Source organism: Dromiciops gliroides, chromosome 6 (genome assembly GCF_019393635.1).
Source record: "Dromiciops gliroides isolate mDroGli1 chromosome 6, mDroGli1.pri, whole genome shotgun sequence".
In the NCBI taxonomy this organism is placed as follows: Eukaryota; Metazoa; Chordata; class Mammalia; order Microbiotheria; family Microbiotheriidae; genus Dromiciops; species Dromiciops gliroides.
This window is the reverse complement of record NC_057866.1, coordinates 175,477,066-175,765,423: the sequence shown is the minus strand read 5'-3', so window position 1 is coordinate 175,765,423 and position 288,358 is coordinate 175,477,066. Positions and strand designations below refer to the sequence as shown.

Here is a 288,358-nt window from a genome sequence, read left to right as displayed (position 1 = left end):
CTCTCTGCATCCGATAACCTTGAAACTTCTAGAGTCCAACAAGGATAACTTCCCTGGGGTTTTGTGTCAGGGCAGAAGACTTGCTTCAGTAAACATGAGTCTGAAAAAAACCAACCCCTAAACTCACAATTTAAAAAAAAAAAAGAAAGGGAAAAAATTTGAAAAGCATGAAAAATGCACTTGATTCAATTGAATGGAAATTGTACATTCCATAAACAGTATTATAAAAATGAAGTTTTTCTTCTGAACCAGTAAAACACCACCCCTGCTGACAGCATAATTAGGGAAATAAGTATTCCAAAAATTATGCCAGAAAAGCATTTTGGAGCTAAGGAAAGAGCAATGACAAATTATCTCCTACAATGTACTGTTTGCTAACAGATTTTAGTCACTGTCTCTTCTCTATTCACAAGACCACTATCCTAAGTATACCATATTGCCACCTGTTGCCTGAACTCTTTAAAAATCCCATTTAGCCCACATGTACAAAAATATTTATAGCTGCTCTTTACGTGGTAGCAAGGAATTGGAAGTTGAGGGGGTGTCCATCAATTGGGGAATGGCTGGACAAGTTGTGGTATATGAATACAATGGAATACTATTGTGCTGTAAGAAATGATGAGCAGGAAGAGTTCAGAGAAACCTGGAGGGTCTTACGTGAGCTGATGATGAGTGAGATGAGCAGAACCAGAAGAACATTGTACACAGTATCATCAACATTGAGTGTTGACCTACTGTGATGGACTATATTCTTCTCACCAATGCAATGGTACAGAAGAGTTCCAGGGAACTCATGATAGAAGAGGATCTCCAAATCCAAGAAAAAAAAAAGAAAGAAAGAACTGTGGAGTATAGATGCTGATTGAACCATATTATTTCTTTTGTTTTGGGTGCTGTTATTTTTTTTTTCTATTTTGAGGTTTTGCATCACTGCTCTGATTCTTTCTCTTGTAACAGGATTAATGCAGAAATCGGATTAATGTTATTATGTGTATATATATGTGTGTGTATATATATCTATATGTATATGTATAGATATATATAGATATAACCTATATCAGATTACCTGCTGTCTAGGGGAGGGGGGAGGGTGGGGAGGGAGGGAGGGAGAAAAATCTGAAATTGTAAAGCATCTATAAACAAAAGTTGAGAACTATCTTTACATGTAACGGAAAAAATAAAATATCTCAAAAAAAAAAAATCCCATTTAGACTCTTGGTTTCCAGTTTATATTTCCAATCTATTATTTACTTAGGTGCCAAACTGCTCTTCGTAAAGCCTGAATCTGACCATGTTATCATTATCCCCTTGTTCAAGAACCTTCCATCACTTGATATTGCCTCTCTGAAAAATATAAACTCTAGTTTGACATATCTTTTTTTTTAAGGCAATATGGGTTAAGTGACTTGTCCAGGGTCACACAAAGCTAGTGTCTGAGGCTGGATTTGAACTCAGGTCCTCTTGACTCCAGGGCCAGTGCTCTATTCAATACACCACCTAGCTGCCCCTAGATGTCGTTTACAGTTTGGCTTCAACCTTCAGATCCAGGCTTATAGAATATTATCATCCTCCTCTTAATATTCTTTATTCAGTTCCAAATAGCTATTCTCTAAACTAACCATTTTATCTCCACTTCTGTGCATATGCACAGCCTATCTTCCATACCTAGAAGGTTCTCACTACTTGTGTTCCTCTCTTAGAATCATTAGTTTCCTTCAAGGCTCAGATTGCATGCCACCTCCTACAGGAAGCCTTTCCTGATTTCTCTGATTGTGCAACTATGTAAAAAACATTACCATATTAGTCATTTTGTATGAAAAAAGTCAAAACAAAAAAAATGAGAGTTAAAAAGAGCATGCTTCAATCCATATCAGTTCTGCCTTTGGAGGTAGATAGTATCCTCCATCTTTAGTTCTTTGGGACTGTCTTGGACCATTGTATTGCTGAGAATAGTTAAGTCATTCACAGTTCTTCATCAAACAACTCTACCTACCTCTTCTGTGGTTGAATGGAATCTCCTTGTAGGAAGAAACTATTTATATCTCATTTTCTCTTTGAATTCCCAGGGTCTAGTACAGTGTCTTGCATGTTCTAGGCCCTTAACAAATGCTTCTGAATTTGGATGGCATAGTGACAGTAGGAAATTAGAGGATGCCTTGCCATAATCTCACACGTACCTGCTTTCACATGAGCCCAAATAAAGAAGGTCTAGTTGAAACTCATCTCTCCGGCCTATTGGCTTTCAAGATATTCAGTCCTGATGCTATGTAGGTCAAACTGCCTACTTCCGGGACTCCTCTCTAAGGATTTTGAAGCTCTTTGCGCATATTCATTTCCTAAGCTAAGTAACTACTTCTATTCCCATTTAATAAAATGCAACTTAAGATGGAGATACAGTAGTCCAGTATGGTGATAGAAGAGGCAGAACAAGGAAGACACAACATTTGAAAGTAATCAACCTTCTTTGTTCCTGTTCTCAGGTTGTATCTCAGGTTCTCTCTGTTAACTTTCCTGGGCTTTTGTCCTCTCATCTCTCAAACAAAGGGTTCAGCTTATATGATCTCTTTCATCCCTTCTAGCTCTAAAAATTCTATGATTTTTATCCAAATGGCCTAACAAACACTATACTGGGCTTCACCTCATCTCCAACATTCCCCCAGTCCTACAAGGATGCAACCTCTTCCTGAGCGGTAACTGGGTGGAAGTTAGCCCGGATGACTCTCAGAATAAATTAGCTCCCAGTCTCTGCTCAAACTGGATGCTGCAGAAAAACTTTGAAGCCGACCAGAATCCCTGGGCAGCCCAGAAGTCAATTTTGTCTTTCTGGTATTTAACATCCAGTCAAAGTCTAAAGAGGAGGGGCTCATCACATGGTATTTCTTTCTTCCCATCTCAAAAGGCCAATTTAGGGGTTTTTTTGTGTTGTTGTTTTTTTTTTTGTTGTTGTTGTTTGTTTGTTTTGTGTTGTTGTTTTTTTTTTGTAGTGAGGCAATTGGGGTTAAGTGACTTGCCCAGGGTCACACAGCTAGTAAGTTTTAAGTGTCTGAAGCTGGATTTGAACTCAGGTCCTCCTGACTCCAAGGCCGGTGCTCTATCCACCTAGCTGCCCCCTGGTTTTTTATTTTAAAATTTATTTATTTTGCCAATTTAGCTTTGACCCAATCTCAGGGAAGAGAATACTGATTAGGCTTACTTAGGGTCTACTTGGGTCCAGAATAACAGTTATAGAATACATACTGAATTCAAATTATGCCCCTTCTGATCAGATCACCCAACATTAGATATCTCTGGTATGATCTGCTCTCCTGAGATAATAGCCAATTGAACAACAATATATTTAATACCTCCTGTTTGCCAGGCAGGCACTTCACTAGGTATGGGGGAGGGGTACGTAAATAATGTAATATACAAAAATAGTCTCTATCCCAATACAACCTATGGTGGAGGGGGGAGACCAGGTGCAAACATATAAGTATTTATTACAAATATAACATCATTAAATAGAAGGTATTTGGAAAGGGAGGGCAGTTGGAATCAAGGTGGTGATTGAGCTAGGAACTGAAGGAAGAGAGATTCTATGAGGCAGAAATGAGGATGGAGTGCAATCTGGGCATAGGGGATGACCGGTACAAAGGCACCAAGAAGACAGGTAGAGTTCCATGGGTGAGGATCACAGAGCAAATCAGTTGGCTAGACCCTACAGAGAAAGGTAATCACGTATCATGAGGCTGGAAAGATGATGGTGCCAGGTTGTGAAGGCTGTAAAATTCAACCAGAGTAGTTTATATTTTATCCTAAAGATAAAAGGGAGTTTCCTGAGTAGGGGAGTAGAGTGGTCAGATTTTTGTTTAAAGAAAATAACTTTGATAGCTGGCATTTATATAATAAGACTTTTAAGTTTTCATATAAAACACACGTGTTTTTATAATTACATTCATTATCTTGTTTTGAGGTTCACAATAATCCTGTGAAGTAGGTACCATGGGTATGATTATCTCCATTTCACAGATGAGGAACTGTTTCAGAGAGGCAAAATGACTTGGCTAAGGGTCACAATATTAAGTGTCAGAGGCAGGATTTGAACCCGGGCTTCCCTGACTACAACTCCAGTACTCTATCCGCTGCACCTCACAGCTTGTGAGGGCTCCTTGAGTACAAATAAAGTGCCCTTTTCCACTTTTGTAGCTTTTCGGTTTTGTAGCTATGTGCTTGACACATATTAGGCACTTATTAGATGTTTGTGAAGTGTTCTATTCTATCATTCCCTACTCCAGTCAGACGCTACCTACCTACCTCTACTTTTTTAATCTAGATTGGTCATTTGAGGATTGATTCCCACTCTACACAGGAATTCCATAAAAACCCCTGGGGCTGTAGAATTACTGTAGCTCAGTATCAACCAACCAAGAACCCAAGAAGCATTCATTAAGCACCTAATAAATAGAACAGCCAAATGGCTCAGGGGCCTCAAGACAGGAAGTCCTTTGTTCAAATCTGGCCTCAGACACTTACCTTTGACCGTGGGCAAGTCACCTAACCCTGTTTGCCTCAGTTTCCTCAACTGTAAAATGGAGATAATGATGGTACCTACCTTCCCAGGTTGTTTCAAGGATCAAATGAGATAATAATTGTAAAGTTCCTGCAATGTGCTTAGCACATAGCAAATATATATAAAACATAATATGTAAATATATAAATGTTAGCTATTATTATACTACAGTAGATACTGGAGGCACAAGCAGTCCTTTCCCAGTCAAGGAGCTCCCCTGTTTTGTGGGGGTCTAGGGGAACAGGGAAGCAGCACATCCCCAGATCTATAAATAAACACTTACTTGCTCCTGGTACTCTTACAATCCTGATTCCTTATTCTGCCTTCGACTCTTGCTGCCTCATCTCCATACCTAGGTCCTTGCCACACCATATTGCCTCTCTATTAATTATAGAACTGAAGTTTTGTAAGGGCTCATAGAGTCCAAACCACACCTGAAATAGAATCTTGTTTGCACGATCCCTGCCAAATGGTCATCTGGCCTCCACTGGAAAATCCCCAGGGATGAACAAGTCACAGTTTTCTCAAGTTGGAATGTGCTGATATGCAGCTTCTCCCCCTTTTTTTCCAATTTTGGCCCCCACTATGTCCTTGTTCCTGGGTCCTCTATCTGACTGTCTCTGTCCTCCTGACCCCTTCATGCTCATTATATCTGCCCACCCATTCTGACCCATGACTTGTCCCAACTGCTTGACTTTCCCCTGGCACATCATCTGACCTCCCTTGGCCTCAAGGTGAAAATATGTAAAATGTGGCTGTGTCAGTTAAGATGGTCTGGTGAAAGGTCATGGAGGAGTCTAGCTCTCCCACATGTTCTATGCTGTTGTTCAACAACAGTTGTGTCCAACTCTTTGTGACCGTATTTGGGGTTTTCTTGGCAAAGATGCTGAAGTAGTTTGCCATTTCCTTCTCTAGCTCATTTTACAGATGAAGGAATTGAGGCAAACAGAGTTAAGTCACTTGCTCAGGGTAACAGCTAGAAACTATCTGAGGATGGATTTAAACTCATGATGATGAGTCTTCCTGACTCTAAGCCCAGAATTCTATCCACTGCATCACCTAGCTGCCCACATGTACTATAGAAAAGATCTAAAAATACTACAGAGTCTAAAAATCGCATCAGACCAAACAATGATCAAGAAATCCAAAGGGAAACTATATTAAGTGCCTTCACCCAGCTCAGAACTGCACAAAAAGACCACCAGAATCCTATGGGACCCCTCCACCAGGGGAGTCAGTGCAAGTGAAATAGCTTCCAAAGGTTGGTTTTGTGTTTTTTTCCAAGCCCTCACCCTCATGATGTTGTTCTTCCTTTGTCCTCAAAGAGGACCAGTAATGATGATGATGAAGACAACTACAACAACATTTCCAAGAATAGGGTGATGATAGTTCCATTGTATTTTTCCTTCATCAGACCTCATTTAGCATACTGTACTGCGTGCTATGTCACACAGTTTAAGATACTGATAAATTAGAAAGTGTCCACTGAAGGAAACTAGGATGGTGAAGGGATTCAAGTTCATTTCATATGAAGATTGTTTGGAGGAACTGGACATGTTTAGCTTGGAGAAGAAAAGACTCAGGGGAGATGTCATGTGGAGAAAGGACCAAACTTGTTTACTTCAGCCTCAGAGGCCAAACCCAGCAACAACGAATGGAAGTTGCAAAGAAGAAAATTTAGACTTGATGTCAGGAAAATTTTCCTATCAGTTGGAGCTGTCCAAAAGCAGAATGGATTGCCTCGAGGTGAGTTCTCCATCCTTAGAGTTCTCCAAATGAAGGCTGGCCAGCCACTTGCCAGGGATGTTATAGTGATGATTCCTTTGGTGTAATGAGTTGGACCAGAGGGGTCAGGCACACTGGTCATAGGCTGCATGACCTATGACAAATCAGATTAAAACATAATTGGGAAATACCTAACAAAATATATAAAAATGTAATGAAACATAGATGAAGTTAGAGTGCTGGATCCTCATGCAAAATTCATGTTCACTAACTGTGGGTGTCTTGAAGGGTTATGTCCTGGGCCCTCTTCTCTTCTTTCTCTGTACCACTTCACTTGGTGATCTCACCTGCTCCCATGGATTTAATTCTCATCTCTATGCTGATGCTTCTCAAATCTACCCATCCTGCCCTAACCTCTTTGCCAACTTCTAGTCTTATATCTCCAACTGCCTTTCAGACATCTCAAACTGGATGTCCAACAGGCATCTTAAAATCAACATGTCTGGGGACAGCTAGGTGGCACAGTGGATAAAGCACCAGCCCTGGATTCAGGAGGACCTGAGTTCAAATTTGACCCCAGGCACTTGACACTTACTAGCTGTGTGACCCTGGGCAAGTCACTTAACCCCCATTGCCCCACCCCCCCCAAAAGAGCAAGAAACCCATAGTAAATAGATAGGGGAGCCCTGGGGGTGAGGAAACTTGTAGCACTTTGGTGCAGGACAAGATTTGGAAGTACTCTTGAGTTCCATAGGGGCCAGAAGTCTGTAACCCTCTGACCTGACAGCTTCAGAGTACCCTAAAGACTGCGGTGACACTCCAAAGGAGCCTGAAGCTTGCCAGTCATATGAGCAATGAGGTGGTTATCAGAGGGGATCCCAGATATTAGAGATCAAAACCAACTAGGAACCATCAGATCTAAGAGCATGGGATGGTGCAGAACCTGGCCCTGATGCAAAACAGGAACTGGGGCTAGACAAGAGTAAGCCAAAGACACCCAACATGATAAAGAAACACTGAAGCAAAGATACTCAGGAGGGACAACCAGAAGAAAGGAGTAACTCCACAGCAACTATAAGCAGAGCCTCAGAGGAAGGAAAATGACTTGGTCACATGGACAAGTGTACTTGAAAGAAATAAAGTAAGAGATTTAAAAAATGAAATTATAAATGGAATAGGAACATTATAGGAAAGAATTGGAAGGAGAATAAATTACTTTGAACAGAAGGTATAGAACTTTACCAAATAATGGATAACACCCAAATTAGAACGAACAGAACATGAAATGAATCTGAGACAACACAAAAATCAAAAGAATGAAAAAATAGAAGAAAAGGTAAGATATCTACTATCCAAAACAACTGACCTGGAAAAATAGGTCAAAGAGATATAATTTAAGAATCAACAAGGGGCAGCTAGGTGGTGCAGTGGATAAAGCATTCGCCCTGGATTCAGGAGGACCTGAGTTCAAATTCAGCCTCAGACACTTAACACTTACTAGCTATATGACCCTGGACAAGTCACTTAACCCTCATTGCCAAAAAAAAAAAAAAAAGAATCAACAGACTTCCTAAAAACCATTACTACAAAATATAAAAGGCCAGGGTACCCTATATTCAGAAATCATAAATGAAATTACCCTACTATATTAGAACTGGAGAACAAAATAAAAATAGAGAACATTACTCCCACATGTTTATGCATTGACATTGTGCACTAAGTACATGTGTGTACAGAAGTAGTTTAAGGATAAAGATTGGGAGGCCGCCTTTCTCTTTCCATGTCTATACCCTCTACCTCTTAAAAAGAGATCCATATAATCTGTGTCAGTAGAGAGATGTTGAAGGTAAGAGTCAGAAATTGAAACGTCTACCTGCCCCTCCAAATTCATGCTCTGCTCTCCCCAGCTGCCCTCTCCTCTTACAAACTCCAACAGGGCTTTCTTGATTGTGAGAATCCTTGCTACTCTTCACTGTCCTTCAGGAAAGACAGTCACTTATTTTTTCCAGAAGAAACAGAAAGGGAAAGTATTATGAATGCATTATTGAAAGCAGTTGGAGAAGATCATGCAGCTTCCAAAGATAACCCTATTTTAATGACCTCTCCCCATCTTTCCAATAGGCCAGCTGCTGCTTCCCTAGTGTATCCTCACAGGAGGCAGGCCGATATTAAAAGGGCTACATTGGGTACACGGTAAGACCCCAGCTCTAGCCTTTTTAACTGGCAAACAATCTTGAAGATGCTCTGCTATATAAGCGGCTGCTGAGGGAAAAAGAGGAAATCTCACAGAAAAGATAAAAAAAGAAATATTTAGCAGAAAATAAAAATATACCATTGGTACCTTTTCTTATTAAAATTTTTAAAAGGAAGAGTTAAATATGGATGCTTTTCTATATTTTCCTTCTTTAATAACTGCCTAAATGAAAACAAATAATTAAAAGGTAAAGTATCTTAACTTTTTTTGTTGTTTGAACGGTGCTTTGTTAAGTGGGATAAAGATGATAACAGCTTATATTTTCAATTATTCCATTTTCACTTAGATAATTCATATTATGCTTTTAAATTTAGAAAATTAACTTTGACTTCCTTAAAGTTATGTTATTTAAAATAATTATCCAAATTGGCTATTATCTACATGGGCCAAAAATGTCAAATAATTAAACTGAATTTAACAAGCATTTATTAAATACCTACAATATGCCTCTGGTTGGAATATTTAGATAGTGAGTGAGGCAATGGAGGGCCAGTGCTGGGAAGGAGTTACAGGGCTACTGTAGTTTGCCCATTTGAAGCTTGCACCCTTCCCCTTTCTTCCTCTCCCCTTTTCCCTTATTCTCTTAATACCATTTTCCTTTTTCATGTTTGCCAATTTGTTGGGTTTGAGGTTGAAGCCCATAATTGCCTGAATTTCTATTAGTGATTTAGAGCATTTATTTCATGTAGTAAATAGCTTGGTTTTCTTCCTTTTGAAAACTACCTGTTTACATCTTTTGACCATTTTTGTTGGGAATGGATCAAGTTCTAATAAATTTGAATCTATTCCATATATATCTTTGGGTATGAGACTTTGAACAGAGAAACTTACTTTAAAGATTTTTTTTTGTCCAGTGACCTTCCTTTCTAATTTTAATTGCATTGAGTTTATTTATACAAAAGCTTTTAAATTTTATGTAACAAAAATTGTCCATGTTATTTTCTGTGATCCTCTCTATCCATTATTTGTTTTTGAATGCTTGCTTCATCCCTAGATAGGAATAGTAATTGCTTCATTGTTCCTGATTTGTTTACCATATTGTCCCCATCTCCTTTCTCCTTAGCAAACTCCACCCAACTTTTATAAGTCAGATGATTGCCAGGAAGTATGTCTGGGCTATTTCTTTAAGGGACAAGGCTGTCACTTAAGATACGAAAAGCCTAACATGAGGAAGATAGTTGTTGGAGGTTATTCCTAAGCTCCTGCTGTTTGTAGGTAGCCTTTTTGATTTGGTGACTTCAGAAGGCAGTGGCACTTTATATCTTTTGTCTCCTTTTAAAGTGTGTTCTTTTGATTCTGAAATAGTAAAATGGTTTTTATTTGGTTCTTAGGCTCCATAAGTGCTTATTGTATTTTAAACCTTGATCCTGATGGACAGGCTTACTTTAGGCCTGACCCAAATAGCTAGGGACTGTGCCAGGACCTGGAATACTGAGAGAAAGAATAAAAGAGTCCCTACTCTCAAGAAATTTAAATTTTAATGAGGGAGACAGTAAGTACCATAGAAGTATAGACAGAATAAATACAAGATAGTATGGGAAGCAAAGTGCTAGCATTTGAGATTGATGCCAAAGGTGGCACTTGGTGGCTGAATCTTCAAGAGGGATTCTGAGGTTGAGGTAAGAAGAGGGTTCATCCTAGCCAAGGAAGAATGACTTTGGGGGCAGCTAGGTGGTGCAGTGGATAAAGCACCAGTCCTGGATTCAGGAGGACCTGAGTTCAAATACGACTTCAGACACTTGACAAGTACTTTGTAGCTGTGTGACTCTGGGCAAGTCACTTAACCCTCATTGCCCCCCCCCAAAAAAAGAATGACTTTGCCCTGCCCTTTCTTTAACTTAAATTTTTTTTCAATTAACTAATGTTTTACCTACTTCCTTGCTCTCCTCTACTTTTGTCTCCCTCTTACTTTGCTCTTCCCTGCAGATAACAAAAAGAAACAAACCAAAAAAACCTTCTCTAACAAACAGGCAGTTGAGTAAAACAAATTCTCTTTTTGGCCAGGTCTAAAATTGTGTATCTCATATTTAGTACATTACCTGTCTGTCAGGAAGTGAGTAATAATTTTCAGCATTATTCTTCTGAAATCATGGCTAGTCACTGAATTGATGAAAGTTCTTAAGTCTTTCAAAGTTCTTTGTTTTACAGTATTGTTATTAAGGTATAAATAATTGCCTTAGTTCTGTTCCATTCACTCTGCATCAGTTCCTACAAGTCTTCCCAGATTTCTCTGAAACCATTCTTTTCTTACAGCCTAATAGTATTCCATTACATCTCTATTCTATGGTTTGTTCAGCCCCTCTCCAACTGATGGCACCCTCTTAGTTTCCAATTTATTACCACCACCAAAAGAGCAGCTATAAATATGTTTCTAGATATAGGATTTTTTTTCTCTTGCTTTGATCTTTTTGGGGTGTAGTTTGTACCTTTTTCTTATCATTCTGCTAAACAGCATAGAGATGAAGACCATTTTGTATAGTTTTTTGTTTAATGGGTTTCTGTAGGTAAGAATTCATGACTTAGTGACCACTCTGCTGATGATAACACTCTCTGCTTAACTAGATTTGTCCACACACAGCAGATGCATTCTGTCCCTATGAGACTTAAAGGCTTTCTAGTTTGGTTCAAAGATGCCAGAGCTTATATTCTGAAAAGCAGAGTCTTTGAGAGCCCAGGGTTAGATGAGGACTTTAAAACTGACTTCCTATCTTAACAGATAGAAAAGACCTGCTGACGTGAGAGACATTTTCAAGTCAGCTTTCTGTGTGCAGTTAGATCATTGATTAATTAGAGCAAAGGGAAAAATCATTAGAAAATTAGAAGGATCAAGATGATAAGGAGACACTGTAGGTAATGTAAAAGCCCCAGTCCAGTCTATTTCAAAAAAACTTTTTGACTCTGAGAAATGGAAAATGCATAAAAGTAAAGAATCATATAATCCCAGACTTGGAAGAAACCTCAGAAACCTTTCCAATCAGTCCTGAATAAAAATCCCTTCTCCAATATTGCTCATGAATGAAGTTACCCAGTCTCCACTTGAAAACCTTCAGGGAAGGGAAATTACCTACTTTTAAAGGTAGCTGAGTTCACTTTTGGACATCCTGCTGAAATCTTATCTGGGAAACTTTTATCTCCTATTCTAAATCTGCCCTCTGGGGCCAAAGAAAACAAACCAAATCCCTTTAATTGAGGAGTTCTTAACTTTTTTTATGTCATTGACCCCTTTGTTAGTCTGGTCCCTTCTCAGAATAATGTTTTTAAATTATATATATATATACACACACACATAACACATATATAACATATTTTCTGTATAAAACATACATATAAACATATATAATATACAGTTATATAATAAAATATAAGATTACAAAGGAAACTATATCAAAATACAGTTAATATGAGTGTGTGCTATGTGTGTGTGTGTATATGTGTGTATACACACACAGCTTCCTCTTCTTTGTAAAAAGGGGATGTAAAATAAGGCACACTGTCAGACATAGTCAATGTTTTGGTTTGTTTTGATTTGTTTTGTTATAAGAGATGGTTCATATAGCAGTGATTATATGGAAATGATAATGTTGAAAAAGAATTAATAAATTCTTTTTTTAAAAAAATAGTTCCTTTACTGTTTATCGACTGACTGGCTGGTTTCATTGTAGAGACATGGGAAGACACTGAAGCTTAATTTTTAAAGTATGATGTCTTACATTTTACAGCAATCTTTTCTGAATATATCCTTCCAATGCCCCACCTCTCAGTCAATGATCCTTCTTGTTGTATGTTTTTTTAAAGCATTTAAATTTATTTTCAGTTCCAAAATATTTCCCTTCCTCCACCCTCTTCCCTACCCTTGTAACAAAGAATAAAACAGTTAAGCAAAAGTAACTGACACAGTAATTGGTTCTGACAGCATTTGTAGTATCCATACCCATAGTCCCCCTCATCTCCAATTAAAGAAGCCAAGGGCCATCTCTCCTCTGAGGCTGAAGTTGGTCACTGAATTCAGCATTCAGTTACTGAAGCTTTTTATGTAGGATAAGTGACACATTCATGCCTTCTCTTTAGAAATATTAATTTGACAGCTAGGGAGAGGATGGATTAAGGAAGGAGGAAAATAGAGGCAGGAACATCAATTAAGAAGCTTTTTGTCTTTTCAGTGACAATAACAATAATAAAAAGCTTTGTCTAGGGTCAGGTTTTTTGTTTTGTTTATTTACACAGCTATGTTATGGTTTGAAATATTGTTGTTGATCAAGTCAGCTGAGAAAGTCTGGAAATACATGGACTATATCCTGTTGGGGTGTGATAAGCAATGTTATTAAAAAAAAAACAACCTAGGGGAGTGGAGGAGACTGATTTCAGGAATGATTAACAAGTGGAATATGATTTTGCTCTGACAGGTTATGACACATCTATTCAGGTAAAGGCTATTGGACATTCCTTTTCCTCTCCTGTGCAGTGTTTTGAATGAAACTCTTTAAATTAGCTTTCTGACTCACTCCATTCAGGTACACTCTCTAGAAACTACTTCCTTCCTAGCAAACATACACAAGGAGTTTCTCCAGAAGATAATGAGTAACTGTAGTTAATTTAAAGCAGAAGGGGTTTCACAAAAATTATAGCTCCAGATCTTTTTTTTTTTTTAACTGTTCCACTTTGAGGAAGGTAGGGAAGGAAGGCAGCTCAGAACGGTAAGACCTACAAAGAGAGGACCTCTGTGAGCACAGTCCAAACTTTTCACAAGTGGTTAATATTCTAGTTAATATTCCCAATACTTTATGTGATGGATTTTTCTTCCGTGTTGTCCTGAAAGAAGATAGTAATTAGTCACACCTAATCAAGAGCCTCTGGTGGAGATATGGCACATCTTTCATAATGAAGCATGACAACAGTTCCTTAATGAAAATAATGGACAGCCATAAGCCTAGTCTCCTATAAATCATAATGAACAAACTTACTAAGTGGTTTGTGGTCTGGGATTCAGCTTTGGGAAAAGGTAGATGAATGGAAATGGGCAATGGCAATAATTAGGATTGATATATGAATAGAACAAAAGAATTGAGAAAAGACCATGAAGTGAGGGATACAGGCATGTGAGAAGACTTCTAAGGAAAGAGAAAAAGATTGGAATGAAGATAGGGAGGGCCATGGACATGGGGAAGACAACAATGCCTCATATATCATAATTGCTTAAGAAATGTTTGTTGAAAATTGTGGGATGAGATTAGGATGGAGCACTATTGATTGTAAGAAATGATGAGCAGGATGCTACCAGAAGGACTTATGAAAAATGCAGTCCATCTGTGGAGAAAAAACTCATGGTATCTAAATACAGATTGAAGTATACTTTTTTGTTAATTCCTTTTTCTAAAGTTTGTTTTATCTGTTTTCTTTCACAACCTGACTAATGTGGAAATGTTTTGCATGACTGCACATGTATAACTTACATTGAATTGCTTGAGTTCTTGGGGGGGAGGGAAAGAAGGAGGAAGAGAATTTGGAACACAAAGGTTTTTTTTTATCATAAAAGTATTTTATTATTTCCAATTATATGTAAAGATAGTTTTCAACATATGTTTCATAAGATTTTTAGTTCCAAATTTTTTCTCTCTCCTTCCCTTCCCTTCCCCCAAGACAGAAAGCAATCTGATATAGGTTATATATGTACAATCACATTAAACATATTTCTGCATTAGTCATGTTGTGAAAGAAGAATCAGAACAAAAGGGAAAAACCTCAAAAAAGAAAAGAAAAACAACCAAAAAGTAGAAACAGTATATGGTTCAATCTATATTCAGAATCTACATTTCTTTTTTCTGGATGTGGAGAACATTTTTCGTCATGAGTTCTTTGGAATTGTCTTGGATCACTGCACGGCTGAGAAGAGCCACAGTTGATCATCATACAATGTTGCTGTTACTTTGGTTCTGCTCATTTTACTCAGCATCAGTCCATTTAAGTCTTTCCAGGTTTTTCTGAAGTCTGCCTGCTCATTATTTCTTACAGCACAATAGTATTCCATTATATTCATATACCACAACTTGTTCAGCCATTCCCAAATTGATGAGAATTCCCTCAATTTCCAATTCTTTGCCACCACAAAGAGAGCTGCTAAAATATTTTTGTATATGTGCTTCCTTTTTCCTTTTCTCTGATCTCTTTGTGATACAGTCCTAGTAGTGGTATTACTGGGTCAAAGGGTATGCACAACCCCATATCCCTTTGGGCATAGTTCCAAATTGCTCACCAGAATGGTTGGATCAGCTCACAACTCCACCAACCATGCATTAGTGGAACACAAAGTTTTAAAAATCAATATGAAAATTTGTTTATACATGTAACTTGGGGAAAATTCTAAATAAATCATTTTTTAAAAAAAGAAATGTTTGTTAAATTGAATAAGAGGCTGTAGAATAGTGCACAGAGTATTTGAAAACCCAAGATTTAAGTCCCGGCTCTTTCCCTTTTCTTTTAGCTCTTAGACTTTTTATGTCTCCATTCCCTTATTTGAAAAATGAGGCTAGGTGGCAGCTAGGTGGCTCAGTGGATAGAGCACCGGCCCTGGAGTCAGGAGTACCTGAGTTCAAATCCAGCCTCAGACACTTAACATTTACTAACTGTGTGACCCTGGGCAAGTCACTTAACCCCAATTGCCTCACTAAAAAAAAAAAGAAAGAAAGAAAAATGAGGCTACTACTTGCTATAGCTTCAGGGTTGTGGAAGAATGCTGGATCTGGAGTAAAAGGATCTGAGTTTCAAAGATGTTGAACTCTTCGAATGTGTACTTTGGATGTGTTTTGGGCCAGCCTCATTTTCCTAATGTGTAAAATGAGATGGTTGGACTAGGTCACCTCTAAGTTCCCTTTCAGATCTTGATCTAGGATCCTATGAAAATGCTTCATAATCAAATGATACTAGGTACATATTTTTATGAAAAAAGAATTTTTAGCAGTGGCATAATCCCTTTAAGGATGAAAAAAGTGAAGAGCTTATGAGACTTGGTACTAAGTTAATTACAAAAATGAATAGAGAACAAATAAGATTTTCATGGTAAGGCAAAAGAATGTAAGTATTTAGAGGGCAAGAAAGTTTTGTTTTGCCATTGTGTCACCATCACCAGTACCTAGCATACAGTTGTTTGTCCTTATTTCTGGAAGAGGACCATGACATTGAGATTATGTCATGATTTTCAGTGAATTGGATTTAAGTGAGAAAGGGCTGTGTAAGGTCACCAACCTCACTCTCTCCTCCAGAACTATCTGGGTTCAGTGGCGAGATATTAGGATAACTGGAGATGGCCCTGGATGTTTAAGGCAATTAGGGTTAAGTGACTTGCCCAGGGTCACACAGCTAATAAAGCCATTGGCACCTTATTAACCCCCAAGATCAAATGTAAAGGTTTTTGCTTGACATTTAACGCTCTTTCCATCCTGAACCCTTTCTAAGTGTTGAGTCTTAGACCTTACTCCCTTCATTATGCTCTACAATCCAGTGACTCTAGTTTACTTGCTATTTCTGGAGAAGGACATTTCATCTCCCATTGCTATGCCTTTCTACTGGCTGTGCCTCATGTCTATAATACTCTCTCTCTCTGATTCTTAAATTCCTAGCTTCCTTCAAGACTCAGTTCAAGTGCCACCGTCTTCAAGAGGCCTTTTTCTATCTTCCCAGTTGTTAGAGCCTTTGCCTCCATGGTTAGTTACCTTCCATCTACTCTATTTTATTTATTCATTTATCCACTTGTTTATTTATTAACACATTATTAATTCATTCATTCATTTATTCATCCATCCATCCATCCATTTATTTGCTTGCTTGTCTATTCATTCATTCATTCATTCATTTGTTTGCTTATTTATTTATCTGTCCATTTCTTTATCTATTTATCCATTCATTCATTTGTTTGCTTATTTATTTATCTGTCCATTTCTTTATCTATTTATCCATTCATTCATTTGTTTATTTATTTATTTATCTGTCCATTTATTTGTTTATTTATCTATTCATTTTTTCGTTTGTTTATTTAACATTTCAGGTAGCTCTTTCTTTATATGTTGCTTCCCTTGTTAGAATGTAAGTTCCTGGAGGACAGGCATTGTTTTTGCCTTTTTATTTTCAGCACTCAGCATAGAGCTGGGCATATAGTAAGAGATGAATAAATAAACCCTTGTTGGTTGATTGATGTGTGGATTATTCAAGATCACATATCTATGAAGTATCAGAACTAGTCTCAAATCAGGATCTTTTTTTGGTTTTTGTTTTTGTTTTGCAGGGCAATGGGGGTTAAGTGACTTGCCCAGGGTCACACAGCTAGTAAGTGTCAAGTGTCCAAGGCCGGATTTGAATTCAGGTACTCCTGAATCCAGGGCCGGTGTTTTATCCACTGCGCCACCTAGCTGCCCCCAAATCAGGATCTTTTTAATTCTGTCTTCTGCTCTTTCTACAACATGTCATTGCCATCAACAGATATCCTAAAAAAACTTCCTTCAAGAAATCTATTGTTTTATCTGCATAGGAATTCCTTACACCAAAAGCAAAACAAAACTTCTTCAAGTCTTAGTCTTCACGAATTGCTATGATTAAAAGATTTCATTAAATGGTGAGCAGCCTCTAGGTGTGTAGCTGGCAGGAGATGGACAGAAAACACTCAGTACACAGTTAGGGCCATCTTCAAAGTCTTTCCCCCTAAGTAGGGCCTGCCAGAGCTTGTGCTTTGATGATACATCTTCAAGAATCTCGGGTCACCATGCTGAGGCATCAGAGGTCAATGTGACCAATGATTCCATATGTGAATCATACCAACATGAAACTCAACAGAATTCACTGGGGGAAATTTTACGGCTTATTTCTTCTTCTGACACACAACATGTCAATACTTGTTTTTAATAAAGTTTATTCTTAGTAGGTTTATATTAGCTAGTAATGGAATTTCCCAGGAATAGAGATATGACATTTGAGGGGGGGGAAGGCATATTCTGGTGTGGGATTATGAAAAAAGCTCAAATTCTAGACCTGCTACTTCGCTATCTACCTCATCTGATTTCTTTCCCCTGTGTCATGTCTTTTTCCATGCCTCAGTTTTATCTTCTTGTAAAATGAGGTTGGACTAGATCCCTTCCAGTTCTTCTGCAGTCCAGTTGGACCGTAACCATGTGACAAATAATTTCCTCTTTTCTTTCCCCTTTACTAGTATGGACCAGGGTATAATGGGGGAAGGTACATCCTAGTCAAAAGAAATATTGGTGCCGCAGCTTACAGAGGTTGTGGAGAAAGATCAACTCCTTTCACTTAGGTGTTAATTATGTTCTTCCCTTTGGATTAGGTGATAATTACCATCATTACTTACAGCCCTAATGGAAGCAGTGTTAAAAAATACTTCACACTTATGTATCCATTATAAGCATAACCAGTTTAATTCTTACTTCATATTATTTTTCCATTCCTAATTTAATCTCTTCCCCCTCTTAACTTCTCCATTTGCACTGATAGTTTTTACTGAAATTATACCTCCTCCACTGGTCACTTATACCACTGTAGGAATAATAGGATCAATTATCACTGAGTCAGAGAGAATTAACACCCATTTGGATGAATAGTAAAGTAACCCTCTCCTTTCTTCCCAATAAAGAACCAAGAAAATAGTATTCTTTCTTTTTTCTTTCTTTCTTTCTTTCCTTCTTTCTTTCTTTCTTTCTTTCTTTCTTTTTCTTTTCTTTTTTTTTTTGTGGGGCAATGAGGGTTAAGTGACTTGCCCAGGGTCACACAGCTAGCAAGTGTCAAGTGTCTGAGGTCAGATTTGAACTCAGGTCCAGGCCCTGTGCTTTATCCACTATGCCACCTTGCTGCCCCCAAAATAGTATTCTTTACTGAAGTGAGGAATATAGGCACTGAACTGAAATAACCTATTTATATAACCACATGACCAGAAGTTGAACACCAACAAATAGAAAATCCCATAAATATGCCCAACAATAATAAGCATATGGAGCAAATGACCATCATGCATGGTTTTTTAATATTCACAATTCAGTTTCCCAACACGCAGTCCTCCTTGATGCACAATACGGCTTTGTTGATGAAGCATGACACAGTAGAAAGAGAGCTGTGCTTGGGCATCAGAAAAACTAGATTCTGATTTCGGCTCCATTATTTACTAGCGATGTGACCCTGAGCAGCTTACTTCCTCTCTCCTGGTATCTGTTTCCTCATCTATAAAATGAAAGGATTGGACTAGAGGATCCCCAAGCTCCGTTTTAGCTGTCATTCTTAATCTGTCTTCAAAGCTTAGGTACTGCTTATTCCTTGTGTGGCAAGTTATTTAACCACTCTGGACATCATTTTTCTCATCTGTAAAATGGGTGTTGGAGATGGCACCAATGCTAGCTAGCAGATTTGCTGTATTGAAGTGAAAGTACTCAAAAGTCATCGAACAGTCAACAAAAGGAGGTTGACTTTGTCCTAATACAGCAAAGCTATGAAACAAGGATCCAGTGATACTTGGCTTCTCAGGCCTCTGTTCTCCCTTCTGCCACTATATAGAAACTTGTGTGATCATCAGACAGTCATGTTCTTAGGTGAACAGAAAGCTTTGTTAGGGAAACAGGAGTCAATCAGATCTCAGAATAACTGAGGAAAATTAAACCCCACTGGGGGAAATTTTGGAACACTAGTCCTACCACTTGCCCACTTTACTGGTAGCAAGATTTTCTGAAGAGAGAATCTTCTTCCATTGGATTGCCTACAAGGCTTTTACCAAACAATCGTCCTGGTATAGCCAGTACTAAGGGGGAAAGGAGAAAAATCTATCACCACCACCACCACCAAAGTCATAGGGAGCAAATATGAGGAGGGGGAGCATTCCAAACATGAGGGATTGCTGGTAAAAATGCAGAGGGAGAGGGAGAGGAAAGGAGATATCATTAGTAACATTGGAGAGAACAGTTTCAGTGAAATGATGAGGTTGGAAGCTAGACAGAGAGTGAGAGGAAAAGTAGAGACACCTATTATAGATGGCCTTCTCCATGAGGAGAATATATAGGATGATACCTAGTGGGGAAGGACAGAACAATGGGAGGGAAAGGGACCATGTGTGCATAAGTAGAGAGTTTAGCCTTGGCAAGAAGAAGATCATGTCTTCATGGGAAATGGGTAAGGGAGGAGACAGTAACAGAAGGCTTCTTAGTAATGAGGGATCAGGAGGGGAGAAGAAGGAGCTTTCTGTGAATGGCTTTGACTTTTCTGGTGAAATGTGAGGCAAAATTCTCAGCTGAGATGGTGAGGAAGGGGGGAGCCCTGGGAGATTTGAGTAAGAATGAAAAGGTTTGGAAAAGTCATTGTGGCAAGTGCAGAGAGAATCAGTCAGGGAGGATTGGTGCCTTGCTGCACTAAGGGCCCAGTGGAAATGATATAAAATAAATTTGAAGTTGCCCCAATCAGCACCATTTCATGATTTTCTCCAGCGTCTTTCAGCAGTACAAGTGAGAATGAAGGCCCTAGATGGTGGGAATAGTCCTGTGCCATTCAGTGACTTGTCCAGGGTCGTGCACTGGAAAGTGTTTAAGGTAGGATTCAAACTCACATTTTCTTGACTCCAAGTCCTGAATTATGATACCTAACTGACTTAGACTTGTCCTAAGCCCAGTGGCCCCACTATATAGTGTTAAGGGCTAAAATTCTAGCTAAACTGTCTAATGAGTGGTCGCCAATAAATTATAAGCTTTAGCAAGAGTTAGACTTTTAAGCATTTATTAAGGAGAATAAGAATTTGGTAAAGAGAGAGAGAAAGGCCTAGATTTCTATCTATTAAAGGGAGAGCACATTTTTAGCTCCCTTCTCCGCCAGCGTCCTCAGGAAAGAGCCCCGAGACTCCGCGCCAGTCTCTTCCTTCCTCCTCCCACTAGTCCGCGTCACTTCCTGATACCAAAGACAAGACTCCTGGTCTTGCCCTCAAAGACCTTCGCTTCATGGGCAGAACTCTTCTACAGTTAGTATCCAGCAGGTGGCGTTATTCCAATCGTTACAATAGTTGCCAAGAAGGATATAGTATATTGAGTGCTCCTTGGGCTACTAAATTGAATCTCTGTGCAAACAGTGTTTAATCCCTAATACAGCCCTGAAGCCTTGGCCCTGAAAGTAATTCCAAGCTTTCAATATAGCTACATAATATTTTACATAACTGCATATGTATAGCCTATATCTGATTGCTTACTGCCTCAGGGAGTGGGGGAGGGAAGAAAGAGATGGAAGGAAAGAATTTGGAGCTCAAAACTTTAAATAAAAGTGTTTTTTTAATTAAAAAAAGTTCAATATATAAAATATATTGAGAAAAAAATTTAGTTACATAATGGTCTTCTCCATAAATTGGTGATGTCTTAGCTATTTCCATTTAGCAGATGGGGAAAGTGAAGTAGTGAGAGGCAGTCAATTAATAAAGTTTCCTGGGCTAGCAAATATTTCTTGAATAACCTTTACAATGCACAAAGGTTTTGACTGACCCCACCATCTAGACACTACTGATTAGATTTTCAAGGTCCCCTCTTCTCCCCCTCTCCTTTCAAGTCCTGGCTAAGTGAGTGTATATGTCATTCATGTCCCATAGAGAGGACTCCTCATACATGATCAAAAGGAGACTTGTGACTGGGAGGCACGCAGTGTCTCAGCATCCCACCTCAGTGCAATCACATGGTTCCACATGGCCATCTCAACTGGTCCCAACCTGTTATAACTACACCAAATGTTGGAAACAGTTCTAATGCCAGCATTCTCTTAGTTCAGGCATGAAATAAAACACTCATAAATCATTGATTGACAAAGGGAGATTTACTTCACTCCAACACTACGAGAATATGTGAGAAGGATACTTAGCTCCTCTGGACTTCTATGCCCACCCTGTCGATATATGTAAATAGGTCTGGTCATCAGACATATGGTGAAGGACACAATGACTTGCTTGCTCTTCAGAAATCCACTAAGACAGAGGCTACACTTAGATGGAATAGCTATGCCCTTAGGGGGGCAGGAACCAATCAAGTCCCAATCTCTTTTTAGGAAAAACAAGTCCCTATGGGGGGAAATTTGGGACCCTGGTCCTACTACAGTGGGGTGATTCTTGCCCTGCTTGCCTCACAAGGATGTTTGGAGAAAAGTGCTTTGCAAATCATCATTTGTGAGCTATTATTATAACTTGGTGCATGGTAGTTTCATAATCAGGACATTGGAGAATTTGAGAATTAATTTATGACCTCAATCATAACTCAAAGAACAGAAAGAAATGATGATGCAGCAAAGGGCAAAATGTTAAAAGGGTCAGATTTCTAGAGACAGGAGCAGAGGGAAGACTTAGAGAAAGTTGAATTGCAGGATGTTCAGGAATTAGTATGATCTCTTTTGAAGTACTGTCCAGCCTTAAGGAATTTTATCACATTATTACATTACAAATATTACATTATTTATACATTTATTACATTATTTACTTGACAAAAATGCAGGGTTTCATTTTTTAAAATCAGGAACAAATCCCCCTTTGTCCATTTGCCCAAGTCAGTATTTGTACAAGTCCTTTGTATTTGTACAAGGCCCTTTCTAGTGCTTATAAATTATGTTTCTGTGGCTTCATTATTTGTTGAGTCCTGCTGAATGTCTCTCTAAAAGGCAAGGGTCTCTTCCCCTTACTGGTTTTTGAAGTGCAATTTGGGAGTCCCCAAGAACCTTTCAAGGAAATCTGATTTCTATGAGATCAAAACTATTTTTACGATAATGCTAAAATACTTTAATTTCTAATATAGTAAATATCAGTAGACATAACCCAAATAAACAAAAGCTATTGGGGGGGGTGAGGGGTGGGAGGGGTTGAAGTGGGGGAGGATGGTCCTCAATAACCTTTAAAAGTGTGAAGGGATCCTGAGACCAAAAGGTTTAAGAGTGACTGGCCCATGACATAACATCACATGTCAGATGGATGGCATATATCCCCAAGTGAATTCCAAACATAATTGTCATCAGCAGCTGACATTCAGATTCTTTCTTTGATTATGTTTTAAGCAGAATTACCTGGGGCAGCTAGGTGGTGCAGTGGATAAAGCACCAGGCCCGGATTCAGAAGGATCTGAGTTCAAATCTGGCCTTGGACACTTGACACTTACTTGCTGTGTGATCCTGGGCAAGTCACTTAACCCCCATTGCCCTGAAAAAAAAAAAGAAAAAAATAGAATCCAGAATTACCTGATTTAAATTTTTTGATAGAATAGGTATTTTCAGTTACATTTTTAGAATAATTGTTGGATAGTGACCTATCTCAGGATTATCTCTATCTGAAATCCATCATTCTGAGATTAAAAAGATTGAAATAATAATTAGTAACAGGAATTATCCAATGTTTGCTAACATGTTTCCCTCCCCTGGTTTGAAAATTTCCTTATATATGTCTATATAAGATTATAGTCTTAAAATATAATACTACTCAGCCCTTCCTGAGCCAAATTCCACTGATGGGTCCTATCCCACAAATCCCACAAATATAAAATTGAATTAGAACCTTTTGTTCAACTTGCTTGTTACCCACATTTTGTGCATTTGTATATTAACATTTGAATCCATGTGTTTTATTGCCAGCTCTTGTATTGGATTTTGTCTCCCACAAATTTCTGGGCAACTCTCCAATTTTTCTTAGGCTGTAGTTATTGGATATATGAAGAGAGTCTTCTCTCACCACATCTTTTTTCAGTTTAAAGTACTTTTGATTAGACTTGGAAGATGCCACTTGCAGACCCATTTTTACCAACCCTTGTTAAGTGCACTCTATCCATGCTCAAGATGCCACCATTTCTACATTTTAGGGTATGGTCTGAAAACCGAAATCCTAATCTCAGACACCTCTCCTTCTCCTTCTCCTCCTCCTTCTCCTCCTCCTCCTCCTCCTCCTCCTCCTCCTCCTCCTCCTCCTCCTCCTCCTTCTCCTTCTCCTTCTTCTACTTCTACTTCTACTTCTCCTTCTTCTTCTCCTCCAACTTACTCACTTCCAAACCAGTCTCTCTCCTCTCTAATAACATATTTGTAGAGCATTTAGCACAGTACCTGGTGCTGATAGATCCTTGTTCCCTTCCCTCCTCCAAACTTTGCCTTTGATTGACAGATGTGTTGCAAACACCACTGGTGCTTTTAACGCCTCTAGTTTTTTACCCAGGACTTCATAACTTTAGTGATGCTTTCTTAGATTCCTTCTGGTAGTGTCATTGGTCTACATATGAATTACCAGAACAGTTATCTGATTTGACAGATCCATGCAGGTTCTCTCTCTAGTCCTGGGAAGAGAGTAGACCTCTAACTTGTCACAAGAACATTGAATCCTAAACTGCAGCAGGAAGTTCCCCAACCACCATCCATCATGACCCTTATTTGGCAAAATCTTCCCTGACATTGGCTATGTATCTACTCCATCATATTTTGGAGGACAAGCATCTGTTTCTTAGGAGAAGCTCTCTCTTTTCCAGGAAAAGTCTCATTTTTTTTGGTCCCTAGGTCTTTGGGGAATGTTACAGAGTTTATGATTCTCTTTGTCCTTTATGCTTTATAAAAATTCTTGGACCCAGGTAAAATCTAGGACACATATCATTAACATCATCATTTATTTCTCAGCTGGGATTTGCCATTCAATAAGCATTAAATTTATTATCTGGAGACAAAGTGATTGGGAAGCTGTGAATATACCTACCTAAATTTTTTTCCACCTAAATTATGTTTGGAAAGATTGGTGAGTCACATATCCATCTCAGCTTCAACATTTAGAATGCCTTTTTAAATTTCATGTTTGTTCATAGGATATGTCTACTTTTGATCTTTAAGTATGAATGGGGATGCTATTTTTTTTGCACATATTAAACTTACTACAAATACCTATCTGGATTCATTGATAAGAGGAATGCATAGAAAATATCTTGTATAGGATGGGGGCACAGGCCAGAGGTAGCAGACCCAGAAGATTATGATCTTGACTTCAAGGTTTGTAGCCACATTTTGTTAGGGAGGGACCCAATTCCCTACCAAATTTTGGTAGAGGAGGGGATCAGGTCTTTCCCCTTTTTTTCAGACTCGTAACCTGATTCAACATTCAATGTCATTCTGTGTTCATAGTTCTTAGGTCAGGTCCTGAGTTATGACATTGCCTATTTTGAAACTTTACATTACACTCACAGTATCTCTGGCATGTTAATCTATTCTGTTTTAAAAGCATTTTCTCTAGATTATGTAGATTTAGATTTTTTTAAAAAACTTATTTAAATGATCTTTTTAAAAAGTTTTTCCCTTATTCTAGCTTGATTTCCCAAATGACCAAGTTTCAAGTTCACATTTTTGTTAAAGGTGAAGATTTTAACTATTTTTTATCCTATCTACCTTTAACTTTACTTTTTTTGTGTGAGGCAATTGGGGTTAAGTGACTTGCCCAAGGTCACACAACTAGTAAGTGTCAAGTGACTGAGCCTAGATTTGAACTCAGGTCCTCCTGACTCTAGGGCCGGTGCTCTATCTACTGTGCCACCTAGCTGCCCCTAACTTCACTTTTTAAATAAAAAATTAAGGAGTATTATCTTAATTTAGCTAATAAGCATAAACACAATGCTCTGAGTATACTTCATGCAAACCATTAAGAGAAAAAGCACAAAAGAATGTTTATATGTAAATGTAGTGAATATTATTTTGATATAATAAATGAAAAAGATTAATTCAGAAAAGTATGGAAACACTAAATACAAAGGCAAATAACCAGAATCAGGAGAATAATCTTCATAATGACAATAACATTAAGCAAAATAACACTGGGGGCAGTTAGGTGGCATAGTGGATAAAGTGCTGGGCCTGGATTCAGGAGGACCTGAGTTCAAATCCAGCCTCAGACACTTGACACTAACTGTGTGACCCTGGGCAAGTCACTTAACCCTTATTGCCTCACCAGAGAAAGAAAGAAAAAAAGAAAAAGAACACTAAAATATAGCCAAATGCAGATTAGAAACTTGGAACAATTGGTGGTAGAGAACAGGTGACAAAGCACTTTTTTTTGGTCCTGGTAAGTATAGAGATAGATGAGCAGGTGCACAATTCTACATATATACTACACAATGCTATTGATGTAGGTTGATATTAGCTAACTGTTTTTCTTTGCTATAAGGAAAGATTTAAAGGATAGGCATATATCATAAAAGGACTATAATGTATAGTAAGGTAATAGGGAGAGAAGTTGATCAGAACACCCTTGATCAACTTATTCTGCTTACCCTACCCCACTCCTCAGCCTGGTTGATAAAACACAGAAGATAAAAGGCCGTTAAGGCTGTGTGACCCTGGGCAAGTCACTTAAGTCCCATTGCCCCGCAAAAAACAAAAACAAACAAACAAAAAAGAAAGATGACTGTGTTAAAGTAAAAAATGAAATATAAAGAAGGGTTTATGCTTTGTTACTCTCTTTAAGAACTGTGACATTCTCAGATGGAATAAGAAGGCAGAGAGCAATAAGTTGAAGGGGAGTTGGCCATGCCTGCTATGGTTCTTTAAAATGTAAGCAAGATATTTTCTAAGGAGTCAGTTGTAGCAGGAAACAGCTCAAATCGTGTGACCTCTGGTATCAGAAAAGACAGCCAACTATGGAAAAAGAACACAGAAGAAGTGGCATGAGAATACTATGAAAAGGGAAAGGACATTGGAGTTATGAAATATTGGGAGATGTGAATTCTCTTTATCACATGGGTTGTCTATATGGAATCACATGATGTCACTCAAATAATCACAGCTAAGAGGGGCCCCAGGTGGAATCTGTGTTGTTTTTTAAAAGTTGCACAGATTTTACACAAACAAAAGTAATGCAGCCAAATTAGAAACAAAGCAAGAAATTGGGGTGAAGGGGCAATTTTATATCACGTTTATCTGATGAAGGCCTCATTTCTCAAATATAAAGGGAACTGAAACAAATTTATAAAAATAAGAGCCATTCCCCAAATGATAAAAGCATATGTGATATGGTAATATGGAAATATGTTTTACTTGATTTCACATGTATAATTGTTATCATATTGTTTGTCTTCTCAGTGGGTGGGGGAGGAGTGGGAGGGAGGGAGAGAATCTGGAACTCAAAATTCAAAAAGAAAAGTTTTCAGAAGAAGAAATCCAAGAAACCAATAGTCATATGAAAAAAAATGCTCTAAATCACTAATAATTAAAGAAATTAAAACAACTGAGGTACTATCTCACACCCAACAGATTGGCTAACATGACATAAAAGAAAAATTACAAATGCTGGAGGGGATGTAGAAAAATAGATATACTAATACACTGTTGATGGAGTTGTGAACTGGTCCAACCATTCTGGAGAACAATTTGGATCTATACCCTAAGGGCTATGAAACTGCATAAACCCTTTATCCCAGCAATACCACTACTTGGTCTGTACCCTAAAGATACCAAAGAAAAAGGAAAAAGACCTATATGCACAAAAATACTAATAGCAGCTCCTTTCATGATGGCAAAGAACTAGAAATTGAGGAGATGTCCATTAATTAGGGCATGGCTGAACTAGTTGTGGCATACGATTGTGATGAAATACTATTGAGTTATAAGAATTGATGTGGGGGATGATTTCAGAAAAAACATGGAAAGATCTATGTGAACTGATGTAGAATGAAATGAGATCATTTTGAACAGTAATGTTTTAATGATGATCAACTGTGAAAGACTTGGCCACTCCAAACAATACAGTGATCTAAGACAATTCCAAAGGACCCGTTATGAAATAATGCTATTCTTTTCTTCTTCTTCTTTTTTTTTTTTTTGCAGGCAATAGGGGGTTAAGTGACTTGCCCAGTGTCACACAGCTAGTAAGTGTCAAGTGTCTGAGGCCGGATCTGAACTCAGGTACTCCTGAATCCAGGGCCGGCGCTTTAACCACTGTGCCATCTAGCTGCCCCCTATTCTTTTCCATAGAAAAAAACTGATGAATTCTGAATATAAATTGAAGTATAATTTTATCACTTTTCCTTTCCTTTCCTTTTCTTTTTTGTGATATGGTAATATGGAAATATGTTTTGCTTGATTTCACATGTATAATTGATATCATATTGTTTGTCTTCTCAGTGGGTGGGGGAGGAGTGGGAGGGAGGGAGAGAATCTGGAACTCAAAATTCAAAAAGAAAAAATGTTAAAAACAAAAAAGTTATTTAAAAAATAACAAATGGGCAACATATTCCTCTATGTAGTCCTAATATATTTAAGAAAAGGTTTATATTTGTCTTTTTAGTTAGTTCCATTTCATTTTTTGTTTTTCATCTCTGGAACTAATTCCTCATAACTTGATGCATGAAGCATTGCATTATAAACAACTGGGAGAGGTGAGGGAAGACTTTTAGGCTTTCTGAGCAAGTAAGTAGAAGTATATGATCAAGTAGTCTCTAAGCACTAATATCACTATCCAAGAGAAGAGAAACATCCTGACCAGTATGAAGTATGGCAAATTATCAACCAACATTTGAAAAGCTCTCTCTCTCTCTCTCTCTCTCTCTCTCTCTCTCTCTCTCTCTCTCTCTCTCTCTCTCTCCCTCCCTCCCTCCCTCCCTCCCTCCCCCTCTCCCTCCCCCTCTCCTTCTCCCTCTCCCTCTCCCTCTCCCTCTCCCTCTCCCTCTCCCTCTCCCTCTCCCTCTCCCTCTCCCTCTCCCTCTCCCTCTCCCTCTCTCACCTCCTCAGGTCCAGATGGCATAAAAGATTATAAATCAAAATTTCCTGCTAATACTAAATACATTGGGGAAAAGCGTCCAGTATTAGGAGCAACCAGTGAGCTTGATTACTTATGGAGACCTGCCCCAAACAGGAGTTTTACAGCAAGAGAGAAACATTTTTATGTTGGTGAAATTGGTTGGGGAATACCAGCACTGAGTTTCATCAACCAATCAAGACTTGAGACAGGTGTAAACATCAAGGTATGTCATTCACATGCTATCTTCTGATTTTTAGTAAATGTCATCATACTTCTGTGAGATGTTCTTATTAATCCCTTGTAGAAGGAATTCTTGGTAAGTTACAGTTGGCTTCCCGAGTCCCTTCCAACTCCGAGACTGACTCCCTTGACATCTTAGTGAAAAATCATTTAGTGTGTGTGTCATTTTAAAATTCATAATCTAGAGATTTTACCAGACCTCTCTCTAGGGCCCATCTCTGTTCCCTTTATTATGCCCTACAAGTAAGCAATGGCTGGGCAATGCCAAGGAATAGACACTACTGCTGCCAATAATCTACAAAGTACATGAACCAAGCATGTACCTGTGAAATGAATCAGATGAGTGGAAAAGCATTAAGTGTTTATTGTGTGCCAAGTACTGTGCTAAATGCTGGAGAGACAGATAGAAGAGCTGTTCTCAGGGAGTTTACATTCAAATAGAGGAGACTACGCAGAGGAAATTTTAACTGCAAGTCAGATAGAAAGGCCTTAGAGGTCCTTAGAGTTCAGTGGCAAGGCAGATGGTAATGAATTTTCCTTAATGTTATTTCCATTTATAAAACCATATCTGTTACTGAGATTGAACCAAATTGTCAGAGCCAAGGACTTAAATGACAAAAACTTTCTTTATTAGACTTTTTCAGTAGCTATGACTACTAAGGGCATGGGGGCTATAGTCGCTCTAGGAGCACTTGCTGGGTTGCTCCCCTCATTGGTAACTGGGCATGGTGGTTGCTGGGCTGGAATCACAGTCAGAGTGGATGGGGATTTTCCCAGTGCTGTAGGGCTTTCCTGCCTTTTGATAACAGTTGTTCTGTAGGTGGTGATAGCAGTGGCAGGGATGGCAGGCCCACAGAATTTGCTCCCTTGGATAATGGCTTTGGGGCAGCCTAGAAGCAAGATAAAGTGATCCGGGTGGGAAAGGAGGACTTTTTTTCTAGGCTCTCAGGCACAGGGTCTTATACCACCCCTACTAGGTTCTAAGGGGTGATGATGGTCTAGGGGATGGCAGTTTTTGACACACCTGGTACATATGACCTCTCCCCTCTTCCTCATGGTGTATTTTGTTGTTGTTCCGTTGTTTCAGTCGTGTCTAACTCTTTGTAATCTCATTTTTGGGTTTACTTGACAAAGATATTAGAGTAGTTTGCCATTTCCTTCTCTGGCTCATTTTATAGATGAGGAACCTGAGGCAAACAGGGTTAAATGACTTCACCAGGGTCACATAGCTAGTAAGTGTCTGAGGTTGGATTTGAACTCAAGTTTTTCTGATTCCAGGCCTGACAGTGTCCACTGTGCCACCTAGTTGCCCCCATGATGCATTCCTGGATCATAATGCAAGGGGCTAAAATTCTAGCTAAACTATCCAAAATCTAATGAGTGGTTGCCAATAAATTATAAGCTTTAGCAAGAGTATTTAAGTGTTTAAGTATTTATTACAGAGCATAAGGATCAGAGAGAAAGGTAAAAATCTAACTATTTCTAAGAGACCCTATCATCTGACCCACCATGGTGAGGTCAGGAACCAAAAGAGACAAAACCCCTCCACCAGTGGCTGCTTCCTACTTCATGTCCCCCTCCCAGAAATGGGAGGCTCCTCAAGTTGATTGGCTGGTAGCCTTGATAGACAGTACCCACAAGCAAACATCACTTCCTGACGCTAAGGACTTTGACCACATGGCTTGCCCTCAGAGGCCTTCACCTCATGGCAGAGCTTTTCTACAGTAAGTCTCCAGCAGGTGGTGTCATTCCAATTGTTACAATATCCATCATGTCTATAATACATTCAATTTAGCCTATGTGCTGAGAAAGTTCTCACACACTTTTCCTTATGAACATATTTACAACATGTTTAAGATCCCCTGGAACCAAGAATACCTTTATACTAGATGACATCACAAGAGGGTTTTGAATCCAAAGGGTAGGACTTTTTTTCTGTTGGGAAACTAGATTTGAATCTATCATTCAACATCCCAGTTAAACTCATCTAAACTTCTGATGCCAGTATAGCATAGCCTCCTATCCTTAAGTGAAGTCACTCTTTCTCCAGCCAAAGTGTGAGCAAAATCTACCACTAGACCCACTAGACAGAATGAATCCGATGTTGTCTAGTACAGAAACCACAGCCCAAAGAAAAGACCAACGAAGGCATCTTCCGTTTGTTCCTTTGTTCTTTTCCCTCAACCGCATCTCTCTGCATCCATTGGTCATTCAGATGAATTCACTTAACCTATTCATCCGGCAGCCCATTCCCCCATCTTTTTTCCAATATTTTTTTTTTTTTTGGCGTGGCAATTGGGGTTAAGTGACTTGCCCAGGGTCACACAGGTAGTAAGCGTCAAGTGTCTGAGGCCAGATTTAAACTCAGGTCCTCCTGACTGCAGGGCCGGTGCTCTATCCACTGAGCCACCTAGCTGCCCCCCAATATAATTTCTTTCAAAATAATTATTTTGAAGTTGGATAAGTCTATGGGTTTATCAGTCACAAGTGTCCAACCAATTTCTCACATTCACCTACTATTTCTCAGGAAGAATAGCATAATGAATAGAGGACTACCCATCACCAAGGAGACCTAAGTTCAACTTAGGCCCCTGACTCATACTGATTGGGTGATCCTAGACAAATCACTTAACTTCTGTGTTGGAAGAAGATGCTTACTTACCTGTGAATTTCTTGCATCAATGAAATCACAGTCCCTATCTCTACCCCTATTTTACAATGGCCTTCACAACTTTTTTTTTTTTTTTTTTTGGTGGGGCAATGAGGGTTAAGTGACTTGCCCAGGGTCACACAGCTAGTAAGTGTTAAGTGTCTGAGGCCAGATTTGAACTCAGGTCCTCCTGACTCCAGGGCTGGTGCTTTATCCACTGTGCCACCTAGCTGCCCCCATACCCATTTTAATTAAGAAGATCACACTAGTGGACTAAAGTTCTTCTGTAATTGCTTGAAAATCTTCAAATACATTCTGATTTCACATGTTAAACCTCCAGATGTTGCTGCCAATACAGAAGGCTTAAAAAAACTTCCCTTTTCTACCAAGCTATAAAAACAGAATTGAAAATGGCTTTTCTATAATTAGGAAAGATGTTGTTTCTTCCCAGATGGAATTGTTTTGGGTTCTCACTTTTAACATTTTCTAGTTATTTGTATCCTAACAGTTTGCAGTTTAATATAAAAATAATTACATTAGCACCTCTCATCCCTAAGTATTATATAAAGCAATACATTTTGTGGTGTCAAGAGAATTGTTTGGAATGGGAGGGCCACATGTTGAACATCCGTGAAGAAAGAAAAAACACCCACTGGGCAGCTTGGGGAGCAGTGGATAAACCATCGGCCCTGGATTCAGGAGGACCCGAGTTCAAATCCGACCTCAGACACTTGACACTTACTAGTTGTGTGACCCTGGGCAAGTCACTTAACCCTCATTGCCCCACCAAAGAAGCAAAAACAAAAACCACCTACTAAAGGGACTAAGCAAATGCCCTTAATTAAATAATTATATATATATAACATATAGACATATGTATATCTATATGCATATAAATATCTCTAACCTCCACATCACATGAGTCTCTCAACCTTCACTACAAAGCTTGGACAGATGGAGTTTCTTAAATAAATTGTAGGGAATTTTTTTTTTTAAATAAAAACCATTTTTGGATCAGAGCCTGCTCAAAGGAATTAAAAAAAAATTTTACACTTTAACTTCTAAACAATCCATTCTCAAAGAGAGCTAAACAATCCATTCTCAAAGAGGGCATGGCCACACAGGGAAGAATGAGCTGCAAGTATGTACTTCTCAACCTTTTTTCCCCCCAAGGCATTCTATGAAGAATGACGCATATTGAACAGAGATTAATATATGGATGTCATAGACATAAGCTCCCCATTTTTTTGTCCCTGTGGCATGTGATAGACAGACACACTACTACCAGCTTCTGAGAGTAGTCCTTTTTCTCTCTCTTGAGAAGACTTAGTAGAAAAATAATGACTTGAAGACCAGAAAACAGTGAGATTAGTTAGTTGAGGATTAAGGATAGCAAAAAATCCGAATTGCAAAGATTTGAAGAGAAAATTAATAATAACAATTGATATTTCTGTAGGATTTTAAGATTTTCAAAGTACTTTACACATTACTTCATCTGGCCCTTAATTTTTTTTTTTTTTGGTGGGGTAATTGGGGTTAAGTGACTTACTTGCCCAGGGTCACACAGCTAGTAAATGTCAAGCGTCTGAAGCCAGATTTGAACTCAGGTCCTCCTGAAACAAGGGCCAATGCTCTATCCACTGTGCCAGCTTCATCTGGACCTTAATGGTGGATTTTGCTGGAATCATTATTTCTAATTTGCAGATACACTAAAGTTAGAAAAGTGAAGTGACTTGCCCACGATCACATACTTCAGTGAGTGTTACTCACAGTGGCTTCTTCCCTGATTCAAAGTCTAGAACTCAATACACTGCACTACACTTTGGAGGTCAGGAAAAGGATTAAAAATCTTCCCTCTACTGAAGGCTGACATTGAGTTATGTAAATAACAATAACTTTTCTAATTCTTGATATTTTGTTCTATATGTGCCCATTATTATTCATTATTATCTTTAGAAATGGAAGTTTCTCAGATATGTGAACAAAGTCACCAAACCATTTAGATCCTTGGATACAGTAATCCCAGTGCTGCACATGAGTCTCTAAGAGGTCAATGTATGAAAAACAGATCACACACACACCAAAATATTCCTTACAGCACTTTTTGTGGTAGCCAGAAAAAAAATGGAAATAAAGTAAGTACCCACTGGTTGGTGAATAGCTAGGGGAAAAACTCTGTTGTATAAATACAATGGAATACTAATCCTCAAAAAGAAATTATTAACATGAGGAATCCAGAGATACAAAGAAAGACTTACATGAACTTAAATAAGGCAAAAACAAGCAGAACCAGATAATATAGCCAATGACAGGCAGTCAGATGGCACAGTAGAGATAGATGGGCCTGGAGTCCCTTTGTGACCCTGGACAAGTCACAACCACTTTCTTTTTCTTTTTCATTTTTGTTTTCATTTTTTGTGGGACAATGAGGGCTAAAGGACTTTCCCAGGGTCACACAGCTAGTAAGTGTCAAGTGTCTAAGGCCAGACTTGAATTCAGGTCCTCCTGAATCCAGGGCCAGTGCTTTATCCACTGCGCCACCTAGCTTTCCCTCCACAACCACTTTCTACCTCAATTTCCTCATCTGTAAAATGGAGATAAAAATTGCTGAATATCTGAACAAATTGTGATATTACCATTGTGATGGAATACTAGTGATAAGAAATAATGAGGGAGAGGGTTTCAGAAAAACCTAGGAAGATTTACATGATTGAGGCAAAGTAAAGTGAGCAGAACCAGGAGAACATTGTAGATAGTAACAATATTATAATGATGTTCTGCTATGAAAGACTTACCTACTCTGATCAATACAATGATCCACAACAATTTCAGAGGACTCATGATGAAAAGATGCTATCCTTATCCAGAGACACAAGTGATAAACTCTAAATGCAAATTGAAGCATGTTGTTTTTTATTTCCTTTATTTTTTGTAGGGTTTTTTTTTGCAATATGGCTAATGTGGAGATATGTTTTGCCTGACTTCATATGTATAATGGGTATTATATTTCTTCACTACTCAATGGATTGGGGATTATATAAAGGGAGAGAATTTGGAACTGAAAATAAAATTTTAAATAAAAGAATAAAAAAAACCAATAAAACTTTAAATAAAAAAGAATTAATGGAGGGGCAGCTAGGTGGTGCAGTGGATAAAGCACCAGCCTTGGATTCAGGAGGACCTGAGTTCAAATCTGGCCTCAGACACTTGACACTTACTAGCTGTGTGACCCTGGGCAAGTCACTTAACCCTCATTGTCCAACCAAAAAAAAAAAGAAAGAAAGAAAAGAAAAAGAATTAATGTCTCTAACACTTAGGGTATAGCTATTTTCATGAATCTCTTCTATGCTCTTGCACGCTCTCCCCTTCTCCCCATTTTCACCATAGCACCCTGGTTCAGGTCTTTATCTTTTCTACCTGAACAAATGCAACCGACTCTGAACTGGTCTCTAAGAGTTCAGTCTTTCCTGCTCTAATCCATCCTGGATGCAGCAGCCAAAATGCTATTCCTAAAGCATACATCTGACCCTCTGAGATTCTTCAGAGTCCAAGATGTTCTAGGAGCTCCCTGTTGCCTTTAAGATTTAAAAAAAACAAACAAACTCCACTGATTAGCTTCCTAGTGTGGCTTACGCATATCTTTCTAGGCTTACTGAATTTTGGTTTCTTTTCGTCCTCTATGTTCTCACCACACTGGCCATCTTGCTGTTCCCCACGTCCCACATTGCACCTTTCATCTCTGTGTCTTTGCAGAAGCTCTTCCCACACTCAGAATGTCTGTCTCCTCACTTCTGCTTATTAGAATCCATCACTTTCTTCAAAGCTTACTCCAAATACCACTTCCTTCCCCCTAGTTGCAAGTGCTTTCCCTCTGTAAATTGCTGTCTTTTCATAGATTTTTGTATCTAATTTTCTGTGCACATATTTCTCTGCTCTCCCTCCCCACATCTCCTCCCATCCAGCCCCCATAACTTCTCTCATAACACTGTTCTTTAGATCCACCAGAACCTCACACAGTTTCTGACACATAGTGAGCTCTTTAAAAAAAAATAGCTTGTTGAATGAATGAGGCCTAAACAATTTTAAGATCTCTCATTGGTTTGTAGCACCCATCTTTTATTTATTATATTAAGCTTGTAAAAATCTTATTAGCTTAAGCCTGTACAAACCTTGGAAAACCGTTTTAAAAGGTTGTGAGTTTATTTTACAGATAGCAGGGATGTGGGAGGTGAGGAACGTGCCACATCTGATTCTCTTCTTTCACATTCAGATCCACAGCCTGCTGCTTTCAGGACTCCTGTGATATATATCTCTGAGACTACCATTGCCTTCATTTTGGCTTCTGATACTACCATCTTTTTTTCTCCTTTTTTTTCTCTTTCCAAAAGAGCTCTTCTAAAAGAAAAGTTGATGCTTATTTCACAGTAAGGGAGAAATTGGAATCCAATGTTTCTGGTTGGGGAAGGAGCCCAGGTATAAATGGTGGTGGTGTTGGCTGTTGTTCTGTCATCTGATTGTGCCTGGCTCTTTGTGACCTCATTTTGGGGTTTTCTTGGCAAAGATACTGTCATTTTCTTCTCCAGCTCATTTTTACAGATGAGGAAACTGAGGCCAACAGGGTTAAGTGACTTGCCCAGGGTTACACAGCTAGTAAGTATCTGAGACCAGATTTTAACTCAGGAAGATGTCTTCCTGACTCCAGGTCCAGAACTCTATCCATTGCACCACCTTGCTGCCCCTTGCTATAAATGATAGGGGCAATTAATAGGTACCAGCTCCCCAGGAAGAAAAGAAAACATGACCCAGAGAATCCAACTGAGACTAAGAAACATCTGCTGATGCTTACCATCAGCAGGAAGCTTTTTGTGGTTCCATCAATCCCAAGTACTTGTGGGAGGTCAGTTAAATACATCAGTCAAATCACCCTACCAGTAGTATCAGACTCAAATAGAAAAGGATTCCTGCAGACTGCATATTGCCTTAGACAACCACAGATTAACATTATTTATATTGTATTATATTTTTATTTATTTTGTTAAATATTTCCCAATTAAATTTTAATCTGGTTCAGGATGTCCGTGCCAAACATCAATTAATCCATCAATAAACATTTGTTAAACATCTATTATGTGTCAGGTACTGTTACAAAAAGAGGCAAAAGATAGTCCCTGTTCTCAAGGAGTTTACAATCTATTGGGGGAGATTACATGCAACCAAATATATACAAGGTGAGCTATATATACTATAAATAGGAAATAACAGCAGGAAGGCACTGGAATTAAGAGGGGCTGGGGAAGGCTTCCTGTAGAAGATGGGATTTTAGTTGAGACTTAAAGAAGCCAGTGAGATCAATAAAGGAGACAAGGGAGAGCATTTTAGGCATGAAGGATAGTCAGAGAAAATGCCTGGAGCAGAGAGATAGTGTCTTGTTTGTGGGACAGCGAGGAGGCCAGTGTCACTGAATCAAAGAGTACAGGCTGGGAAGTAAGGTGTAAGAAGATGGGAAAGGCAAGAGGAGGTGAGGTTATCAATGGCTTTGAATGCCAAAGAGAGTCGTTTGTATTTGTTTCTGGAGGCAATAGGGAGTTTATTGGGTGGGGGGGTGACACGGTCACACCTGAACTTTAGGAAAATCACTTTAGTGACCGAATGAAAGGTAGATTGGAATGGGGAGAGACTAGAGGCGGGCAGACCCAGTAGCAGTTTCCTACAGCAGTCCAGGAATGAGGGGTTGGCAATGCCAGAGGAGAGAAAGGGGCGTATTAGAGAGAGGCTGCAAAGGTGAGATCAGCAGGCTTTGACAACAGCTTGGATATTTGGTTGGGGGAGGGGGTGGGGTAAGAGAATGAGGAGTGCAGGGTGACTCCTAGGGTAGCAAGCCTGAGGGACTGGGAAGATAGTTTTGCCTTCCGCAGTAGTAAGGAGGATGTGAGCGTTTAGGGGAAAAGATAACGAGTTCTGCTTTGGACATCTTCAGTTTAAGATGTCTACTGGACCTCCAGTTCAACATGTGGGAAAGGCTGTTGGAGATGCCAGGTTAGAGGTCAGCACAGAAATTGGGGCAGATCTGAGAACTATCTGCATAAAGATGGTAATTAAATTCACGGAAGCTGATGAGATCACCTAGTAAAGCAGAATAAAGAGAAATGAGAAGATAGTCCAGGACATCCAGTAGGGACAAGCTTGCTGACTTGACTAGACAGTGGCTCCAACAGGGCTCCTGCATCTGAAAACTAAACGTAATACCTCGCTTAATTACATCCACATTTAGAATAACGTCTGGGTCATCTATTTAAAGTCACGACTTGGGCCCTTTTCTACACATTTATTTTGAAGACCAGATACTTCTGGTTTCCAGACCAGGTTAAATGACCCATAAATTCCAAAACAAAGACATTCAGTTAAAACAGAATAACAAGGTAAATAACAAACAAACCAGGCATAACACACCTTACCTCCATGCAGAAAAGTCAGCCCTCTCCATTTAGGAGAAGGTTAGTCTCCAACAGATGCAGAGAGGGAAGACACTTGGCTTAAAATAATCTTACCAATGTGCAAGTTTAGGGTCTAGAGCCACTCTGCTTGAGCAACTTTCATCTTGGTTTCCTTGTAGTAAATTAAAGAGCCCTGGATCTTCAGAGACAGAACCCCATTAACATTGAAGTGAAGCCTCTTACCTGGAGTCTCCTGCTACCATCTTGATTCCTGGCACCTTTAGTCAGGATACCATGATCAGGTCTAGGCCACTTTCTCTTTATACGGTTGCCATTACTTACTTGCCACTTGCCCTTACATGGCTGCTTATCTCTGCCTTTATCCACAACTCTGCCATCCATAGTGACCCCACTGTTTGCAAGTCTCTTAAAGCATTTTCAAGCTGCAGATCCTCCTTACCTGAGCAGAAGATATAACAGACGAGGCCACTATACTATGGGCTCCTGCACAGCCTCTTGGAAAATATTGTCCCAAGAATTCCTCTAATGAGCAAGTCTCCCTTGGACCCATGCATATGAAAAATGAAATCTGCTAAGATGGCTTTTACAGCTATTCATGGACAGAAAATTCAGCTGCAGCAAGTTGATGCAGAAGTTGGAAACCTTTGTCTAATCTGTACGTGGTGCTAGGAGAAAACAACGTGGGTAAAAATGGCAGCCTGATCACCAAGAGCCAGCAGAGTCCTGGTGCTGAAAGGTGGAAACATTCTAGAGGGCATGACAATCCAATCCCTAGAACCAAGAGCATCAAGGCCTTAGTGGTACTATTTGGGGCCAATTAATACTGTATTATGGCGTAGGGAACTACAAAGCCAAAAAGGTTAAAAAACACCCCAAATGACAGGATTTTGAGTAAAGTAGTTGCAGTTTGGTACCAAGGGCAAGTTCTTCCAAAGTCACAAAACTGTCAGAAAACAATGTGTTAGCTATTTTTTTCTGGCATAGGCAGGAGTAGGTGCCCGCAGCATCTGTTTCCTGATCTTGGCATCCATCCTACTTCCTTAGGCTCTTTCGGGACCTTATCAATGCATTATAAAATTAGAATAATATTTCTCACCTATTTTTAACACTTCACAAGAAGACCTCAGAGGTTATCAGACATATTAGGATCCAGTAAATACTAAATGTGACTGGGAACCTGGTGATTTCTCTTCCTAGCCCTGAGCATGAGTCACTGTATATAACCTTGGGCAAGTTCAATTTAATTCAGTAAGTATTTATGGAATACCTATTATGTGGTCAGCTAGAGCCAGCTTTAGGCAAAATTGTAGAGTAGGCAAAGTTTGCCTTTGGCTTCTCTGGACTCCCCTCTGTGGAGCCTGTTACCTACTTTCATCATTTTCTTCCCAATCCAGGCAAGAAGCATCTAAGTGGAAAGTGTTAGGAGTTGGACCTGAGTCCAACCCCCAGCTATGCTACATCTGACTTGTATGACTTTGAAGCAAGGAATTTAATTTATTTGGCTCTCAGTTTCCTTAACTAAGATAGTTAGGGTTTGACAGGAAGGATTTGAACTAAATGGTATCAAAGGTACCTCCCAGCTCCAAGTCTATGATACTGGTATCCAGGGTTCCAAGATTCCCATCTTTCATATAAGAAGGATAACACGTATAAAACATTCAAGAGACATAATTTCTGAGTAATCACTTTATTAATCATGCTAACATATAATTAATAAAAGGGGTCAGTGACACTCTCCAATGCCAAAGACCCGTCATGGAAGCCATTCATTGCTTTATATGTCCTGAGGATGACAATCAACTCTGATTGGTTAACAAGTAATGCGAGAGAATGAATATTGTAATGAGAAGTGGGCCTTTTCTAATGAGGTGCTGGGGGACATGACTTTGATCATTAATTTACTTCCAAATCACTCCCAGCCTTCACAATCCAATCAAAGAATTTATCCCCACTCAAACCCGGGTAGAACACAATGGGCTTCCCCACTTGGGAAGAGTCTGAACAAGATTGAGAAGAAAATTAATCCAATGTCATTTTCAGCAATGTCTTTCAGATGCTTGCTTGATCTAATAGAGAATAAGGTGACCGAAATGGATAAATTCTGTGTCTCCCCAATATTAACAGTTGCTTAATAATCACTTTGGAAGAAATTGTATCTGATAAAAGTAGCATAAAACAAAGGAGGCTAGTGACTTAATATGACCCATTCCTGGGGTGGGGGGGTGTCTACTTTCTAGACTAATGGTGAAGCTTAACACAAAGGAGGAAATCACTAATGGTAGAAGTCCTGGCATTGTTGCAAAAAAGATTCCTCCCAGAGCCTTTTGAATTAGGCCAGTCCTAAATATAGTATACATAAATATCATATATACATATATATGCATACATATTGTACATATTATTACAAAGATATTCTATATAAATAAGCCAAATGTGTACTCAAGAAGTTTATGATTTCAAGTGGAATAGACATCCTTATAAGAATTTATTAAGTGCTAAAAGGGTGCAGAAAATAAGGGTTGTAGGAACTCAGAAAAGAGAAAGACCATTGTGGGCTAGAGAAACTGGGAAAAGGTTAACTTCTTTTTACATCTGCAGTGTCCCCTACATTCTAGCCTGTGGTGATTATTAAGGAGATATCTTCAAGGTATCCTATATTGGATTATGTAGAGAATTATGGCATTTATTTTGAAAGGAAAAATTGATATTTGCAAATTGCTTTGCAATGTAAGTCTTTCTATGTTATTATTTTATTATATCTAAACGCACAAAAATTGGGTCTTGATTGATTGGTGTTGCCTGCAGTACAACCCCGCTTTAAAAAATAACAACTACCCAGTATCTGAAAATACAATATTGTGGATCAGAGAAATCCTGGGGCAATTAATCGCGTTATAAAAGCATTTTTTCACTTTGCAAAATGTTCTGCCACTGTCTTTCTTTAAATGGGAACTCCCCTAGTGCTTTTCAGTGCTGGTTTTTGGATCATTAACTACTTGAGAGCCCCTGAGGGCTCAAATGTTAATAGCCAACAGAAACTCAAAGGAAATAAAGATAATGTATATCAGAAATCCTAAATTGAGACTACCTTATAATCTGTATTCCGCTAAAATTTCATTTCTCTTGAGAAGACACTTTTTTCCCCCACACATATTATATTGCTCTATTTTTAAAGAACACCTTTAGTGCTTCCAGTAGGCGATGGGTAGCACCTTGTTTGAAGCCAAATTCTCCTTTTGGGCCAAACAGTCTGTTCCAAGCCCCAACACCATACTGTTCAACATAGCCAAGTATCTGGCAAAGGTTTGTCTCTGATCAAAGGGAGGGAGGGAGGCAGAGAGACAGAAGAGCACAAATCCATCACCTGGACTGGAAAAACAGCTCCAAAAACCTGCTCTGTAGACAATGGGTTACTTCTGTTGTTTTTTATGTCTGAAGGACAAGATGATCAGAAAGTGGAGGAACTAAAGAGGGGACGTACGATCCTAGACCCTGAGATATTTCTTTGTTCCAGGGAAGGAATCTTTTCCTGATGGCTCTAGCTGATAATAAATAATACTAGAACTCTTCAAGGAGTCACAGATGTGATTTCATCCCAGTGAGTATCTCTTTTCCTCATGAGATCTCAAAGTTTCTTCAACAATAAATTTACTTCAATGAATATTTATTAAGATGTAGCCCGGCATATTAGATACAGAGCTGGCTTCAGAGTCAGGAAGGACTGGCTTCGAGTGCTGCCTTTGACACATACTAATTGGGCGATTATGGGCAAGTCACCTAACCTCCTTACCCTATTACCTCCCTCCCTTCCCCTTCTCTAAGACTCTTTCATAAATGAGCTCCCAATCTTCATCAATGGAGGGAGTTTCTACTCAGGAGGGCCCAAAACCAAAGCAACTGACCCCCAAAAGGACTTACCATAGTCATGACACTGTGTCATAGAGATACAAAAGTGAAAAACCTGCTAGTCCCTGCCCTCAGAGAACCAGAAACTTTCTGAAGTGTTATGGCTGAAAAAAGTAGTCACATAGGGGCAGCTAGATGGAGCAGTGGATAGAGCACCGGCCCTGGAGTCAGGAGTACCTGAGTTCAAATTCGGCCTCAGACACTTAACACTTACTAGCTGTGTGACCCTGGGCAAGTCACTTAACCCCAATTACCTCACTAAAAAATAAAATAAAATAAAATAAAATAAAATAAAATAAAAAGGAGTCACATCCACTGATGAACCTCTCTAGGCACAGCTGGGCTGGTCACTGAGCCCCTACTCAGTGCCTTTCTAGGTTAAAAGAACCTTCTACAGCTTAGAACCCAGGATCATCTTCATGCAACATTGCATGAAGGAAGGACCTTAAGAAAGGATATTTTTTTTCTTTTTTGGTCCAGACCTATGATTTCATCATTATAGGGAGCTCTTCCCCTCCCAAGAATATTAGAAACCCCTCCCCTGCCATGCTCATCAGCAAGTGTTCTACAACTTAGACTCTGAGAGAGATGCTTGAGAGCATTGAGAAGTTAAGACTCTGTCCCACAGTAGCAGTCAGGGTAAGAGGTAGGTCCTGAACCCAGGTCTTCCAGACATTAAGGGCCATTCCACCCATTATTATGCTGCTTTACCAGTCCATAAAGCTTTCTTCACAATCAACTTGCATACAAAAGGCAATATAATATATGTGAAAGGAATACATTTAAAAACCACGGCTTTTCAAGAGAAATGAAATTTTAGAGAAGTATAGATTATAAGGACAGCTGGATGGTGCAGTAGAATGCTGGGCCTGGAGTCAGGAAGAGCTGAGTTCAAATCCTGTCCAGACATTTAACAGCTGTGTGTCTATAGACAAATCACTTAAACTTGTTTGCCTCAGTTTCCTCATCTGTAAAATGAGTGGGAGAAAGAATGGCAAGGCAAGACTTTCTATGTTGTTATTTTATTATATCCAGGATCTTTGCCAAGGAAACCCTAAATGGGGTCATGAAGAGTCAGATACAACTGAAAAACTACTAAATGACAACAACAATTAAAAGCATTGTAAATGGTCTGTCTGAGAGATTTCATTTTTTTTTTTTGTGCGGCAATGAGGGTTAAGTGACTTGCCCAGGGTCACACAGCTAGTAATGTCAAGTATCTGAGATTGGATTTGAACTCAGGTCCTCCTGAATCCAAAGCCAGTGCCTTTTCCACTGTGCCATCTTGCTTCCCCTGAGAGATTTTTATAAATTGATAGATGTAATAAAATTTACTAGGGTTGGGAGAATTAATATATAGGTACTAAATACTCTATCACTATTTATTTTCTCATGCAAGGACCTATGTTGTTTTACCAAAATGTCCTGAGTTGTCTTTTAACTCTGTATACAAACAAGATTTTATGCTGTAAGAATCACAGAATCTTGGAGTTAGAAAGAGGACTTCCAACAGCACCCTGCATCTGAATAAGAATACCATCTACATCACCTCTGACAAGTAGATGGATAACATCTTTTGAAAGACCAGCAGTGATGGGGACTCCTGCCTTTCAGGCTACAGCATGCCCTTTGTGAGTAGCTCTGATTCTTAGTTCTTCCTTCATTTGGGCCCAGTCTGTCCATTATTGCCTTTTGGCACAAAAGAGAACAGTTCCAAAACCTCTTCTATATAATCGTCCTCCAAATGCTTGAAGGCAGCCTTTATGTTACCTAAGCCTTTCCTCTTCTCCAGGTTGGCTAAAAATATCCAGTTCCTTCAAGCAGTCTTTTTACTGTAGGGTCGCTAGGATTCTCACCGCCCTCATTATCCACTTCCACATACTTTCTAGTTTGTTCTTGTTCATGTCCTTCATAGATTGTGGCATCTAGAACTGAACATGATGACTTTGAGATGGTTAGACCAGGGCAGAATATAGCAGAAATATAATCTCCCGGGGCAGCTAGGTGGTGTAGTGGATAAAGCACTGGCCTTGGATTCAGGAGGACCTGAGTTGAAATCCGACCTCAGACACTTGACACTTAGTAGCTGTGTGACCCTGGGCAAGTCACTTAACCCTCATTGCCCACAAAAAAATGAAAGAAAGAAAGAAAGAAAGAAAGAAAGAAAGAAAGAAAGAAAGAAAGAAAGAAAGATAATCTCCTCCATTCTAGATGTGGCACTCATCTTTAACATCATCTTAGAATGTATCAGCTTTGGGGATTACCTGTTTACATTGACTTAGATTAAGTTTGTACTCCACTAAAAACCTGCCAGTCCGAAGTCTTGGATCACTCCCATCATCCACTGGCTTCCCTCCTACACACATGCTGCTAAATGAAGCCAGAGAGAAATCACAAAACTCTGCTGACTGGGTCTATAGCAAATTTATATCATATAACCTCAACTAAGCCTCCTTGCTTTAAGGCAATCTTTTTATATCTCCCTAATGAATTAACTATCCCACACTCCACAGCAGCTTCTTTAAATCTTTTTATCCCTCCTCAAATCTCCCATGCTTGCCCTGCCCCGCCCCAAGCTGAAAAATCTTTCTTCATATTGCACTGAAAAAATTGAGGCAATTCACCAAGAGCTCCCTTTTCTCCACTCCTCATCTCAAATCATCCAAATGCCTCTACTACTATTTCCTCTTTAACCCCATGTCACTTAATGAGATGGCCCTTCTTTGTGTCAAGGAAAACCCTTCTATATGCACAAATGATCCCATTATATCTCCAGAAGATTATTCCCTCTATCATCCCTGTAACCCTCTGAGAATTATAGCATTAACTATGAAAGGATCAGTTGATATTTGAAAACTGCTTTGAAATGAAGTCTTCTCATGTTATTGTATTATTTCCAAGCTCACAAAAGTTGGGTCTTGATTAATTGTTGTTGAAGCCTAGAGATTAAAAAAACCCTACTATCCAAAAATCCAGTATAATTTATTAGAGAAATTCCGCTATAATTAATCATGTTATAAAAAAATATTTTTCACTCTCGGTCTTTAATCTCTCTGTACCAACTACTACTTCTCTATTGCCTAAAAACATGCCTAACATGTTTCCAATCCTCAAAAAACCCATCAAGTGTTCCACCCATCCTTAATAACTATTATTTCATATATCTCCTGTCATTTGAGGGTAAACTCCTTAAGAGTACAACAGGTACTTCTACTTCCTTCTTTCTCAGTCTCTTCTTCCCCCCCCCCCCTTTTTTTTTGGTGAGGCAATTGGGGGCAAGTGACTTGCCCAGGGTCACACAGCTAGTAAGTGTTAAGTGTCTGAGGCTGGATTTGAACCCAGGTCCTCCTGACTCCAGGGCCGGTGCTCTATCCACTGCATTACCTAACTGCCCCACTCAATCTCTTCTTAACTCTCTAAATTCTGGCTTCTGACTTCCTCATGTAAGTGAAACTACTTTCTCCAGAGTTATTAGTGATCTCTTAATTGCTAAATCTAAAGGTCTTCATTTCCTAAGTCATATCACCTCCCTACTCAGTAAACTCTAGGGGCAGCTAGGTGGTGCAGTGGATAAAGCACCTGCCCTGGATTTAGGAGGATCTGAGTTCAAATCTGGCCTCAGACACTTGACACTTACTAGCTGTGTGACCCTGGGCAAGTCACTTAACCCTCATTGCCTTGTAAAACAAAACAACTCAGTAAACTCCAGAGGCTCTCTGTCACCTCCAGGATCAAATATAAAATCCTTTTGATGTTCAAAGACCTTCATAATCTTTCCAGACTTCTTACACCTTACTCTACCCACACATAAACATACTTTTCAATCCACTGACACTGGCCTCCTGGCTGTTCCATGAACCAGATATTCCATCTCTCTGCTCAGGGCATCGTCTCTGGCTGTCCCCCATGCCTGAAATACTCTCCCTCCTGACTTCCACCTCCGAGCTTCCTTTAAGCCTCTGTTAAAATCCCACCTTTTACAAGAAGTCTTTCCCAGTCCCTATAAATTCCAGAGCCTTCCTTCTGTTGATTGTTTATCCACATGGAGCATTTTTGTACATATTTGTATGTTGTGTTACTCATTAGACTGTGAGCTCCTTGAGGGCAGAGACTGTCTTACTTTTCTTTGTCTCTCCAGCACATGATGATAGGTGCTAGACTGACAAGGACTGATGAATTAAGAGGTAGAAATCTTCTAGTCCAACATCCTTAGTTCTCAGATAAGGAACTAAGACCTAGAGAGGTAAAGAAACCTGTCCAAGGTCATACTGGCTATAGCTGCAGAACCCGGATTTCAACCCAAGTCTTCCAACACTAGTCCATGAGAGAAAATTCAGCTGATGTTCAGTAGAACCTGAGTGCCTACTGTGTTCCTGAGACTTTTTTTTTCTGGAGACTTTAGAAAATTTTGTAAATGACTTCCTAAATATGCCTGGGGTTAGGAAAACAAACCTATAGTTTCTTTTCTTTTCTTTTTTTTTTTTGGTGAGGCAATTGGGGTTAAGAGACTTGCCCAGGGTCACACAGCTAGTAATGTAGTTTCTTTTTGTCTTTTTTCCCCCCACAGGACAATGAGGGTTAAGAGACTTGTCCAGGGTCACACAGCTAGTGTCTGGGGCTGAATTTGAACTCAGGTCCTCTTGAATCCAGGGCTGGTGCTTTATCTACTGCGCCACCTAGCTGCCCCCTAAAACTAGAGTTTCAGTAGCAATACACCGGCCTGCTACTATTTATGTTTGCTTTCTGTCTTGTGTAGAAGTTTATGTACAGGGGCAGCTAGGTGGCACAGTGGATAAAGCACCAGCCCTGAATTCAGGAGGACACTTGACACTTACTAGCTGTGTGATCCTGGGCAAGTCACTTAACCCCAATTTCCTCACTGAAAAAAAAAAACCAAAACACTGAAAAGACAAAAGAAGATATCATGGCTATCTTTCTGAAAGTGGGTATCAGCCTCACAAAGAGCTATTAGTGAATATTTTGTATATATCTTTCCCACAGTCACCATCAGACACCATCTCGGACAACAGATTTGAGTCACTGATGGATCTCATCATCCAACTTGGGGAAAGGGCTTCTTTGTTAAATAAGCATGACTAGTCATTACAATGTCCAAGATTTTTTTTTAACTAGTTGTTTTTTTAAATACTGCAGTACATTGTGCAATGATCAATTATGATGGACTTGGCTCTTCTCAGCAATACAATGATCTGAGACAATTCCAAAAGACTCATGATGGAAAATGCTCTCCACATTCAGAAAAAGAACTATGGGGTTTGAATGCAAATCAAAGCATACTAATTTCACTTTTGGGAGGGATTTTTTGGTGTGTCTTTTCCCTTTTGTTCTGTGTCTTCTTTCACAACATGACTAGTGTGGAAATATGTTTACATGATTGTGCATGCATAACCTATATCAGTTGCTTGCTGTCTAAGAGAGGGGGTAATGGGAGAAAGGGAGAAAAAATTTAGAACTCAAAACCTTATTAAAAATGAATGTTGAAAATTATCTTTACATGCAATTGGAAAAAAATACTATTTGCCAATTTTTTTTTTTAAAGTACTGCCATACATTTGCAGATTCAAAGAAGTTAATGCTTTTCTCCTAAAAGTGTTGTAGGGAGAAAACTGAAGGAATCTGATCCAGTATTGAGTGAAACGGGCCCATCTTATTTTACTATCAGAATTTAAGAAGAAAGCTGATTCTTGCTCAGGATTCAGCATTGTCAGTGACAAGAAGCCACATATAGCAAGCAGTCCCTTAACATAACAAATTCCCTTCAACTGGGTTTTTTGCTTTCCAAATAGCCTATGGCTGAGTCCTGGTGTCAAAAGTAAAATTTAGGGAGCACATAACTGACTCCATTTTGTGCAATGTTGGCTGTTATTATGCAAAATGTACTGAATGTCTCCTTCAACACCTCGCTTCCCCCACCACTTTACAGTTATGGGAGAAAACTCTAAAGGGCTTTGAATAGTCCCTAGGAAGTCACCCAATTCGCTTTATCCTGGCTGATGGGGTGCATTCTAGGAGCTTTACAAATGTTGATTAACTGACCAAGAAGATGATGTATCTATTGGTCCACTGTAAATGGCTATGCTAAAGAATACACTTTTTTCTTTTGTAATAATTTAAACATCCTTTTTCTTTTTCTAAAAATGTACCTTTTCCTGTCTACGTGCCCTACCTCTTCCTGGCCCAAAAAACTGCTTTGTAAGCCTGTCTACGTGACCTACCTGATCTTTCTTAGCTAAAACTCTGGGTCAAGTAGCCCAGAGGAGAGACATATTCTATGCATGCATGCATGCATACGTGTGTGTATATACACACAAATGTTTCTATATGTATATACGCGTGTATATACACACATTTACACACATATGTGTGTGTATATAATATGTAGAATTGTAAGACACATCTATCACCTATTGACGGTACATACCCTTGAGTGAATAAACAAAATGCAATATACCTGTCTATCTGTAACCTATGCTGGCTAAGTGGCTAGCAAGGACCCCAACAATGCTCCTAACACTGGCTATAGATCAATAACTGGTTTTATCCATGTCTATCTGCTTCAGTTCTTTCCAGATATTGCTATAGCACTTAAGAAATTCTGGGAATTACAGCGTCCCTTGGCGAAAGCTGAGTATCTGGATGATTTGCACAAATCCCATGTTTAGTCTCTTTGCAAATAGTCGATATTGTATTAACTCAGCAAGCTTAAAGGCACTGCAGTAGAAAGAGATAATGTGACCACAGCATCATAAATGTTGGCAGGAGCTCAAGCTTGTGTGCATTTGGGGGCAGAAAATGAAGCAAGGTTCTCTGCCTTATTTTTTTTTTCTTTCCCTTTTGGGCAAGGGAAAAATGCAATGCAAAATTTGTGCATCACACATTGAAATATTCCGAAATTAATGTTGTGTTTTTACTCTAAATAGAAAAAAAGGATCTACTTCAGATGTTCCATTCACAAGCACTACTTTGTGTTTCCTTTGGCTCTTTTCAGATAGCCAGTCTTCAATAGACTCCATTCTTAGGGAGCAACAATGGGAGGGTCTTTCTTGGGCTGTGGCAAGTCTGGGGTTAACTACAATATTTAGCAAACTGAACCAAGTAAAGGAGGAGGTATGGGGGGCGGGGAGGAGGAGAGAAGAGGGAATTAGCATAAGAAAAGGTATCCTCAAGGGATTTTCCACTCAAATTTGTTTTAAGGCAAAAGTTTGAGGTAGTTCTGTTGGAAAGATGGAATACACATTCTAAACAAGCAAGTTTAAGAGCTCTTGAAATTAATATGACTACTATTTATTCTAGAGGTAGGAAAAAACCCCATAGATTTGCAACTCATTATCTGATTTGCAATTAGAAAAGCCGACATTTATATAGCGCTTTCTAAGTGCCTAACTAATTCTTTTGAGTCTAATCACTATCCAGAGAATGCAGGTAGAGCTAGCTTTGTTATTTCCATTTTACTGATAAAGAAATGGGGTTTCAGAGAAATTACGTGATTTACCCTGGTTCACAAAGCTATTTTGGGCTGGAGGTAGGAGTGAAACCCACCCGCTATCATATGTGTCTCTAAAATGATTTGAAATATTTGAGTCAGTTTCATACTCAGATCATTTATCTATTTATTTATTTACCTATTTACCTATTCATTCATTCATTCATTCATTTATTTATTTTTGGTGAGGCAAATGGAGTTAAGTGACTTGCCCAGGGTCACACAGCTAGTAAGTGTTAAGTGTCTGAGGCTGGATTTGAACTCAGGTCCTCCTGAATCCAGGGCCAGTGGATACACTGCAACACCTAGCTGCCTTATACTCAGATTATTTTGAAGAGCTGTTTGTCAACTCAGCAACCAACAAAGCTATTCAAGCCAAAATTATGTTCAGAAAGGATATTCTCTAGGAATTCATGAATAAAGTGGAAATGGATTGAGTTCAGAAGTGAAATTCCCTTGCCTTGAACTCATGTCCGTACTTTCTAAGTGGAATGAGGTTCACATTTCTGCAAACTAATTTAACTAAGTTGCAAAAAAAAAAAAGTCCATTATTTTCCAAAATTTACCTTAACAAGTTATGTCTAAATTATAGTGGGAAGTACCAGTTTGTGATTTTGTTAGGAAATATCTATTTTTGGAGTTACCACGATGACTGTAAATTTCAAGGTAGAGGGTCAGCCATGAGTTCTTTAACACAGTCAAGTAACTTGTTTCTATGGAGATAGTGGTGTGCTATTTCCAGAACTGGTTTTTACCTAGGTGAGGCCATTTCAGAAAGCAGCAGAGAAATCTGCATTTTAATCCCTAAACTTCGCTTATTTAACACTGCACTGAACACAAGAGTCTAAATGAACCAAAGTTTTCATTAATAAATTAAGATAGCTCAGAGAAGAACCAGTTTACTTTTTGTTGTTGTTGTTGTTGTTTTCAGGGCAATGGGGGTTAAGTGACTTGCCCAGGGTCACACAGCTAGTAAGTGTCAAGTGTCTGAGGCCGAATTTGAACTCAGGTACTCCTGACTCCAGGGCCGGTGCTTTATCCACTGCGCCACCTAGACTCCCCCAAACCAGTTTACTTTAGAGTAAAAAACATTTCAAGAAACTTATATCACCCTGGACATCTGTAAAAATCTGTAAGATCGAAGCCAAAAAACAAACACCAACCCCCTCATCAAAAGACCGGATATAGACATCATTTTGTATCTCTCAGGAGCCTTAGATTAAGATGATGCAAATAAATAGTGGTCACCAGAAAAAGCAAGCTCAAGGAAGACTGTCTTAAAAATAAGAAATGTTGAAATTGTTGAAAGATTTCAATTCAACGCTGATGCTGAAATCACAAATTAAAGTACAAATTCAGCTTTCAATGAAGCAGAGTCAAGAATGGTGTGAGGGGAAAAAAATCTTTACACTCAGTTTTCTAATATCTACAGCACAATTAGTTCCCTTCAGATTACCTATAAAGAGATGGAGGGGGGAGGGAAGGAGTCACTTTCTCATGCTTCCACCTTTCCCCTATATCCTCCATTTAAGGAGGTGGCCCTAGGCAGCCATTTTATCACTTCTCCCCCAGCTGCAGTTCTTTATCATCCCACCCACTCCCCCAACCGGATCCTCTTTCTCCTCCCCCTTTTCTCGGTTTCTATTGTGAGCTCCTTGGGTCAGGGACTTTTGCTTTTCTTTAGCACAGTGTCTGGCATATTATAGGTTCTTAATATATGTTTATTGATTGACTGCAACTGACATATTCCATCCACCTGTAGTTCCCCTCTGCTGCTGGAAGAGGACAAGTTTTCAGGTCTTACCTTGAAACAGGTAACTGAATAGAGTTTTCTTCACTTAATTTTTTTGTTTTGTTTTGCGGGGGCAATGAGGGTTAAGTGACTTGCCCAGGGTCACAGAGCTAGCACTTATTTAATTAACCCACTTCCCACTAACAGAAAAAGCTTCCAATCCAAAAATACTAAATCCCCTACCTCATTCTAGCAGCCTGGAGGGGAGTGCCTCTAAGCCTGAGCTCCATCTTTGCCTAAGAACTTGTTTTGTCTGTCCCTAGTATGAGGAGGAGAGAGGGCCACTGATAACCCATGAAAGGCTACTGGGGATTGGAATCAGCGATACCAGGGGATCTAGGTAACCTTTCTGCACCTCATCTTCTGATATTGACACAAGATGACCGGCTTTTTTTTAAAGGTGGTGAAGCTCTCATACATTCAAATATAAATGCAAAAACACATTCCCACGCCCCAAAGAAATAATTTTTGCCTACATTCGTATATCTACTAGGGTTTGAACAAAGGCATGAATATATACTTCCCAGTGTTCTGTGAAAGACAAACGATTTGATTCACAACTCTTTCATTATAAACCTAATGAATATGAAAGTTTTGTAATGCAAACGGGAAAAGAAGATCGAGCTTTTATAAGTTTTTTTTAAGTGCATATAATACATTTAACACGATAGCATGAAAACCACCATGTTTCTATGCATTCCCAGTTGAGCTCTTCTCTTCTTTTTTTCATCGTTCCCTCTTTGATCCAGCGACATTGGCCTCCTTTCTGTTCCTTGCATGAGGTCCTCTGTCTCCCAACTCTGGGAATTTTCACTGGCTGTCCCCTATGGCCGGAAGGCTTGCCACCCTCATCTCCACTTTCTGACTTCCCTGCTTTCCTTTTAGCTATAGCTAAAATCCCACCGTCTACAAGGAAGCCTTTCCCAAATCCTTTAAATTCTAGTGCCTTCCCTCTGTTGATTGTTTCCTATTAATCCTTATTTGTACATATCTTTTACATGTCCTCCCGGTTAGATTGTGAGTTCGCTGAGGGCAAGGACTGTCTTTTGCCTTTCTTGTATGTATCCTTAGTGCTTAGCACAGTACCTGGCAAATAGTAGGCAATTAATAAATTTTGACTAACTACTACTCAACACCTCTCTCCAATAAAAGACGTCCCTTTTAACAAATAAGTATAGTTTTGTTTTTTTTTTTAAACCCACGCATTGACCATATCTGAAAATGAACATTTCCCGGTGATTACTACTCACTGTCTAGATCAGAGTTCTGAAGTCTTTCTATTTTTAGGAACTCTATTTTCTATGAAGTCCCAAGTTCCAAGAGTTGGACTGGACTGGCTTCACAACTGGGTCAAGAATTGCATAGGTTTCTCTTTGTGCTGTAAAAATTGAGTATCTAAGATCCCTGTTGACTTCAGAAGTTCTCAGACTGGGAATGGCTAAAGATATACCAAGTTAAGACAGGTGATTTGCAAGAGAATTCTCCCATAATAGGACCCCAAGTCTGTGAGGTTATTAGTGCAGTCCTCCTTTCAACACCGAATTTATAGTGCTTCCCAGGTTAAACTCATTACCTCTAGCACCAAGCTGCTAACTCAAGTCCTGGTCGACAACACCTCCCTCAGGCTCCTTTTCACTTTGATTGGAGGGCTGGAGCGTGGAATACCAAATTCTCCCCTCCCCGTGCCTTCCTTTATAGAAGGCAGAAACAGGATATTCTCGGCTCCCCTCAGCGTCTGCTGCTCCCCTTAATTCAATGCCATGAAACCAGATGTCCCCATTCCTGGTACCTCTTAGTCTCCTCCCAACCCTGCTTTTCTCCTTCCATTAGATGGTGTAAGCTTCTTTGAGGTCAGGGATTGTCTCTTTATTAATAGTATCTCCCCCCAAAAATAGTGTCCCCAGTGCTTAGCACAGTGTGTGGTGCATAGTAGGTGCTTAATAAATATTTATTGGATTGGAGATGTTGAGAGAGAACCATAATCTCTTTTCATTTTAAATTAGATCTTGATGCTTTTAATGGAAAAGGGATGAGATGAGGACATTTATAAGATGAACATAAGGGCAAGAAATAATGGGACCAAGTTGAAGAAAAGTGTGACAAAATTTAGAGCACCCTAGATTATTAACATAGGAGATAATTTTTGTAGATGATCAAAATTGTGAATAATTGCATATATTAGTGAGTTTGAACATTAGTCTCTACCCTATAGTGTGTCATCAAAACACAATGTTTTGGAAATTAAACACTATATATGGTTGTCACTAAGTTTCCTGCCCTACCTTATCCTTGAAGAAGGAAACTCCAGATGTGGAAATTCCCTTCTCTAGTGTGGGTCAACAACTCTTCTATAACTTACAGCATTGCCTGGAGACACTGAGACATTAAGTGCCTTACCCATGGAATAACCATTGTCTAATGTTCACCTTTTTATTCAATAAGCATTATGAAGCATATAGTATTGAATATTTGTACATCTGTTACAGATGTGCATCTATCATCTCCCCCACTCTGCCCCTGCTGTTTTACTTACCTTTTTTTCTCCCTGAGCATCTAGCATGGTGCTTTGCACATAGGGAAGCTTTAATAAGTGCTTGCTGAAAGCATGCAAGCACAAATGAATAAACAAATGTATTTTTCCTTTTAATTTTTCTGTCCAGGAAATGAAACTCTGGTTTGCTTGTATCATCCTCTATCCTCTGGTTTTAACTTGAAATAAAATTCAGATTTTCCTCTTTTGTTTTGCAAACTACCTCTGGGATTTCCCACCTTTCCCTCCCTTTCCACTAGAAAAGTCTTGGATTCAGGCAGTAATTGTGATATGTTATTTTGTTCCATGTACAGAGAGGAGAATTTCGAAGATTTCTGGAGGACACCATCACTCATCGGTACCAAAATCCATGGTAAGTATTTACTGATATATTTCAAACCCTCCTGAGTTCATTTGTGCATGCTTTCCTAAATTAGAGATACAGGAACAAAATGTTGATCAGTTTTACCATAGAAGTCAATTATCTCCTTTTTTTTTATATCAGCTAGAGGAGGATAATGGTATGTTATTTGTTTACCGTTAGTTAGCATTTGCTAAGCACCTAACATTTTTGCTAGGTTTTAATAAGGAACATAGGAGAATAGACAAATGATGCAATATCATGTCAGGAGCTCTGGACCTGGGAGGGGCAGGTTGGGGGATGGGTACTTGGATTTATATATTAGCTCTGCCATTTGCTATGCACGTGACCTTGAACAAGTGACTTAACCTCTCTGGGCCTCTCAGTTCCTCTACTGAAAAATGAGGCTGTTAGCCTCAAAGACAGATCTCTAAGTCTATGATCTAGGGAAAGATGGAGGAGAGAAGCTGAGGTATTGGGTGTAAAAAAAAATTATTAACTAACTAATCTAAAATGGAAAATTATATATAATTGGACTTATGAAAAATTATGATTATATGAAAAAATATAGGTTTAGGAAAATTATAATTGGGCCGTAAGGCCTGCCGCTGTCGCCATTAAGATGTGAGAATGTTTTGAATGACTAGGGCTAATTTGGGGTCTAATCTGACTGGGGTACTTAATCTGGGACTATTGACTAACTGGCTATCTGACTGCATTTAATTTAATATGGGCCGTTTATAAAGTTCCACCACACTGCTCCACTCCCAAATTGATAAGCAAAATATTAAGAAGCCTCTTAACTAAATAATCAAAGCAGAGTTAGTTTATGAGATACTATTTAAAATTAAGAATACAGGGAAATAAAATGTACAACCTGACTGCTTTCCTGCTGTCTCTTTCCTACCTGCAAAACTTCTTGAATACAATAAGGGCTTTAGCCGCCTCTCGCCTCAGGGCACTCAGGTACTTTATTCTAACTCTTCTTAACCTTCACTTTCTCCAGCCTGTACCCTGTGCTGACCGCTTCTGTGCTCTCCGCTGCCTCCTGTTCAGTCTGTCTTCTGCCACCTTTGCTCCTAGTCCTGCGTTGCTGTTCGTCTCATCGCCCCCCCCCCCCTTTCTAATCTCGTCAACCGCCCTCTTGACCTCTTCTCAGCCGCCTGTTTCCTTGTCCAAACGGACCGGTCCTTGTCCGCCCCCTTGCTGTCTACCTCCCAGGTCTATATATACACCTTTTTTATCTCCACTCAAATCTCGGGGCTTTCTGGGCCCCCACAGACCAAGCTAATCTGCAAGTCAGGGCTGCGGCTGGGGCTGGGGTGGGGGGAGGAATGCTCTAGCATCACGTGCCTCACCAGAGCCCAGCCTGGACAAGCCCGATATCTCTGGGATCCCTCCGCTCAGGTCGGAGGGAGCTGGGGCTTTTTCCCCCCAGCTGTCTGACCTGGTGTCTTGTACAGCCCATGGGGCTTTTTGGCTCAGCTGAAGCTGAGGAGGAGGGGAAGAGACCCTGAGGGCCTAAGGCTTTCTAATCTCAGCCTAAAGGTAGGGTCCCCAAATCAAAATAAATTTCTACATGGGTTAGGATGGAGCATAAAGTAGAAAAAGGGAAGCTGAGCTCTTTAGTATATCAGCTGGCTGGGCCAGAGATTGGCTAGCTGTTCAGATTCTCTTGGTAGAAAAGAAAAAGCAGTATTAAATTATTTCTGTAAAAAATAGACTCATTTTTCATGCTGCTGGCCTAGAAACCATCATTAATGGCTCATCTTGGTTAATAAAGGTAGCCCTGCTGAAGTCACACAATGGCTCACATTTAAGTTGATTTAAAGCCACCTCTACACCCCACACTAATCATCTCTAACTAAACTCAAGATATGTTGAGGATTCATCCCAGAGAGTAGTGTTTTTACCAGTTCACAAAATTAGAACCGCCAAAGGTTCTTGCATCCTAAAACTGGTAACATTTTAAAAACAACACTTTGGTTCTTCTTGCATCTTCTTTCTTTTTCTCATGACTTCCTCCTCCTCCCTAGATCCCTATCCCCACTGCAGTAATAAGGTTTTAGAGGTAAGGAAATAAACACTGCCATTGAGGACCAAATGTCAGTCAGATGTTAGAAGTGCAGTTGGGAGCATCATCAAGCAGGAGAAAAGCCAGAGTTAAAGGAAGCCTAGGTGGTAACTGAACTCAGAGGGCCTAGAAGTGGCCTGGGCCACCATTTAGGGTCTTGGACAAGTGAGGTAGTACACGTGATTGAAAATGCTTGCCTATAAAAAAAAAAAAAAAAAAAAAAAAAAAAAAAAAAAAAAAGAAAATGCTTGCCTAGAGGCCAAACCTTCCTTTTTGTCAGCTACAATGACCCCACACTATTTTGGTTCTTAAGGAGTACAGGAGCTATGTAGAAGTATCTACAGAACTTGTGACCATATTGGAGGGCTGGACAAGGAGAGAATTCAAGGTTAAAGTCGATATAGGGCCAGGGTGACTAGGAGATGGATCGTATTCTTAACCTAAATGGGGGAGGCAAAAGGAGTTTTTTTAAAACATGGCTGCTAAAGTCACTTTGCTTTATTAAATCTTTGTGTGTGTGTGTGTGTGTGTGTGTGTGTGTGTGTGTTTGTGACCTCAACCGACTAGAAATACGAAAAAATAGAAATAAGCCCCAGCCAGCAGCCTCAAGGCTGACCCTATGTGTGGCCCCTGCAGCAGCTTTCCATGAGTTGCCAAGGGACAGAGAAGGGATCAGCTGGCAGAATCATGGTGGATAGGAGAGCATGGGTGAAGAATTTAGGTCCCACATAACCTGTGCTCTAACCTTCATCTTCCCAAATTCAACTGTGTTATCCCTGTGAGAATAAACCCTCTCTGTCCAGTCACTCAAGTCCATATGTCAAGGAGGGCTGTTCTGTAAGCTGAGCCCAGGGAGTATTTCTTAGTTTAGAGGTTGCTGGTAATAGGCATGGATGGAAATTGTAGACCAAGAGTTGGGAGAGTGACAGGGACAGCAGAGAAAAAGATGCTGGTCCTCTACTCCTCGCCTGATCCTGATTTTTTCAAGCTGGGAGGTTTGTTGGCCAGCTCCTCCTCTTCTTCAGAACCCTCACTTCTCCTCCTCTTCTTTTTGCTTTTGTTCTTGCCTGAAGAACTCTCATCACTTGACACAAATTCTCTGCTCCTGAAGCTCTCACCCAGTTGTTTAGACAAAGACTTGAACGAGCCTTTAGAAGGTGTGGAGTGGGATGATGAATTTCATTTTGACCTATCAATTTTGAGGTGATAGTGGGACATCTAGGCAGAAATGGCTAGAAGCATGGAAGAGAGATGTAGCTTGAAAAATTATAGCATAGTGGTAATAATTGGGTGGTAGGGAACCATACTTATCATTTCACTGGCATAGGAAACTACTTCTAAATAAACTCCCTCTACCAGCACAGATAAGGTTGTATGGCATAGTCTTAGAGAGTTTCCTCAGACACTGAAATGTTAAGCAATTTGCTTAGAGTCATGCAGACAGTATGTGTCAGAGGCAACTTAAACCTAGGTCTTCTTAGCTGAGACTGATTCTCTGACCATTCATAGAAGTGTTATTCAGAGTCATGAGAATGGATAAGACCTTTGAAAAAGAGAGAAGGTAGAAAGAAGAAAAGAGGGTTGTGGACTGAGTCTGAGTATATCCATCCTTAGGAGAAATGTCCGAAAGATAAGAGAATCAGTACGATATAATATCACTGAAGCCAAGCAAGATGAGTTTTCTAAGCTGGGAGTGGTCAGCATAAGTGAATGATAAAACATTATTTTCTTTTTTTAATAGTATTTCCCCCAATTACATGTCAAGACAATTTTTAGCATTCATTTTTATAAGATTTTGAGTTCCAAAATTTTCTCTCTCCCTACTCTCCCCTCTTCCAAAAATGCTAGGCAATTTTATATAGGTTAATACATGTGTTATGATGTAAAACATATTTCCATATTAGTCACAATTGTGAAAGAAAAAACAGATCAAAAGGGAAAAACATTAAAAAAATAGCATGAGTAAAAAAAGTATGCTTCAATCTGCATCCATATTCCATCAGTTCTTTATCTGGATGTGAATGGTATTTTCCTTAATGAGTCCTTTGTACTCATTTTGGACATTGTGTTGCTGAGAAGAACTGAGTCTATCATAGTTGATCCTCACACAATGTTGTTGATACTGTGTACAATGTTTTCCTGGTTCTGCTCATTTCACTTTGCAACAATTTGTACAAGTGTTTCACGTTTTTCTGAAATCTGCCTGTTCATCATTTCTTATTGTACAATAGTTTTCCATTATATTCATATACCACAGATTGTTCAGCCATTCCCCATTTGATGAGCATCCCCTCAATGTCCAATTCTTTGCTACCACAAAAAGAGTAGCTATAAATATTTTTTGTACATGTGGGTCCTTTTCCCTTTTTTATGATATCTTTGGGATACAGACTTAGTAGTCGTATTGCTAGATCAAAGGTTATACATAGTTTTATAGCTCTTTGGGCAGTTACAAATTGCTCTCCAGAATGGTTGGACCAGTTCACAACTCTACCAACAATCTATTAGCATCTCAGTTTTCCCACATCCTTGACAACATTTATCATTTTTCTTTTTTTGTCACATTAGCCAACCTGATAGGTGTCAGGTGGTTCCTCAGAGTTGTTTTAATTTTTTTAATTTTTATTTTAATTTTTATTTTTGGTGAGGCAATTGGGGTTAAGTGACTTGCCTAGGGTCACACAGCTAGTAAGTGTTAAGTGTCTGAGGCCGCATTTGAACTCAGGTCCTCCTGAATCCAGGGCTGGTGCTCTATCCACTGCACCACCTAGCTGCCCCCAGAGTTGTTTTAATTGGCATTTCTCTAATCAAAAGTGATTTAGAGCACTTTTTCATATGCCCATCTATAGATAGCTTTGATTTATCTGAAAACTGCCTGTTCATATCCTTTGACCATTTATCAATTGGGGAGTGGCTTGTATTCTTATAAATTTGACTCAGTTCTCTCTATATTTGAAAAATGAGGCCTTTATCAGAGACACTTGTAAAGTTTGTTTCCCAGCTTTGTGCCTTCCTTCGAATCTTGGTTAGGTTGGTTTTGTTTGTGCAAAAGCTTTTTAATTTAGTATAATAAAAATGATCATTTATAAAGTATTTTCAAGGCAGCTAATTGGCTTAGTGGATAGAGCCCCAGGCCTGGAGTCAGGAAGCCCTGGGTTCAAATCTCATCTCAGGTACTTAACAGCTGTGTGACCCTGAGCTAGTCACTTAACCTTGATTTGCCTTAATCAGCAAAAGAAGGAAATGGCAAATCATAACCACCACTTAGAGCTCTATGCTAAGCACTGGTGTTACAAATTGAAAAACAAAGATGATTCCTGCCCTCAAGGAGCTCACATTCTAAAAGAGGAAACAACTCACAATTGAGGGCTGTGGCCAAGGAAGGGGCACTTGGGTGTAGAAAGCTAGGGTATGGTGTGTAGGGCTCTTGAAAAAGAAATTGAGACACCTCATCCAGAAGCAAGAGAAGAGCTGATTTAAACATGGGGGGGAGGGGGGGAAAGGGGAGATGCATGCAGTAGAAAAGTTGAGAAAAGGACTGACTCAGGGATAAAGTATTCCACGTCCACAGAGCTGCAGTTGCCCCACCCTAACTATGGCTCTTCAACTAAAGGGATAGAGCTAGTGATCATCATGGCAAATGAAGGGCCTAAAGGAACGAATCACATCAAGAAAGTGTAACAGTGTGTTTGTGTGTGTGGGGGGGGTGTTCCTTTTCACACTTGGCATTCCCAGAACAGCTACCCTCAAAAAGGTACCCTGTGGATTCATATCCCCACAAAAGTATAGGTCACAAGCCCCATCCACTTCATGTGCTAATCTTTTTCTTTAGTCAGGCACAAAGCAAAGTCCTTTTATGAAACACTACAGTAAAAAAAAAAAAGTGATAATTGAACATTTTCTTCATATACCTGAAGTCCAACTCTCCCACAATTATCATTGCTGATAAAGGTGGAACACATTAGGCCAGAGCACACATTTAGAGAATTTCACAGGTAGGGAATATATGTTACCAGGATCCAGAAGCGGAAGAGGTACTCACGTTTCTAAAGCTGCAGGATCCCCTAAATCTTCTGGTGTTATCTGAACCTGCTTTCTGCCCGTGTTGGTGTCTCCCCTGGGTGGTATTGGATGATCTCATGGTGGCTATTTGGTGTGGGCACCTCTGTTTGGGGATTGCTCCCTCCAGTCAACTTCTCGGCTTCATCTCATGAGAACCACTTTTTGACAGATCAGGGCTCCTCACTGCTAAATGACCAAGAATGGTGGCTCCTTAGTCAAAGCCTCCTCATTCAATTAACAAAAGCCAGGCATGGTGTCCCCAGGCTAAGATTGCCTTTCCTTTTCCATGGGGTTGGGCTCCACTCCTTCCCTGGCATAGCAGCCTGCTCCTGCCGACCTTCTAAGCCAACTTTGGCTGCAAAATAATCCCAGCCTATTCTTTTGTGGGTTCTGCTGCTTCAGGAATTGCCCAATGGCATTATTTGGAGGTTTTTTGGAGCAATTGCCTTTCCTTTTCAATACCTTCCTTATGTCTGCTGAGTAGATTACTGTCCTCTGTTCCAGAATTACTGACCTAGGACTAGAAATTCTTGGGATCCTCTCTGACTTAGCACAAAAATCAATTAGAGCCCCCACCAAAGGTTAAATAGGTAAGTAAGGTCATTTTTCTCTTCTGTCCTAGGCACATTCTTGTCTTTATGACATACCTATATCAGGAACAAAACTAGTCACTTTGGATCTCACTACATTTTAGGAGACAGAAAGGCTTTCTGGCTCCCAAATGACAAGTGTTTATAGGGTGATTGAATTTAAAGATGTAGGCAAAAGGAGGCAAGAGAAGATTTGTAGCAATGGCCCAAGCCTGAGGATTCAACACAGAATTTGGAGGAATATTCTACTAAGGGGTATAAAGCAAAATTATGGTTTGGTCCCATCCAACAGCTCTTCCAAAGACAAGAGGTTTTTTATAGCAGTGTTTCACTAGGCCATGTTTTCTCTTTGCTTCACTGTTTCATCATTTCCTTGATCTCAGTCAGGATAGTGAGGACAGAAGTCAGAATGCTAGGAGTGTAGGAAAAAAAGGAGTGCAATAGAACTATTTTCCATTTTGGCTGAAATTCTTTTACCTTACTTATCTGAGAAAAGGTAAATGACCCAGCAGTTTTACATGAGCTTGAATGGTTTTCTTAATTTGGGCTGGGTGGATTGGCCCATTTGCAAATAGTCATATCTGTCTGTAATTGAACTAGTTTCTGAATTACAGACCAGTTTTAACTTGAACCAGAGATGAGTGGAGAAAAAAGCTGAAAAATGACCAGCTGAGATAAGAAAGAAATGACACCATTTCCAATCAGATAAGGAGAGTTACAACAGAATGTCCTGATAGATAATGGACTGGCAGTTTTTTGAAGCGTGTAAATGAATTCTCTGGAACGGACACTTGATATTGACAAACATGGTCATCTCCTCTGTGTCCTTTACAATGATATCATTGCTCAGACCAGTAACCCTTTTGTTTCTCTTGTTCCCTAATTAAAGTAAAGCTTGCTTTTGTAACACATGTCACTGCACTTTTGAAAAATTGGTCAGAGCTGGGTATCTCGCGACCACTTAACTCTCTATTGGAGAGCAAAAAACACCTCATTCTGGCAAATATAAAGGCCTCATTGATTAGTAAGCAGTTGAACACTAGTATCATCTTGTGACAGTAGGTTTTTCTAAAACTGCATTGTAGTAGATAAAGATAATTAGGCAAGAGAAAATAATTCATTTTGAATCTGTCGACGAGACATTTTCTAACCAAACCTTGGTTTAAATCCTGCCTTTGAGACTTACTGGCTTTGTGACCTTGGGGCAAGTCACTATTCCTCCCTGAGCCTCAGTTTTCTCATCTGTAAAATAAGGTTAGACTAGATAAGGTCTCTTCCAGTTCTAGATCAGTGATCCATGTGTGAGGCAATGAGGCACAGGAGATAGAGTCAGAGGGCCTGGGTTTGAATCCTAGCACTGCCATTTTAGACTTGTATAACATTAGGTGAGCTACTTGACCTCTGGGGCCGTAATCTGTAAAATGAAAGGGTTGGGCTGGATGACCCGGAAGGTCTCTTCCAGCTCTTAATCTTCTGCCATGTGTGGGATATCTGGTTGGAGCTTAACATTGGACCTGAGGAGACCCAGGCTAGAGAAAATTCTAGAATCTGAGAAGTGGAAGGTGCCCCTTGTCTAGTCCAACCTATATGTGAGTAGGAGCATCACCAGTGAGTTTCCATCCAGTCTACTTGGAATGTTCTAGTAAGGATAGCTAGGGTCTGGCTAATGAGTCCTGGAAGAATGGATGTTGAGTCTGCTGCTGGCAGTGCCTGATGAAAGTAACGAAGAGGGCCCAGCCCTCCCCTGGAGGGTTGTGCTGGTACCTCAATTGGATGGACTGAATTCCAAGTTCAAGGCCCTTGGGAATCCCCAGATATTTCAAAGCTCCCAAGGTCACAGCCAGCTCCAAAACACTTTCACTTATGAGCAGGAAAGGACCAACCCCAGGGTAAAGAACAGAGACCCATACTCCCAAGTCCCACATGACCTCTGGGTGAGAAGAGTCTGAATCTCTCCTGAACCAGAGGCTTATGGCATTTCTTCCTCACTCGAACACCCCTTTAAGAAAGAAGGCCAAGTTGCTCCTCTTTTGTCTGACTCTCAATTTTAGTTCAGCAGCCAACCAAAAAAAAAAAAAAAAGCAAAACCAAACAAATGCCCCAAACCCTTCTTACCACAAAGTAATCAAATGGGAATCAATCAGAATACCTGTTCATTTGGAAGAGGCAGGCTCCCCAACCTCTTCCAAATAGGCTGGTAGCAGTTAGAGCACACTGCACATGATTGGAAGTGGAGAGCCAGTTCCCTCCATTCTGCATTCACCAGATACTTCTCAGAAACAGGCTCACCTAACTTGCTTGTTCTCAGAACTCATTGGCCAGGCCCCCATTACATAAGATAGAACATAATACCTCCTGAAAAAGTTTTAGGTCTGTGAGACTGTGGACAAGTTTCTGCATTTATCTGGACCTCAGTTTCCCACATCCATTTTGTAATTTGGCCCCCCCCAACTTGGAAATTCCTTGGGGTACCTATCACTCAACTTACCTTTTCTTCTCTGTCAGGATTTCAAGGGACAGGTTTCAAATTTGTCTCTTAGTTCTCCCTCAGCACAGATGGTTCCCAGGGCCCTGTCTCCCCTCTAGATCTAAGGATGTGTTGTCATTTTTTTGTTTTCATCAGATGATTGGCAGCTCATTTGCCCCCACTCACTATCCACTCCCGTTCCTTATGTCCCTGGCTGTGTGCCTAGTTAATTAATCTATTTAATTTTGTGCGTCACCTAAGGCTGAAATACAACCTTGATTAATGTAGGTCATGGGCAAATGGTTAATTAACACATAGGACTACATAGTACACTTATACATGTACACACATGCATGCACATGGGACATACATATTCCATGCTGATTGAAAAAAGGAAGCCCTGGATAGGGTCTTGATGAGGGCTGATCTCCTTCAGGGAGAAGGGCTTTGAAAATCTATTACCTCATCTTTGAAACTGTTAGAGCATCTTGAAGAGTTAGTCCCTGACCAAAGTCTGAAAGAATAAAACAGAGCATTTAAAGGATATCAGCCAGTGGGTCTAATATCAATTAAAGTCTGTTCTTCTGTTCATGTTTGCATTCCCTTCAGGGAGACTTAGGGGAGATTTGATTCTGGGGATATGGAGCAGAGAAGAGGGGAGGGGTGAAGAAGAGAGGACAGCTTGACCAAGGAGATTAGTGACCCTACATCTTTCTTGAACTAAGGTTCTCATGCCTTCTATGCGACTTACCCATTTAACATTTAAAATCACACGTATACACACACCCCACCAGCTGGACCAAAAGTGCTTTTCTTCTTTCCATCGGGGAAAAGAGGAAAAAGAAACAATTTTGGCATTTTGGATAAAAGTTACTCCAATAATTTACTTTGGAGACTGAAGGGTTTGTTAGGCAGGAAGAACCTCCGCTCCTCAACCTGGGGTGGTTCATACTTTGCTAATGATAACTTGGGATCCCCCATAAATTTTATATTTGTAGTCTAAGGGAGGGGTGGGAAGTCAGGGGGGCTACCCCTGCTGTCTCTCAGTTTCCTAGCCATTTTCCCTATGGCTGCTTGCCAGAAGGAGCTGAGGGGACTCTAGGAGATGCTTGAAGCAAGAATTAGACAAGGTCAAGTCATTGCTAGATAAGGAAAACATCTTTTTTTTTTCTGTTGTGAGCCAAGTAATTTGTCATTATTCAATTCTTTTCCACTCAATGATAGATATTCCTCAGTTGCTTTTCTCTGATCTCAATCTTTCTTTCAGTTCTGCTTTATCCCCTATCTTTTCTTGACTGTATCTTCCACTCTCCTACTGCCTTGGTCAATAAAGGATTCCCTTCCCTCAGAGGCTATCGAGTACTTCTTCCCCAGGCTCCCACTCCCATCCTCACAAAGGAATCCCACCTTCCTAGACAAGTCACTTACTCTACCTGGGCCACAGCTTTCTAATTTATAAAATTAGAGGGTAGGATTAGGTGGTCTCTGCATTCTCTCTAAAGTCTGGATCTGTGATCCTGCTGTCCATCTATTTCTTTAATCACATGAAGAAAGCAGTCCCCCATGCCTGCAATGTGCTACTGATGCTTTTTTTGTTTGTTTTTTGTTTTATTTTAGAATTTTATTTTCCCAAATTACATGTAAATACTAATTTTGACATCAATTTTTTTAAGACTTTGCATTCCAAATTCTCTTCCTCCCTCCTGCCCCCACCCCCCTCAAGAACTCAAGCAATTCAATATAAGCTATACATAAGTAGTCATGCTAAACATTTCCACATTAGCCAGGTTGTGAAAGAAAACAGACAAAAAGAAAACTTCAGGTAAAGGAACTAACAAAAAAAATCATGCTTCAATCTGTATTCAGACACCAAAAGTTCTCTCTATGTACATGGACTGCATTGCTCATAAGTCCTTCAGAGTTGTCTTGAATCTTTGCATTGCTGAAAATAACCAAGTCATTCACAGAAGATCATCTTACAGTATTGCTGTTATTTTGTATACAATACATTTCACGTTGCATCAGCTCACGTAGGTCTTTTGGGGTTTTTCTGATAGTATCCTCCTCATCATTCCTTTCATAGTAAACCACATTTATATAGTACTTTAAAGGGAGATTTCCTTACAATAAACCCATGAGGTTGATTCTTGCAACAACAGTAATAGATAACATTTATATAGTACCTTATACCTGACAAAGAATTTTCTTTACAATAGCCCAGGAAAGTAAGTACCATACATTTTATTTTATTATATTATTATTTTTTGCAGGGCATTGAGGATTGACTTGCCCAGGATCACACAGCTAGTAAGTGTCAAGTGTCTGGGGCTGATTTGAACTTAGGTCCTCCTGAATCCAGGGCCAATGCTTTATCCATTGTAGCACCTAGCTGCCCCCATACCATACATTTTATCATCATCATTGTTGCTGCTTCTTTACCGCCTCCACAGTAAGAAGGTTAATTGATTGGGCATCCATGAGTGAAAGAGACCCTGATTACTCCCCTCTTCTAGAACAAAGAAGAGACAGGAGGAAATGAGGGTGAGGAAGAGAGGTTCTGCTCTCAGCCTGTCCCAGACACTCAGTCCCCTATTAAAGGCATTTAGCCCTTTGGTGATTCTGGTCACTGTAAACAGCTTTTATTTGACCTTCTATGGTGGCATGGAACTATTTGACGACCTGTTCAGATTTCCCCTTCTGTGATGGACATATCCAGTCTCATTCTCTCCCTTGACCTACAATCCTGCGTCATCTGTTTCCTATTGGACATTTCACGCTGGATATCCCAGATGCCTCTCAATCTCAACTTGACCAGAAAAGAACTCATTCTTTCTCTCCCCTAAACACTCCTCTCTATCAAGGTTCCTCTTGTTGTTAAAGGCACCCTCATTTTTCCAGGTTTCAAGGTTCCCAACCTCATTGACATCCTCAACTTTTCATTCTCCCTCACCTCACATTAGTAGCCAAATCTTGACATGTCCGCTCTTACAATATCTCCCCAGTCTTGCTACTGACCCAGTCCCTCTTATTCAGGCCTTTAACACATTTCTCCTAAATTGTTGTAATGGCCTCTTAATGGATCTCCCTGCCCCAAGTGTCTCTCCTTATCTTCCATACTGTTGCCAAGGTGATGGAACTGACCGTGTCCTTCTCCTCGATAAACTCCTGTGGCTCCCTTTTGCCTCTAGGACAGGAGTTTTCAAACTTTTTGGTCTTAGAATTCCTTTTGTTTCTGTAGGTTATATCCATTGATTTTTACTATATTAGAAATTAAAACTCATGACATTTTAAACTATTGACTCACTCAAAACAACAATAGTAAACCCATTACATTTTAATTCAAATAACATCAATGAAAAAAAATTTCCAAGACAAAAAAAATAATAGTGAGAAGCATGGTATTGCTTTGGAAATTTTGGAAAATCTTGAACATCTGGCTTAATAGAAGATAACTGGATTTTTCTATCTGTTCTCTCATTGTCTGTTGGGATATGCTGTTTTGGTTGAAGTGTACAAAGAGAAGAAAATATAGCCTCATAAAAATGTAGTTGGAAAAGGGAAGAGTATTTTAAAAGGCAAATGGTAATAGTAATAGCTAACTTTTATGTAGTGCTTACTTGTGCCAGATGCTGTGCTTAGTGTTTTACAATTGTTATCTGATTTGATTCTCACAACAATCCTGGGAAGTAGGTGCTATTATCATCATCCCCATTTTACAGATGAAGACCCTGGGGCCAATAGCCTTTAAGTGACTTGCTCAGTGTCAGAGAGCTATTAAGTGTCTGAGGCTGGATTTGAACTCAAGTCTTCCTGACTTGAGGCATGATGTACTGTGCCACCTAGCTACTGAGAACTACTAAAGCCAGATTGCAATAATCCATGGAAATTAAGAAAAAGGGGGTGGGGAGGGGAAACAAACCCAGAAACTCTGGAATCAAAGAAAAGAAGGTGACACATAAAAATTGAGTAGCTGGGGAGGTGGAAAGTAGAATGAAGAAGGCAAAGATGGAGAAGAGAAAGATGCGGAGCCTCAGAATGTGTGCAAGAGGAAACATATGGTGGCAAGGACAGAATAGGTGACTTGACAGAGTGTGTCTGACACTTTTTTTGTTGTTGTTTTTGCGAGGAAGTGGGGGTTAAGCGACTTGCTTATGGTGGCACAGCTAATAAGTGTCAAGTGTCTGAGGTCAGATTGAATTCAGGTCCTCCTGAATCCAGGCCACTGAAGCACCTAGCTGCCCCTTGACACTTTAATAGTGTATGAACCCGAGCCAAGATGACGGAGAGGAAGCAGCAAGCTGCCTGAGCTCTCCTTCTGTTCCCTCAAAAAGAACATTAAATCAAGCCTCTGGATGGATTCTGAAACTACACAACCTGCAAAGGGACAGAGAGACACCGTCCTCCAACCAGAGATAATTTAGAAGACTTCAGGAAAAGGTCGGTCTGACTCGGGCAAAAGGGAGGCCCAGCGCAGGGCAGAAACCCAGTGCCAAGGGGGTCAGGGCCACAGCCGAACAACTGAGGCCCCTGGAACCTGGTTCAAAAATCTGGTGGCCAAGAAGGACAGTGGAAAAACCTATCTGCACCGGCCGGGAAGGCGACAAACAGGTCAGACGGGAACGGACGCCAGGAGCAGGCGCCTGGCTGGCCGAGCGCACCCAGACAGGAAGTGCAGGGCGGGGGGATCTCCACACACCATAAAGGCCTCAGAGTAAAAAGCCGGTCACACAGCACCTATACGCCTGCCACAAGAAGCCAAAGCAGGGACTCTGGTGCCACGAGAGCAGACCTCAACTTTAAAAAATAAATACATAAGCTGCAATTATGAGTAAGAAGCAAAAAAGAGCCCTCTCCATTGAGAGCTTCTGTATCAACAGGGAAGAAGCCAACGCAAACTCAGATGAGGACAATACCCTCAATTGCCTACATGTGAAGCCTCACGAGGAAGGTGAATTGGTCTCAGGAACAAAAAGCCTTCCTGGAGGAACTCAAAAGGATTTAAAAATCAATTGAGAGAGGTAGAAGAAAAAATGGGGAGAGAAATGAAAGCAAAACAAGAAAACTATGAAAAAAGAATCAGCAGCTTGGAAAGGAAGCACAAAGACTTGAATGGCCAATGGAAAAAAAGTGCATATTTCACTGAATGAAAACATGCCTTAAAAAATTCAGGTTGGCCAAATGGAAAAAAAGGTGCATAATTCATTGAAGAAAACAGTGCCTTAAAAATTCACTTGGCCAAATGGAAAAAAAGGTGCATAATCTTACTGAAGAAACAATGCTTAAAAATTAAAATCGGACAGTTGGAAGATAAGGAATCCATGAGACAACAGGAATCAGTCAAGCAAAATCAAAAGAATGAAAAATAGAAGAAAATGTGAAATACTTCATTGGAAACGACAACTTATCTGGAAAACAGATCCAGGAGAGACAATTTGAGAATCATTGGACTGCCCGAAAGCCATGACCAGAAAAAGAATCTAGACACCATATTCCAGGAAATTATTAAGGATTACTGCCCTGATATCATAGAATCAGAGGATAAAATCATCATTGAAAGAATCCACTGATCACCTCCTGAAAGAGACCCCAAAAGGAAAACTCCAAGGAATATTGTAGCCAAATTCCAGAATTATCAGGTGAAGGAGAAAATACTCCAAGCAGCCAGAAAGAAGCGATTTAAATATCATGGAGCCACAGTCAGGATTGCTCAGGACCTGGCAGCTTCAACATTAAAGGACCACAAGGCTTGGAATATGATATTCCGGAAGGCAAAGGAGCTTGGATTGCAGCCAAGAATCTATTACCCAGCAAAAATGTGCATTTTCTTTCAGGGGAAAAGATGGACATTTAATGACATTGGGGACTTTCAATCTTTCCTGGTGAAAAGACCAGAACTGAATAGAAAATTTGATCTCAACATACAAGACTCAAGAGAAGTTTAAAAAGGCAAACAGAAGGGAGGAAAAAAAAAAGGTTACCCTATTAGGTTAAACTGTTTATATCCCTTACGTGGGGAAGATAATACTCATAACTCTTAAGAAACTATAAATGTATTGGAAGAGAGCAGGACTTTACACAGAGGGTATAAATATAAATTGTCTTTGATGTGAGTATACAAAAAAAATTTTTAAGGGGTTAAAAGGGAGTCTATGGGGAGGAGAGGAAAGGGGAGTGGAAGGGATGAATTATATCATATGAAGAGGTGAAAAAAAACCTATTACAATAGAGGGAAAGAAAGGAGGGGTGAACATTGTTTCAACCACTATTCTCATTAGATTTGATTCAAAGAGGGAATAACATATACGTTCATTGGAATAAAGAAACTTAACTCATTCTTTAGGGAATCAAAAGGGGAAGGGAAAGGGGGGACTGATAGAAGGGAGGACAAAAGCAAGGGAGGAAAAGGGTAAAGAAAAGAGAAGGGGTGATAAAAAGGGAGGGCAGATTGGGGGAGGCAGGGGTAAGAAGTAAAACGTCGGGGAGGAGGAATACGGTGAAAGAAGGGGGGAAAAGTACAAAGGGGGTAAATAGAATGGAGGGGAATAGACAGTCAGTAATAATAACTGTGAATGTGAATGGGATGAAACTCTGCTATAAAACGGAAGCGAATTGCAGAGGTGGATTAAAAACCAGACCCTACAATATGCTGTTTACAAGAAAACACATTTGAAGCAGAGAGATACAACAGGAGTAAAGGTAAAAGGCTGGAGAGTAGAATATATTATGGCCTCAGCTAAAGTAAAAAAAGCAGGGGTAGCAATCCTTATCTCAGACAAAGTACAGGCAAAAATAGATCTCATTAAAAGAGATAAGGAAGGAAATTACATCTTGCTTAAAGGTACTATAGGTAATGAAGTAATATCAATATTGAATATGTATGTGCCAAGTGGTATAGCATCCAAGTTCTTAAAGGAGAAGTTAAATGAGTTACAAGAGGAATTAGACAGTAATACTATACTAGTGGGGGATCTGAATCTCCCCCTCTCAGAATTAGATAAATCTAGCCAAAAAATAAATAAGAAAGAAGTGAAAGAGGTGAATAGATTACTAGCAAAGTTAGACATGATAGATGTCTGGAGAAAATTGAATGGGGATATAAAGGAATATACCTTTTTCTCAGCAGTATATGGCACATTTTCAAAAATTGACCATGTATTAGGGCACAAAAACATCATAGTTAAATGTAGAAAGGTAGAAATAGTAAATGCATCCTTTTCAGATCATGATGCAATAAAAATTACATGTAAGAAAGAGCCAGGGAAAAGTATAATGAAAATCAATTGGAAACTAAATAATTTCATTCTAAAGAATGAATGGGCCAAACAAGAAATCACAGAAATAATCAATAACTATATCCAAGAAAATGACAATAATGAGACAACATACCAAAATCTATGGGATGCAGCCAAAGCAGTGCTTAGGGGAAATTTTATAGCTCTAAATGCTTATATGAATAAAAAAGAGAAAGAGGAGATTAATGAATTGGGCATGCAACTTAAAAAGCTAGAAAAAGAACAAATTAGAAACCCCCAATTAGATACTAAATTAGAGATCCTGAAAATTAAAGGAGAAATTAATAAGATTGAAAGCAAAAAAACTATAGAATTATTCAATAAAACTAAGAGCTGGTTTTATGAAAAAACCAATAAAATAGATAAAATATTGGTTAATTTGATTAAAAAAAAAGAAAGAAGAAAACCAAATTACTACTATCAAAAACAAAAAAGGGGATGTTACCACCAATGAAGTGGAAATTAAATCAATAATTAGGAATTATTTTGCCCAACTGTATGCCAGTAAATTTGACAATCTAAATGAAATGGATGAATATTTACAAAAATACAAACTGCCCAGGTTAACTGAAGAAGAAATAAAATCCTTAAATAAACCCATATTAGAAAAAGAAATTGAACAAGCCATTAATGAACTCCCTAAGAAAAAATCCCCAGGGCCAGATGCGTTTACAGGTGAATTTTACCAAACATTTAAAGAACAATTAATTCCAATATTATACAAATTATTTGGAAAAATAGGTGAAGAAGGAGTTCTACCAAATTCATTTTATGACACAAATATGGTGGTGATACCAAAACCAGGAGAAGCAAAAACAGAGAAAGAAAAGTATAGACCAATTTCCCTAATGAATATTGATGCTAAAATCTTAAATAAGATATTAGCAAGGAGATTACAGCAAGTGATCACCAGGATAATACACTATGACCAGGTGGGATTTATACCAGGAATGCAGGGCTGGTTCAACATTAGGAAAACTATTAACATAATCAACCACATCAATAAGAAAACAACCAACATCATATGATTATCTCAATAGATGCAGAGAAAGCTTTTGACAAAATACAACACCCATTCCTAATAAAAACACTGGAGAGTTTAGGAATAGTGGACCTTTCCTATAAAATAACAAACAGTATCTACCTAAAGCCACATCAGCAAGTATATATGCAATGGAGATAAATTAGAGGCCCTTACCAAAAGATCAGGGGTGAAACGGGATGTCCATTATCCACCCCTAATTATTTAATATTGTCCTCCAGAAAATTGTTAGCTTTAGCAATCAGAGACGAGAAAGGACAATTAAAGGACTTAGAATAGCCAGAGGAAACTAAACTAATTCATTCTTTGCCAGATGATATGATAGTATACTAAGGAATCCGTGAGAATCACTCAAAAATTACTTGAAACAACTTAACAACTCTAGCAAAGTAGCAGGATATAAAATAAATCCACATAACTCATCAGCATTTCTATACATGACCAACAAAGTCCAGCAGCAAGAGATAGAAAGAGAAATTCCATTTAAAGTAACGGTAGATAATATAAATACTTGGAGTCCTACTTGCCAAGACAAACCCAGGAACTCTATGAACACAACTACCCAAACACTCTTCACACAAATTAAATCAGATCTAAATAATTGGAAAGCTATCAATTGCTCATGGATAGACAGAGCTAATATAGTAAAATGACAATGCTGCCTAAATTAATTTACTTATTCAGTGCCCATACCAATCGACTAACCTAAAAAATTATTTTTATAGAGCTAGAAAGAATAATAACAAAATTTCATCTGGAAAAAACAAAAAATCAAGAATATCCAGGGGAAATAATGAAAAAAAATTCACAGGAAGGTGGGTTAGCAGTACCAAACCTGGAGCTTTACTATAAAGCGGCAGTCATCAAAACTATCTGGTACTGGCTAAAAAATAGAGTGGTAGATCAATGGAATAGGCTAGGCTCAGGAAATGCAGTAGTAAATGACACAAGTAATGTAGTGTTTGATAAACCCCAAAGACTCCAGCTTCTGGGATAGGAACTCAGTATTTGACAAAAACTTCTGGGAAAACTGGAAGATAGTATGGCAGAAATTAGGCATAGACCAACATCTTACACCTTATACTAAAATAAAGTCAAAATGGATACACGATTTAGACATAAGAGGTGATACCATAGGTAAATTAGGAGAGAAAGGAATAGTCTATCTATCAGATCTTTGGAAAGGAAAACAGTTTTTGACCAAACAAGAGATAGAGTATATTATAAAAGGCAAAGTGGATGATTTTTGATTACATTAAATTAAAAATTTTTGTACAACAGAAGCAATGCATCCAAAATTAGCAAGGGAGGCAGAAAGATGGGAAACAATTTTTGAGGCCAATACTTCTGATAAAGGCCTCATCTCTAAAATATATAGGGAACTAAATCAAATTTATAAGAATCCAAGTCATTCCCCAATTGAGAAATGGTCAAAGGATATGAACAGGCAGTTTTCTGATGAAGAAATCAAAGCTATCTATTCCATATGAAAAAAATGATCTAAATCTCTAATGATTAGAGAGATGCAATAAAAACAACTCTGAGGTACACCTGACACTATTCAGATGGCTAAAATGACAAAAAAGGAAAATAATAAATGTTTGAGAGCTGTGGGAAAATTGGAACACTAATCCATTGTTGGTGGAGACTGTGAACTGATCCAACCATTCTGGAGAGCAATTTGGAATTATGCCCAAAGGGTGATAAAGCTGTGCATACCCTTTGACCCAGCAATACCACTTTTTGGGTCTTTTTCCCAAAGAGATCATGGAAGGGGGAAAGGGACCCACATGTACAAAAATATTTATAGCTGCTCTTTACTTGGTGGCAAGAATTGGAAGTTGAGGGGGTGCCCATCAATTGGGGAATGGCTGGACAGTTGTGGTATATGAATACAATGGAATACTATTTGTGCTATAAGAAACGATGAGCAGGAGGAGTTCAGAGAAACCTGGAGGGTCTTGCATGGGCTGATGATGAGTGGATGAGTAGAACTAGAAGAACCTTGTACACAGTAACATCAAATTGAGTGTTGATCTACTGTGATGGACTATATTCTCTCATCAATGCAATGGCACAGAAGAGTTCCAGGGAACTCGTGATGGAAGAGGATCTCCAAATCTAGGAAAAAAAAAAAAAGAACTGCAGAGTATAGATGCTAAATGAACCATACTATTTCTTTTGTTTTTGATGCTGTTGTTTTTTTTTCTATTTTGAGGTTTTCCATCATTGCTCTGATTTTTTTCTCTTATAACATGACAAATGCAGAAATAGGATTAATGTTATTATGTGTGTATGTATATATATATATATATATATAAAACCTATATCAGATTACCTGCTGTCTAGGGGAGGGGGGAGGGAGAAAAATCTGAAATTGTAAAGCTTGTATAAACAAAGGTTGAGAACTATCTTTACATGTAACGGAAAAAAAAAATACTTTATTAGTTAAAAAAAAATAGTGTATGAACCCTTCCAGGTTCAGCTGCCAATTCCAGATTTTCATTAAATTCCTTGTATCTTCTTTGTCATTGACTGAATCCTTGTTAGTTTCAATTGGCCCCATCTGCCCATGTTTTAGAATCAGCACTGTGTTGTGAGCTTGAGGAGCCCTGGGTTCTAATCCTGGCCCTGTCTCTATGTGATAGTAGGCAAATCGTCCTATCTCCCTCAGACTGTTTCCTCTTCAAATAATTGAAAGGGTTAGACTAGGTGACCCCTAAGGTACTTTTCAGCTTTAACTATGATAAATAAGTATGGATATTGATATCAACATATATATTTGTGTGTATATATGTATATACACATATGTATGCGTGTATATATACACATACTATACACACACACACACACACACACACACACACACACACACACACACACACACACACACGGGGGCAGCTAGGTGGCACAGTAGATATAGTGCCGGGCGTGGAGTCAGGAAGAGCTGAGTTCAAATTTGGCCTCAGACACTAGCTGTATGACCTTGGGCAAGTCACTTAACCCCATTTGCCTGAGTTTCCTCATCTGTAAAATGAGCTAGAGAAAGAAATGGCAAAACCACTCCAGTATCTTTGCTAAGAAAACCCCCAATGGGGTCACAAAGAGTTGGATACAACTGACATGACTGAACAACAACATGTATGTATATGTGTGTACACACACACACATATATATGTAAATGTATGTATCTCTAAAATATCCCTCTCAGCTCTAAATATTATTCTGTCAATTGCTAGTGCCAAATGTGTCATTCAGTCTGTGAGTAAGCATTTGCAGAGTATTGGCCAAGGTACCATGAAGATTGCATAGGTACTTATTATCTAGTTGGGAAGAAAAACAGAGTCTCGAGTGTCAAGGGACTTGAGACTGTCTCATCTAACCCATTCTTGAACAAGAATACTGTTTATGATGCAGGAAAAAAGAGACCACCCAACTTCAAGGGGTAGGGGGCAGGGGCAGTGCTGGTAAATGTTTAACTGGCTCTTTGGAGAGAACTCAAGATATGGCTTTTAAGTGGAATCTTCATTGCTAACATTTTCCCCATAATTTTTTAAGACAAAAAACACAACAATAAACCAAGCCCTAATGTGTAGTTTTTTCACTTGTTTATTTGTTTCTGTCGTGCAAATGCTCACACTGAAAATGGAATAGTAGTGAACTCTTGAAAGCCAGTTTGAGCTGGCTCCAGCACACTCCTGGATCAGGTGTTTCCTGCCTTCTGAAGTAGCCCATTCTACTTTGAGACAATCCTAATTGTTTGGAAGTCTTTCTTTGCATCAGTCCTCAATCGACCTCTCTGTAACTTCCACCTGTTGCTCCTAATTCTGCCTTCTGGGTCCAAGCACAGCAAACAGAATCCTCTTTGTACCCAAAAGCCTCACAGATACTTGAAGACTAGCATGGCTCCTTTTAAATTTTCTGTTCTTCAAGCTGACCATTACCATTTCCTTGATGTGATCTTGAGTCCACTTGCCATCTTGATTGTCCCACTTTGGACATATTCCAGCTTATCAGCATTTATACTAAAATATGGCTGTCAGAATTGAACACAAAACTCCCTAAGTGGTCTGAGAAAACTTAATGAACTTTGGAACCCATACAAAACACCATGCAAACATGTGAATTACTGAGATAAATGAATTGATAAGGAAAAACCTTCTGGTGTGAGGTGAAATTTGAGCTGGGTTTTTAAAACAGTGGTGCCCATTTTAGCAAAATCTGTTCGTTTTTTTTCCAAACTTGCTAGTAAAAGTCTTGCTGCATGCAATTGGATAAACAAAAGGGTCAAGAAAAAAAATTTGGAGTTCCAGAAATAAACTGTTGGCCTGATGCAGACAGACCTCATCATTCCATCATAGTTTCTCCATCTGTCAAATGGAATTAATGATATTTGCCACCTACTTGCCAACTTCCAGACATGTCCTGAGGAATAATCAGCAAATGTTGGTAGAGGACTCCTTGTTCCAGGAGGACTGGCATTTTAAGTAAATGGAAAAAATATATATGCATATGTTATTGCAAATGTGCACTTAGTTATTTACAGCAAATTTATATGTTAGAGGGAGGAAATGAGGGCATTAAGGGATCAAAGGATTTTGTGCATGTATAGAACATAACCTTCCCATAGATGTTGTTCTTTTGGTAAACCACAGCTTTTCCAAATGTGGAAGATTTCCTTTGCTCATAATAGAAATGTCCTGCCTGACTTCAGGGCCATTAGTGGTAGACAGAGGAACTACTTACTCTTGCCTGAGGGAAACTCAAAGATGTCAGAATCTCCTGATAACTGTCTTGGGTTGTGCCTGGATGTACCTAGAGAAGAAAACTCAGAAAAGGAAGAGAAGCAAGAGAGGGTCACGTGGAAAAGTGGGCATGAAGGACGAAGATAGAGGAGAGCCCCAAAGTGCTGTAAAGCATCTGAGGGCAGAAAACTGAACTGAGGTTTTCTGGTTTTGTAGGCTGTGATCCTACCATTACAGCTATACCAATTCTACATAGAGGGACCTGGCAGCCCAGAACCAATGTCAAGGCAAATGTAGCCCCAACAAATCATGGGACCATAGATTTAAAGCTGGTAGAGAATTCACAGTTCAGCCCCCTCATTTTACAGTTGAAGAAACCAACCCTAGGGAGGTAGAGTGACTTGATTAGGGTCACAACTAGTAAGTGTCAGGATTTTATATTATGCTCTCTCAGGACTGCAGTAGATATACTTTTCAGCCACTAAGAATATTCTGAGTGCGGGGAATGAATGACAGCTGCCTTATCCTTCCTGTCAGTGTACTGGGTAATACTCTTCTTCCACCATACACACATACACATACACACCCACCCACCAAGGTTCCTATTCTATCCACCACTTCAGGATGTATAGGACATCACATTCATTTGTGTCTAAATGCAGAGAATGACTCTATTCCATGTTGCTGTTTATGTAACAACACCATACTACCTGTAGGCCCTGGGAGACTGGGTAGCTTTTCCTCTTGCTCTCAAGAAACTCCTGCGGACCAGGATTAGGGCTATTAAAACTGAGCCTCTAGATCAGGCTCTCTCTAATTTTTTGACTTTTAATGTGCCTGTCCTTGGAGCCCTAAAGACAGTCACTTCAGACTTCAATTTGGCTTATGCCTAGGTTCTCTCCAAAAGGGGAGTAGATTCAGGTATAGGACAGTTATTTATTTTCTCCACCACAAGAGAAATGTTTAGAAAAGACTCACAAGAATGCATTAGCAAAGACTTAAAATATGAACCAGTAACGTAACTGTAATTGTACTATCATGGGATATTGATTTTTTTTTTCATTCAGAAAAGATGATTTGTATGTGCTATACTCAGACACAAAGAAAACTATCAGTCCAGAACATCAAGGGGATCCATGGTACATAATAAAGTAAATTGATTTGAGGCAGAAAGGTTATTCCACTAACTAGAATTTAATAAGGAGAATAACTATCATTTATGTAGCACCTTAAGGTTTGCAAAGAATTTCACAAATTTTAACTCATTTTTTCCTCACAGCAAGCCTGGAAAGGAGGTGCTGCTATTATTCTTATTTTTACAGGTGAGGAAACTGAGGTCTGCACCATAACGGGATCAAGAAATTGATACATCATTCTAAAGCATCAGGTGCCTTAGCACTGAGCCCCACCACACATGGCCTTTGAGAAGTAAGCCAGGGTTCCACAGGGTTCACTTTATCCACTGTGCCACCTAGCTGTGCCTGCTATGTTCTGGGTACTGTCCTAAGAACTGGAGGTACAAAGAGAGGGAAAAGAAAAAGACAATTCTTGCTTTCAGGGAGTTTACAGTGAAATGGATGATTTAAAATACAGAATATACTTTGTTATGGAGTACGTGAGAAGGAAGAGTTGGCATAATCCTGGGTAGGGATGACATCTCTAAAGGTGTTAGTCATGTGTGAGCAGGGCTCTGTCTTTCCATATCTCTGTTGCTGTGGCATCTGGTACTTGAACCTCAGCCTTGTATTTCTCTTCTTCTGCTCTCACCTGTGCATTTCTTCTCCAACAATCTCTGCTTTAATGGTGGATTGGGAATCAACAAGATGGTGCTATGACCCACCCCATCCCCACCCCAGCAGGTAGATTGTGAGATTGTTGAAGTGAAATTCATCCTTTTGGTGCTACACTATCCCTCAAAATCAATGCCTTTTCGAAATCTAGGGCAGGGATTGAGCGTCTCCTGTCATCCACTAGTTATCTCCCGAGAGTGCTAGAGTAGCTATAGTAGGTTCCTTTCAAAATGTAGCCAGCTTCAAATAAGGAACCTGGGAATTCTTGAACTCCTGAGATAGATAGCCAAAAGTCGATCTCATGATTGCTGTTTCATCCCCTTTGCTCAGGGGAAACAAAACGAAACAAAAAGTAAAAACAAAATAAATCAGAAAGTAAAAAAGGCAGTCAGGGGCATAAGATTCTGACTCAGGCTTGCCTATGTAGCTTATGTTATTATGACTGCCAGGAGTAGAGGTGGCTAGGTGGTGTAGTGAATAGAGCACTGGACCAGGAGTCGGGAAGAACTGAATTAAAATCTGGCCTCAACCACTTACTAGCTGTATAGCCCTGGAAAGTCACTTAACCATGATTGTTTTGAAAAGATTTTTTTAAAAAGATAACTTGGGGGAATAGAGAACTTCAAAGATGTCCCAGAGACAGGAAGAAAGAGAGCCCAAAGGTTGGATCCACTCCTTTTAAGGTCTGTTCGGTGGGTGGACCTTCCTGCAACAGTGGCAAATTCTTTTTGACAGAGGCACCCTTGACACCATAACGGGATCAAGAAATTGATACATCATTCTAAAGCATCAGGTGCCTTAGCACTGAGCCCCACCACACATGGCCTTTGAGAAGTAAGCCAGGGTTCCACAGATCAGGGCAGGATTGGCTGATTGTGTTTGATTTACATTGCTTTTATTTCTCAAATGCTTTTGTTATTGGATCAGGGTCTGTAAGTAGACTATATTATATTGCTTGGGCCGTGAGTTGCAAAACTGATTACCCAAAACACTGTTTCTGGAAAAAATATCAAGGCGTTCCAATTTGAGTGGTCAGTGGTTCACAGGTGCCCATTTGTTAAATCTGTTTCCCTGTTTCCTGTTCCTACCTGATAATGAGACAAGTTTCTTAGCACCTACACTAAATAGGATCTTTAAGTACTCAAGGAATAGGAGGAGGTAACTAGTAGTTTGGCTGTCAAGGCCACAAATAGAAAATCCTTCAAACTAAACCCTCTAGACTCTTGACGCTAAAGAAATATTTGTACTTTCAAATAAACAGGCTCTCTGTATGTTGGATGTAAGAGAAACTAAAGTGGGTGTGTTGGGATTTGTTGGGTAATGTAGGGGAGATGCTTCCTAGTTTATTCCATAATGAAATGCTATAAAAACCAGTCATTAAACTTGCACAGATGTTATTGACAGTATTTGAAAATATATTCGTACATAAATGCATCCTTTTTCTGAGAGTTGTTTTCTTCAAACATCCATAAAACCTGACATCTTTCTATTTTTAAAGTGAATATCAGTGCCTAAAATGGTAGAGGGATTCAATAAACATTAAATAGCAATGTTTGGGTTTTTGGTTTTTCAAATCATCTGTTGTCATTTCCATATTGGTATTTTTTCCCCCTGGTCTTTGCTTAATAAAACTTTCTCCAACTGGGTTGATTTAAAAAGTCACCTAATCTGTGCCCTTGAGCTCTGTCTTCTCTGGCTATTTCTACCTTAGTTTTCTTTCTTCCTTTCTTTCTTTCTTCCTTCCTTCCTTCCTTCCTTTCTTTCTTTCTTTCTTTCTTTCTTTCTTTCTTTCTTTCTTTCTTTCTTTCTTTCTTTCTTTCTTTCTTTCTTTCTTTCTTTCTTTCTTTCTTTCTTCTTTCTTTCTTCTTTCTTTCTTTCTTTCTTCCTTCCTTCCTTCCTTCCTTCCTTCCTTCCTTCCTTCCTTCCTTCCTTCCTTCCTTCCTTCCTTCCTTCCTTCCTTCCTTCCTTCCTTCCTTCCTTCCTTTCTTTCTTTCTTTTTTGGTGAGGCAGTTGGGGTTAAGTGACTTGCCCAGGGCCACACAGCTAGTAAGTGTCAAGTGTCTGAGGCTGGATTTGAACTCCGGTCTTCCTGAATCCAGGGCCAGTGCTTTATCCACTGCGCCACCTAGCTGCCCCTCTACCTTAGTTTTCTATTGAGCTGACTTTCCTCAGTGAGGAAAGAAAAGGCTCTTGGGGAAGGGTTGAGAAAGGAAATTTCTTCATAAGTTGGTCCCTTCATTGTCTTAGCATAAGGCACAACACTTCTTTTTTTTTTTTTTTCCTTTTTTTTGTAGAGCAATGAGGGTTAAGTGACTTGCCCGTGGTCACACAGCTAGTGTCAAGTGTCTGAGGCCAGATCTGGACTCAGGTCCTCCTGAATCCAGGGCCAGTGCTTCATACACTGCAAAACCTAGTTGCCCCTGACACAACACTTCTTGACCAGTGTTGTGAAAAGAGAGTTTACTCGAGGAGAAAGTTTGTTATTACAAGGCGGCCTGATTAACCTTCTCTATGCACAGTTCAGGTAAAGGCACCACTCTATTCAAAACCCTTCAGTGACTTTGTGTTGTCTACTTGGGCTGTTCTCTGACTTGTGTATGGATATATTGTATATATACCATTATATGTATGTATATGTGTGTAGAGCTATAGAGAAAGATGATTGAGATAGATAGGGAAATAGATGGCAGATAGACTGATGCAAGTGACACCCCATCTTAGGTGGACTTGGGCAGATCTTTGGAGAAAAGCCCTGTGATTAGGCATACATTCAGGGATATATGACTACTGATTGGCTGAGAGATCTCTGAGCCTGTGTACAGGTGAATAATATGCATGAGGGAGACTTGACTCCTGATAGGTGGACAAACTTCATAGAGAGTTAGAGAAATAGAGTTTGAGGTGAGAGGGAAGGTGTGAACTTTGAATGAAAATAAAGAGAGACCTCTCTAGAACCACAGGTATATGGGGAAAGCTACTCCCCAAGCATGTCCCTTGATTCCCAGTGCCTATCTATAGCACCAGAGGCTTCTAAGAATGGACTTTTGGAGTGAGATCATTGTCTTAGTTGTTCAGATTTCACCTTTCTTCCAAGTATATGAGCCCATTTACTCCTGTATTCTGTCATCCATACTAATCTGTATAACTTTTTCCCAGTTTGTTTTACCACTTTCTTTGATAAACATATTTGTTTGCTATCTGCGGTTGTCTTTTACGTAATAAATGTTTGATGGGAGAAGAGGGTCCTGGAGCCAATTCACACCAGAGCTTAAGTCTATCGGTCAACAATTAGTGTGAACACACACCTCAGAAATTCGAAAATGTGGATCAGGGCTGATATACTGTTTTTTTGATTGACTAAACTTAAGAAAATACTCCTGGTTTTGCCCTCCTTTCTATCAGCCCCACCTCCTTTTTGCCCTTTCCCCTCCTAGTTTTACCCTCCCTTCTATCAGCACCTCACCCTTTTTTCCCTCCCTTTCCCCTTTCCCCTTTTACTTCCCTACAGGGTAAGATACAATTCTGTCCCCAATTGAGTATATATGTTTTTCCCTCTTTGAGCCAAATCAGATGAGAGTAAGGTCTAAACAATGCTCACCCCTCCCTTTTTCCCCCTCTATTGTAATAGGTCTTTTGTGGCTCTTTCTGTGATGTGATTTACCCTTGTAAAAAAAATTACTAACTATAACTAATCTGAAAAATTATATAACTGTACTTGTATGAAAAATTATATCCATATGAAAAATTATAAGTTTAGAAAAATTATAATTGGGCTGAAAATCCCTTCATGGTTGCCATTCAAATGTAAGAATGTTTTAGCTAACTAGGCTAATCTAACTGGGGGGGGCCTAATCTGGGGACTTTTGACTGGCTGGCTATCTGACTGCTATTAATTTCCTAAGACAATCTGTTAGGGCCTTTTAAAAATTTCTCCATACTGCTCCACTCCCAAATTGATAAGCAAATGATTAAGAAGCCTCTTAATTAAATAATCAAAGCAGGGTTTATTTATAAAAATAAATGTAAGAGATAAGAAATTCAAAGTTATACAAAACCTGTCTGCTTTTAATATAATAAAGGCCATTGCCACTTCTTGCCTGAGGGTATGCTGCTTGGGACCTGTTCACCTCCAGTCCTCTCCAACTTTCACTCTTTTTCTCCTTCACTCCAGCTCCCCTGCTTCTCTTTCACTGCTCAGCTCCTCTCTTCTAACTCCAAGCCCCTTGCTTCACTCTTTAACTTCTCTCTCGCTACTGTAGCCTCAGTCTCCTTAGCGAACCCTCTTTATGTATTGTTGTGACGAACCCTGAAGCGCTGCTTCTCTCACCGACCTCCTTGTGTCCTCCTAGTCCTCTGGCTTCCCCCCTTCTCTGTCTAACTCACTAAAAACAAAACCTTTTCTCCATACCGTTCTTTCTCTGTCCACCCCGTCAGTCCATGCGCTTTCGCTTTCTCCAACCCCCAAAGCCTCTCTAGCATCCCTTTTTATTAACTTTCTTTCTCAGGTGAAACTCGGGGCTGGCTGCCCCCAGGGCCAGCCGAGCCCCATACTCCCCATGCCGAGGTGGGTGCTGGGCAAAGCAAACCCGGTGTCCCTGAGAGTTTTTGTGGGCCTCTCCGTGCCACACCTGTGGCTTGGGTATTTGGTCCACACATCTTAGCCTGGCTCAGAGGTCCCCCTGCAGCTGAAGCGGAGGGGGAGGGGCAGTGGCAGCTCTGCTCAGGGAGCCTGAGGCCAATTTCAATGCCCACACCCTATTCTGCCTTCCTTTTCCTCTTCTCCCAGTATGATTCTTTTTGTTACCCCTTAATTTTTTTTTTAATATCATAACATCAGAATCAACTATTAACCATACCCTCTATCTGTGTACTCCTCCTATCTGCCTTAATAAAGATACAGTTCTCAAGAGCTATAAGTATTTTCTTCCCATGTAGGGATATAAACATTTTAACCTTACTGAATAATACGTTTTGGTTTTTTCCCTGTTTTATGCTTATTTTCATGCTTCTCTTGAGTCTTGTAGTTGTAGATTGAATTTTCTATTGAGTTCTGGGCTTTTCATTAGGAAAGTTTTAAAGTTCCCTATTTTATTGAATCCTCATCTTTTCTCCTGGAAAATTATGCTTAATTTTTCTGGGTAGTACATTCTTGGTTGTATTCCCAGTTCCTTTGACCTCTGAAATATCATATTCTAAGCCCTCCAATCCCTTAATGTTGAAGCTGCCAGGTCCTGTGTAAACCTGATTGTTGTTCTTTGATATTTAAATTGCTTCTTTCTGGCTGCTTGCAGAATTTTCTCCTTTACTTGATAATTCTGGAATTTGGCTATGATATTCCTTGGAGTTTTCCTTTTGTGATCTCTTTCAGGAGGTGATCAGTGGATTCTTTCAATGATGATTTTTAATTAATAAAGTATTTTATTATTTTTTCCTGTTACATGTAAAGATAGTTCTCAACTTTTGTTTATACAAGCTTTCCAATTTCAGATTTTTCTCCCTTCCTCCCCCCTCCCCTAGACAGCAGGTAATCTGATATAGGTTTTATACACACACACATACACACACACACACACACACATAATAACATTAAACATATTTCTGCATTAGTCATGTTATAAGAGAAAAATCAGAGCAATGACGAAAAACTTCAAAATAGAAAAACATCAACACCAGAAACAAAAGAAATAGTATGGTTCATTAAGCATCTATACTCCACAGTTCTTTTTTTTTTTTTCCTGGATTTGGAGATCCTCTTCTATCATGAGTTCCCTGGAACTCTTCTGTACCATTGCATTGGTGAGAAGAATATAGTCCCTCACAGTAGATCAACACTCAATGTTGATAATACTGTATACAATATTCTTCTGGTTCTGCTCATCTCACTCATCATCAATGATGATTTTTTTCCCTCTGGTTCTAAGACATTGGGACATTTCTCCTTGATAATGTCCTGAAATATGCTGTCTAAGCTCTTTTTTTTGATCATCATCGTCAGGTAGTCCAATTATTCTTAGATTGTCTCTCCTGGATCTATTTTCCAGGTCTGTTGCTTTTCTAAAAAGGTATTTTATGCTTTCATATATATATATTTGGTGGGGCAATGAGGGTTAAGTGATTTGCCCAGGGTCACACAGCTAGTAAGTGTCAAGTATCTGAGGCTGGCTTTGAACTCAGGTCCTCCTGAATCCAGGGCCAGTGCTCTATCTACTGCGCCACCTAGCTGCCCCCTACTTATATATTCTTTTGATTCTGCTTTACTTCTTCCTGTTGTCTCATGGAGTCATTAGCTTCTATTTGCCCAATTCTGATTCTTAGGGAATTATTTTCCCCAGTCAGCTTTTGCACCTCCTTTTCCATTTGGCCAGTTGCATTTTTAATGAGTTGTTTTCCTCAGTCAATTTTTGTCCTTTTCCCAAGCTATTGACTACTTCTTGTATAACTCTCATTCATTTTTCAAATTTTTCTTCTACATCTCTTATTTGGTTTATGAAATCTTTTTTAAGCTCTTCCAAGAGGGCTTTTTGGTCACTTCCTCTTCCTCTTTAAGGCTTCACATGTAGGTTTTTTGACATTGTTGTCTGCCTCTGAATTTATGTTTTAATCCTCCCTGTCACCATAGTAATTTTACATGATGAGGGTTCTTTTTTGTTTATTATTCATATTTTAGCTTGTTTTGTGACTTTTAAAGTTGCGTTTAAAGTTGGGGTATAGTGTGCACTGTCGTAAACATCTTTTGCTGAGGCCAGAGGCCCAGTCACTGGCTTTCTGTTCTGAGGCCTCAGCAGCTTACAGCTTGCTCACTTCACTGGAGTGGCCCAACCTAATTGGGCCTACTGGGTAGCAGATAATCCAGCTGGCAGATTGCCTTTTACATTGAGGCCAGGGCCCTTACAACTGGCCTTTTGTGCTACTAGCTTGCTGAGCTAGGACTGAGGGTTCTTAGCTGCTGATCTGTGCTGTGACTAAGAGCTTTTTGCTGGCTTTCTCAGACACCCTCTGCACTGAGCTGTGTTCCCCTTTTACCCAGATGAAGCAGACCTTTCCTGAAGATCTTCTAGGTTATCTTAATTTGGAAGATTGTTTTGCTCTGGGTTTTTGGTTGTTTTTTTTTTTTTGGACGTTTTGCAGCTCCAGAATCTGTTGAGAGGCTTACTTTAACATTGTTTCTGAGGGAAATTTGGGAGAGCTTGGGCAACTTCCTAGTTCATGCTGCCATCTTGGCTCCACCTCCAGAACTCTAAACTTAAGAAAATAATAAAGAAAATGTTAATAATGCAGATTAAATTTTAAAGTATTTTATTTGTATTGTTTGTACATTTGGAGATACAGAAGAGAGTTTATTGTTAAACATTTACTTGTACATCCCTGGATGGGAGATAGCTAAGTTGGTTTAGAGTAACCTATTACCCTCCCCGTACAGGCAGGATTACTTACACCCAGTGATCAGGGAGAGCAGCTTTTATCTTGAACCCTTAAAAAGCCACTGTACTTCTATACTGCAAACATATGATGTTTAGCAGATATAATTATTGCTAAATAGCCTTCTTGAAGATAGGAGAGTGGAATAAGCACTGAACCACAGCCATCTTCATACCCTGCCCAAAGGTGAAGATTGCTATCTCCTTTGGAAATGTGGAATTGAATATTTTGAATCTCATCCATCTAAATGTATCCCTGCTACATGGGCCACCAAGGTCTCTGGCCCAAGGTATCTTAGTAAGATATTTGTGGTGATATTTTTTTCTTCTCATTGTTCAGATTGCTTCTGCTGCTGCTTCTGCTTCTTCCTTCTTCTGCTGCTGCTTCTGCTTTCTTCTTCCGCCTCTTCCTTCTTCTTCTTCTTCTTCTTCTTCTTCTTCTTCTTCTTCTTCTTCTTCTTCTTCTTCCTTCTTCTTCCTTCTTCTTCCTTCTTCTTTCTTCTTCCTTCTTCTTCTTTCTTCTTCCTTTTTTGGTGGGGCAATCAGGGTTTAAGTGACTTTTCCAGGGTCACACAGCTAGTAAGCTAGTAAGTGTCAAGTATCTGAGGCTGGATTTGAACTCAAGAATTCCTGAATCAAGAGTTGGTGCTTTATTCACTGCACTACCTAGCTGCCCCTTCAGATTGCTTCTTGACTAAAGTTAGGGTCAGGCCTTGTGTACTTCTGGAAGGAATGTCTGGGATAGTCTTGCTGTTGGCTTCTTGAGTTATCTAAGTGTTGTTTTATTCCAGAATCTCAGGGACAGGCCTGGTTGGAGAGCTGCAAACTTTGACTATTCCCAAAATGGTCTGACTCATAGCAGAGTTGGATCAATAGTCCCCCTGGTCCAAGCCCTGTAAGTTCCTGATCTGGTATTGGGTCTTAACAACGGACCATTGGGTTTACTGGCTCAGTATAAACGCATATATGATTTTTCAGTAATTCAGGTGTCAGCTTTGCATCCCCCTCCTCAATGTCCTTTCCTTCCTCAGCTTCCATAATTCTGAATTTTCCTGGTTCTCCTCCTAATAGTCTGACCTCTCCCAGTCTCCTTTGCCATTTTGACATCTGTCTCCTGTCCTCCAAGTATAAACTCTCCTCCATGGAGTCCAATATTTTCATCATTACTCTCTCCCCTGAAGACCTCATCTTCTCATATAACTTAAATTTATCATCTCTGTGAAGGTAACTCACAAATTAATTCCCAAGCCTTCCCTTGAGCTTCAGGTTGACATTTCCAGCTACCTGTAAAGCATTTCCATTTGAATTTCATACTGGCATCTCCAATTAAACCTAACTTATCCTTTTCTCAAATTGGCCCCTCCCAATTTTCTGATTTCCTGTTGATGGGACAACCATCCTTCTTGTCAAAACCTGAGGGTTGCTTTGATTTTGGACCATTCCCTTTTTCTCCCCACCCCTCACATCCAGTTGGTTGCCAGGTGTTGTAGATTCTACCTCCACACAACTTCTTGAATTCATTTCCTTCTCTTCATTCTTGAACTGCCCTGGTTTAAGACATTCCCATTTTAGCAGCCTCCTGGTATCCAGTTTCACCCCTCTCCAATTCACCCCTCAGACTGCTGTCAAAATCATCTCTTTAATGCACTTCTCATTGTGTCACTTTCTTCCTCAGAAAATTTTAGCGACTCCTCATTGCCTCTTGGATAAAATACAGAATGCTCAGCCAGGCATTTAAAGCAACTACAATCTGATTCCAACTTACCTTTTACTTTCCTCCTTTTTTTTTTCCCCTTCACACATATTGCATAGGTTATCCCCATGCCTGGACTATACTACCTCCTTTATTCAAAAGTCAGCTCGGATGTCACCTTCTCCATGAAGCCTTCCATGAAATTTATCCCTCCCTCAAATGTCCTTTATCTCTTCTGTGCCCCTGAACAGTCTATCTTGTGCCACAGATAATTGTACACATGTTTTACCCCCTCTATTAGATGGTAAACTCCTTAAAGACAGGGTCTGTGTTTTTATCTGTTGTTTTTTAATCCCTAGCACAACGTCTGGACTTGGGGGGATGGGGAGGAAGGGAGGAGTCCAGACCTGTGATTTTATCCTTGGAGAAACTCCCTCCACTACAAACTGGTAACTCACCTTTGGCTTAGCGTTTTGGAGAGCTGCCTAAGGCACTGGGAAATCAAGTAACTGATTGTCCCATATTCCCACAATTAGAGGGTCAGGCAAGATGGCCTTCCAGCTCTCAGTCTATGATTCCAAGGCCAGCCCTATATCCACATGCTACCACTATGCCTCTCGTCTGGCATTTGGTTTACATTTTGGGGTAGAATGGCAGTAGCAGACCCTTTAGGGTGACACAAGAGGTGATATATATATCAGGAAACCCAATGGAAATAAGAATTGAGCATGTCAGCTGATGAGCTCTGCTCCTATAGCTACTGAGTTTACCTACTTAAACCAGTGGAGTTCAACTGAAATGGAAAAGCCCAGCTCAGGCTGCATATATTTGGGTTGTTTTCCTTCTCCTCAACCCCCATCACTGCCATCCCCTTTCATTTTTACCAAACCACAAAGCATACCCTTATTAGGATCATATCAAACAGCTTTCAATTTACCAATGGCTGCACTGACTGGTGTACATAAATGCTGTAAATAGCTGTGGTAAATAATCACCCTTGGCAAGACTGCTGCATTACCAGATGAAGTAATGGAGTATTAATCATGTGTTATATTTTATGGGCATTATTTCAATCCTTTCTGCCTCCTGCCATAAGAAAGACACTTTTACACTATAGCTTTTAAACCTATTTATTTGTTATTTTAGGCTCTCATAGCTTGAAAATCCATTAAACATTTTTTAAAGCTCACTTACAATTCATACCCTGCTATCTAGAAATGTTCCTAGGGAAGAGTTAGCATCTCTGGAGTTTTGAGGTCAACAGACAAAATCAGGTTAGTTCTATTTTTTATTCACCTCCCAGAAACCTTTTTTCAGGGCCCCTTTCTGTTCAGAGTATGTGTTTTTTGGGCTCCTCCAATTCGCTTTTTTTTAAAGCAAATATTTATCTTTTCATTTTATCCCTGCTATCTTCTTTCTGGAAGTTCTTCCAAGTGTTGGAAGGAACTTTTGTTTCTGTAGATTTTACCTTTTAGATAGATCATGGATTCTAAATCCGGGGTCTGTGGATAGATCTCAGGGGGTCCATAAACTTGGAGGATGAAAAAAATTACATCTTTATTTTCACTAACCTCTTACTTAAAATTAGCATTTCCTTCAATTATTTAAAATCATTATTTTGAAAAGGAATTTCTGGATTCTTCAGACTGCCAAATAGGTCCATGACACCAAAAAAGGGTAAGAACTTCTCTTTTAGACCATGAAATATTTTTAAATGGTCTTTTCCCACCTCTTTTTTGTAAAAGTCAAGCCTACAAGCATTTATTAAGCTCTTACTGTATATCAGGCATGGTTCAGAGCATTGGGGGATACAAAGACTTTTGTTTTTACTTTACAGTCATTTGTGGCTACACACACACACACACACACACACACACACACACACACACACACACCTCCTCTAAGGAGCACCCACTTTATGTGAAAGAAAAATAATTAACAAAAGTCAACTGAAACAGGAATAGCTATTGCAACAGTCCACAACCCAGTCTTCTACCTCCCTTCTAAAAGGAGGGGGACGTAGGTGCATTCATTCATTCATTCATTCATCATCTGTTTTCAGAGGCCAACATTGGTCTTGCTAGTTCAGTGATGTTCTTTGTCTTCTTTTCCTGATAGTCTCATCTTTAACCTCACTATTTCACTCCTTTCTCTGTGCTTTTCTACATCTGTTGCTATGACAAAAGGGAATTCTAATGTCCAAAAGCTAAATGTAAAGATGTTTTGGGTACTTTGTAAAACAAACAAGCCCAAAGCATGCACCCATGTAGCCAGAGCCGTTTGAGAATGTTAATCAAGTCTGAATGGAAATTCTCTTTCACCATGTACATCATCTCTAACTACCTGCCAACACTAATCTGGTTCCAAATTAAATGCTTCTTTCTTAGCATTCAGAGAAGAAAATGCCTTTTCCAGAACATTTGTATTATATAGCTGTCCATTATTTTAATTAGACCAGGAACTCTTGAATCTATCCATTATTTTCAGATTCTAATATCAGATCATTTTAAATGTCTCCATGAATTGTTACAGTCATTATAGCCAATATAATCTAGTTTACTTCACCCAAGAAACATTTACTAAACACCTACTACATGCACCATAGCAAGTACTAGGGAAGATATAAAGTTTTGTGGTATAGCCCTTAATCTCATGGAGCTAGCAGTCTAGTAAAGGTATAAGACACAAACACGTAATTAAAATACAAAATGTTACATAGTAATTCAATTAGAGGATTGCAAAACAAAAATACTATAAGCCTGAACAAAAAAGGTAATACTACAAAAAATTAGAGGACAAGATCATATGCTTTTAACAGCTATGGCTAAGGGGGAAATTGATCTATTTTCATTTTTCAATGAACAAACATTTAATTTCTCTCTCTCCCACCTCCTTTCCTACCCCCCTTGAGAAAGAAAAAGAAAATCTTTGTAAAAATATGTATAATCAAACAAAACAAGTTCTAAGGGAGAAATTTTTTTTTTAAATCATGGGGGCAGCTAGGTGGCGCAGTGGATAGAGAACTGGCCCTGGATTCAGGAGGACCTGAGTTCAAATTCGACTTCAGACACATGACACTTACTAGCTGTGTGACCCTGGGCAAGTCACTTAACCCTCATTGCCCTGCAAAAAACAAAACTAAACTAAACTAAAACTAAAACAACAAAAAAATCATGGGATAAGTAGGAACCACAAATGAAAAAAAAATTGTTTTTGATTATAAGAAACTGAAAGGAGAAAGTGTCAGTTGGGGAAAACACAGTCTATATAAAGGAAAGTGTCAATTGAAAAAAATATTTTTGCATTAAATATATATGATAATAGTCTGGTAGCCAAGATATGCAAAATGTAAGCATATAGAGAATTAACAGTTAGACATGAACAAGAGCTATCTATCAATGGAAAAATGGTCAAAGGCTATGAATGAACAAGATTGTAAAAGAATAATTTAAGTCTTAAGAATTATATGAAAGATTGTTCCAAATCACTAAAGATGAGAGAAATGCAAATAAAACCAACTCTGAGCTTTCACCTTACACCCAACAAATTGGCACAGATAACAACATATGGAAAATACTCCATGTTAGAGGCTACTTTAAAACAGTCACATTGTCTCCACTGTTGGTCATTCTCTAATGTGATCCAACCATTCTTGAAAACATTTTGGAGTGGTTGACCAATGAAATAGATTAGGCACCCAGTATACAGAAGTAAATGTCAAGGCAACCTAGTGTTTGAAAAAACCCAGATATCCAAACTATTGGGACAAGAATTCACTATTCAAAATTATAAAGCAGAATGGCAGAAACTAAGCATAGACCAGAATCTCACATCCAAGATAAGCTCAAAATAAGTACATGGTTTAGATGTAAAGGGAATAATCATAAAAAATCATGAATTCCACACCCCAAGGAGGTCAAAGAAAAAGGAAAATGCACAAAAATATTTATAGCAGCTGTTTTTATGGTAGAAATGAATTGGAAACTGAGGGAATGCCTAGCAATTGGGGAATGGCAGAGCAAGTTATATATGACTATAAAGAAATATTATTATGCTGTAAGAAATGACAAAGTACATGGTTTCAGAAGAACCTGGGAAGACTTCTATAAACTGATACAAAGTGAAGTGAGCAGAACTACAACATTGTACACAGTAAAACTACTACTATAGGGACATTGAACTGTGAAAGATTTAGCTATTCTGATCAATACAATGATTCACAACAATTCCAAAGGACTCATGTTTTAAAAATGCCATCCACCTCCAGAGAGAGAGAGCTAAATGAATTCTGAATGCAGATTGAAGCATATTCTTTCACTTTATTTTGTTTTTCTTTTGCAATGTGGCTAATGTGGAAATATTTTTGCATGACTTCATATGTATAATGGTAACAGTTTTTCTTGCCTTCTTAATGGATGGGGGAGAAGGGATATAAAGGAAGGGAATTCGGAACTAAAAATTGAAATTTAAAAACATTATGCTTTATAACCTGTAGGGTTCATACCCAGACAGAATACAGGGTTGTTTCAATCTGAGAAGATTATAAACACAATAATAAACCATGTTAATAACATAAAGAATGAAAACTACATTGGTTTTGGCAATTTTGAAATTTCCTAATAAGCACCTCAAATGCCTGTACCCTTTGTCCTAGATACAGTTCCCATCGCTAGGTATATTCTCTGAAGAGATAAAAGACAGAAAGAAAGGTCACATATGCACCAAATATTTATAGTAATACTTTTTCTAGTAGTAAAGAACTGGAAACCAAAATGTCCATCAACTGGGAAAATGGCTAAACAGATTCTAGTGGAATACTGCTGCATAATAATAAATGATGCATGGAAAGAATAAAAGGAACCACAGGAAGACATATGGCAAGGGCTGGCTTCTTCGAGTTCTTATTCAGGGGCAAAGATGCCCAGTAGAGTTTCTTCTTTAGGCTTCCAAAGTAGATTCCAAATACCTTCTGTGTGAGTCCTGCAAAATTGATGATGGTGACCACTTCTTATCTACTATTGAGAATTTGGGGGAGTCAAATTCATTTGTAAATTTCACCAGCAAGTGTTTTCTTAAGAAGGAATTCTTCTGAACATGTGAATGCTCAGAGAGCAGAACCAATTGAAATGACTCAGGTAGTTTCCATACTTTTTACAAAGTTCGTACAATTGGATAAGCTGCAGTTTGGATGTAGACCTCAAGATGGCTCACTGGTATTAAAATCAATTACATACAAGTCCTAGAATCCCAATTACTACAAATAAGTCTGAATTAAGTGCACCTGTATCATTTCCTCTAAGTCTTATCCCTGTGAGAAAGGTGACTCAATGAGTTGGTCTTTTCTAGATAAAATCAAGTCTATAAAAATTAGAAGTAAAGAGAAAAAGTTGGCAGAACTTCAAAAAGTTAAGAAGAAAAATATAGGCTTGACTATGCCATTATTTGTGCATAAGTATATTACAGAAATTGAAAAAAGAGGCTGTCTGGAAGTGTGCCTATACTGATTATGTGGTTCTGCAGCAGTCAAGAGTGAGCTTCAAAAGGCATTTGAAAAGGATACCAAGGCTGCTGTTCTTTGTGAAAACCACTATCCTGATAAAAATGTAATAACAGAGATCCTTAAAGATTACTTATGAGAACTACAATATTCTTTGGTACTGAACAGATTCCATGAGGCATTGGAAATTTTGAAGATGCTTTTGGATCATCTCAAATTGATAGCCTCTCATCATGAAATAAATATGACCTGCTATAACTTAGCAGTTTGATTCTTCCCCATGTTGATGAGACAAAGGCAAGAGACTTTACTTCATAAAAACATACCCATCACAGATTAGAAAAGACTTGCAAGTCCTCTGGATTTAAAACAACAAAAAAAACCCCCACAACCAAACAAACCCATATGGAGGCTCTCCATTACTTACTCTAGTTCTGACCAGCTCCAACTTCAAGTCCCAAAGAATAAACAGAAAATCTGTTCTCAGAGCAGAAATTTCTGAGTTGTTTTTATTTTTAATTTTTTGCAAGTGACATCATATGATGAACTTGAGTGTATCTGAGGGCATAGCCCAGCAGAAGCCAAACTAGACAATCCCCTGAGGAATTGCCATGCAGAAGACTCAGGCAGTTGTGGAGAAAAAGACTATATTAACTTAACTATGGAAATAGTTTAGTTTTTATCAACATTCTCCTGATAAAGTAGAACAGCTAAAGCCCATCTCCAAAAAGTATTAATGTCAAATGTACTTGCCAATGTAGAAAAGAAATCCTTCAGGGGAAGGAAAGACTATTTTCAGAAATTTACCAAAAAGTATTGATAATTTCATTGGAAACCAGAGCATGAGCTCAGCCTAAAATAAGTCTTTGATTTAATAGATTTTTTTTGCATCATATTCCTATCCTTTCTCCTCTCATACTCTCAATACTTACCCTATTTTTTATTTTTTGCAGTGCAAAGGCTTTTATAAATGAAGTTCAATTTTATAAATACTAACATTCCTACATTATTATTTTCATTAGTTATTTAAATGTGCAAACATGAAATACTTTTCTAACCTAAAAATGTGTATATTTATATAAATGTACTTATATAAATATACACATTTTAAAATATACACATTTTTAGGTTAGAAAAGTATCCTCCTTTTCAGAAGATTTATAAAGTGTGGAATTTATATAGAAACCACTTCCCAAATGACACAAAATGATAATATAATTTATAACTTACCCTAAATAGTTTTTTTGACTTCTAGTGACTTATTCATAGATCAATCATGACACTAAAGAGATTCTGATCAAGTTAACATTTGAATTTCTTTTATTTAATGAATTTGTTATTCAGATTTCAGCACTGGGCCTCATTTTCTTTCATTTTGATCTTGAGAATTTAAGAACTGTCCATAATTAACCCTAAGAAAATACATCTTGGCTTTTAAGTTATTGATTTACATTAGAAAGTGTAAAACTATTTTTGTTAGCTTATTTTGGCTTTATGAATCCAGAAAACTGTCACAGCAGTGACTACAATTATGTTTTAAAATGTAAATGCAGTTTGAATATTTTATCAATAAAAGTGGATTAATTTTTTAACTTCATGATTATGCAATTTTAAAATTAGAGGCAGATACAGTTTGAATTGCCAATGAAACTTGAAGGTTTTATAACCAAGGAAAAATTATTAATTTCAACTTTAAAATAATTGGCTCTATGTTCTTTTGAGATAATACCTTTGTAATCTTAAAACCTAGCTACTTGTTTTCAGTCAGATAAACTTGCCTGCTTTTGTAACTTAATTCATCATTTTAAACACAATATTAAGATATGCCTAGATCTTATTTTCTGCATATGTTAAAAATTAAAGGAAATTATTAAATGCTGAGGTGAGGTAGAGAGGGACAGAGATAGAGTAGGGGTGGGAGTAGAGGGGAGATTGCTGGAGCAAGGTCCTATCTGAAGAGAGTGTCTGTCTGTCTCATTTTTACATTACAACTAATCAAGTAATGCAGAGACATAGCTAAATCAAGGAAGTAGATGCTCTGCAAAGTCATTATTACACTCTTGGTGACAGAACAACCTGAAAAGTGTTCCAACTTCCATTTCTTTCTCAGGTGAGCCTTTAAAAGAAATGTTCCTATTAGCCTAAGCAAACAAGGAGGACTTCACTTGGGAAGGTCAAATATTAGTCAGCTATGTAGTCTAGGTTCCAGCCTCATCATTCAACGGAAACTTCTCTCTCTAGTGTTATCAGTGCCTTCACAATTGCCAAATCTAATGGCCTTTTCCCAATCCTCATCCTCCTTGAGCTTTGCAGCCTTTACCACCATTGATCACCTTCATCCTCTTCTCTCTGGGTTTTTGTTGGACAGCGCTCTCTCCTGGTTCTTCTCCTACCTGTCTGATTACATCTTCTCATTTTCTTTTGCAGAATCTCCATTAAAAGGGGATACTTGCCGGCCTCAGACACTTAATACTTACTAGCTGTGTGACCCTGGGCAAGTCACTTAACCCCAATTGCCTCACTAAAAAAAAAAAAAAAGGGGATACTTGCCCCAAGATTTTGAGAAGAGTATAGAAGGGACTAGGGGGTTATTTTATGACTATCCCCATTATATTATCTTAAGGTATGTAGGCTATATGACAGGTCAAATGACAAGAAAATTTCTCCATAGGCATGAAGTAGACCCTATCAAAAATATATAAAATTGGGGACCATTAAGATATTATTTAATCAATTTTCCCAGGAATAAAAGTCATATTTAGTAATATAAAGCATATAATGTGGCCCTCTAAAGGACAAGTACCCATAACATCCTGTTCATCTGACTTGCTTTGGTCCATTGTTTCAAAGAATATTAGAACTGGAAGGGATCTTGACAAAGAGTCCTTTCCAAGACCACACAGCAAGTTAGTTCCAGAGCTAGAAGCATCCCAGGTCTCCTAAATATGATGCCTCCCCCACCTAATCCTCTCACAAGTCAAGCAGCGTCAGCTTTGGATTATCCATAGAGAGGGAAGGAGAACAGCCTGGATAAATTAAATCCAATGGTAATCCCCAAACCCAATTGAGCTAATAGCAGTGCCAACCTCCTCTCCCACCTAACCTTTTACCAAATGTTGCTTCCAAGCAGCTGACTTGTGTTTTGCCTTCTGTTGCTTGCTTGGTATGGGAGGAAAGCATAAAACTTGCTAACTAGTAGAAAGTCAGCAACATTTCCCAGAATGTGAATAAAAAAACCTTCCCTCAAATCATCTCTGTAACAGTTGGTAGTAGACTTTAGTTCTCCTCAGCAGAGTAGCATTGCTTAGTTCTACTTTTATTTATCAAATTTTATTGCAAAAGCATCATTTTTAGACATAGGTTTGTTTCTGAGAGGTACAATTGTTGTAGGGGCCTGGGAATATGTTTTATGCAGTATGTGGAAATATCTATATCTATGTATCTGTTTATCTAGGTATAGAAATAACCATTTCTTCCTCCCTCCCTCCCTCCCTCCCTTCCTCTCCTTCCTGAACTCATTGTTTTAAATAGGTTTAAATACAAACTGTGCCTTTTACTACCTGTATAACCTTGGACTAGACACTTAATTTCTCTAGGTCTCATTTTCCTCATACATCAGTCCCTTAAACAAGCATTTATTAATGTCTTACTATGTGCCAGGTACTGTTCTAAGGGCTAGGGGTACAAGAAAAAAAGCAAAAAAGAACCCCAGCCTCCAAAGAGCTCACATTCGAATGGGAGAGACATGTAAATAACTCAGTATGTACAAGATAAATAGAAGATGGAAAGTGACGTTGAAGGAGAAGACACTAGTAGCTATGCTGCTTTCCTTGAACTGGGAAAGTCAACTTGAAGAAGGTGGGATTGTAGATAAATCTTGAAGGAAGCTGGGAAAACTAAAAGGCTAAAAGTGAGGAGGAAGAACATTCCAGGCATTGGGGACAGGCAGTGCAAGTATAACAAACAGTCCAATTTACCTGGATTATAGTGTATGTGGGGAAAAAAATCAAGCCTAAGATTAGAAAGGTAGGCTGAAAGTGCTGGACTGGACAAACTCTAACTGAACTCCCACCTGCAATTCTGATTTTCTATGATCCTGTGATCAAACTGTCCCAGCTGCTTAGTTCATTTGCTACACACTCCAAATCTGGTAAGATTTGAGGCCACTGACATGCTTGAGGCTAAGAGTAGGAATGAGTCCTCAGGGAAAAGGATGGTTACAATCAAGTAAAACCCGTAACTTGACATTTCAAAGAGGAAATGACTTCACAAATTTTACTTGTTGATTGGAAAGCAGTTTGTCTGCAAAAAAGATCTTGGTGGGGCAGCTAGGTGGCACACTGGCCCTGGATTCAGGAGTATCTACCTGAGTTCAAATCCGGCCTCAGACACTTGACACTTACTAGCTGTGTGACCCTGGGCAAGTCACTTAACTTCCATTGCCTGCAAAAAAAAAAAAAAAAGATCTTGGCTGGGGAGGGGGTATGGTTTATTGGGATACAAATTCAAATGAATCAACAATATGACATAGCAACCACAAAACTAATTTGATTTGGGGCTGAATTAAGAGAGATAGTCTCCAAAAATATGGAGGTGATCATCTCCTTATAGTTTGCCCTGATGAGACCATTTCATACAAGCATGTTCAGTTCTCTATACCAACATTTAGAAAAAAATATTGATAAACAGGAAAATCTAGAGGAGAGCAGCCTAAATAGCCAAGAAACTTGAGTCATGCCATAAAAGGATTGGTTGAAAGAACTAGGTTTGTTTGACCTCAAGAATATTGGACTCCATGGGATGGGACTGTGCATTTGATGTACTGACATGTGGGGGACAGTATAAATTTGTCCTATTTGGTCCCAGAGGTTAGAACTAGAAGCAATAGGTATAAACTGAAGGCTATGGAAAAATTGCCTAACAATTAAGGGCTGCCTTCGGAAAGCCATGAGCTCCTCTCATAGAAGGTCTCCCAGTAGAAGTGATATGACCATTTATTGGGAGTGCTATGCAAAATCTTATTCAGCTGTAGGTAAAACAAGATGGCTTCTGAGGTTACTCCAAATTTTGAAATTCTGTGACTTAAAAATCAATAACCACTGGTCAGAAATCTTGCAGATTTCCTTCCAAAAAAAAGGGAAACATACGTAGTTTGGAGGGTACAGCGTGTGTAATTGGAAACACAGCTGGAACCCATAAATTGCAACCAGTGCAGGGCTTGTGACATCACAGTGGCAAAGAAAGCATTTTTCACATTCTGGAGCTTTGGGGAGACAATCTAGCCAACTAATGAAGAATTTTTCACTTTCTGTCATATGATACCTTACCCCACCACATTTAAATCTCTACTCTAGGATAGAGTATTTAACAAGTTACTTCAATCAAGTGGCTATGTTTCTTACAAGAGGCCCACAATTCCAAGCCCAACAAAAGTAGCCCAAGGTAGAAAAGCAGATGGCACATGCAGATAGCCTTGTAAAAGGATGCCACAAACACAATACATCACTAGGAGAGAAGCAATGGTATGTGTATGGGGAATGGGGAGGGAGGGTATTTGAGAGGGATTTTCTTGCTTAAAGAAACACAAATGCTGTTATACTTCCAGCACTATTTTTTTTTTTTAAATAACCAGAGCTTAGGACTGGAACAGCTGCTTTAGCAAATGGAAAGACTTCAATTGTTGTTTTTTTTTCCCAATCCCATTTGGTGGGATAGGTATTTAACTTTTTCACTGAATACTTGATGCTGTTTCTGCTCATCAGAAAGTTCTGTTTTATTTGTAAAGTTAAACAATTGCTACCTAACTTTATTTTTTAAATTAAATTTTATTTTTGTGAAGATCTTCCTATACCCTTAATTTTTTACCTCTCTATTAGGAAGTGGTTGGCCTGTTTTGTCAATGATTCCTCTGGCATCATGGTTGGCCACTGCACTGATCAGAGTTCCCAAGTCTTTCAAAGCTATTTATCTTTACAATATTGTTATCGTTGTAGAAATTGTTCTACTGGCTCAACTCCCTTCTATGCCTTAGTTCATAGAAATCCTTCCAGGTTTTTCTCTAACTATATCCTCCATCATTTCTTTCTTTAAAATATTCATTATTTATTTATAATTCTTTTTTTCTTAAATTTTGAGTTCTAAATTCTTCCCTCCTTCTTATCCTTCCCCCACTCAATGAGAGAGCAAGCAATATATCAATTATACATGTGAAATCATGCAAAACACTTCCTTATTAGCCATATTGTATAAAAAAGGCAAGAAAGATAAAGTGAGAAAACCATGCTTCACTTTGCACTCAGAGTTCATCTGTTCTTTGGAGGTGGATAGCTTTTTGTTGTTTTGTTTTTGATTTATGGTGAATAGCTTTTTTCATCATGAGTCCTTTGGAATTTCCTTTCACAATTGATCATCATTACTATACTGCCGTTACTGTGCACAACAATCCTCTGGTTCTGTTCACTTCACTCTGCATCAGTTCACATAGGTCTTACATGTTTTTCTTTCTCTTTTTTTCCCCCGTGGGGCAATGAGGGTTAAGTGACTTGCCCAGGGTCACACAGCTAGTAAGTGTCAAGTGTCTGAGGCCAGATTTGAACTCAGATCCTCCTAAGTCCAGGGCAGGTGCTTTATACACTGCACCACCTAGCTACCCTGAACCACCTAGCTGCACTACACGTTTTTCTGAAATTATCTCGCACATTACTTCTTATAACATTATAGTATTCCATCATGATCTTATGACACAACTTGTTCAGCCATTCCCCAATTATGGGAATCTCCTCAATTTCCAGTTCTTTGCCACCACAAAAGGAGCTGCAATAAATATTTTTGTACAGATAGATCCTTTCCCTTTTTCTTTGATCTCTTTGGGGGTACAGACCTAGTAGTGGTATAGCTAAATCACAGGGGATGCACACTTTTACAGCTCTTTAGGCACAGTTCCAAATTGTTCTCTAGAATGGTTGGACCAATTCACAACTCCACCAACAGTTTATTAGTGTAACTATTTTCCCCTCATCTCTTCCAGCATTTGTCATTACTAATAGGTGTGAAGTGTTAATTTAGAGTTGTTTTAATTTGCACTTCACCACTTAGTAGTGCTTTAGAACATTTTTTCATAGGACCATAAATAGCTCTGATGTCTTCTTCTGAAAGCTGCCTATTCATATCTGTTGACAATTTATCAGTTGGGGAATGGCTTTTATTTTAATACATTTGGCTAAGTTGTCTACATATTGGAGAAAAGAGGTCTTTATCAAGAAAGTTGCAGTAAATTTTTTGTAATATTACTTACATGTGTTTATGGTACCTTTTAGCAAAATGTAGATTCCCTGATTATCTCTTTTATTTATTTGTCTTGGGGGGTGAGGCAATTGGGGTTAAATGACTTGCCCAGGGTCACACAGGTGGTAAGTGTCAAGTGTCTGAGGTTGGATTTGAGCTCAGGTCCTCCTGACTCCAGGGCTGGTGCTCTATCCACTGTGCCACCTAGCTGCCCCCTGAATTGATTTTTTTTTGAGGCAATTTGGAGTTAAGTGACTTGCCCACAGTCACACAGCTAGTAAGTGTTAAGTGTCTGAGGCCGGATTTGAACTCAGGTCCTCCTGAATCCAGGGCTGGTGTTCTATCCACTGTGCCACCTAGTTGCCCCCTGAATTGATTTTTAAAGAGCCATATTCATAGTAACTCACATGTCTCTGTCCCTTTAAAATTTATAAAGTACTTTTTTGCAGTAATCCTGTGAGATATGTGGATCCCCTACTTCACCCTATCCCCAGTGTCCTAAGCAGTAAGAAATAGGGAAAGGAACCTTGCTCTTTCAGAGAGTATATAGGGCATGCTAAAAGGTGTCTAAATATGAGTCTCAGATTTTTGCATGTGCCATCAATGTCCTTTTAGTACTTTAGTAAGAATGGATGAAACCTTAAGAAAGTGAAATACTTAAGGTAGCTTGCTTGTTAGGGCAACAGGAAATCATGCTTTTATGACAAAAGAAAGATAAGCAGCCAAATCTTTGAACCATCTCGGTGAATGGAAATGAATAAAGAATACTGAATGTGACTTGTCTCAGAAAACTACTGAGAGCCAACTAGTTACATCATTCTCAGAGGGTGCATCTGAAATCTTGAGGGAAGTTTCCACATATTTCTATCCACAAGACTGCGGAAGTGTAAAAAATTTTTCTGAAGTATGCATTAGGCAATCAAACTATCTCCCAAGAACTTACACAAACAGTTAAGCCTTTGTTGACTTTGAAAAAAATTATTTCTGTCCCAAGAAGAATAGGAATTATTACATATATCATCAGGGCTATCAATCAGTGGGAGCTCAGGAGAATGTATTAGTACCTGAAACAGAACACATATATTGCTATTATTTTTTAAATCTTTTGTTAGGAATAGACCTAGCCTGTGGAGCTGGAGCCCATAGCTCCAGAAAAGTAAATTCTTCTGGTCAATTCAGTGAAAAATATTAATTTGAAGACCACATGAAAATATGCTTCATATTAAAACCTGGAAAGACTTATATGAATTGATTCAAAGTGAAGTGAACCAAACCAGGAGAACATTGTATACAGTAACAGCAATAGTGTACGATGAAGAACTGTGAATGATTTAGCTATTCTTAGTAATACAATGATCCAAGACAATCCCAAAGGACTAATGATGAAGCATACTTTCTATCTCCAGAGAAAGAATTAATATTGTTTGAATACAGACATGTCATTTCTCACTTTCTTTTTTTTCTTGTATTTGAATCTTGTAAATAATGACTAATATGGAAATTTTCCCCATAATTTCACATGTATAAAATATCTGATTGCTTATCATCTCAGAGGAAGAAGGGAAGAATAAAATTTGGAACTCAAAACTTAAAAAAATGTTTTTAAAGTGTAATTGGGGGAATTTTTTTTTAAAAGAAAGTGTGCTTCATGTCACAGGAGAAATCCAACTTAAAGCAACTCTAAAATTTTTTTACCCCCTCCGTTCAAAATGGCAAAGTGACAACAGATGGGAAGAGTTAATGTTGGAATGGCTGAGGGAAGTCAGGATGCCCTATTATTAGTGGTGCTGCTGAGGGGTCCAAGTATCCTGGACGACTTGGAATCATGCACAAAAAGTGACTAAACTGTCTATGCCTTTTGATCTATCAATCCCCCCATAGGACATATACCCAAGGGAGGTCAACAACAGGAACAAAAGCCTAGTGTGTACCAGAAGGTTCATAATAGCCCTCTTTGAGTAAATATCTAGAAATAAAAGTGGGTGTCCATCCATTAGGAAATGGATGAAAAAAACACTATTTTATATGATGATAATGGAATTACTACTATGCAATAAGAATTAGGTGTAACAATAAACCCTCTGGGCTAGTACATGGTCAATTTTTGTGAAAGTTCCATGTAGTATTAAGAAATATGTGTGTTCTCTTGCTGTCCTATTTAGAAGATTCCATAAGATTTTTCATTCTAATTTCTCCAGCAGTTTGTTCAGTTCCCTTTGTTTGTCTTTCTGTTAGAGATTTGTCCAAACTGAGAGAGGGATATTGAAATCTCCTCTCATGATTGTGTTACTACTTATATTATCTTGAAGCTCACATAACATTTCCCTTATGAATCTGGATGCTAAGGTATTTGTATTTTATTAGTGATGTTTGTTTTCTATCCTTTCAGCATAATATAGTTTCCTTGCTTATTATCCATTTTTGCTTTTGGAATATTTTTGCTTTGTCAGATAGCATTATTGCAAATCCTACTTTTTTTGATTTACTTGATGCGTAGTAATTTTTTTCCATTCCCCTAGTTTTATTTTGTGTATGTCTTTGGTTTTTTTATGTGTATGTCACTGTTTCATTTTATTTAATTATTTAATCCATTTACATTTAAAGTTATGAGTAGGTTTATATTTCTTCCATCTGTTTCTAATATTGTTTTCCCCAAGTTATGCTATTTTCCCTGTTCTTCTGTAAAACCAGTATTATGTTCCTTCAGTTTACTTTAATCTTTTTTCAAGGTGACCCACTGTCTCTTTTCTGACCCTTTTCTTGTTTGTTACCTCTTTGCCTTTGGGGTTTTGTTCATTAGTACCCTTTTCTCCTGTACTTTTATCTGGTTATATAACTTCCTCCTACTTTTTTTCTCTGTTAATCAAGTAGAGATTCTTCTTTCCTCTCTTCCCCTTTGATTAATCCTACTTATTAGTTTTCTAAATTTCATTTTTTTGTGCCCTTTCCCGAAAAAGATTTCCCTCCCTCTTTCTCTCTCTCTCTCTCCATTATTAACCTCCTCTTTCTGTCTACTCTAGACTCTGACTTTCTTATACATGGCCCATATAATTACCTCCATTTTCTCATGCAATCAAAGCTTCTAAAGTCTCCATTCTAAGTTTCCTTCATCCACGGCCTTGGAAGACTTGCTCCATGGATGCTCCTTTTCTATTTTGCCTTAGTCAGAGAACAGTGTCAGTTACTCAGAGAGGACACTGCCCTGTGTTAGGGTTCCTTTCTCACCATGTCCCTGACTAGGAACCCCACCCAATAATCTATACCTCCCCCCCTAGATGTACCTTCCCCCCCATATTCATCTCAATATTTCTTTTCTGTGTCCATGCTTTCATACTCCCCTAGGTGCCGGCTGCCCCCAGAGGTTCCCCCACCCACAATTTAGGATGAGTGGATTTTTCATGCGCCAAATTCCCCAGGTCACACCTAGTGTAAAGTCTCCATCTCCCTTTATAGTTCATCTCTTTTCAACTATAGGTTGTTCTCTTTCTGAGACCATGTTGGTCACTTTCCCCTCATTGCTAGCCCTTGACTTGATCCTGACACACCACTCACTCCTCTCTATCCCCCTGCTCCCTTATCTCCTTCTCATGTGGCCTGACATGTTATAATATACCATTTTTTTAAAAAACATCAGTTCATCTGTAGGCAGGGTGGGTGTCTCCAGGTTAATCCTTCTTATCTGCCTCTTCACTGTTACTTTGTACAATCACATTAAACATATTTCTACATTAGTCATCTTGTGAAAGGAGAATCAGGGCACAAAGGAAAAACCACAAACAAGAAAGAAAAAAAAAACAGTCCAAAAGTAGAAACAGTATGCTTCAATCTGCATTCATAATTCACAGTTCTTTTTTCTGGATGTTGAGAACATTTTCCATCATGAGTTTTTTGAAACTGTTTTGGATCATTGCACTGCTGAGAAGAGCCAAGTCTAGTGGATAGCATTTTTCATTGTGAGTCCTTTGGAATTGTCTCAGATCATTGTATTTATCAGAGTAGCTAAGTCTTTCACCATTGATTATTGTTATATTATTGTTGTTACTGTGGATAATGTCCTCCTGGTTCTGGTCACTTTACTTTGCATCAGTCAAATAAGTCTTTCCAGGCTTTTCTGAAATTTTCCCACTTATTTTTTTTTTATAGCACAATAGTATTCCATCATGAGCATATACCACAATTTGTTCAGTCATTTCCCAGTTGATGGGCTTCTCCTCAGTTTCCAAGTCTTTGCCATTACAAAAAACTGCCACAAGTTTTTGTACATATAGGTCCTTTTCCTTTGATCCCTTTGGGATACAGACCTAGTATTGATATTGCTGGGTGAAAGGGTATACACAGTTTTATAGCCTTTTGGGCATAGTTCCAAATTGTTCTCCAGAATGGTTGGACCAACGGACAATTTCGCCAACAGTGTATTAGTGTACCCCCTCCAGCATTTGTCATTTTCCTTTTCTATCATGTTAGCCAATCTTGTAAGTGTGAGGTGGTACCTCAGAATTGTTTAAATTTGCATTTTTCTAATCAGTAGTGATTTAGAGCATTTTTTTTTAATATGACTATTGATAGCTTTGATTTCTTCTGAAAACTGCTTATTCAAGATTTGACTGTTTATCAATTGGGGAATGGCTCTTATTTTTTTTTTTAATAAATCTGCTTTCATTCCCTATATGTGAGAGATGAGGCTTTTATTAGCAAAAGTTGGCATAAAAATTTTCCTCCCAGTTTCCTCATGTCATTCTAATTTTGGCTGCATCAGTTTTGTCTGTGGAAAAGCCTTTAAATTTTATGTAATCAAAGTTGTCCATTTTCCTGCTTTCTCTTCTTTGTTCATAAACTCTTCCCTTAAAGATTGACAGACAATTTTTTCCATGCTCTCCCAATTTGCTTATGATATCATCCTTTAGGTCTAAATCATGTACCCATTTTGGCCTTATTTTGGTATGCAGTATAAAATGTTGATCTATGTCTAGTTTCTACCAGATTGGTTCCTTTGATATTTTTGGGGGGAGGGGGCAGGCAATTTGGGTTAAGTGACTTGTCCAGGGTCACACAGCTAGTACATGTCATGTGTCTGAGGTAGGATTTAAGCTCAGGTCCTCCTGAATCCAGGTCCGGTGCTTTATCCATTACCCCCTCCTTTGATATTTTTGAACTTTTATTTTCCCAGATGAATTTTGCTAATATTTTTTTCTAGTTCTATAAAATAGTTCTTTGGTAATTTGCTTAGTATAGCACTGAATGAATAAATCAATTTAGGTAGATTTGTTAATTTTTTTATATTGGCTCAACCTGCCATAAGTAATTAATATTTCTCCACTTGTATAGATCTGTCTTTATTTATGTGAAAAGTATTTTGTAATTGTATTCATAACACTCACAGCTTTAACTTGGCAGTAGACTCCCAAGTATTTTATACTGTCTCCAGTTATTTTATTTGTTTGTTTTGTTGTTGTTGTTGTTGTTGTTGGTTTGTTTGTTGGGTTTTTTTGAGAGGCAATGAGGGTTAAGTGACTTGTGCAGGACCACACAGCTAGTAAGTGTCAAATGTCTGAGGTTGGATTTGAACTCAGGTCCTCCTGAATCCAGGGCTGGTGCTTTATTCACCACGCCACCTAGCTACCCCCTCCAGTTATTTTTTTAAATTTGTTTTTATTTTATTTTATTTTTTTGGTAAGGCAATTGGGGTTAAGTGACTTGCCCAGGGTCACACAGCTGGTAAGTGTTAAGTGTCTGAGGCTGGATTTGAACTCAGGTCCTCCTGAGTTGTATCCACTGTGCCACCTAGCTGCCCCACCCTCCAGTTATTTTAAGTAGAATTTCTTTCTAGCTCTTCCTGCTGGATTTTGTTGATAGTATATGGAAGTGCTGATGATTTATCTGGGTTTATTTTATATCCTACAACTTCACTAAAGTTAATTGTTTAAACTAGCTTTTTAGTTGATTCTTTAGTGTTCTCTAAGTATATCATATCCTCTGCTAAGAGTGATAGAATTTTTCCTCATTGTCTATTTTTCCTCATTGAATTTCTTTTTTGGGTAGTTTAATAATTTTAAAATTCTCTCCCCTCAATCTGTTTTCCAGGTCACTTATTCTTCTGATGATATTTCACATTTTCTTCTATTTTTTTCATTCTCTTGACTTTGCTTTATTGTTTCTTGCATTTTCATGGAATCATTAGCTTCCAGTTTCCCAGTTCTAATTTTTAAGGAATTATTTTCTTCAGTAAGCTTTTACCATTTATCCAATTCAGTTTTTTAAAGATATTATTCTTTTCAACATTTTTAAAGCTATTTTGGCTATTTGCCTATTTTACCAAGCTGTTAATTATCTTTTCATAATTTTCTTGCAATGTTCTCATTTATTTTCCCAGTTTTTCTCTGCCACTCTTTTTTGATTAAAAAAAATATATTTCTTTTTTGTTCTTTCTTTAATACTCCAGGAATTCTTATTAGGCTTGTGTCTAATCTGCAGTTTTTTTCTGAGCTTAGCTTATATCTCTTTTCACAATATTGTCTTCTTCTGAGTTTATATCTTTATCTTCCCTGTCACTATAATAGATTTTTATATGCAGGATCTTTTTGTTGTTTGCCTATTTTCCCAGCCTATTTCTTGATTTTGAAATTTGTTAGAGTTAGGCTATCCTCAAATGATAAAGGTAGGAAGGACAGTCCTAAGCTTCATGCTCTTTTGAGCTGCTTTTTTCACAGTTACTTTTGGGAGTCTCTGTAATTTTGTTGCTTCTGATTTGATGTTATCTGGTAACAGATGTGGTCATTGTTCTCCTGGTCTGTGCTCTGATACTATTCCTTTGAAACAAGAGGCATTAGCACAAGGGTCCCTGTAATCTCTTTTTGACCTGTTGTACAATCCCCTCACCATCTTTGGTCTGAGAGCTCCTGAAGCTGCTATTGCTGTCACCGACTTCCAGGCCCCACTGCTGGTGTTGCTGCCTGTGCTCCAGGCTAGCCCCCACCCCAGTGTTGTCTCTCTTTCAGACATCCTTAATTGTCTTGGGCTGGAAAAATCTCATTCTGACCTTTTGTTGGCTCTGCCACTAAAGAATCAATTTGATGCAGGATTTTAAAGTTATTTGGGAAAGGAATGTTAGGAGAGTTTGGCTGGAATGCTTCATGTACTCTGTCATTGTGGTTCCATCTTTTAGGTTGTTTTATTTAAAGGAGTTGATTTAAAGGACATGTTTTTAAAGTAATAAGCAGTGAACTAAGGTTATATAGGTACAGCAATAAATTCTGTCAGACTCCTGGAGCCTTCTCACTGCAATTTTCTTCCTCAGGTTAATGAAAAAAAGTTTTTTTATGAAAATGAGTTGACTTGGGAATTCCTAGTTTGTGTAGTGAAGAAAATTTGACTAAAAGTTGTCCATTCAGCACTATTTCCCTTAATTCAGGAAGCTTTACTTTCTATGTTTTCTATTTTTTAAAAAATGTTTTATTCTGAAATTAAACTCCGAATAGGATGAGTATTTCCATATACAATGCAGAACAGAAAAAGAAAATTGCATATGTGAAGCTACTCTATATACAGGTTGCTTCTCCCTACCAGTACACAAGACATTCAACAAGTTATTTTTAAATCTTGCCTGCTTGTCTGTGTTTCTCCTGGACATAATTTTGAGCTCTCCTGTTCATTTTTATAATGCTTAATTAATCCTCCTTCTTTCCCTCCCTCCCTCCCTCCCTCCCTCCCTTCCTTTCTTCCTTCCTTCTTTCCTACCCTCCTTCTCTCCTCTCCTTTTCTCCTTCCTTCCTTCCCTTGATGACTTCTAGTTCTTTTGTTTCTCCTACCTATTTTTTTTTTGTGGGGCAATGAGGGTTAAGTGACTTACCCAGAGTCACACAGCTAGTAAGTGTCAAGTGTCTGAGGCCAGATCTGAACACAGGTCCTCCTGAATCCAGGGCTGGTACTTTATTCACTGTGAGACCTAGCTGCCCCCTACCTATTCTTCTTAACAAGTGAAAGAAAAATATGACTTATGATGAAAAATGCTATCCATCTCCAGAGAGAGAACTGCTGAACTTTTGAGTGCAGATTGAAGCATATTTTTTTCACTTTCTTTTTTCCTCTTGCCTTTTTTTGGTAACATGGCTAAAATGGAAATATGTTTTGCATGATTTCACATGTATAATTGATATCACATTTCTTACTTTCTCAGTGGGTGGGGGAGGGAGAGAATTTGGAAATCAAAAAAAATTAAATGCAATAATAAATTTATTTCTTTTTAAAAGAAAGGAAAACAAAAACCATGTATCAAGTATGCACGGCCAAGCATAAAGAGATCTCCACCTTAGCCATTTCCAAAAATAGGTTTCATTCTGCATCTTGAGCTTATTACCTCACAGGCAGTTTGTGATATGCTTTACCCCTGGTATTCTAGAACTGGGATTTGTCATTGTACTGCTCAGTGTTTACTATTAAAGGTGGCTTACTATTGGAGCTGGCACTTCCTCAGAACATGGGACCAGCCTGGACTCCATGCCTTCTCCCCTCCCTTACTAACACTAGCAAAAGAGATTTGGTGCACAGGCATTTGGGAGATGAGGTAGGGAGGGAGAAGGGCCATTTTTGCTCTCAGTGAGATGGCTGGAAAGAATTTCAAATCAGGGCTTAGTAGGGATGTTTTCATTCTCTTTCCAGTGAAATAGCCAGAGGTTTCATCACACTCAGCATAGATATGGTGGTGATAATTTGTAGCACCAGAATTAAGCAAATTAGGGATGCCTAGGAGAGAGGAAGGCCACAGTGAGAATGGATGGACACAAGAATGGCAGTAATGCAGCAGGCAGTGGTAGACGTAAACTCATCCTTCACTGAAATCTTCAACTACAGGACCATCCAGGAACATTGTCTGGTAACTAAGAGACGGACACTGTGCTTGCATCACCAGAGCTGTGTATTTGGAAGAGGGAAAGTTCCAAATTACTCCAAAGAACAGGAGTAACAGTGTACTCCTTTGAGAATCTGACTGATATTCTTTCCATTGCCTTCATATTAATTTTTGTCCTAATTAAGTGTTTTCTGTTCCCTGTCTGAGTCTGTTCTCATAGTGAGCAACTGAATTAATATGTAGAAGTTCCCACTTTGGGGACAAGGTAGGGATGAGTGAGGCAAGGCACATAAATTAACATTAAAACTATCCATGATTTGAATCAAAGTTTGTGCATATTCAGTAGGTGGGACCCAGGAACATTACATGATTTTGTTGTTTTTATTTTATTTTATTTTTATTGATTGATTGATTGATTGATTGTGGGGCAATGAGGGTTAAGTGACTTGCCCAGAGTCACACAGCTAGTAAGTGTCAAGTGTCTGAAGCTGAATTTGAACTCAGGTCCTCCTGAATCCAAGGCCAGTGTTTTACCCACTGCGCTACCTGGCTGCCCCCTACTTTTGTTGTTTTTAAAAATCAAAAGTTAAGTTTTGCTTCCCCTTTTCTTTGCAAACTCTTTGAGAGGGAATCTTTTCATATTCCTTATAATTTAATTTATGTTTTCATTCAATGAGCATTTATTGAGTACCCCAGCATGCCTGAAGATACCTGGCTTGTTGAATTTTGCCTCTGCCACTTTTCAGTTAAACAATAATAAATGAGTTCCCTTTACCTTACAGGGATTAAAAAGTACCTGTGGTCTCTAATTCATAGGATTATTAAAGAGATCCCAGAATCAGAGATTTAGAGTTGGAAAGGACCATAGCAACCATCTAGTCCAATTCTCTCAATTTACAGGTAAGGAAACTAAGGCCCTTGGAAACTAAGTGACTTGTTCAAGGTCACACAGGAAGAAACTATCAGAGGTAGGATTTTAACACAGGTCATCTGTTATCAGAGCATGTGCTTTTCTCATTTTACTACCATACCTCCCATCAAATGAGATAATGTATATAAAGTACTTTGCAAACCTCAATGTTTAGTTAATCAATAATCTTCCTCCTCTTTTTCCTCCTACCACTACAAATGATACCAATACCACCACCACCACTACTACTACTACTGCTACTCAAAACTACATGATACTGAAGGAGCACAAAAATGAATAATTCAATTCACCAAATGTTTCACTATCATTTATCAAGTGCCTAATTATGTGTCAGGCACTGTGTTTGCAGTTGGGCATATAAAAATGAAAAACAAAACAAACAACAAAATAAAACAAAACCCAGACCTTTAAATCCTCTGCCTTAGAGGTCATCTATTCCTAATTTTATATTCCTTATTTTATGGACAACAAAATTGAGGCCCAGAGAGATTAAATGTTAAGGAAACCGAGGTCCAGAGAGGTTAACTTGCCCAGAATCTCCCAACTAATAAGCATTTAAGGGAGAATTTGAACTCAGTTTTTTTCTGATTCCATGTCCACTACATCACTCTTTACCTAGCTACTCTGCCAATTCTAACTTTCTACACTTATTTTTTTTGAGATACCAATAGGTAATAACCCATACTTGCAAATAGAAAAATGCATACAATAAACTAGAACTCAGCAATTGGGGGCTAGAAGCCATACTTTTCATTTTCCCACAGTGGAAAGAAAAAGAGAAGAATAAGAATTGAGGTAGGAATAAGAGGAGAAATAGCAGCTAGGAAAGACAGGAAGGAGAAGGAATGGCAGAATAGAAGCAGGATGATTGTGGAAGCCTATCTTTTAGCAATGCTTACTCATGCAGACCTGCCATATATTGTTGCCCACAATTCTGAGACCTTAGATTTCCTACTCTGGGAAGAAAGTCGATGTGAGGAGAGGAGATTCTTGTTTCACACCTTGATACAGATAAAGAACAAGTGGGTCCATGTAAAGCACAATTCAAGGGGCTTTCTCCAATGAAGAACAGTTTTTCACGATGCAGTTTGTAATGACATTCCTGAAGCTTGGAGCATTCAGGGTGACTGCCCATTTTGCCCTTGTTTCACTTGCTCTCTCCCTGCCTGGCATGATAGGGGAATCTTTAGTGTGGGATTAACAAGTGAAAGCCAGGTCAGGGAACTTTCAGTGAGGAAACCATTGGGTTTTCCAGTCATCTTTTTTTTTTAATTAAAAAAATTTTTTGGTTACATTTTAAGTTCTTTTTTTTTTTTCCTTTTTGCAGGGCAATGAGGGTTAAGTGAGTTGCACAGGGTCACACAGCTAGTAAGTGTCAAGTGTCTGAGTCCAGATTTGAACTCAGGTCCTCCTGAATCTAGAGCCAGTGCTTTATCCACTGTGCCACCTAGCTGCCCCTCCAGTCATTTTAGAAAACCAAACATTAGCTCCTCAGAAATGGTAAAGAATCTGTCCTCTGAGGCCTTCTTGCCCTTAATGGCTGGATATACCTCCCTAGGCCTTAGAGATTAAAGTAGGGAAGGCTGAAGTCAGAGGATCAGAGGCGTTTAGAGTTAAAAGGTATCTTTGAGGTAGCATGATGGAGACAGTCCTTTTCCTAGGGTGCTGCAGGGGCTGTGAAACCCTGAGGAAAGAGCCAGAGGATCTTGGGAGGGGGATCCTTCCTAAGGTTGGAGCAAAAGCTGGAGCAGCTTCTAAGATCATAGATTTTAAAGTGAAAAGAACTGTGCAGGTCATCTAGCTTAAGGTTGGTGATTTGACCAGAGTCATACAACTAGTAAGTGTCCAAGGTGAGTTCTTGGTAGAAGGACTATGAAGGAGGCGAGCCACAGAGCATGCATGCATGGGATCTACTTGAAGGAGATAAGAATATAAGCAGCATTAGGAGAGCTTCCTATACTACTCACTCACCCATGCAGCAAGGCCTTGGGCACTCTTGGACCTCTTTCACTCAGTGACCTTATTTAGACTCAATTTCCCCACTTCCTTCCAGTGGTCTGGAAGAAAGAGCCTCACAAATGGTTGGGATATTGCATAGTGAAGTTTTCTAAACTTATTGGCAAAAAGTGGACTTCTTTTATGTCAAAAAAGAAATACAGAGGACTCTGAATTTTGTTACCTAGTGACTATTTCCAAGATCCTTTCCCTTTCAGAGTTGACCCATTGCCTTTTTTCTTTTAGGCATCCTAAACCTCAAATTCTGGATCTGCAAGGAGCAAACAGTCGAGGTAACCTTGCCTGGAATATCGGTGATCACGAGAACATCACTGAAAGACATTCCAAGTGGGCCACTGTCGTCAGGAACCTGAAGAATGTTTCCATGAGATTTTCTTCCTGCCCAAAGCTACCCAAAGTGACCAGGAAGAAGAGCGTAAGATATTTTCCTTTATCATTACACAGTTCTATAGTGTGGTAGCACAATGGAGGTGCCCACCACTCTTTTGAAACTGATCTTTCAGTAGCAATAACCTTTTTCATCCTTCATTCTTCCTTGGCCTTTTTGGCAGATTTAAAAGAAACATTTTATTTTATTTTTCTTTCAGTTCCAAATTCTCACTCCCTTCACCCCTCCCATTGAGAAGGCAAAAAAAAAAATACGATACACTTTCCAAATATAGTCATGCAAAACAAATTTCCATGGATTTCCCATTATCCATGTTCTGGGGGAAAAAAGAAAGAAAAAAAGAGAAAAAGATATGCTTCATTCTGCACTGAGTCTGTCAGTTTTCTATCTGGAGCTGAATTGTATTTTTCATCATGAGTCCTTTGGAATTCTGGTGGGTCATTATGATGATCAGAGTTGCTAAATCTTTCACAGATGATTATCTTTACAATTGCTTTACTGTGTAAATTGTTCTGGTTCTGCTTACTTTACTTTGGATCAGTTCATTTAAGTCTTCTCAAGTTTTTCTGAAACCATCTCCTTCATCATTTTTTATGACTCATATTCATATTCATAACATTCATATACCATAACTTCTTTAGACATTCCCCAATTAATGGGCATCCCCTCAGTTTCTAATTCTTTGCCACCATAAAAAGGGCTGCTATAAATATTTGTGTACATATGGGTCCTTTTCCTCTTTCTTTGATCTCTTTGACATAGACTTAGTTGCAGTATTACTGGGTCAGTGGGTGTACCAAGTTTAATAGTTTTTGGATTATACTTCCAAATTGGTTTATACAATGGTCAAATGAATTCACAGCCCTGCTGGGAGTATATTGGTTAATTTATTTTCCTGCATCCCTGAATTTGTCCCTTTCCTTTTATATAATCTTAACCAGAATTATAGGTTTGAGATAACGATACTTCAGAGTTGTTTTAATTTGCATTTCTCTAATTATATGTGATTAAGGGTACTTTTTCATATGGATATTGATAGCTTTGATTCCTTCTTCTGAAAACTGTTCATTACCCATGACCATTTATCAAGTGGAGAATGGTTGTATTCTTATGAATTTTGCCCAGTTCCTGACTTGGTTTAGAAGTGAGACCTTTATCAGAGGAACTTGCCAAAAAGAAAATTTCCCAGTTTCTTATTACCCCCGCCCCAAAAGCTACATTGCTTTTATTTGTGCAAAACCTTTTAAATTATGTTATCAAAATTATCCATTTTATTTCCTATGAACCCCTTTATCTCTTGTTTGAACATGAAATCTTTCTCTATTCATAGATCTGACAGGTGATTTTTTTCATATTCCCCTTATTTGCTTATGATATTACCCTTCATATCTAAATCATGTACCCATTTTGAGCTTATGTTGGTATATAGTGTGAGAAGTTGCTCTATGCCTAATTTATTTACTTCGAGTTTTCCCAATAGTTTTGTCAAATAATGAGTGCTTGCCCCAATAACTGGCATTTGGGATTTATCAAACACTAGGTTACTATGCTCATTTGCTTCTATATGATGCACACCTAAATTTTTCCATTGTTCAATCACTCTATTTTCTTATCTCATATAATTTTTTTAATGATTATAGCTTTTTGCAGAATTTGACACTGTGTATCACCTTCTCTTCTTAGGTATTTTCCTTTATAGACATCACTGGCAGTTTTTTTGAGGGGTCCATTTAGCAAGTGGTAGGACATGCAACTTGGGTAACAACAGTAAAATCAATGCTCAATTCCTTTGGAGTGAGGGAAGTGCAGAGAGAGAGATGCAGGTGCAGCAAAGATGATTTCAGGCATCCAGGACATTCTGAAAGTGGGCCTGGGTTGGGAGAGGACTAATTCAGAGTCAGCATCCTCTAAATTCCCATTTTAATTAATTTTTCCTGCTGGCCAGGTGCTAAGCTCAGTAGCTACCAAGGGTCTGAAAGTGCTGTCTGTGCCCTGTAAATCATAGTCACCTGGACTCAAAGGCCTTGTATATCTTCTTTAGTGATGACTCTGCTATCAGGAGATAGTACTCTTGAATTCTTTGACATCACTCCTTCCTGGTACCAATCCTTCTTAGCCTCTCTCCTCTCATCTACTGTGTCTTCTCCAGTGCTGGTTTACACAGTCACGAACTTTTCAGAGCCAGAGGGTACCTAAACAATCATCTAATCCAAACCAATCCTAATTTTAAACAATATATATATATATAGATACACACACACACACACACACACAAATCTAATCCCCTTTTCACATGGCAGCCTTTTGAGTACTTAGAAATAGCTACCCCCCCCCCCAATCATCTGTTCTCTAGATTCAGTGTTCCTGGTTCATTCAGTGGATCATCATAAGGCATGGACTCGGAGTCCTTTGCCATTCTGATTGCTCTCCTCTGGATGTCCTTTAACTAATCTGTGTCTTTCCCAAACAGGAGAGGGAAGATCTCAGCGCAAGATTTCAGACTAGACAACAGAGTCTAGAGTATGACCATCACCTCCCTGTTCTTTGAAGTTGTTCCTCTTGGCGCACACCAAGATTGCCTTAGCTTTCTTTGGCAGCTACATCACAATGCTTACTTATAACTCTTCCCTCTCTGCCTCAGGATCTTAACATCATAAAATCTTAGGCCTGATTTTTAGTTTTCTTTGATAATTAATGTCAAATAGGAAATTCTTTATACAAGGAATTCATGATTTTGAGCTTATTAAACACTAAGTTGAGTTCAGTTATTTCTGATTTTTCCCTATCTAGTCTTCCTTATCATAGGCAGCTAGGTGACACAATAGATAGAAAGGTAAGTAGGCACTCAGAGACTTATTATATGTAAGACTCGGGGTAAGTTACTTAGCCTCTTTTTGCCTCATTTCCTCATCAGTAAATGGGGATAATAATAGCACTTGATTCCCAGGGATAAATTGAGATAATATCTGTAGGCCCTTTAGTCTGTTTCATAGATCAACTTTTCTATTTTTCAGTCAGCACCAAAAAAAGTATTGTTGATTACTGCTTTCTAATATAATTTGAGGGCAGCTAGGTGCTTCGGTGGATAAAGCACTGGGTGTAGAATTAGAAGATTAATCTTCCAGGAGTTCAAATCCAGCCTCAGACACTTACTAGCTGTGTAACCCTAGGTAAGTCACTTAACTCTCAGTTTTCTCATCTGTAAAATGAGATGGAGAAGGACATGGCAAACTACTTCAGTGTCTTTGCCAAGAAAACCTCAAATGGGGTCACAAAGAATCAGACACAACTGAAATGACTGAACAACAACAATGCAATCTAAGACTTATAAGTCTTTTCCCTTTTGTTTTTGTATTTTTTTTCTGGGGCAATGGGGGTTAAGTGACTTGCCCAGGGTCACACAGCTAGTGTCAAGTGTCTGAGGCCTGATTTGAACTCAGGTCCTCCTGAATCCAGGGCCCGTGCTTTATCCACTGCGCCACCTAGCTGCCCCCTAGTCTATTCCCTTTTTAGGCTTACTCTTTTGCATTATTTCCCTTGATATTCAAGACTTCTTATTTCTCCAAATGAATTTTCTTATTTGTATAGCTCTGTTAAAGTACCAGCTTTGTTGTTTAGTCGATATAGCACTAAACCTGTAAATTAATTTCACTAGCACCATTATATTGGTATGATCAAACCATGAGCAGTAAATATCTCTTCAGTTATTTAAATCTTTCCCTTTTTCCTTAAAGAACATATTATCTTTATATTTTCAGTGTGCATCAGTAAAATATCTCCTATCTATTTGATGGTCTTTGTAGTTATTTTGAACAGAAATTCTCTTTTATTTCCTTCTAAATTTTATTATTTAGAAATTCTGTTGATTATTATGTATTTATCTTATATCATGCTACATTACAGAAGCTACTATTTTTGTAAAATCACTTGCTTTGTTCATTCTCTGAGATTTCTAAGTTAACTCTAATATAGTAAGCAACTAAGTTTAACGATATCTCCTACTTGTCTACATGAATGGCCTTTATTTCTTTTGTTTTATTACAAATGTGGGGAAAAGAGTATCCCTACCTTTTCCCTGTATATGTTGAGAAAGATTCTAGCATTTCCCTATCACAAATAGTGCTAGCTTTTGGCTTGACATACAAGTGTCATACTTTGTCAGAGACTTTTAAAATCTGTTAATATAGTCTTGTGGTTTGGGATGTTTTTGTTTTAAATTTGATTACTTATGTTAATTTTTTGTTTAGCATGGAACCATCCTTCCATCCCTTCTATCCATCCAACCTAGTCATAGTGATTTTTAAGATATATTGCTACAATTTTTTTTGCTAGGATTTTATATGAGCCTTTTAAATATTCATTAGTGAGATAGGTCTAGTTGATGAATGAAGCAAGCTGTCCAGCTTCTTCATACCAGATCCCTGAAGTTTGTACCAAATCAAATGATGATCAAAAAACCCAGTGGGAAATAATAGTAAATGACATATTTCACTGCAGAACTGCATAGAAAGTCAGCCAGAAATTCAAGCTTCTTCTAGTGCAAGGAGAGAAAGGAGAAGTGTGGTCTATAAGACTCTGGGTCATATGCTTTCCTGAGAATACTCCACAATCATTAGAAAGTCCCAAGAAGGGGTGGAAACCTTTCTTGGGAAGAAGTGGGTGACAACTAATGTAATGACATTACAGAAGTCAGTCCTCAGAGCAGATATCTCAGGCTTAGCAGCTATGAGATATTAGAGAGGGCATCTGAAGATTCAGCACTCTGGACCTCTAAGATCCAGGGGACTTAACTCTATGAGAAAGGGTTCAGTGGAAGAAACCCGAGGACCCTGGTACAAGACCAAGCAAAGCCAACAACCTCATCCGAAAGGGCAGCAGCACATAGAGTCTTGCCCTGACACAAAGTCCCACTATAGGAATTAAAGCTGGAGAGATGAATAAATAAAACAGACAAGCCAGTATAAAATGGTTGTAAATTTAACTCCATAATAACTGGAAACAGAGACTCAAAAGGAAAATCTCTAAATCGGCACAACCATTTTGAAAAGACATTTGGAATCATGCAAATAATGTGACTAAAATACCCATGTCCTTTGACCCAGAGATTCCATTAAAAAGTCTATATACCCCAAGGAGGCCATTGATAAGAAAGAATTCCAAAGTATGTAAAATTATTTATAGCAGTACTTTTGTGATAGCAAAGAATTGGAAAGAAAGTAGATGATCATTTGAGGAATGGCTAAATAAATGATGGCACATGAATGTAATAAAATATTACTATGTTATAAGAAACAATGAGTATGATGAATATAGAGAAGTACAGAAAGATTTACAAGAACTAATAAAAAATAAAGATCCTAGAACACAATATATAATGCATACATACACATAGATATGCACAGACACACACACACATGTGTGTGTATAGCCTACAACATTTTGAAAGGAAAAGAACAACTAAAAAACTACCAAAGTAAATGTTGCAAAATTATCAAGAACAAGCATGGCTCCAAATATGAGATGTAAGAATCTACCCTTTGGCAGAGGTGGGAGATTTATAGGTATGGTATATTTCATGTGTTATATGAAATGGTTCTCTGGGAGGGATAGGGGGAGGAATACTGGGGAAAATTTTAGTTCTGTAAAAAATAAAGTTATCAATAAAAATGCATTTTTGAAAAAGAAATAAAAACTCTTGAGGGAAAATTGGAAGAATTAATAAAAAGCTTAGAAGACAAACAGGTTACCTTACTCAAGAAGTAGGATCCCTGAAAACTAGAGTAGACCAAACAGAAATTAATAACTCTTTTGAGACAGTAAGAAATATGAGCATAAAATCAAAAGATGTTTAAAATGGGCAAAAATGAAATAAATAAAAAACAAAATTTAAAAACACATCTGAGCTAGAAGACGGGTCAAGGAAAGATAATTTAAGAATAATTAGATTCCCTGAAAACTGATAAAAAAATAGGTCTCTTTGTTTTCTCCTTCCCTGGTTTAGGTTTTAGAAATATATTTGTCTCTTAACATATGTTTGGTATTCTCAATTTTTGAGAACAATGTATGTAATATAAGTATCAATTCATGCAATACTTTGCTAAAATCTCTATGTAGAAGTACCCTGTGTAGAGAAGTGCCCAAATCTCCCTTCAGTGCCTCACTTTCTCTGCCGACCTCCAATTTTGTCTCCAACTGACTCTTAGCCATCTTAAACTCAATACGTCCAAAGCAAAACTTATTCCCCCCCCCAAGAGAAACCTGATTCACCAATTTAGTTGTGTGTGTATTTAACCAAATGTGTGATTTCATCTGTGTAGGTTCCTCTTATAAAGGAATTTGCTCTACTAATACAAATCAGCATCTTCTATAACACTTTTTTTTTTTTTTTTTGCTAGGCAATGAGAATTAAGTGACTTGCTCAGGGTCACACAGCTAGTGAGTGTCAAGTGTCTGAGGTCATATTTGAACTCGGGTCCTCCTGACTCCAGGGCCGGTGCTCTATCCACTACGCCACCTAGTGGCACTTAGTGGACACTTGGAGTCTTAAGAAATTGCCTCAAGCACCAAGGGGGTAAAGTGGTTTGTTTGTCCAGCATCACATGGCCTGTGTTTGTCCAAGGCAAAAGTGGAACCCAGGTCTTCTTGACTCTGAAGCCAACTTCTATCCATTCCACCACCCTACCTCCAAACAGTTTAGTGAACTAGTCAAAAAAGAATGACTAATGACTAATGACTAACCAGTCTGGCATGACCTATTCTGGAAACCATGCTTGCTTTTTTTTTTTTGGAAGCATTGGGGTTAAGTGATTTGCCCAACACATTAGATGTCCAAGACTGGATTTGAACTCAAGTTCTCCTGACTCTAGGGTCAGGGCTCTATCCATTGTACCACCTAAGCTGACCCCATGCTGATTCTTTGTGATCAATCCATCCCTTTCAAGAAGGAGATTAACCCATTTCTTTAATAATTCTAGAATTTTGTTAGAAACCATAGAAAAGGGGCACCTAGGTAGTACAGTGGATAAAGCACTGGCCCTGGATTCAGGAGGACCTGAGTTCAAATCTGGCCTCAGACACTTGACACTTACTAGCTGTGTGACCCTGGGCAAGTCATTTAACACTCATTGTCCCACCAAAACAACAACGATGATGATGATGAAACTATAGAAAAGCTTACTGTCTTGTAGTCTGTGGATTCTATTATCTTCACTTTGTTGAAAAAGGACTATTTCCCTTCTCCTTTTCTCGCTGTATCTCTTCCATTCTCCAGTCTTTCAGATTTCCCCAGTAACATCTAACAGATTTCTAAGTGTTTCCTCTGGGCCAGTCACTCAGGCCCACCCTTCCCCATTAAATGTCCTGTTGTTAGCAGGAATTTTGAATGCTTCTCACCATAGCTAGCTCATTATTTGTGGAGTAGCTGGCCCCAGTAAGGAACATGTGTGGCTATTCTTTCCTCTATTCTGTCCTGACAACTTCTATCTCCTCCCTTAAAGTTATTTCTAAAAGCTATCCTCCTATAGTCCATGTGACTAAGGGAAATCTGCATATCCCCTTCCCACTGTAGTTCGAAGAACAGGTTGGCTACCATCAGATTTGCATATCTTCATACAGCACGGAGAGGTGCACAATGGAGATCCAAAGGCTGGAGATCTCTTACCTTGAGAGTGGGACAATGGCAATGTTATTCATGGGTACCGGGGACTGGATTTTAAGATTCTTGAAGAAAGGCACCTTGTCTTTTTTTTTTTTAATCCTTCACACATAGTAGGTGTTCAGTAAGAATATGAAGACATAAATCTGCACTAGAATAGAGACAATAAAATAGATTCATCAGCTTCCCTCATCAACCAACTGGGTCTGAAAACACAAACCTCTCCATGCCGAAAGGACCACATTGATGAGAGGGTCTCTTTTGCTTTGCTTCCTCAGAGAAATTTGCCAGTTCACGAGAGAATTGTGTGCCCTCTGACATGAGCAATCTTAATTCATCTAAGATTTCATCTGTCCTGAAACTCTTAACTAGGGGGAAGTTGGAAAAGTCTTTACAATGTCTTGACCTTGGGGGCTCATTGGGTAGAAAACAAGGGAGTGCTTGGATAGCTGACATTCCAAACTAGTCTTAGATTTGGGACAGGACCAAATCGGATGATTTATTACTATGTGTTGTGAGGGGTTGTAGGAGAGTTGGAATTAGCTGCTTGTGGTCAGTGAGCTCATTTTGTGTAGATCCAAACAATGGTGGGTCAAAGGCATATGTGTTCTCCCAGATACTTCCTTGAAGCATGAAATCTTGTTTTGTGGGTGTATGTGCATATGTATGCATATGTAGTAGTTTCATTTTGGTAAGTTGCCTTCGTTTTCAGGGAGAGAAATAAATCTTAAATAAAAAAAACCATTATTTGGAGGGCTGTTCTTGGAAATAAATGTCACATAAAAACAAAAACTGCATTTTTTTTCATTTAAAAAATCTTTTGACATTCACTCCATCAGCCCAGGTTTCTCTGGAACTTCCAGGATTGCATTGGAGCTTTAGTATTTTTAGCACCCATAATATGGGACAACCTCAAAATGAAGTGTTTTTGGTTCTTCAATAAGTAAAACTCATTAAATTCTAACACTTCGGGGCAGCTAGGTGGCGCAGTGGATAGAGCACCGGCCCTGGAGTCAGGAGTACCTGAGTTCAAATCCGGCCTCAGACACTTAACACTTACTAGCTGTGTGACCCTGGGCAAGTCACTTAACCCCAATTGCCTCACTAAAAAAAAAAAAAAAAAAAAAAAATTCTAACACTTGAGGGTCCTTCAATACCCCTGTCTTCATAATCAGCCTTCCCACCTTCCCATTTCAGATTCTGATCCAGTCACAGGAGATTTTTCTCAATCCTCAGTCTTTTTGACCTCTCTTCAGCCTTTGACACTGTTTATCTTTCTCTTCTTCATACTGTCTTCTTTCCTAGTTCTCCTCCTACCTCTCTGACCGCGTCAGTTTCTCCCCACTCCAATCCATTCTCCATTCAGCTACCAAAGTGATTTTCCTCCCCCTACTCAAATTCCAGTGGCTTCCTATTACCTCCAAGATCAAATACATTTGGTATTCAAAACTATTATAACCTAGCTCCTTCCTAACTCTCAGTCTTCTTGCACCTTACTTCCTGATCCATACTTTCTGAACCATTGACACTGGGCTCCTGGCTTTCCCATAAAAAAGACATGCTATCTCTCAGCTCTGGGCTTTCTCTGGCTCTTCTCCAGGCTTGGAATATTCTTCTTGTGCTCTGACAATTGACCTTCCTGGCTTCCTTTTAGCCCTAACTAAAATCCCACTTTCTACAGGCACCTTCCCCAGTGCCTCTCAATTCTAGTACCTTCCCTTTGTTAATTATTCCCTATTTACCCTGTATATAGCTTGCTTTGTATGTATTTGTTTACATGTTGTCTCCCCCATTAGACTGACAGCTGAGGGCAGGGACTGTATTTTGGGTGGGGTTTTTTTGTGGTGGTGGTGTTTTGTTGTTTTTTTTGTATCCCCAGCACTCAGCACAGTGCATAGCACATAGTAGGTGTTTAATAAATGAATGTTTGATTGATTGAATAAGACACTCCATTTTTCCATTCTGTCAATTTTCATTGGCTTTCTCTGATGCCTAGAATTCTCTCCCTCTTCATCTCTACCTCCTGGCTTCCCTCAAGTCTAGTTAAAATTCCAACTTCTTCAAGAAGTCTTTCCCAGTATCCTATTTCTGAGAGGGGAAAGTTGAGGTCTCCCACTAGTATAGTTTTACTGTCCATTTCCTCCTGTAACTTATTTAACTTTTCCTTTAAGAATTTGGATGCTCTACCATTTGGTTTAGTATTGATATTACTTCATTGTCTGTGGTACCTTTTAGCAAAATGTAGTTTCTTGTCCCTATTTTTTTTGGGGGGGGGCGAGGCAGTGAGGGTTAAGTGACTTGCCCAGGATCACACAGCTAGTAAGTGTCTGAGGCTGAATTTGAACTCAGTTCCTCCTGAATCCAGAGCTGGTGCTTTATCCACTGTACCACCTAGCTGCTCCCCAAAATGTAGTTTCTCTGATTGTGTCTTTAAATTAGGTCTGTTTTTGCTGTTGCTTTGTCTTAGATCATGATTGCTATGTCTGCCTTTATTTTTTTACCTCAGCTGAAACAAGAGATTCTGCTACTGCCCCTTATTTTAACTGTCTGTTTCAAAAGTATTTCTTTTTTTGTTTAGAATTTCATTTTCCAAATTACATGTAAAAGCAAATTTTGATATCAATTTTTAAAAACTTTGTGTTCCCACTTCTCTTCCTCCCTCCCTTCCCACCCCCCCCACCCCAAGAACTCAAGCAATTCAATGTAAGTTATACATGAGTAGTCATGGAAAACATCTCTACATTAGCTAGGTTGTGAGAGAAAACAGATAAAAACAAGACTTCAGATTGAGGAGTTGTCAAAAAAAATGTTTCAGTCTGTTTTCAAATACCATCAGTTCTTTCACTGTAGATATATTGCAATTTTCACAAGTCCTTCAGAATTATATTGGATCATTGCCTTGCTGAAAATAACCATGTGCCTCCCAGCAGATCATCTTACACTATTGTTGTTATTTTGTATACAGTACATTTCTCTCTGCCTCAGTTCATGTGGGTCTTTCCAGGTTTTTTTGATAGCATCCTGTTCATCATAACTTTTATATAGTACCTTAAACCTGATACAGAATTTTCTTCACAATAGCCCAGCAGAGTAGGTACTATACATTTTGCCATTGTACTCAATCATCATAACTATTTCCCTCAAAAGTATTTCTTGTAAACATCTTGTTGGATTCCAGTTCCCAATCCATTCTATTATCTACTTGTGTTTTATGGGTGAGCTAATCCCATTCATATTTATAATTATGATTACTGTGCATTTTTCTCAAGTACTATATTTTCTTCTGTTTAACCTTCTTTCTCTTTTTCACCCTGTCCTTCCTCAAAAGTCTGTTTTGCTTTTGATTGCTGCCTCCCTTAATCTGCTCTTCCTTTTATCAATTCTCCCCCACCCATCTCCTTTCTCTATTACTTTTCTCTTCCTATTTCCCTGTTATGTAAGATAGATTTTTATACCCAATTAAATGTGTATATATGTACCGACATACATACACATACATATATACATACATATATGTGTGTGTGTGTGTGTGTGTGTGTATTATTCCCTCTTTAAACCACTTCAGATGAGGGTGAGTTTCAAGCATTGCCCTTTATCCCCCTCCACATTTCCCCTCTACTGTAAAATTCTTACTTGTGTGATTCTTTTATGTGAGAGTCTTCCCTTCTTCCCCTTCCTTCCCCTTTTCCCATTGCTTCTTCATTCTTTTGGAGATCATTCTAACACAGATGACTTATACTCATGCCCTCTGTCTATGTAGATTCCTTCTAACCACATGAATAATAATAATAAAGTTCTTAGTATCTTAGTATCATCTTTGAATTTGAGTATAAATAGTTTAACCATATTAAGTCCCATATTTTTCTTTTTCATGTTTACTTTTTTATGCTTCTCTTGAGTCTTGTGTTTGTCCAGTTTTCTATCCTGCATTGATCTTTTCATTAGGGATGCTTGAAAGTCCTCTATTTCATTAAATATCCGTTTTGCTGGGTAGGTTACTCTTTGCTTCAAATCTTAACTCCTTTGCCTTCTGGAATATCACATTCTGGGACCTCTACTCCTTTAACATGGAAGCTACTATATCTTGGGTGATTCTGATTGTGGCTCTGTGGCATTTGAATGGTTTCTTTATGACTGCTTGAAGTATTTTCTCCTTAACCTGGGAGCTTTGGAATTTGGCTTTAATATTCCTGGGAGTTTTCATTTTGGGATCTCTTTCAGGAGGTTATTGGTAGATTCTTTCAATTTCTATTTTACCCTATAGTTCTAGGATATCAGGGGAGTTTTCTTTTATAATTTTTGGAAATATGATGTCTAGACCCTTTTTATGATGATGGTTTCCAAGAAGTCCAATTCTTAAATCATCTCTCCTTGACCTGTTTTCCAGGTCAATTGTTTTTATGATGAGATTTTCAATTTTTCTTCTATTTTTTCATTATTTTGACCTTGTTATATTGTTTCTTAATGTCTCGTGGAGTCATTATCTTAGAATTGCCCAATTCTGATTTTTAAGGAATTATTTTCTTGAGTGAGCTTTTGTACCTCTTTTTCCACTTGGTCAGTTCTGCTTTTTAAGAAATTGTCTACATCATTAGCCTGAGGTATGAGGCAATGTGAAACAAAAGGCCTTAGATTCTGAGTTGCTGTGTGACTCTGAGCAAGTCACTTAACCTATTTGCTTCACTTTCCTCATCTGTTTCCCAGGGCTTTATTGTATTTCCAGCCCCATCATATACTCCTTCCCCTCTTATACTCTGTGATTGAGCCCAGCTGGCCTCTTCTCTTTGGTCCTCACAAATGGTACATCATCTCCTACCTCCATGCCTTTGTACTGATCATCCCCCATGCTTGGAATGCACTTCACCCTCCCCTCTGCTTCATTCTCTTCCTTCAAGACACACCTCAAACACCACCCCCTCTATGAAGCCTTTCTTTATCCCTCTCTCCAGTGGCTAGTGTCCTCCCTCCTTAGAGTTGTCTAATTCATATTTATTACTTCTAATTATATAAGTACTTGTGGTCTCCCATATTAGAATCTGGTCCTTAAGAGTAATGATTATTTCATTCTTTGTATTTGTATACCCAACACCTAATATGGTGCCTGTCAGATAATAAGTGCGTAATAAGGCATTGTTGATTTTTATGATGATTTTTCCATTTGATTTTGACCATTTTTGTGATAATGTGAGCACCCCTTTTTTTCCTCCTAAATTCATAGCATGTGATTGCTTTGACATGACTTTATATGTATATTGCCCAGCAGAGATTGCTGTGAAGGTCAGTTTGGCTGAGGAGCACTTTCTCCCCTACTGTCTGCAAGTAGACCATGCCTCTGTCCACCCACTGATGGTGTGTCCTCTTGATATCCTGAACTCTCTGACCTCTTGGGGATGGAGAAAACTCAAAGGTCTCAGTTGCTGAGCACCTTGTCTGCTGGGAGATAAAGTTTAACTACTAAGAACTTTAATCTAGGACAGAGATCTTAGTTCCATTGGACTGTGTGTGTGTGTGAAATTAGAAAACTTAAAAATACAGATTATTAGGATAATTTATGAAAATCTGAGTTCTCAAGAATTTAATTTCTAGGCCAGAAAATGGTTTTCCAAACAGTTATTCACTGACTTTCCTCCCATCCACCCCCACTTCCCATCCATGATCTCTATAGCAAAGACACTAATTGAGGATATAGTAAAATGTTCTCATTTTTATATAAAAAATCACTATCAATAAAACTCAAGCAACAAGCAAGCAAATCTAAAAGAGAAACAACAACTTAGTGTAAACAATGCTGAAAATTTATAGGCAACAGCAAGGATAAAAGGACTATAGAGTTAGGAAGGAACCAGGTTGTGAAGATATTTAAATGTATTTGATCCCAAAGATAAGAGTAACTGAGTAGGAGACATGCAGGGAAATCTCTTTGGCAGGCATGTGCAGGACAAATTAGAGAAGGCAGGGAGTCCAAAGAGGAGGCTCTTATCTTATCCAGGCTTGAACCTGCTTGGTGGCTATATGGGAAGAGGGGAGGGAACAATTTCAAAAGAAATCATGGAGATAGAAATTATGAGATTTTGGCAAGCTATTGGATATATGGGATGATATTCAGTCAGTCTGTTGTCCTAGAAGCCATTTTAGCAAAGTGAAAGTGGTGAAACCAGACTAGTTTTATTCTCAGACTCAATCCATGCCAATGATTGGATCCAAAATGCTTTGGTTCCGTAGGACCAGATTTTGCTCAGTCACGAGCAGTGTGGTATGGTGATATAGCATAGGGTCAGAGGATGCATGGGAACATGTCAACAGGGATATCTGGGGAAATTTGGGTAGAACTTCCCAAAAGCCACATATGGTTCAGCAACAAAGGACTTGAGTGGTTTGGGGAAGACAAAGCCATCTCTTTACTGAATGCTGAACTCAAATTAAGTTGCTGACTCAATAGATCATTACAAGGTAATAATAGGGGGCAGCTAGGTGGTACAGTGGATAAAGCACTGGCCTTGGATTCAGGAGGACCAGAGTTCAAATCCAGAATCAGACACTTGAAACTTACTAGCTGTGTGACCCTGGACAAGTCACTTAACCCCTATTGCCTCACCAAAAAAAAAAAAAAAGGTAATAGCTCACCCACAATATAAAAAATGACAATGATATCTGTTCAAATCCAGAGCAAACCATTCAACATTTTAATAATACAAGTCTATGCTCCAATTACTGATGCTAAATTAGCCAAAGTTATCAGCTCTGTGAAGACCTACAACTTCTAGAAACAACACCAAAAAAGATGTTAATGTTAATCATACAGGACTGGAATGCTAAAGTTGGAAATTAAAATATAATTGGAAGAACAGGCAAGCTTTGCCTATTGGAGTACAAATGGGAGGACATTTGGAGAACAAAATGAAGCAAGGCAAACACTAATAAAGTTTTGTCAAAATAACTTGCTGGTCATAACAAACAACTCTTTTTCACCATCCCAAAAGGCAACTCTACACATGAACATCAGCAGATGGTAAATATGTAAATCAGATTGATTATATACTTTGCAGCCAAAGGTGGAGAAGCTCCATACAGGAAGTTAAAATAAGATCTTGAGGTGACTGTGGCTCAGATCATGAGCTTCTTATCACACAATTCAGACTTAAATCGAAGAAAGTAGGTTAAACCATCAGACCCTACAGTTATGACCTAAATAACATCCCTTATGAATACAAAGTGGAAATGATGAAGAGATTTAAGGGATTAGACCTGGTAGAGTGTCTGAAGAACTATGGACAGAGTTCCACAATATTGTATAGGAGGCAGCAACAAAAAACCTTCCAGAAAAAAAGAGCAAGAATGCAAAATGGATGTCTGATGAGGCTTTACAAGTAGCTGAGGAAAGAGGGAAAGGGAAAGGAGAAAGGGAAAAATATACCTAACTGAATGCAGAATTCCAGAGAAAAGCAAGGAGAGAGAAGGTTTTGTTTTTTTTTTTAAATGAACAATGAAAGATAGGCTTCAACAGACATGTGAACCAAGAATGACCAGAAGTGCAGGCTGGTTTTTGATGAGGCAAAGGAATTAGAGACCAAGTTGCTGGATTGTGGAGAAAGCAAGGGAGTTCCAGAAAAAAACAAAAACAAAACAAAAAAACCCCATCTATCTCATTGACTACACTTATGCATTTGACCGTATGGATTACAACAAAATGTGGCAAGTCCAGAAAGAGATGGGAGTCCTAGATGATCTTACTTGTCTCCTGAGGAACCTGTATGCATGTCAGGAACTGAACAGGGAACCACTAATTGGTTTGAGATTGGAAAAGGGGTATGAGAAGGTGGTTTATTGTCACCTTATTTATGTAACTTATATGCAGAATACCTTACACAAAATGCCAGTCTGGATGAATCAAAAGCCAGAATTAAAGCTGCTGGGAAAAATAACAACAATCTCAAATATGCAAGTGATAACACTCTGGTGGCAAAGAGTGAAAAAGAACTAGGAAACCTCTTGATGAAGATGAAAGAAGAGCTGGCTTGAAGTTTAATTATTTTGGGGGGTGAGGCAATTGGGGTTAAGTGACTTGCCCAGGGTCACACAGCTAGTAAGTGTCAAGTGTCTGAGGCTGGATTTTAACTCAGGTCCTCCTGACTCCAGAGCTGGTGCTTTATCTACTCTGCCACCTAGCTGCCCCCTACTCCCTGCTTTTTAGTGAGATGTTGTACATGAGCCAAACTGTGGGAAAAGGAGTCTGACCCTTTATTTAGGTGGTCAGGCTCCCTCAGAGGTTAACCCAGCCACCACACAGGTAAGTCCAGAGTAGAGGAGTCCCTTATCAGAGAGGAATAGGACATGGCACCCTAGTATGTGGCCTGTTATATCCAGCAGCAATGTGTAGTTGTTAGGGGTATAAAGGTTCCTAGACTGAGAACTCAGTGCTTCAGTTCTAGTCCCAGGTCTGCTAATAGCTTTGTGGATTTAGGCAAGTCACTTGCCATCTTTGGGACTCAGTTTTCTCATCTGTACGATGGAGGGGGAGGGGAATATTGGCCTAGAAGTGGGTAATTAAGCATTGGTTACACAACAGAACTATATGATTGAAAAGAGATCTACTGGCTATGAACTCAGATTGCAGCATCTATCTGCCATCCCTACCAATGTTGTTTCAGCATTAGGAGAAAATGTCAGTTCCCTATTCCTTTAAGTCCTTCAATGTTCTCAACCATTTTCTTCCTTCCCTTAACTTCCCTCCTCCAATTCTCTGAATGTCTTTCTACATCTCACACTCTTTTTTTAGACTCATAGGAAAACAGATCTTGTGGCTCTAAAGCCTCCTTCTATTCCTTGGGCTCCCCCTTTTTGTGATGTTGTGCCATCAATCAGACCCTTTCTTTCAAACGTTCTCTTGCTCTCACTTTCCTGCTCTTGCTATCACTCTCATTCTCTCTCCCCATTTGACACTTGAAAGGGACCTCATGGGTCATCTAGCCCAACCCATGTAAGGAAGGAATGCTCACTATGACATACTTGACAATTGAGCATCCATCCTCAGCTTGCAGACCACCAAGATGGAGATGTACCTCCTCTGAAGGCAGTCCATTCCACATCTGAACAGCTTGCATTGTTAGCAAGGGTTCCTTGTACATTTTTGTCTCTACAACTTTCACTCATCGCTCTGGGGCTAACAAGACTAATTCCATCCATTCTTTATATAGTAGCACTTCAAATACTTTGAAGATAGTTATCACTACCAACCCATCCTTCCTTACCCCCCCCCCAAATCTTGTCTTTTTTATATCTTTGAACATCCCTTGTTGCTTCAATGGATCCTTCGTGGATTCATGGTAGTTCACCATGCCATTTGGCCTCCTCTAAGTACTCACCAAGAGCTCCCTTTTATCTCGTATCACTTCTCTGCCACTATCACCTCCCCTGGCTCATATGAAGAAGCATCGTAGCTCTTTGCCAACACTTATCCCTCTGCAGGGACAAGTGGTCCCATTCCATCTTGTCTTCTGCCACAGATTGCATCCTCTATCACTTCCTTGTTCTATCCCTGTCTGTTGGCTGCTTCTCTGCTTTGTACAAACAGGTCTCTCTCATCCTCAAAAACCCCTTACTTGATCCATCCATCTCTGCTTAGCTATCATCCCATGTCTCCCTTCTTTTTGTGGCTAAACTCCTTGAGAAAGCTGTCTACATCTTCTTATCACTAGTCTGGCTCCCACCTCATTCAAATAAAACTGTTCTCTCTGCAGTTACCAGTGAGCTCTAAACTAACAAATCAAATGGCCTTTTTTCAATTCTCATTCTTGACTTGTTCTCTCCTCTTTCTTGACCCTTAACACTATCAGTCACCCTTATTTAGTTGATTTGTTCATGATGCTACTATCTACTCCTACCTGACTGACCTCTCCTCAGTCTGCTTTGCTGGATTTGTATCCAGTTCACACCTACTAAACACGGGTGTCCCCAAAGTCTCTGTCCTGGGTCCTCTTTTCTTCTCCCTCTATACTATTTTGTTTGATCTCCTCAGCTCTCATGGATTCAATCAACTCCTCTTTGCTTATTCGTGATTCTACTTATCCGTTCCTAAACTTTGTCCTAACCTCCACTTATGTCTTCAGATGCCTATTAGACAACTTGAACTGGATGTCCCATGGATATCTTAAACTCAACATGTCCAAAGCTGAGCTCATCTTCTGCCTCCCTTCCCCCAGATCCTCTCCTCTTCTGAAATTCTCTATTACCACCATCTTTTCAGTCACCTAGATTTGCAACCCGAGTGTCATCCTTGACTATTCACTCTCACCCCTTGCCATATGCAATCAGTTGTCAAGATCTATTGTTTCTATCTCCTTTTGTACATTCTCCCTTTGCTTTTCTGACTGCCAACAGACCCTAATGCAGTCCCTCATCATCTTGTGTCTGGCCTATTGTCATAGCCTGCTGATTGTTTTCCCTACCTCAAGTATCTTCCCATATCAGTCCATTCTTCGTTCAGTCATCAAATTGATCTTCCTCAAGTGCAGGTCTGAGCATGTCACCTCTCACTCCCTATCCCATTTAATAAACTCATGGTTCCTTAGGACCAATCAAAGAGCTTCAGAACCTGGTACCCCCTACCTTTCCAGTCTTCTTTCCCATTACTCCCTTCTCTCTTACTCTTTCATGTCCAACATACTCTGCAATCCAATCTCACTGACCTTGCTTTTCCTCGCACAAGACACTAATTCCTGACTGAGCATTTGCACTGGATGTCCCCCATTCCTGGAATTGTCTCCCTCATCTCCATCTCCAGGCTTCCTTCAAGTTCCAGCCAAAGTTTCATCTTCTACAAGGGCTGCTATTCCCTTCCTCCGTAGACTACTCCCTAATTCTTCTATATATCTTGTTTGGACATAATTGTTTTTATGTTGCAAACCCCATTAGCCTATGATTTACTGTCATGCCTTTTTTTTTGTATCCTCGGTACAGCACATAGTAGGTGCTTAATAAATGCTTGTTGATTGACTTATCCATGAACACAATACTTCAGATAAGCTCTGATGAGGATAGACTACAGTAGCATTCTCATTTCCCTATTTCTGGAATGCCTTTCTTAGTTAGGCTTCTCCTAATACAGATGGTCTAATGGAGCTGGCAGCATAAAACCACTATGTCCAATCAGTTGTAGCATCATGAATCAGTTGGGGGGGGGGGCGGTCTACAGAGGGAAGGCAGCAGCCCTTGTAGAAGATGAGGTTTTAGCTGGGATTTGAAGGAAGCTGGGAGATGGATATTCTGCTCTGACCCTGCCTCTTCCCGTCAGCTGTCATCTTCTCTAAAAAGACTAGTCTCTGCGTCCACTTGGCTCACTTCTCAACCCTGGACAGCTCGGTTTGCTAACTCTACCAGAGTGGTGCTCTCCAGAGTACCTAACAACATCTCTATGACCAAATCCAGCCGTCTCTCTCCTGAGACCACAAGAGGGTTGCCCCTCTGCAACCTAGCCTACTAGTTTGAAGACCCTTCTGTGAGAGGGAACCCGTTACTTCCCAGGGCAGCCTGTTCTATTTTTGTGCATTCTCATTTTGAGGAAGTTTTCCCTTCCATCAAACAGCCTCTCTTCAACTCCTCACCTTCTCTCCCTCCCCTTTCCCCTCCTTATTCAGCACACAGGGGCCACCCTCTTGCATGGGAGAGCCCTTCAGAGACTTGAAGTCAGCCATGTCTTCTTTTCTCCAGGTGAACCATTCCTGGTTTCTTTCACTAGTCCTTACATGGCATGGACTCAAGGCTCTTCACAATTCTGGTTGTCTTTCTCTGGGTGTTCTTTAGTTTATCAGGTTCTTTTAAAAACAAGAGGTAAAGGAGGAGTCAGAACTGAGCAAAGTAGTCTGGATGTAGTCCAGCTAGGACAGAACATAATCATCAAATCAAGCAATGCTCAATAACCCATCATGTGACAGGCATCATATTGGGCACTGTGAAGACAAAGACAAAGAAAGAAATGACTTGTTCTCAAGGTACTTGATATTCTAGACCAGTACTTCCCTCATTCTGGACACACCACCCTCTTCAATGCAGCCTAGGATAGTGGTAGCCTTTTTGAGTTCTCTCCTCCACTCACCTTGACACCTCTGTGACATCTGACATTGTGGACCACTCCCCTTTCCTGACACCCTCTGATCCCTGCATATGTGACATTGAACTCTTACAGTTCTACTGACTGTTCCCTTTCTGCTCCTCAAAGTGCTGTCTTAGACCTCTCCTCTTCCTACAATTCCCTTGGGTTCCACTATCATCTCTCTGTGGATGATTCTCAAATCTCTTAAGACCAGCCCTAATCTCTTCTAATGTCCTCTATTTGGGCATCTTGAACTGACTGTGGGTCAGGCCCACAGGGATATTTTGTAAGCATCTCAAAATCAAGATTCCTAAATAGAGCTGTCATCTCCCCCCATATCCACCAATTCTCATTTCACTTAATGGCACCAGTATCCTTCCATGTCTAATAGCCTTGGATTCTTCTGTCTCTTCTTCCATACCCTGGCAGTTACAAAGTCCTGGTGTTCCTATATCTTCAATACCTCACATCCGGCCACTCCTTTCTGCTCTTAGGCAACAACTAGTTCAGAACCTTATCTTTCATGACCTAAGCCAGGGATTCTTATCTGGTATTTGTGATTTGTTTTATAATTTTAAAGTTGCACTTCATTTTGATAGTTTTATTTTGGATAATGGGTTTCCTTTGGAATTGTATTTGATTTTCTGCACTAACATGATTCAGAGAAAAGTTCAATAGGTTTCACCTAACCGTGAAAGGAGGATCACAACACGAAAGAGGCCTACGAACTGCTAATCTAGGGTATAGTAGCATCCTAACTGGTCTTCCTGTGTCCCATCTTATTTCTACTTCAAACTCTCCTCCACACTATTGCCCTAGCAAATGTCCTAATGCAATCTCTGATTATAACTCTTCTACTAGAAAACTATAAACTCCCGGCTCTTGGCATTCAAGGCTCCAGTCCTGTTAACAATTTACCTGTCTAGTCTTATTGTGCACTGGGTTCCAAACATAACTACTCTTTTTTATTCTTAACCTACCCTCTCCTTCTGCCTGTATGCCCTTGCCCATGCTATTGACCTGTTCTCTGAAGGAATTTATACCCTTCCTTCCTCCTGTTCTTCAAGGCTGCAATTCAGATGACACTACCACTACGAAGCCTTCCCTAACCACCACCACTCTCTCATTTCCCAGACCTCTCACTGTCTTTTGTATGGTAATTATTTGTAATTTCCATTCTTCTGGTCCCAGATTATATTGTAAACTCCTTGTTCTGTCTCCAATGCCTAGCCACAAAAACAACTTGAATTTTTTTTTTAAGTCTTCTGTTTCAAACAGCCCATTCTTCACTTCCTCTTATTTTTAAATCGGGTACTAGAAAAAGGAGATAGTAGTGTGGGACAGAATCCTAAATCTTGAGTCAGGAAGCCTTAGGTTGAAGTTTCCCCTTTAATGTTTACTGTTTGGCCATGAGTAAGTTACTTATCTTACCTCTGACAAAAGCCTCAGTCCACGACATACTTAAGTCAGGAGAAATGTAGACATGTATATGATGTACATATTAGATATGTATGCCAAAATTAAGGGTGCTCTTGTGTATATTGGGGAGAGGGGCAAGTTGTACCTGTGCTTTCATTGACATGAAGAACTTCTGGTATGTTAACAACCCTCCACTGATGTTTGTTTGCAGCTCACAGTGCTTGGGTTGCCTGAGGAATGAGGGGGTATGGTAGTGTGCTTGCCCCTTTCACAAAAAGTATGGCTGAGGAAGGACCCAAAAGTACGTTGGCCTGACTCCCAAGCTGGCTTTCTCTTCATGCTGCCTCTTGTCACATATACATACATGAGTGTTTTTGTGTATTCTTCACTAAATGACAGAGTTTGTACACAAGTCAGTTGTACGGTTGTGTGGAGAAACTTCCCTCCACTCACAACTCATTTGTGAGCATCTGATGAGTTCTGTCTCTACTGTGGTCAGTCTGTAGGGGCTTCATGCCACTCATTCAAACCCCACATGGACAGCATGTCATCCCAGCATATTTGAGTTGTTGGATGAAAGGGACAGAGTTTGCCCTAAGCTAGGTACCTACATGAGTGTCAGAGAAGGAAAACCTAAGCTTGTATTCAAAAGATTTATTGCACCAAATGCCACAGAGAACTAGATCAAAATGATACACTTAAAGCAGTAAGAAAAAATGTCCACACAGTTGACATTGGTACCTAGTTGACCGATCAAAAAATAAGATCCTTTCAGTCTGTCACAAAAGAGATGCAATAATAGCAAAATCCAGAATTTTCTCCTGTTTGCATAACCAGTGAAGCTTCAGTATGTCACATTCTCTCTTCCAAGATGCATGGTTCACTGTTAAAAGTAACATTCAGCAAGTTGGAGTAGGTGCAGAAGCTCTGATCCAAGGTAAAATTTATACAGTGTGTGTGTTTTTTAAAGTAACAGCCAAATGCCACATCTATTAATAAAGAGTTCAGGTGTAGACTTTCCATGCTAGTAGTGGAAAATATCCATGGGAAAAAATACTCTCCAAAGTACAGGTTAGTGGCCCAAAACTACACATTTAAAAGAACTCCGGGGTTCCTTCCTATTGGTTGCTTTCATGGACAATGGCTAGCCCAGGTGAAGAGAATGAAAAGCTAGAGACTGTACATTTTATAAAATCTCAGTATTTCATTAGAAGAGTCCAACAGCAGCTGAGTCACGTTGAATGCAGTAGGGATTTTCTTCCCTCCAAAAAAAGTTAGGTTTGAAAAATATGGGCTTGTAAAAGTCAGTAATGTGTAAACAGCAGTTTCATGGGGATGTGAAAAAGATTACAATCACTTTCATTAAAAAAACAGGCACACTGAGAAAAATGGATTGCAAGCCTGTACAAAAAGCTATTTGTTAACACTGATAAAAGAATAAAACGCTTTGGAAAATTTGCAGATTTTCAGCTACATTTTTTTTTTTTTTATTTTATTCACCATCAGTTTGAAACACGCACAATTCCCCTTACATTCATATTACTTATCGATTTATTAAAAAATAAAACTAACACATGCTCTAAAGCGGTTCGTCACCATGACATTTACACGCACCGTCTGCTCGGTCATGCCATACTAACTTGCCTTAGGAAGCAAGAGGCTACAAAAGTTACACTCAAAACAGGTAAGACTTACAAAGTTGAAGAAGCCCTAAAAGTGGAATCCTGTCAACTGAGGTAGTTTTTTGCTCTTTTTCTTTTTGAAGTGGGGATGGAGGAGAGCAAGGACTCTCCTGAGTCTTCGGATTAGTTAGACTAAAGCCATTGGCTTCAAAAAAGTATTTATTTCAACGCAACTGTCACAAGTTTCTGTTCTTTCTAGTTTGGAAAGAAGTTGAATAATAAAGACAAAAAAAGTGTGAGTGTTTCTTAATGAAGTATTTGAAAATAGCAGCAGTAACATTCTAGGTCTGTTTGTGGAGGCAACAGTTGTGAGGAATATGGACTGACTGGAATCCTGAGTGCAATGGAGACAAAACACCCATATAAAAATCCACCTAAGGTTTTTTTTTGTTTTTGTTTGTTTTAAAACACAGTTTACCAAAAAAGACTATGTAATTTGGAACTTAAATAAATTAAGTGTGGAAATAGACCTGCTCAAACCAAAGAGGGGGGAGGGTAGCATTCAAACTGCTGGTGGCAGTCATGACGACCCCTGTCATGCCTGGTTCCATTCAATGGGCTTGCTTCTCAGAAAGCCACCGTATACACACTGCAGTTATACTGGTTAGCATCTATTGTGCAAGAGTATCTTATGTGAACCTGCAAGTTTTGGGGGGAGGAAGAGATTTACACAAAACATGAAAATGACTGAGAGGAGAAATGGGAAGACACAGACAAATGGACCAAACAGGCAGGAAGAAGCATCAGCTGGGCTTATTTCCTGAGAGGGTAGTGGGTAGAAATGGTTGAGCCAGTTGAACTGCATTTTTTCTCACCTAAAGGACAGTAAGCAGCAGTTGTGGTCCCAGGAAGCACTTAAAAAGACAAAGCTCAAAGTCTCTCCTCAGGAACCACAAAGGTGTAGGAATAAAAGAATAGAGAGCTTTGCTCTTTGAAACATTTATACACAGTGGAGATGAGAAATCCAGAAAGAAGAAGTCCTAATGAGCCGGTAAACACTTCACATCTCAGGGAAAGAATGGAAGGTCTCTTATGAAATCGAGCAAGCTGCCCAGCCCTAAGTAACTCCACCTTTCAAATCCCTTCATCCCTACTGCTGGCATCCTCTTTTTAAAAAGAGAATGAACACGCATCTGTAAAAGAATCAACCAAAGCTGGGCTCACTGACAATGTGCCAGACAGGCAGCCGGGGATCAGCTATTAGGCTCTTAACTGCTCTGATTTTTTTTTTTTTAATCATCTTGGCTCCAAACTAGGTGTCACTGAATTGCTCTTAGGAAGAATGGAAAGAATAGGAAATTAAGTAGCATATCAAACTAGAACCATCTTCTATCAGCATGCCTAACTCTAGACTGGGAACAGGTGGAAGGTTGAATGGATGCTTTCTGATTGCTTTGACAAAAATGATTATGTTTGGTGTTCAATGCTTTTTAAAATTGGCCCTTTTCATCTTGGGTGTCTTAATTTTTCTCATATACTACTTGGTGGAGAGTAAACTATGCAAGATGTCCTTTTGGAAAAAATGTCAACAACAGAGTTACTTGAAATGCCAAAGAAATGAGTTCAGATTTAAGAACAAGGAATTTTATATGGAGGTACTACTGTATGTGGGGGAAAACTTCTGAACCAAATACCCAAAGGTTCTTATGGGAGGGGGGAGGAAGTAGGGTGTTAGAGATGGGAAGGCACAGACATGATAGTGCAAAAACTTGGTGGGATTACAATAGGATGTTTGTAAATGTTCAAACATTATTTTCCCCCAGTCACTTTAAGGTCTCATTTCACAAAAGGCTGGCTGTCTCATTAAAGTGTAAAGAGTCACTTCTAACTGTTACAGGAAGAAAGTGATTTGGGCTGGAAGAATTCCCCCCCCTCCCAGATCCTCCCCTGTGCTCCCAGAAATGATTTGGGTAAACGGCCTCTCAAAGAAGGCAGCCAAAAAGACAAAAGCATGAGGTGGTAACACAAGGTTGTGACTGTGGACTTGACCGCTGCCTGGGACATCTTGATTAACATTACCATGTTGGGTCTGTGCTCAGGTTTCCTGAACCACCGTGCCCAGGTCATTGCAAATCTGAGTCAGGTTAACATCCGAAACAATATCACCTCCCAGAGAAATTAAAATGACGACTAGTCCCTAATAAATCCCACTGTCCCCACAGGCATCCTCATTTGTTTTCATTATCAAAACGGCGATCAGAGCTGAAGGCAACAAAAACGTGGCTTTCCTCCTCTCGCCTGGTTAGAAGAAAAAAAAAAAAAGCAATTCCAGCAGCCAATCCATGCAGAGTCCTTGTCTTCCCCGTGCCCTTGCAATAAGCCAATGTGCCTTCTCCAGCTCGGGCAGTATCTCACCTCCAAGCTGGGGAATGTTTGGCTGTAGGAATGTTCTGTACACTGGGCAGCTCCCGCCTCCAAAGTCAGCGAGGAGAAGAACCAGCTGGTCTGGCTGGTCCATTTTTCTCTCCAAGTAACACAAGCCAGTTCATACTGAAAGTCTAGTATTTGCCGTAGTGTTTGTTTTGCCTTTTTGCAGGGTTGTTGTTTTTTTTTAAAGGTCACCTCCTCCTCCTGTCAATCCATAGGTGACTAAAGTGTTAGAGAAGAACCTGAATGTCATTAAGTCATGTAAACCAAAGTCTCAAAACCAAACAGGCAGTGGTGGAAAGCCTGTTTTCATGATAAGGCTGCTGGCTTTTGCCTCTGCCCTTCTCCTCTAGTCGAGTTTCTCAGCATCTGTGGTTGATTTCGTTTTGTTTTTGTCCAGAGAAGGACTTCTCCAGGCTTAGCTTATAAGAGGTATTTGAGCGACATAAGGAGAGTGAGTGGCTCGCAATAGCAGTCAGCAGAGGAAGATCATTAGACTCGATCCTGAAAATTTAAAAAGAAACAAAAAACCCATTTAATAACAGAGAACAAAGGCAGCATTCTGCCATAAATGGGAGATGTCATCCAGAAGCATTCAACAGGGCTGGAAATATTCAGGCATTTAAACAAACACGATCTAGAACAGACCACTGTCTGTTTGCAAAGGGAAGCTCGGGCTTTTTGGTATGAACATTTATTTGTACAGCTAGGTCCCAATTAGATGAATCCCCTTAAGTCATTATTCAAATTCCCACTGGTGTATTTGCATTGGGCTGGAACTAATGACCCGGAGAGCTGACATAATTACAACTTCAAATTGTGAGAAATTTGAATATTTGTGAATAAGTGTACAGATGTTTTCTTATGTGCTGCACCTATGCCCAAACCTTTTTATTCCTCATTCCTTATTTCCCATCAATGGCGAGCACCATCTCTCCTGGGTCTCCTAGGCTCATCTTTGATTTTCAAAGGTTTCTATCTTCCAAAATTTGACAGTTGGTTTGCTGATAACCTCTTATCTAATTTTGTAAAAAAAAAAATCTCACCCTCCCTTTTCTCCCCCTTCTGGTCCCCTTAGCCACTTTCCTGAATTTCTGTTCTATAACAGGCAGGATCAAGATAGGGAAAAAAGAAGCAACAGTTCCTTCAAAAATTACAGGGAGTTGCTGAACAAAGGGGGCTGACTCAGATCCTTAGTAGGTTAGCATAAGGTGAATTATTCTCAGGTCAACTGATGCCAAGAGACATCTTGAGTAAAGGAACATATTTCTTCTAATGGACCAACATCATTTCTTCCTAATGACCTTTGCCCACTCATCTGGCAGGAAAGTGGAGGTACAATATGGTTTGGGGTCAAAGGCTCACAAACATCTAAGAACTTTCTCAGTTTCTAAGATTGGTCAGAAATTTGTCAGAGACTCTAAACTTCCAGGAAGTAGAAAATGTTTCCTTCTTTGTATCTGTAAAACCATTACCTAGCACAGCAGCTAGCAGATAGCACTCTGCCTGGACCAGTGACTTCACTAGTATAATGAACTCTTGGCTGAGGACATTTCTTCCCCTGATGCAAGTTGGCACCTTCACTGTCATTTAGAGAGTTGGTTAAATAACTTGTTCAGGGTCACAGTTACTGTGTGTCATCCTTGGCCTTGAGGCCAGCTGTCTAATCATTATACCAATCTGTCTATAATAGGAAACTATTGCTTATTTGTTGATAAATCTGTCCTAGTAACTAGATCAGCAGATCCAGGAGAGAGAGGACAAAAATCACTCTTAGCTTTTCCTGTGCTATTGGAAAAAGAAGACAGTACGAACATAGATTCCCAATCAGCTGGCCCCAAGAGCACTCTGCAGGTGAAGGCCAAACAAGAAGAAAGGCTTCATCTCACTTTGAACTGTTTTTTCCTCAAAGACAGGTGCTAGGTAAGCACTTCCATAGACCCATAAGGTGCACACCTGGGAAGAGGAGAATGTAAGGAAACAGAACTAGCTAAAGTATCAATCTGGGAAAGAGAGAAACACACTGAGTTAAATGGAAAATCAAATATCTCAAAAATAGGAATTTAAAAAAATGAAATGTGTGAGAAAAGCATGACAGGGAATACTGAGATAAAACAAACCAACTGCAATAATTCTATCTCCCTGAGGCACAGTACTCATTTAATTTATCACTGTCAGTCACTTTTCCTGGTCACTGAAGACAAAATGATTGGCAAGAGTGTCTGAAGGCTAGAGACCAAGTTATTTTAACATCTTGAACAAAACGCTCCCCCCCCCCCCCCCGCCAAGTTATGTGCATTACAGAGAGAGGCAAATGTTGCCTAGAAAGGTAACGAACACCATCAGTCTTCTGCTAGAGAGGTCTTACAGGGCAAACTGCCATTTGCAAATCTGATGTATATTGGTAGAAGCCCAATATGAAGCTCACCAGGCAGATTTATGAAAATTCAGAGGAGAGAAGAGAAACCACTCATTTAACTGATTGTCAGCAGGTCGCAAGCTCCTAAAAATGCAAGATGTTCACGTGTGGGGGTGTACAGACTGGCCGGGCACATAGAGAACCAATCCAAATGGAGCCCATCCCAGAATTAAGGCTATATTCCCCAAATGAGAGCTTTGAAAGGAAAAAAAATCACCAAAGTTCTATCTCTGCCTAGTGAAATAAATTATATGCATATTTAATAATATTATTAATGAATCTAGTTTAAAGTCAGGAATTGCATGTGTGCATCCATGTGTATGTGGAAGAGAAGGGACATGCAGTATACATGACTGCACTCAGGTTTTTAAAGAAGCCAATGAGGAGGGGTAGGGGCCTGGAAGTGGCCTATATTAGGACCAGCACAGCATGTGGGAAGTAGGCAGTGATGGAGCGACTGAACACTGAGTCCTGTGCCCCTCCCCCTCCCTGAGGAAGAAGCTGTAAACACAAGCTGCTGCTCACAGGCGACAGCTTGTGCTGCGGCTCATCCTGAAATTACTCAACACGGGCAGACTGAGTGGGAGTCATTTGTGCCTGTTCTATCGTGACAAAGTGCCAGGGATGGGAAGATGTGGTGAATACGTAACACGTAACCACACCCCACGCCCCTGGTGTGTAGCCCCGGGAGTAGCATAAGGGTCTAGGATAGTTAGAGAGATTCCAAAGAACACCCATGAGGATAGAGGATAGACTGGTTTCCAGTCCTATCACCTGAGTGACCTTGGACAAGTCACCGAGCCTCCGAGGGCTTCAGGTTCTTCATCTGCAAAATGAAGGACTGGACTAGACCGTCCTTCAAGATCTTTAAATCTACTCAGTTTTCCTCTGTGCCAGAAAACAGAGTTGGTCTAAGATCCTCAAAAGAGATGCTAGTAAGTTGCTCATAGGGTGGTTGGACGCTCATGACACAAGGGATGTCTAATCGCTCTGCAAACCCCAAAGTGCTATATAAAATTCAGCTGCTCTTAGGAGGAAGAGGCACTGCATTGACTTACCCCAGCACAACTCCTAGTTCTTTCACATGAACTCTCGTATGTCCTCGAAGATACTCGGAGAGCATTTTGCTTTTGAGATACATCTCCTGGAGCCTATCCTCAAGATGCATTATGCACTGTGGAACCAAAACAACACAGAGGTGAGGGTCCTGTTCCAGGGTTCGGCCCACCCTCCATAAGGATGCCAAAGCTGGCAGTGCTAAGGGGGGGCCCCTACAGTATCACCTCCAAAACTGAAAGCAACAAAATGTGTCTTCTTTTCCATCTCTTTCTTAAACAAACAACACACGTCCAGCCCCAACTTGATTATTCTAAGCATAGTCTTACAGTAGCAAAATTGTCTCCAGTTCTGAAAGCTTCTCCCGTTAGCTGAGAAATGTTTTCACACAGTAATGTCAGATGCACTTGGGTTGTTGTAGGGGCTGCATTTGAACCAGATTTTTAATAATGACTAAGAAGAGCCAGGAAGCCGCCATCCTGGGAATTAGCGCCAACTTCTTTTTTCCCTTTTATTTTAGAGAACATCAACCATCTGCGTCCTTCACTAGAGGCAAGTTTTTCTGTTTTTGGCACAGGGAGCCGAGCTTCTTCAGCAAAGAACCTGAAGCCTTTGGCAGGGATGGACAAGCAGACGGTGGGCAAGAACAAGCTGCGACATGTCACAGGCAAAGAATTATGGAGGAGAAGCAGTTGTAAAGGATGCCATCAAAGAAATGTCCAGCAGTACAGAAAGATGGGCTCACAATGGACTAGCCAAAGATTGGCAGCCCAAAGGCTCTCCTGGTATCCCATCCCCCATTGTCGAGAGAGAAAAGGAAGAAGCCCAGCCATCCAGTGGAACCCTGGGAGAACCTGGACACCAGAAACTTAGGTTGGACAGGCATGGATAGGTGGCAGTCTATGCTGCTGGGAGAGAACGCCAACTCACTAAGAATACAGATTCACTGGAATATTGGAGGAAATTTTCCCATCAGCAGTTTTTTCTGTGACTTTCACGGTAATGTGTATAATGAATACTTATGTTTGAAAATGCTGATCTTTCCCAGCTGGGGTGATCAATCATTCTAGAATAGATACAAGGATTTTCCCCCCATTTGTTGAGACTGAAACACACTGTATTAGATGAAAATGTTTCCTAGTAATTGATGTATGGTGGTAACCAATTTGTGTAACATTTGGCTACTTGAAATGAAATCTTTTCAGTACAATTGCCTCTTGTTCAACTCTTTCCCTCTCAGCTTGGTCCTCATGGCAGGTTAACCTCACCTACTCATTCCGTCTCTTTTGTTTTTCTAGCACATCACATCACACCTTGGCCTCCCATGACTCTACCCACTTCAGAACCTGTGGTCTGCCATTCCAAGGATGTGCTAGCCACCATCTCCGCTCTTGTGCCTTTCAACTGTTTTCTCTCACTAATCCTCAACTAGTGTTGGACCTGGAGTCAATTTCAGCCTCAGACACTAGTTGGGTAACCTCGGTTGGCCTCAGTGTCCTCAACCATAAAATGAGAATAGTAATAGCACCTACTTCAACAAGGTTGTGTTGAGGATCAGATGAGCTGACACTTGTCAAGCTAAACCTGCAGCCATGCCTGCCTGCCTGCCTGCCTCCCGCTTCTCACCAGGGTTGCTATAGTTTGTGTCTCTGAAATTCTATTTTAGTTTAGTTTAATTTTCAGGGACACATTCTTTCACTTCCACTCCCCGAAAGCATGAAAAACAAAACTCCCGTTACCAACACGCACAGTCAAACAAAACAAGTCTGAGTCTGCCCTCTGACCCCATCAGGAGGTGGCCAGCATGTTCTATCATTTTTGGTTGTTTTCCAGTCATGTCTGACTCTTCATGATCCTGTTGGGGGTTTTCTAGGCTAAGATCCTAGAAGGGGGGAGGTCTGCCATTTCCTTCTCCAGCTCTTTTTACAGATGAGGAACTGAGGCAGAGGGGGTCACACACCTACAAAGTGTCCTGGGAAACTGTGGTTGGTCATTGTGCATCAGAGTTCCCAAGTCTTTCAGAGTTATTTGTCTTTACACCATTGTAAATTTTGTTTACATTATTGTTGTTGTTCTTGTGCTGCTCACTTCAGTTCACATCAGTTCATAAAAGTCACCCCAGGTTTCTCTGAAGCCATCTCCATCATCACTTCTGTAATGATTGGAATGACGCCACCTACTGGAGACTTACTATAGGAAAGCTCCACCATGAAGGAAGGTCTTTGAGGGTAGGACCATGTGTCTTTTCTTTGGTGTCAGGAAGTGACGTTTGCTGGTGGGAGGAAGAAGGGGGAGCCGGGTGCTCTGCCTTTCTCTCTTTCCTGAGGACTCTGGTGGAGAGTGGAGCTAAATATGTGCTCTCCCTTTAATAGATAGATGAATGTAGGCCTTTCTCTCTCTCTTTACCAAATTCTTATTCTCCTTAATAAATGCTTAAAAGCCTAACTCTTGCTAAAGCTTATAATTTATTGGCGAACACTCATTAGATATTTTAGACAGACTAGCTAGAATTTTAGCCCTTAACACTTTGTATAGCACAAGAGTATATTCCATCACCTTTATATGCATTCCTGGGTCAAAAGGCATGCAATTTAACAGCTTCAGGGGCGTAATTACAAATTGCTTTCCAGAATGGCCACACCAGTTCAGTTCTACCAACTGTCATTAGTGTCCCTATTTTCCCACAGCCCCTCCAGCATTTGTCATTTTCCTTAATGTCATTTTAGCCAATTTGATGATAGGTGTGAGATGGAACCTCCAAGTTGTTTTAATTTACATTTTGTTAATTATTAAAGGTTTAGGGAATTTTTCATATGGCTATTGATAGCTTGGGTTCTTTCCTCTGAAGGCAGCCTATTTATATCTCTTGACCATTTATCAACTTAAGAATGGCTCATAAATTTGATTCAGTTCCCTGTATCTTTTAGAAATGAGATATTAATCAGAGAAACTCACTGCATACATTTTTCCCATCGGTTTTGTTTGAACAAAAACTTAAAAATTTTTATACGATAAACATTGTCAATTTTATCTCATATCAACTTCTCCATTTTCTATATGGTCAGGGACTCTTCCCTTATCCAAAGATCAGGTAAGTATTTGCTTCATTGCTCCTCTAGTTTCTTTATGAAATTGAACTTGTCACGGTGTATGGTGTAAAACGCTGGTCTATACCTAGAATTCCTGCCAGACAGTTTTCCAGTTTTCACAAGAGTCTTTCTCGAATAGTGAAGAGCCGGGGTCTTTGGCTTTGTCAAGAGCTAGGATAATGTGCTTGCTTGTTTCTGTGCATTGTGGATCTAACCTGCTCCACTGGTAAACTACTCCATTCTAATCCGTTGTCAACTCCATTTATTCTAATGATTAGTGCTTTGCAGTATAATTTGAGATCTGGTACTGCTTTTCATTAGTCATTTTGGCATTCGTGATCTTACATTCCTCCAGGTGAATTATTTAATCCTTTGAGAGTTTGTTATGGCACTAAAGAAATAAATTAATTTAGGTAGTATTACCATTTTTATGTCATTTTTATTACATTGGCTCAGTTTACCTATAAGCAATTAATATTTCTCTATTTAAATGTCTTTATTTGTACAAACAATGATTTGTGATTATGTCCTTATAGTTCCTGAGTGTGTTTAGCAGGTAAACTCCCAAGTATTTTGTACTACCTACTGATATATTTTAATGGAGTTTCTCCTATTTCTTCTTTTCCTGATGGATTCTATTCGTAATATACAGGAATGCTGATGATTTATGTGTGCAACTTTGCCGAATTTTTCAATCATGTGAATTAGCTTTTTGGTTAGCTCTTTAGTGTACTCTAAGTAAACCATGAGCTTATCTGTAAAAATTATAATTTTCCTATTTGCCCATGCTTATTCTCTCAATTTCTTAAATTATTGCTACAGTTGGCTTTTCTAGCACTAGACCAAGTATTAAATAGTAATGGTGATAATGGAAATCTTTGATTTACCCAATATTACTAGAAAGGCATCTAGTTTATCCCCATTATAGAGAATACTAGCTCTTAGTTCTAATAGAACCTTTGTTAAGGAAAATTCCATTTATTCCTAAACTTTCTAGAGTTTTTAACAGGGGTGAGTGTTGTATTTTGCCAAAAGTTTTTTCTGCTTATACTGACATAAAACTGTGCTTTTTGTAGTTCTTCTTATTAATATGGTCAATTGTGTTAATGGTTTTCCTTATAAGCCCTGCATTTCTGGTATAAATCTAACCAGTCGTAGGGTATAATCTTTGTAATATATATGTTGATGTAATCTCCTCACTGATATTTAACATTTTTACATAAATTTTCATTAAGAATATTGGTCTATAGTTGGTGGGGTTTTTTTCTGTCTTAGCTCTTCCTGGTTTAGCTATTATCACCGTCTCTTTAACGGATTTCATTTACTATGGGTCCATCTTGCCTGGCTGCAGACTAATCTTCCTGAAGCTCAGTATGACTGCAGGATCCCACCCTACTACAACCCCTTTAGTGTCTCTCCAATATCTAAAAATCAAGGCCTCTTTATAACCCTGGTTTTTCAAGGCTTTGTGCATTATGTCCTTAATCTGCCATTCCAGCCTTCTTGCCCTGTTCTCCTATGCATAGTCCATGTGCCAGTGAAACTAAAAATACAAGCCTGTTACCCCCCTACACTTCCTTTAAAGCCCAGTTTAAATACCACCCCTCTGTTAGGAAACCTCCAACTCCCACTCTCCAACTGTATGTATTTTGTTTGAAGCCCTGTATAACTTCCATCTTAGTAACAAAATCATGTTCTACCCTGGTATTACGTGGAGTGCTTAGCACGATGCCCTGCATGTGGTAAGACTCGTGTGACAGTGGAGAGCGGTCTGGCCTGTGACCCTTGAGATGAGCTGTCCTAACCTCATCTGCAAAAATGGGGAAAGGAATATTTATTAAAGGTCGCCTTTGCTCTAGGGCAACAGGGCTACACCACACACACAGACATAAAGCCATCTCTACCTTCAAGGGGCTCACGTTCTTCTGAGGGAGCCATGTAAACAAAATTCTAGGACCACAGAGTGCGTGAAGGGGAATACTGTATTAAATGAGGCCATGAAAGGTGTGGTGGAGGCAGATTATGAAGGGCTTTTAATGCCAATCTGGTTAAATTTGTATCTGAACCTTGAGGAAATAATGAACATGAGAGTTACTGAGCAGGCCAACACCAGAGTCAGACCTGCCCTTTAGGTACAACTGTTTGGGAAGCTGTGAAGATGATTAGAGAGAAGACATTTGAGGCAAGGGTACCGAGTAGGAAGGAAGGAGTCTACTGCAACAGCAGGCAAAATAAACAGGGGCCTGAGTTTGGTGTGGACGTCTGAGTGATGAAAGCACAGAGGCGAGAGAGGGGGAGTGAGAAGTGACAAGGTCTGCTACGTGGCTGGATAGATGAGATAAGAGACAGATCTGTAACCTGGAAGGAAGGAGGGAAAGACAGGAGCACCTTAGAGAACAGAGGGGGTTCAGAAGGGGGGATAGATAATGAACGGTTTTTGAACATGCTGAGTTTGAGATGCCTGCAGAACATCCAAAGTGACGTGTCCAACAGGTGGTGAAGTGAGACCGGAGCTCAGAGGAGAGACTATAGCTGGATATACCCCAGGATTTGGGAGCTAGATCTTGCACTGAGGTGAACTGCGAACCAAGGGAGCTAATGCAAGTCGCCAAGCAAAAGAATACCAGCAATAATAAAACATAAAATGTTCGGCCCCCTACTTTAGAAAGGGGTGGTATTGAAATGAAGGAGGATAACACACGGTGAAACATTCTAATTTAGTTGATTTCAATGGCATACGGGGTCAGAGACAAGGAACGTGTTGCAGGTGCTCAGTAGAGAGTTGAAGATTGAGCTCAATTTTAGCTGCAGACCCCCTCAACACCAGGGCCCCACAGAAGAAGGAATGCTGTGGGTGTTGCCTTTGTCTTTTACAAGAAGTTTCATCAAACACAGAAACACACTGTCGAGACCCTAGCCTAAGCCTCTGTGTTTCCACAGGGGCCAAGTACTTTGGTCAACACTGAATCTGCGTCCTGGGAAGGGGGGGCTTTTGAAATTTCTTACTGTCATGCCCTGAATTCTGAAGCATAATTAAAATAGCTGCTATTTTCCCTTTTCTCCCTCAAGGGCTTAGCACCCCTTAATTACATGCACTTCATTCAAATAATTAACTTTTAAAACAATACTTTAAACTGCAGACACACCTTTTCTTTGGATTCCTATGGTCAGAAAATTAGCTACTGAAAGGTCATTTAAATTATTAAATAGCAATCCATACTTCCTATCTGAATGCACTGAGCTGAGTTATATATTTAAAGCTTTGTACACTTTCTTCCTCTCATAGAAAAAAAGTATCGACGACATATTAACAACTGAAGTTGCTCCTGCACAAGAAAATGAAATGGGTACGTAGCCTATGAAAAGAAAGTAGTTACAACTCACAATCCAACCCAGGTAGACCTGGTCTCAGTCTCCAGCCACACAAGTGACCGTGTCTGTGTGAAAGAGGATGCTCCAATGCAAGGGACTGTTAGGCTAAACAATTGTGAGTTTCAATAAAAAGCTTTTCTGATGTTAGAAAGCATCTTTGTTACCTTCCTTGGAGTGAACTAGAGAAGACAGTCCTGCCTCCAGGCAGGATTCTTCCATGAGAGAAGGGCTTCCATTTTTAGAGAGCAGAGAGAGGGAGGGAGGGAAGGAGGGAGCGGCAGAAAGAGCCCTCTGTTTGGGGAACTCCCTCTTCTGTTGCAACCTGTGGACCAAGGCCATCATACCAGGCCTGCAAAGTGTGCGTTTAGTGCCTCGGTGTGCAAGAACGGGGAGGGCAAAGGGAACATGAAAACACGTCCTCTGCTCTCAAGGGACTTACATTCTATGGCAAGGGGGAAAGATTAGGTTTGTATTTCAAACCAGACGACCTGCAGATACTTCATAAGCAACAAGTCCAAACCTTCCCCGTTTTTGTCAGCACCATCCTTCTGCTCACCCATGTTCACTGTCCTTAGCTCCTTACTCCCAAGTCCTCTAAGTAACACCCCTCCCCAATCCAGATTCCAAACAGCTGCCAAAGAAATTTTCCTAAAATACATATTCTAACCACATTACTCCCCTACTCTAATTCCAATACGTTCCTATTGCCTGTAGGATCAAATATAAACTCATTTTGGGGCAGCTAGGTAGCATGGCATAGTGGGTCAAGTCAGAAGACCTGAGTTCAAATTGAACTCGCTTAGTATCTTTGTGACCTTGGGTGAGTCATTTAACCTGTTTGCTTCCGTTTCCTCATCTGTAAAATGGGGATAATAACAGGACTTCTCCTAAGGTTGTTGTGAGGATCAAACGAGATATTCGTAAAGCACTCGCATAGCTCCTGGCACAAAGTAGGCCCTATATAAATGTTAGCTATCATAATTATATCTGACTTTCAAAAACTCTTCACAATCTGGACTTAATCTCCCTTTCCAATGTTTTAAACATAACTCCCCTTCCTGTACTCTATGCTCAGCCAAACTCACCTTTTTTCCTGTTTTTCATACAGGACACTCCATCCCCAATGCCTCATTTTGTACTAGCTTATTCCTCATGCCTGGGATGAACTCTCTCCTCACCTCCATTTGCTGAAAACTCTTATTTCTTTTTTTTTTCCTTTGGTGTATGAGGCAATTGGGGTTAAGGGACTTGCCCAGGATCACACAGCTAGTAAGTGTCAAGTGTCTGAGGCCAGATTTGAACTCAGGTCCTAACTCCAGGGCCAGTGCTCTATCCACTCTACCACCTACCTGCCCCACTTATTTCTTTCCAAATGCTTCTCAAGCATCATCTACATGAAGCGGAGGGACAGCTAGGTGGTGCAGTAGATAAAGCACCAGCCCTGGATTCAGGAGGACCTGAGTTCAATCCAGCCTTAGACACTTGACACTTACTAGCTGTGTGACCCTAGGCAAGTCACTTAACCCTCACTGCCCCGCAAAAATAAAATCAAACAAAAATTGCTGAATGACTGCCCTGAGAGTCTACTGAAAATGGATGAGCAGCAAGCTCTCCATGCCACCATACTACAAATTCAACTTCTCCAAATGTGGCAGCCCATGAAGAAGACAGATCTGTGGCCCACCAGGGACTGGACAGTTCATGGCAATCTTCTCCTTGCTTGTTGTTTATCTTTCCCTCCCTTTAATGGCTATCGAAAGAAAAAAGTTTTCCTATACCTAAGAGTTACCATTCCAAAAACCTCTTTCTTAAACCAGCTCTAGGCTAGACTTTGTAGTCCTTCATGAGTTAATTCACCATTTCATTCAAAGTGGCTGTTCAGAAAGCCCACACTGTACCAAAGCCCATTCTTGTCCCCCAACCCATCTAGGCTTCTAGACCATACTTACAAAGTCAGCAGGAAGGCGGAGCTTATAAAGCTGTAAAATAGACTGCAGTAAACTGGACACCTGGCTTGACACCAAGACCTCTTGGCCGAGTTTCATGTTGTCCATCACTTTCCTCTGGCTCGTTGCTACCTGGACGCTCCATTTATCTGTGTCTGCAATAATACAGATGGCTTCTGCTATTGGCTCGTCTAGCACAGGATGCTGGAAAGAGATTGGCACGATGGGTCAGCAGCATTTCTGGGTGGTGTGGACGCCCTACCATGAGCGGGCAGTGGCTGGCCAGCTCAGAAAATTATGGCAGAAGCAAAGAGACAGAAAAAAATATCACTGTAAGTATTGAACCATAATTCCAGAAGAATAAGCAGCACAATTCCATAACCCTGAACTCAGAAGGTGCTAACACTTATCAAATGAACTGAAAAGCACAGATTCCTCCCATCCAAGGAGTACAAGATAAAATGGCAGTCCTTATTGAATGAATGCTGAGAACTTACTGGAGTCATCTGTGTACTTAGTATATACCAACAGGGTTTAGCAAATACTATGGGATCTGTTTAAATTGATCTCTTAAATGTCGTATCAAAGTGCACATGGACAGAGGGCAGCAAGGTGGTGCAGTAATAAAGCACCAAGCCTGGAGTCAGACCCAAGTTCAAATTTGACCTGATAGGTCCAAGCTGTACGACCTTGGGCAAGTCACTTAATTTCTGTTTGCCCCCATTTCCTCACCTGTAAAATGGAGGTAAATAACAGCCCCTAACTCTCAGGGTGGTTGTGAATAGTTGTAAAATGCTCAGCACAGTGCCGGGCACATAGTAGGTGCTCAATAAACCCTTTTTTCCTTCCTTACTAATAAGCTGGAAGACTGAGCAGACTTAGAATCATGGTCACTAGACTCTTTTAGGGGTAGTTTAAAGTTTGCAAAGTCCTTAAAATACTTTATCTCATTTAAGTCTCACAAAGATCCTGTGAAATAGGCACTAGAGGATAGTTAGCCAAATTTACAGATGAGGAAACTCAAGAGAATTTAAGTAACTTGTCCATGTCATAAGTTGCTGCTTTCTCAACATTCTGACAATTTCCCCTGGGAAAATTAACATTTAAATGGGTAAAAAACCAAGATTTTCATCAACTTGCTATTATGGATAAAATTGCCGATTGTGTACTATGCTACCACCACAGTGTATACACATGCTTGAGCAATTGCGCATGCATACACACACAGAGGCTGCAGTGTCAGCCACTATCTGAAGAGCCAAAAAGAAAGCCCAAGGTCTGGGCTTGCTCAGGCAGAATCTGCCTGATGAGCACTGGTACCGTCTCCTTGTCCACAGCATTCATCTTGCATCAAATACCTTATCACTGGGGCAGAGGTAACACAACTTTTAAAGAGTGGGTGGAAAAAGGGCAGTATAGAACCTCTATACAATATGTTTCTAATAATGAAATTGGGTTCAGTTTTCCAGTGGTCTTAACAAGACCATCATTTTGCAGTTTGTTCTGTAACATTGTATATTCCCTATGAATGAGGAAGGAGACACCTACTCAGCATGTGGCTGAAAATCTACCACAGCTCAGGAAGCTGGAGTGTAGGGTAATGGACTACACTTGAACTTAGGATGGCCACAACTTGTTGGTGACTAATTTTTCCCACACTGGTTTAGGAAACATTTGATGGGTTTGCAGCACCTTCTCCCTAAGATTCATTCATATTTAGCACAAATTTGTATAATTTAAATTGAAGGAAAGAAGTCATTTAATGAAGAAAGTTGAATACACGGGGCCTAATTTCCTGAATACATATATCACTTTATGGACTCATTCAATAAGCTACACATTTTTCTAACATTCTCCTCCCCCTAAAATGACCTTCACAGAAACACCTTTCCCCATCCCCTCCCCCACCCCGCAATTGACTTCCCCTTGCAAATCCCTACAAGTCCTTCTCAAGTGACAATAGGATGATGACCACATGTCTTCAGCCAACCTGGACCTTACCTATTAGATAATGGGGCTGAACTTCAAAAAACTTCTATTCTAGCCACCAGCATCCTCCTCCCTTCCCTTTCTTTGTTACATATTCATAGTATGCAGGCACTGGGCAGAACACACTTGAAGTGGTTCCTTTTTCAGGAAAATTTAAAATCTAGATACATACAAGAATATATATAAAATTGATGTCAATGTAAAAACAACAGAGTGACCTACCCATTAACCTTCTGTTATTAGCAGTCCTGGGTAACTGTTTAGTGGGCAACAGAAACAGATCATGGCGGGATTGAAGGAAGGTCATGAATTAGGGACTCAAGGCTATTTTAGGCATATGGAATTCACAAATCAACAAACATTTATCGAGCACTTACTATATGTCAAGCGCTCACTGGGCATCCTAAAGAAGACGAAAGTATCCATAGCCAGGAGAATACAACAAAAGGGGCTAAGAACATGTTACTCAATTTAAAAAACTAAATGAAGTTAGGAAAGGTGAAAACTTTGATGGATGTCGGGGCTGAATGGCTGACGGCCTAAAAGCCCAGGAGGTGTAATCGGATACAAATGATCAGGAAAGAATAGATGATGGTGGGGTTGAGGGGGCATAACAACCACAGGAATTGTGTATAGACTTAGACCCTCTCATTCTACAGATGAGAAAACGGAGATTTAGAGAAGTAAATTAACATGCCCAAGACCACAACTACTAAGGGTTCAAGGTCATCAAGTCCAGTTCCCTTGATTCAAAAATGAAAAAGCCAAGACCCAGAAAGGCTGTGACATGCCCAAAGTCACTCAGCTAATAAGTGACAAAGGACAAAGCCAGGATTCAAACCCAGTCCCCATCTCTTTACCACAGAATCATTCTGAATCTCAAATAAGGTTAAACACAAAAAAATACATCAAGATCCTTGTCCTAAAAGCTGCCATGAAATTGCTCATTTCTACAAAGGCAAATTCCAGAAACAGGAAAAGAAAGCCCATTAACGACCCATTTATAGGCGAGCACCTTTAAAGGAAATTCTGTGGGAGCAGCTAGGTGGCACAGTGGTTAAAGCACTGGCCCTGGATTCAGGAGGACCAGAGTTCAAATCTGGCCTCGGACACTTGACACTTACTAGCTGCATGACCCTAGGCAAGTCATTTAACCCTCATTGCCCTGCAAACAACAAAAAAAAAGGAAATTCTGCCAAGAGTTACCCAACCTCAGGGGACTAAAGTTTGCCAGGGAATGTGGCTTACAGGAGTTCTTTGAGCAACATCCATGAGGTCACCTCTGTCCTTGCCAAAGGTTCTCCCCATTGGGAGGAGGATGAAGGGCAGCTGGGGTTCTGGGGCCTCAGGCTGCTGCCCAGCTCTTCAGGCCTAGGTGCAGGCTCTTGCTAGGAAGGCCTGGAGGTTCCCTAACGATGCACTCACTGTGCTACGCTCATCCACAGACAACATCTATTTCAGGCACAAAATCTGAAAGAATTTCCCAGGATCAGAGAAGATCACAGTGTCCAGAGCTGGAAGGGACCTGAGAGTCCATCTCGTCCAAATCTCTCAGCTTCCAAGATATGGGAAGTGATGCCCAGAAAACCAGACTGATTTGTTCCAGTTCACCCAGCCTCCCAGGGGCAGAGACAGGATTCAAACCCAGGACTCATTGAGTGCGTGAGTGACACTATGAGCCTGAGCCTTTAATCCATCACACTCCTGCATTTCTCTCACATCTTCACAGGACCCCACACAGTTCTAGAACTGCAGCAGGTGCATAATAAATAGATGTCTGACTGACTGAAGGATAGACAAGGGTAGGAAGAGCCAAGGAACAAAAGAAAAGCAGCTGGGTAAGAGATAAAGATAATGAACAAGTGGGAGACCAGACAGAAGCTATGCAGCAGTTAGCACCATTAAGCAAGGGCTGCCACTCCCTTGTACCAGGGTCCCTGGCTGCCTGACAGGCTGAACTTTAAGATAAACACATACTTAGGGCTCACATTTCTTGTGACTTTCCAGGTTTCTAAAGTGTGTCACTGAGGAAAACAAACTACTATTGTGGGTTAACTTAAAACATCATCCTTGTTCCTTAAAAAATTAGGTGGCCCATCCTGCATCCAGAATGAGGGATGACAGAGATGGCTAATCCACGTCTGCAATGGTACCCAGGACAGAAAATGTGAAAAGAACCAGTGCCTCCACTGGCCTCCTCTTCTAGAGAAGATGTATGGCAAGATATGGACAAGAATGAGACAGGACAAAAAGTGTCAAGGAGGAGGCCTCTGGGCTGGGCTCTGCTACTTTTCAACTTTGAGCACTTCACTCCATCTTCTCAGGCCTCAGTTTCCTTATCTGTAAAATGAAGAGGGTATCTAGGTCGTGCAGTGGCTGGGCCTGGAGTTAGGAAAACTTATCTTCTTGAGTTCAAATGTGGCCTCAGACACTTACTAGCTACGTGACCCTGGGCAAGTCACTCAACCCCATTTGCCCAAGTTTCCTCATCTGTAAAAAGAGCTAAAGAAGGAAATGGCAAGCCAGTCTGGTATCTTTGCCAAGAAAACATCAAATTGGATCACGAAGAGTCAGACACAACTGAAAATGGCTCAACAACAACAACAAAATGAACAGGGCTTAGAAAATTACCTCTAAGGCCTATTCTGGCTCTAAATCCAATGGCAGGGATTGGAAGTGCGAGTCCTCACAAAAAAGGAAAACATCTTGGTTAATCTATCTCTGAGAGTTAGAATTTTTAAAATTCCAGGATCCAAAAAAGGAGGTTAGGGCTTGCCACAAAATACAAGTGCTTGGCCCTCCCTACCTGCCACCCAATACAGACACATTAATTCCACCAGCCCCATGACTCCATCTATTAGAAATTCCCACCAAGGAAGCTCCCCAAAGGCATACATCTCCTGACAGTGAATCACCGTCCAAAACTGTGGGCAGGGATCCCTATCAATGCAAAGAACTTCGAAGAGGACCCTTTTATTTATTTCCTTTGAGGCAGAGCTGGTCTTTCTGTGGCTTGTCTGTAGAAGTGATTTAATGGTGAAACCTGCCAAGCACACACACACTTCCCATTCAATAACAGGGGCCTAGGAGCAGGCTGCTCTTCTCAGGGGGTGTAGTGAGGCACACGTCTGAATGCTTAAAGCATACAAAGCTGGATAGTGATTGCTTGTTGAAAGGCCCCTGCCAGATGTGTCCCCCAGCTAGTCTAAGGATAACCTGATTGCCTCGCCATTCACCTTGGGTCAGAAACCAGAGCTCAGATTGGTCAGAGTCTCCCAGGGAGCATGGAAATACTACTGCTAGCACCTGACCAGCATCTCCCCTCAGACTCTGATGGAAACAGACCAGGATCCTGAAACCAAGAGCCTTGGGAATAGCAACACTTCTAGTCCACTGCCTGAAGCCTCCATGCTGAAAAGCAAACCCTGTGGAGATGCAGTCTGGCCACTGTTCCTGCAGGTGCTATAGTCACATCTACCGAAAATCCAGAAAAGAAAGACATCTCTACTAAAGTCCTTGGCACTATGCAACGATGTTGCAAAGCACTTCATATAAAGTATCTTTCTTGTGGCTCACAACTCTGAGGGTCAAGGGCTATTATTATCCCCATCACACAGATAAGAAAACTGAGTCTTAAAGAGGTTAAGTGACTTGCCATGGATCAAATAATCAGTATGTGTCAGAAGAAAGATTTGAACCCATGACTTCCTGACCCTATGATGCCACCATGAAAAGAAAGAAAACTACATAAACTGACAGTCTTGGAAGAATAAGTGTAAAGTGGCTAATACTCTTATTCTCCTTTCCCAGAGCCAGAAAAGCAGGTTTTAACAATTCCTCTTTTTTTGACTAAATATTACTAGCTGTCCCCAACAACTCCCACAATGTCATTCTTTAAGTTTTCTGATACGTGAGGAGCAAATAATTTGTGAAGTACAAATTATTGTTAGGTCAAATGCATAATGTTAAAAACAATGGCTTTCAGTCTACTTTAATTTGGTTGACTGAGAAATTATAGTTGCTATTATTTTTTATCCTCTTTTTACAGATGATTAAACAGGTTGGGCAAGTAAAAGGACTTGGCCAGGGTAAGAAAGGAAGAATATTTGACACAGGATTTGAACTCAGGGCTTCCTGACTCCTGGTCAGTGGTCTTGACACTATGTCACTTAAGTGCCTCAGATTCAAATTTTTCTTTTTTTGCTCCCATTAAACCCATATCAAAGAGGTTCATGGCTCATGATGTTTAAGTAACAAAACTTCTTTTATTATTAATAATTTTACATATACATACTTATATATGCATATATAATTCAGATTTATATATAAAAATAATTTCCCCTAAAACTGGAGAAAACCAATTTTTTTTAAAAAAGCACATAGAAACTAGAACAAAGAAATCAGTAGCTACTCCCCTCCGACTCCTGACCATCAGACCAGCATGGCCAATCCTGAGGCAAGAGAACAGAGTCCAGCTGAATGAGTCATTTCTGGGTCCCTGCTGACTATACCTTTCCCTGCCATGGCTAAGTCAACTTCCTTTTGTTAACTGTTAAATGCTCAGCAAGTGTCTCATTTTGTTCCATTTCTGAACCTAAAATACCAGATGGGTCTGAGTCCTGCCTGAGCTACAATATAATCCCAGGAATTTTCCAAGCTAAAACACCCATTCTTTGTGTTTCTGTTGTGTCCTGTCACCTCAGGTACACTACCCTTTGGCACTTTTACAGGATATAAATTGCCTTTAAACATTCTAGTTTCATGTAGCTTCTTTTTCCTTGTTGAAAGGATGTTATATATTCTTTTTGGGGGGGGGGGCAATCTGAGTTAAGTGGCTTGCCCAGGGTCACATAAGCCAGAAAGTTTCTGAGGCTGAATTTGAACTCAGGTCCTCCTGACTCTAGGGCCAGTGCTCCATCCACTGTGCCACCTAGCTGCCCCAAGATGTGAAAGGCTGCTGTACTTGGGGCACTTAAAAGAGTTTCAAATCAGAATGTGATTCTATTCCCTGTAATCAGGTCACTCTCCCAAGCCAACAGAGCCTGGCCATAATAGGCTACCCTTCTTGCTCATACCTAAGTGCATCAGTGAGCTCTGTCTGGGATGCTCCTCGGGCAAGTCATCTTTACTGCCACCTGAAGCTGACTGTTGGAGTTTGCTGTGAAAACTTCTTTCCTCAGACATATTCTCAGGATTCTGGCTGGCCATGAGGACACAGGGAAAAGACCAATTCCAGTTTTTATCTGTTCTAGTCTGGGCCAGAGGACAGGGGTAGGGTTTTGAACATGGGAGGCCAAGTCCCCCACAGGCTAGGACCCAAGGGAAAATGAGAGGGAGGGCGAGGGAGGGGCAGGCGGTGGGGGGAGAGGAGAGAGGGAGGGAGGGAGGGAGGGAGGGAGGGAGGGAGGGAGGGAGGGAGGGAGGGAGGGAGTAGCAAAAAGGACCTTGTCCACAGAAGCTAGAGAAAGAAGCTGTAATGATTGGAATGACGCCACCTACTGGAGACTTGCTGTGGAGAGCTCCACCATGAGGAAAATGCCTCAGAGGCATTGTGGCTTTTCCTTGGCGTCAGGAAATGACGCTTGCTCATGGGTGCTATCAAGTCTACCAGCCAATCAACTGGAGGAGCCTCCTATGGTCTGGGAGGAGACAGGAAGGAGGAAAGGGAGCCTGCGCAGAGAGCGCTGGCCTTTTTTGGCTTCCGGACTTGATGGTGGTGGCGGCAGAGGACTACACAGGAAATTTGAGGAAAGATAGGAATGCCAGGCTGTTAGAATTCTGTTCTCAATCTTTTTCTTTCTATTTTCCAATAAACCCTTAAAAACCTAAACTCATTTTATCAGTGATTTTTAATCAGTTTCCCCCAAACTGGGGGAACACATTAGAATCCACATTTAGAATCTTAAATTACACAAAGCTAAGGGGCAATGAGATCCAGGTGACCAAGTGAAAACTGCAGTAGAGGCAAAGAGCAGTATATAGGGCTGGGCTGGTTCTGTTAAGGTCTTTAAGAGAAGGCCAAAAGACAACCCAAGAGATGTTAAAGACGGGGTTCTCTGTCGGGTACAGGTTGGCCTAGATCTCAGAGGCCTCTTTCAAGGATCAGAGTCTGTGCTGCTGGCTCCAGAGGGGCTGTCATGGCCTATAGCTATTTGTTGTCTTTGACTAGATGGAAATGTGTGCAGGGACTGATGATGAATGAAGCTTCTTCTTCCTAATGGGCTAATCAGTGTAGGTGGTGCTAGAGCATTTCCCCAGGTGCCTGCTGGGCCCTGTGTGTGGGGCCGTTAGGGGAGCACCTGGGAAGCAGGGAAGGGTAAAAGGGCAGGCCAACCAGAGGCTCTGAGGGGCTGCTGGAGGCAAAGGCAGGCTGCTTTTCCTAGGAGTCCTCCGCCTTGAACCCAAGTCCTTCCTCTGGCCTGGAATGCCATTCCCTCTTCTCTATAAATGCAACCTCTTTTCCAGGCTCCAGCCCAGGGCCCAGCCCTGCAGCAGTGTTCTCCAATGCCTCTAACCCACATTCTCTTCTTCTGTAGCACTGCCAACGCCCATCATCCTAACGCTGATCACGTGCTGTCACATACTATTCTAAAGTTGTTTCACACCATTCTTGAAGGAGACTATAAATTTCTCGAGGGTGGGAGCATGTTTTAGGCCTCTTTTATTCCCCCGAGAACAGTGCTAAAGATACTGTGGCCATTCAATAAAGACTTGAACTGATCTGGGCTATGCAGCTTTTCTTTCATTGGCTGACATCCAGTTCATATTGATCCAGAGATACAATTATACTTTATTTCCTTCTTAACTGCTTTCCTTAAAGGAATGGTGCTCATAAAGCTTCAGCTCTACCTACATGGGAGTAATTATTACTATTCAAGTGTGTCCCATCATTTGGTGGTTAGAGTGAAGTCAGCCAATTGACTTCTAAATCAGTCAGGATGAAGCAAGCTTCAGCTGGGTCTCTCTGCCTACCTGCTGGGGCACACCTGTTTCTCTCTGCAACACCAGAGGGATAAATACTTCACTCATATGGCGCAGAGGGGAAATCAAGGCACAAGAATATACTTTATAATGTCAGAGCTAGTCAGGTGGTCAGTTCAGGTTCTCCCAACATCTAGCTCAATGACTACTCTGTGCTCCTCTAAACAAACAGGAAGGGTATTAAATGATGGAAGCACATTATGTACAGGACAACTGTTTCAGATGATTTTAACTTGATACAAGGCAGAAAATCTGCTAAATTCTCTACTCAACCTTTTTGCCTGCCACTGGAGTCTCAAAGGAGGGCCTAGCCCACTGTGTTGTTAATAATATCAGTGAATATATGTGTATATACGTGTGTATGTATGTGCACATGTGTGTGTGCACGCATGCGCGCGCACACACACAAACACACATCTCTTTAATATCACCTTAAAGTTTGCCACATACTTCCCATACAAATACTGTGTCACTCCAGCCTCACGACAACCTGACAGGACAGGAGTTATTAGCCATGTATCATGGATAAGGGAACTGAGGCTCACAGAGGTTGGGAAACTCGCTCTTCAGACACATAGCTGGCAAGGGTCTGAGGTATGACTGAAAATCTGGCTCTTCCTGACTTCAAGGGGAACATTTTTTTTTCTACAGGCCCACAACTCCTCACATATGTAGCACTTTAAAGCCTTGAAGAAATGACTCATACAAATATCACTTTTTCCCATTTTATAGATGAGGAAAACAAGGTTCAGGCAGATGGACATGTTAGTGCCTAGTTAGTAAGTATGGTAGCAGGGATTTGAACTCAGGTCTCCTGATTCCCAGCTCCACGGCTGTCCCAGATCACTCACTGCCACTCGAAATCCCAAGAAGACACTTGGTTCTGCTTAGCTGCCTACACCCATAACAGGTTCCCAAAGAGACATCAATGAGTAGCACTGTACAGGAATGATCGGTGACAAACCCAGTTGGCGAATGAACCACAGCAAGGGAGGGGGTGATTTCTGGCAGTGCTAGTTAGAAGTGCCTTTTGGCTTCTTTGCTTTTCTCTACATTACTCTGGATAGTTAAGCACGAGCTCCTCTGGCTACATATGAGTTGCATTTAATCATTCTTTACAAGATAGTTGGGGGGGGGTGTCAACTAACTTCATTAAGCTGGATGCCATGTGACAGAACACCTTTCAGTGGAGGTTCCCCACTGCTTCAGCATCATGACTTAATATTGACTCTCTCAGGGTTGCAAAAAAGGTCAAAGAACAGGAGATGATTAATGCAGTCTCATTCACCTTCACAGCACCAAGGTACTCACATCCTTTTATCTCCCCTTAGGGGAGAGCACACCTTGGGGACCACTTCACCCACAGCCTCTGAATCACAGCCTCAAACCTGTTTCAGCCCTTAAAGGCTATGTGTTATTTGGTCAACTCCCCTCCCCTTTGGATGGGAGAGACAGATACAAGGAGGAAGTGCAGAGATAGTGGACAGCAGAACACTAGAAAAAACAGGCTGGCAGGAATCTTCTAAATCCCAAGCTCTCCCTCAAAAAACAAAACAAAACAAAACAAAACAAAACAAACCTGTGAATTACTCATGGTCTTTACACCCTTCAATAACTCATTTAAATTAATAATAATGACTTTTAAATACCATATTTCCTAAGGGTTTTCTAACGTGCTGGGAGCTATCACAGACAACTAATTCAAGGAGACACAATAGTACAGTAGATGGAGTCCAGGATGAAGTCAGGTTTGAGACATGGGTTCAGATCCTGTCTCTACTTCTGTGACCCTCTTCAGTTGCATATGAGGGGGGTTAGACCAGATGCCCATAAAGGTTCTTTCCAGCTCTCAATCAACCATCCTCTGAGATTTACCTCCCATTAACGCTGCATGTATCTTGTAAGTACATAGTTGCATATTGTGTGCCACATCAGAAGGTGAGCTCTTTGTGGGCAAAAGCCATGCCTTTGCCTTTCTTTGTGTCCTAGCTTGCTGACTCCCTGACTTCAATCATTTACAAGTGTGTTGAGGTGGGGGGGGGGGGCCCTTGTGCAGGTGGAGTGCTCCTTTGCCTACACAGCATAACTTCAGGGACCTAAATACAGCATGCTTCCCAACCCTGAATTGTTCTAACATAGCTGAAATTTCACCATTAGAGATTTTGTTCCTCTAGGTTAATGCTTATCTCTGAGCATTCTCTATTAAAATGCCACTGCTCTTTAAACATGCAAGCAATTAAAAACAGATAAGATGTGACCAGCTAGTTACCTTAGTATTAAAGAATTTAACTTCTGTCCATGGAGCTGACTGAAATTCGGGTACTGAGGGAATGGGAATTTTAATGAGGTTAGAAGGGGGAGGGCACAACTTGGCAGCTCTGGGCAGAAGAGGGCACTGAATACACGAAGGTGGACTTGATGTCTAGGAGAGCTGCTCCTTTCTATATCCACATGTGCCACACTTCTACATAGGGATGGCCCCAAATCCTGTATGGTACAGATGGGATCCTCTGTGAAATGGTTTAGAAGTTAGTATGATCCTGGGAAACAAAATATTGACCCTTTAAAAAAGGTTCATAGGATATTTACTGGGTTGCACGCTGGAAGGCGATGACTTAAGGGATTTTCTATATAGTTCAGAGGTTTCAACATGCGGCCCACCACACTCCTGAATATGGCCCTGAACCAGATTAAAATGCAATTGGGAATACTTAACAAAATAAATAAAACACAATAAAACATAGGTCATGGATCCTTACTTGTGGTTTGGTTGCCCCAGTCTTTTTTTGAGTTTGAAAGCACTGATCTAGTCCAACCCTCATTCATTTTGTAAGTGAGGAAATTTAAGCCCAGATGTACCCAAGGTCACACAGGTCGTTAAGGAGCAGAGCCAGAATTCAAAACTGTAGCTAAAACTACAAATTGTATTTTTTTTGTTATATCACATTGGTACACAAGACCAAAAAAGGCCCTAAGTACACTGAGTTGTTTTTAAAAATCAGGGCCTGAAGTCACTTAACCCTCATTGCCCTGCAAAAAAAAAAAAATTAAAATAAAATAAAATAAAATAAAATAAAATAAAATAAAATCAGGGCCTGGATAAATGTTAGCTTGTTCTAAGAGAAAGAGGCAAAGATCCTGGAATCTCATGAATATTCACTGGGTAATAATGCTCATGAAGTTTAGAAAAATATAGTTAATATGCATGTATCTATATTGTACCCATGTGCCCACAAGAAGCAGGAAATATATTCTTGGACCCTATAAGGTTCTTCTTAAAGATATAAAGATTAAAAAAAAAGATATAAAGATTTAGAAACAACCAACCTGCTTGGGTGAACTCTGTCCAAGGAAGCTAAATGCATCATAGACTTAAAGATCAAAGGGACTTTAGGGGTCACCTAGTCCAACCTCTTCTTATCAATGAAGAAATCAAGGTTTAGAGAAGTTGAGTGACTTGCCCAAGAGCATGCAGGTAGTAATGGGAAAAGTTGAGATTTGAACCTAGGTCTTCTAACTCCAGATCCAATTTTCTTTCCACTGTACCATACTGTAAAAAGACTGGGTTTTGTTGTTGTTGTTGTTTTGAGGGGGTTTGCGAGGTTTTTTTAGGGAACATCTCTGTCATCAATTCCCTGGACTTGTGAGTGTTTGTACTCTCTCAGAGCCCAGAACAAGGATTCTTTACCTGGAATCTTTAAACTCTTTCTAAAATAATTTTTGTATATAGTATTTCAATAGAATTTGTTCCCTTTGTAATTTTATGTATTTAATTTTATACATTTAAATATATTCTGAGAAAGTGTCCATAGACTTAGCTAGACTGCCAATGGGGTCTACGACACATAAAAAATTAAGAATCCTTGAGTTAGACTCAGCGTTATTAGGATGGGGTTTCAGGTCTTTCTTTTATATATTGCTAAGATGTAAGAAAATTTAGGTTGTCCAAAAAAAAAAAAAAATCCCCAAATATTATGGGTTCTATTGCACTGGAAACTGAGTCAACTGCCAAAGGGACCTTCTCCTATGGCTTTGGGAATGAATGAAGGAATGCCCACACCTTGGCCTAGCTTTACTTCACTCCCTGTAGGTCTCATCAAGCCACCATGCTGCTTAACGTGTATACCACCTTCTGCGCCCCTCCCACCCCCACCTTCTAGTTCTGAAACCATAATAAAATAAACTGTCAGTGCTCCTAGGAAGAGTGTATCAAACTACTTCTTTATGGCTTTCCAAAGCAAAATATCCCTACTGGGCCACCACTTCCCTACATGCATTGTCTTTCTCTATTAGTAGAGGGACTGTGAGTGCTAGCCATAGTGCCTGGCACATAAGGGCATTATAAATGTTATTCATTCATTCATTTCCTACGCAGGATTTACAAAAAGACATGGATAAGAATTACACAGCATGAAAAAAGAATGATTTGAACCAGGGTAGTGATGTGCACCAAGGGATGGAGTTCGAATACTAATGAGATCACAGATTGTTCAAAGTAAGTTAAGTGACACACAGGAATAGGAATGGTGACTTCCAAGTGATGATTAATGTGCTAACTTAGACAAGGATATGTGAACCAAAGTACTTCTACCACTCACTGACTAGCATGCAAAAGTTAAAAAAACCCAAAAAACCCCAAAATAGTTATATCAAACAAGTTCAGTTTGGAAGTCTTCCTTTATAACATTGTTGATTTAAAATATTTTGATTGACCTAAGGCCCTCAAAAATATTTGCACTTTAGTTACTGAAAGATTCATCACTTAATTTGTTGTTGTTCAGTTGTTTCAGCCGTTTCTGACTCTACGTGATCCCACTGGACATTTTCTTGGCAAAGATCCTGGAGTGGTTTTGCCATTTCCTTCTCCAGCTCATTTTACAAATGAGGAAGCTGAGGCAAACAGGTCAAGTGACTTGGCCCAGGCTCACAGCTAGTAAGTGTCCGAAGCCAGATTTGAACTCAGGAAGATGAGTTTTCCTAACTCCAGGCCCAGTGCTCTCTTCACTATGGTGCCACCTAGCTGCCCCTATTTTAATATTATGAGCTCAAATGCTATTACTACTCTGAATATATGCCCCAAAGAGATCAAAAGCAGTGGAAGAGGACCCATATATAGCAAAATATTTATAATTCTTTTTTTGGGGGAAGTGGAAGTGGAAATAAAGTGAAAAGGGGATACTCATCAATTGGGGAATGAACAAATTATCATATATGTTTATAATGGAATATTACTGCACCAAAAGACATGACAAAAGAACAGGTTCAAAGAAACCTCAGAAAACTTGTATAAAATGAGGGAAAGTGAAGTGAGCAGAACTAGTGAGGAAATGTGGACAACAAGAATGACAACGTAAAGCAAAACAACTCTGAAAGGCTAAAGAGCTGGGATGAGTGTGAGGATGGTCAACAGGCCAGAAGACAAATGATGGTCGCATTTCCACCTAGAGGCAGAGGACAATGACACAGAAGCAGTGGGAAGTTCTGTGACTATTCTGATGACTGCACTCCTTTGTCACCCCATTTATTTGGTTTTATGCACTGACAAGCATTCTGAGAAGGGTCTGTCCATAGGCTTTGCCCATCTGCCAAGGGGTTCCAAGGCACAACAAGAGCTAAGAACCCTTGGTCTGGGGTGGGGGACCAGACACCCACTTACAGACACAGCCCACATGTGCATTTGGTTTGTTTTAACTATAATTATTCATTACAAGGGAGGGTTCTTATTGGGAGAAGCAGAGAAGGTGGTGGTTAATAAGCGAGTTGTGAGAAAAGTATTAATGAAACATTTTCAAATATATACAAAAGAGAGAAGTTCAAAAGGGGAAAGAGACCAACCAGGTACCACTGGTGCCATCGCATTAAAGTGAATACATATATTTAAAAAAGAAGCCAGAGATGAGAGATTTGCAGTTTGCTTAGAATGCTCTTTTCCTATTCTTTGTATATGGAAACATTGCTTGTTAAGTTCAAAAGCAAAAAAGAAAAAGAACAACACGAACCCCACAAGCCCATGAAGATGTGTTCGTTCTCCTGCCCCCCCCCCCCATTACCTTGGGTCTCTGAGAGCCCATCACTGGCAGGGCGTTCGGGTAACCCCACCCACTGCCACCTCCCTTGAGATATTTCTGGAGTTCAAGCTGTTGATGCTCTTGAGATTCAATGGAAGAGGCTGCCATCTCCAAATGTTCTTCCTTTTAGAGATTATTCTGCAAATGCCTGAGGCCCTGGGCAGGGAGGTTTTGCATACTTGCAATGCTCCTCCTCAAGCTTTGTTAGTCATCCCGGGGGAAGGAAAAGCAGTCACTAATGTCCCTAGAAGGGACCCAATGCTGGTAATCCTCAGGCACATCTGCCCTGGGGCCAAAGGACTTGAGTGAGTCAGGAGAAGGAGAAGTTCCTTTTCATGCCCTTTGCACAGACTCAAGAGGCAAAGGCAATATTAAATTGTGTCATCCTCATGCCCACGGAGGCTCTCCTTTCCCCATCTTTTTCATATCCATACCAGCAACTTACAGCAGGGAGAAAACAATGTCTTTGGAGTCAAAAGACCTGGGTTCAAGTCCAGTCCTCCGCTTAGAGGCTGTGTGACCACAGGCCCATTACTTAATTTCTCTGAACCCATTTCCCACTCCGTGAACTGGAGATCATACTAAGCAACCAATCATCCTGAGTTGTAATGAAAACCCACTGTAAAACTTAAAAGTGCTATATAAATATGAGCTATTATTCTTATTAGAAAAGAGACACAGAATACCAGGGAAGATATTGAGACTCCTGCCCAGGGTCAATGATGGTCTAAGGGGGACAGATATAGAAGATGGTACTGTCTTTTATCACAGAAAAGGGAGAAACAGCACACAGAGGGACAACACACAGAGGCACAAAGCAAGCTAAATATTATTTTTACTAAGCTAATGTCATTCAGCTGTGTAATCTTGCTGGGCAGCAGAAGTTCACAGTTTAAGAAGTGACTGACAGCTGGTATCTGGGCTAAGTAAAAACATGTGACTACATACTGAAAGAGCAGAAACACAAAGATCCATGAAAGACACCAAACCCAAAGGGAGCGTGTCACGGTAAGCAGGCCAGAAGTAGCAGCAGGGAAACAGGGAGCCAAAGAGAGGGCTTGTCAGCTGTGTACTTCCCAAGGGGCCGGCTCTCAGCTGACTAACCAGCACACTGTCCTTGGGCAGGGGAAGGCACAAGAAGAACTCAGCTCCAGAGAATGTCAAGTCCTGGAGGGAAAGGGCAGTTTTTGGTTTTGTCGTGGGTTCAGCCGCTCCAGTGCATTCAGTCGCTGTAATGAGTCTCCTCAAGAAGACTTCTGATCATGTCAACCCCCATCCCCCGTTCCCCCATAACCTCCAGTGGCTCCCCACTGCCCCCAGGATCAAATACAAAATGCTGTTTGGCATTCAAAGCCCTGCATAACCTAGCCCCCTCCTACCTTTCTAAGGCTTCTTTCTCCTCACACTTCCTAGCACGTACCCTTTGAGCCAGGGACACTGGCCTCTGGGCTATTCCATGAACAAGACCCTCCATCTCTCAGCTCTGGGCAGGCTGTCCTCCATGCCTGGAATGATCTTCCTCTGCTCTATCCACTCACTTCCCTGGCTTCCTTTAAGTCCCAACTAAAATCCTGCCTTCCCCAGGAAGCCTTCCCCTCTGTTCATCATCTCCTATTTACCCTGTCTATAGCTTGCTTAATATATACTTGTTTGCACACTGTCTCCCCCATCAGACAGTAGGCTCCTTGAAGGCAGGGGCTGTATTTTGCCTTTTTCTGTATCCCCAGTGCTTAGCACAGGGCCTGGCACATAGTAGGCACTTAAACAATGTCACATGGTTGACTGGATAGCAGTAGATAATTAATAAATACCTACAGGATTGGAACTGTGCTGTTTAACATTTTTAACAAAGACCTATATAAAAGCACGTTTGTCTAATATGTAGATGACACAAAGTTCAGAAGGATAGGCTAACATACCAAACGACAGCTGAGATCCCAAAACAATCCTAGCAGGCTAGAGCTCAGGGCTGGACCTAATAGAGGGAAATTAGTTAGGAATAATTTCAAGGCTTACACTTAGGGTCCAAGCAAACAGCTACATAAGTAAAACTGGAGGAGAAGCAGGATTAGACAATGGCTAAAAACAGTCTGAGGGGTTCGTGAACTAGTAGTTTAAAAGGGATCAGAGATGGAGCTGGAAGAGACCATAGAGGTCACCAAGTCCAGCCTACTCCTTTGATAGAGGTGGAAACAAAGGTCCAGAGTGGTTTGGGCCAGCAGCAGGCCAGTCTCTGAGGCAGGGACACCGGGGGGACACTTCCTCCCTGCCGGTGACATGGGCCTTCTAGCTGTGCCACAAACAAGATGCTCCCGCTTGGCTCGGGCATCTTCTCTGTCACCCGTGCTCAGAAGGGTCTCCTTCCTCACCCCTGCCTCCTGGATTTCCTGGCCTCCCTCAAGTGCCAGCTAACGCCCTTCTGCAGGCAGCCTTTCCTGACCCCTCCCCATAGGGCTGAGGACCACCGCCTATTTAACTTGCAGGAGCTCCTCAAGGCAGGGTTTGTCTTTTGCTTCTCCTCATATCTCCAGCACTTAGCACAGGGCTTGGCCCACAGGAGAAATACTTATTGTCTGGCTGACTGACTGACCCAAGGTTTTCTGACTGGGTCTGTTCTATCCCACCACACTGTATCTCTGCTGAAAGGCTCTGAGCCCAGGCCATATGAGAAGAAGGGGACGGAAACAGGGATTAGTCCAGTGAAAAGACTCCAGGGATACAGGATACCTGTCTTCAAACATCTGAAGCAGTCGTATGGAAGACGGATTTCCTGTTTGGCCCGAGAGAGTAGAACCACGGGCAATGAGGAGAAGTTGTAAAACAAAACAAAAATCAAATTTAGGCTTCCCATCAGGAAAAACTATCTACAATCAAAGCCACCCAAAGGTGGCATGAGCTGCCTTGGGATAGCCGAGTACCTCTGCAACAAGGCGCTAGGTACTAGACTGGGCTTTTAAGCAGAGGCTGGATGGCCACTTATGGGTGATGTTGGAGAAGATTCTCGTCCATGTGTGGGTTGGATTGGAAGCCCTTGAGGTCCCTTCCAACTCTAGAATTCTGGAGTACTGACATGCCATATATAAGGAAGCTTCCCAACCGGCTGGAGATGGATGAGCCCAGGACAAAGGACCCTAGGAGGTCAATCCACTGAACCCAACTGAAGACACCATTCTTTTTTTTTTTTTTCTTTTGTGAGGCAATTAGGGTTAAGTGACTTGCCCAGTCACACAGGTAGTAAGTGTTGTGTCTGAGGCCAAATTTGAACTCAGGTCCTCTTGACTCCAGGGCCGGTGCTCTATCCACTGTGCCACCTAGCTGCCCTGACACCATTCTTAAAAGTCTAAGACCATGACAGAGCCAGCCTTGTGCTTTACACTTGGCCTGGAGACATTGAAGCTGAAGTGTCATTTAGCCCAGGACTAGGCAGATAATTACTTCTGCTTTATTATTTCTGCACTTGTATATGCTTTTTTCTTTTGTAAATAAGCTCTGGAAAATGTACTCTGGGACAGGAATATCTGGAGGTGGTGATGAGACCTGACGACAAGAGCGGGCAGAAGAGGCACAGGTATTTAAAGTTCGGGCACAGCTCAGGGACCTGGGAAAGTGCAAGGTGGCTCAGGTTCTTAAGCTGGGGTCCAGTGATTAGGGAAGTCTAACTCTAGGGCCAAATGCAACCCCAGCATCTGGTCCAGGGAGCTAATGGGTTTGGGCCATGCCCATTAAATGATCGTAGATTTAGGGTTGGAAGAAACTCTAGAGGTAACCTAGGCAAACTCTTTCATTTTACTGATAAGAAAACTAAGGACCAGAAATGTGAGGTGACTTGCCCCAGGTCACAATAAGCAACAGAGCTGGAATTGGAACCCAAGTGCTCTGAACACAAAGCCATTCCTCTTTCTCTCTATTGCTCACCCTCTTCAGGTGAAGCCCTGGTGGGCTGCTGGTTCTAGGTCTGTTTTAACAAGGAATCACTTAGCTATCTCACTTTCCCTTCTCCTAAATCAAAAAAAAAGAAGGGAAGACCAACAAGCAGATACATCAATGTTCACATTATCTTAAAATCCACACTCATTCAACCAGAAGCATGGTTCACTTCCAAATGTCACCACAGACATCCCCCTCTCTTTGAAGGTAATTAGGTTATTACAAATGGCTGGCATGAGGTAGAGGACAATGCATAAGAAGGGATAAAAAGAGGAAAGGAAAATTCTTCCTACCATGAAAAAGTATGGATTCAATCTTCCAATAAAAGAAGCAGTGGACACATTCAGAGAGAGAGAGAGAGAGTGTGTGTGTGCGTGTGTGTGCATGCTCGAGCACTCGTATGTGTCTCTCTCTCTCTGTAGCATTGTTTTCTATTCACCCTGGGTAGACAAGTAAATGGTTAGTTTCAAGGCTAGCATAAAGTTACTGAGTTTTGCAGGACTTGGAACCTCAACATCTAGGTAGTGCAATGGGTAGATGCTGGGCCTGAAGTCAGTAAAACCTCAGTTCAATTTCTGACAGACTCTCACTAGCAGTGTGACCCTAGGCAAGTCATTTAACTTCTATCTTCTCAGTTTCCTCATTTGTAAAATGTAGATAATAACACTTACTTCACAGGGTTGTTATGGGGATCAACTGAGTCAATATTTATAAAATGCTTTGTAAACCTTAAAGCACTATATAAATACTAGCTGCTATTATTATTATTATTATTGTTATTATTATTACTAATAGACAATTAGCCTCTGTCTGCCTCAGTTTCTTCATCTGGAAAATGCAGTTAATAATAGTACCTTCCTCACAGGGTTGTTGTGAGAATCACCATGAGTTAATATATATATATATATAAACACTTTGCAGCCCTTAAAATGCCACATAATTACTAGCTATTAGTATTATTCCTATGTGCTCAACATGATTTGCACAAGTTTTATGAGCCTAAGTCCTAATCTCACTTTGTGAAATTAAACATGCTTGAAGATAAATCAACTTCTTTTATTTTAAAAGATGTTGCTAATGCCTTTTTTGGGTACTCAGCCATTTTCTGAATATACAACACACACACACACACACACACACACACACACACACCCTCTTTTAATAAAGAAAAATACAGTTAAGCAAAATCAACACAGGCTTACTTTGGCTACCCCTGGGTTACAGGGCTTCCAATTGAGAGCAAAACCAGTGGGGGATATTTTACAGCTCTGCTGTGGAGAATTAATTCACCAACTACTTAAAATTCTTGATAGATTCCAACTATAAAACTACTTAAAACCTCAACCAAAGAGTGATAAATGCCATGCATTGAGCTATCATTAACATTTAAAAATTGTTTTAAAAGTAGTTCAAAACAAACCACCTTACAACAACTTTAACACCTCATTGATATAACCAAAGATACCAGATATGATTAGAGTCGCTCAATATATTCCTACTGTAAAAATGGCTGGTTATTGCTTATTTTATAATTCTTTACAGAGCAGTGACTTAATATGCTACTTATAGAACACTGACAAATTAAAGGGACCTCATTTAATTTTTAGTAAGTATCCCAAGAAGAATTTTCATGAGTAAAACCATTTAAAAACCATGCTGGACGCTGCAGTCCCTTAAAATCCAAAACTAACACAGGAAGAGCACTGATGCTCCAAGAGTCAGAAGTTGTTCATGTCGACACTTCCTGACCCCTTTTGAGGTTTTCTTGGCAATGATACTGGAGTGGTTTGTCATTCTCTTCTCCAATTATTTTTTCAGATGAGGAAACTGAGGCAAACAGGGTTAAGCGAGCTGCTCAGGGTCACGCAGAAAGTGTCAGAGGTTGGATGTGAACTCGGGAGGATGACTTCCTGACTCCAGGCCCAGCACTCTAGCCACTATGCCCCTAGTGATATGGTGGACCCAAGTCCAAATCCTGCCCTGGCTCTCTGATACACCCGTGGACTTGGGAAATCACGTCTGTGGGCCTTAGTATCCTCATCTGCAAAACAATGGGGTTGACCTTCATGATCTTTCTGTTTCTAAAGCTTATCTTGCACCCTATGATCAGAGTAGTGGCTGCAGTAATAAAAACAACAGCTTTTCTCACAAGTTTTCTTAATTCAATAAAATGACTATTTATTAAAAGCCCATTATGTTCAAGGCCCTGGGGACACAAGGATAAAAATGTAAAGAGTCCCTGTCCAAAAGAAGTTTACCTTCTCCTGAGGGAGATATATGGACAAGATAAAGAGTTCATTTAAACACAGAGAAGTCATCGGTATGTTTAGGAATCAGGGAAGGCTTTGTAGCAGAGGTGGCACCTGAGTCAAGTCCTGAAGGAAGATTTGGAGGCAGCATTAAGAGTATTCCAAGCATAGGGCAGAACAACTTTTGCAAAGGCACGGAAGCAGGAGACGGAACATCCGGTTTACAAAATAGGTACTAATCTCGTTTGGCTCAAACTGCAGAGGGCCTTAAGTGCCAGGCAAAGGAATTGTTATCTCATCCTGGAAGCAACATGGAGCCAATGAAAGTTCTTGAGCAAGTTTGTGGCACAAGTCAGACTTATGTAATGGCAAGACTCTTTTAATGTTGTGCAGAGAATTCCTCCACAAAGGCTTACAATAATCCCTCATATGCAAACAAAAGACAAGACTGGAAAGGTTCTAAAAACAGCCAAGATTCTGCATATGATCAGAACTACATACAGATGAGTCAGCTTTCCAACAACCAACCTGCCTATGTACTGAGGAGCTCATCAGCCACAGGACGACCATTTGGAAGTGAATTCTTTGGAGATGACAACACACAAAATAAAGGAAAATACATAAAGGTCCTCAGGCCTCCTGGTAGCCTGTGATGTCTGGGGCGATCGTGGCAGAGTGATGGAAGAGAGAAGAGAAAATGAAAAGAGCAAGGCACAGTTTTTAGACTGTCTCTGAACATTATCTTAGCTGTTGAGAATCTAGAGGCGAGACCTTTGTCTAATGACCAGAGAAGATACATATGACCAGAGGCACTGAAACATATTAACCTTGACATTCTTTCTGTAAATGAACCCAAAAGACAAAAGAAATTAGTGCTGAAGTGATGGATGGGTCACAGCTCTCCTTGGAGAGAGCTGGCTTCATCAGTCAGACAAAAGTGGTAAGAAAGGCCATTTCATGACCACAACCCAAGATAATTGCAGCTTATGGACCAACATCTAATGCAGAAGATGATGAGGCAGAAAAATGACACAAAGAACTCTCGATAAGATCTTCAGTTAAGCCATATGCTAATCATGAGAGCATTTAAGACAAATTGTAAAGTCAATAAAAGGAGAGAAAAGTGACTGAAAAAATAGCAGTAACTACCCACTCACAGGTCCACTTTATTGTCTCTACAAAATCTTTATTGAGAATATTCTTTCTATATCCCCAGCACTCAGTGCAGTGCCTGGCACATAGTAGGTGCTTAATAAATGTTTACTGATTGATAATATTCTGTATACATATCAAGGTCCTCCTTGAGGTAGTTATCATTAACCTTTCATAAACTATATCCTCCAGCAAAATCACATGTTTACAGTCACACAACTGAGTGAAATATGCAAACATAAAGGATCACAATGTTTGTTCAACAACAAAAAGTGTATCTGATTTCTTAGTGTAAAACACAAAAGGTTTTCCTCCAATCGGATAACAGGGGGAGTATATATACATCCAAGTATAGAGAGAACTGACTGGCAACGAGGCAGTGGAAACAGGGCAATCAATTAGAACAGAATACTTGATCTTCCTTGCCTGACCTCTCCACCCCAAACTGAGGCCAGTGAAGGGATCAGGTCTGCTACTGCTCCATTCCATTTCCCAGAAAAACCCTTTTGTGGGTTTGTCTACGTCAGCTATACATGCTCAGTCTTCCTAATGGAGTTAACAGAAGCTAGGAGCAGCATCTACCTTGTGTCCTCCTTCCCTCTCCCCTGCCCCCCCCCCCAAAAAGGGGGGGCACTTGGCATTTATTCTGTGAAAATAGAAGTGGAAGATAAATTCTAATTTCCTTAATTCCATAAGGACTTCCCCCATCACAGAAGACACATCATGTTTCTGATACAAAAGTCTCTTTTTGCACATTCTCAACAGAAAGAGACCCATCATTCCTTAACTGCTCAGTTCCTCTGGTATTACAGAGGGGGAAAAAAGCACTTATCAGCTGCCACAGGGCAATTTCCCAGTAAGTATTCTTACTGCAGTCATCCAGGGATGTTCATGATAAATCAGTTAAAGTAAATTACTTAAAAAAAAAAAACCCACACAAGGACTGGATAAAAATCAGACCGTATGCAGCTCCCCATGACTGCACAGAATGACCCCCTTGAGAGGTAGGCCAGGGGTTCTGAGATGGAATCACTTACGTGCACTGCATGGACTAGATCTGCTAAGAGGCACTGCTTCAGTTTCTCATCATTGCTGGTCCCATGGAGCACCAGATCAGGCATGTACATGGGGCAGTAACCCGCTAAAAGGGAACGGCCAAAGTTCTTTACATTTTGGTTGCTGATGATCTGAGACCTACAACAGATGTTTAACAAATTTTTAGAAAATACACCTTCATTCTTTTCTTACACACTAGAAAATAAGCAACCACGACACTGGCTACATTTAAAACTAGTTTCCTTGAGGCCACCTATTTTGCTAATCCCTTGGGTGTTTAATAAAAACAGCATTCATGTAGCACTTTTACACATTTATCATGTTGGAGCCTCACAACAACCCCGGGAGGCAGGTGCTATTATTATCCCCAAGTACACGTCCTCCCTCTGACACATCTTGGCTGAGTGATCCCAAGAAAAACACTTACCCACCTCTCAGTGGCCTGGGCAACCCTCTCAGCTGACAAGGTGCCTAAGAGGCACCAATCTGCACTGGGAAAGGAAAGTTCCCCCTATAAACTAAAGCACAGTCTTGCCTTTAAAAAGAAATCAATAGCCCGCAGTTGTTCCTATCCGGTCACCAAGGTTCACTCCCAGTGTATTCCCTCCCCTCACCAACCTGCTTTCCTCTTCTCTCTTTCTTTACCTTGGCAAAGGCAGCTCTACTTCTGAGGATTCTTCATTCCTGTCGCTGTTGGGGCCTAGATTTCCTGGAGCTGAAGCACACACTTCATCATCGCTGTCGCCGAGGGCACTGTCTGAGCTTTCGTTCCTAGGAATGTCTCCTTCCATCCTGAAGGCAGTTTTCCCATCAGCGTCCCCACAGGGGACATCTGCAGCTGCCACAAGGCCGGAGTCCTGCTGCATACACCTGTTCTGAACAGGTTCTAGTGAATGTCCTCTCACTGTCTTCAAGCACAAACCTCTACCTTCCTGCAGAGATCTTTGCTTTTCAGTCCCTGCCCCCTTGTCCAAGGGCGCCGAGGGCTCAGCCGCCAGGCTGAGTTGCTCAGCAGCATCTATGACATCAATTCTTATGTCACCGCCCTCAACAAAACTCCGGCCTGACAAGCCTTGGGACTCTTCAGAAGAGGGGATCTGGGCATAGCAAACATTCCTCCGAATGCCAGACCTAAAAGGGACCTGAGACACCTGCTGGTCCTGAGCTGCTCTGGTAGTCTCATGGGCCTGACCCAAGAGACTCCTTGCTGAATCAGGAGGATTCCTGAAGGCCTTCAGCTTCTCCTCCATGTCCCTTGCTCGGCTTTCCAAATCCGACTCTGGAGACACTGAGCTTCCAATCTGGAAAGTGACTTTCTCTAAGTGAGAGCTTTCCTGAGGACGTCTGTCTGGGCAAGGCCAGCCAGACGACCTGTCCGGGGGCTTCTTGTCCATTTCCATTCTCAGCTCTTCACTGGGCGTCTGCTGTCCGGTCTTCAGCCCCACCGCCCAAGCTTCTGAATTGACCACTCTTTCGTAGCTAGGGGCTCTTGGAGGGTCACCCTTGGAGGCATCCTCCTGGCTTTTTCCCACCACATGCAATGGTCCCTGATTCTCCCAAGAAGCATCCAATGCTGCTTCATCCAAGGAGGCCGTGCCAGAGGCCTCTAAGTCCTGCTCATTCCTTCCTGATCCTGTGCCGACTCTAGAGAAGAGGTGGTCTGTCCCTAGGACTTCTGGGGTGTCTGCTTTTTTCTCACCAGTCTTTGAGGGTAGCCCTGGGGGTACCAGTGCGGGCTCATTCCTTACAGTCACCACCACATACTCAGAATCCTCCACCTCTCCTTTCTCCAGGGCTGTTGTCATCTTACTACCATTCAGCACTTCCTCTCCTTCCCAGAGCTTTCCGCCCCAGGTCAGGTGGTTCTCCTGTAGCTCAGAGCACCGGAGGAAATAGGTCAGGACATAAAGGATCCGCTGAACTAAATCCTTATGCTTCCCGATGACCACAGTCCGAGTGAGTCTCACTGGAGAGCCAATGGCCCCATACAAGTCACCTACGGAGACCCAAAAGAAAACAATGAAAAACAATTCTTAAGTGATTGTTTACACATGGTTGATGGATCAAACTTTAGTAAATATAGACATATCACATACACCCCCCCCCCAAAAGGGAAGCAATTAGGTTTTTCTTTTTATTGTTGTTGAATCGTTTTTCACTTTGCCTTTTTTTTTGGTAAGGCAATTAGGGTTAAATGACTTGCCCAGGGTCACAGAGCTAGTAAGTGTCAAGGGTCTGAGGCTGAATTTGAACTCAGGTCCTCCTGAATCCAGGGCCAGTGCTTTATCCACTGCGCCACCTAGCTACCCCTATTGAATCGTTTTTCAGCCATGTCCTATATGACCCCACTTTAGGTTTTTTGGTAGAGGTGCTGGAATGGCTTACCATTTCTTTATCCAGTTCCTTTTACAGATTAAAAAAAAAAAACAAACCCTAAGACAAACAGGGTTAAGTGACTTATCCAGGGGCCATACAACACACATACACACACAAATAAAAATCTGAACCATGCTTTCATCTCTACCAGGATGGATCAGCATCTATTCTCCAGCTTAGAGTCTTTTTTTTTTTTTTAAGTGAGGCAATTGGGGTTAAGCGACTTGCCCAGGGTCACACAGCTAGTTAAGTATTAAGTGTCTGAGGCCGGATTTGAACTCAGGTACTTCTGACTCCAGGGCCGGTGCTCTATCCACTGCGCCATCTAGCTGCCCCCCAGCTTAGAGTCTTAAAGAAATGCCAGGAGCAATGAGAGGTTAACTTACTTGCCCTGGGTCAATCACAGCTAGCATGCATCAGAGGCAAGGCTTGAAGCCAGGTCATCTGAACTCCAAGACCAGCTCTACCCATCGCCTCTCTTGAAAAAACTATTTATTCTATTTTAACTTTACACTGGGCATGAAATCAGGAGGTCCCTCTTCCAACAATGAAGTATATTACTGTAACAGGTCACTTAACCTTCAGGTACCCTCAAGCAATTCACTGGGACTTCTCTCCAAGGGCAAGGACTGGACAATTTATGCTGAAGGAACTCCCACCCCAGTTTTCCACAGTGATGAAGTCCCAGATCCTTCACATGGGCCTGTGTTTTTCCTTCTAGCTCACATGGAATGAAACCAAGCCCAGCAGGTACCTCCTGACTGCAAAGGCTGTAGGCTGGTGGTCGGAGACAACATATGTGTGTATGCTCAAGGCCACCCCACACACAGTGCTCTTCTTTTCCATCTCTCCCAATCTGCCCATTAATAGCCTACCACTAATGCAGGGCAGAGGCCGAATTATATTAACAACGTCAACATTCTACCTAAGGAACCAGAACACCAGGGTCCTTGGTTGAGCTCTGAAGTCATGGGCAGGGATGGAGGTGGAAGCAAATTTGGGGGCTCTTTTGGCTACACCAGAGCTCCTTGTGGAGAGGCTGGCTCATACTCACCTCACTTTGTAGGCACCCACAAATCAAGAGGCAGAGATGCCATAGGCCCTGGGTTCCTATCCTATCCCCACCACTTCCCACCTATGTGACCCGGGGCAAGTCAATCTCCTCAAGTGTAACATGAGAGGGTCCACCCAGGTGGCCCTTGGAGTTCAGATTTCTGCCTCTCGGCCTGTGGTCCCTGGCACAAGGTCAGTAATTCCAGCACAACGTAAACTCTGCGACAGCAGGGAACATCTCCCTTTTGGAGGAGGAGCTCCGATGACTGCTGACTGATTCACATGAGGAAGCCACACTTAGCTGGGCAGAAAGCCGTCACTTGTCCCACTTTCTTCCTCCAGTCAGGGAAGCCCTACTTAAGCACTGAAGGCAGTCCTATGGTATTGTATCCTGTCTGTGCTTCAAAAGGGGACTCAAGGACCACTGAACCATCACAGTGCTGGTAAAATAAAATAGCAAGTCTGAGAGTGGAAGAAGAGGGTTTTTGAAGAGGTTTATGGTAATTTTTCCATTGTGTCTGACTCTTCCTGACCATATGGGGTTTTCTTGGCAAAGACACTGGAGTGGTTTTGCCATTTCCTTCTCCAGCTCATTTTACAGATGAGAAGACTGAGGCAAACAGGGTTAAGTGACTTGCCCAGGGTCACACAGCTTCCTGACTCCAGGCTAAGTGCTCTATCCACTGAGCCATCCAGCTGCCTCTTAAATGTTAATATATTTAGATAATTACAAGGATTCCTGCAGTGGATACAGAACTAGCAGGAACAAGCAATACAATGGAAAGGTGTGCTAAAGATGCTCAAAGGGGCAGATGGGCTGGAGAGACTAGAGCAGCAGTTCTCAGGACCCTTTTTCACACTTAAAATTATTGAGGCCCCCCCCCAAGAACCTTTGTTTATTTAGGTTATGTTTATAGATATTTTCCATGTTATTAATTTTAAACATCTTAGTATTATTTTGAAAATACTTTAATCTCACACATTCCCCTAAAGGTCCCAGGGACCCCCAGATCATATTTTGAGAACCACTGATCTAGAGGGATAGAGAAACATAAGCAGAATTGGAAAAAAAAAAGACACAATCAGAAAATAAAGTCTGAGAAAAATGTTTGGTTAAACACTGAAGGGCTGGGAAGAAAGGGAATATTGGGATTCCAGTGGAGGACAATGAAGGAAAAATTCTGAGTAAACACTTGTGAGACTCAATTTAATTTAGCAAACTTTTTAAAAGCACCTACTATGAGGCACAGCAGAAAGAACATTAGGCCTGGAGTCAGGAAGACCTGAGTTCAAATGTGGCCTTAGACACTTACTAGCTGTGTGACCCTGGGCAGATCACTTGAACTCTGTTTGTCTGGGTTTCTTCATCTATAAAATGAAGATGATAATAGCACTAACTCTGCAGGGCTGTTGTGAGGATCAAACGAGATAATATTTATAAAAGCACTTGGCACATGGTAGGCACTATGTAAATGCTTATTTTCTTCCATTCTATGTGCAAGGCAGCATGGCACAGTATGTAAATGGAAAGCTTTGGCATCTGAAAGACCTGCTTCATGTCCTGTGTATATGAGTTATGGACCCCACCCCCCACCCCGCCTCAAAAGTCATTTAAACTCTCAGTGATGCAATAGATTCCAAGGTTCTGTAATAATGGAATTGCTTGTTTCAATCTGTGGGAAGGAGTTTTCACACTGGGAGTCCCTCACACTGATAAAAATAATCAGTCCAGAGCCTACCTGGCCTCCAAAAATAGTGTGCAAGTGATGCTAGATGCTGGGGTTACAAAGACATGGTAAACAAAGGTGATCTGAGAAGGGAGATACCATTAAGAAATAGGTGGAGTCAGTGAAGGCTGAACCTTAAAGGAAGACAAGAACTGTGAAAGGAAATAGGGAGGCAGGAGCACTTCCTAGCTCATGTAAATATAGAAGTCAAGAGATGAAAATGTCAAGTTCAGAGAATGAACAGCTAGTAGTTAAGTCTGACAGAGAGCAATGTGAAATAAAGCTGGAAAGGTGGGCTAGAAACAAATTTTAGAGGGTCTCACACACTAGGATGTTAGGATGCTGGTGTTTTATCCTAGGGACAATAGGGAATCAGGGAAGGTTTTTGAGCAAGAGAGTGACCAGACCAGCTGTTCCTTAGGAAGACGATTTGGGCAGCTGAGTGGAGAAGGGATTGGAGAGGACAGAAACTGGTAGCACTGAGAGTAAAGAGAACCACTGGAGTAGATCAGGCAAGAGGGACGGAGTGTGAGTGACTATGAGAGATGTGGAGAGAGAAATGACAAGATGCAACCCCTGAGTAGACAAGGGGGTGTGGGAGAGGGAAGAGAGAAGACAGTGCAAGGTGAAGAATCTGAGTGACTAGGATGATGGAAGTCTGGAGGGGAGACAAGACTCAGGGAGAAAGATGAGCAGAATTTTGGAGATCGTGAGCTTGACTGTAAGAAATGTTGTCTCTCGGTATTTCAGGATCAGTGTTATTCACCACAGTTCAAGAGCTGAACTAGAAGGACACAGAAGAATTCCAACCAATAAAATACCTCACTGAGGGTTAAAAGTCCTCTCTTATCTTTTGGATTTAAGGACTAAGGAAATGAGTGCCTGAGGAAACCATCTAGTAACCCAAAAGAATAACTCAGTTTTGTCTTCCAACACTAAGACAAGTGATATTTTTGTTTAAGAAAACTCTCCTAGGAGACAAATGATTGTTGGCACTACCCTCTGATTATTTTTGCTGGCTGCAGCAGGATATCACAGCTTTTCAGGAACTCATGTGACATTTTTGTTAATTCAGTCTCACTATTTGTGCCTAGGAGGCAGGCACGGGCACAGGATAGTGGAGGAGGGCTGCCAGGGCCCACAAGCACTGTCCAGATCCACATGGTGGCACAGCACGGCAGCCAGGAAAGCAAGGCCCAGCTTACATTTCTGTTGGAATCAGAGGGTGCGGAACAGAAGAGGGCAGAGTCCTGTTCTCTATACAGATGGTCAGACCCCCTCTGGAGGGGTTGTGTTGACTTTGGGGCACTGCCTTTAAGGAAGGGCATTGCCGATGCTCACACAAGTTCAGAAGAGGCCTGGGATGGGGAGAGGACTGAAACTACCATTCAGGTATTAGCTGTCGAAACAAGGAAATGTTTGGCCTAGAGAAGCCTTAGCGAAGGGCCATGATCTCTAGACCCTGATAACCCCATTCTACCCTCCTGAAACCAGCCTGCAACCTCGGTTGGATTAGAAGCCCTATCATAAAAGAACTGGACCGCCAGGGAGGCAGAGGCCACCCAGTTCAACCCATTCCAGAAAATCATTCCCACATGTCTAACCTGCCCGAAGACTTCCAAGGATGTAGAATTCACTCCCATTCAAGGTTTTTGGAAACCTAACTGTAGGGAAGTTCTTACTATTATCTAGCCTAAACTTGCTTCTGTGCAACATCTAACTACGGCTCTTGGTTCCAGAGGCACTCTGGGCACAAACCTAAATAACCTTTCCATGGGACGTCTTTTCAAATGTATGCAGACAGCTAAGCTAGCTTGTTCCCCTCCCCAGGCTCAGCACGCCCAATTCCTTCAATAGATTCTTCTTATATAGGAAAGATTCAAAGTCTGTCTTTCATCTCCTGCTTGCCCTCTTCTGGACCATTTCCAGCGTATTGATGTCTCACTGAAATGTAGCACTAAGAAGTGAGGACAAACATGACAGATACAGGCTCACCAGAGCAGAACACAGGAAGACTGTTAACTCCTTCTTCCTGGAAAATAAGTCTCTCAAAGAAGCTCAAAGTCTCATTAGGAAACTAGTTCTTAATTTAAAAAAAAAAAGAAAAAAGAAAAAAGAAAGGCAATGTTGGACCCCAAATATGAGAGCATGCTAAAGGAATCCTCGCCCTTTTGAACTTTAAAAAAATAACATCTACAATGATCTTAAGATATGCTTTTCATATTCTGAGGCAGAGCATAAATTAAGCAGGAGCAAGAAAACAACATGCTCACTGGTTACCACAATGTCAACAGAAGCATAATTATAATGATCAATACTGGCCCTGAAAAAATGAGAAAATTCATCTCCTTCTCTCCCTCCCTCCCTTGCAAAGGTAGGGGAAGACTGAAAGAGTGGAATATCATATTTTGCTGGGCTGTTTTTTCCCCCAACTCTCCTTTATATTCTTAGTACAAGGGTTAGCTGGATAGGAAAGTGAGGAGGGATATATTTAGAAATGCTATTGTTAAAACAAAAGCTATCAATAAACTAGATATTAAATGCTCTATTATATGCTGTAAATATAAATACATTTAATATTGCATAAACAATGCAAAATAGATTGTTGGATATGTAAATATAAATAAAATATATGTTATATCCAATTTAAAATATATTTTATTGATCTTTTGTTGCATTTATATTTACATTATTTAAAAGCTAATTTAAAATAGCTTATTGATCTTTTAAGATCAAGTTTGTTTCCAAATGTATTCCCCCCTTCCTTATCCAGAGATGGGGGAAGGGGGGCAATTCATTTCTTTACCCAAGAACATAACCCTAAACATTTGCATAGCTGAAGGGGCCTGACCTTTTTGTGGAAGGGAATTACTTCTTATTTCCCAAAAGTTTGGAGATTAATGTGGAAGGTGTTGGAGCAGATAACAAATTCTTGGAATAAGTGGTGTAAGAAGTAAGAGTTTTGACAACAAAATTCTTAACAGCAAAGTCCCTGAGAAGAGTGGAAACATCTGCCACCTCTGGCACATTTCCCACCCCAGTGGGAATTCTGAGAGACCTGGAGCATTGGTTTTCCTCCTTAGGCTAAAATTAGCCTCAGGCTCCCTCCTACTCCTCTGCTTCAGCAGCTGAGCTGAGAAGCCCTGTGGGCCTTGGAGCCTTAGGGGGCACTGGCTGCAAAAAGCCCCAGCTCCCTCCGCCCTGAGGGGATCTACCCTGGAAATCCCAGCTAGCCCCGGCAGCGGCCCTAGGCACAGCCCGGAGGTCCCAGACTCGAAGCAGGGGGCATGGGCCCCTTGAGCCCTGGGTGTGGTACGCATGGCTCACCCGAGGTGCCCCCCCCCACCAGCGCTAATCAGCCAGCGAATTAGCTTGGCATGTGCAGGGGGCATGGGGAGCCTGAGGTTTGAGGGAAGAGAAGGGATATATAGCCTGGGAGGCAGAGATGCTGGGGGTTATCAAAATGGTACAAAGAGAGAGAGAAAAGAGAGACGCAGAGGGTTGGCAAAACGAAGGGGGCTTGGAGTTAAAAGAAAGGAGCAGAGCAGTGAAAATGAGACAGAGGAGCTGGAGTGAAGGAGAAAAAGCATTTGAGAAAGTTGGAGAGGACTGAAGGTGAACTGGTCCAAGCAAGGTGTGGCTCCAGGCCAAAGAGGCAATGGCCCTTCTTATATTAAAAGCAGTCAGGTCGTATAACTTTGCATTTTTTTGCCCTTATCTCTTACATTTGTTTTTATAAATAAACCCTGCTTTGATTATTTAATTAAAAGAGGCATTTGCTTATCAATTTGGGAGAAGCAGTTGTGGGGGAAATTTTAAAAGGCCCTAACAGACTGGCTTAGGCAATTAATAGCAGTCAGATAGCCAGGGAGTCAAAAGTCCACAGATTAGGCCCAGTAGTAAAAATATTTTTACATTTAAATGGCGACCTCTGCAGGATTTACAGCCCAATTATCATTTTTCTAAAGTTATAAATTTTCATATAAGTACAGTTATATAATTTTTCAGATTAGAAATAGTTAAAACAATTTTTTTACACCTCTGTAGAAGAGGCAGGGGTTGGAGACAGGGACTGGACCTATGATTTCACTGGCTTAAAGAGCTCCTGCTTCATGAGGACACTCCTCTCACTCAAGCTGAACAGCAATTTTTCTGCACCTTATTGGGGAGACTTGAACACAGGTCCTTCTGGCCCCCAGAACCAGATCTCTTTTTCCACCATGCTATACTGTCTCTCTGAACTTGTTACCTGAAAATATGCCATGCCGGATAAAAGCCATGGCGATCAGAGAAAGCCACATAAGCCACCCTAGTATGCCCTCGGGTACTGTCTGTGTCTTCTTTGTTCCTCAAGGGCAGGGACTAGACTGAAAAAAACCACATTACCTTTCATGAAGGGGGGGAGGGGTCAATTTAGTCAGACAAAGCAATTACATATGCTAGTCAGGTAAACTGCTCTTTGCAACATGGTCATGAACACCCCCAAATGCCCTCGTTTCCTATACCAGGCCATGATCCTCTCCTAGTACTATACCTCTGCAGAAAATGGGTACCTGGCTGGGTCAGGAGCCATCAGGGGCCTTATTACCATAGAAAACACAGCATGTAAACAATCTAGGATGATGGGAGCAGTAACCATTTCTATAGTATCTACTATGTCCCGGGCACTGTGTCAAGTGCTTTACAATTATTATCTCATTTGATCCACAAAACAACACTAGGAGGTATGTACTATTATTTTCTCCATTTTACGGATGAGGAAATTGAGGCACATAGAGGTTGAGTGACTTGCCCAGGGTCACCTAGCTAGCATCTGAAGCAGGAATTGAATGCAGGTCTTCCTGAGTCCAGGTCCAGCACTCTATCCCTGGTACCACCTATCCAGTCTCATAGCATTAAGATTTTAAGCTCATGGATAGGTAACTCCACTTTGACTTTGTTTAGCACCTAAAGAATTCGTGAGAGTAATGAAAACTCAGTGAAAACCACTACTGACTAAAAAAAAAAAATCAATTTTACAAATGAAATTCATGCTCCTTAAATTCAGCTACTTTTAGATTGGAGATTCATTCGAGATCCCAAAGAATACACTGGCACGTTTCCTTCAACTCTTGCACACTGAATGGCCTCCTTCATCCTTCTCCAGCAAGTGTGCCACTGTGACAAGGATTCTCCATTCTCAGAAGGAGGGGTCACTGGCCTTCGCTCAATAGGCCTTGTGGTTGTGTTGCATCACCCATCCTCTCATTAATCCTCCCTCAAGATCAATGGCACACACTTTTCAGACAACTGGTGAGAACTTGGGATACAGTCACTGTATGGCCATGGAACAGAGAGGTTTTGGGTACAGCATTATGTGGTCTGCACAGGAATCAAACCTGGCTTCTGGTCTCACTAGCCCTGTGTTTGGCTAAGTGAGCTAAGAACCCAAGGCTACCATATACTAACCCTTCCCTTCCCCCCAACACAGAATAGGGGATGGGGATAGGAGCTCATTTTTCCCCAAACCTGCATAAAAGGGTAGAGCATATATACCTACAGATTTAGATCTCACTTTTCCCAATAAGGGAACATATAATGAGGTAGAACAGCAGTTCTCAAAATGTGGTCTGGGGACCCTTAGGAGTCCCTGAGACCTTTTCAGGGAGTCTTTGTGGTCCAAAGTATTTTTATAAGACATTTCAATTTCTAATGTGGTAAATTTAAGTTGTTATAAAAAACATTAACAAAAGCTCTTCAGGGGAGTCCACAATACTTTTTTTAGGGTCTAAAGGGGTCCTGAGAACAAAAAGCTTTAAAACCAATGAAGTAGAATATTCCTTATTTTCAGGGAAGCAGCATGAGGTAAAGGACAGAGAAACAGACAACTTCATAAAGACCTGAATTGTTCATAGGATAAAATAAGATAATATATGTAGAATGCTTTGTAAATCTTAGTGTGCTCTGTAAAAAGTCCTATTGTTACTTGGGGAGCAAAGGAACAGGGGGTTTGTACTTTGAAGACCTCCTCCACCGATCAGCAACTCCTCTGGAGTGTCTCCTACTAGAGCTGTCTGGGGCACTGAAAGGTCAAGTGACTTGCCCACAGTCACAAAGCCCATGTATGTCAGAGGCAGGACTCTGGTTTCCCATCGTGCAAAATATTCATTCAGATCTACACATTCTAAGGGTCTCTCCAGAGACCAGAATCAGCTACTAACCCAGCTGTGCCCAGAGAGGGTTGTAGGGGTGTGTTTTGGCCAGCATGTTCACAGACTGTGAAGTACGCTTCTCAGAAAAGGCTTTGATTGGAGGATGATCGACAGGCATCACAGTTGGCACCCACGCCAGGTGGTAAGTTAATACTGCAGTGAGTAATGCAGCAAAAAACCTAGAGGAGAAACAAAATTACAACCAAGATGATCAATGCTAGGCCAGGATACCACAGCAGGAACCAATACAAGTGCCTGTGCACATGCTTCTGTGCACCAAGGGACTGGCATGCTTTGGGATGTAAGGCCGGGAAGGGGGAAGCGTACTGATTCTTGTTGATCTGTTCAATTAGAAGTGTAAACTCCTTGAGAAAGCGCTGGCAGAGCTGCGTTCTTTCCAATGTGCTGGACATCATAGTGAGCCACACGGGTTCGGTGATCCTCGGAACAGAGTACAAGTTCCAGATAGTCCCTCTGCAGATGAGATGGGGAAGAGAGAAAGAAATACAAGGCAGACAGCTCTGGTTAAGCTTGGTGAGTAACAACATCTGGTAGGGGAATTGCCCTGAAAAGGCGCCAAGTGCTTTAGGAGCCATTTAAAAAACTGCCTTTAGCTTTACAGTGTGCCGTATTCGATAAATAAGGAGATCCTGGTGGAGAATGTAAGGTATTCACCAAATGAAACAGGGCCCAGGGCCCCGGGGAAAGGCAGCCCACGTGCTCCTCTAGGCTAAAACACCCTTTCAGCTTACAGAAGCACGCGAACATTTCTCTTCACTCCCCCTTTTTTGTCTAAGAACTCAAAAAAGACATGATCATCAAACTCTAGAGCTAGAAGGGACTCCCCCTCCTCCTCCTCCTCCTCCCCCTCCTCCTCCTCCTCCTCCCCCTCCCCCTCCTCCTCCTCCTCTTCTACCACCACCACCCCTCCCCCTCTCCAGATCTAAGATTCTGTCAGGGTAGGAAAGTCCTTGTCTAAAAACCTCCCTCCTCAGAAGACTGGGCACTCCGTATGTCAGAGTTAGGACTTGAATGGAGTCTTTCTCATCGGAAGCCTTGTAACCAAGACTTCTATAAATTATCTTCCTCAACACTTTTCCATTTAAGAAAACCAAACCCTAGAGAGTCTGAATGACTTTCCCCACAACACACAATTAAAGGCAAAGGTGGCACTTGCACTCAGGTACCCAGCTCAGCAAAACACTGGTGTGTTTCTAAATGTAAAACAATCAACCAGAAGTCCTGCCAGGCCCACAAGATTTCCTCTAGCTATCTATTCAAAAAATACACGTCCGGGGCAGCGGAGGTGGGATGGAGGACAGAGACCCTCCGACACGGAGTTCAAATCTGGCCCATTATTATTATTATCATGGCTGGCATTGATACAGCACTTTACAAATATTATCTCATTAGATTCTCAAAACAACCCTGGGGGATAAGGTTTATTATTATCCCTATATCATAGATGAGGAAACTGAGGCAAACGGAGGTCAAGTGACTTGCCTAGGGGTCAATATTTGTGAAGCACTTTGCACATTTTAAAGCATTATATAAATGCTAGCTATCGTCATCATTATTAAATGTGGTGACCATAATACAACTCTGCCTTGCTTAAATTTTTTTAATAGATTGCAAGATTACAGATTTTTAGAGCTATAGGGGACCATAGAAGCATCAACTCATTTTACACAGATGAGGAACCTGAAATCCAGAGAAGTTAAGTGATTTATCCAGAGTCACATGGCTAGTAAGTATCTAGGGCAGGATATGAACTGAGGTCTTTCAGACCCTTGTCTATTGCCCTAGTAACTTATAAAGTGAGAGTCATTCATGACCAAGTGGAATGGGATTACTTTGCTCAGACAGGGATCCCCATTCCAGTAATGTTTATGTCATCACATTTTCTAAGTGATAAGTTTTTAAAAATGGAAACAGATGTGGCTGTGGCCGCAGGGTCATTTCCTGGTTCTGGGATTTCAGATTTTTGGCTCCTGAATCACATTTTCATACAACTATGGGTCAGGATCACAAGTTTGAGCAATATAACAGTCTCGATTCCGGAGACACCTTTGGGTAACCAACCTAAACAAAACATTAAAAATTTTTTTTAAAGTCCTTATCAGCTAAGATCCTCATTGTTTTCAGAAAGTATGATTTCACAGTAGCTCTCAAATACGTAACCAGAGAATCATGTAAAATCATGAGCTTTGCCAGGGATTACTGTCATGCAATACTCTCTCCTATCGCATCTGATCATTTCCAGAACAACTGGCTGGTCAATGAACAGGCCCCACATGTTACCAGGATCTCCTAAATTGAGCCATTTCACTCCATTTAAGCATTCCTAAACCCAAGGTGTTCCAGTCTCATGTCTGCAAAATCTCCTAGAACATCCTAAGAGAGCGGCTCATTCCACAGCCACTGAGTAAAGAATCAAGTGCATTAGCTCCCAGCTAGGGTAAGATGGGTATCCCAGTCCCCAGTGGGAAACTGGCTACACAGAAGAGCACTACAATGCCAACTCAGCCACAGAGGAAAGAACCCAGGCACCACTTCTTTCCACAAGAGGGTTATCTTTCTACCCACAGGCTGGCATGCCATTTGGATAAAAGAAAACAGCATGTGCAAGTGGAGCCTGCGCAGTACTAAGGTGGCACCTCTAGCAAGTCATTTGACTGTTCTGGTCTTTCATTTCCTCACCCATTAGATGAAAAAGGGGGCCTAGGATATCCCTAAGATCTTTCCCCAGCTCTAAATCTAGGATTCCACGGTTTTATGAATTTTCAGAGCATCAAAGTGATCGCTCAGGAGTTCAGTGACAAGCATACAGGAGGTGCTTAGTAAATGTTACGTCCATGAGCGCACATGACACACGTGGTAGAATGGAGATTTGAACCCAGGTCCTCTTACTCCAAACCCAGCATTCTTTCCTCTGTACCATATTGCTTGATTGTATATGTGTGTGTATACATACATGCATATATTGCACGCACATGAGATTTTTTTTTAAAAAACCCATCTTAAGTTGCCTCTTTGCTAGTGGTAAGGAATACTTTGTACTAGAGACTCTGTACCTTGTTCCTGAACTGCTAAGCATTGACCTACAAACTGTACAACCCCCTCCCCACTCCTGTCTTACTTCTCTTGGCTACTTTCTCCTTCAAGCAGACAGGCTGGGACAGAATACGGGATCTGAGGTAAGAACACTTGAGTTCAAGTTCTGCCTCAGACAAGAATTGTATCTCCCTTAGCTTCTCTTCCTTCATCTTCACCGACCCCCCCCCCCCCCGGGCAATGAGGGTTAAGTGACTTGCCCAGGGTCACACAGCTAATAAGTGTCAAGTGTCTGAGGCCGAATTTGAACTCAGATCCTTCTGAATCCAGTCGGTGCTTTATCCACTGCGCCACCTAGCTGCCCTTCATCTTTAAAAAGGGATTTTTTTTCCCCTTTAGCTGAAGGGATTGAGCCATACACATGCAATGCAAGAAAGTTCATCAAGTGTTTTATAATTATATACAAGTGCTCCATAAACTTTAAAGCTCTTTACAAATTTTATGTATTCATTATATCTTCATTATTCGTTATCTCTATAGCCTATGGACCCAGTGCTCACTAGCAGCCTCCAGGACCTGGGTTGTGTTTTCCCCTTTCCAGAAGCTCACCTGAACTCTCCCAGAGCTTCCATCAGATGGCTGATATAAAACTGTACTCTGTGACTTGATTCAGCTATCTTCCGGCAAGAGATCATGGCCTTATTGAAAAAGAGAGCAGGCAAAATTACTTCCCAGAGAAGACATTCCTTTAGAACTCATCACCCAGCTTTACTAACAAGGGTCAATCTTTTGATCAATTTCAACCACAACAACACTGACATCAAGGAACCAAATAGCCCTCTCCGAGGGAGATCCACCTTTTCCTCTCTAACCACCCCCCAATACCCAGCAGGTCCCCCAAGGGCTGCTCCGATTCCCATCCCAAAGGTTTCCACTGGAAAGGAGCAAACAAGGCTCAGTACTATTGCTTTTCCATCTCATCCATCAGACTAGGATGTGGTACCTTTTCAATTGCACTCTTCAGCCTGTTCATGTGGGATTCAAAGAGAGGGAAGTGAGAGAAAAAGAAATCCTGGAAGTTCTTCTGTGCCTCTTCTTTTTCAGACAGGGAGAAGATGATGCTGATGGCGATTTTCTTCCTTCGAACTATGGAGGGGTTAGAACTACAGGTCTCATCAGCCAAACTAAAAGTCTCCTCAGTTGACCTGTGCATGGGAAAAACGGCTTTGTTAAATTGTCAGGTGTTAAATCACACTAGATTGGCTAATACTTCAACCCCAGTGAATTATCCCAGAGACAGATCAAGAATCAGGAGATGCTAAGCCAAGAAGCTCATATTTTGACTTTGAAAACATGCAGAGTCCCTAAACTACTCACATCCTTTGAGGCAGTGGTCTCACTACTGGGTAAATACCCAAAGGAGATCAATGACAGAAAAGCAACTTTTTGTGGTAGCAAAAAAATGAAACAAACTGTGGTTTATAAATACAATGGAAGATACTGCTGTGCTTTTAAAAAAACAATAAATGAGGAATCATTTATTAAAGCATGGGAAGATCTGTATGAATTGATGTAAAGGAAGCAGAAAAAGTAAGAGTAATTACACATCATAATGTAAACCAAAATAACACTGGAAGAAGCCAAATGTTAATTACAATGATCCATCTCATCCCTGAAGAACAAATGAAACAGAAGCTCCAGAGTACCCTCCAGTGCTGAATCTAGGCACAGGGAGAGACAGTCGCTATCATAGATGGTTCTGCTTCACTGTTTTGTTGTCTGTTTGTACTGTTGGGGGTAGAGGGGAGATTCTGTGTGAGGGAGATGAGAAGATGTCACACTGTGCTATAAAAATGAGACATCAGGACATTTTTTTTAAAGTCATAGTTTGGGAGTTGCTAGGTGGGACAGTGGATAAAGCACCAACCGTGGATTCAGGAGGACCCAAGTTCAAATCCGGCCTCAGACATTTGACACTTACTAGCTGTGAGTCCCTGGGCAAGACACTTAACCCTCATTGACCGCCCGCCCCCCCCACCCCCCCACCCCCCCAAAGTCACAGTTTGAAGCCAGAGCTCAATCTCTCACTAACTGATCATGTTTTCTCTACTTTTAAAATCTCCCTTTCTGAAAAACTAGAAGAGCAGCATTAGGCTTTTCCAGGAACAAGATCACTAAGAATGCTCATTTTTTTAAAAAGCCTACAAGCCACCTGGTATGTGCTTAGTCCTTTTTGGGTAACCTCACTATTAAATAGTCTGATATAGGCAGCTCAGTAGAGTAGTGGGTAGAGTGCTCAACTTGGAGTCAGGAAGACTTGAGTTCAAATCAGACTAGCTATGTTACTAGGGTGAATACACAACTTCTCTGGGGGTCAGTTTTCTCATCTGAAAAGTCAAGAGGGTAGACTGCATGGCCTCCAAGGTCCCCTCCAGCTTTAAATCTATAATCCTATGAGCCTAAAAGTTGTTTTGGAGAGAGGTATAAAGCATCTATTCCCTCGAAACTCCTATTCTTTCTGCCCCTTTTGTCTATCCATACCTATAACTGGAATTAAGTAGTTAGGGATAAGAGCTGCAAAGGGCTACTTTATTTGTCATCACAAATGGGCATCGTCCCAACAGATGCCATCAGAACCACCAGGTGGAATTGTGGCTGCACTTTGATTCAATCACCTTGGTCGAGTTCAGTATTAAGAACCTAACAGGAAGCCCTCTCTTCTATTACCACAAAATCTTGGAAATCTAAACAGACTCTGAGAGTAAGTAAGCTCTGACACCCCTCACTGCCCTCCTGCCTCTCTCCAGACCCTGTCTGGGAGGAATGCTATCGCACTAATACTACTAATGCTCTTGGAAAGGTGTGCCAACCTTCTGTTCTCTAGTTCAGCTCAATGACTCTGTAACTTCCCAAACAACAGCGTCCTTCCCTGGCCACCACTCCCCTCTATGTATGCAATGGAAGGACTGATTCACTTTTACATGGGTATACCAGTCTTGAAGCTAAGGGTGTGGCCTATAATAAATTCTTCCTGAATGAAGGAAAAGATTAATAGTCATCTCTAGCATTTCCCTACCACCTCCAGGAGCACACTAAACTACTCTCCTGGGCATTTTAAAGGTCTTCCCTAACTCAGGTCCACAGATCTATGCTCTTCATACACAGCTCCCCACTTCATATCTCCACGCCAAGCTGGGAGTGCACTGCTGCCTCGACTTGGCCTCCCAGGACTCAGCTCAAGTTCCACCTTGGGCACAAGGTCTTTTTGGATGGCTCTCCTTGCACTGATTTGGTGCTCTTGAATACATGCACTTCTCAAAAAGAATACCAACTCCCTGAGGGCAGTGACTGTCTTGGCGTCCTCAACACCTAGTGCAGTCCCTGACTCAAACACACAAGTATACTCTCACTGACTTAACTTCTCTGGGTCTCAGGTTCCACATCAGCAGAATAAAGAGGCTGAACTTGACGACTTCTAAGTCTGAACCCTAAGTCTTCTGTTCCTATGATCTCTTAGCAGAGAACTACAAAAGGGCAAGAATGAAGATTGGAGGTTAATTAGGCATGGTGGAATTAGGCATAAACTATAGTGTTTTTATAAACTCCTAGTGTTTTGGTTTTTTAAAACCTTAATACAAATATCTCCCAAAGTTTTGCAAATATAATTATTTTTATAAATGCTTAAAGTATGGAGTTCATCATTTTCTAGCCTCAGAGGGACATAAAGTTAAGTTACTGGCTCTACTTTCAAAGGGATCCCTAAGTGAGATAAGACTGCACCAGACATTCCTTACAAAGTTTCTAGGAAGCAATTACAAATTCTGTGCACTGCAACATAAAAGGCACGTGCCTGGCTTTCTAGGAGAAGATACTGGAACTTACAGTGGGGCCCAACAAGCCTGTTCTGAATGAATCATTTCAAGAAGACCCTCCCTTCCAGAGCATGCCACTCAGTTCATCCATTCCAGTCAGGGCATCCCTTCTCGGATTGGCCACCTAGCCTTCTTCCTCTCCCCATGGGCCCAGAACAGGTTTCATTTTACCTTCCAGCATTTTGGTTCTATATAAGAAACATTTCCAAATCCAATCTGTACCTTCGTATTTCAAAACAATCCAATCTAAAAAGCAGGCATTAAGCAAGGTAAAACGGAGCCCTCTGACTCCTGTCCTAAGCTCACCCTTTCCTTTGACCTCTCTTTCAGGAAATCTTAAGCACCATATTTCTGGAATCAATTTTATTTTATTGATGCTCTTTAAAAATCACTGTCACTTTTCAAAGGCTCTCAGCAAAGACCCTTCCCAGGTAACAAATAACATTTCATCTAACTCAAATGCAAACTGTCATTAACAAGCCAAAAAGATTCCTCATGAAAGCAAACACATGCTTTCTTCAAAGTTCCTTCTCAAATCAGTCAGTCTGTCCATTAGATCTCTGGCCCCAGTTCTGTCAAAGGAGAAAGTGCGCCATCTATTGGGAAGCTGTGAGGATGCCAGGTTTGCCTGAATCACACAGTGCTATACAAGCATTTATCAAACACCTGTGCCAGAGCATGTGCAACTGGACTTCAGTGCATAGACCTAAACTATCCTCATAATCGTGATCCATTAGCCTGGAGGTATCATGGTGATAGTCTAAATACAGGTGTACCTTTTTAGAGGACTGCATGCATGTCTATGTTCTCCACTGGGAAGGAGGATGTTGGACATGCATAGTGGAAACTACTCTGGCCTGGCAATCAAGAAATTTTGGTTCTAGTCCCAACTCTGACACTCACTAGCTATATGGTTTTGTGTAAGACTCAAACTCCTTGGGGCTGTTTCCTCATCTGTAGAAGGATATACTAGGTGACTTATGATCTTTGCTAATGGCACACGTTTCTTTGACCTCACTTTATCCTCAGAAACCATCCAGGGGCATAGGACACTTTACAAATGACGCAAGTGAAATGGAAAAGGGTCGAAGGACTTGTCTAGGAGCAAACAGCGAGTTGGTGACTGAGCTGAAGCTGGGTTTCATTTGCTGGCCCAGAGCTCTTTCCAGAATAAACATTCTGAACAAGTGACAAATAACTCATGCTAAAAATGTACATATTCAAGACTCTGGGTGCTTCCTTCACTTCAATAAACACATTAAACACTACGGACTTAATGTAAAAATACAACATGCCAGCAGAAACAGTTTCAGAGGACCTAATACAAGAGAAAGAACTGAGTGGAACTAGATATATAATGATAAAAACATGTTACAGAAAAACAAATTTGGAAGACTTTGGAATTCTCATGAAGGCGATGTGAAACCCTATTTTCCAAGGACCAAAGTGAGCAGGCTCCTTGCCTCCTACCAGAGAGGTGGTGGACTTAAAATGCAGAGTGAGACATGCAGTTTGGACTGAGCAACGTGGGAATGTGCTTTGCTGCACTGTGCTTATTCGTTCATCAGGATTTTTATTTATTTGTTTGTTCTTTGGGAGGCAGGGGGAAGAGGTGAGAAGGAAAAATAAGGCTTGCAAAAATAAGTAATAAATACAAATGTTTTTTAAAATACCTGGTAGGCACTGGGATGACAAAAACAAAAAAGAAGCCATCTGGCCCCTCAGAGGGTTTACATTCTAGTGGAGGAGATGAAATGAGAATATTTCACAAATCAGTCAGTCCAAAGTACAGAGAAGACAAAACAGAGTCATTTCAACAGGGGAAAAACATCCTCCTTCCCAGTGGAGAGAATTAGAAAGGGTGCAGAGTAGGATGGGCTCAGAAGGAAGTGTGGTCAGTGCCATCAGACAGCCCGAGAGGAAGCGAGCACAGAGAAGTGAAAGCCGAATCCACGGCCAGGCCCGCAGGGCCCTCTAAAAGCGGGTTTGTGCTGGCCGAGGAGCTCCACTACCAGAGGCTCACATAGAGGATGAATCTGAAGTTGAGTGAGGCCTTTAGGATCCCTGGACAAACCTCAGTGTGTGACCAGGGCCACGGTGTCCTCATCTGTAAGACTGAAAGGCTCCTGCCAACTCTAAGATTCTGTGACTCTACGTGCTCAAACTCAGACCACAGCATTCACAGGTTTTCTACACACAATGTTAGGGAGGCAGTTTAACTCCCAGAGGACTCAGAATGCAATCAGAGTATAAAGTTGGGGACAAGGAACTTTCCCCCAATTCTATCATAATGTGCAAATAAATCTCTAATCAGTTTGAGAGGATTATAGGGAGACCCATGGATAAAATATACTGACTCCACACAGCAAACATTCCATGACTGATTGGATGAGAGAATCAGTCACATTCCTTGGCCCTACACATAAAACAGTAAGTCATTCACCAGCTCATAATTTTAGGGAGGCAGAGGTCTTTGCCCAGAATGGGCCAGGCCAGGCAGCAAGGGGGAGCGGAAGAGGGTTGATCTTCATAACCCTGGGAAGTAGGCACCATAATTATTCCCATTTTTACAGACAAGGAAACTAAGGCTGAAAGAGGTTAAATGACTTGCCGAGGTTCACACAGCTACTGAGTGTCTGAAGTGAAATTTGAACTCAGGTCTTCCTCACTCCAAGTACAGTACTCCTGTCTAACACCCCACAGTGTTGCCTCTACTTTAGGTTCAAGGCCATTCTTCCCATGAACACCACATGTATTTGTGGGAGAGTGCACATCAGGCTTTTATACCAACTGTTTTTACTATACCATCTTAGTAATGCCTTTTCGAAAATCTAATGAAGTCTATTGGTTAACTTCCCACACATCTCCACTTTGAAATCTATTCTTCATGGTCCAGCTCAAACAGTACCTTCTTCATGAAGCCTTCTCTCATTACCCCCCCCCCCCAAACATGTATAAACATGAATGTAGAATCACTCTATCATCTGCATGTCACACTTGGAACATACTATCTAGAATGGCTCCTTGTCACACTGCCTCCCAGGCCCTTACTAGATGGTGAGCTCCTTGGAGGAAAAGACTGCCTTGTTTCTATTCATCTCTATAGAAGGGCCCAACAGACCGTCCTGCACATAGCTGGTGTCCAAGATGTCTTTGATGAAATGCATTTCATGTAGCACTCAATACAGTGAGAGGGCCACAGACCTAGTGGCAAAATAATGCTACACCAAGCCAACTGCTGAAATCATAAAGGAAGTGAAAATGAAGGAAAACATGCCTGTAATATAAGCCTCTGAGGAACCGTGAAGGACAGGACAACAGGCAGGACATCTGCCTCTGTTTAGACTCATGCTCACTCTCATCCCATTTGATCTGAACCTCACTTTGGAGCAGAAAACTAAGTCTAAAGCAAGGAGCGCCTATAACTTTCAGAAGCCACCCAAGGCTTTGGCACCACAAGCCAGGAGACACTCATCTGATCTCCCCTATGAGCCGTAGCTCTGGAAAGACGCCCCATTCAAGTCTATGTGTGCTCGTTTTGAGTTAATGCTGCCTCTTCTGTAATGGCTACCCAGCATGTGACTGCCACACTAAGATTCTCCCGTGTTCCCAGATTCCCCCGCCTGATGCCTGACTGTTTCAAGAGAGACTCTGACTGCAAATCTAGAGACTCGGCCTAGAGCTCCACCAGTTAGACCTCTCTTTTCCCATTATCAGCCGAGCTCCCCTGGAGAGGAAACATGGCGCCTTCCACCCCAGCCCATTTTTACCCACACCTGTCCCCTGCCACTCACCACCTGGGGACAATGCCATTCTCCAAACTGGTCGTTTGGCTCCGAAGCCAGCGGCGCTGGTAACTGCTGGAAGAAGAGGAAGAGGAGCTTGGAGACGGGTAGGGTGTGATCAGCAGGCTGCTCAGGGAAGCTGGCAGAAGGGAAAATGGCACAAAGAACCGAATGATTCAGAGACATTCTTCAGTGTGAATGAGCTCCCAATAAAATGATTGCCAAAGAAATGAGTTTCCAGAGTTCTACCACTCACATCCAGCAGGTGGCAGCAAGAGTTACGGTTGGTGGGTTGTTTCTTAAGTCTGCAGCTAAAACTTTCAAAAGCGGGTCTGCATTGGCCACGGCTGGAAGTGAAGGGGCTATCACAGGTCTGTCCCACTCTGATCTGCTCCATTTCCCCAGGGCTTGTTCCCTTGTCCCTGGGGGCTCAGCCCAGCTTAGCCTGCTGCCCCATCATGCCCAGCAACATACTGAAATTTAGGAGGAAACTCCAGAAATACAAGAGGTGTCACAAGCACCAAGTATCCAAACCCTCTCTCTCTCTGTAGAAGCAACATTCCAAACTCCCTCAGGTGGCCCTCAGATTCACCCAGTGGACTACCTGCTGGTTGTGTGTGGGGCAGCCCCGGGCCAGAGCTCAGAGTGGTTATCACATGCTGGCACATGGCTTCGCCAAAGCCAGCTTTGACTTAAGGTCACTGGGTTTGGAGCTGAAAGGGACCTTTTGTTGTTGTTGTTCAATTCTGCCAACTCTTTTTCCGTGTGCAGGGGTTCAACATTTCCTTCTCCAGCAGATTAAGGCAAACAGAGGTTAAGTGACTTGCCCAGGGTCACACAGCTAGTAAGTGTCTGAGGCCAACTCTGAATTCAAATCTTCCTGACTCCAATTCAGTCCTTCATTTTACAGATGAGGAGACCTATGTCAAGAAAGGTTAAGTGATTCATCACTGGATCACACAACCGTACCGAACAGAGGCTGGGTTTGAACCTAAAATCTCTGACTACAAATTTGGGGCAGTTTCCCTGCACCACAGCTGCCTTCTTCCTTTTTAGAGTAGTTTTACTTTTTACTTAACCTCTCTCTCTCTCTCTCTCTAATGCCAAGGAACATGTCATCCTTCAGACAGAAAGGCCACTTTTATGAGAACATGATTCTGTATCTTTGCTCACAGGCTAGCAAGGCAGGCACTGTATAAATGGTGCTCTAATGGAATGACTTCTCAACTGCAAGTCAGGACTTCTGGTTTCTAGTTTTGATTCTGTCACTAAGTAGCTAGCTATCACTTTAAGTAAGTAGCACAAGCCATTTAACCAGGGAGGGATACAAGAGGAAAGATGGCCACTGCAATTTCCTCATCTATAAAATTAAAGGGGTGGATTAGATTTTCTCTATAGGGCCCTTCTACACTGAGTTTATGATTCCTCCCTTTTGGTAACCAAGCCTGAAATGTCAATGGACAGAAGCATCTGTTTCTTGCCCTAGATTAGAAACAAAAGTGTGGTGCCTTGTTTGCTCCAAAGACTTCTTGTCAAGCCCAATTTAAGAGAACAGTTCTTCTTGGCCCTATGACCCTAAGATCCATAAAAGAAATGTTTTGAGCTTCAGTTTTGAGCCTCAGCTCTGCTGTTTTTAGTATATAATACATATCCCAGACTACCTGCCCATCTTTTCAATCTGATTTCATGATTCCCCCTCCCCCCTCAATAAATTCTCCAACCCAGTCTAACTGGTGGCCTAGTTATTAACCCCAAAATAACATTCCATTTCTACCTCCATGCATTTGCATGGGGGCTATGCCCCACATGCCCTTTCCCAACAGCTCCTGATAGAATCTCTGCCTTACAGCTCAGGAGCAACCTCCTCCTAAGGAAGGCTATTTATTCCCAAGTTTCCCAGGGCTACACCAAACCACCAAGGTGTTAACTTTATGAAAGGAGACAAAATTATTTCTAAAATGAGTTGCTATTGTTTAGTTTTTACTTCTTTGTGTCCATATTTCACTCCAGTATAATGCTTTCTGAATGGTCTCCATGTTTTGTTTTTGTCTTTTAAGCCCCAACACCTAGCACAATTCCTAGCAGGTTGGAGGCTCCAATACGTACTTACTTAATGGAACTGAAGGCAAGTTTTTTCTTAATGTGTGGTTGTTCACAATATCTAACTGTAGTTTAGCAGTGTGAACACTTTGTAGTATTAAAAAATAATCCAATAAGCTCTACAATCAAGAATAGAAGTTAGAGATCTTCAGGAACCCAGAAGTATAAAGCATAGCCAGTGCCTTAGAACTGGAGGTTCTTTCAAGCCCTCTTTCAGGGGCAATATCTACCTTTGAATCAGAGGAGCCACTAACTACAGCTGGGATAAAGTCAGCTGTTGTTGAGAATCTAAGTTCATTTCTAGTTAGAAGAACAGGAAAAACGCAATCTTTTTCTCCCATAGACTGAAAGTGACTTTCCCAGACACCACTTCTTTTTTTTCCTAGTTTAGTCAGGAGCAGTAATTCCCTCTTCCACGTCCTTGATTCCAGGGCAGCAGCCAAGCAGAGGGGGCAGGGTCTTCCTTCCTCTTTTCTAATGCTGCTTCTGTGCTTTTTTCCCCTATCCTCTCGCCACTCTTCTTTGGAGTACTCTGTACCACCTTTTCCCCAGCCTATCCAAATCTACCAGATTTGCCATGCCCCAATTTTAGGTAAACCACAATGAGGGCTGTGTTTGGTTCAGATCCCCAGATATCAACTGTAGTTAGCTGGATTAAAGAGAGTAGCAAGTGTTATCTATCTATATACATACACATATATGTGTATACACACACACACACACACACACACACACACGTGCCAAAGCCAGCTCTGATACTCAGCAGCAGTGATATAAAGCCAAATGAGATCTCTGAGTCTCAGTTCCACCTCCTGTAACCTGGAGGCAATGATGCTTAATACATACACCTCAAAGGGCTTTGATGGGGATCAAACAATTCGATTTTGGCTTTGTTACCTTTGTAGGAATGGACCACCTCCTAGTGTTTACTTGGGGAGTAACTTGGGGAAAAACAAAAATGATACTCAAAACTAAACAAAAATGCCTGCTGACTTGGGTCTCTTCAGAATCATTCCTTCTAGATGCATGTGCATCCACTTGCTTAAATGAAATTTAAACAGAGTTTTGAAGCTTACAACAAAATTTAAATAGATCTTAAGATTTCTTCCAAAAACAAAAATAACCCCACTAAGATTGGCGGATGAGGGCAGCATCCTCGAATACCAAATATTCCCAGGGAACAGTCAATTCCGGAAGGAGGTAAAAAGGAAAAACTGCATTCTGGGAAAGCAGGAGGCCACTTTTTCATCTCTGCCACCTTCTGATGGTTCAGAAGTCTGAGACTGTACCTTGTGCTTGTATTGCAAGCTGTCCTTGCCTCAATTCTCACCATGCCTCTCCCCAGATTTTCACAAATGGTATGTTCAGTCTTTGCTCAGCACTGCTCTCAAACCTGCTTCTCAAACCCCACTAATCACCTTCTGATGATCCATTGAGAATTCACTGATGCTGTTGGTAACTTCACAATCGGCTCCAGCTTGGCACCTTAACTTGCTTGCTTCTCAAGGGGGCAAGAAAAACTGGTTCTAGCTGTAGCCTCAAGTCTGAAACCTGATGACCAAATCCAAGTCCTGGCTTCTATAACCTGAGCTAAGGCTAAATCAGTTTTCTCAAAACACATCCTTAACTGAATAGCCACCCAGAGAAATTGAGTCTGTTTCTCCCCACACCTCCTATTTTCTTTTTTGGCTTCTTCAGCTTTGCCCAAGGCAAATGGATCACTCCTGCAAACTGCAGACAACTCCCAGCCCCTTTAGTGGGACTGCTCTTCTTTCTTTTCAGGGAGCTGGAAAGACCTTACAAATTCAGTTCTTCCTAACTACTAGGTCTCAGTTGATCCATAACCCCCAACCCTGGGACCAAACCAGGACCAAACCCAACACCAGCCCTGGCCTTGCTAGCTCTTAGATGAAAAGGCTTTTGCTTCTGGGAGTTGAGCTCCTGGTATAGTTGACTCTTTCCCACTTAGATGCATTGTTTCAATATACAAGTGAACTTCTGAGTTGTGTTTCATGCAACATCATCATTTGCTCACAATACTGACAAGTGTCCTTACTCTCTGGAGTGGGCCCTGTCCCTGAACTCATAGAATCTTAATGTTAACAAAGAAGGGTCCACAGAGATCACCTAGTTCAGCCTCCTATCATCCTGTGAAAGAGTCACCTCTTAAAACAACTCAGAACAAAAGCCTCCACTTGAATACTTCCAGCAATGGGGAATTTTTCCCTTCATGTGGCAGCCCATTCTTCTTTAAGACAATTCTGTTGTTTTTTTTTTGAAAAGTGTTCCTTAAATGGAAGCCAATTCTGCCTCCTCTAATTTCCACCTACTTGTCCTCATTCTGCTCTCAGAAACTATGCGCAGTCTAGTCCCTTGGCTGTGTGGCAGTCTGCTTTGGTAGCTCTCAGTTCTACCCTAAGCCTTTTTTGAGTCACCTATTTCTCTAATCAGTTCACACAGGCCAAGGTATTGGGACTCCCTGACTCTCATCCTGAGGAATCTGAGCTTGTTAATGGCTTCCCTCAATGATGACACACAGAACTGAATCCAATAATGCCAGGTGTATCTGACCACGACAGAGAACTGAGTACTTTCTTCTTCTCTCTTTTTAACCAAGCTTCCTAGAATTTATAGTCAGCTCATATTTCTGGAAAAGAGACTCAAAGTTTAAATGACTAAGCTGCACTATTTCCCTCATAAACAATCTTACAATTTAGGGTAAACTTCCTGAACAACAGTCACAAGCCTCATCCTTAAATCATGTATGAATGATGCTTGTGTATCAAGATCCCGTGACACTATCACAGAATCACTGGTTTGGAGATGACAGCAACACCTATTGCATCCACCTTCCCATTTTATGTCGGAGAACACTGAGACCCAGAAGTTGAGTGACTTGCCTAAAGTCACCCAGTCATGTGAAAGAGGGTATTTGAACCTAGGCCCGTTGCTATTCTCCCACAATGCCAGATTGCAAGTCAGGGGGCATGGTTTGATAATATAATATCTTTTTTTAAAATTTTTTATAATATCTTTTGGGGGGGGCATAGTTTGAATAATGGCTCTTATTACCTGTGTGACCACGGGTAAGTTACTCCACCTCTAGTTTTCAGTTTTTTCATCTGTAAAATGGGGGACCTCATTGAGTTGTTGTTAGGGAAGCATTTTGTAGGCCTCAACATGCTAAAGAAATGTGAACTGCGTAAGCTGCTAAACAGCATTCTGCAATATGAATGAACCAACTAAACTGGGTAATTTGGTATCAAATCATGACAAAATGCCATTTAGTTTTACTTTAAAAGATTTCTTGAAAGATTGTGCTGAATCCAGGCAAGGGCTGTAAGGGTTAGTAAAGAGCCAGCAAAACCCTGGGAGAGAACTCATGGGGGCTGGGCTAAGCATGACCAGAGCTCGAGGGCCAGAGCTGAGAGGACAGGAAGTGGACTAACAGGACAAGCCCTGGGATCACGCTGCCTCCTGAAAATAACAACACAGGCATCAAGGCAGAACAGCCAAGTATGAACTGCCAGACATCAAGGAACATCTGCGTGTCACAGAGTTCTTTGAGACCTCAGACAGTGCAAACATCTCTTTTTAATGAAACCAGGGAAAAGAAGACACAGAAGTTAAGCAAGACACCAGAGGCCTGGCATTCTAGCGACCCAGCTTCTCTGAGTGGGAGCCAGCTCCCACAATTCAAAGTGGAACCACCAATAAACACATACTTGATTCCACTAGCACTGCAAATTCTTCCTTCACTGTAGAGATGAGGCATTCAAAGGCAGATTAACAGCTTGAATTGAATTTGGGGACTTTATGATCATAATGATTATGTAATTTTTTTTTTAAAGAAAGCTTAAAATCAGAGGAGAAAAAGGGAATCTTGGAGAGAATTTTAGAACAATGTGTCTCCAAGAAGAGGGTAAGAGCCTAACCCTATGGCCATCATCTTATAGTTTGTAAACCCAGCATTCAGCAGACACTTCTGGTTCTCTGAACAGGCTTTTCTCATGGAAAGAGATTACTTACTGTCAATGATTAAATTCGTTTTTGGGGAAAGTCTAAATCTGTCTCATGGGAGGCAACCTAGATCAGTTTTCCCCAGGATACTATCACTTCTCCATAAGCTGAATGCTGATGGTCTACACCTACAGCACCAGGAAACTAAGTCTCCCAATACGCACCCCAGCCACTTTGCTTTGGGCACTAGACATTATGCCTTGGATAACATAACTGCAGAACTCCAGGCCTGGGGCCCCCCGATGTCCTAATTAGTGAGTGCCTGCCATCAAATGGGATAATAGTTCTAAAACACTTAGCACAGTGCCTGGCAGAGAGGAGGCACTTACTAAGTTCTCTTCCCTTTCCCTTCCCTCACATGGCCTATGATGTCAGACTGGCTCTGGTCCTGCTTTACATTAGTCCCTAGTTCATCTTCTAACTAGCCACCTTGCCACCTACTTCCTAGTTCTGGAGCCATCATCAAACCAATACAGTACTGCCATCAATATTGGAAGAGGTTTGTCAATATCCTGATAGCGCAATAACTTTCCAAGCCAAAACACCCCTCCTTGGGGGCCTCTTCCCTAACTTGTTAGCATTAGGGTTAAGGTTAGGGGTAGGGGTAGGGTTGCCCCTCCCTATTAGGATGTAAGCTCCTTGCAGGCAGAACCTGGTTTTACTTTTTCTGTTAGAATCCCAGAATTTTAGCACAGTTAGTCCTTAATAACTGTTTTTTTCATCCATTCATTCACACGGACAGGTGACAGCAACCTGGAAGGCCTTCTTAATCACCAATCTACCTCTTTCAGCTCCCAGAGCTATACTTAACAGGAAAGCAGCTTGGAACAGTGAAAAGAACAGAAGACTACGCTTACTAAACATGTGGAGCCAAGCAAATCATTTAACCTCTCTGTCTCAGTTTTCTCATCTATTTTTTAAAATTAAAGAAAACAACATTATTATAGCCTACTGCAAGGAACCATGAGGAAAGCAGGTTGTAACAGAACATTATTATTAACAAACCAACGAAGGAAAATGCATGTACCTGATCGAGCAATGCCGCTGTCCCTGTCTTCATTCTGGCCTCTGCTAGGCATATCGACAGGAGTGCTGTGCGCTAAGACAAAAGCAAAGGAGAAATATGTCACCAGGATCCCTTCACGCACCTTGGCCAGCTCCAAAGGCAAGATGGCTTTTGGAATACCTAGAATGATGTTGAAGTGTCAGGAAGACTTAGTGCCGCCCGTAAACTAGAAGGATATAACAAGGATGGCCACTGGCAGATAAAATCAGCAACATGAAAAGAATGATCACCCTGTGAGCAAAAGAAGACAGTGTGCAGCACAGCTCCCCGGACCCAAATCAGCTCCCCTTTGGTTCCAAACTCATTTTCTCCCAGGCAGACATATTTAGATGTTGTTATCATTGTCCCTACAAGCAGGCAGCTGTACTTTCTAAATGCTTCCAAATAATTTTCACTATTTCAATAGCCACTATAGAGAAACAAAAGGAAAACAAAAAGAGGAGGGGGAAAACAATCTCCGAACTTAAGAAAAAAGCATTCCTCCATTTCTGTCTCTCTTTCATTATGGGATGATTTGGGAGATGAAGTTCACCTTCTCGGAACACCTTATGTCAATAATTCCATTGAATACAAGAAGAAAGCAGCACAGATGTGCCACTAACAACTCTGACAGTGTGCCACAAGGCCAAAGACCCTATCTGAAGACTATACATTCTTCAAAATATATTTACATTCACAAATTTTAAAAGTCTATCATCAAGCAAGCCACACTCAAAGGAGGTAAGAGGAGGGCACCCATTCATCAGGGTAGTGAGCAGACTTTTCCTTGTCAAGTGGCATGTTGAAATGAACACCCATTCCAAAGAGGGCAGCCCTCAAGACGCTAGCAACAAAAGCCCCCTCCAGCTAGGCATCATGACGAGAGGTATTGCAGTGATGCCACTTCCACATCCCAAATTAGTAGAAGTATTTAAAGTTCCTATTTCACCTACCAGTCAAGGCCACAGTCATTCTCCCTGGGAAGAAACTACGTATTCACATCAGCTCTATCTAAATAGCTACTGGAAAACTTTTAAGGTGGTCAAGAAAAGAGAAAGAGGAGACTCTCATGCTCTTATTAGAAATGATTTGGGTGGGAAATCTATATTAAATGAGAAAGCAGGTGACTAATGAATAGAAGATACAGCAGCAAACATAACAGCTCATATAGCAGAAGAAGAAACTCAGGGAAATCAGAAAATATAATCCTCTTAGAAACACTAAGGGCTCATTTCTGTTCAAAACCAGCTAATTCTGGGGAATTAGCTGAGAAATACACAATAAAAATTCACTGATGGTGGAATTTTGAAAATATCTTATACTTAGCTGAATTCAAAACCAAATCCTGCCACCCTGAGAGCCCTTTGGGTTGCTAGAAAGGCTTTACAAGGAGATTCGTGGCTAAGAACAGCCACAGGGTTTAGTAAATGTGTGGGTCATACCGAACTCAGCATTCCACACAAACCTGCAAAGAAAGAAGCGCTCCGGGTGAGCCGGAGAGGTCCTCCTTCAGCCAACCCTTGCAGCAGCTTGCTGCTGCAAACCTGGAGCATACCTGGAGACAGAACACATGGAACGGGCGAACAGAAAACATCAAAAAATAATCACGAGTTAAAGACAGAGTAGAAATAAAAATGAAACAAAAACCCAACGCAAACCAAAAAAGAAATTGAATACAACACACACACCCAGGACACATCAGTAATCAGAATTGTTTTTTTGTTGTTGCTGTGGTTTTTACCTAGGTTACTTCCAGCACGACAGGGACCCAAACTATTTTGATTTGAGCTCAATTTTCCCAAATTAGGATCTTGGTTGATGTATTCAAAGCTGTCTTGCAAGCTAAAAAACAAAGAGGAAAAAATAGAGAGAAAGCAGAAAAATGTCAAGAGAAATGTCTAGGATGAAAATGAAATCGTTTCTAACACTTTAAAAAAAAGTCAAGCAAATCACTAATATCAATTCAATTTAGTGCTTCAATTCACTAAACATTTATTACTGACTCTATGCAGAGTATTCTGGTGGCTGCTTGCTATTACTAATTAAAAATCCCTGTCTATAAACAACTCAAGTCTCACCTCTACCAAATGAAAACAAAGATGACTGTTTTTTAAAGGATTATTTAGGGTACAATAAACAGTCTGCTTTAAAAATTAAACAACAGCTACCATTTCCCCATCACACTATGGGAGGAGTGAATGCCAACTTTGGTTTTGGAAGCTTATCTTATGGTACAAATTTCCATGAGAATTTTTATATCCTTCAATCCTTTGATTAGATGTGTGTGATAACAGGCTCCAGTGGTGCTGAATGCAAACCATCCTTGTTTGCGCATCCTCTGTGACTCTTGTGTGTCCACCCTCATGATGGAAGCTTTCCTTTAGATCTCTTGACAGAAAATGGATACCAAGAGAGCATGTGTGGACCAACAATTAGTGATCGCTTCCTTCCTCTGTGTAACAGGTCCATTTCATTTGCTGGCCAGATTTTTCTCTGATAATAGCCTTTATCTTACCTCTCCTTCATAATTCTTAGTTGGCAATATGGGTAATATATTGCACCCTCCTCCCAATCAAACAAGTATTTTTATTAAGTGCCTATTATGTGCCCTTTGGGTGACCCATTAAAATTACCCAATGGAGTTTTCTGAACTCATCAAAACAAAATTCTTTGTAATCCTGTCTTGGCTCCCTCTTAAAATGGGACTAATAATAACACCTACCTCCTATGGCTGTTATGAGGTTAAAATGAGATATTTGTAAAGCACTTTACAAACCTCAAAGTACTGCATGAATCCTAGCTTTTACCTCTTCATTTTTAGCAATGGATGTTAAGGCAGGAGCTGCAACCATCTTCATGAGACTGTATGCTCAAGTTCATCATGAGGCATACAAGGTTATATGGTCAAATGTCTTGGAAATTTCTACACGGGCTCTTTTTTTTTTGTCTTTTTAAATAATAAACCCAGTTGCTCTATTCATATCTACAAAGAGAAGCCACTAACTCTCCTATTTAGTTGTGCTTTCTTCATTTTCTCTGGCTTTGTTTGTAAAGAATTATCACCATAGATGGCTTAGTGCCAACTTATTAGTTGTTGGACTACTTAAAAAAAAAAAGACAGAGTACTGACAGCAAAGAACTGGGGTGCTTTTCTATCTTTAGGATGCTGAGGCAAAAAGTTTTGCCACCTAATGGATGACTCTCAGGTGCCCTTAGTGCCAAAATAACTTACAGTTTCAAAAAATGTTGGAATCTAGACCTTAGAGAGAAATGTATGGGGAGCAAATGCCTCAAATGTATTTGTTAATTATCAGGTTGTCTAGAATAGTATCACAAAAAGAGATTTAAAATCATTTTAACCAAAAACTGAAAACACAAGACTATTATATTTTTACAAATCAGGTCAAGAGTCAAATTAGCCTCAGAAGTTCAGCTAAAAATATTAAATTACCATAAATAACTAAGGACTGGTAGAACAAACGATTAAAGTACATAAAAACAGCAAGTCTTACATAAGTTTAAATACTCATACTGGGTTAAAGCTACTTGCCATTCATCAAAAGTTAAATATTCATATACACTAAGGATTAGTTTATTTTACTGTTTCAACTCTAAAAGGCAACTGATTCTCAATTGTGAACAGTTCCAAATTAGAAAAAGATATCTAGGATGATTGTTAAGAGGTTTTCCAGCTTTACAGTATGCAACAGGAAAAAAATATTCATCCTGCTATGGAGACTACGCCGGGAGGAACAACACTTAGTTAAAAATAAAAACTTTTTCTGTGTTTCAAGATATCCTCCATGGCATGACTTCAAACTTGCTTCCTATTAATTTAATTCAGCCATATCTCATTTCACACAGGGCACCTTTTCTCCGACATCATTCAAGCTTAAACAATTTATGAAATAAGATAGGATTTAGAATCTCCAAGTTAGGAAGGAATCATACTGGGGATTTATAATGTTCCTACTAAGAAGCATAATCAGGAAGAATGAAAGGGAAAAAAAAGAATTCCAATAGCTCTTTTGAGAAAAGATCCTTGCTGAAACCACACAATGTGCTAATGTCAATAAGCATCAGAAAGCAATAAGGCTTCTGCCCAACTTTGTTTTTTTTACCTTAAAACAACAACAACAACAACAACAAAAAACACAGGGTTGGCCAAACCGATCCTATCTGGTGGCTTTGATAAACTTTTTAAAGGAACAGACTGTATATGAAAGGGAAAGGGGAAATACCACCCTTACAAGGGGCAGCCAGGTACAGGGGGAAAGCTGGACTAAGGATAAAAAGACCTGATTCTGATACTTAGAAGTTTGGTGACTTTGTATAAGGTTTGGTTTCTTCATCTGTATAATGGAAATATTATTACTTACTCCTTGGAAAGGTGCTAGGAGGATCAAACAAGGTAATACCAGTGAGTACTTTGAAAACTGTAGGGCACCACATGAGTGTAAGGAGGTTATTATTATTATTATTATTATTATTTAGGAACACACATTCAAGAACATCCAGAGCTGGCAGAAACGGCTTTCATGAAGAAGACCATGGTACCAAAGAGGACACAGCACATTTTCCACTCTCTGTGGAGGAAAAAAGCCTGATCAGGAGTAGAAAAGAGCTGGAACAGACCTAAAGTCTGGACATTCATCCATCCATAGTCCTCAAGGCCCCTGAGTACCCAAAAGGGCCCTTCAGACTCATTCTTGGGGGCAGTGGCCAAATTCAGGTGGGTGAATTCTAAAGCCAAATGTAGATTAATCCCTTTCTCAAGTGACAGAGTGTTTCTCATCATGAAGAGTTTTATGAACTTGAAGACTGAGTACCTTAAAACAGGATACAGGATGTTCCTTTTTATTTTTTTAAATATTTATAGCAGCTCTTTTTTTTTTCTTTTGGTCAGTGAGGGTTAAGTGACTTGCCTGTGGTCATATACCTAGTAAGTGCCAGGCTTCTGAGGTAAGATTTGAACTCGGGTCCTCCTGAATACAGGGCTGGTGCTTTATCCACTGCGCCACCTAGCTGCCCCCTCCTTTTTCTTTTAAAGTCGATATCAAGAGGAAGGGGAAAACTTACTTGTTGGTACTTCCACAGAAGCTGCCCATCCTAGCAGAGAAGACCTTACTAATCATCAGCTGAGGTGGAGAACTGAAAGGGAAAAAACAAACCAAATACATGTTGAATTTATTTGGAATTCAACATCAAACTCTTACTTCTCAATCCCTGAGACAGTCTGGAAACTTACCGTATATAGTGGATCTTTAAAGTAGAGCCTTTGTAACTCATTGCCACGGAACCAAACATCATTTCCCCAAGCATATTAACGTCAGAAGCTGGTCTTGTATACTACCACAAATACAAAGAAGAAAAGAAACTCAAAATCAATATGCAGTAGTTGTTGACATGTAATATCAAGAATAACAACAATGGCTAGGACATATGTGGCACTTACAGGTTCACCAAGTGTTTTAAAACATTACCTCACTTTATCCTTACAACCACCTTGGGAGGGAGATGTGATTATCATGCTTACTTTATAGATGAGGAAAATAAGGCAAACTGAGGTTAGGTCGGGAGGAGCCCTGAGTCACATATTAGTTAAGTGTCTGAAGGCAGAATGTAAATTCAGGTCTTCCAGATTCAAGTCCTTTGCTTTGACTCCACTGTGCCCGTAGCACCACAGTTTTGTACAATCCTTTATTCTTGGCTAAGGAGGACATAATGACTGCTTCCTTAAGTAAGTTCTGATCATCTTATAAAGTCTTAGGCTTTGATGCACTGTTTCTTCACATTTGTTCTCAACACTGATTTCATGATCTTTTTTCTCTAGACAAACTTTAGCTTCCTGGTGATCAAAGCAATTTACCAAATTTCTTAATCTCCACAACAGTCTTACAATGGAAAAGAAGAATCATCACACTCTCCATTAAAAAATTTTGTAAGAGAGATTATTTCATTTGTTCTGCATGCTATACTTTAACACCTCAAGAAGGTGTGTAACTACTACACCAAGGAGGTAAAAGACAGAAACATCTGACACACAACAAAATCTTCATAGCAGCATAAGACAAAAGGGATGCCCACTGATTAAGAAATAGTTGAACAGACTGTGACAAATGTAAAAAAGTTAGTATACAGTAAGAAATACTAAATGTGAGGAATCCAGGAAAGAAGAGGAAGATTTGTGTGAAATGAGTCAAAGGGAGAGATCCAAAAGAATATAATTCTATCAATGTAAAAAAAACAACATGAAGACAATGTTAAACTCTGGTGCTGGTGATGATGACATATTTATATAACTCATTAAGGTTTGCAAAACATTCAACATGTTGTTTCCCCTCAACAATTCTAAGAAATAGGTGCTATTACGACCCATTTTACAGTTGAGGTGATTTGTCTATGTTTACCCAGTTAACACATGTCTGAGGTACGATTAAAATCTGTCTTCCTGACTCTAAGCCCAATTTCTAGCCACTGCACCCCCCCCTACAAGATTGCTTACAACCGATCTTGGTTAGAGAGAACAGAGCATTAAACATACCTCTCTCCCTGGAGAGGACAGAGAGGTGAAGGAGAAAGCACAGTGCAGCTATTGTCAGTGACTGTTCTGGTTGGTCTTTGTTTGTATGTTTGCTCAGAGGAGATACAAGGGAGGGTTCAATTCCAAAAGGTAGGTGCTATATTAAGAAATGTCTGTGATGTAAAAAGCAAAAGGCATCAAAAGGCTTATTTGCAAATGAAAAAAGGGATTCTGACAACACTGGTGTCCTTCAGTAGCAAAGGTCTTGACCCTTCTTCCAAACCTCAGTTAGGTTTCAGAAGTGGGGAAGCCAAAATATTCATCGTCAAGTGGCCAGCCTTTGCTGCTCAGCCTGCCTGTGCTTGGCTAGGCTGGACCCTGGATGACATCCCAAAACTGGACTCATGTTAGAAACTTCCAGATGGGTGAGAGTTGTTGGAGCTTGTACCTTGGCACAGCTTCCTATAACCCTGGGCCACCAACTTACTTGGTGCTAAAGGACTTGGAGTTAATTGCTAATAGAAAATATTCACTCTTATATGACAAAGGCTAACAAAAGTGCCAGAACTAGAGGACTAGCTAGTTCAGTTTGGGTTACTGAGAATCTGGGACTTTATAAAATCCATAGAGCATTCTTGTGATGTTTGTTTTTGAGTCGTTTCAGTTGTGTCCGACTCTCTGTGACCCCATTTGACGTTTTCTTGGCAAAGATGTGGAATAGTTTGCCATTTCTTTCTCCACCTCATTTTACAGATGAAGAAGCTGAGGCAAACAGGGCTAAGTGACTGGATTTGAACTCAGGAATATGAGTCCTCTGGATTCCAAGACCAGTGATCTATACCCACTGTGCTGTCCAGATGCCCCATTCTTATGACAGGGCCGCTATTTAGCAGGATCTTCCCCTCCCCCTGCAATATGGATTGGGTTAGCTTTTCTCTGAAAAGTGACAACACTGCCTCTGGGGTTTGATTGGCCTGAGGGGCTGACATTCAAGTTGCAACTCTCTTCACACAGTTTCCTGGTAACCTGTGGCCCTATGGATGGGGCTTTCTGGTCACTTAAGGGCATAAAAGGGCCCATATGGATCAGCCTCTTCAGACGTGGAAGATATACCAAGATAGACCAAGACCAAGTTAATCACAAGAAGAGACTCCTTTCCATATGAAGACTGGGGGGGAGGGGGCACAAAGCTACCCATTTTAGTCATTTTCATTATTCTGAAAACTTTTCAACTAAGTGCTGGAGTATCTTCGTTGACTATCCTTCCTATGCTATGGCGGAGGAAATATCCTTTTGTTCCAGCAGTGAACTTGATCTAATAGAGAACTGGCCTAAGTCAGGCCTGCCTTTATGGGTCCCTTCAGGATTCAGCAAGGCTCTGAGATACAAATGGGGAGATCCTCTTGATTTTATCCTGGGCTGACCCATGGCTTTGAATCCCACCCCAAACACCCTCACATTGCATCCTGCTTAACTTAGGGAATTTAATTCCTATTTCTAGATCCATGAACTTAACACGAGATCTTTCCACCTCCTGGACATTGATGCCTTTCTTTAGACCGCTTGCATAATGGCTAAACAAGAGGTAGACTAGGAGAACCAGGAAAGAAAAGTTAATTCACTGCATCACAGCAAAGAAAATAACAGTAGTTGTTTTATCTCGTTGCTAAAATAAACAGTAGTCTACCTAACACACTTGGCTGCTACTCTTCTCCACCAAGTGTCCATCACTAGCCCAAAGGTACCCCTGTGTTATAACAAGCTGCTTCTTGGTTCAGAAAAGAATTATAGTCTATTGTTCAATATGAACAAACTAAGTTCTAATGACGTCTGGAACCAACTGTCTAAAAAGTACCTGAGGATTCTATTTCACATGTGCAAATGAACAATTCACACTGGCCACATTGATCTACTACTGGCTAAATGAACCATGTTATTTGAGTTCTGCACAACCACATCTCTCCTTGATTAATCATTTACAGACAGTCCCTCTAATCTCTAGTTTTCGTACTGCTCAAATCCAAAAAAACCTGCTTCTTTTGAACACCAAATTTCTCTCCAAAGCAAAGCATACAACGTTGCAGTTGCAAGTGAATACCCAACATAAATCAGCAACAACCCAAAACCCCAAAATGCTGACACAGTCACTATCAGACAACATACATTTTATCTGAGCAGTCCCCCACCTCTCTGCTGAGGGAAACATAAAGCAATCATTTAACAAATATTTGTCTGCTACATTCAAGGCACTGGGGATATATAGATATAAATTAAATAGTCCCTGCCCTCAGGGAACCTACAGTCTATTGGGGGGAGACAGGTTGGAGGAGAGGAGGGGAGAACAGATGAGCAAATGCAAAATGCATACAAAGTTAATGCAAATCAATTTCAGAAGAGAAGGTGATAGCAACTAGGGAACCCATGTGGGAGGCAGCACTTAAGCTAAAAATTATGAAACATTTACCTCATCTTAACCAGACCCACATAAATATGCAGTATAAACATATCTACTTAATGGACCAGGTTCAAGTTTAACAGAAACTCCCTTTGTTTTCTTCAGTATCTAATTCTGCTCAGATAATATCCAAGTCCAACCTTTAAAAACTAAGTTTTCCTTTGGCAAAGTAAGGGTGCAAGAGGATTGTGCAAATAAGTACAAGTTCTTCCATTTCACTCCAGCAGACTGTCCTTTGGTTAGTTACTGCTCATTCCAACGCCATCCCACTGAACCTAGCCAGAAGGTAACTGGCCTTCCTATTTTTCATCCCTAACACCCACTCCTCCTCTTCTATTCACAGCAAACCTTGCACAGCCAGGGCCATCTCTTTCTTTCTCCTTGACCAATTGAAATATCACCCCACATTTTCTTAGCTACTAACAACTTGTAGGCCCACAGGACAAAGGCACTCTAGACAGCGAAAACAGGAGACACAGCCCCAGAGCCTGGCCCTGCTATGGATACCTTCAGCTACCTCCAAGGCTGCTGAAGACTTCTTGGGCTTTAAGGAGTCTGGGTCCCTCTCAGGCAATTCCTGGTGAAGTTTAGAAAAGAAAAAACAAGCAAAAGCCCTTGTCTCTAATATCTACTCTTATCATTCGGCTTGTTTTCATGGGTTCCCCTACTACCACCCTAATCAAGAATTCTCATTTCTCCAGACACCCAGGCCCTTCCAAAAACCGACATGCCATCTCTTGCCTCCATTCATTTGCTCAAGTCTGCTTTTCTGAATTTTAATTTTAATTTCCTTTCGAGGTTCAGCTCCATTGCCACCAAATCCTCCCTGCAATTTCCCTCCGGTTGTTAGTGTTTCCTCCCTTCTCAAATTCCCCTCTGTAATAATACTCCTAGTAGAAAACAAACATGCTGAAAGCAGGGAACATGGTGCAGTGAAAAGACTGGATTTGGACATGGAGGAGGGAGGTTCAAATCCGAACTCTACCGCCTGATAATGACGATGATGAAGATGACAACGACAATGATAACAACAGTGTTTATATAGTGATTTTTGATTTCCAAAGCTTCACATGTTATCTTAGCTGCTGCTGTGTGACCTTAGGCAAGTCACTTAGCCCGTCTAGGCCTCAATTCCCTCATCTCAAATCAGGGAGGTGGGCCAATTGGCATCCAGGTCCCTTCCAGCTCTGAACTGAAGATTCTTAAGGACTGCTCCATTTTTGCCTTGTATCCTCAGCACCTAGCACAGGGCTTGGCACATAGTAGGTGGTTAATAAATGCTTGCTGAATTTCGTGGCTCTTCTGTTTCCCACAGGTGAAGAACAGCCCTCTTGATATACCAAATGATTCCTTTCCACTACTGGACACCTCCAAGTAGTACAGGCATGTTGACTCATAAGGAAGCTTGTATACACTCAAGTAATTCTTCTGGATTCTTAGGGACTACCCAATGGGAATAGAGATAAAATGAGGGACTTTCGCTACTTGCTGTTTCTCACTGCACTGTGGTGCTAGGGCAGATCATGCTGAACTACACCTGTACCTGGAATTAGGAGGCAAAGCTCAGGTGCATAGCTCAAACAGCCCTGAAGAACTGTAGGCTGCTGGGTCAAGCAGGGTGATTCTTCCCCACACCCTACACCTCAGGAAGGGCTTCTGCCTTGCAGAAGTACTTTGCTGGTACACATGCCCTCCATTCTGGACTCCTTTTACCTGGTACTTGGGAAGCTGCTCCTTGCCGTGTAGAGAGCCTGCTGCAGAATGATGGGAAGAGGTGCTACCGCTACCGCTGCTGCTGATGCTGCTGTTCCGTGCCTGGCAGCACCTCACTGGCATTTTAAGGAGGACATCCTCAGGTCTCTAGGGACAGAGAGAGAAAATAATACCCTGAAGACAGATAATCTTTGCAACCTGGGAGCTCCTTCCATAAAACATCCTGGAGCAGTCAAATGTTGGCAGAAAACATCAACATTGCTTTTGCAGGTGACCCAGTGATGGTGGCTTTGGAGAATGTGCAACGCTCAGGAATTGGGCACAAATAAGGGTGTTGGGGCAAAAAGAAAGAGAGAGAGACTATTATATAGTATTAACTAATATTTTAAAATAAACATCTAAAAAGCATCAATAGTTATAAAATAACATTAGGATGAATATAGATTATGTGAACACCAATCTATTCCATCACCAGTTTTTATGAAAGGGACACAATTTTTTTTTTAATTAGCTGCCACTTTTTCCCTGTCTCCTCCTCCTGTCTCATCCTCCCTACCCTCCTTAAAACCCTCACTCTTTCCCCTAGTATTTGATTTCAGTTTTGGTCCAATGAGGAAATCCCCTCTCCCAGAGCAACTTTGAGGCAATTTAGAGTCTTAGAGAGTTGCCTGTGGCATGGAAAGTTGAACTGACTCAATCAGACTCCCATGGTCAGTGTATGTCAGAAGTAGAATTTGAATTCATGGCTTTCTCTCTAACCACCAGGTTTCCTGCCTATCAGGTCAGTCTCATGCACCTTTTGATTTGCAGTCCATTAAAGCAAGGATAGCCTATGTACCCTCTAAGGAGACTCTCCTGAGGCAGTTTTAAGCACATAATTCAGCAGTCAGGTGCCACTCACATCATTACTTGGGAGGGAAGGCTTCCCAGCACCCCCTCCGGAAACCAGGCTCCTCTGAACCCTTTCCAATGACTCACTGCTTTTTGTCACTTATACTAGTAACAGCCAGCACTTCAGGGAGCCTAATTTATAATGGAAATTCACACTTGCCTCACTGCCTTGGCTACAGCACATTTCCAAATCCACCTCTCCAACACATAAATATACATTTTTGGTTTTTTTGGTGAGGCAACTGGGGTCAAGTGACTTCCCCAGGGTCACACAGCTAATAAGAGTCAAGTGTCTGAGGCCGGATTTGAACTCAGGTCCTACTGAATCCAGGGCCGGTGCTCTATCCACTGTGCCACCTAGCTGCCCCTACACATTTTATAAGGAGAATCTGGACTAGTCCATAAGAAGTAAAGTGGCATTGGGGATGGCAATCGGACCAAGTTAGCACTTGGCTCAAGAAGCTTCAGTGGCTCCCTACTGTTTTAAGATAAGCTACCAACTCCTGAGCCCAACATTTAAATCCCATCACTGTCCAACTTCTCCCTATCTTTAGAAACTGATATCACATTACTCCTGACTCAGGTTCCAACTGAACCAGACTACTTTTCATCTCCCACAATCTGTTCCCCAGGGCTGGAATGTTTGCCTTCTCCACCTTCTACTTCTCAATTCAATTCAACAGGCATTTATTACTTGCCTACTAGGCACAAGGCACTGGGTTAGGCTCTGGGGATACAGAGACAAAATCTCTCCTCAAAACTCTTTTCAAGACTCCATTCTAATGTCGTCCCCAACGAGGCCTTTCCTGAAATCTACTGTCTCCCATCACTAATTAGTATATATTTATCTGTGGGTAAGTGTTGTCCCCCAAGAGAGTGTGAGCTCCTTGAGGGCAGCCCTGTTTTATTTTGTCTTAATATAATGAAGGTTAATCAGGAAAGTCCTCAATCAATTTGATCAGTTTATAAGGAAAATGCCTTTGTTTGAGGTCAGGAAAGCACATCTCCATAGAAAAGGGTATTCTGCCTTGTTGAGGTGACACAGAAAACTCCTGGTTAATTTTCAGAGTGAGCCTGCCCTGTCCCTACAAGATGTTTGGCCAACTGGGATTCAGGACAGCCAGACTCTGGCTGGAGTAATGAGGCCTTTGATTTCTGCTTTTAAACAAAAGCAGTTGTCTGGCTCCTCTCAAAGGGCATCCATCTCTTTAAAGGGCCGTGCCTTCCTGGCCCCAGATAAGGGCAGGAGAAGACAGACTCATCTGACAAACTTCCCTTATACCTGCATTGGCACACAGCATAGAGACCTTGCTCAAAACACGAACTATAAACATATTCTGAAGTGAATTGTAGTGTCATGGTAAGAGCAGCAAACTAAGAAGGAGCAGGAGACTCAGAAGTATCACCCATCAGTTGTCACCTTTGACAAATCCCTCTGCTTCTCTGGGCCTCAAAGGACTCGTTAGTACTATAAGTGAGACCCGGACAAAGCTCCTTCCCAGAAGTCTTCATTTCACTAAATGTATCGAAACCTCTCATCATTTTTATAAACTGCTCGAGTTATTTTGTTTTGCTGTCTCTGCCTGTCCCTGAGGAACCCCACTGATGAGGTGTATGGGTGTGCAGCTAAGTTCTCATCCTTCAGGGAAATGGAAAATTATGTTAAATGATCTCCCACTCACAAAGGGAAAGGTCTAGCCATGGCGAGCCTCACTCCAGACAAAAATCTACGACCAAAGCCTACTATGACTCAGCTGAAAGACTTCCATTCCCTCCCTGACTTTCACCCAGGTAAGTTCAAGCCTTTTTTTAATGATTAGCTGAATACCTGAATTCTATTTTAGAGTATAGGTGAATATGCCCAATAGGAATAGCCTTTTAAACCAAAATACTTCCTTCCTGAAGAAAGGAATGATCTTTATCTGGAGTAGAAGTGACCCCCAGGCCCAAGGGTTCTTTTTCATCACAGTAAAGTATTTATTTGGCTGCAAAGCTGGAAATCTGAGAAAGCAAAGCAAGAATCTGAGAAGCTGAGTTTATGCAAAACAGGCTTTGGGCAAAGAGAAGCTCTGATGAGCTCTTCCCCTCCTCTGAAGCCCAGACAACCAGAGGAGACAAGTGCGGGGATGATACTGTACAGATGACTGCTCCAGACAGGGACAGATTGAGCTGCCCAATTCTATTACACCAGAAGACCCAGAAGAGCCAAATATATACCAATGGGGCTGGGGCGGGGGGGGGGGGGGGCTGTCATGGCATCACCAAAGTTTTGGGAGGCCACTATGGATCTTAGTGAGTGGTGTTCAGGAAGCAAAGGGGACTGAACCCTGGCTCTGCCCCTTAATACCTATCTGCCCTTGGCCAAGTCACTTTTGCTTCCTGGGCCTCAACTGTCTCCTTCATCAAAAAGGGGGTTTCAGACTGGAATGCCTTAGAGGACTTGGGTAGCTCGAAATCTATAATCCTTTGACTCAGTGACATTGATAATAACAGAGGCAGCCTCACAATAAACCTGCATCATCAGGACAACAAATACAGTAAGACATACAAATCAAGAAGTGTTCCACTTATATCTAAGCACATAGGGACTTTCTGAAACCTGTATATTCCACTTGCCCTGCAAATTTAGCAGGTCTAAAATCTAAATCATGTCCAAAACAATATTCACCATCTTTTGCCCTCAAGTCAGCATTTCTCAATTCAGCTCTCTCTCTCTCTCACGGTGGTGCTTTCTAGCAACATAAAACACTTATAGTCATCTGTAACTCACCCATTCCTTTTCTTTCATCCTCTCTATCCTGTCAATCATCAATCTTCCATTGAAAAATTTGTCAAATACTTATGCACTCCATTTTCCTCGCCCCATCCCATCCTCAGCCCTCCCTTAGTCAAGGTCCTGATCATCTTATGCCTGGATTACCCCAACACTTTGCTACAAAGTTTCCCTGGCTCTGACCTCTTTCCTTCAATCTATCCAACATAAGTGGTACTAGGCACTAGAATAATCTTTCTAAAACATGAATTTTATCATGGGACTCCTCTGCTCCAAAAACTCCAGGGCCTTTCTTCAGCTAACCACATCAAATTCACTCCTTGGCTTGGGTTTCAAGGCCCTCCACGATCTGGCCTCACTCTACCATCTAACGCTATTCCCTGTCCTACTCGAATCCCCAATACACATGCTTCACTTTAGTCAAGGGGATCACCTCATCATCAGCTTTAAACTCATTTTATTCCCCTTACCTGGATGTCCTCCCTTTCTCCTCTGTTTATCCAAATCCCACATATCTTTAACGGTCTAGTTCAGGACCCATGTCCTCCATGAAGCCTGCCTTAATTGCTCTATCCCTCATCTGAATTCTTACAACACTGAGAGTGTGTGTATCCATTCAATTCCTACTCTGATGTATAAATATGGCTTGAAAGTGATGATGACTACTCAAAGTCCAAGACAGTAGGACTAGAGCAGGTCCTACTTAGCAGGAAAGATTTCCAGTACAATCTGAGTCATAGCCTCTTCACTCTCATCAAGTCTATTCTATAGTCTATTTAAGGTTTGCTTCAGAGGAATGGATTTTTCCTTCCCAGTAACTCTTGAGACCTGTCTGCTAAACTGGAGAGCCTATGACCTTGGTTTACAGGAAGAATATTGAGACCCATTACATTACAGACCCTTGACGTACCAAACAATCTTGCCAGTTATTTCCTATGGGCTGATGCCTGTAGCTCAGTCATAAACCCTTTGAAGACAAGACCTTCTTTTTCCTTCTTGAGCCTCCACAGCAAAAAGCAGGCAGGCGAGCAATCCCTGACTGATTACAGAGATGGCCAAAGAACAAAAAAGGCTCAACAGAAGCCAGAGAAGCATTTTTGTACCTGAGCCACTGACTCCTCCATCTTCCGGACTGCTTTAGAGTCAAACAAGACTTGTCGGCCCCTCCTTTCACAATCCTGGTAAACGATCAGGCGGATCTCGTTCAAGTCAAACTCGGAACATGACCAACTGGGAAGTAAGAAGGCACAAGAAGTTACTTCAAACGACACTTTAGGCAGTGACTGACAAGCCTACAGGAGGCACCTTCCCCAAGAAAGCCAGGGAGCAGCTGGGATTCTTCACACTGGGCCAGTGGCATCAGAGACTAGGTGGGACAAGGCAGGTTCTCTGTGTCACATTCAGACTTGCTCATGGAAGCACGGATTTCTAGTTAAAAGGGACTTCAGAAGCCATACTGTCCAATCCCCTTATTTTACAGATCAGGAAACTGAGGCACAGAGATGGCTTGCCCAGAATTAAGATAGCTAGTGAGTGTCTAAATCAGTGCTTGAACCTATGTCTCCCTTACTCTAAAACCATGCCCTAAACTTCCCAAAGATGCGGGGCTTGGCTGAGAGAAAGGCAAAACCCAAGAACCAAAAGGCCGATCAACTGGAAATGGAGAAGGCATTGCCCATCTGTAGCTATTTTCAGCCTCCATGTCCCACCATGAAGAAAAGAGGGACAAGGGAGTTATTGCCCACCTCACTGAGGAAAAATACTCAGATATGAAGTATGATGAGGAAGGATTGGATCCCAGCTCCCAAACATGGCTACCTCTGGTGATAAATTTTTGGACAATTAAATGTGTTATTAGAAAGCATCTTCTTCATTAATATAACCAAAAGGAAAGTCATAAAGAGAATGGTTTAGCATCATTCTTGAGCGATGACATTTCAAGAAGGAAACTTTGTAGACATGTGTTATTATAGTAATATGCAGGCTGAAAAGATGAAATCAAGACTTCAATATCATGTTTTTTCCAAGTTCAACCTATTTTGCTCTGATAATCACTTTAGAAAAAAAAATTTTAAGTCTGATGTTTATATTTTTGTACAGCTTATTAAATCATCATTAATGAAAACCCTACGCATTGTTAAAATAACATAACAATGATTTACACATAAAGGTTGATACCATAAGCAAAATTAAGAGAGCATGGAATCATTTACCTGTCAGATTTATGGGCAAAGGAAGAATTTAGGGCCAAAGAAGATATAGAGAGCAAAACAAAATGTAAAATAGATCATTTTGATTATATAAAACTAAAACGGTTTTGCACAAACAAAACTAATGTAACTAAGATTACAAGGGAAGCAGAAAACTGGAAAAGAATGTTTTAAACAAGTATCTCTGATAAAGGTCTCATTTCTCAATTATATAGAGAGCTGAATCAAATTCATAAAAATACAAGTCATTCCCCAATTAATAAATGGTCAAAGGATATGAACAGTTTTCAGACAAAGAAACCAAAGCTATCTATAATCATATGAAAAATGCTCTAGATCACTATTGATCAGAGAAATTCAAATTAAAACAACTTTGACATATCACCTCACACCTATCAGAGTGGCAAATATAACAAAAAAAAAGAAAATATTTGGATGTTAGGAAGAATGTAGGAAAACTGAGACACTAATCCAGTATGGGTGGAGTTGTGAAAAGATCCAACCATTTTGGAAAACAATTTGGAACTATGCCCAAAGGGCTATAGAACTGCATACCCTTTGATCCAGTAATATCACAAAGACATCCCCAAAAAGAGAAACTATTTGTATAAAAATATTTATAGCAGCTCTTTTTGTGGTGGGTAAGAATTGGAAATCGAAGGAATGCCCATCAATTGGAGAATGGTTAAACAAACTGTGGTATATGATGGTGATGAAATATTATTGTACTATAAGAAATGACAAGCAGGATGACTTCAGAAAGGCCTGGAAAGACACATATGAAATGATGTATAGTGAAGTGAACAGAACCAAGAGAACATTGTGCACAGACAGTAATATTGTTTGATGAAGAACTGTGAATGACCTGACTATTCTCAGCAATACAATGAGCCAAGACAATCCCAAAGGACTATAAGACATACTATCCACCTCTAAAGAAAGAACTGATATTGAAGGAATACAGACTGAGGTATGCTATTTTTCACTCTTTCAATTTTTCTTTTGTTCAAGTTTTCTTGTACAAAATGACTACTATGGTAATGTTTTACATAATTGCACATGTTAATGATGGAACATTTCCTGGAGATGCCCTTTGACATAAGATCATGTTTAATATTCATTTCTAACTGACACGGTACAAGGAATAAGGGCTAAAAAATCTGGCTGAAGGAACTCTATTTTTATTTATTTATTTAATCTGTAATAAGCATTTTTATTTAAAGTCTTGAGTTCTAATTTTTAGCCCTCTTTCCCTCCCTCCCCTTGCCCTTTCCTGAAGCAGTAAACAATCAGATATGGGTTATACATGTGCAATTATGTAAACCATTACCACAAGAAAACTTGAATAAACAAAAAAAATTCAAGAAAGTGAAAAATAGCATGCTTCAGTCTGTTCCATCAATATCAATTCTTTCTTTGGAGGTAGATAGTATGCTTCATCAATAGTCGTTGGGATTGTCTTGGATCATTGTATTCTTGAGAATAGGAACTATGTTTTTAAGGTTACTAGTTTGCCTCATCACAAAAGGGCAAGCAACATGTAGGTACTAGTGAATGGAGGGCCAGTCTACATAAAGACCTGCTTTCAAGTCTTGCCTTTGACCCACACAGGAGCTGCCATGATGGACAAGTCACTTTAATGTCTCAGCACTCTGGGAAACTGAGACAAATGAAATCTCATTGAGCCAGACCCTGCCCCACCCCCAACAACAACAACAACAACAACAACAACAACAACAACAACACATTATGATCAAATAGTTAAGAGAATTAGACCTTGAATCTCAAACCTCCGATTAATTTTATTTTCTATTTATAAAATATTATTATTTGCTAAATTGCTTCAAGGTTCAGTATAATCAATTAAATAAAAGCCAATATACAAACAAGATACTAAGACATAAAGAAAAATCACAACTACAAATGCAAATAGTATTTGTACATTTTTAGAGTCCTCTGGAGACAGTGGGAAGAACATGTGATCTGGAGGTCTGAATTTTGGCTTATTCTCTCTAAGATCGTATAAACAGGACCTCAACATCCTCATGGATAAAGTGAGAGGGCTGAGCTAGAGGAGCTTTAAGGCTGCTTCCAGCACCACGTCTGTGATCCCTTTGGAGAAGGCATGTTTTTAAAAGTAGCTTTATAACATTCCCCCTAAAATGAATGGCTGGGGTTCTTGAACAACCAAGGAAGAGATTCTTAACCTGTTTGTGTTATGGGCTCCTCTGGAAGGGCCTGGATTATCCATATCCCTCCAAAATTGTTTCAAAAAAAAAAAAAAGCCAGGCATCTCTCTAGAATCTAGATCTCTAAACATTCCACAGATACCAATGATCGTCCCTCCAACTCGCTACACCTTCTTCCCAGGTCATACATTATCTGCTCTGTAAGTATTTTTTCCATTACTTTCTTGTGCAGTTAATTCCTGGCTGGTAACATGTGGCTCACAAACCCCCTGTATACCTTTCTCATGCCCTTTTTTAAAGAGCATCACTAACAGAATACTGATGTTCCAAAGATGGTTTTCTCTTCAGGGATAAGCTTTAGGTCATTAGTAGCACTGCACAATTTTCCCTAAGGCCTTCTCTTCTTCTCCTGTACAAATAATGCATTTAGAATCATGTTCCTTTGGTTATATCTCCCAACTCCTTCCTAGTTGATAGAAAGTATGTAGGTGTTTCTCCCCTCCCACCTCTTAGCTGTGGTTGTCAATAGCAACAGGTACCTCTCTTATAAGGTCTCAGTTATTCCCACTGCTGAAGGTTTAAAAAAAAAAAAATATGGTACTAGTGCTTGATTCCTTGAAGGTTCTTCAAAAACTGGGTGAAGGAAGGGCCAAAGCAGAGTGGAGAAATTATGTCCCAGGCTGTAGGTGCGGGTTCACAGGGTCTGTGAGCCATTTCTTGGGTTTAATTTTTCCAAGTATTTCTTATTCTCTCCTTCATACTGCCCCACCCATTGAACAATAAAAACACTCATAACAAATATACATATTCCAGTAAAACAAATCCCATGTTGAACCTGTAAAAAAAAAATGTATGTCTCAATCCGTATTTTAAGTTCATCACCTCTCTGGCAGGAAATGAGGAGTGTCCATCTTCAGTCCTCAGGACTCAGAATTTCTCATTGCATGAAAGCGCTAGAGTCTTTTAAATTAATTTTTCTTCACGATGTCATTGTATAAATTGTTTCAGTTCTTCTCACTTCACTACATTGTTTCACAGAGCTCACAGTTTCCTCTGAAACTATCTACTTCATCATTTCTTATGGCGCAATAATAATATTCCATTACATTCATACACCACAATTTGTTTAGCCATTCCCCCAATGAGTAGATAACATCTTAGTTTCCCATTTTTTTGTTACTAGGAAAAGAACTGCTATAAATATTTTTTGTACATATATGAGTCCTCTTCTACCTTTGATCTCTTTGCCCTATAGGCCCACCAATGCCACAGCTGGGTCAAGGGTATATATGTACAGGTCAGTAGTTTTTTGGGGCAATGTTCCAAATTGCTTTCCAGAATGGCTAGACCAACCTTGTGAGCTCTTTGCCCATGTATTTTGTTCCTGGTTAATGAATTTATTTGCTTTGATATGGAAAAGTTCTATAAATACAGTCATAAAAATTAATTTGATTTCTTTTTGCTAACAGCAGAGGCCAACAGGAAAAAAAAAACTTTGGAAAACTGATCAATGTTTCTTTTTAGAAGGTGAACATATTTCTTTTTTACAAATGTTTTATTTTCCTTTTTGGGGGATAGGCAGGGCAATTAGGGTTAAGTGACTTGCCCAGGGTCACACAGCTAGTGTCAAGTGTCTGAGGCCAGATTTGAACTCAAGTCCTCCTGAATCCAGGGCCAGTGCCTTATCCACTGTGCCACCTAGCTGCCCCCTTTATCAATCCTTTTTAAAAATTCCCTTACTATGTTATGATTTCTCCTTGACCCCACTACAGAACCTCTCCAGGGTAACAAAGAAGTACAGTTCATAAAATCAAAACAATGGCCTTGTCTGACAATCTGAGTTTTATTCCAAACCTATGGTCCGCTCCTCTCTGCTGACAAAGTGGAGGCATGCTTTATACCTTGAGTTCCCTGGAGTTAGAACAGTGAATTCCATTCATCAAAGTTCTAAAGTATTTTAATGTAGTTTTCCTTCACTTTATCATGGTCATTATGTCAATAATTCTCCTATCTCTGCTGACTTTTCATTTGCTCATTATTTTCCCCAGGTTTCTCTGAATTACTCATATTTTTACATTTCTTGCAATGCAATATTAATATTTGGTTAATTCATATAGCACAATTTGTATAGCTTTCCCCCAAAAAGCACCTACTTTGGTACTACAAAGATTAGAGTTACCAAATGTCTGTATATACACAAGACCCTTTCTTTTTTTTCATCAGCTCCTTTAGGGTACACGTCCAAGTAACAGTGCTAGAGGCTGGAATAAGCATCCATACAGTACCTACTAAGTACTAGGCACTTTGCTCATTACAGATATTGCATTCTGATTCTCACAACAACTCTCTGAGGTAAATGCTTTTATTAAACCCATTTTGCTAAGGCAAACAGGGTTAAGCGGCTTGTCCAGAGCCACACAATTGGGATTTGAACTCTCACTGCACCAATTAGCAGCAGTATCACTGACTCAAAGGATATGAACAATTTAAAATTATTTTCCACCTGCATCAATTTAGTTCTATAACAATAGAAAGTATAACAGTGCATCAATCTTTCCACAATCCCTCCAACATTAGCAATTTAGTCTTTTGTCATCTTTTTACCAGTTTGATAAGAATGGAAGGAAATGTCAGAGTTCTTTTAAATGACCATTTCTCATTATTAGTGATTTGGGGCATTCTTTCATATGACTGTTGATAGTTTACATCTCTTCTTTTGAAAACTGCTGGGTTATTTGATGGCAAAGCTTACCTTCAATCCATGGGCAAAGATGGGGGATGACAGGTGCAGAAAAAGAGGCATACATTTTCAGGTGTGACCAGCACGCTGATCTGGTTTCCTTACTGTAATTCTTTGTTACAAAGCAGAGTTCTAGGGGGCTGCAAGGTGGCGCAGTGGATAAAGCATTGGCCCTGGATTCAGGAGGACCTGAGTTCAATCCAACCTCAGACACTTGACACTTACTAGCTGTGTGACCCTGGGCAAGTCACTTAACCCTCAATGCCCCACAAAACAAACAAACAAAGCAGATAGATAGATTAGATAGCTAGATAGACCAAAAAAAACAAGCAGAGTTCTATTTGGGGGTTGGGGCATTACTGTAAAGTGACCAGGAATGTGTTCCAAAAGAAAGAATGCTGAATCTTTGAATCAGGGGAGCTGCTGCTGACAAAGTATGTGATCTTAGGCAAGTCATTACATTTTCTCAACCTTTATTTCCTGATCTATAAAAGGAAGATATTGGACTAAATGATCTAAGAGTCCTTTCAACTCTAAATCCACATTCTTTATGGACAAAAAATTCTCTTATACTATTTTTAAAAAGGAACAAAATTTCCTCTTCATATTTGCCCAGTTGTTTTTGGACTTAAATTTCAGTTGCCTATCTATGTCTTGGATCCTGCAAACAAATTTATACAGAAAGTAGATTGAGGCAATATCATCAAGAAAATATATGGATTTTTTTTTTTGTGCTGTGCTAATTATGTTGAAGTTATACCAAAGGGGCAGCTAGGTGGTGCAGTGAATAAAGCACCAGCCCTGGATTCAAGAGGACCTGAGTTCAAGTGTGGCCTCAGACACTTGACACTTACTAGCTGTGTGACCCTGGCAAATCACTTAACCCTCATTGCCCCGAAAAACAAAGAAACAAACAAAAAAAAGTAATTGAAGTGATACCAACCCCAAAAGTGATCCCAACAAACTATTAATAGCACCTTACACTTACTAAATGTTGGTTTATCAACTGATTAAAACAAGACTCATAAAAAGGTCTCTAGCATGATGGGTTGATGGGTAGATTCTTTGAAAAGATCTATGGAAGAGAGTGTATGAGAAGGTTTGGCTGGGTTGTGCTCAGCAAACCCTAATGGAGTGAATAGTCACGTGCATTAGATCATAGGTCCATTTAAATACAAGTATTCAGGGGTGGGGTGTTAATGCTTTATCCTCTCCTATCAACAACATTCTTTTTTTTTTTTTAAGCGAGGCAGTTGGGGTTAAGTGACTTGTCCAGGGTCACACAGCTACTAAGTGTTAAGTGTCTGAGGCCACATTTGAATTCAGGTACTCCTGACTCCAGGGCCGGTGCTCCATCCACTGCGCCACCTAGCTGCCCCTCAACAACATTCTTGAAAACACAAAAGCATCTTGCTGAAAGTACTGTCAGCTTGCCAAAATTTTGCTGAAATTCGTTTCCAGATTATCAAAATATTACTCCACCAACCCCTACCCAGGGCAGAGATAATTGTCTTTTGGGGCTATGAAGAGCAAGAGATGGTTGCTCTAACAATCACAAAGGAATCACCATTAGTTAAGTAGCTAAACTTCACCATCAACCAACCAACTGAAATACATTATTGAAGCAATCTAAGATTTTACTGGGGAAAATCTTATGACAATAATGCATTTCAATAAGACTCCCCTAGCAATGTGTAAACTCTTGTTTGAGGCCCATCTCAGAGCACAGCTATTTATTCACTCTAACAACTATCAGAGCTAGGATGGTTTTTTACAAGGCAATTTCAAGCTCACAGATTTGCTGGGCAAGCAGGCTACTCAGATACTGATGAAAGTTTGTCTTTTCTAAGTGTTGTGGATTTTCCTTGCTTGGGGAGGAGGGAAGAGAAGAAACCCACATTTTCAGTTCCCATTTTTAGATATACCACATACAACTCAGAATGCTCCAAAAGTTCATGATCTCAAATGCAAGGCGGGTTTCCTAATTCCACTTAAAAAAGTTAATTTCTCTCTTCCTTTCATCATTCTAACACAAACCAGTTACCAAAGAGTCATTTCTGAACCTGAACAGTAACCCACATTCAACCATGAAATGCTAGTGCTGTCTCTAATCTAATGAAAAGATTTTTAATACGTGGCACAGGCTTTCTGCAGCTAGTGGAAAAGTATGGATTATCTACCTACTTTTCTCCTATAAAGAACCACAGTTCTTACAGTTGCCCAATTACCAGGATTATAGAAAAAAATTTTTAATGTGGCAATTTTTGCATATTTTACACAACTGACATCTGCTAAACACTTTACATGCAAAATTCATTAAGCCTCAGGACAGTTCTAGAGGGGATAGATATTACATACTACCACCACCATCACCACCACCATGACTACTGTATATTGCCTTTACAAGAGACAGACTGGAAAAATAATTTTTCAATGACTACATAGCAGCATGGTATAGTGGAGAAAGAAGTCAAAGGGCCTAGGTTATAGTGCCACCTGTGATATATACTACCTGTATGACACTGGGCAAGTAGTTTAGCCTTTCTGTGGTCTCTCCCAGTTCTTTATCTGGTCAGGAAGAGCAGTATTCAAATTCAGCTTCTGACACTTGTTTGCTGTGTGATCCTCAGTAAATCACTGAACTTCCACCTACCTCAGTTTCCTCAAGTGTAAAATGGGAATCATAACAGCACCCAACCCTCAGGGTTGTTGTGAAGATCCAAAGAGATAATATTTGTCAGGTGCTTAGCACAATGCCGGACACTCAGGAAGCATATAAGAAACCCTCCTTCCCTGCATCTCTGCCTCCCTGCCTCCCTCCCTTCCTCCCTTCCTTCCTTCTTAAGGGTATGCTCTAACTATTATACTGGGCTTTTCTGTCAAGAAATTCAATTCACAGGGGTCAGCTAGGTGGTGCAGTGGATAAAGGATTGATCCTGTATTCAGGAGGACCCGAGTTCAAATTTGACCTCAGACACTTGACACTTACCAGCTGTGTGACCCTGGGCAATTCACTTAACCCTCATTGTCTCACCAAAAAAAAAAAAGAAAAGAAATTCATAAACCACAACTCTGTGGATTTTTCTTTGTGAAGCTGGTATCAGATGACCATGGGATTCCAGAAATCAAATATTGCCTAAAAGAAGCAAGCAGCAGGATTCTGTGGAAAGAACACCAAGTGTGTCATAGCGGACCTGACTTTGAATCCTGCCTACTATTTACTGCCTTGGGACCTGGTGCAAGCTGCTTAACCTCTCTTGGCCTTTGTTTCCTCAACTGTAACATGAAGGGGTTGAACAAGTTGACTTATCTCTAGGTCCCTTTCATCTTTAAATTTATAATCCTATGCTCTTATTACAGCTGGAAAGACCAAAAAAAAGGATAAATATGTTTAAATTTTTTAAAGGTTTCCTTATTGAATTTGTTAATAGCATTAAAAATATTTCTAACTACCCCTATATTTTGTACCCTGGCCGCATCTGGGCTCCCCAAATGGCTCCAATGTTCATGGAATCCTTTCCTTTCTCTTCCATGCACTCAGCAAACCACAGGAGTGAAGAAAACAGCAGAGAGGGGAGTCTAAGAAAGACATCCTAAAACTGCTGACTTTAGATCCCTGACAGCCAAGAGAAGCTGGAAGTTAAACTGAGCGGGCAGCCATGTGACTTGGCCAAACAGATTAACCTGGACCAGAGATCTGAAGTGCAGGCTCCTGTCAATAATTCACTTCTGGTCCCCAGTTTCTGGCCCTGGTCCACAGAAACCCTGCCCCACCAGGGGGACCACTGAATAAGGCCTAAGGAGCCACCAAGACCTGAACCAAGGAGACAACTTCAGAAGAATAGCAATCAATGGGTCCCAACTGAATGAAGAAAGAGACATACATACACACACATTCATTCATTCATTCATTCACTCATTCATTCATAGAAAGTGCCAGTCCTAATCAGTGGGCTCATTTTTGGGAAAGTCACTAAGGCAATTTCTCTCAAAGAATAATCAAAAGAGATAACAGAAGTGAAAGGCAGTACAGGGCAACATAAAATTCCAACTGATTAAAATTCTCCTAGAAAATAACTGGGTAAAATGAAATTAAGGAAAAGAAGTTCACAAAAAGTTTTAAATTCTGAAAAGGGCTGGAAACACACTATTTTCTCTATGTAGAATTCTGTTTCCCCAATCTATTTCAAGGCTTAGCATTTTTCTTAATGGGGAAAGACTAGGAAGAATACAGGAGGCTTTAAAATTACAGAATAGAGGGTTTTCCAGATTAGAAAAAAGCTGAGAGATCACACTAAATTAATCCATTTGTTTTACACACAAAAGAAACCAAGACGTAAAGGTTAAGCACCTTGCCCTACCCTAAGAAAGCACAGCAGATAAACCAGAGTTGAGTTGTTTGAACCATTTTACAGAGCAATTTGGAATTATGCAAAGAAAGTCACTAAAAGGTCCCTAAACCAGAGATTCCATGGATAAGCAAGCATACACCTCAAGGCAAAAAACAAAAGGACCAAAATATCAGCACTTGTGGTATACAAGAAAGTGGAAGGCAAGTCAGATGTCCTTCAACTGGGGAATGGTTGAACATATATGATCTATGTCTATGGTGGAATATTACTGTGCTGTAAGAAACAAGGAATATAATGAACATAGAGAAGTGTGGAAAGACTTTACACGAACTTGTCCAAAGTTAGGGAAGCTAAGTCAAGAAGACAAGACACACAATGATTAAAATAGTGTAAATGAAAAAAACAAAATCATTTAAGCTGAATACTATGAAATCACAAAGACCCAACTTGGTCCCAAAGAAAAGAGATGAAAAGACACCTTCCCCTGTTTCTTTGCAGAGTTGGGAGGCCGCGGTACAGAATATTGCATTCAATGTCAGATTTTTTTTTGAATGTTGGTTAGTTTTCCAGAGTTTTCCCTCCTTTTTTTCTGTTTTTCCCCTTCTTTGTTATAAGGGATGGCTCTCAGAGAGGGGTGAGAGAGGAGGAATATAGTGGGAAAGATGAATGACATAAAAAACAATATATCAATAAAATTTCTTCTAAAATTTTAAAAAAGATTTATCCAGGGTCACATGTCTAGTTAGTGGCATAGTCAAGACTAGAACTAAGGTCTAAAGATGCTTTCATTTAAATGGTTTCCCTCACAATATTTCTATTACTTCCCTTTAGGAGAAATAAAAATGGCAAAAGTAGGTTACCTATTTGAATATTCAAAAGCCTTTTCCTAATATAACACATTGCTAATCAAATAATAAGCATTCATTAAGCGCCTACTACATACCCAGGCACAAACACTAGGAAGATAGTTCTTGACCTCAAGGAGTTTATAAGCTACTGATTATGTCCCCAAGATTGCCTTTCTTCTCAAATTTTCTTATAGCATCCAGGGCATTTTATCTGGATCTCTCTTTTGCCCCTAATTTATTTGTGTAAGGGTCCTATCCTCTATTAGATTATAAATTCCAAAAAAGGAGCTATAGCTATATCATCTATATATACACACACACATCTATGTAGCTATATACCCACATATGTGTATATATATTTTTATATTTGCTGATATGTGCCTTTTACTCCCCCCCCCCAAAAGAACATGGGCTCCCAGAAGACAAGACCTATTTCATTTTGTGTATCCTCAGTGCCTGGCACAGACCAAATCCTTAATACAATCCTACAGACTGATTGGTTGAACTGACTTGCCCCATAAGTAGAAAGATGTTGCTTAATAAATGAAAACACTGTTGACTATAACAGGGCATAAAGGGGCTCACATGGAATTAGAGGATATAGAGATATGAGTGCTTAGCCACCTAGTACAGGCATCTCAATTTACAGGTAAGGAACCTGAGGTCCAAAGATGGGAAATAACTTGACCAAAATCACATAGGTAATAAATGGCAGAGGAAGAATCTGAGCCTGGGTCTTCTGACTCTAAAATCCAGGGCTCTGTCCAGTGTACCATGTGTCCCAGTCCCACTTGCACCTAAATTACAGTTCTCTACCTAAGTTAGAGTGCACTTTGGTTCTGCGTCTGGTTTACCTAAGCCCTCAAAAGGAGAACAGGTAACCAAAAAGAGCAGAAGAAAAGCTTCCTATGAATGCCATCAAACTTCATTATTCAACAGCTGATGATGGGAGAGCTCCATCCTGTACCTTATTTTCTCCTCCTGCTATGCCACCCTTCTGGTTGGCCACTTTATTCTTTATTAGTCGAGTGTCCAGATTCTCGTAATTATCATCACCAATAACAACAAGACTGTACTGTTTACACAGCACTTTCACATTACTTAGGGCCACCATTCTAGAGCTGAGTGGGGCTTTATAGGTCATCCAATTCAACCATCTCATTTTACTGATGAGGAAGGAGACTGGAGCCCAGGAAAGTGGCATTAACCTGACCATGGTCACACAGGTAGTAAGGTCAGTGTCAGGATTTAAACCCAGGCCCTAACTCTAGAGTTTGCATTCCTTCCACAATTAGCAGCCTTCCAGTCTCCTCTCCTTTCATCCCATGCACCCTTATTTTCATTTAAGGGCAGGCAGGAAAGGGAAAGGAGCTGACCCTCAAGGGAGCTAAAAAACAGGGAGGAAAAAGGTTGTTGAGTGTTGGCTTAAAATAGACACACAGTTATTAGCTAAGACAAAGTTCACAGGTTTTTCTTACCATTTTCTCCTAGACTCTCATTATTAGGCTTTAATCCAAAAAAAAAAAAACAAAAACAAAACCATTTATTACATCTCATGGAAAGCAACTGTGCTGGGGGCTCAAGCTAACGGAATCTTTGGCTCTTCCATGGGATCCCCAACAGTAATGCTCCCAGGACATATCAATAGCCTACAACTACACACAAGAACCAGTCCTTCTGCCTACCACCAAGGTACCAATCCCTGGTTTCCTGCAGGGGCCTGACAAGAGGGGTTCTATCCATCTGCTCTGATCCCCAGTCACAGGACCTAGAACTGGGAAGGTTGCTGCTGCAGTCCAGAACATCAACAAGAGAAAGGGCCAGAGAATGGACTAGTGAGCTCTGTTTCTTCTCAAGTCTCTTTCTGGTTCCAAATCTTAAAGTCATATGACCTAATGATCAAAATAGTAGTGTTGGGTTAGCTGACTTCCTCAGCATCTGATGAGCACTGCTCAATCCATACATTCCTAATCAGAACATCTCAGAGTCCAGCTTCCCAAATAGGAAAACTCTGAAAAGAGGCTCTCAATTCATTTTAATGGTCTCAGGGAAAGAAGAAATCATGCCTACCACTAGCTTCCCCCCCCCCCCAGCATATTCCTCCCAGAAGCCCAAAGCAGAGATGGCATATGATGATTTTTTAGGGTATTCTGTTCTGCCAGAGACAAGTAGTACTATCAAGGTTATGCAGGGGAAAAGAGCAATGGATTTGAAGAGAGAGGACCTGGGTTCAAATAGGACTCCACTTGCTGAATGCATGAACTTGCTCAAGTCACCTCAGTTGTCTAGGCTTCAGTTTCCTATCTTTAAAATGACGGTGTAGGGTTGGGAGATTACAAGAGATGCCTCCAGCTGTAAATCTGTGACTCTGTGAAGGAAGTGAGTCATGCTCGGCCAGAATGATGTGAAAGCAAAGGCTGCGGCCCCTGGCCAGAACGGCCTCCTGCCCCTGGTCAGAACGGCCTCCTGCCCCTGGTCAGAACGGCCTCCTGCCCCTGGCCAGAACGGCGTGCTGCTATGGCTGAGGAGTGAGAAGTCCCAGGCAGGGTAGCTCGTTTCTGCAGCTCATCCTGAAGAGGAGTCACTGCGCAGTGGGTACCCTTTAACTACACTCCTCAGAAGCTGGCACCAGCAGGGATAACAAAAAGCTTAGGGATAAACTAGAAGGGTAATCAGAGTGACAAGGAGGGTACTTACAAAAGATATTCCAGAAAGAAAACTCAACCTCTTCCCTGCCCACCGACAAAAGGTAAACCGGATTCTACTACAGACCACAGTGCCCGGCACACAGTGGGCACTTAATAAAGGTCTGTTGATTGCCTGATTCCTAGTTAGAAACACTCAAGTCACAGCTCAGAAGTAATCCAATTTCAACTGCGCAGCACACTCAATTAAGTTCAGTCTTTCTTTGATGCTCTCAAGTGGAAATAAGTTTCCAAACCTGTTGCAGAATCCACCTGCTGCTGCTGCTGAAGAATGATCAGACCGCCTTTCTACTCCCTTAAGTCTCAGGGCCTTTTTGCCCCAAAGGGTCTTGGCTTGGCACGTCTTTCCAAGACCAGGAACAGTTTCATTCTCACATCTAGCAGCATCTGACTGGGCCCCTGCCCAGTTCCAGGTCCATGAAGTGCCACCACACATCAGTGAGCTGTTTAATCACTCTTCCAGTTTCTCTAGACCATTCATGCGGATTTGGACACAAAATCTGAGCTCCTCGCCACAAGGACAACTTCCAACCACTGCCTGCTTCCCTCCCTGCGCCCACAGAGTAGTCCTTCAAGGTTCTTGGCAGCAGCTAGTTAAATTTATTTTTTAAGGGGGGAAAAAGCCGCATTTACACAAGTTGTATAAATCAAGACAAAAGTTTAAGAAGCCAACTTCATCCAGCATGTTATAAAACACTGTCTGAGCAACCCCAGCTTGAACTTACAAAAACATACAACTTCCTACTTTTGTTCAGAAAGCGTGTAGTCCAGCTAAGATGAGGCCCACAGAACACTCCACAGGCTCAGCAGCTTGCCCCAACTCACCCCACCAGGGCTCCCTAAAAGGAGATTATGTAGTAGCCCATTAATTCCTCACAAGACCTATTCATATGGCTCAGTGCAGAAGTGGTGACTTGCCTTAGGCTGCAAGGTTGCTCTGACATTGGCCACAACAATCTCTTAATGACTCTCATGTGAGCAAGTGTCATCTGACAGGTCAGGCTTAGCAACCTTGCAAAATCCTCCCCTTTGCAAGCTCCAAGTGGTCACCCACATCACAAGGTAGTCAGCCCAGAGAACAATGGAGGGAACTTTCATTATAAAACAAAGGGGTGGCCATCATGCCTCTAAGCAAAATCAATCTGGAGATAACTAGAAGGAAGAAAGAAGGCACACAGTTCAGTCATTACGCACATTCCCTCCCTTCTTCAGACCACGCAAGAGCCTATGGAGACTGTTAGTGATCTCCCCAGTAAAAATCACCCCTCTCAATCTTGTATATGGAACAGTTCTTCTGGATAGATTGTACGCTCCCCAAGGCCAGGGACGGTTTCAATTTGTACCAGCCCTAGCACAGTGCCAGGCACATAGTCACTTAATAAACATCCGTTATACAATCAGTAATTAATGAAGGAAGGAAACAAGAATTTATTTAGTGTCTACTATGTGCCAGGGACTGTACTATGCACTTTACTGAATACCTTATTACTGTCCCCATTTCAAACTTGAGGAAACAGAGGCAGACAAAGGTTAAGTGACTCATTCAAGGTTATACAGTTTAATGAATGTTACATAGTGTAAATAATTATGCTTTGATGATACACCATGTATTTCAGAGCATACAGGTACCCAAATCATCATTTAGGCCCACTCTTCAGAGACCAAAGCTAAGGGATTCCATCAGATCAAGCCTAAGGGGAGGGGAAAAAAATCAGTTTTCTTTACAAGAATAGCACCCAACTATTGTTTCAAGTTCAAGCTCAGAATCCATGATGACAATCTGACCACAGGTTCCCCCCTTCCCCGCCCCTTGCAACCTTCCTACCTTATTTTTAAAAACTATAATCTAACTCTTTAAAACGAATTTGAAGACTATTTATTCTGCGATACAGGGTTTCCAGCATTTGAAGTTCTGCGGCTTCATCTCAGGCATGAATCAACTTGGTCAAACAAAGATGAACTACCAAAGCTGACTTCTGACATTGTGTTCACATAGTAGGGACCTGATCAGACTTGAACAAGGCCCTAAGCCTAATGAACCACAAACACAGACTAAGTTACAATGAAAGCATGGAGGAGAATGGACCATGCTGGTGGGAGGTTGATTTTACCAGTTTTTAGGCAAAAATTAAAACTGGATAAATCACAGGAATTCAAAGAGACTAAGAGGAAATTATCACATAAAAATTAATTTTGGTTTCCATCCCACAACCCTGAGATATCTTTACCCAACACTTAATAAATAGCACATCCAGCTCCTCAGCACCCCTCACTGGGTATTCCTATGTCTGGTAGAAAGGAAGGAAACAAGCATTTATTAAATGCCTACTATGAACCAGGCACTGTGCCAAGCCCTTTATAAATATTATCTCATTTGATCCTCACAACCCTGAGAGGGAGATGCTATTTATATCCTTATTTTACAGTTGAGGAAACTGAGGCAGATTTTAAATGACTTGCCCAGAGTCACAGCAGGGATGTGGGGGGGTGACATGATGAAAGCAGTATTTCAATAAGATGAGCCAGGTTGTGTTTAAAGTATATTAAAGTGAAGAGAGACTGGAGGCAGGGAGTGTTCAAAGTATGCCCTTTTCTGGAAACAGTCCCTTTTCTCCTTGGTTTCCCAGATGTCCTACGGGGTCTTTAAATAAAGACCTGAAGATCTGGCCCAGTGATCTGTCCACTGTACCATCTAGTTGCCTCTAGTCCCACACAGAAGGCAGGCACGAACCTGTAGAGTCATCCGGTCCAACTCTCATTTTAAAACTGCAAAAGTTGAAGCCCATTGTGAGGCCTGTAAATACGATGCCCATGGTCAGGGGAGTGAGAGAAGCCTAGAAGAAGGAGCTAAGCCCAGGTTCTCTGACCCCCGAATCCATTTCTCTTTCCTTGGTACCCCAAGCCTTCTTAGTATCATGGGAAGGGGTCATGCAGATCATCCAATCCAACCCCCTTATTTTGTTAGGTGTCATAGCCCAGGCAGGTTAAATGACTTGGTCAACGTGACAAAGTCTAGTTTGAAGCAGAGTCAGAATTTGAAGCCAGTTTCTCAAAAGGTCTGTGTTTTAACCCCAGTTTTGACATGGGAGTCATAAAAAAAAAGATGGATGTTTGACTACATATTAAATAGCTAAAATTCCCCCCAAAATGAAAGGTGATAACAAGCAGATGGGACAAAAATAAGAGCAGACGTTTTGAATGAAATAATTAGGGTCTGTCATCACTGAGAAAGCAAAATCCCAAAATACGAAAGTGAGAAGGAGCAGTTTAACAAATGGCATTTGAACATCTCCACATCTTACATCTACTTTCATTTCCCAGGGACGCCATGACGTAACATGTACAACTCTCTTTCTAACTTTTAAAAATTTGGAGAGTAGCAATAACTTAATGTCAATATTAACAGAATATTATTACTGTTCACAACAAAAATAAGTCATATGTATATAGTGCTTTAAAATTCACAAAGATTCTATACTTACAACCACCCTCTGAGACATGTAGTAAAAGAATTATTATGAACATTTTACAGATAAGAAACTAAGGCTGAGGGAAGTGACTTACCCATGGTCACACAAACTAGAAGAAGTCTCTTAGCTCCAAGTCTCAAGCTCTTTAAAAAAAAAAAGAAGAGCTGAGCCAAACAAATGAGATGAATTGTAGAAAGAACCAGTGAGTTAAGAAACTGGCCAGTATAGGAACTGGGAAACCAGACAAGAGCACACTTTGAATACTTCCTGCCTCCAGTCTCTCCTCATTTCACTGTATTTTAAACACAACCTGCCTGATTAATCATCCTGAAATACTGCTTTCATTTATGTCATTCCCCTCCAGAAAAATGGATAATAGCTCTCTATCACCTAACCATATCAAATAGAATGCCCTTTCCTGGCATTCAAAGCCTTCTATAATCTGGTTCCTCCCTACATGTTTTTGTTTGTTTTTGTTTTTTTGGTAAGGCAATTGGGGTTAAGTGACTTGCCCAGGGTCACACAGCTAGTAAGTGTGTAGTAAGTGTCTGAGGCTGGATTTGAACTCAGGTCCTCCTGAATCCAAGGCCAGTGCTCTATCCACTGCGCGACCTAGCTGCCCCTCCTCCCTACATGTTTAATCTAAATTCCCTGAGACTTTTCAACAGGAACCTTCTTATTCAGTCAAATCAAATCAGATATTTTTCTAACGAATGTTTTTATTTTATTCTCAATTTTATGTGAAAAAAATATTTCAATGTGCTTTTTTATCATTTCTGAGTTCCAAATTCCCTCCTCCTTGACCTGCTTGAGAAGGCAAGCACTTTGAGCGTGTGCATTCGTGCACAGAGTATTTCCATATTAGCCATGTTGCAAACTAGAACACAAACCCAAAAACAAGAACATTTTTTAAAAGTTTAAAAAGTATACTTTGATATGCATTTATATTCCATCAGTTCTTTCTCTGAAGGTAGACAGTTATTTCTCAGCATAAGTCCTTCAAAACTGTCTTGGATCACTGTATTGCTGAGAATAGCTGTCTTTCACAGTTGATCATCCTTCCAATATTGCTGCTACTGTGTATAATGATCCCCTGGTTATGTTCACTTCATTTTTCATCAGTTCATATGTCTTCCCAGATTCCTCTGAAATCATGCTGCTCATCATTTCCTATAGCGCAATAGTGTTCCATCACAATCATATACCATAACTTGGGGCAGCTAAGTGGCACACTGGAGAGAGCACTGGCCCTGAAGTTGGGAGGACCTGAGTTCAAATCTCACCTCAGACACTTATTAGCTGTGCAACCCGTAACCCCATTTGCCTTAAAAAAACACCCAGGGCCATCTCCAGTCCTCCTGATATATATCTTGCCACTGGACCCAGATGGCTCTGGAGGAGACAGTGAGGTTGGTGACCTTACACAGCCCTTCCTCACTTCAATCCACTGCATGTCATGGCATCACCTGATGCCATGGTCATCTTCGAGATCGAAGGACAAACATAACAATAATAATATCATTACTTATTTAGTCATTCCCCAATTAATGGACATCTCTTCAATTTCCAATTCTTTGACACCACAAAAAGATCTGCTTTAAATATTTTTGTACATATAGGACCTTTTCCTTTTCCTTTGATCTCTTTAGGATACAAACCTGGTAGTAGTATTGCTGGTTTGGTCAAAGGGTGGGCATAGTTCCAAATTGCTCTCCAAAATGGTTGGATCAGTTCACAACTCCTCCTAGAGTGTGCATTAGTGTTACAATTTTTCCACATCCCTTGCAACATTCAGTACATATTTTTGATAGATACAAGGATCTGTGTGAGGTGTTGTGATTTGACTGTGGTAGTAACACAAGAAAAAAAAACTGTTTTTAAAGATTTAAAGTCTGAAGCAACAGAGGATGATAGCCTGGCGTGATAACAATCACACATTTCTATAGCATTTTGAGGCAGCAAAATAACTACCTTGTTTGATACACTGTTCTAAGAGAGGTGTTACCCTCACTTTATAGCTGAGGCAATTGTTGTTCATTTGCCTGAGATCATACGGTTAGGAAAAGTCAAAATGAAGGTTGGAGCTGAGGCCCTCTGAAGCCACATCAGTGTTCCTCTTCCAATGACAGCATGGTAGACTCTTGGTACTGTACCCCACTCCAGCCCATGAATTCCTGTCAGATTTACAATCTGTAGCACCCACCTTTCTTTGGGGGGGGGCAGGGGCGAGGAGCGTGCGGGCTCTAGAACTGTGATTTCTTCAATGTGGGGAATGCCTAGTGTAGAAGATTATCTGTAGCTTGCACCCGTAGAAAGCTGCCTTGGTTCACAAGGAACTGAGAGGCCAAGGGGCTCCTTGGAGGACACTAAAACACAGGTAGTGAGTAGCACACTACGTCTATCCAAGTCCTCTGACCCCAGATCCACTATCCTTTCTATTGCATGACTGATGCTGCCACTTTTCCAGAGCCACACAATGACCCAGGTCTCCTCCACTCCAAAGCTCACCTGCTTTTAGCTAGGCATCCTGTGATGGCTTTGCTTTTTTTATCTGTTCCTTTCATCAACCAGGCTGTAAACTTCTGGGGCAGGGAGGGAGCTGCTTTTCATTTGTTAAAGGCAACAGCAATGGGCTTGTCACTTAGGCCTGAAACCTCAGCCCCTTTTCACTCTTCACTCTCCCTCATTCTTTTTTTAAAAATACTATTTTTACGGATAATTTTTGTTCTTACATCCCATTTATTTCCAAATATATCCCTCTCCTAGTCCGACCCACAGAACAATGACTGAGAAAGAAAAAGGAAAGAGCATCTCAGTGCAGCTTTCTGACATATCAACCCTATCTGACAGCACATGCAATACCCTCAATGCTAAATCCAGAGGCCCTCCCTACCTTTGCAGTGAGACACTGGAGGAGGTACACTTTCTCAACCTTCCAAATGGCCATTAGCCAACATTTTTTTCTGTCCTTTCTGCTTCCACTGGAGTTATTGTGTATGTTGTTTTCCTGATGACTTTGCTCTACATCAGCTGGCACAAGTCTTCTCAGGTGTCTCTGAATTCTAAATAGTCATTATTTCTTATAGCTCAGTAATGGTCTATTGTGCTCCCACAATTTGTTTAACCATTCCCCAAGACAACGGGCATCTATTTTGTTTCCCAGGTCTTTACTATTACAGAAAGTGTTGTTATAAATATTTTGGTGAACTTTTCATCTTTACCCTCCTAGCCCAGCAGAGGAATATCTGGATCAAAGCATTATTCCAAACTGCTTTCCAAAATTCAAAGCTCCACTAGTAGTGGTAACTGTGTATTTACTGCTATTGCCTCTCCATGAAACCGTTTTCTCCCTTATTCCCATCACTTCTCACAGCCTGCCAAACCTTCCTTCGCACTACCTCATACCTCTCCCTTCCTCTCCCCTATGCCCACTGCCTCCACCCTCACTCAGGCCCCTCATCCCCTCACCCCTAGCCAAGGCCAGCTGGCAGCACTCCCTGCTCCAGTCTCTCTTCACTAGTCTCTCCTCCACTCAGCTACCTAAATGATCGTCCTAAGGCACAGATCTGATCAGGTCGTCCTCCTACTCAAACTCTAGAGATTAACTCCAGGTACACATATAAAATCCTCTGTTTGGCATTCAAAGCCCTTCCTACTTGGCTTCCTCTTACCAGACCTTTCCAGTCTTCTTAGACATCATTCCCCACCACATATTATGTGATCCAGTGACACTGGGCATTTTCACTGATTCTCCCCCTATGCCTGGAACACTATCCCTCTTCATCTCTGCCTCTTGACTTCCTTGATTTCCTTCATCCTTCAGATTTTAGCCAACATCCCACCTCCTACAAGAAGCATTTCTCCTTAATTTTAGTGACTTTTCTCTGAGAGTATCTCCAGTTTATCTTGTGTTTATCTTATTTGTATATCATGTGTGCCTTTTCTATTGGATTGTGAGCTCCTTGAGCACAGGCACTATTTTTGTCTATTCTTTGTATTCCCATCTCTTGGCAGTGTCTGGTGTACAATAGGTGCTTAATAAATGTTTACTGATTGGACTTCAAGTTCTTGTTACCTCTAGTCTGAACTACAGCAATTCCCTTTGGTGGTTCCCCATTTCCTACATAATGGTCAATGTCTAAATTCCTTAAACCCAGCATTCGAGGCCCTCTGCAATATTGTTACAATTTACTTTTTCCAGCCTCTCTCCTACTACTATTCGCTCTTTTTAAAAAATTTCCTCCTACTATTCTCCAACCAAAATCCTTGCTGATTATTCCCTTGCCACTGTCCACTCCTGTAAAGTACAACTCCCTTTTCTGCCTCCAACAATCTACCCTTCCATCTCCTCTCTGCAGAGACCTCTTCTGCTCACCTCAATCAGAAGTGATTTCTCTCAACACTGAAGTTGTTTCAGCCTGTTATAGCACATGTAACTAGCAAATCCTAATCATCTCTCCCCCAAGCTCTTGAATTACACCTCTAACTGAACATTTCTAACTAAATTCTTTGCCAGACTCCCAAAGCAGTGTCTAAAACCGAATTCTTCATTTTACTCTGTAAATCTGCTCCTCCTCCCAACTATTTTTAATTGCTGTGTTTTGGAAATGGAGGGGAAAAGACAGACACTTCCCAAATGACCAAATGACTGCCTGACCCTCAATCTGATGACTTAACAGAAAGCAGCTGATGCCCTCTAACTCTAACTCTAATATAACACAACTGTGTTGATTCTACAGGTTGAGTTGGCTTTATCTCCATTGTTGGAGCCATTGAGTATATCCTTCTTGAGGCTCTGCTTTTACTCCACATTTCTTCCTATTCATCCATCATTCCACACAGTGCCATAATTCCCTTACACTCCTGCATCATAATTTGTCTAGCTCTTCTTCAATCACTGGCCACATCTTTTGTTTCCAGCTTTTTGTCATCACAAATAATGCTGCTATGAACATTTTTGCACACGTGGGTCTTTTCTTGATGTCAATAACCTCCTTGTCCTCCCAACTATTTCTGTTGGTGGCACCACCATTCCCTCACTCACCCAAGCCGAGAACTTTAAGAATCTGAAACAGAAAGCTACCCAGTGGTAGGTGGGGGGTGGGGTTTATGGGCAGAAAGCACTGGATTTGGAGTCAGAAGACTTGGTTTTAAAACAATCAGTTTGCCCCTGACTAGCTGTGCGACCTTGGGCAAGTCACTTTACTTTTCTAGGTCTGTAAAATGAGTGGAATGAGTGAGGACAGTGTTTTTTTACTCTAATTCTACCCTACTTAAGAAGTAAGGTACATAGAAGAACTGTCTTCAACTATGAACAACATTCTGCTTTGCCCCAGAGAGCAGAACCACAAGCAATGAGTGGAAGAAGTAAAGAAGCAAATGATTATCAGAAAAAAAAAAGTCCCAACAATTTGAGCTGTCCAGGGGTGTAATGGGCTGTCCACGGGGCTTTAAGAAAAGAGTGGAAACCATTGTTTGATACGTTATACTAGGGATTCTTTGTAGGTATAGCCTGAACTGTCTAGATAAATGGCCACTGAGGTCCCTTTCAGTTCTGATTCTGTAATTCTGTGACTTCATAGCCTCTTGCCTGAACCACCGTGATAGCTTGCAACTTGGAACTCCCGGCCTCCTCTCTCCTCCTTTAGTAAATCTATCCTTAACACAACTGCCAAAAGAAAAATCTTCTGAAAGAAAGTAGTAGGTACCTTGAAAATAGGGGCTTTAAAGAAATCATTTCTAAATTTATTTTTAAAATACTTTTACAGTTATCTTGTACCTTACCTACATGTCCCATCTTCTCTCATCCTCTCCCCTCCCACCCCTGAGAGCTATTTGTTATCATAATAAATTGTAAAAGAAGAAGAAAAAAGTTAAAGAAAACTAACAAATATATTGACAAAGTGACATTATACATGATGTCCCATACTTAGTTGGGGTTCTCCATCTCCACAAAAAAAGTGGAGAGAGAGTGTCTCAAACTTATTTTTACATTCCATAGGCTTAGCAAAGTGTTTTGCACATGGCGGATACTCAATAAAAAACTGGAGTCACCTAATCGGAGCAAAGAGTATATTACTCTTAGGCAAGTGAAAGTTTAACTAAAGTAGGAGAGCTGGTAAAAATGGAACATTCTGGAGGGTAGTAAAGAACTTATATGACTTATATAAACTGTTAGGGGAAGGTAAGCAGAACCAGGAGAACAATCTGCAACAAAGTAAAGGAAAAAATGTGAAAGACTCCAGAACTCTGATCAATGCAAAGAAGTGATAGTGAAGTATGTTTTTTTCCACCTCTGAGTAGAGAGGTGTTAGACTACAGACGCACAATGACACATGCATTTTCAGGCACTGTGCTAACTGTCAGAGATACAAAGAAAAGCAAAAGACAATCTAATAGGAGAGACAATAAGCAAACAACTATGTACAAATGTGCTATGTATACTGGATAAATTGGAAACTATCAACAAAGGTAAGGCACTAGAATTAAGGGGATTCAGGAAAGCTTTCTGTAGAAGGTGGATTTTAGCTGAGGCTTGAAGGATGGAAGGAGGCAAAGATAAGGACAGAGAGCATTCCAGGCCTGGGAAACATAGATAAGGCCAATATGATAATTTCTTCAACTTGACTGTATTTGTTACAATAGAGGATTCAGTAAGGGTTTGAGGAAGTCATTAAGAAGTAATAATGATGTTTAAAAAGAAAAAGAAAAAAAAAGAGTATAAATGAAACATTTTAAAGCGGGGGAAAAAAAAGATAGCTAGCTTGTGGCTCTTTTCCCAGTGTAGAGCTTCTTGTGAATAGCTTCTGAACTCAGGAACATATGACTAGTTCTACAATGCTGACACAGCTTATAACAAGGAAGCAATACATGATGCCTAGTGACACTCACCACAGTCCTCCATCTTGCCTACACACTTCACATTAAAAAAGCCAGTAGGTATTTTTTATCTCAGGTAGTTTTACCCAACTGACCCACCATTAATTCCTAAGCAGATGTTGAAGTATTTTGCTGTCCCCTTTAGGAGATGAGGAGGTAGGCACATGAAAACCACTTTGTTGTTGTTCAGTCATTTTTGGTCTTTTCCAACTCTTTATGATCCCATTTGGGGTTTTCTTGGCAGAGACACAGGAGTGGTTTGCCATTTCCTTCTCCAGCTCATTTTACAGATGAGGAACTGAAGCAAAGAGGGCTAAGTAAGTGACTTGCCCAGGGTCACATAGCTAGTAGAGTAGGTGTCTTGAGACTAGATTTGAATTCAGGGTGATGAGTCTACCTGACTCCAGGCTCAGCACTCTACTACTACCCCTCAATAACATAATCTCGCCAGGAACAATGTTCAGATTCTTTGCTAAAGCAAATATTGCTTGAGTGAGTACAAAGATCAAATCATGAGTACTGTGGATAAGAAAGTCTCTCTCGGTACCTGCCCCTGGACATTACAGGAGAAAGTGGAGAAACTAGCAGGGCCCAGCAGCAGCTGGATCTGAATCCTATTAGCACAATTGTCCCCAACCTCTCTTAGTGTCCCCTTACTTCTGCTACAGAGAAAATGCATTTAGAAAATCTTTTTTTTTTTTTCTGGGGTGGCGGGCGTTGCATTTCTTCCCCTACCCCTCACCCCCCACCGTTGATATCTTACAAGACTGCCTTGCATTTTCAGTGAAAACTACCAGCCTTCCTTTGCATGGAAATGAGGAAATGCCTGGCACACAGTTCAGCTTTTGAACTCAAGTAAGTGACATCAAAAACCAGGGCTATATCTTCAGTTCCTAGTTACAATCTCAATTTGAGTAAACCGGCCAGCTAATTTTCCACTGCCACCCTCCTCATTGTATCCAACACTTTGAAAGCAAAAAACGAACACAGACACAGCATGTGTAAAAAATGAGAACAAAACCTTGTGAACAAATTGATAATGATAACCCAACTTCAGTGACTAGTGTCTAGCTGCACATCTCACCTTCACAGGTAGGGCCTTTATCTCTCACTCTCTGGCTAACCAAGAAATGTGACTAGCCACTAATAAAAGACATTTTATGACATTCCTCAGGATTGAAATAAGACACTAGCCTTCAATCTTCTCTTTGGATGCATCATTGGTGTTGCTGTTGTCAAAAATCTCATCCCCTTGTTTCATTTAAATTAGTTAATAGCCACATGATTCCCCCAAGCCCTCCAAGAAGTTAAACACACACTAGGGGCCGAACAGCACAAAGTCCAGCTTTCAAACTTTAACCCTGAATTTAAACTAGGCCAGTCATTAACACCTGGATCAGAAGTCAAGAGGATCAATAATACTGGCTCTGCTTGGGTGCCAAGTTTCCATTATTATGCATAATGTCCTTATTCTGTAGCAAAGCATGTGATCAAGACAACTTCCAACCACTGGTACACACTAGGTCCATGCCCTTCTGGACTGCACTAGAAGATCTTATCTGACTGATAATCTCAACCTATCAATTGGACTGCAAAAGATTTGGGGGGGGGTACAGACTTGTGGTTTCATTAGTCTAAAGAATTCCCCTCCCATCACAGATTGGAATCAAGAGTGATTTACCCATAGTCACACAATTAGAGTAAGGAAACTACCTCGAACTCAAGGATAGTGTGCTGGGCTTAGATTCGTGAAAGACTTGAGATGGAATCCTCGGATCAGTCCCTTACCAGCTAAGTGACCTTGGACAATTTATTTAACTTCTCTTGGCCTGTCTCCACAAAGTAGTTGTGAGGGTCAAATGAAAGAATATATGTAAAGTGCTTTGCAAAATTGATGATGTTTCCTGAATATTGGCCATTGTTATTAGGAGAAGTTAAAGCTTGAAGGTATATTAATAGAGCCATGTTCTTACCAGTTATTCCAGAAGTTCTCATCTAGCAAACTCTCATTCTACCATTTTTATTGCAAAAGATACCTCCTTTCAAAACAATAACTAATTCTTACAGAAATATCACAAATCCAGAAAAATTGCCTAAAACAATGAATATCCAATCAAGAAAGATTCTACTTCCAAGTTCCTCTTCATTTATTTGTAAAGTAAACATAATTAGTCATTTAATGTCTTGATGAGTCTTTAGAACAGGCCCTTGTTGAAGCAAACAGCACCAAGAGGATAATTTATACAATAACAACATTGTAAAGATTATTAAACAACTTTGAAAGACTTAAGAACTCTGATCAATGCAATGACCAACAGCATTGTGAGATGACTAATGGTGATGAAGAATGCTACTTATCTCCTGACAGAGAAGTGATGGACTCAAGGTGCAGAATGAGACACATGTTTTTTTGGACATGGCCAATGTGGGAAAACTTGTTTTGTTTGACTATGTGTATCTGCAACAAGAATATTTTTTTCTTTCTTTTTTTTCAAGGGAGGAAGAAAAAGTAAAAAAGTTTTTTAGAAATCAAAAAAATCAACAAGCTAGTCAATAAGCATTTATTAAGCACTTCTTATGTGATATGCCCCATGCTTAGCATGGGGAATACAAATACAAGCAAAGTATAATCCTTGCCCTCAAAGAGCTTACATTCTAATGGAACAAAACAACACATAAGAGTGCTAAAAAGAGGAAGAGGAGGGGGAAGAGACAGTAAAAGATACCCAGGTCAGGGGATGGTGGGGAAAGCTGGACAGTCAAGAGCTGAACAGGCAGAGTAAAGGATGGCTGGTCTGGGCATTTCCTCAAAATGGAGGTCCTGAGAGGAACAGACCCTTGCTATAGATCTGATTACTAACATACATTTCCCTTCCCAGATATACAGATAAATTAAAGTACTATAATATTATACTAAGAAGAAGCTCAGATCTGGGTATCCCTTTTAGATATATTTTATATTCACAGTGATCTTGCAAGCTCTAACACCACCATGCCCCACTCCCCAAGACTACTGATACAGTACCTCCTCAACCTAGGCTCTATGTATAATGAACATGAATTTCCTTCTGAAGTATTGTGAGGCAGCAGGCATAGCTCAGTGGGAAGAATGCTGGCCTTGGAGGCAAGAGACCTTTGCTGGACTTCTACCTCAGACACCCAGTGTCTGACCCATGGCAACTCGATTTAACCTCCGTAATTCAGTTTTCTCATCTATAAATTAGGAATAATAATGTTTGAACTGCCAACCTCTCACAGGATTGCTATTAGGAAAAGTTCTGTAAAATCTTCAAATGCTATATCAATAGTCGTTTTTATCTCATCATTGCCCTTCTTGGAGAAGCAGTGGTCCCTCCATGAAGGTTCCTTATAGAATCACAGGAGAAGCTAGACAGGAGCTCAGAGGCCATTTAGTGCAATGCTTTCATTACACAGACACGGAAAGTGAATTCGATGGGCATTAAACAACTGGCCTGCAGTCACACAAGTAGTAAGCACCAACCGAGATCTGAACCTAAGTCTAACTTAATCTCCCCAAATACCCCCCACTCCCACCTGGGGATTTTCACACACCATTGCTCTCATCTGCAATAACCCATCTCTCATATCTCTTCTTTGTGCCCTTCCATGACTACAAACCACTGACCAAGACTCAGTTTCTAATCTTACTTCTACTCCACCTAGGCCCAATGACTCCAGCAGGAACTCATGAAGAAATGGCTCTGCTAGCCCAGGCCAAACCATCCCTTCCCATCTGCTCCAAGAGTCTGACCCTTCAAGTATGCCAACCCCACACCTGTCTCTCTAATATTCAATCTCTCCTAATCTAGCGGCCCCATTGCTGCTACTTTCACACATGCCCAGGCCTCCCTAATCTAAAACAAAAGCAAAAAAAGGTCACTTGACCAAAACACTCCTCCCAGGTATCTTTTATATCTCATTACCTCCAAGTCCTCACTTATCCAACCCTTACCATCTGGTGTCTACCTGCCCCACTCTGCTGCAACTGTGGTTTCCAAGGTTGCGTGTAATTTAATCACTAAATTGGATGGACTTTCCTCAATTCTTATCTTCACTTCTCTGCAGCTTTAGAAACAACTGCCCACCCCCTCCTCATAGGCTCTGACCTGATCTCTCTCAGTTTTCTTCCCTGTATGATCACTCCTCCATTTGCTCTACTTGATTATCATCCATGGTCCACTCTTTAATTTAGAGTAATCCCAAGGACTCTTTTCTGAACCCTATTCTTTTATTTGTATCCTCTCTCTTGGTGACCTCACCAATTCCCATGATTTCAAAATTATCATTTACTCAAATAACTCCCAAAGCTGCATGTCCAGCCCTGACCTCTTTCCTGAACTCCAGTCCTGTGTGACCAACTGCCCAACTTTCATCTCTACCTGGATAACTCACAGGTGTCCTATACTAAATGTGTCCAAAACAGAACTAATTTTCCCCTTCCCCCTCCCAGCCTTTCCTGTCTTCCAAACACTAGGGTTCCAAGATCATAGGTATCTTTCCATCTTCAGTCTCCCTCACCTCAAACATCCTGTCAGTTCCCAAGTTTCTTACCTCCAAATTATCTTTTACATCTGGCTCCTTCTCTCCACTTATGTGGTTAATATACAAGTTCAGACCCTCATCATCTCTCACCTGGATATTTGCAATAGCCTCCTAATTAATCTCCCAGCCTCGCCTCCTCTTTAACTCATCCTCTACCCAGCAGACAAGATGATATCGCCAAGATCTAGATCCAGCTGTGTCATTCCCCCAACTCAAAACGCTTCTGGGATAAAATCTCAATCCCTCAGCGTGGCATTTAAAACCCTTCCTAAATTGGTATCTTTCCAGGCTTATTTCATAGGCCTCTCCTTCACACTGAACTGTTTCAGCCAACCCAGCCTTTCTGCTGTTGCCCCAATTCAACACTGACCAGGCTCTGCTGTGTGTCTGGAATGCAGAGCCCCTCTTAACCCATAGCTTCTTTCATGGCTCAATCCAAGCACTGGCACGAGGAGCCTTGACTGAGCATCTTTGCCGCTGGTGCTCCCCCCTCCTCAAACTATTTTGTACTTCCCTCCAGAGGCTGTATGCTCCCCTCTCCAGCAGGATGCAAGCTCCCCAAGGCCAACCACTGGTGACTATAGTCTTTGTATCCTCAGGACCTAGCATGGTGCCCTGCACAAAGCACATGCTTCTTAATGCCCTTAGCAACCTGTATTCATGTTTAAGGGACTTCAACTCCAGCCTCATACACTAAGGAGCTATGTGACCCTGGGCAAGTCACTTTAACCTCACTCAGGCCCCGCTTTCTAATGTCTAAAATGGAGATAATTACAGCACCTGCCTCTCAGGGTTGTCCTGAAGATAAAATGAGATAGTGTATTATAGCTCTTTGCAAACCTTAAAATGCTCTACAAGTGCCAGCTACTGCTGCTATCATTATTAAGTTCCTATCCTACTTGACACCTGTTAAGTATCCACAGCTTCCCAAGCAACTCTCCAGGGAAACTGCAGCTTCAAGAGGAGCTGCCATTCTGCATTGGTGGATATTTCCACACCAGGAACTCATCACACTCATGAAATCACAGATCCAGAATGACAGAAATGATTTCTCTGTGTTAACTAGCTGATGAACTCACAACGTAACACGGTGCTACTTTTGAGTTACATGTCTTATTTTACCCACCCTGCTCCCAGACCAAAAGCCCCAAGAGGACAGGAACCAGGTGTTATTTAAACTTTGCTTCTCCACACACATAAGTGCTTCCTAAGCGTTGGCTGTCCTGACTGACCTGACAACTGCCACATTCTCAGTCACTTACCCATCAATATCCATCCAACTCTCACACAGGGGCTCAAAGGTTCAGCAAATTGGCCAGCTAATCAAGCTGCCCTGGTGTGGAGGGAGGAAAAGGCTGGTCTTCATGACAAAGAGAAAGTGGGGAAATGAGAGGCTGGAAAAGGAACAGCCAGTTAATGAGTCAACAGGAGTCTCATTTCTGAGTCAGTTCCTTATGACAAGGCTTAGTAATAGGAATTCTAGAGATCCCACCAACACAGTTTATTCTTCCTGTACCCAAAACCAGACTCACCATCAGCAGACAGCCACACTAGACCAGCAGCACTCCCCTCGAGTCATATCGATACAAGTTGCTAAACTCTTGGATGATCAGCTATGTAGATGGGTCATCTAACAAGAAGTCAAGGTAAATAACTTGGACAATATTCACATTGGGAAATCATAAAGTCCTCATAAACATGATTAATCCTTAGAAAACGTATTTTTTTTTTTGGTGAGGCAATTGGGGTTAAGTGACTTGCCCAGGGTCACACAGCTAGTAAGTGTTAAGTGTCTGAGGCCAGATTTGAACCCAGGTACTCCTGACTCCAGGGCTGGTGCTCTATCCACTGCACCACCTAGCTGCCCCTAATCCTTAGAAAACTTTGAGAAACCAAGCACACTAAAAAGGGAGTCCTTCAAAAGTGAATAAGAAGGAAGAAAAGTCCTAGGATAAATTACAAAGTGACAAAAACACCTAGAAATAAGTTTTCCTCTGAGTTTCCCTTTCACATGAACAAAGGAGTCCTTCCAAAGGACAAAACCGATCAGGAGTATCCGAGCACCTCTGCATTTCCCCCATAACCTTTATTTTGCCTGTGTAACGATTGGAATAATACCACCTGCTGGAGACTTACTGTAGAAGAGTTCCGCCCATGAAGCGAAGGTCTTTGAGGGCAAGACCAGGAGTCTTTTCTTTGGCGTCAGGAAGTGACGCGGGCTAGTGGGAGGAGGAAGGAAGAGACTGGCGCTCAGTCTCACTCTCTTGCCTTTGGACTCTGGTGGAGAGTGGAGCTAGAAATGTGCTCTCCCTTTAATAGATAGGAATCTAGGCCTTTCTCTCTCTTTACCAAATTCTTATTCTCCTTAATAAATGCTTAAAAGTCTAAATCTTACTAAAGCTTATAATTTATTGGCGGCCACTCATTAGATATTTTAGACAGTTTAGCTACAATTTTAGCCCTTAACACCTGACAGGCACATAAGCAGTACTTGGCAAAATATTAAGTGCTTAATAAATGCTGAATGATAGACTGATTGGCATGTTCTCCTCTCTACTGAAACTGTGCCCATCCTTCATCCCCTTTCAAGGCCAATCCACATCAAGAGCTTCCTAGCATAATGCAGCTTCCCTGACTAATCCTTCCCATGACAATCTTTCTTCAAAAATTCTACAGCCTATAAATCATCATTTTACACTTGCTTATATAATGCCTTAGGATGTATTTCTCACATGGCAAAGCAAGAAGAATGCTGGATTTAGAGCTGGGATTGACCTGGACTAAAATCCCTTTTCTGACCCTGTATGATCTTGGGCATATAATTTAATTCCTCTGAACTCCAGTTTTTCCATCTGTAAAATTAGTTTTTATGAGGCTTCAATGAAATCACATATGCAAAGGGGTTTGCAAATTTTAAAGAGCTATGTGTCAGGACAGAAGGCTGCACCTAGAGCCAGTAAGGCAGGAGTTCAAGTCTAGCCTCAGACACTGGCTGTGTGACCCTGGGCAAGGCACTTAACCCTGTTTGTCTTAGTTTCCTCACCTGGAAAATGAGCTGGAGAAGGACATGGCAAACCACTCCAGTATCTCTGCCAAGAAAACCCCAAATGAGGTCACAAAGAGGTGGGTGTAACTGAAAAGACTGAACAACAACATAAGGAAAAACTTCTGAACAATGAGAGCTAGAAAGGTAGAATGGGGCGCTTCAGGAGGTAGTAGGTTCCTTCTCACAAGAGCTCTTCAATGAAGTGCCAACTAGACTGGAGCCTCCTGAGCTAATTGTTAAATGTTCAGTGTGAGCACTTATCGCTTTGAAATTGACAAATGCTATAATTAAGGGCTTGATTTCATGTTTTGTTGATTGTATAGACTGAAAAGTGATGATGAAATATGCAGATTAAACTAAAGATGGGAGCAATATACATTTTTTCCCTCAAAAAAAAAAGTTGGTTGTTAAACATTTACTAGCACACCTACTGCACATATCCATTTGTCAGGCACACGGTAAAGAAGATTCTTCTTCAAGTACAGGTTAGACTGGATGGTCTCTAAGGTCCCTTCCAACTCTAACAATATAACATACAACCTAAGCTAATGGCAGAGCCATGACTTGAACCCAGATCTCCTGATTCCAAGTCCAATGTTTCATATACCATTTCATATACCAAACTGCCCTGATGAAAGACAAAACAAAGGAGTCATAATCCTTAAATTAGGAGAGTTGGAATTAGGAGGTCAGGTCTCTCAGTCCCCTACAATGCAAGACATGGCCAGACCAGATGCTGTCAATGTTCCAGAGACCCTTTGAAGAGGTATGCATTTAGACAACAGCAAGGTCTGAGGGCTATCGAGTTACTTTCGTTTCTACTGAAAAGAGAGGGGTCCTGGGTGTATTCTTCAAAGCTTATTTTCCCTTATCACTCACCTGGATTAGCACTGAAGATAACACTGAGTCATTTAATAAAGGATTCTCCCTCTGTATCCCTGCCCCAATCTGGCTCTTGCCCTTTGTCTCTTCCCCAATCTCTCTCTCCTCTTTCTCCCCCAACTGTGTCTCTCTTCTCTCTCCTTGTCTCCCTTGCCCTCTCCCCTCCCCTCCCCCCCAACCCTTCCCACAGCCAATCAGTATGAGTATCACTACCCTTTCATCCCTCTAAGCTTCCTTTACTCCCAGAATCACATCACTATGTGTGGTAGTTAAATCATGGAGTAACAGTGACTCACTTCTCTCATGTGACAGACAGTGCTGCAGTAATCCCAACATGACCAATCTCTAACACTTACTTAGACCCCAAGTTCCTCTTCTCAATTCTCATCCTTCCCAACTACCCCTCTGCTTCTTGAAACCATCGCCTTCCTTGGCTCCCAGCACAGGATGATCTGCTGCAGGCTCTACACCTCCTTCATTTTTATTCTCATGGCTTGGTCCATCGTCCTTCACTCTCTACATTCATTTTGAGAGGGTTCATTCACTTTAATGAAACTACCCCCTCGTTTCATCTCTAAAATATGATCCACCTTATCAAGTTTATGTTAGGAGATAGCACAGTATTGTGATGGGTAAAACTAAATGTGTGTGGTCACCCTACCTTTCCCCAGTGTGAGGAAAGCTAACTAGGACAACAGTTTAACAGTTTAGGTATCAAACACTTATTAAAATATATTAAAGGTTAACAAAGAGAGAACAAGTGTCTCTGAAAGAATAGGAAAACTCTAACTATCCTTCGGGAGCAATCAGAGCTCCACCTTTCATGAGGTTCCAACCACCAACTACCTTACACATAGTTTCAAGCTAATTGGTTGAGAGTGGTCTCTCATGTTGATGTGAGGCAACTTCGGGACACTGAACCTAAGAAAGGTCAACCCATGCTCTCTCAGCAAGGGGCCCCTGGTAATAATATTCTCACACTCCCCCCTGTGCTTCATTAAGAAACAGTAGTTTCTTTAAATGAAACAATCAATTTATAGATACTTATAACTAAAAATGTAATGGGAATAAAAAAAGAAAAATTGAGTGACACATTGACAAAAATTAAATGGTAATAATATTCTCACAGTATAATGGGGAAAGAAGGACTAAGATTGTTTTCACAGGATTTTAATCTGGAAAGGATCTTGGAAATCACCTAAATTCAGTTCCCTTATTTTATACAGTACCAGATGTGGGGTCAGGAAGACTCAAGTTCAAATCTGACCTCATACCCTAACTAGCTGTATGACCCTGGGCAAGTCACTTAATTCCTGTTTGTCTTGGTTTCCTCATCTGTAAAATGAGGATAATAGCACTCACCTCTGAGGATTATTGTGAAGATTACATGAGATAACATTTAAAAAGCACTGTGCAAATGTTAAAGCACTATGTAAATGCTAGTTGTTGTTGTTGTTGTTACATATTAAGAAAATGAGGCTTCAAACAGGGAAATGACTTGTCCAAGGTTACACAACAAGCAAGTAGCAAAGCTGGAATGTGAACTCCCAAAGCAATGCTCCTTCTACTTCCTCACAGTGTCCCTTGAATAGAAATCATAAGCCCTATTTCTGAGTCCCAGCTCAGATCGTTTACTATTGCTGTGACCCTGGACAAGTCATTTAAATCTCTGGGCCCCAATTTATTCATCTATCAAAAACGGGGATAACATCTGTCCTTCCCTTTTCCCAGGTCAAATAGAATAGATCACCTCAAACTCTTAGCTCTCACCCTTTCTTAGGCTGCTTATAAGATATCTTCACTTAAACATTCTACTGATACCTAAAACTAAGGTATGTCAAAACCCTAAAGTGCTCACTTTCCTTTTTCAGAAATGCACTGCCCCCAAGACAGAACTGATTACCAGGCCCTAGTGCTGTGTGTGTGTGTGTGTGTGTGTGTGTGTGTGTGTGTGTGTGTATACATATACACATAGATATATGTATATATTTAGATATATACATATATCTATATTTAAATTAAATTAATCAAATCATTTTATTTAATTAAATTTAAAGCAAATTAAATCTAAATTAATTATATATTTAGTCAATGTGTTTTCATAATTATATATGAAATAAATAAAAATATATTTATATTTAAATAATTTAAATAAAATTTTATATGTGTGATTATCTAAATATGTGTACATATATACACAGTTATATTTTAGATACCAGATTCTTTTCAGAAAAATTTGATACAAAGATTTTTTCCCCCCTATTCAACCATTTCCCTTTTTAGCCTAGGTACATTATTTTCTGTGCATAAGGTATTCAGTTTCAAGTAATAAAAGCTTTCTATTTTCTCTTTTGAAATTGTCTCTCTTCTCTTTTGATTAAGAATACATTACCTGGGGCAGCTAGATGGCACAGTGGATAGAGCACCGGCCCTGGAGTCAGGAGTACCTGAGTTCAAATCCGGCCTCAGACACTTAACACTTACTAGCTGTGTGACCCTGGGCAAGTCACTTAACCCCAACTGTCTCACTAAAAAAAAAAAAAAAAAGAATATATCACCTACCCATAGCTGTGAAAAGTATACAATCTGTTTCTCTTCTAATTTTTATTGTCTTATGTTTAATATTAAGGTCACTATTTGGATGTATTGTGCAATATGTTATAAAGTGTTGGCCCAAGCCTATTTTCTGCCAGACTGCTTTCCAGTTTTCCCAGCAGTTTTTATGAAGTAAGTAGTTTTCATTGGGTTTTTGAGTTCCACTGTTTCTGATTCTCCTTTATCTAGTTTCATGGGTCTCTTTATTTTTTCAACAATACAAGATGGTTTTGTTGACTATTATGGATTGAAGTTTGGAAGTGCTATTCCCCCTTTGTCTCTACCTATTTTCACCATTTCTCTTGATATTCTAGATCTTTTGCTTTTCCAAATAAATTTAGTGATTATTTTATCTAGTTCTATAAAATATACCTTTGATATTTTGATTGGCATAACATTAAAAGTGTAAATTAACTTTGGTAGTATTGTCATTTTTATTATATTGACACAGCCCCATCATGAGCACTGAATTTTCTTCCAGCTATTTAAATTGTTCTTTATTTCTTTAAGGAGCACTTTGTAATTGATTCAAATCTTTTGTATGTTTTAGTAGACTGATCCCTAAATACCTTGTATATTCTATAATTATTTCAAATGGGATACCCCTTTCTATTATTGCTTCTTAGATTTTGTTATACATAAATGCAGTTGATTTTTGAGGCTTTATTTTGTTGCTTGCAATTTGGCTGAAGCTATTAATTGGAAACAAAGTAGATACTCATCTATTGTGAATAGCTAAACAAATTATGGTACATGAATGTAATGGAATATTATTCTGCTGTAAGCTATTATGGATGTGAATATAGAGAAGCATGGGAAAAACTACATGAAATGACGCAAAGAAAGAGGCAAGAAAACAGTATATACAATGACTAAAACAATATTAATGGAAAGTACAAGCACAGATGCAAAAGTAAAAGATGAATGTTGGGGGCAGCTAGGTGGCACAGTAGATAAAGCACTGGCCCTGGATTTAGGAGGACCTGAGTTCAAATCTGGTCTCAGACACTTGACACTATAGATGTGTGACCCTGGGCAAGTCACTTAACCCCAGTTGCCTCACCCGATAAATAAATAAATGATGAATGTTACAAAATTATAAAGAACAAAATGGCTTAAAAGAAGAAATATGAGAGAAGGCCCCCAATTCATCTTATCATAGAGGTGGGAGATCCATAGTTGTTGCACATGTTTTCTAACTTTTTAAATGAAAAGGTTTTGCTGATTATTTCCCTCTTTTTATCTTTAAAAAAATACTCATATGGAATAGCTGGGGCGGGTAGGGGAGGGATACTGGAGATAACTATGATGAAGCAACCAAGATATCAATAAAAACTTGTTTTTAAAAAGTGTCAACTATGTTTCACAATACCTGTGTGACTCTAGGCAGTGTGCTACCCTCCTTTTGAGTCCTCCCTCTTTCCTACCTTCTAAGGACAAGACCTTCCCTTCCTTAAAATTATCTTATCTGTTTTGCATAAGTATGCATATACCAACTCCTCCTTAATGGCAAGAACATTTTCACTTTTGTTTTTATAACCCCCCCACCAGACATAGTAGGTGTTTATAGATTGATTTCCTTATCAGTAAAATGAAAGGGGTTCAACTAGAGGAGTTCTAAGGTCCCTTCTAGCTATAGAATCTATAGAATCTATAGTGTTATATGGCTAATTTCCCTAAATACACTGGAAGTCTTCAGTGGTACTTCTGCAGGACAACACATAGTGGGGGAAATGAATAAAGCAGGTTCTCAATAAAGCATAGAGGATGAATGAACACATGACTAGCAGAGTGAAGCAATGAAGAATGAATGAGCTGTCCACTTCCTGATTTCTGATTCTCTGCACAGCCTCAGGACTCAGGGAAATAGTCACGCTTTTCTGACAACTGCTGTAAGGCAACATTGTTACTTACATTAAGCATAAGGAAGACTGACATTCCACAGCAAAACTTCCCAGGTGTCTGCTGCCCTTGGTCAAAAAGAACAGCATGGTTAATGTCACAGAAAGGCATCAACCAGAAAATGGATGCTATCAATTCTTTCTTTTTTTCCTTCCTTCCTTCCTTCTTTCTTTTTTTGTCAGGACAATGAGGGCTAAGTGACTTGCCCAGGGTCACATAGCTAGTAAGTGTCAAGTGTCTGAGGTTAGATTTGAACTCAGGTCCTCCTGAATCCAGGGCTGGTGCTTTATCCACTGTGCCACCTAGCTGCCCTCACCATCAATTCTTCTTACCACTAAATACCTGAAAGCACTTTGAAGCCCTTCAGTATTCACAGAAAACTTTTTTCCCCAAAGTTAATGAAAGGGATGAAGATAACTCTATATACCAAGGAGGTTTCTAGAGAGAAACCACTACTGAATCATACCAGAAACCACCTTCCCTTCTACTGCTGCTGGGCAGCTCACTCACCTCCCTTCTCCAGCCTTGTTCCTCCAAACCTTAGAAAGCTGTTTAGAGAATTCCCTTCCAAAATCACCACTGGTCCTGGCTTTCAGAAATGGAGGGGGGGGGTGGAAGTACACACAGATACCACAATATGTACAGCAGCACTTTTTTGAAAGCAAAAAATTAGAAACAAAGTAGATATTCATCAGTTGGGGAATAGTTGAACAAAGTGTGGTACATGAAGGGAATAGAATACTAATGCGCTGTAAGAAATTATGAATGTGAATACAGAGAAACCTGGCAAGATCCACACAAACTGATAAAGAAGAAAGGGAGCAAAACAAAACAAAACAAAAAAACAACAGACATAACAACTACAACAACGTACATGAAAGAACCACCACAGGCAAAACTCAACAGTGAATGCAACAAAGTTGTAAGGATCATTCATGACTCAAATGAAAAACGTGACCTCTCACACCCTCAACCCGCCCCTTCATGGAGTGGGAAGTCCACAGGTATTACACTGCACATGTTTTGGGGACTTTTTCAATGTATTAATCAGTTGTGCTGGGTTCTCCCACTTTTTTTTTTGTTCTTAAAAAATTACTATTTGTTATATGGGATGGCTATCTGAGGGTGAGGGGGGCACACTGGGAATCATTATGATGATATAAAAAATAGAAATCAGTAAAAACTTACTTTTAAGGGGATGGGGGAGAAGAGAGAAGACAACACCTTCAGATTTTCGTATGATATGCATCATGAGTATAGAGGATGGAAAGATGAATAGAAGGGATTTTTTTTTTTAATTGTAAACACAAGCAAGGTCTCCTTTGTGTCTTCTTTCCCCCTATTAGAATATAACTTCCTTGAGGGAAGAGAATATCTTTTTATAAAGTGTCCAGCAGAGTAGAAATCTATATACTCTTTTTTTTTTTTTTTGGTGAGGCAACTGGGGTTAAGTGACTTGCCTAGGGTCACACAGCTAGTAAGGGTCTGAGGCCAGATTTTAACTCAGATCCTCCTGAATGCAGGGCCAGTGCTCTATCCACTGCACCACCTAGCTGCCCCAAGAGTAGAAATCTAATAAATGTTTTATCCAACTATAAGATTTAAGAAGTAAACAATATAAGACGCCAATTAAGTTTTTTCAGATACATTTAAACATGGAAAGACTTAAATGAACTGATACAAAAGTGAAGCAAAACCAGAAAAACAATATACATAATGACTATAACATAAATGGAAAAAACAACAACAAAACAATTTAAATTACAATCTGCTCAATGATAATGATCAAGCTTGGTCTCAAAGAAGAGATATGATAAGCCACCTATCCTCTTCCTTGAAGGGATAGGAGGCACTGGGTGTAGAATACTATATATAGCATCAGACCTTTTGATATTATGGTAAATTTTTTAGAATTTTTTTTGCCTCTTTTTTATTCTTTATTATAAGGGATGGCTCTCTGGGAGGAAATAAGGGCAGGAAAACAGTGGGAAATTTGGGTGATTTAAAAATAAATATTTTTCCGTTTTAAAAGTGGATTGTTAATTCCATATTGTCTTAAATACTGAAAGGGGGAGGAGGAAAAGGAACTGAGTCACACCTGAGAGGGAGGGTGACTTCATCCGGTAGGATCTCACTAAGTTCCTAATATTTACATCACAACCAAAACAGAGAAAAAGAAAGCTGACACACTCAGGCTGATCCCAATTTAGAGGAGAATTATGCTCTCAAAATCTGTAGAGTATATTCCTTATGTAAACTGCCAGGATGCATATTAGAGGCTAATCTTTCCTTCCAAGATTCCCCAGCACCACTTCCAGGTGCCAAGAGGTCACTAAGGGGCTTGCACAACAGCAAGTGACTAAGTGCTCCTAACGTAAGAATAAGGGGAGTTTAAAAGAGAGGTTCTCTTATCAGAAAACTAGAATTACCAGATTATATAGAGGACTATGTATCGTCACATGAAAAATGCTCTAAATTACAATTAGAGAAATGCAAATTAAAACAAAGCAGAGATACCACCTCAAACCCATCAGATTGGTTAATATGACAGAAAAAGAAAATAAAAGCTGGAAGGAATGCGGAAAAATCGGGACACTGATGCACTGTAGGTGAAGTTGTAAATTGGTCCAATCATTCTGTAGAACAAGTTGGAACTCTGTCCAAAGGCCTATAAAAACATACGTTTGCTTTGGGTCTGTATCTCAAAGAGATCAAAGGAAAAGGAAAAGGATTGGTATATACAAGAATGTTTCTAGCAATTCTTGTTGCAGTAGTAAAGAATGACAAATTGAGATGCCCATCAATTGGGGAATGGCTGACTAAGTTGTGGTAGCAAGTTGTGATGGAATAAATACTGCTGTGCTATAAGAACTAACGAGAGGAATGATTCGAGAAGAATCTGGGAAGACCTATATGAATGGAAGCTAAGTAAAGGGAGCAAAACCAGAAAGCTACCATACAGCAGCACTATTTTGAGGTTGATCAACTGTGAAAAAGACGTGGCTACTCTGATCAAGATAATGACCCAAGACAGTTCTGAAGTCCTCATGATGGAAAATGCCATCCACCTCCAGAAAGAAAACTGATGAACTCTGAGGGCAAACCGAGGTACAATTTTTTCACTTTCTCTGATTTTCTTTCTTGCAAAATAATTAATATGGAAATATTTTACCTGATTTTATATGTATAATTGCTATCATATTGCTCGTCTTCTCAAGGGGTGGGGGAGGGACTGGAAGGAGGGAATTTGAAAGTCAAATTTTTTTAAACAAATTTTTAAAAATTATTTTAGCCCTTGATTATGTTGGACTTTCCTGAACAGTAAGAACAGGTTAATTGTTATATAAGTTAAAAGCGAACTGAATTGCTAGTGTTCCTTAGCCTTGAGAGTGATGTTGTAGCACTGATTCACATGTCCTCTTCTAAGCTCTTGGGATTTTTTGGTTTTGTTTTGTTTTGGGTTTTTTTCAGGGGGCAATGAAGATTAAGTGATTTGCCCAGGGTCACACAGCTAGTAAATGTCAAGTGTCTGAGGCCACATTTGAACTCAGGTCCTCCTGGATCCAGGGCTGGTGCTTTATCCACTGTGCTACCTATCCTCCCTTCAAAAAGCTCTTAAAGAAAAAGAGGAGGGAGGAGGCTTGGGGGGGAGGGGGGGAAGGGTTACTTTGTATACCTTAAAGAGCAATGCAAATAGCTAACTATTTTTATTTACACAACTATCACTCAAGCCTTTGTCGCTTTTTGCCTGGACTTTTGCAATAGTCTCTCCTCTCTAATCATCGCCTACACAGTTGCCAAATTGATTGTCCCAGAGGGCACAACACTGCCCCTGTTCAGTAAACTCCAGTGGCTCCCAATTGACTCTAGGATGAAATATTATTTCCTCTTTCTCTCATCATTTTTAATTTCTTTTTGTGTAAGTTTTAAAGAGTATATAATTTCTAATGCAATAGTGTGTGTCGATATAACTTATAAGCAACATATATACCCATGGGGGGTGCACGTTCAATTGTTTTTTAACTGATGGAGATACAAGATCAGAAGTCTAAAGACTACTGATGTGCCCTGCAGCCTGGTCACTATCACCTCATGGGAGATTCTGAAGGTGCAAAATACAAACCAGCTTTCTAGAACAACCTTTCCTTTCATACTTTAGCTTTCTGGACAAGGGAGGGGAAGAGAAGGCAGGGTCAACTGGACCCTTCTTCAGCCTCTGCACTCTGGCCATGGCACACCCAACTGCCATTAAAAAGTTGAATGCCAGGAAATCCTGTGTGTGTGGGAAGAGGGGTTGAGAAGTTATAACATGAGTTTTATTCAAAATCAATATTTACATTCCTTCTGCCCTCAATGAGCCAAAAACCTTAATCAACCCTCCCTTCTCATGTTATGAATAGCTAATTCTTTATGAAGCCCTCTTTAACCTCTTCCTAAAAAGTGGATAGCAGCTTTCTAAATGTTTTGTCTAATAGCCACTATCTATTAAACTTCTTGTCTTAAAGGCAAAAACAATGCAAAAAAATACTTATTAGAATTTTAATTAATAAAAAACTTGCCTTCTGCAGCCTTACTTCTGACCTCATCTCAACCAAAACTGCTTTCTGCAAACTTACTTAAATTATGGATTGGAGTTGGGGGAGCGGGACAGGGCAATGAGGGTTAAGTGACCTGCCCAGGACACAGCTAGTAAGTGTCAAATATCTGAGGTTGGATTTGAACTCAGGTCCTCCTGAATCCAGGGCCAATGCTTTATCCACTAAGCCACCTAGCTTCCCCTCTCTGCAAACTTACTTAACTGGCACATTCAATACCCTTTTCTCAATCCTCATCCTTCTCGACCTCCCTGTGGCCTCTGACACTGTTGATGACCCTCTTCTCTGTAATCCTCCTTTCTTTCTAGGTTTTCAGGATCCATCTCCCTCTGCATTGTCCTCCTATCTGTTGACCAGTTCTCGGTCTTCTTTGCTGAATATCCATGGATGTTCCTCAGGGCTCTGCCCTGGGCCCTCTTCTCTTTCGATAATATTTCACCTGGTGATCTCAACAGCTCATAAGGAAGGATTCAATTACAATCTCTATCCTCTTGACTCCCAGGTCCTGACTTCTAATCTCTGGATTTCAATAACAAAATGCCTATTGAACATCTTCCATTGGATGCACTCCAGACATCTTAAATTCAGCATGTCCAAAACTGAACTTATTATCTTCCTCCTCAAACCTTCCCATCTTCTTAACTTCCCCACTACTGTCAAGGACACCACTCTCTTCCCAGTCACCCAGGCCTGAAACCTTGTCGTCATCCTTGACTCCTAATTTTCACTCCTGAATCCAATTCATTACCAAATCTACCCAATCGGTTCTTCACAGCATGTCTTTGATACACCTCCTTCTCTCCTCTGACACCACTGCCACACTGGCAATAGCACCCATCCCCACCCACCTGGACTACTGCAATAGTCTTCTGGTGTCTCTCCCTACTCTGCTCTCACCCACAGGTTTGGCCAAATCATCCCCTGGCATGACTTCTGACCAGGGCCTTTTCACAGGCTGTCCCCCATGCGTAGAATGCTCCCCTGCTCTCCTCGACCTCTTGATTTCCCTGAAGACTCAGCTCAAACCTTGTCTTTCTGCAAGAGGCCTCCCCAGCTCCCTGCTCTATGCCCCTCCCTCCAACCTTACCTTCCATTTACACAAAGATCATGGCTGCCTCTCATGACGGGAATTTTCTCCCTTCTCATCTCCTGATTTTACAGAGAAAACCTAGACACTAAATAAAAAGTTATTAAAGAGGCAGTGTATGATACAGTCTGTCTCAAAGCCAGGAATTATCCCCCTGCCCCCAATATTGGCTATATGAGCCCAAGGAAACCATGTAACCGCTCAGTGTTCCAGGCAAATCTCTAAGACTAGACACTGTAGAGAAGGTCCCAATAGGCACTGGCAGCAAAAGGAGTTTCTTCATCCAGAAGTTCCCTCTACCAATGAAGTCACAGGTCTAGGCCCTATTCCTAGTCATTAGTCAACATATCCACTTACTGAAACATTCAAGTGCAAAAAACAAAAACACAAACAAAAAATCTGGCACTCTCTTAACTGATATGGAGCAGGGTTCCTTTTGAAGGAGGCTATTTGACTCATGGGAGGGGGTTGCAATTGGAAGTACAGAAATGAGAAACTGATCCGTAAAGGCTGGACCCTGGGATATTAAGCCTAGAGAAAAAGAGGAAAACCATTTAGGGAATGAGGGAATGAAAGAACGAAAGGCATTAATAAAGTGCTTACTATGTGACAAGCATGGTGCTAAGCCCTGAAAAAAATGAGACAGTCCTAGTTCTCAAGCACCTCATACTCTAATTGGGAGGAACAACATACAAAAGAAAATTCAGGGGCTAGGGAGAGACTTTGATCTCCTTGCTGTCCAAGGAGCTTTTAAAAGTCTTCTCCAGGGACAGCTAGGTGACGCAGTGATAGAGCACCGGCCCTGGAGTCAGGAGTACCTGAGTTCAAATCCAGCCTCAGACACTTAACACTTACTAGCTGTGTGACCCTGGGCAAGTCACTTAATCCCAATTGCCTCACAAAAAAAAAAAGTCTTCTCCAGCACCATAATTGGAAAGCATCAGTTCTATGGCACTCAGCTTTCCTTACAGTCCAAATCTCAAAGCTAGACATGGCTCCTGGAAATACCGTCACTTGAACTAAACAGACCTTTGTTGGCAGGGTGACGTCTCTGCTTTTTAGTATGCTGTCCAGATTTGCCATAACCCAGGTTCTAAAAGGCTTTTCATGGCCAAAGGACTCTGTATGGAATCCCTGAGGAAATAGGAAGCCACATGAGTTTACTGACTACAGGAGTGCTTTGGGAAAATCATTTGGCCAGATGTATGGAAGATGAGAGACTAGAGGAGACAAAGAGACCAGTGATAAATCTGTTACAATAATCCAGGTGAAAGGTGATGAGCACTAGATCTTGGAGGAAGCTGTGTGAGCAGAGAAATGTTGTAGACATAGAATGGTCAACATTTGACAACCGATTAGATATATGAGGTGAATTCAAGTAAGGAGTCAGAAAGGTAGCAAACCTAGGTGTCTGAAAGAATTGTAGTACTCCCAACAGAAATAAGGTCGAGTGCTTACATGTGTATATCCTCCTCTCCTCAAATAGTTTTCTGTACTTCAAACAACTGTGCCTAAAGATAGGTATAAGAGCAGGGTAACTAATATCAATAAAGGAATACTGACTATGAATAAAATATTGAATAAAACAAGTAGAGGACTCTTCGGTCTAGAAAGACAAAGAAAAAAATGTGGTCAAAGTCCATAAAATAATGAAAGTTATGAATAGGGCAAGCATGAAACCCTGAAATACCATAATTAGAAGGGTTTTTTTAAAGTAATAAACATTTTTATTTACAGTTTGGGGTTCCAATTTTTATTTCTCCTTCCTTTCCTTCCTTTTCCCCTCCCTGAGGCAGTAAGCAATCAGATATAGGTTATACATGTACGATTATGTATAACAGTACCATATTAGTAATTTTGTATAAGAAAACTTAAATAAAAGGGAAAAAATGAAAGTAAAAAATAGCATACTTCAGTCTGTGTTCCATCAATATCAGTTCTTTCCTTGGAGGTAGATAGTATTTTTCATCATTAGTCCTTTGGGATTGTCTTGGATCATTGTATTGTTGAGAACAGTTAAGTCTTTCATAGTTCTTCATCAAGCAATATTGCTGTCTCTGTGCACAATGTTCTCTTGGTTCTGCTCACATCAGTTCATACAAGTCTTTCCAGGACTTTCTGAAGTCATCCTGCTTGTCATTTCTTATAGCACAAAATAATGCTATTCCATCACCATCATATACTACAGCTTGTTCAGCCATTCCCCAATTGATGGGCATTCCTATGACTTCCGATTCTTAGCCACCACAAAAAGAGCTGCTATCAATATTTTTGTACAAATAAGTCTTTTGGGGGATGTTAGAAGGTTGTTTTTATTTATTATAAAGATTTTTTTGGTTTTTCTTCCTTTTTCCCCTAATGACGGGGAAGGTGGGAAGGAGAAAAAATAGATTTTTGTTCATTGAAAAAAATTAAATTCTAAAAAAGAAGGTTCTGCTTATGCTTCAAAGAGGTAAATTTAGGGTAAATAAAAGGAAGTACTGCTTTATTTAGTAGATAGTAAACTGATGGAATCCTGTGACTTTAAGAAGGGGCAAAACACCATTAAGTGTCTTCAAAGTGCCAGGCACCATTTGCTAGACAGAAGCTATGTCAGGCCACATGCTAAGCACTGGGGATAAAATGAAAGACCAAAATGTAGTACCGGCCCTGCAGGAGCTTATGTTCTAAAAGGAGTGATGCAAACATGCACTATGTGGAATGGAAGGTGAAAGGGGGAGCTGGGAAGGCCTCTTGCATAAAGATGAGGTTTAGGAGAGCTGGGGAGCATTCGAGGCATGGGGGACAGCCCATGAAAAGGCAGCAGTCAGAAGGGTAAGAAAGCAAGTGTTTCTGGACTGGAATGTATGTGGAACAGGACTGGAAAGGAAGGGAGGGAGGCAGGCTTTAAAGAGCTACAAATGTACTGAATGAAGACCACTGAAAATAAACAGACTCAAGAAGGGCTTAGATGAACTATTATGGGTTTTTAAAGGGAAAATTGGGATTTCTGGGGGAACATAAGGGAGGACCAGCAGAACCTCTTTTAAAGCCACTGTCAGAAACAGAGGAGTAGAGTGGATGGATTATAAATCAATTCTAACAGTGTACAGAAATTTTTTACTGGGGGGCAGGTGTAGACTGTAGGAAGAGTAGTCAATTGATATCCAGAAGACCTAGGTTGAAACCTTGGCTCTGCCCCTTACTAGCTGTGTAAATCGAGATCACTTCCCCACTCTAAACCTCAGTTTTCTCATCTGTAAAATGAGGGAGTTAAGACTAAATAACAACATCCTTTCCAACTCTAAATCTGTAATCATATGAGCTTGTGCCTTTAACTACAGATAAAATATCTAAGTCCCCAATTTGCATTTGAAAAGAACTCTCTCTTTAAGAGGTCACTTGGCATGTGGCATAGTGAGTGACCGCAAGGCCTAGATAAGCCAGGCTGCTACTGCTGGTGTAAGCTCAGCATTCAAATGGAGTCAGCTGAACAGGAGCGTGACCAAGACCTAACTGACAGATTCAGATGTTAAGACCAAAGTTCAGTAGCTACCAGGATTTTAAGGGAAAATAAAGGTCAAGATGGGGAGAACAGATGCAGAACAGATTAAGAAGTGTAGAGTTTATGCCAGTAGAAGCAAAAAATGTTTTAACAACTTTGCAGAGGTTGGAAGAAGAGGTCATAGATGTGTGTACTCAGAAAAGCCTCACTAGCCATTAGAAATAGCACTTTGGAGACACATCAGAGATGGCAGGAACACTGGTTTACCACTGGAAGGGAGCAGTCCAGAGTTAGCAACACATGAGGCCCAAGGGCTGAAAGCGGTTCACAACATTCCCAAGGGCACCCCAATTAGACGAAAAGGTAACTGGGAAATAGTAAACAAAAATTTTTTTAAAAAACCATCATATTAACATGTGGTTTTCTGAGTCAATATCCCCATGGATCTAGTCTAATCCCCCCATTTTAAAGAGAGGAAAAAAACAAGGCTCATTTCTTTTTGCCCAAGATCACACCGATAAACAACTGTAGGGTCACAATTTGAACCCAGATCATTTCACTTCAAATTCAGTACTTTTTCCATCTTGCTACCATGTTTCCCTGTAAAATTCAAAGATTTTCCTGTCTTTTGAGGGGGGACCAAAGTTCCTCTCATCATTAGAGAGTATCATTCAACATTGAGTACCTATGTCTTGCTAAGCTCCATGAAAGGTACTGAGGAAGATAGCCATTTGAGATGATAGTCTTAGCCCTCAGAGTTTATACCCACATAAAGATAATTACAATTATCCCAGAAATACCTGACATTCTATGTCAGATTCTTAGAACATGCAAACTTCTCTTAGAGTAATATAGCACACTAAAATCCTGAATGTACACCACAGGCCCAAATGAATGAATAAATAGTGCATTCACCTTTTCACATGCCCGTTTCTTGAATATACAAGTTAACTGAGCTATGAGCATGGCTATTCACAAGATTTGCCAAGTAGGTCTTTCCATAGACTGGAAGTGAGATCAGCCGAGGTTTTACCAAGTGGCTGGGGCTTGAAAGGGGAAGGTAAACGTAACCAAACAGGCATGGAGTGCTTTCATAAATTAAATAAGAACTCACTACGCCTGAATGTGAGGAAGGTAATCTGCTGAAGGGCTGGGCTAGTAGCTATTTGCACCTCTGCTAAAAAGCCCAGCTTCCTCTTATCTTCTTTCTCATAGATCTTTTTTACTTAAAATCTGCAGAAGCTCTTCATCCTGCCCTTCCCTTCCCCGAAACTTTGAGTTGAGGGTGGAGAGAAGGCAGGGAGGAAGAAAAAGAACAAGGCAAAGTATGCAACAGAATAGGGTAGAAGATGCTGATGCTGTGCAAACTATCCACAGGTGGAGCCAAACAACCTGAAAAGGTCACATCTCATCAATCCCAAGCTCCTAACAGAGGGCTCTTTCACCAACAAGATTAAATCGAAATTTCTTGGCCTGCTCTTCAAGGTCTTCCACAATATAGCCTTCACTGAACCTCCAAGCTTTTGCTTGCACTCCTCCCTTATACATTTCTTCTGCTCTGGCTAAAAAATAGTCTAATGCTCTGTCCCAAGAACATGCCACCCAGCCTTTAACTGCAGTTATGCACCCTTCCCAAAATCTCCAAGTTCTGTCCAACCTTTAAGGCCCAACTCAAAATGTTCCCTCTTTACAGTTTTTCTTAGAAGCATCAAGGTGGTGCAGTGGATAGAGTGCTGGACCTGGAGTCAGAAAGACTAGAGTTCATTTGGGCAAGTCATTTAACCTCCCTGCCTCAGTGTACTCATCTGCAAAAATGGGGATGATAATAATAGGATCTACCTTCCAGGGCTGTTGCAAGGATTAAATAAGATACTTTTTGTGAAGTGTTAGGCAAATCTTAAAGTACCACATGGATGCTATTCTTCTTTTTATTATTTCCCAGTCTAAGAGATCTCTCCTGTCAACCAACCCAGACACTTAATGACGCCACCATTCATTTGGCACTTGTCTCATGCTGCTAGTTATCTTTTGGCCCTAGTATGTCTTATCTACCCCAAGCAGATTGTAAACTCCTTCAGAACAGGCTGCATCTTACCTTACCTTGCATCCATATCAAGAATTACTGGCACTAACATCTGCCTAGCAACTAACTGTAATACTTCAGTACAAGTAGTCCTGATTTGTGGTGTCTGGGATCAAAGTTTACTAAGTTTACTTACCTCACAGAATGTAAGTTTTCAAGGATAGGTGGGTCATTAATCCAAGTTTACTTTCTTAGGGGAAATGTTAGATTCTTAAAGTGTTATTTAATAATTTATTTGATAATTCTTTAGCCAAAAATTACCTGCTTTTCAAAAAAGAAAAAGAAAAGATGTTAAGCCTTGAAAGCTCCTCCAGAATTCAACTTCAACCATCCTTCTAAATTATTCACTGTTAAGGTCCTAATACCAACTTTGTTCTTAGGCTAAGTGCCTTCATTCAAATTCAGGATATACAATCACCATCCTATGCCAAAACCCGCAGACACACACACACACACACACACACACACACACACACACACACCTCTCCGAAAGAGAACTTCCCATTTAGGAACTGGAGATGTTCAGAAGACTTATTGGAGGGTCTGCATGAAAACAGGAACACTAATGCACTGCTGGTGGAACTGTGAATAGGTTCTGGAAAGGAATATGGAAAAACATGTTCCAACATTCATTACATACCCTTTATCCTAGCAATACCACTGGTAGGCCTATAACCCAAAGAGATCAAAGAAGGAGGAAAAGGACCCATATGTGGGGAAAAAAAATTCAACGAGATGCAATAAGCATCTCCTCGTTACAATAAAGGACTAGAAGCTAACAGACTAACAGGGCACCAATCAATTGGGGATGAGTAACAAACAAATTGTCATTTTAAAGGATATTCTATTTATTCTTTCATATTTTATCAGATTTAAGGGCTTAAGAAATGAGATTAGTATTTATGCTATAAATATCAGCAATATATTCAATTTTATTTTTGCCATGAGATACAGAAGATTTAAACCATAAGGAAAAAGAAGAAAATGGCGGCCAAGAAAGCAGCCTCCTAAGAACCACAAGTGCTAGATGAAGTCCAAACGAGGTGCTGAGAATCAGAACAATGCTTCTTCCATCTCTGTTCCTTCTCCGAAAACTCTAAATCAACCCCTGCTCCAATTCTTGGAGGAGCTGCAGCTCCAGTTCTAACCATCTACACCTACTGAGAAATAGAGGGGTTGCCTTGACAACCGAGTGAAAAGTTTAGCTAAAGAAATTTACTTCACAAAATTCAAGGGAGCTTCAAATTCAAGCGTGTGTTTTACTTATCTATTAGTCAATCCAACAAAGTAACACCACTCTTACCTGGTTAATCAGGGAGGTGATGTAATAAAATTGGAAAGAGGACTGACTTGGATTCTATAGGCCTTGGTTCAAATCCTACCTCCAATACCAAATTATATATATAATACATATTCCAAACCTGAGTTTCCTTCACTTGTAAAATAGAAATAACAACACTTAAACTTCCTGTTTCATAGTTATTATAAGAAAAGTAATTAATTTGTTAACCATAAAGTACTATAGAAATGTGGCCACATCCATTTGTTATGTAGCAGCATGGAGTAATGTAAGATTTTAGAGTCAGAAAGACCTGGGTTCATGCCTTGACTCTGACACATACTAGCTCTGGCCAAGTCACGTTAAGTCTTCAGTGCCCCAACCTGTTTGTATCAGGGAGGGGAGTTACACTGAGAATTCTCTACACAAATTGTAATCACAGATCTGGGGATCCCCCCCAAAAAATTAGACTTTCCATGTATATAGTAATTGAATGTTTCCCCAACAAGTATCATAGGCAGGGCAGGAATTTTAATTCCCTAGTTGACAGATGAGAATCTGGTTGAGCTGAGACAGGAACAAAGATCTTCAGCACCTATGCAGTCCTCTCACCACCACCCTTCCCCCCCACCCCAACCCAAAGTTCATATATTAATACTAGCAACATCCTGAACAATAGAATATTTACATGACATTTGGTATCATCTGGTCCCTTCCTAAGACAGTTAAGATGCCACAGGAATATTTTATTAAGTTAAATTCACTAATATTAGGGTCAGGGAACAATGCTGCTGTTCTAAATTCAAGAGAGCCTTGAGATATTACCACAATTTTCTTTAAATCAGCTGAAGTCATCTGAGTATCATTTCTGTGGCCATCTACCACAAAACGTAACCACAACTGTATTTAAATGAGTAGCTAAATAATTTAAATATTACAGAATACAAAGACTTGCCAGGAAAATTAAGACTTAAGATGCATTGCCTTCTTCTTTCTTAAAGTATTCCAGTTGTAAGCCTTATGAAAGCTGACTCTGTTTACAATTCGCTTCTGTCATGCAATGAGGAACTGGGCTAACACCCCAGTTCATCTTGAGGATCAGCCACTCTCCATCTGCAGAAAGCTCAGCTCCTGTTTGGGCCCTGCCCCAAAACTGAAGACTCTATCCATCTCTTTCCACTCCCATCACACCCTTCAGTTCAAACACTGGGCATAAATGTAGTTTGTATTGTGGTGAGCAGTGAGTCATCAGAGCTCCATTTTCAGACAGGGTGGGGCTGGAGGTGGAAATGGTCATCCTGTTTTTCCCTGATACATAATAAAGATTTTTCACCAAACCAGTGATAAAATGCATCAAAGAATGCTTAGTAAGAGGGAACATACCAAGTATTTCATCACTCTTAGGAATAAAGGAAAGACTTGTATCAGTCGCCAAATGTATGATCTCATATATTCTGCCTAACAGCCCCTGGCAAGCAAAGGACCAGTGTAATCAAGGTATACTATTTGTCGATTTCCACTCACACTAAGGAAGAGGGTAGGGGGTAGGGGGTGGGGGAGAAGGGGAGAGAGAAGCACAATGGTTCTCCAGAAATGAAGCCCAATCCTAGTTTTTAAAATCAGATTTACCCATTAGGAGTTCATCACATCCACATGTGCATTTCATGAAAGTACTTTTACAGTCCTTTGCCAAGGTCACACAATACAAAGGGATTCCTTGAGGCTGACAGCATTTTCAGTGCATCAGAAAGACAATTTGGGAAAAAGAAAAGCCTTTTTTTCCTGGCTGGTTTGTACAATGGGACTTATTCTTCCATATAAGTCTTACTGTGCCTAAAATCTTATCTTGGCATAGCAGTGACCCTGGCTTCTTAAACATTAGGAGAGCAGAGTACAAGCTCTGGCAGGTCTAACCAAGGTGGAAAGGTTTCTGATTGAAGGCTCAAGCCAAAACTGTCTACTGACCAAGTACTAGCCCCACTGTGTACACAGAGCTCCATCACCACCAGACAGAGAGGTGGCCAGGGTGGCATAATTTGTATACACCCAAGGAAGCTTCTTTTTTAACCAATCCTTGCTTTTTAATTCAATAAACAAAACTATAGAGGCCACATTCAAACATTCAAAAAACTTTTTAAAATAGATCATGGAAGGGCCCCTAAGAGATGCTTTAGTTCAGCCTCATCACTTACAGATAAAGAAACCAAGACCCAGAGAGGTAACATTCAACTTAACTCAATAAACATTTGTTGTTATTGTTGTTTAGTCATTTCAGTTGTGTCTAACTCTTTGGGACCCCATTTAGGGTTTTTTTTGGCAAAGATACTGCAGTGGTTTGCCATTTCCTTCTCCAGCTCATTTTACAGATGAGGAAATTAAGGCAAATAGATTTAAATGACCTGCCCAAGATTACACAGCTAGTTAGTGTCTGAGGCCACATTTGAACTCCGGTTCTTAGACAACATACTAATGCCCAGAGATACTCCTCAGGAGTGGGAACTTAAATGGGCATTTTAGCCACAACCATCAACCCCAAAATGTTTACTCATCTTGCCTGCCTCTGAGTTCATACTATGAATTCAAATTTTTATCAAGCTGAAATACTCCTTAATAATAATAATAATAATTACCCAGCTATTCTTTTCTTTAAAATGTTTTTTAAAAAGATGGACACTGAACATCAACACAACCAACTCAACTTTTTTCAGTAACAATTTACTAACAAAATAATTTCATATTAATTTCAGCTTTCCACCTACCTCTCTGGCCATCCCTCATCTGTCTCCTTTGCCAGACATATATTTTCAGGCCTGCCCTCTACAAAGCTAGGGTGCTGAATTTCCAACTTGCCACCTGGCCTATATGACAGGACATACCACTACCACCTCCAATTCAACAGGCTTAAAAACAAACCTAAATATCATTTTAGATCAGAAATATCTCATTCACATCCCTCAACTCAGATCTGATTCTATTTCAAATGATCTTTAAAGCACATTCCCTTAAAATCAGTGTGACTTGAGAGTCCTATTTCTGTTAATGGTCTTACCTAGGTTTTCATCTGTCTTTTCCCACTTTCTTGTCTTCCAATAAATAATGCAATCAATAAATCATGTCATTTCTACTACCAAAGTATTTTGTACATGCATTCATTCCCTTTCCATTCTTGCTATCACACTTCCAGCTCCACTTGATTACCTCTCACTTGTATTACTGTAATAATCTTCTAATTGGTCTCCCCCTTTCCCTCCTCCCTCACATTTAAACCATGCCACACGATGTCAGGTTAATCTTCTTAAAGCATAGCTTTAAACCAACATTCCACCTGCTCCAAACATCCCTGGAAACCCAGTGAATAAAACTCAAACCCCCACAGGTCACCAGTTCAAGGCTTTCCAACATCCTAGCTTTCTATCATCCTTTCCCATTACTCTCCCACAGCCTGTATGTTTCAGCAAAAGTGGGTAATTTGAATGTCTCCCTATATACCCTGAACTCTGTCACAGACTTAAAGCTTCCATTTACATAGCACTTTAAAATTTTCAAAATACTTTTCTCACTCCGGCTGAAAAACAAGTTACAGCTACCCCTTTTTGCAGACAAAGAAGCAGAGTCTGAATGCCTTCTCCGAGATCACACGGCCAGGAAGGAGGTGAGTTGAGATTCAAGCACAGGGCCCCATACTCCAAATCAAGGACTCTTGCCTAAGCTAAAAAAAGAAATGTTGACCGTTTCTGGTCTAAGAAAGCAACAGTTTTCACATTTCTTATAATTCGTTTTCCTTCAGCACATGTTTCAACACTCATTTGCACAGAATACCTAAAGATTCTGTTTTCCTCTAACCTGCTTCACCTGTCCATTTCCTAGTTCTGGTCTTCATGGCCTACTCCCTTCACAAGGCTCTCATTTTCCCTTCATCACAGGACCACCACCTACACTCCCCCCCCCACACCTGTCAGAATTCCTCTCTCCCTCTTCAAAACTCCCACACCAAAGTATTACTGCACTTTCATATCTAGCCTCTTTTTATGTTACGTTTCATCTCATATTTCATCTCTTCTGTTACACAAGAGGATCCATGAGGCAGAGACCACCTCTCCTTTGCTTTGCACATGAATAGGTGTTCAAATATTTGCTAAATGAAGAAGTGTAAATAAATGTGAAAACCATTGATTTCTTAGATCTGTAGAAAAAGTCAACATTTACTTCTGGATAGTGCCTGCTTAGCCGGGAGATACTGCAGAAAAATTTTAAGTTCCTTGAGGATTGCGACTATCACCCCCACACCCCTCTTTTTTGCCTTCAAATTCCCAGTACCTAGAATACAGTAGGGGCTTAACAAATGCCTGAATGGAATGATGAGTTATATAGAACATAGAGGAAGTAAGAAAATAAACCAAAGAAATCACTTTTGGCCACATAATGTAATAAGAAAATTTACATATCCAAGTACTGAAAAGTGAAAAAAACATACTCAGCAATACTTAGGAAACACAAGCGAGCTGTCTTTGTGATACTATGGAAACTCAATGGCTAGGAGTGTTAATCTCCTGGAAGACCCCCACCCTCCACCCCACTGATTTGTCATGAAATCGAAGAAAACGACGTCATCTCTGTTCTGCCTCAGTTCCCACATCTGCAGGGGAGAGAACAATCGCAGCAAAACTAGGCAACATTTAGCAATTATAGGATCACGAAATCTGAATGATCAACCTGGCTCCACTCTTAATAGAGAGCTTAATGAGCTAGTGGGTTTTTAGTGATTCTTAACAACTGAAACTGTTCAGTGTTTTCTCCACTCAGAGAAGCTTTTCACGAATTCCATCTCATGAGCCCCTCCCAACTGCCCTGTGACGTGGGCAGGTCTAGAATTATAATTTCCATTTTTCAGATGAGGTAGTAGACCCAGAAAGACACTTAGCACAAGTCACATCTAGTTAGTGATGATAACAGAATGAGAGCCCAAATCACCCTGACTTTCCTCCAAATCACCTAGTTCAGGGCACTGGCTTTCTCTTTCTTTAACCTTTAATGAAGCCAAAGTTCAACAGACTTTTTTCAAGGGGGGGGGGGCGGGGGGGGCAGTTAATCATGGGGAAGAGACCTTCTATTTCCACAGAAGCTGGGACAGGAGGGAGCAGCAGCAGCTCCAGAAGGACTCCTTTCTATCATTCATTCATTCATTCATTCAATAAGCATTTGTTCTGCAAGGTACTATTTTGTACCTAGCATGTGCCAAGCCCTATGGACACAAAGACAAAATGAAAATAGACTTTAGCCTCTAAAACTTACATTCAATTGGGAAGAAACAAAATGACCAAAGAGAAGTAAGGAGAAGTAATTTCTAGGTAGGATGCAAATCAGGAAGGTGGGGTTGGGCCCTAGAAGGAAACTGGAGATTACACCTCAGAGTGATACAAACCACACAGAAGATGGACAGTGGCATAGACAAGCTTGGCTTTGGGGGAAGGGGGGCTACTTTCCAGGGCATACAAGTTTGACAATAATGGTACTAAAAGTTCCTTGTTTAACATTGCTCTGCTACATAAGCATGTGGTCATGCCTGGAACACAGCCTTTAAGAGTCAGAGACCAGCATTCCAGGGCTGGCTTTGGAGTTTACTAAATGTGTGAAATGACAAACTCCCTTGGCCTTAGTCACTTCATCTGTTAAATGGGAATAATAATACTTGCACTACCTGACTCACGGGGCTGCTGAGGATCAAATGAGGTAACAGTTTTTATATGTTTTGCAAGTTTCAAAGTTTATATAAATGTAAGGTATTTTCCAACCCTCTTCCCTCCCTGAATTCCTCAGCCATAAATTCTCTATTCCTGCTCTTCCCCTCCAAGCAAGAAATTCCTTTGGCAATTTTGGAATCTGGGCCCAGTGAAGCAGTGGGAAAGGAAGAAATGCTTTTGGGCAACACAACTTCAGCCAAACAGGCACCTGGAGCACAGATACTCGTCTACATTTAATGTAAATATTTACCTTTAGCTTTATCAGATTTAGAAATGTCTGTTTGTTGTCATTTCCTATGAAGTGTTTTTGTTTGTCCTTCGCTTATATCCTTCTGTCCTTTAGATTATAAAATCTAAGAAAGACAGGGGACTATGAGGCATTGATTCTTATAGGAGGATCTGATATTAAGAGTACTGGGGGGGGGGAGGGGAGGGTCAGTCGGTGCAGCTAGGTGGCACAGTGAATAGAGCACCGGCCCTGGATTCAGGAGGATGGGAGTTCAAATCCTGTCTCAGACACTTGACACTTACTAGGTGTGTGACCCTGGGCAAGTCACTTACCCCCCATTGCCTCACCAAAAAAAAAAAAAGAGAACGGGGGGGGGGGGGCAACTAGGTGGCACAGCGGATAAAGCACCAGCCCTGGATTCAGAAGTACCTGAGTTCAAATCCAGCCTCAGACACTTGACACTTACTAGGTGTGTGACCCTGGGCAAGTCACTTACCCCCCATTGCCTGGGGGGGGGGAGTACTGGGCCTGAAGTTAGTAGACCTAGATTTCATTCAATCCTACATGCTGTCTGTGACCCCAAGCAACTCACTTAAGCTCTCAGAGTCTCAGTATCCTCATCTGCAAAATGGAAATAATCATACTTAAATTACCTCTTTCACAGGGTTGTTGTGTAAAAATCAATTTGTAATCTTAGAGAACTGCAGAAATATGTGTTATGTAATGCTATTTGATAATGCTGATAAATAGGCTCCATTATAAAGGCATACACACAAGGGATTTCTGTAACAGGTTAAGTTTTTCTTAAAAGATCTCCAGAGATTAGAACAATTTCAGACGTCACCATTTATCCCTAGCTGATGAGAAGAAGTGACAGGTCTATTCTTTTCACTATTTATAGTCTAAAAAGGCTACAGGAAGGCACTTTTTATTCAATTTACTGCTCATACCAAAGTGCTACCTTCTTAACCATTTCAAAACACTGTTCTAAACCAAAAAAGGCACTTGGAGAACGAAAGAGTAGGATTAGAGCCATAAAGTCCCTTCCAGCTCTAAACCCCGTCCTGACGGGGCTTTTAGAAATTAGCTTTCATTTCTTTGCAAACATCCATATACTGAGTTGAAGCTTAGGGAATTTGGAAGGCCAGATATATGCCAGTGCATCAAGGACCTTTGATTTCGTCAAAGGAAACTCCTCACTCTTTCAATGGGACAGATGACAGCCGGTACGTATCATTTGTAGCCTTCTCAACCCCAGCTGTCAAGTTCAGCACCAAATCTACTACTATGCCATGCTGATTCACTTCACGGAACAGTAATTTAATGACATATATATGTGTGTATATATGTAAAGATATACACACACACACATATACATACACGCCCTTAAAATAAGTGCTGCATATGTGTAGCTATACACTATATACATATAAGTGTCACTATTTTGCATACATATATCTTTAAGGTTTACAAAGTCCTCCTATCAATTCTGGAAAGTGGATGCCATTATCTCCATTTTACAGATGAGGAAACTGAGGAAGACAATTAATTGACTTGTCCAGGGTTATACAGCTAAGTTAGAGGCTGGGAGGCTGGATTTGAATTCCAGCATTCTTGATCCTATCAAGCTAGCTAGCTGCCTCAAGTTGAAGACTTTAAAGTAAAGCTTTGGACTTCAATCAGATTTGAGATTTATTGGGCACCCTTTGACTACTATCAAATCTGATACAGAAATGCTGATTTTGGTCCTGGAGGTTATATAAGAACCCACAAATTCTTAAACTAGCTTTAATCCAAAAACAGTACCAGCTACTATTGTCAAATGCTGTTTCACGTTTTCAGGAGGCAGAAACACCAAGACTCTGTTGCGTTTGTCACAAGCTAAAAGTGAAAGCATATAGGAACTGTCTCAAATTTTTAATTTGTCCTCAGCATGCAGCTGCTATTTCATAGAGGCAATATGTCAGAGTCGATAAAGTGCTGGACTTAGTTGGAATCAGGAAGACCTTGATTTACATTCTGCCTCTGACCCTCAGGAGTGGTATGACCAGGAGAAAAGCATTGACATAACCCTGTCTGGGCTTGGGTCTCCTCGTCTGGCCAAAGTGTCCTTCTGCCCTCTTCCTGGGCATCTGGAATGCTCTCCCTCCCTCACTTCTACCTCTTAAAATTCCCAGTTTCCTTCAACGTTCCGTCCAAACGCCACCTTCTATATCTGTCTTTTTCTAAGGTTGCTAATGCTTAGCAACCAGTAGGTATTTAATAAATGCTTGTTGACTATTATATTTATATGTGTGCATGTTATAAATTTGTCTTTTCCCTACAAGCTATGAGATTCTTGCCAGCCAGGACTCTTTCATATCTGTCTTTGTATATCCCAGCACCTAGTACAATGTCTAACACATAACAGGTACTTAATAAGTGATTATTGCTTGTTAATTCATTGGCAAAATGGGAATAGTATTCATAATACCTATGTTGTAGGGTTGTTGTGGGCTCATATGACCTAATGCATGTCAAGAGCTTTGCAAACCTTAAAATGCCACGACAGTTATTGTTATTATTATTATTATTATTATTATTATATGGGAGGAGGTGTCAAATTTTACAAATACTGAAATTGAATAGTGCCAATTGTTGCCTCTCCTCAGTCTTGATTTAATCTCCTTTGTTTCCTAATCAATTTCTCCAATAAGAGCTTTCCACAAAGTCAATCCAAACTATCAGAGCTTAAATATACTCAAGAATCTTTTTTTCTCTTGGTGCTTTATCGGTGGAATGCCAGAAGGCACAAGAATTTTTAGACTTGCATCCTAGTGTTTTGGACAGGAATGGCTCCTCTCTAATCAAATACAGTATGTGAAAGATGGAGGAATGAGGAAGGAAAACATAAAGAAGTGACTAGGAATTATAAAAATAAAGCTATCAAGAAAAAGAAAAGATTAAGAGTAGTGATGAGTAAAAGTCTGCTTTAAATGTTCTGATGCATGACAATTTTGTACTATTAAAAATCTATACAAATTTAGGTCTTACATTTATTTCAAATTTTAAAATTTCGGCTTCAAAACTGCAGGAAATTGTATCTGAATTTAGACTAATCCTGCTGTTTTAACAAGCTTATTAATTATAGCTTGAAATCACACATTATTTTTGGTGAGACAATTTGGGTTAAATGACTTGCCCAGGGTTACACAGCTAGTGTCAAGTGTCTGAGGTCACATTTGAACTCAGGTCCTCCTGAATCCAGGGCCAGTGCCCTATCCACTGCGCCATCTAGCTGCCCCTGAAATAAAACATTGTAAAATGTAGTCCAATCGTGTAAATGGCTTTTAGCCACTGAAATATCTGAAAGTTAACTTCTCCAAACAATTCAGAGGCCAAGTGAATCTTCCCCAGTACCAAGGTTACAAAGAGGCCAGGCCAACTACAACTCAACCTAAGGAAGAATTTGTTGATGAATGGAGCTGTCCAGGCATAGAAGGCTCTGTAGTGGACAAAGACACCTCTTCACTAGGGAATGTGTTGCTTAAGCAGAAGCTAAATAGCCATTTGCTGCTGTGGTGAAAAGAGTCTGGGAATCAGGAGATCTGAGTCCTTCTAGTCTTGGTTCTGTTGCTAATTTGCTGTATGACCATACTTTCTAATCTATAAAATGAGAGGACATGATCTCTGATGTCCTTTCAAACACTAACATCATACAGTCCAACCTCATATGATTTAAATCTCAAAAACCTAGGATGACTTGAAAGTAGGATAAATTCCAGTGGGTTCACTTTTGTGCAGGTAAAAGTTAGATTTTTCTTTTCTGGAGAATCAGCATGGCACAGTAGAGAGAGGGCCAATATTGGAGCCAGGAAAAGAATGATTCAAATACAGCCTCAGACCTTAGTTATGTGAACTTGGGCAAATCATTTATCCCCTCCAGATTCTCGGTAACCCTCTAAGACTATCATTTTAAGAGCAAAAGCTGATCTGCATTCGTATTAAGGGTTGTTTTTTTTTTTTTTAATCAATGAAACTCCGGGTCCAGATCTGTGATTTCATGTCTCCCTGCCCCCTTCCATACAGAGAAGGCAGAAGGCATGTTCTTCTCCACTATCTCCTACCACCTAAAAGTTGCCTATGAAACTAGCTTATTTGAATACATATATAAACTAACTAACTACATATACACACACACACACACACACACACACACACACACACACACACACATGCCAAACTTAGATATGGGAGAAAGTGGGTAAGGAGAAAAGGGATGGGACTATTTATGTGAGGTATATATGGATGGATTTGTATGTACATATACAATGAGATTCATTTATAGATATCTTTAGGTCAGGGGTTTGTAACCTGGGGTCTGTGAATGTCTTTTGAGGGGTTTGAATTTTTTTGATAACTGTTTTTCAACACAATTATTTTCCTTTTTAAGTATTTTATCTAATGTATTTTAAAACATAATTCTAAGAAGGGGCCTATAAACTTCAGACTGCCAAAGGAGTCCATGACTCACAAAAATGATAAGAATTCCTGCTTTCAATAGTAGATCATACAAAAGAACAATATGCATTCTTCAGGCTGTGTGTGAAAGAAGGCAGGGGAAAAAATTGTCATTCATGCTTTATCCACTTAATGTATGTATACAGGGCCTTTGGACACCAGCTGGTACCACTTTCTCCTCCTCCTGTTATTCCCCACCTTACTTTCCTTGCCTCCCCCAAAGCAAGTTTACATCCATAACTTAAGGATGGATCTAGCCATCTGTTAGACTCCTTACTAAGCAGAAGGGTGATGTTTAGGGTCACTTCTAACCCTACAATTCTATGAACTCTGTCTGCATTTCTCTCAGACACATTCACACATCAGTGAACTTTAATGGAGACAGGAAAAAAAAAACAACCTTTGGCAGAGCTTTGTGTTCCACTATTACATATCAAGAGAAATTAATAGCACCCACACTGCAAATGGTCCCACCCAAAACACATGGTGAATCTCACAGAAGCAATCAGTAGCCCCTTAAGTCAATTCCATTCATCCTAAACATGTATAACTGCAAAGCACTGGGACAGATGATAGGGCTACAAAGACAAAATGAAGTGACTATGCTGTGAAGGAGATCAGGTTTAATGTGGAGCTCTGGACCAACATGCAGACCCCTTTCTAAAAATGTAACAAACCAAACTTAGGTATGGGGGGGGGGAAGAGGAGAGGAGAAATGAGTCAAGCTATATTAATACCACTGCATAGTTGTTCAAATTTCTTCATGTAATTGTCTTTTACACTACAAGTCCTATTCCCTAAAACAAATCAGGGTTATTAAAAGAAGGGAAAGAAGAAACTGCATATCTGGAGAGAGGCAATTCTACCATCTGCAGAGGCTAGCAACTCTCAAATTCAAAACAGTGAAAGCAGTAGAATTCCCTGCTCAAGTTATAGACAGCCAATTGGTGTGGGAGAAACATAAGAATTCAGGTATGACGGTTGTGCGTGTGTGTATGTATTTGTGTGTGAGCTTGGGGTCCTTAGCTGTTTTTCACACAGTTGTAGTGAGATGTGTATGTTTATAATGAAGAGAATCCAGTTAAGTGCAGAAAGTATGATGCAAACCTCATTCAGAATTTAACTCCAAGTTTCATCTGCAAGTTCTTATTTGGTCTAGATTCAACGACATTTCTATCATGCAAGTAGGTTCTAATAGAAAGTTTTAAAAATAAAAGGTTTCAGCTAAAAAAAAAAAAACAAACCCGACCGAGAGGCCAGCGTGAACATCAGACTCTGATTAAGCCTTTCACTAAGTTCAAGTATTCCAAAATGCATTATAAAGCATTTTTAAATGTCAAGACAGAGAAACGTGTTTTAAAAGGGGGGATGGGGGAGGACTGTAATGTTGATCTATGCCACATGTGCAGCAGGCAGCTTTGTTAAATGGAAATCTCAACCATTTCACAAGGCATTTCTACTCCCCCTTTCCAGGCACCAAGAGCCATCAGTCTAATTGAAGTCAAAATTACATCCTTTCATTCATCCCTCGGAGAGCCTGTCATAAGACAAGCACTTCCTACTCCCTCACGAGGTTGCTCCTTCCCAACCTAATGCTCACCTACACAATGGGGTCACGGCACGCATGCCTTGCAGATGACACACCTGGCCCGTCAATCCTGCTCGGGGCTGCCCATCACGCGCTCGGGACAATTTCCCCAGCTCTCACAGAAAAGGGATCATGATGACCACGTTTCAGAGGCCCCCCAAAAAAAAAATCTGGGGGTGGGGCAGCGCCTCCCGGACGCACGCCGAGACCCTCCCCCCCCCAAGAGAACTCGTTTTGGAGAAGCCTGGGGAACTGGGGGGCGGGGGGAATAAACCCCACCCCCAACACAACACAACCACAACAACCCCCGCCCCACTCTTTCTCCTAGTGGGACAGAAGGGTGCGGGGGTTTCAGCTCGCCACCCCGAGCTCCCACAAAGACCAGCCTAGCGCCGGCGATGGGAGAGAGGCAGCACCCGACTTCACCATCCACCATCCATCCATCTATCTCCTCCTCCTCCTCCTCCTCCTCCTCCCGCCCCCACTCCCCTCCCCTCCTCCCTCCCCCCTGCCCTCCGAGCTCCCCGGGACTCCTCACCTAAAGGCGGGTGCTTCCCTGGGTGCCCTGCCCGAGGCTGCCGTCGAGGAGGAGGCGGCGCCGCTCCCGCAGCCCCTTTTGTTGAAGAGCTTCTGGAGCAGGGTCGGGGCCATGATGCCGCCGCCGCCGCCGCCACCCGCGGCCGCTGCTGCTCCTCGGGCTCCCGCGGCGCCGCCCGCTCAGCTGGCTGCAGCCCGAGCCCGGGGCCCACGCGGCGGAGGCATCCCGGCGGCTCCTGCTGCTCTTGCTGCGGCGGCTGCTCCTGCTACTGCAGCACGGCCGCCCAGCATCACGGGAGGGAGCCAGCCCGGGGCTGCCGATGCAGCTGAGGAACTCCGCGCCGCTCTGCTCGGCTCTGCCCTCGGGAGCTGGGAGCAGCCGGTCATATGACTGAGCACCAGCCCCGGCCTCCCCGCCGCGCTGACAGTTATCTCCGACGGGAGGAGCCCGCAGCGGCCGGGGGGCGGCGGCGGCGGCGGCGGCGGCGGGGGGGGGGGGGGGGGAATTGCGGGGGGGGGGTCGGAGGGAGGAGGAGGAAGCAGGGGGAGGGCCGAGCCCGCTCGCCCGCCATCATTGGTCTAGAAGCTGAACGCGCTCGTATCACGTAATACGGGAGGACGTTCCGCATTGGACACTCCCGGCGCCGAGGCTTCCCTGGACACGTGGTTGAGGCCAGAAAGAAAGCGAGTTAGTCTTAAAGGGCCCGACCCGGACCTCGGCCCTCGTTACCTGGCGCGGGGGAGGAGCTTGAGCCCACCCGGAGCCTCACCGAAGGCTTGTGGTGTGGTGTGGTGTGTGCCCCTCTGGCTGCAGCAGAGCGGGCCTTCAACAGACGGGTCAAACCAAGCACCTGAACTTGATCGCCAGCTTTAGGGTCGGACTGCGAGAAGGGAAGCGGGGATGCTCTTACCAAGCCAGGGAAAGTCAGAGCCACGTGTTGTAGGAGGGGACTGAGACCCAACTGGTGCCCTAGGCAGGCGGACCTGCCAGCCTTCTTCCCTCCCCTTCCCTCCCCTCTCCTCCCTCCCTTCTTCCTCCTCTCCCTCCTCTCCTTCCTGCCTTCCTTCCTTCCCTCCCTTCTCTCCTTCCTTCTTTCCTTCCCTCCCTTCTCTCCCTCCTCCCTTCCCTCCTTCCTCCCCTCCCTTCTCCTTCCTTCCCTCCCTTCTCAGCTTCCTCCCTTCTTTCTCTCCTTCCTCCTTTTCTTCTCTCCTTCCTCCTCTCTCCCTCCCCTCCCTTCCTTTATTCCTTCCTTCCCTTTTTTGTTTGTATCTTCCTTTTCTCTCCTTCCTTTTCTACCCTCCTGCTTTCCTTCTTCCTTTCCTCCTTTCTTTCCTTTTGTAACTTCCTTTCCTTTTTCTTTCCTTCTTTCCTTTTTCGCTTTTGTAAGAAGTTGCAAAGTTTCAAAGAGGATAAAGCATCATAGATTTAATGTTGTAATGAGCCTGGGAGATCATATAATCCTCATTTTAGACAGATGATCTAGATCCTAGCTTCTTGTTAAGGGCTAAAATTCTAGCTAAACTGTCTAAAATATTTAATGAGTGGTCGCCAATAAATTATAAGCTTTAGCAAGAGTTAGACTTTTAAGCATTTATTAAGGAGAATAAGAATTTGGTAAAGAGAGAGAGAAAGGAATAGATTCCTATCTATTAAAGGGAGAGCACATTTCTAGCTCCGTTCTCCACCAGAGTCCTCAGGAAAGAGCTCGAGACTGAGCGCCAGTCTCTTCCTTCCTCCTCCCACTAGCCCACGTCATTTCCTGACGCCCAAGAAAAGACTCCTGGTCTTGCCCTCAAAGACCTTCGCTTCATGGGTGGAACTCTTCTACAGTAAGTCTCCAGCTGGTGGCATCATTCCAATCGTTACATTCTTAAACTGTGGGTCAAGACCCTCTGTTGGATGGAGTAACAGAATGTGGGAGTCGAAAAAAATTTGGCAACAGTAAAAGTTTATGTATACCTATTTTATATTAATATATACCTGGGGTTGTGTAAAAATGTCTCAGGTGAACAGGGGTCAGGAGTGGAAAAAGTTTAAAAAGCCCTGATCTATTCAGTGAGAATGCCATAGAGCACAAACTAGAGTGCAATAGACACTTACTCTCTTTCCACCCGAGTTTACCCCAAGGAGACGTTACAAATTTTCGTATAATAACAAATGACATTTATATAATACATTCGCATTTGCTAAATACTTTAACATACATATGTCATTTGAGCATCACAAACAAGGAATATAAGAACTAAAATTCTCATTTTATAGATGAGGAAGTAGAGGCCATGAAAGCAAAATTGATTCACCTGAGAAGTTAATAAGTGTCAGGCATGGGATTTGATTCCCTAACTTCTCCACTCTAAGTTTAACATTCTGTCCTCTATTCCAGCCTGCTTCATGATATCAAGGGAGTTGATAAATAAGTAACAAAGTAGAGTAATCTTCTATGCTAATCCGTGACAAGTTATTTGGCATTGAGAAAAGAATTGTTTTAAGATCTTTCTCCCAACTGAAAAATAGAGCTTTTCTAATACAGAGAAGTGGCACTAAATTTAATATAGTTCTATAAACATGGATATCAAATACACTTTGATTTTTAAATATTTTCCCAATTATGTGTAAAAACAATTTTTAACATTCATTTTTTAAAATTTTGAATTCCAAATTCTCTTCATCTCTTCCTCACCTCACACCTAGATGAGATGGTAAGCAATTTGATATAGGTTGCACATATGCAATCAGGCAAAACACATTTCCATATTGGTCATATTGTGAAAGAAAACTAACTGAATGAATGAATGAATTTCAGTGAAAAATAGTGTGCTTCAATCTACATTCAGACTCCATCAGTTCTTTCTTTGGAGGTGGACAGCATTTTTTATCTTGAGCCTTTTGGGACTCTTGGATCAATGTTTTACTGAAAATACCTAAGTAATTCACAGTTGATCATAATACAATCTTGTTGTTACTATGTACAATGTTCTCCTGCTTCTGCTTATTTCACTTTTTCTTTTTTTCTGTTAAGAATTTTATTTTCCAAATTATATGTAAAAAATATTTTGACATCAAATTTTTAAAACTGTGTTCCAACTTCTCTTCCTCCCTCCCTTCCCATTCTGCACCCCCAAGAACTCAAGCAATTCAATATAAGTTATACATGAGTAGTCATGGAAAACATCTCCACATTAGCCAGCTTGTGAGAGAAAACAAATAAAAACAAAACTTTAGATTAAGGAACTAAAAAAATTATGCTTCAATCTGTTTTCAGATGCCATCAGTTCTTTCTCTGTAGATGGATTGCAATCTTCCTAAGTACTTCAGAGTTATATTGGATCATTGTATTGCTGAAAATAACCACATTCTTCCCAGCAGGTCATCTTACACTATTGCTGTTATTTTGTATACAGTATATTTCACTCTGCTTCAGTTCATGTAGGTCTTTCCAGGTTCTTCTGATAGCATCCTGTTCATCATAACTTTTATATAGTACCTTAAACTTAACAAAGAATTTTCTTCACAATAGCCCAGCAAAGTAGGTACCATACATTTTGCCATTATAATCAATCATCATAACTGTTTCTCTCCATCTTATTCCCTTCCCATGATAGTTACTCTATTTTCTATCTTCTTTTACCCTATTCCTCCTCAAAAGTGTTTTGCTTCTGACTGCCCCTTCCCCGACTCTGCTCTCCCTTCTTTCACCCTTCCCTCCTTATCCTCTTCCCCTCCTACTTTCCTGTAGGGTTAGATAGATTACTCCTCCCAATTGAGTGTGTATGTTATTCCCTCCTTGAGCCAACTCTGATAAGATTAAGGTCTTTGAGCTAATTCTATATTCTAAATTTTCTTCTTCCCTCCTCAACTCTCCCTATGAAATCAAGCAACTCAATATAAGTCTTTTATGTGCAGTTATACAGAACATCTTCACTTTCCTTGAAAGTGCTTTGCTTTTTACTGCTCCATCCCCCAATCTGTGCTTCCTTCCTTCCTTTCTCTCTTCTCTACCCTTCCCCCCCCAATCTCCATCCTCTCCCACTTTCCGTCAGAGCAAAATATATTACTATATCCACTTGAGTATGTATGTTATTCCCTCTTTGAGCCAATTCCTATGATAGTAAGGTTCACTTACTCCCCAATTCCTTTCCCCTCTTCACCTCCCCATCATAAGCTTTTTTTCTTGTTTCCATCACGTGAGCTACCTCTCCCCAGTCCACCTCTCCCCTTCCCCATCCCCCAGTGCATTCATCCCACTCCTCAACCCTATTTTAAAGAAGTCATCATGGGTTAGCTAGGTGGCACAGTGGACAAAACACCAGCCCTGGACCCAGAAGGCCCCAAGCCCAAATCTGGCCTTAGACATAAGATACCCCACCCTGCTGCCCCACAAAAAACAAAGATAAACAAAAAATAAATGTTCTACAGATATCATCCCTTCATATACGGTTCAGACCTGTGTCCTCTGTCTAAGTGTATTCCTTTCAGCTGCCCTAATACTGAGAAATTTCTAATGAGTTCAAAGTATTTTCCCATGTAGGAATGAAAATACTTTAATCTTTTAATATCCCTCATGGTTTCTTTTTCCTGTTTACCTTTTTATGCTTCTCTGGGGTCTTGTATTTGAAAGTCAAATTTTTTATTCAGTTCAGGTCTTTTTATCACAAATGCCTGAAAGTCCTCTTTTCCATTGAAGTCCCATTTTTCCCCCTGAAATATTATAGTCGTTTTTACTGGGTAGGAGATTCTTGGCTGTAGTCCCAGTTCCTTTGCCCTCTGAAATATCATATTCCATGCCCTTCAGTCCTTTAATGTAGATGCTACTAGATCTTGTTTTATCCTTATTGTAGCTCCACACTATTTGAATTCCTTTTTTCTAACTGCTTGCAATATTTTCTCCTTGACCTGGGAGCTCTGGAATTTGGCTATAATATTGCTGGAGGTTTTCCTTTGGGAATCTCTTTCAAGAGGTGACTAGTTAATTCCTTCAATTTCTATTTTACTTTCTGCTTCTAGAATATCAGGGCAATTTTCCCTGACAATTTCTTGGAAGATGCTGTCTAAACTCTTATTTTGGTCATGGTTTTCAGGTAGTCCAGTGATTATCAAATTCTCTCTCCTGGATCTATTTTCCAGGTCAGCTGTTTTTCCAAAGAGATATTCCATATTGCCCTCTTTTTTTATTTATTTGGAGTTGCTTTACTGTGTCTTGGTTTCTCATAAAGTCACTAGTTTCCATTTGTTCAATCCTAGTCCTTAGGCAATAATTTTCTTCAGATAGCTTTTTTATCTCCTTTTCCATTGGCTTTTCAAATGGCTTTTCAAGCTGTTGACTTTTTTCTCATGACTCTCCTTCATTGCACTCATTTCTCTTTCCATTCTTTCCTCCACCTCTCTAAATCTTCCTTCTATCTCTCCTCCTTTCTCTTCAAAGTCCCTTTTGAGTGTTTTCATGGCCTGAGACCAATTCATATTTTTCTTGGAAGCTTTGGATGTAGGGGCCCTGAGGTTGTTTTCCTCTTCTGAGGGTGCACCTCGATCTTCCTTGTCACTAAAGAAACTTTCTGTAATTCTCAACTTTCTTTGCTTGCTCATCTTGACATTTTTTTACTTGACTTTTATCTCCCACTTCCAAGCTACACTGTCCCAAGCTTCAGAGGGTCCCAGGTATTTTGGTTTGAGGGGGGGCAGGTTTTTCTCTCTAGCCTGGCGTGTTCTCTGGTCTAAAGATAACCTCAAGCCAACTTACTAATTAACCAGCCAGCAAAACTTTGTGTGCTGTGTTTTTTAGCTCTGACGAGCCTGTTCCCCTCCCCAAACTGGGGTTCCTAAAGCTCATGATTTCTTTCTGGTTCCCTGCTGGGTTGGGATAACCGAATTCCTCCTTAGATCCTGCAGACACCCCTGTATTCCTCCCGCCACCCCCGCCCTGGCCAGCCGTTCAGCCCTCTCACCCGACTGTAAGCTTAGTTCCAGAAGACACTGGTGCTGCAATTGATTCAGAGGCTTGGGGGTAAGTTCTTCTGGCACAGCATGGCTGGGATCTCTGTTGGTGTGATCGTGTGGTTGAATTCTGCGCGCACCCCAGCACGGCCTCCTCTAAGCTGTCTTTGACTGGAAAGTAATCTCAGCCCATCTTTTTGTGGGGTTTGCTGCTCCAGGGGTTGTTTTATTGCTGTTTTGGGGGTAACTGTGTCAGGAGCTCTGTGTGTTTAATGTCTTTCATCTGCAATCTTGCCTTCGCCCCTGCTTATTTCACTTTTCATCAGTTCATGTAAGCCCAGGTTTTTCTGAAATCATACTACATGTCATTTCTTGTAGTACAATAGTATTCCATCACAATCATACAATTTGTTCAGTCATTCCCCAACTAATGGACATTCCCTTAATTTCCAATTCTTTGCTACCATAAAAAGAGCTGCTATAAGTTTATGCTTTAATGATAGCTTTGTCTGAAAATTACCTGTTCATATCCTTTGGCCATTTATCAGTTGGGGAATGATTTGACTTACAAATTTGACCCAATTCTCTATATATTTGAAAAAATGAGGCCTTTATCAGAGATACTTGTTTGTTTTTTAAATCTTTTCCCAGCTTTCTGCTTTTCTTCTAATTGGTTATATTGGTTTTGTTTGTGTAAAAACTTTTAAATTTAATGTGATCAACATTACCCATTTTACCTCTCATAATGCTCTCTATCTCATGTTTGGCCATAAATTCTTCTCTTCTTTATAGATCTTAGAGGTAAATTATTCCTTGCTGATTTGCTTATGGTATTACCCTTTATGTCTAAATCACATACCCATTTTGACCTTATTTTGTTATACAACATAAGATGTTGGTCTATGCCTATTTTCTGCCATGATGTTTTCCAATTTTTCCAGAACTGATGTTGTTGTTTAGTTGTTTTTTGTTTTTATTTTTGTTTTTTATGTGTCTGACTCTTCATGACCCTATTTGGGGTTTTCTTGGTAGAGATACTGGAGTGCTTTGCCATTTCCTTCTCCAGCTCATTTTACTTATGAGGAAACTGAGGCAAACAGGTTAAGTGACTTGCCCAGGGTCATATAGCTATTAAATGTATGTGCCAGATTTGAACTCGAGAAGATGAATCTTCCTGCCTTTAGCCCCTGTGCCCTCTCCTTTGTACCACCTAGCTGCCTAGCTGCCCTCGTTTTCTCAGAAGATTTTGTCAAAAAGTGAGTTCTTGTCTGAAAAGCTTGGGTCTTTGGGCTTATCAAACACTAGATTACTATGTCCATTTACAACTATGTATTGTGTACCTAATCTATTCCACTAATCCACCACTCTATTTTTTTTTTAGTCAGTATTAGAGTGTTATGATGATTTCCACTTTATTTCCACAGTTGAGATCTGGTTCGTTAAGTAATCTTCCTTCACGTTTGTTTTCATTAATTTCCTTGATATTCTTGATCTTTCATTCTTCCAAATGAATTTTATTATTTTTCTAGCTCTATAAAATATTTTTGGTAGTTTGGTATGGCACTGAATAAGTAAATTAATTTAAGCAGAATAAGTAAATTAATTTAGGTAGAGTTATCATTTTTGTTATATTGGCTCAACCTATCCATGAGCAATTGATATTTTTCCAGTCATTTGGATCTGACTTTATTTGGAACTTATTTTGATTGTCCAAGGATTCTGAACAAGTAACTGAAAGCTGCTTGTCAATGTATGCTTTATAGTATTATCTTTACATTCTTACTAAGTTCAAATCAAATCTCAGATACTTACTAGCTGTGTGATCGTGGGCCAATTTTGGGGTATGGGAGAGTTGGTCTTAAGGCCACTAGGCTGCTATTTTTTTATGTCTCTCAGATTTTCCTCATCTGTAAAATGGAAATAATAATAGTATTTATCTCACAGGGTAATTGTGAGAATGAAATGAAATCACATATGCAAAGTGTTTTTTCCTTCTTTATTCTTTTGAATCTAAACAGGAGGGTGTTTTCATATACATGGCAGAACATAAATAGATTCTATATGAAACCATGAATTTTCATTTCACGTAGCCTATAATGAATTATACAAGTTACTTTCAAAACTGTTCTGCTCGTCTGTTCTTCCTTCTGAATTTCCTTCACTTTTCTCTTGTGCTTTTAAAAAGTAATTCATGGCCCTTGAAAAAATTTTTTTTGCATCATAATTGCTACCCCTTCCCCTTTCCCCCAATCAGCTGAGGAAAAGGACAAAAAACAATTTAAAAACAAAAAACTCAAACATTATAACCTAAGCATAGTCAAGAGAGATGAATTCATGGTGGCCATGTCTAAAATTGTGTGTGTCTATACCTCTATACCTTGTGTCCATCACCTTTTGTTGGGATGTGGGAAACATGCTTCATCAAAGACCCCCTGGAAACATGATGTGTCATTGATAAGAGTTCTTATGTCTTACAAAGTTGTTTTCTTGTGTAAAGGGTTTTGCAAATTTTTAGGTGCTATATAAGTGCTAGCTATTGTTTTTATGATAGATGCCAAATCAGGCACACATTTGCAGATATGGCCAATCTGTTCATTTGCTTTGTTTGTCTATACTTATTTGTTACAAGGGTCAGGAGAATTCTATTGGTGGTAATGGTGATAGTGGTCTCCTCCATTAGAGTATAAACTCTTCTGAGAATGGAAACTTTCTTTACCTTTCTTTGTATGTACTACAGTAATAAATGCTTAATAAATGCTTGAGTGATTGACTGATGGAAAGAATCACTGGGAAGTGCAGTAAAGTAATAAGAAATGAATACCAGTAAAACATTTCTTAAAATGATAGTGCTTATGTCTATATTATTAAAAAATAGAGATAGAAAGTTACACATATCTATGAAATGCCAGTCCTACTTATATTCACAAACTGGCTGTCTGGGCAAATGGGAGATACTTAATTGTAGGCTGGAAAATTTAGTTCAAACAATCACATT

The 288,358-nt window shown here is 40.5% G+C and overlaps 2 protein-coding genes across 2 annotated transcripts; one reads left to right on the top strand and one right to left on the bottom strand.

Annotated features, from left to right (window-relative positions):
* The first annotated feature begins 3,594 nt into the window (after positions 1 to 3,594).
* Positions 3,595 to 114,383, top strand: C6H4orf45 (chromosome 6 C4orf45 homolog). The gene is made up of 5 exons (XM_043972292.1): positions 3,595 to 3,649; positions 28,254 to 28,486; positions 53,655 to 53,713; positions 111,673 to 111,862; positions 114,306 to 114,383. Exons 1-5 carry the CDS (start codon positions 3,595 to 3,597, stop codon positions 114,381 to 114,383), a joined length of 615 nt encoding a protein of 204 aa, XP_043828227.1.
* Positions 114,384 to 133,635: 19,252 nt separating this feature from the next.
* On the bottom strand, positions 133,636 to 279,882 carry FNIP2 (folliculin interacting protein 2). Its single transcript, XM_043970382.1, is given in 19 exon segments — positions 133,636 to 137,505; positions 137,507 to 137,549; positions 140,523 to 140,638; positions 148,931 to 149,131; positions 172,331 to 172,487; positions 172,995 to 174,345; positions 183,706 to 183,875; positions 184,024 to 184,170; positions 187,360 to 187,448; positions 187,754 to 187,955; positions 194,417 to 194,546; positions 201,555 to 201,626; positions 203,038 to 203,127; positions 203,314 to 203,414; positions 206,652 to 206,723; positions 206,821 to 206,921; positions 212,264 to 212,410; positions 217,031 to 217,157; positions 279,433 to 279,882. Coding segments are annotated over 19 exon segments (3,471 nt in total). The 5' UTR covers positions 279,546 to 279,882; the 3' UTR covers positions 133,636 to 137,463.
* Between the last annotated feature and the right edge of the window lie 8,476 nt (positions 279,883 to 288,358).

Excerpts from the sequence above, each read along its gene's own strand:
- C6H4orf45 (XM_043972292.1), top strand. The coding sequence starts at position 3,595 with ATGGAGTGCAATCTGGGCATAGGGGATGACCGGTACAAAGGCACCAAG. Across the intron at positions 53,714-111,672 it reads CATCGGTACCAAAATCCATG|GCATCCTAAACCTCAAATTC; the intron begins GTAAGTATTTAC and ends TTTTTCTTTTAG. Across the intron at positions 111,863-114,305 it reads AAGTGACCAGGAAGAAGAGC|GAGAGGGAAGATCTCAGCGC; the intron begins GTAAGATATTTT and ends TTTCCCAAACAG.